The sequence below is a fragment of the Polistes dominula genome, unplaced genomic scaffold (genome assembly GCF_049000335.1).
Source record: "Polistes dominula isolate Pdom_NZ unplaced genomic scaffold, Pdom_raw_medaka contig_37, whole genome shotgun sequence".
NCBI lineage: Eukaryota > Metazoa > Arthropoda > Insecta > Hymenoptera > Vespidae > Polistes > Polistes dominula.
The window spans coordinates 3,239,480-3,527,837 of NW_028301169.1; the positions used below are offsets into that span (position 1 = coordinate 3,239,480).

Sequence of the window (288,358 nt, forward strand, 5' to 3'; positions counted from 1 at the left end):
AATATATATATATCTCATCGATTATCGAACCTATCAACTTACTCTCTTTTATTCTTTTTCTTTATTTCTGCTATTCTCTTTGCTTTTTGTAAAATATATATATAGACGGAATTATTACTAGGAGCGATCGTTTCTGAAATTCCCCCTTTACTTTCTTCGTACTATCCACACCCCATCATCATCCCTATACCTTCCTATTCCCCATTTTATACACTGTTCACGATATAGTATATAATACTTAGGTTTGCGCGAAGAGATCAAGCGGATATACCGAGAGCCGGATTTTATTCAGACGGCCTGCTACCTTCCAAGCATTCGCGGCGAGCATCCCGAGCAATTTATTTTCAATGGAAAGCTTCAACGATCTAAACTCCGGCTATAAAACAGAAGTGGAAAAGTGCCGATGGTTCCAGTCTGGAAATCGAATAGTGTTTTCTCTCTTTTATACTTGTTTTTTTTTTATCTTTATTGCATGTTTCGCAGTAGGTAAGTGTATATACACACATACATATGTATATATATATAAATTAAATTATATGAACAATTTAAGTATTAACCCTTTTCGGACGTATGTTTACTCTCAGCCACCACACAAGAAACCGTGCTAATCTTATATATATATATAAATTAATTCCGACCACTACGACACCCATGTCCAAATTCAATACGTCCGAATAAGGTTATTAATTATTTATTTTATTCTTATTATAGTTGGTCATATTTGACCTATGACTATATATGCATTTTATATTTTTTATTATTTTACCTTTATTGAGACCACTTTATAATTTATTACTAACATATTTTGAAAAATCCTATATAATATACATTTTTTTCTTTCAATTTAAATGATAATCCTTCAAAAGGAATTAAATATGACGTATGTATAATTATATAGAGATATTATATCCTCGAATTACTAAAAATTACAACAGATTAATTTATTCACGTAAAAAGTACTCTCGAGTTACTTTTTTTTCTTTTTTCATTTAGTTATCTCATATCTCGGTAAGATACTTCCACTTCAAAGAAGCTCGGATTTAATTTTTCAATATTTTCTTTTCCCCTTCTCAATAGGGATGAAGAAAGGATACCCCTATCTTTTTCTCTTTATTTTTTTGTTTGCTTTTTTTTTTTTTTAAACAAGATAGAATCGTTAAGTAAGTCGAGAAATCTAACTTTATAATCAAGTTTTCTAATTACTTCAGAGGGTGTGTATCTACGCAAGAGAAACAGATAGAGAAAGAGAACCAAAAAAAAACAAGTCTTGTGCTTAAATCCATTCTTTCTTTTATTTCTTTCTTTTATTTCTCTCTCTCTCTCTCTCTCTCTCTCTCACACATTTTTTCTTTTTTTTTTTTTTAATTATTTTCTTTGCTCGCTTTTTCGTTATTCCCTTTCTCTCTTTCTCTTTTCTTTTTCTTTCTCTTCGTATTTCTTTCCTTCTTCTTTTTTTTTCCTTTTTTTACCATTTCGTTCGCCTCCTTGACTAGCGAGGACTAATCTCAGGCAGCAATCTCGACGAATTAAGGCCGAAGTAGCGGTATGCGTAGCATTTCCTCCGAGGGGTTAGGAAACGGGAAAGAATTTTTTTCCAACCCCCAGACTCTTCCCCTCTTTTGCGATTTTTGTCCAAGGAAAAAGGTCAGTGTCGATTTCTAGAAGTATACCCACTACTAACCAACCCTTGTCTTGCCTGAGGTAACCTACCCTCCTATCTAGCAGAGTTCCTACGAAATGGTAAGAAAGAAATAGAAAAAAAAGGAAATAGAGAAAAAGAAATTAAATAAAATAAGAAAGAGAAAGAATACTACTATTGGTTAAAATTGTGGAGAAAAAATTGAGCTAAGCAAATCTTTTCTATTTCGACTTTTATTAATTCAAGTTTTTTAATTTTTTTTATTCATCCCTTTCTTTCGTTTTCTCTCCCCCTTCTATTTTTGAAGTGAAAACTTCATTAGAATGGGTGTGATTTGAAAAAATGAAACGCGGTGATGTAGTGGGGAAAGGAAACGAAAATACGTGTCTGTATGAATGCAACCCTCCAGACATACTTTGAAAATATTGCTTGCGAGCGCCATCTGCTGTCGGGACGGAATTTTTTCTGTCTGAAAGTAAGTAACCCCTCATACATACGTGTATAAACAGTTTTTATTGCAAAAAGATTCCGTCCCAGTAGATGACGCTCACAAGCAACATTTTCAAAGTGTGTCTGGAGGATTGCATACGAACAGGGGCGAATTTTTATAATAAAATTAATAATTAAATAATTAATTAAAAATTAAAAGTACAAATAATATTATAATACTATTACATAATAAATTATCCTCGAAACTTGTTTATTTGTAGGTTTCACTTCTAACTTGTGTGATATGCACAAGTTTTTTTTTCTTCATATTATCTTTAAAATTTTCACGTTTTGATAATAACATTTTCTTTCAATCGTAAAAGAATCGTCTCACTTTTCTTTTTCACGAATATTTTCCCTCTTTTTTCCTTTTTTTTTATCCTTCCAGTTATTCAAAGATTAAATTAAGGGCTGCATATACGTATTTTTTCTATCTATGTGAACATATGTATATTCAGGTTTGTAAAAAATCGAGAGAGTTGGTCATTTGAAAAATGTTTTTTTCCCCATCCGACTTCAGAGTTCTCCTTTTTCCTACCCCGTTAAAAAATACATATGCATACTATCTCTTCATCCCCCTATGGATATATATGTTCAGTATATCGGATGACATCCAATACACTTAAGTTACCCTTACCGGAGGGAAGAAGATCGCGCATCAACAATTTTTCCTAGATTAATCGTACCAAAACGATATATACATACATTTCGAGATATCGCTGACTCACGAGAATTCAGCAAGGTAGAAAAGCTTAAAAAAAAGAAAGAAAAAGAAAGAAAGTAATAAAGGAAAAAAAGATGAAAAAGAATATATATATATATATAAGAAGAAATAAAAAAAAAAAATCAAATCGTCATCGGAACAGAGTAGCAAAGTAATATGAAGGATCACGAGGTTCTTTTTACTTTGGTGTGTGTGTATACATATTTATATTTATTTATATATATATATATGTACGTATGTATGTAGCAAAAGAAAGTAAGTAGAAATAAAAGAAAGTAGGATAGGGGTAGGGGGTAGGTAGATAGATAGATATACGTTCGTAATTTCACTTCCTAGATGGTTGTTTCCTAACGAAGAGAAGCTCGATAAGGTCAGGAAGGAAGTGAATTCGTCTATTTCAACGTACCTCAGGGATGGAGCTTGAGAAGTAAGTACAGCATTTACTTCATCCCTTCTCTTGCCCTCCTATCCTTCAATCCTCCACCTCCTCCACCTACTCCTCCTCGTCCTCCTCTTTCTCCTTCCTTTTTCCTTATCCGCTTTCTCTCTTCCGTTCTGTTTTAACCAATCCTCTCTCTTTTTCTGTCTATTTCTTTATCTCATTTTCTCTTTCTCTTACTGTTCATTCATTTCCTTTTTCTTGTCCAACAAGACTTTTTCTTTACCTTTGGAAACTAGTCGATGTGCCCAAGTAATATCGTTGAATTAGAGCTGCGTCCTACTACTACTGAAAGACAAAAAAAAAAAAAGGAAGAGAAAAAAGGACGACGATGTAATAGAAAAAGAAAGAGGAAATGGAAGGTAAAAAACGTTATACTATTTTCGGAAGTTCCTTGAGTTTTTCATTTAACTCGCGGATTTCGTCAAAGTCCACGCGAATTCGTTCAATTTTGACGCGATCGACTAAAGTAAGTTAGTAATCGTTCGACAACTAGTACTCCGAGAGATCTTCGAGACTATAAAGCTTTTTTCTCTCTCGTCGTTTTCGATCAGTTTCCTTACGAAGAATTTGTTCGATTGGAAAATTTCTTTTCCTTTTCCTTTTCCTTTTTCTGGCTTATTTTCTTTTTTCTTTTCTCGTTCTCTATTTCTTATAAGAAAATTTTCGCATACGAGAATTTTTAAAATCTCGTGGAAAAAAGAAAAAGAAATGATTAAATCGATATCGAAAGAAAAATAGGAGAAAAATTTATGATTTCGTTAAATCAAATTCTACTTACGGTAGACTCGACAAAAAAAAAAAAGGAAAGAAAAGAGAAAACATTCTCGAGAAAATTATTTACGATATCAAGCTTCCTACTAATACTACTACTACTATCGTCAAGCTCCGCTGCGTTTGCTTGTTTGTTTGTTGGCAGTTTAAAGTGACGGTAGAATTTAATTAGAAATTCGAAAGCTCATCTTGACGTCGCTAAAAACTGAACGCGGCAACGATTTGGTGGCTGAAAAAACGAACTAAACGAATTAAAAAAAAACAAACAAAAATAATATGACGACAGTGGAAAAGACAGAGAGAGAGAGAGAGAGAGAGAGAGAGAGAAAGAAAGAGAGAGAAACAAAACAAAAAAGAGAAAAACTAAAAAATTGGAAAAATAGTAGTAGGTGCCGCGAAGGAAGCCGGAATAACGATGTCAGCTCGTACGAAACTAGTTGGAAACTAGTTCGACCGGATTGGCAATTGGTCGTTAGCTGTGCGGGAAAAGTCTCAAAGGACGGGTTTACCGAAAGGTATAGCTCTGCTTTCTCTATCTTTATCTATCCGTATCTATATATGTGGTATACAGGGTGGGTCATTTTTAATCGGTATACCTAAATGTAAAATATTTGGTCAATATTTTCAATCAATTCTTTGCAATATTTTATTCAATAACTAGTTAAATATATATATTGAGTTGTTCGAAAGTAATTTCGTTTTTCTTTTGTGAAAATGAAGACAATTTTTGCTTCAAGGTTTAACCTAGGCCTTTCAAATGGGCACACACACATAAACAGTAAAATTTGATAAATCTATCCTCTCATCCCTCGATCTCACGTGTTGTTATTTGCTGGTTTGCATCAACTAATGTCTTTATTGTGTCAGGAAAAAATGAAATTACTTTCCGAACAACCCAACATATATTATTTTACATAATACTTATGTATATACTTATGTATTTTAGGATAGAGAAAGAGAGAGCGTTACAGGACGTTCAGTGAAGTGTAAAATCGATGCAATTGAAAGAGTTCGTTGGAATGAAAGAAGAGAGAAAAGAGTGGAGGAAGGGAGGAAGGGAGGAAGGGAGGAAGTGGAAGGCAGGGGGTAGGGGGCTAGATAGGATCGATGAAAAAGGGGTATAATTACGAAATTCCTCTGAATTAACAGAGTGCGTTGTCGCGGAAGATTCGCGCGCGAGTGGACGTGCACATTGCCACGTTCCTATTTTTTTTCTTTTTACACATTTCATCTTTTTTTTTTATATATTATTAATTTTATTTTCTTTCACCTCGTATATAAAGAAATTCTCGAATGCGTTTTCTTCATCGCATCGCCCTTTCGTACAGTAAAACATGACAATAGAAAGGGAATACTGTGGGAGGATGGGATAGGTGAGGGTTGGAGAGAAGAAAAAGGGAAAGAGGAGAGTTGCTTCGAGCAATTCCAGAAAATCCAACGACTTCGAGAATCGTTCTATCGAATTACTTTGATCGTTATTTTATTTTATTGTTGTTCTGTTTCACGGAACAAATCTCCTCTCTTTCTCTCTCTCAGCTAACTATAATATCTTCCGTTTTTATTTCGAGAAAAAGATTTTCTTCCCTTCGATGTAGTGGTAGAAATATAATTAAGTTTTAAATCTATATACTTATCGTTGAAAATATCAAATGAATTATTTATCGATTATTATTACTATTATTCAATTATTTGAATAATAGAAAGAGTGGAAGTGAAAGTGATTTAGTTGAACAACAACCCATCTATTTGTAACTCAATTTTATCGAAACAGATGATACCTAAGGGTTTATAAAATCGATTTTCTATAATGCACCGTCCAATGCTTGAAAGTTAATTAAACGATAATTAAGGAGCATTTGGTAACGTTAGAAATACGTATTACGTACATATATATATACTGACATAACGAACACTTAACCATATCACAAAGACGATAGATAGTTTGCTTCTCTCTCTCTCTCTCTCTCTCTCTTATCGTTTTTCTTTCAATCTCTAACTTATCCTTTAAGAGGATGTTTACTCCTAGTAGACGAAGGAACCACGAATTAATGAAAAGGACGAGCTTCGTAAATCTTCCTTCCTTACGATCTGCTCTTCTATCTATCTCTCTCTCTCTCTCTCTCTTTCATCCTCAGCATAACCACAGCAATTTCCGCAGGCTGTTAGCGAGGTGGTAAGGTGGTAAGGGATGCACACGAGGAGGAATCTCTCTCTCTCTCTCTCTCTCTCTCACTATCTCTCCCACTTTTTCTTTCTCTCTATTCCTCTTTCATTCTCTCCTGTCGACGTTAATTAAGAGGCATTAAGAGACTCCAGGAGACGGCAGTCGTCGAGACCTTTAATATCTGTCGGTACCCACCTCTCTCTCTCTCTCTCTCTCACTCTCTTTTTCTCACTCTGTCTGCCAACCGATTTTCCTACCAAAAGTTGACCCAGATTCCAGCCGGTCTTGCTATTCATAACGCTGTGCCACGTTGCTTGGTCCTACCCAACAACCTTCTCATCGGTGTCGTTCCTGCTGTTGCTGTTGCAGTTGCTGTTGCTACTGCTGCTCATATACCATCCCTCTTTCAAGTGTTTACTACTGGTATAGTGGTTTCAAGTAGTGAGAGAGAGAGACAGTAAATGAGAGAAAAGAGAGAGAAAGAGAGAGACAGAGAGAGAGAGAGAGAGAAAGGACTGAACGACGGGGGCCACTTTTACAGAAATTGAAAAGCCGTCGAATGGAAAAAGAGGGTCGAGTGGTGTTCGTAAAAAAGTTTCCCTGAATATCTACGGCGACGACGCGTCGATGATACGTGAATATGTCTCCCTCACTCTCTTTCTTTCTTTCTCTCTCTCTCTATATATGTATATACATGCATGTATATGTATGCAATAGATCTAAAAGTCGATTGGATTCTAAAGGTACTGCGGTATAAAGAGAAAGAGAGACAGATACAGTGGGTGAGAGAGAGGGGAGAGGGGTGGAGTCATGAAAATAAACGATCCACCCTTTCACGTGAATTTTCTTATTATTTATAAGAAACTGCAAAAATGTATGCATATATATACATATACTAAACAATTTTTATACAAACGAAAAGAAAAATCTTTTTCATTTAACATTTTATTCGATTATATTGTTAGATAATGGATAAATATTATGAAAGAAAATATATTATTATTATTATAAAAATATAATGTACTCTTTTATTTGTTATTTCTTATCTTTTCTGTTTGAATAATACTTGTACTTGCTAATATACTATACATAATCGTATCGGAACATTCGATGATGCGGAACAAGACAGATAATTTCATGACAATAAGAAAAGTTGGTGGAAAAATGAGAGAATGAGAGAGAGTGAGAGGGAGATAGAAAAGCGACGAAAGATTAATCTGCTTGAAAACGGTGACGCGATTACGAGTAAATTGGATCTCGCTTTTCCTTTTCTCTTTCTTCTTTTCTTACCGGGTTGGTCTCTCAGAACTAGAGAACCCGCAAACTCGATTGAAGTGGCCATTAAAGCTCTCGAAGTAACGGCCCGGGCTCTATTGTTTCAAAGTTTTCTACTGTCTCTACAAGCGCTTACGTATTGTTCAAAGAACGAGCTTTATTAAAGATCGATTCTCGAACGAGATAGAAACTTTATTTCTTTACCTGGTGTAGGGGTGTATGAATTTGTGTAAATGAATTTTATCACATTTTCCTCTTTCTTTTATTCAAGTATTTCTTTCTTTTATATTTGTATTTTATTTATTTGGTATTTAACTGTGGAAACGTTTTTGAAGTTAAAATTTCTATAGAATGTGTGTGATTTGAAAAAATAAAACACGGTGATGTAGCGGGAAAACGAAACCGGGATGCAGTGGGGAAAGGAAACGGCCTTAATACTACGTAAGAAGAGAAAAAGAGATAAACATATCCTTATTTATAAATCATCATTATTTATAAATATATTTGATTTGCAAACATTTTTTAAAGTGTTTTATTATTTACTTTCTTTGTAATTATTATAAAAATGCGTGCCTATATAAATGCAACCTTCCAGACACTCTTTGAAAATGTTGCTTGCGAGCGTCATCTATCAGGATAGAATTTTTTTCTGCCCGAAAGATAGGCAACCATACATATATACGTATATAAACAGTTTTTACTGAAAAATATTCCAGTAGATGGCGCTCGCAAGCAACATTTTCAAAGTGTGTCTGGAGGGTTGCTTGCAAACAGGCGCGCATTTTTATAATAAAATTAATAATTAAATAAATAATTATAAATTAAAAGTACAAATAATATTATAATAATATTATATAATAAATTATCCTCGAAACTTGTTTATTTGAAGGTTTCACTTCTAACTTATGTGGTATGCACACATGTTTTTTTTTCTTTAAAGTTTTTTAGTTATAAACGATCAGTTTAAAAGAATCAATATTAACACACACACACTTATTGATTATCCAAATGCTAGAAACATAAAAAAAACTTAAGAATTTTCACTTCAGTCGCATTTTTCTTTTTATCCAATTGAGTTATTACATGTTTGACAGAAATTTGTGTAAAATAAAATGACAAGAGATAGAGACAGGAAACAAAAATTCGTTCTCGTCAAAAAAATTATTCGAAATGACCTTTTCACGTTGTCATATCGAGAAAAGAGCATATGTCAGCCAACCAGCCAGCCAATTCTGGTTACCATTGGAAAAAAGTGCTCGATGATACCGCGAGCTTTAGCGTGTAATGCAAGCGCATTGTTCCTGACAGCTAAAGCACCGTAGTAATTCCACGAAACACTCGTATTTATTGCACCACCGTATAAGCCGACTACTGTGAAAATTCGTAGGTATAAACGGTACCCTACGTAGGAGAGACCTACGGTGATACACATTACCTACTTCAACGAGAAGTATACTTACTAATATTTTTCCTTCTACCTTACTAATAGTACGGTAAATTGAATTAAACGACAGTAATATTATCTCCAATTCTATATTTCTTCTATGATTTGTCTCAAATATCTTTTATTTATATTTCCAGAATTTATTCTAATTTTTTTCTATCAAAAAGTTATATCAATTTTAAAATTCTTATAAAATGTTACCCATAATAATAGTAGTTATTCGTATATTTGCTAATTAACATAATAGTTTATTAAAGTAAGTAGCTGCAGAAATGTGTGGCCAAATTTTACAAGTTTTTTTTTTAGTTAATCTTATATTATTTAAATAAAAACATTTTTGATTAGTATTTTGCATAATAGTTTTTACATAATATGAACATAATAACGTCAATGTTAAATATTGATATTGCTTATATACTTATATTTTACTATTGTTATAAGTAACCATATATTTAAAATACTGAAATTGTTTGCATCAATCCGTATAATACTGATCATATAAATAAAATACCAATCAAAATGTTTAAAGATATTAATCGTATAAAACATTCAAACTAAAGAAACCACAGTATTCTAATGTTTTCCTTACAAGATAGACATGTTTAATTTAATCTATAAGAACGAATTAAAGAATTGTAATTCTCAATCATTAAAAAGATTCATTTCTTTTTTATAAATAAATAAATAATTAGACCTAACTAAAAAATTATTTTTATGTTAGGCTCAAAACTTTTCAATCCATTCTCATAATCGTGTTAATTTTTTGAATAAAAATGACAATCCAAAAATAATAAAATAACATGTGTGCATATCACACAAGTTAGAAGTGAAACCTTCAAATAAACAAGTTTTGAGGATAATTTATTATGTAATAGTATTATAATATTATTTGTACTTTTAATTTTTAATTAATTATTTAATTATTAATTTTATTATAAAAATTCGCCCCTGTTCGTATGCAATCCTCCAGACACACTTTGAAAATGTTGCTTGTGAGCGTCATCTACTGGGACGGAATCTTTTTGCAATAAAAACTGTTTATACACGTATGTATGAGGGGTTACTTACTTTCAGACAGAAAAAATTCCGTCCCGACAGCAGATGGCGCTCGCAAGCAATATTTTCAAAGTATGTCTGGAGGGTTGCATTCATACAGGCACGTATTTTCGTTTCCTTTCCCCACTACATCACCGCGTTTCATTTTTTTAAATCACACCCATTCTAAAGATGTTTTCGCTTCAATAAATACCACAAATACTAAATACCAATACTTGATTAATTTTAATGTATTCTCAAAAAATCAAATCCAATAATAATAGTAAGAGAGACATTATAATTACATATCGAAAAACATAGGAAAAGCAATATGAGTGTAGTAAAGATAAAAGGAAATGTTGTTTTAACACTATTTATGTATGTGTTACGAGTGTTTTGGTGAGTCCGTGGATAAACAAGCCGAATTCCTCTTTCTTTCGATCTGTAAACATCTCTACGAGAACTACCTAAAATCCTTTTTTCTTCTTTTCTCTTTTCTGTGCCATTGGGGTTCAGAAAACTCGCTTCACAGATCTTTCTCTATCTTCTTGTTCGTTCGACTTCCTTCCGATCACCTTTTTCTTCCTACTGTTTTTACCATCGAAAGACACTATAACTTGTACGGTTTCAAAGACTTGAAACAAAGAATAACAAATTGTGAAATGGTCAAAGTTGAAGATTTAATCTTTGGCAAGAAACGAAATGCGTGTGAATTCAAACATCTTATAATTCGAATAAGTTTACACAGTTAAATTTATACATTTACGCGTTTATGCGAAATAATAATTTATGTTATACGAGGGTGAGTTGAAAAGTTATGAGCTTAAATAAAAGAACAGCTTTATTAAAAAAAAAAATTATGTTTGACCGAGAAAAATTGTTTCTATGCTGGAGACAAAACTTTTCAACTCATTCGCTTTCTCATAAAATAAAATAAAAAATAAATGATATTATATAAATTTTATAATAATTTATATATTATATTTTTGAATATATATTTTTATAATATTTATTTTATTTTATATTTTATATATTCAAGTATTTTTATATTTTCAGAACGCGTAATAACAAAATTACAAATGCTTATTGTACTTTTTTTTATGCACTTTCGTGCTTTCTACTTTAATATAAAAAGAAAAGGAAGAAAAAAAAACATGGTAGGATTAGAGAAAAGAAGGAAAAGATACTATTATGGATCAAGACGATATTCTTTTAATAGCATCGGATTAGACGTGATTATAGCGTTATAAGTTTTAAGAGTTTAGTTGATGCTTCCATTAGATCCATTTAGAACGTATTAAAAATATTTCTTTTTAATATTAAAAAAAAAAAAAAAAAATAAAAGAAACTCTTTCAGAGGATTTTAAAATAGAAAATATTTTCTTCTTTTCTTTCTCACTTATTATTATATTTTTAAAAGCATTATATCAAAGTTACAAGATTCGTACAAAAAAGTTCGACACTTGGCCTCGATATTCGTCGTGTGGAAGTCAACCATTACCATTTTGTGTAATAAAGAAAGGTCCGCTAGAAAGGAGAGAGAGAAAAAAAAGGTAGAGAAAGAATAAAGAAACGACGAAAGAATAAAAAGAAAGAAAGAATGAGAAAGAGAATGAGTGAGCCAGAAATTCACCGTTGAAATCGATTAGGACACTCGACGATACGGTTTGGTAAGCTTCTGGCAAGTACTTGCGATTATCACGAGCCAGCTTTGAAAACGAACTGGAAACGAATAGGTGGAGTGAAGTGGAGAGGCAAAAGGGGTAAACTGGAAGTGATCAACGTGTCGGTATAGTATGTACGTGTATATGCATGTATATATGTATGTGTATATGAAAGAGAAAGAGAAAGAGAGAGAGAGAGAGAGACGTAGGACAACGTGAACGTTTTTGGAGAGTACAATAGGCAGTGACAATAGGATCACGGCTAAAGGAACTTCTCTTTCGAGTTTGCCGACCAATCACAGCCGAGTTTTCCCTCTTTTCAGTTTCACCTCCAACCCTCACGAGAAGAGGGTTCCTTTATTTTCCTGCTAACTGCCCTGTACTACGATGAAAAGGAAAACAATAAGACGATTGATTACGTGGGTATATGCATGTATTTATATACATACATACATGTGTGTTTGTTGTGTGTATACACAAATATAATCTAACGTGAACCCCGGATAAAACATTAAAAAAGTTCCTCTAAAATTTATGACTAAAATTATCGTTTATTTTTCAGGATATAAAAAGTAATATATATATATATATATATTACTAATATATATATGTATATATGTATGCGTTTACATAGTACGTCGTTAAAATAAATATTTTCTTTTTAAATCTTTACTCCATTTTTGTTTTTTCTTTTTTACGAGTTATTGGAATATTTAAAAAAAAAAAATATTTAAATTTAATTAAATTCAAAAAGAAAAGAATAAAAAAAAGTTTTCTCGTATGACGTATTTTGTTTTGAATGATCACATTTATTTTTTCAATTTATTTTCTTTCTACGTTTGTATACTTTTGTTTATATTTATCGTCAAAAATATCTATGACAAATATTAAATTAAATTTAAAAAACAAATTAATCTTTTTTTTTTACTTTTCGTATAAAGATATCTTTTCTTTTTCTTTTTCTTTTTGTAGTTACAGACACACGCGCTTTTTGAGCGTATCTACTAAAACAGCACCTCGAGTGATCTCGAAGCTTTGAACAATTTTGCACGAGTTTAGATTCTCTTCCGAGAACGTTCGTGAACTCAAACGCATTTCCTTCTCTTTCTCTCTCTCTCTTTTTCTCTTACATGCTCTCTAGCTCATGGTATTTTTCAATCTTCCACTATATTCTTATACATCGTACATTGTTGGTATGTGGCAACAAGTTCTCTCTTATCCATAAAAGAGAGTGAAAGAGAATAAAATAAAAAAGAGAACGAGATAGATAGATAGATAGAGAGAGATAGAAGGGTCTATCGGATACGTGAATTCCGTCAGCGCGATTTTTTCCTAGTATAGTAAAACAGCACATGCATATTTTTGTCGAATTTTTCAAAAATTTCCATATGTGACTCGCGGTTAGACAAAGGAAACGAACTTTTTTATTCAGTAAAACCGTTGACTTTGCTACCATGAATAAAACACAATAACGAAAAATACTCTTTATCTTTCTCTATTTTTCATTTTATATATACGTGGTTCAATTTTATAAACCTTACTTTATTACTTGTTATTTCATGTAAAAGAAAATAAATAAAAAAAAACATGTGTGCATATCACACAAGTTAGAAGTGAAACCTTCAAATAAACAAGTTTCGAAGATAATTTATTATATAATATTATTATAATATTTTTTGTACTTTCAATTTTTAATTAATTATTTAATTATTAATTTTATTATAAAAATGCGCTCCTGTTCGTATGCAATCCTCCAGACACACTTTGAAAATGTTGCTTGCGAGCGCCATCTACTGGAATATTTTTCAGTAAAAACTGTTTACATACGTATATATGTATGGTTGCCTATCTTTCGGCCAGAAAAAAATTCCATTCTGATAGATGGCGCTCGCAAGCAACATTTTCAAAGAGTGTCTGGAAGGTTGCATTCATATAGGCACGCATTTTTATAATAATTACAAAGAAAGTAAATAATAAAACACTTTAAAAAATGTTTGCAAATCAAATATATTTATAAATAATGATGATTTATAAATAATGATAAGTTTATCTCTTTTTCTCTTGTTACGTAGTGTTAAGGCCGTTTCTTTTCCTCACTACATCCTGGTTTCGTTTTCCCGCTATATCACCGCGTTTCATTTTTTCAAATCACACACCTATTCTAAAGAAGTTTTCATTTCATAAATAAAATTAAATAAATAATATATATTGTATAGTATAACATAGAGATACTAGTTGTAAATTTCCGTTCAATTTCATTCAATATCTCTATTAAAGCTTTGAAAAGTTTTTCTCATAAAACAAAACGAGTACTCATCTAGCCGAATTGATTGCTGCTACTCTGATATCACTATTTCCCTCCCTATTTCCATCGATAGGATATTCTCTACTCCTACCCAATTTTTTTTTTCACTAGGCAAATTTCGAATAGAGTTACTATAGAGAGTGGTTCGACTCTTACACCGAATAGACAGACGAGCACATCGGTTGAAACAAATTGAACTCGTTCGATGCTTTTCGAGTGCATACTTTTTTCACTCCCCATTCCCTTTACCCCTCTCTCTCTCTCTCTAACTCTCTTTCTGTCTCACACTATCTCTTTTACTATCTCTTTTACTATCTCTTTTCAGTTTTCAGAGTAGTATAGTGTTCTTTTCTCTTGCTCCTCTTTTCGAACAGGCCAGCCACTCTTTTCGTATTACAAACTAATCCACGCATCGCCGATGCCGAACCATAGTAACGTGGAAATCGAGCGGGCAAACGAACCGATTGAAAGGCTCCAAGCTCGAAATACCGAAATACTGTTTTATTCAACCGACGGTGAAGAACCCTGCGGGTTTGAATTAAAAAGAAACAAAAAAAAATATTAATACAAAATAAGAGAAAAGAAATGAACAAAAAATAGAAGAAGAAGATTAAAGAATGAACCAAAAAAATATACCACTAACAATAAAAATAAAAAATACTCCTACTTCCTGCCCCCCCCCCCACACACACACGTAACAAAGAATGACAAGGATGGGAATAGTGAGAGGTAGATGGAATGATTGAAATCAATCCGCTTATATGCGAAAACATTTCCTGTGCTACGCCACGTTGGCTTATAGACAAACAGACTACCCGTTATCCGACTTTGTTTCTTTATTTATATATGTATACATATATATATATATATATATATATATATATATATGTGTGTGTGTGTATTTTTATCAGTGCCTTTACGTTTATATTTTTTTTTGTCATTTAAATTGCAACTCTCTCACTCTGATACGCGTATACCAATAGTGATTGCAACGATATCGAGGTAACAAACAGGTATCGTTTAAGATAAAAGAATATCATCGTTACATTTTGTTAATAAATATTCGTGAAATATAATATTTCAATTCTCGTTACACGCGTTCATCCTCATAAATTGTTAGGAAAAATCAAATCAAATAAAATAACAATATCAAGCACGCGATATTATTCCTTCAAAAGGTTCCACGATTTTGTTTGTTGTTTCGTTGTGACACATTTTGACGAAATGAAAGTTAATGAAAATAAATAAAGGGTATTTTTCAGTGTAATAATAATAGTAGTAATAATAATAATAGGTATAATAATGATAATTATAATAATTTAGTGGTCGTATTGTCTCTAATCATGTTGTTTTCAAGTGTGTAACTACTAACGAAAACCTTATTTTCAGTCAAGTTTTTACTAATTCGCTTAATATATGTACATTCTACTTATACATATATAAATACACACATAATATATATATATATATATATATATATATATATATATATAAAGATACACAGTAGCGCGTCGAGGGATTCTTTGCAATTTTTAAATTAGCTTCGTTTCTCGTGGCGGAGTAAGCATGAGACAAATGGAAAGATGTAGTATTACATATATATACATATAAACATATACAAATAAAAATATACATATATATATATATATATTTTCGACGAAAGAGAAAACAAGTTTTTATTATCTTCCTGGACAATGTCCCTTGCGTGCGTCGTGTAAAATAGAATCACAAAAGAGGCTACAGTGGTGAAATAATGAGTGGTTGTACACCACTGGTATAAACAAAAATAGCTACATTCAAAATATTCGTGGATAATAAAACGCACTCAAGGAAACATTGAGAAATGTGCGAAACTCTGCTAGAACTGTGTTCACTCTCATACGTTTGTTTAAAAAAAAAAGATACAAAAAATCTCTATTACCATATACGATAGGAGAGAACGATAAAATCTTAAAAAACATTACATAAATGTATATGTACATATATATACTCTATACCATTAAAACATAAAATCCGTATTTGTAATTTTGTAATATTGTAATTTGTATTTTATTTAATAAGTATTTGTAATTTGTAAATTTATAATTAATTTTCAACATTTTAACATACAATTCATATATCAAACGTAATAATATCACTAAACGTTAAAATATGAATGAAAATGTAACATTTTCTATTTTTAATTAACTAGATAATAAAAGAATAATTATTTGTAATTAATTTTTAACATTTAAACATACAATTCATATAATATCAAAAGTAATAATATCACTAAGCTTTTGGTAACGTTCAATTTTCTTCCTTGACGAGGAAACGGACCCGTTTTGGATAGGAACAGGAAGGGCTGTTGACGGAATTCGGTCGTACGCTCTCGAGATGAAATCGTGCTAGTGAGAGAAAGAAGAGAGAGAGAGAGAGAGAGAGAGAGAGAGAGAGAGAGACAGATAGAAGTAGGTGATAAGGAGGACACACACACACACACATACCCACACGTACACGTACACGTACATACACGCAAAGCGTGAGAAAGAGAGAGAATGAGATGATGAAAGAGAGGAACGATTACACAGGTGGATGAAAGCTGGTGCTGACCTGCTCGCATCCCAATGCGATGCAATGCGATGCGATGCGGCCCGGTAGCTCCAGGTTAGTCACATATTTGCCGACGTACCAAGGACTAAAAGCTTTTCACTTGCCCGCCTCTATTTTCGACCCGTAAATCACGTTCCGTTACCGCTCTTATGCGAAACAACTACCCCTTTCCTTCACCCCCTTTACTGCCATCCATCCAACCAACCAACCTTCAGGTTTCCACCCTTTACTTCAACCCGACGTAACATCCGCTCAAATAAAAAAAAAAAACAAAAAAAGAAATTTACAAGAAGTGGAAAGAACATGGCGCCCACCATGGACATCGGTCGAGAAAATACATTACTTGTAAAAGCGTATAATATATATATATGTGTTTGTGTGTGTGATATGTTATGTGGTATAAGTATGAGGATGTATGCTTTACGACACGAAAAGGGAAGAATTTACCTACTAAGATTTACGTTCCTTAGTCTGTTTTTTTTATCCTTTTTTCGTTTTTTTCTTTCTTTTTTTTTCTTTCTTTCTATCGGTTTTTCGACTTTGCGTTTGTAAGATGTAAGGAAAGTAAAGTTACATTTTTCTAGGATCGATACCTTCGATAGAAATGTTAGCAGTGCATGGAACGTTTAGATAAAGGATAACTTATAGCATGAAAGTTTTTTTTTTATCACTATTGACTTTTATTTATCTATTCTCTCACTCTATCTCTTTTATTTTATCAAACAAGTTGTTAATATATTAATTTTAGTACCTAAATAAATTTTCGACCAAACAAAAAATAGATTTTTTCGAATTATTTTGATAAAAATAATAAACAATTATTGAATAATTATATTTGATATTTTTTATACAGTAAATGTATCCAAACTTTCGGTCGATAATGTATATTTTTTTAATATGTAAATTTGATATTTTTTTTTAATAAAGTAAAAGAATAACGACAATAAAGCTCAATTTTTATTATTGAAATTTATTTGCTCGTTTTAATATGGGAAAATATCTTATTATATTACTACAAAATGGAAGAACGTAGAATAAAAGAAAAGCAAGAAGAGAAACCAGTGTATGTGTGTTTGTGTTTAATGTGTAACTATTGGAAAAGAATATACTCTTCTAGCAAAAAGTAATGAGCAATGAGTAATGAGTAAAAAACGCTGAATTCATCTCAAAGCGTCCTACTGTAATTAATGTAAGTAACGAAGTTTCACTTTAAAAACTAAAAAAAAAAGAACATGTGTGCATATCACACAAGGGTTAAAAAGTGAAACCTTTAAATAAACAAGTTTCGAGGATAATTTATTATATAATATTATTATAATATTATTTGTACTTTTAATTTATAATTATTTATTTAATTATTAATTTTATTATAAAAATGCGCGCCTGTTCGTATGCAACCCTCCAGACACACTTTGAAAATGTTGCTCGCGAGCGTCATCTACTGGGACGGAATCTTTTTGCAGTCAAAACTGTTTATACATGTATGTAGTATGGGTTGCCTATCTTTCGGGCAGAAAAAAATTCCATCTTGATAGATGGCGCTTGCAAGCAACATTTTCAAAGAGTGTCTGGAAGGTTGCATTCATATAGGCACGCATTTTTATAATAATTACAAAGAAAGTAAATAATAAAACACTTTAAAAAATGCTTGCAAATCAAATATATTTATAAATAATGATGATTTATAAATAATGATAAGTTTATCTCTTTTTTTCTTTTTACGTAGTGTTAAGGCCGTTTCTTTCCCCCACTACATCCTGGTTTCGTTTTCCCATTATATTACCGCGTTTCATTTTTTCAAATCATACCCATTCTAAAGAAGTTATCACTTAAACAAAAATAAAACTTAAGAGAGAAAGCATAGAAGCAAAGATGCAATTTACGGAATGATTTTTATTTAAGAAAAATACATCTGTATTATTGCTATTTAAATTGGAGTTGTCTTTAGTGATAAAATGAAATTTTCAATGGATTCAATGTTCTTATACGTTGTAGATATCTCGTTGGTGAAAGATGATTGAAATCTATGAAATCTATATCGCGATTTGAAAAATCATAGCCAACGGTAAAGCAAGCCGAAGCAAATTACGCTTGAATTTACGGTCCGGGCAATTATTTCGTCGAAAGAGACGGCTCGCGTTATTAATCGCCCAATCTCTCATCTCCTCGCTCAAGCTCGAGTGTTCTCAACTGACCTGGTATAAAAGAGAGTAAAAAAAAAAAAAAAATAAGAATAAAAAAAAAGGGAAAGAGAGACGAGAAATTAACTTTTCATTTTCGATCGGTGAGATTTTTATGAAAATCTGGCCAACTATTTTACCCAAGCTAATTTTAAAATCCGCATGTATATATATACAACGTTGGACAAAAGTATTGGGCATAGATTAAATTTTTGTACAAAATCAACTGTAGAGTAACTTTGTACAAATATATTTAACTTTTTGCCTAAATAAATTTCCTGTGTGAAATTTAACAACTTGTAATAAGCAACCGAGATTAAATAAATGAGTAATATACAAAAAAAAAATATATATATATATACAATCTTTAATAGTTCAAAATACAGTTTAAAATGATATTTTAAATACTCAACACCAATTTAGTTTCCATGTAACACAAGATATTCCTATTTAAAATTTTTAATTGAAGGTATATATATTTATCAAAAGTATTAATTAATGAGTAATAATTCTCGACAATTTTACAAAGTACGTAATAAAAAAATGAAATCTGTGCTTAATACTTTCGTTCGGTACTGTACATAGATCGCGTTTACATTTCTTTGCCCATCTTTCATCGTCTTCGTATTACCTAAATGAAGGAAGACTGAACGAAAATTCGCGTTTTTTAAAAAGGAAAAGAGAAAAAAAAAGAAATAAACCAGGAAAAGAGAGGTTATTAACGAAATCAGTTTATTCGATCGTAATTCATTTTAAGGAAGATGAGAGAGATTAATCTTCAAGATTTATTTAATAGCCAAGGGATAATACGCGATTTGTTTAAGCATTGTTAAAATCTAACTTATAAATGATCAAATCCATTTTAAATACCTAAATAAATGAACGATAACTTTTGACGAACTTAACAAGAAAGCAACGATTAAGCGAAAATAGAAGAGAATAATAGATCGTCGATTAATTTAGAATTTATTTAGAAGGGATTTAAACGATGATGATAATAATAATAATAATGTTAGTAGGAAATGAGAGGATGAGTATATTACTATTCCGTCAGTTCTCCAATTATTTGCTATATCTAACTAGACAGTCTTGATTCATTTCCTCTGTATTCGTCCAATCTCTTGGTAGCTTTGGAAAGCTGTAGGACGCGTGTAGCTGGCCATACGCAAATACGCCAGGTGTTCTATTTTGTATCTATTCTGTACAGAGAATAGTATATATATATATATATATATAAGGATAGGAGAGTGGGAGAGGGGATGTGACATGTGAGGAGTAGGTTGGTGTACCATTGCAACATCGAGTAAACGTCCTTGCTTCCTCCTATGATGATAGTGATGTTGGTGGTAGTGATAATAGTAATAGTAGTAGTAATAGCAATACTAGTAGTAGTAGTAGTAGTAAAAGTAGTGGTAGTGTAGTACCGCAAAGCCGAGAAAGCGAGATTCCCGTCGTGCGAGTTCTTCGCGGCTGTTTACACGAGATAGGAAGGAATATCAGCAGACATTAAGTGGAGAGTGCGATGCGTAGCGAGGAGGTACACCTACCACGTGATATTAATTTTCGAGAGCACGTCTAATCTCGCATTATGTGCATACGATTAAACAGTAGTATACCCTCACCTCTCTTTCTCTTATACAATACGTACATGAATACGCATCCATTAACACACGCGCGTGATACACAGAAGAACCACCATAGTAATATTACAATTTTATCTTAAATTATACAAATATATTTTTATTACGTAATAAATAGATCAGACTTTATTATCGATACTCTGTTTATATTATAATTTCATGATATAAGATATTTATATTTGTTACTTTGTTATTATAATAGTTATATTAGTTTTAATTATTATTATCGTTATTATATTCTACTCGGATTTCTCAAAATATATATTTTGGAATACACGAGTAAGGTAAGTATTCGGTTGTGGTATGGTAAGTGGTAGTTTATGAGACTTATTGTTAGGTGTTTACCACTTTCCTGACTATTTCGCAGGTTTTACTCGTCATAATCTTTAGCATTTAAATAAATAGACCTTCCTCTGGTTTTGCTTTTTTTTTAAACTTTCATATTATTATTATTATTATTATTATCATCGTCATTATCGTAATTACGGTACACATCGTTGTTAAGACTGTTGAACTTAGACCATATTCACATCATCACAAAAGCTCCCTTATCTCCGCTTACGCTTTTTAATGCAAGTTCTCCAATTCCTGCAGACCATTTTCCAAAACCCTACTACCAACTTTCTAAATACAAATTCCCCACCCTTTCGTAAGTTTTCCTTTTGTAAAAAAATCTGTGTACTACACGGCACTCCAAAATCTACTCTCTTGACTTAAATAAACTTTAACTTGAATTACCATTTACTTACTTACAATAAAGCACTTTATTTCAACACAAGTTCCTAAATTTTTGTTCTATTCATTGAAACATCATTAATAGTTACATCCGAATTCTTGGTATACGTAACATTCTTCGTTTAAAAGATTCTTCCACTCTGTGGAAACGATAACGAGTAAAATGAATGGACAGAAATTAGAAGGAGTAAGTAAAAGAGTTTGGTGGGTCTTTGTCGTCATAGTTGTAATCGAAGTCGTCGTACTGGTTCGTCGTCGTCGTCGTCGTCGTAGTCGTCCTCTCGTTGTTGTTGTCTGAAGGGTTTCACGGAAACGAAAGGAACTTCTCGTAATTTAACGTGTTCGCGAATATCGACAGGCACTTCCACTCGAAGCTTTCGATGCTCTCGTAAAGTTTTCCACTCTCTCTCTCTCTCTCTCTTTCTCTTTCTCTTTCTCTCAGTGTTGGCTGCCGGCTCGCGTCGCGGTTGACACAAATCCGAGCGGACGACAAGGCGGAAAGCTTTTTCAAATGTGCGTCGAATCGAGGCCGGGGTTCGATGCCTCTGGCTTGCCATTAACGAGATCGCCTCGATTTCTCCTCGATCGCGATTCCTTTCCTCTTTCTCTTATATTCTTTTTTTTCTCTCTCTCTCTCTCTCTTTATTCTTTGAAAAAACGTCATACCCGTCCTACCTTGACGGATAATACAAGCATAAAGCTTTTCATTCGTACGAAAAACTTTTCTCATTTCTTTCTATCGTTCCTCTTTCTCTTTTTCTCTTTCCTCATATTTTTTTCTCCTTTTACATTTGTTTTTCATCGATAGAAATTTTAAACAAAAATTATACGAATATATTTATATGTATGTGTAAAGGTTGGTATAAAACAACTGAGAGTAATTTTAGAACTTATGATTATATTTTATTATTTTTTCTTTTTTTTATTAGTTATAATTAATGAATAAAAAACTATATTATTTATCTATATATTTTTTTACATCTTTTATACATATACAATATACGTATATAATTAAAATAGTTCGTGTTTTTGATATTTCTGAATTAGTATGTAACTAGAAGCTCGTATAATTTAATATGAATAACAAAATTTATATAATAAATTACTCATGTGTTTGTCAATAATTTTTTGGAAATATGATATGAAAAATACTTGCAATATATTCCAATAGAAGCTTAGTGGCACTATGGTGGTGTCTGAATCTAATGCGTTATTAACAAAAATAAGAAACTATAGATGAGTTTTTTATCGCTAAACTGAGATTAGGCAGTGAATAACACTGATTCTAATTCGCGTTTAATTTTAATTTGTTTTACGACCGAGAACACTCATTTTATAACTAATTCAAAGATCATTATATTGTTCATTGATTTTCTAAAATTCTATCACAAACTTATTCTAACAACAAACCTTTTTGATTTTTTCTCAATCAAAATTTTATTTATTAGGTGGTTCGGAAAGTCGTTTCGTTTTTTGCTGACGCAATAATGGCATTAGTTGATGCAAACCGATAAATAGTAAGACATGAGATCGATGAGAGGTTAAATTTATTAAATTCAACTATTTATGACCACTTGAAAGGTTTAGGTTTAACTTCGAAGCAAAAATTATCTTCATTTTTACAAAAGAAAAACGAAACGACTTTCCGAATCACCTAATATATGTATATATGCATTTCTGTAGGCACACGTATAAATACTAAACATGAAATATAATTATTTATAATTTTATTATAAATATAACTTCAAATATTTGTAAAGATGTATCAAAGATTTTGAATATGTTTGTTGATCAAATTTCTAATCATTTAACTTATTTGTTTAGGTCTTACTTAATGAATCTACATGCGGTTTGATTTTTATAATAATATTTGTGACAGGTATAGAATAATTCTAGATACTTTTGTTATAGTTATATATTACATATATATTATAATATATATTATATGCTATACTATTTACTATTTACTATTTATACTAGCATTTTCGTAAGTCTGCAGTTTCATTTTTTATATAAATGTTATTGCAAAGTGAAAAAGAAGAACTAAAAGTAATGGAAATAAATATAACATCGAGTTGTTCCGATGATTTATGAACGTGGATATGTCATATTGCATATATATGTGCTCGTGTGTGTGTGTGTGTGTGTGTGTGTGTGTGTAATATATGCGTATAATAAACTATAGAACAGTATTCGAAACGTCAACTCGTGAATTCTTCTTCAAATTCGTTTGAAAATGTCACGGATGACTTGAAGTTAGGTAGTAGATGATAGGTAAGTTGGATAGGTAGATTTGTATGTATTTTATGTATGTATATGTGAAAGTAGGAAAAAGTATATAGATAGATATAATATAAAAAGTTTCTTAAAAGCGAAGCTTTCTGAAAGGATTCAATGGGCAGAGAAATGATGCGTCGGTGTATAATAAAAGGAAACGTTGAATTCGTGTCTTCCCTTTGCAGCTTTTCTGATAAAGCTCGGGGCACACAGAGTTATGGTGCGTGTCCATATTTTCTCTCTCTCTTTTTTCTTCTTTATTTTTGAAATATGTATATATATATATATATATATATATATATATATATATATATATATATATATATATATGTATGTACGTATATATTTTCTTTGTAAACCGGATACCTTTTTTCTCCTAGATTCAACTAGATTCAACATAGAAACGCATATTTTTATGTTTCCTTTGGAACGTTCACGACAACGGGATGAAAATGAGGCGCCATTCCACACGAAACGTCACGAAAGATATTCTTGGTCGGTGCCACGAAAGATATCCTCTTGACAATTTTAAGCATAAAATGTATTTTTATGTAATTCAATTAAATTTGTTGGATACGAGAGAAAGTTGAACGATGAAACAAAAAAAAAATGAGAAAGAAAGATATATACTTACATATATATAAAAAGAAAGAGAAAGAAAGAAAGAGAGAGAGAGATAAAAAAAAGTAGAAGGTATTGCAAGATAAGTAAGTAAGTATGCTACTCGTCTTTTTCGTAAAACATTTGTACTAAAATCCATTCACTTAGCTTCATTTTAAGTACTTCTTCTTCCGGCTTAACCAAATTTCTAGGATTGGATTATTAGTGATCTCTGCATTTAAAAGGTTACAATTTCATTAGAATTACAAATGTTTTATCTCTGATGTGTAACAAGAATGTTATCTATTAGAATATAATATTATTAACGATTAATAAATTTTTATTTATATAATTTATAAAATTTCATTTCTATATATATTTATAATAAATATAAAATTTTTTATATTTTATAAAATTAAATTAAATATAAGAAATATTATATTTATTAAAAAAATTATAAAATATATATATTTGTAATAGATATAAACATATATATATATAAAGGGTGGGTCAAAAAAAATCAATTATTATTTTTTTACAAGTGCCACGGAAAAATGGGTTCCTAGACACCTTAAAAAAATTCTCACCAAATAAGAGCTCTTAATTTTAATAGGAAGATCCTCCGCATCGCAGTTTTTTATTTTTTTCTCAGTCCAATAGAATAAAATTCATAACTCATCATTAATTAATTGTAAAGAAAATTGTTATAAAAGAATTTTGTAGGAAATTCGATACTCTACAAAAAAGGTCTCTTATATCATTTCAGTAAACCTTACCATTTGAATGACATTAAAGATTTAAGTTTGATTATATTCAGACAAATTTCCTTTTCGTTTATGAATTTTATAACTCGACAATACATGACTATTAAAAAATGCGCAATGCAAATTTTTGTAGGAAATTAACTGCTCTATAAAAATGGTGACTTATGTTTTGGCGATTAAATTGGCGTTCAAAAGATATTCATCATCAAACTTTCATGTGTACTGATTTCTGTCTCTGAATATCTAGAAATTTTAATGTATATGTATTTTTAAAATGCCTCGAGACTCTATAAATAAGTTTAAAGAAACCATACTGTTAAAATGTGATTTCAAATAAAAATCAGACGAGAATACTTAAGTCATTAACAAAACTAATCAAACATAACATACATATATAATTTTATATAATAATTAAATGGAAGGTATTTTTTCTTATGAATAAATAACATTTATATAAGTTAATAGAAAATTTATTGTTTATTTACAATTTTAGGTACACCATTTATAAATTTAATAGTCTTATTAAATACACCATTTTCCTTTAACAATTCAAGTTCAATCTGCAATAATTTCAAATGATCTCGTTGTGCCTTGGTACGGTCTTGCCTGATTTGTACAGGACCAAGATATTTACATTTATTTTTTAAAATAGACATAACTTCATTTTTTGAAGCAAGAATGACACGTACAGGTCGAATTTTGTCAGAACACTCTCTACCTATTCTAGTAGGGCAAGAAATTATATGAACAGTTGGATCAATTTCATGAAGAATATTCTTAATCAAGAACTCCTCATAGAAATTCCGGATAAGCGATGAACATGAATAGTTTTCCTCCAGATTAAAGAGTATAATATTTGACGATCTTTTCTCTCTTTCCTCTATTTCATTAATGATTTCTTCCATATCAACAAATTTTGTCAAACGTTGCTTTAAATCATCTTGCACTCTGTTCTTGACAGTAGAAATACGATTCATGATAATATTATAGTCAATTTCAAGTTTTTCAACGTCACTCTTTAAGCTTTTGAAGAAATCGTCCTTGAAATCCTCCTCGTTGTTGCATTGTTCTCGGTTAACCTCAGAAATGTTCCTAGTAAGATGGTCATCGAGCTTGGTCGTATGCAAAAGATGATCTGATCTCAAAAAACAAGTTGGATCTGATGCAATATTACGGTTATTGCTAATAAATGGTTTAACAAACTCCATGTCACGTCCGCAATGCATTTCCATAATTTTATAAGATATAATGAAATTATGAACACGTTAAGATTCAAACTAGAGAGATTCGAAGAGTATAAAAACTCGTCCGACTTCAACGATGTTTATAACAAATCTAACATACTATAAATATATACTCCCGTATATATATATAGAAATACCTAAACTTTCCCATAATTAAAATCAAATTTGTCGATATATTGTGTAATAAGATATTAGTTGATAAGAAAAAATACTTTTCTGTGTTATTTATTGTTCAAATCTCTTAATGATGCGATAAGCTATTGACGTCAGGTCATCTAAATGTCATTTAAATTTGATTATTTTTTTCCTCTATGGAATTTGTATCTCTTTTTTGTATCCTTTTTTTTAAATTTAGATTGATACGTTCATTTAATATAGTTGCAAACTGTTCAATGAAGTCTAAATATCATTCACTTAAACTTATTTTAATAAAAGTTGAAAACGTTGAAACAAAAACTTAATTTATAGTAATGTCATTGGATGTACAATATTTTTGGTTGATCTTCGATTTTTTATTCATCATCAAACTTTCATGTGTACTGATTTCTGTCTCTGAATATCTTTTGAACGCTTAAATTAATCGCCAAAACATAAGACACTGCTTTTATAGAGCAGTTAATTTCCTACAAAAATTTTTATTGCGCATTTTATAATAGTCATTTATTGTCGAGTTATAAAATTCATAAACAAAAATGACATTTGTCCTAAATTAATCAAAATTAAATCTTCAATATCATTCAAATGGTGAGGTTTACGGAAAAAATATATAAGATACTTTTTTTGTAGAGCATTAAATTTCCTACAAAATTCTTCCATAACATTTTTCTGTACAATCAATTAATGATTAGGTATGAATTTATTTATTATATTGGATTGAGAAAAAAATAAAAAACTGCGATGCGGAGGATCTTCTTATTAAAATTAAGAGCTCATATTTGGTGAGAATTTTTTTTAAGGTGTCTAGCAACCCATTTTTTTTCGTGGCACTTGTAAAAAAATAATAATTGATTTTTTTTTACCCACCCTAATATATATATATGTTTATATCTATTACAAATATATATATTTTATAATTTTTTATTAAATATAAAATTTCTTATATTTAATTTAATTATATAAAATATAAAAAATTTTATATTTATAATAAATATATATATTTATCATCATACTTTTGACACGCAATTATCCAAGATCAATATTAGAAAGTTAGGTACATATAATTAAAATTACAAATATCTTATTAGGAATATTTAACAAAAATGTAATATATTGTATAATATGATTAGCATAAATTGCAACTTATTATAAATCGTAAATTTACAGTATTTTATTATATACAATATTATAAAGTTACATAATCAGAAATATACAAACATTATATTTGTATATTTAACACACAAAAATTTTCTATATATATATAAAAGTATTAGTCTTATAATAAATTTCAATTTACAATTAATCGTATATATCTATCGTGAGATGTTTTTGACGATTATGCAAACACAATTAAAAAGTTACGTCGAACGTGAAATCGTTCTTTCTCTCTCCTTTCTCATCCTACCTATTTCTCTCTCTTTTCCTTCTATATATATTCTAAATTTTGTTCACGTTGATATGCATATAAATTACGTTGGAATCGTTTAGCGAAGATCGAAGGGAACAAAAAAAGAGAAAAAGAATTAAAGAAAGAAAAGGAACATCGTAAAAATACAGTTTCCGTTTTTCATCTGACTCTTTTTTTATTTTCATCCTTTTCCATATCAAGGAGTTATCCTTGCATTAAATCCTCAATTCGATCTCAACTTATTCTTTCTTTCGCATTTCGTTAACACACAAGCCAATAATGTCATTTACTATCCTTTTCCTTTTTAGATGATTACCTTAACGCCTTTCATTTTCTTTCACCCTTTCATCCTTCTAACCACCGAGAACGGACCTTTGACCGTTACATCGTATTCGTCCTCGATAAAAAAATGAAAAGAAATAACAAAAAAATATGGAAAAATGGTGGTGAAGAAGAGAAGAAGAATAAAAATATCCTGCGAAAAGCACAAAGACAAAATGATCAAAGTAAGCACTGTGTGCAAGAGAATCTATAAATGTAGGATGGTAAACCAAGTAGGGGTACTTTGTACGCGGCGATCTAATTACTGTGCTTTCAGTCATTTCGACGTTAATGGCGGAGAAGTATAGTAGAACGCGTTTGCTTTTAAACATTGCCAGACGTTGACGAATCAAAAGGGAAAAGAGAACATAAAATACTTTTCAGTATTATTTCTATGTACGTACGGGGTGGGTCATTTCAATCTGACACGCGCGTTGATAAATTTTCATTTTCTTTTATTTTATGTTCATATGAAGAAAATTTCACGAGACATTTTAATATTTGTTTTTTACTTTTTTTAAACAAGTTACATGTAGTAGCGAAATGCATGATCTTTTTTATCTCTGTACAATTTTATGTAAAATGTTATTACCTCGGGCACGTGGAAAACGTATTTATTTTTTTAAGGGATAATATTTTTATTTAAATATTCCTATAAAAATATCATTTCACCGTTTCTGTCTGTTTATTACGACTTTTATTATATTTTGTATATAGATTAAATGTGTACATGCTTTCCTTGACGATCTTGTAATTATTATTAAGTATTCATTTATAAAATGATAATACTTTTGCATATAGAATTACGAGGTGGTTATTTTTATTTATGTAATAATACAAAATATATGATTCCATTTAAAACAATGATCTTGAGAAAAGAATTATCTTATCGTTACATGTATTTCATTTAAATAGTAAAACTTTGTTTTGCAAAATTTTCAATTAAATTACAAGTAAGGCAGATGTTAAAGTATTTGGCTTAGAATTTTTCACCCTATATGTACATATGTGTATACATATATACTTATATACCATATATACCTTTTTCTATCCTGTCGTCAGTGATGTTTTTCCTGGTGAAACATCGAAGAGGAGACGATGAAAGCCGTTTTTCCCCTTTTGTATTTCTCTCTTTCCCCTCTCTTCCTCTTCTTCTTCCTCTTCTTCTTCTTCTTCTTCTTCATTTTTTCTATATTTTTGTCATTGACAGGAAAAGAGATATGAAAGAGATCGAGGGTCTTACGTCTCGGAATAAACATTTTTTTTATGTTTTATGCGAGAAAATATTTTTTAATTGGGGAGTCAAAAAAGATATGTAAACATTTATCAAAATCCTTAAAATATCCTTTAAAATTCAACGCAGGTAATTTGTATTATACAAATAAAATTATTAACTAGAAAAATAATATTACGATTATTTAAAAAAAAAAAAAGAATAAATTACTGATCCACATATTAACTTTAGGTTTATAAAAAAAAAAAAGAAATAAATAGAAAGTTATTAAATAACATTAATTACACTATTTATCTACAAATAAATAAATCATTAAAATGATAAGAATACAATTAACCTGTTAAACAGGCGGGACGTATAATATAATAAAGGAAAAAATATATATTTCATAGTCTTTTTATTTATTTTAAGCATAAATAATAATAAATAAATAAATATATAAAAAATAATAAATAAATAATAAAAAAAGCTGAGGAATTAAAAAGGGAATTCTCCGGTTAACAGGTTAGATATATCCGAATAAAAATAAAAAGTATGATTTTATTTTTTATATGTAAAATAAAAATCTTCAAATTAAATTTACTTACTCAGTTATCACCGAGGATTGATAGCTTTTTGCATTACTCGGTGCAATTAAAACTCTATGAAAGAATTCTTTATAATATCAAACACACACACTATCTTCATATTCCTTTCCTATCTACTTTATTTTTATATGCTTGAAAGAATCTATAGATAGATAGATAATATGATGCAATTATTAGTCAGGAACTGACATGACAGTTTCGTAATCATCTAATCAACGAACGAAACGAACGAATTATCTGTCTATTTGTTTTTTTTTTTATTTTTTTTAAATTTTTTAAATATTTTTTTCTTCTTTTATTTTTATTATAATTTTTCTTTCTCTCTTTCTCTCTATATCTTTTGTACTTATTTCCATACGAATTACTTCCTCTCTCTCTCTCTTGAGGCTTGGAAATTTCGAAGGATATCGGAACGCGCTGATCACGTAAAAGCTGTCGCGTTCTCATGGAAAGCTTACGTATTCACGGATACGTTCTTGCAGCATCAGCTTATTTGACCGTCTCATACCATGCTATATGTATGTAGCAAGTTCGACGGTTCCTTTCAATGCCGTGGTGTTATTAACTTTTCGTATGTATGCACTTATATATGCACTATATATATATATATATATATATACATATACAATATCTAAAGTAATAACGATCGAGAATTACGGACATTCAGAAAGAACAGGGTGTTCAATGTGAGTTTGAACATTTTTTGAAACATTTCATTTCAATTATTTTCATATGTAAACCATTTTAATATATATATGAAACGTTTTATATTATGATTATTATACGTGGAATAACTTTTATAAATGTATGAAACAAAGATGACATTAATAATTACTAGATTTAATAAATATATGATTGATCGATTCAATTAATTTTGAATTCTACTCAAAGAACTCAATTGTCTATGTACATACATGTACATATATACATAAAAAGTATTTAATAGTTTAAATACTTTTAATATATATTAATAATAAAGTCGTAGGAAAAGTTAAAGAAACGTACACTTGTTACATTTAAAAACGGTGGATAAAAGTAAAGAGGAAGAAAACTTTCGGAATAACCAATCAGACTTAACATTTAACGGAAGCTAGACTATCGATAGACGTTTTAAACCGCGATCCAAACTAAATACTTATATATGTATAATATGTATGTACATATATACTGACTTATATATGTTGCTTCTCTCGGTCGAGTTTATTTAGTCCGAGAAAAGAATTTCGAGACAAAGTTTGTCGATTTCGAGTTCATGATAATGTTTCCAATTTGTTTTTTAAAATAAACCGAAATAAAAACATCCTAAATTTCTTTCATATTTTCGTATAAAAAATAAAAAAGAAAAATTATAAGAATTAAAAGTCAGAATAGGTTTGGTATACAGGTATATAAAAGTATTTGGTATAAACGAACATGAAGCTCTCCTATTTAAAAATGAAGAATCGCCTATTGTTTATTTGTTTTTTTTTTAATTTAAAAAAATCTTTAAATGTTTTTTTTCTCTTTCTATTTTTATTATAATTCTTCTCTCTCTCACTTTGTTATACCTGTAATGTCATCTCTATCTTACAAACGACGCGTGGTGTTTTATCGTCATAGCAACGCACTGACAAGAACGCTACTGTGAGTCACCTGTAGGTGGTGTGAGTGCGCGCGCTGCTTTCACCCTCTTCCCACTTACCAACCAACTCCCACCCACTGAAAAAGCTAACGCTCGTAACGTGCTCGACAGGTCGGTGTCAGTCAGTGCACGCGCGGACAACGAAGTGCATCATCTCTATACTTCTTAATCTTTGTCGATTTTTCCTTTCGAACTCTTCTTTCTATCTATTTATCTATTTATTTATTTTCTATTTATCTATATTTATTATTTATTTGCGTTCACATATAACGTTAGTGATCTACTGGTGTTCTTTAGACAACATTTTCTAATCGATGATCAAAAATTCATCATTGTCATCGTCATCGATTAATTGGACAACCAAGCAGAGAAATTTCATTCAAGGATAAAAAGAAGAATGGAACGATTACGTTACTGTTAAATATTCCACGAGGTATGACACATTTTTTGTTAATATTTTTAATGTTTACGTTTATCACATTTCTTTTTCGAATAGATTTGAAATGTAGATCGATAGTAACATCGTCATTTACTTTTCTCCGAGGAATATTTTTTTTATTGTCAGTTTATTTAACTGTTTTATTTGTATCCTGTGGATGTGGTTTCAAAGTAATACCACAGAAAAGTGATATTTTTCTACTTGCCTTAATCGTATACCGTTTCACGGTCATGTGCTATCGAATCGATCTTAAAATAATGTATAATATATTCAACTTGATAAGTATTATCTATGAAGATAAAGAAGTTACGTCAAAATATTCATTGCATTTAAAAAGTATTATTAGTTTGACATTTAGTATTTTTGTTCGAATGCATTTATCGATTTATATAACTCGTTACCACATAGATAAAGTTTTATCGAAGTTTTTGCATTTTTATAAGTTATCCTCGATCGTATAATGTAAATTATTGACATCATTATGGATTAACGTTACATTTTTCAAGGTTATTCAACAAGGTTAGGGAAGTAAGTTATAACATATTGCAAACTCGTTTTATTTCATTATTTATTTATCGATCGGTAATGTTTGTAATTATCGTTGATTAAAATAATAAATAATCGATCGATTAATATTATTTGAATTGAATAAAATTAAAGAAGTAATTTGATAGGAAATCCCTTCTACTATGAATAGAAAATTAATCGTTTTTACAAATTTCGATTAGAAACCATTAACGGCATTCACTTAACTGTTTTTCCTATCGAATAAACTAATCAATTGGTATCGAGTTGTTGTTAGCCAAACACATAACTATCGCGGTTCACGTAATTGCTGTTACTCAGGTCTCATTTTCTATCCAGTTTCCGGCTATTTCAACATTCGATGCGTAACCAATTATGCTGTTGGAATAGATCGATAGCTCGTATCTAGCACGTGTAGAGATAGAAAATAGAAAGATTGATAAAGAGAGAAAAAGAGAGATGAGTAGAATGGATAGGAGAGGAGAGAAGAGGAGCGGAGAGGAGAGGAGAGGAGAGGAAGTGTTGTGGTTTTACGCGTGGTAACACAACATCGCATCAAATTATTCGTCGTTTATCTTATGTAGCCAAGAAATACGTTGGAACGTGTTCGTGGAATTCAAGATGAGTATAGGGATAGGGTTGGGGGTTGGGGATGTAAGCAAAGAAGAAAAGAAAACATGGTAGTTTTTATAGTAACCAGGTGCAACTAGCTTTTTCACGATCGATATAAATATCGAAGGGAATATGATTATCGCAAAAACGTTAATATCATTTATAAAATAAACAAACACATATTTACATGAGATATGCATTATATGCAAAAGACAAAGAAAAAGAAGAAGAAGAAGAAGAAGAAGAAGAAGAAGAAGAAGCTAAGAAAGTGAAGGATAAAGAAGAGCCATGTTAGAAATGGCTGAAAAGGTTTATCGATAATTCATTCTCTAGTTTACACTCGAACACTCGAACTGATTCGTAGAATTGATTCCGACTTCCTCTATGATGAAGCAGTACTTCGAATTAGTTCCCCGGTGCTTTCGTATAATTTACGAGCGTTGAAATATCGTGCAACTCCATTTCGGCGAACGTAATCGTTTGCCGAAGGGGTCTTTGCTATTTTATTTGAAATCCGTAGGGATGAATATTTGCGAGAGATTTTCCTAAAACGTTTTTGCACTTCTCCTACTTCTCTCTTCTTCTTCCTTCTTCTCTTCCTACTTCTACTCTCTACTTTTACTCTTATGGTACCGGTACGGGGAGAAGGGAATACGTAATACGTTTCTTGCGAGTACTACTTCCGGCCGGAATCGAATTTTCTCTCCTCTACTTGCTACTTTATCAACGTATATGTATATTAAATTATGTCGCACTCTCTTGTATATAATTTCTAAACGGATTTCCCGAATAGATACATGCATGTGAAAGTTTTTTATTTTTTTTGTAAAAATTATTGACATTTTTACATCGAGAACATATTTAAATATATATTTTTATCAAATTTGGCATATGTACATATCCAACACTTTTTGTACAGGTTAAATACGTTAGTTAAAATATTATGTAAAAAAGAAATTGTACAGAGAAAGATAAGTTTTCTGTTATAAAATAGGGGATGCGTTCGATGTTATCTAAAAATCGTGTGAGATAAGATAAAGAATTGAATTTCATTCGAAAAATCAATTTTGTAAAAGTGAAAGAAGAATAAAAAAAAGAATAATGAAAAACTAACCTAACTTAATCCTAACCTTAGTTTTGAGATATTATTGAATTGTTCGGAAAATTTATGCTAATTTTCTTATTGAATTTTTATTTATAAATTTGTACAAATTTTGTGAATAATAATAAATTAAGTTTAATAATAAATAATTAATCGTTTAATAATAAAATCAGATTCACACATATATATGATTCAGTTATTATATGTATATAAAATCAAATTAGTAACATATAAATACATATATGACAAAAAGATAGAATTACAAACTTTTAATTAATATTATTAGAAATAACATTTAATCAATTATTCGTCGTAAAAAAAGAAATGAAAACATATTTTTTAAAATCTCTTATACACACCCAATAACACGAGTTATGCATTTCACCCTGATGAAAATATTTGGTCAAATGCATTATAACTATGCAAACAAGTACGAGGAAAATGATTTTGAAATCGTGTTAGAAGAAATAAACTAATTGATTTTTTTTAGACCGTGTAATGAAATGATCACACGAAATAAAAGTTGAGTGTACAATATAATATTTACGTAAAATTATATTTCATATTTTTTAACAAAATTTTTAAACATATTTGTCAAAGAAATATATATTTAGAATTGTTTTTTTAAACATTATTTTCTGCCAAGTCTCAAATATATACAAGTTGTGAAAATTTGTTTTTTTTTTTCAATTATTTTTTACTTTTGTACGTAATATTAGAACAAATTTTCCATTAAAAAATATATTTTTCTATTTCATGAAACAAAAGGAATTTTCTTAAATTATTTTCATTCAATTTTTTTCAAGTACGTATATATCTGTAATACGCGTATACATTTATTATGTACATGCATACACACATATATGATATCAGTTATTTTTTTTTTATTGTTCCTATAATGTAAAAGGAAACGGAAGCGAAGAAATATTTTTTTGCGAATAAATATTGACAGGTTGGAATAAATATTTTTTTCTCCTACATTTATCTATATATATGTATATTTTAGTCAGTTGATACTTACATAGTTATGTGTGCCGTTTGACGATAGAAGATTTACTTAAAAAGGCAAACGTTCAAAGGAGTCTAACGTAAGTTTACATAGCTAACTTATTTGCAAAACTAAATGCATATGTATAAACGATTTTCATATTTCAAATTGTCTGATGTCTTTAAAATAATCGTTAACTTATCTTTAATTTTTTTAAATCGATGAGAATTCCTCGATCTGTATTAAAGCGATTTCATCAAATTTATTTGGATTTTAAATAAAAATCCAGTTAGAATTGTAACATGAAACTTTAAACAAATGAATTAATCGTACGTGTAATATTTTAATGGTTTTATTTTTTAATTGGAATGAGAAACAAATGATTGATTTATATTGTCTGTCTGTGTGTGTGTGGTTTTTTAGAATAGAAATACAATTCTTTCTCGATGTTATATACACTAGAGTTAAAATATAGAGGATATTTCAAAATACGTTTATTTACTAAAAAAATAGAAAAAAATCAATATTGGCTTAAAAATTACAATATTTTGTTTTTCATTTGATGGTATGAATCTTCAGTTGAAATGTTGTTAAAAATAATATGAGCTCACTTTGTCTCGTCGTGTTTCATATATCTGGCGAGTCCAAAAATGTTTAATTTTTCATCTTGCTAAATGTAACTTTTGAGTTATACTGTATTCACGTATATACAGTATAAAATTTTCGATTGAAATGGATTCACATCAATAAACAGTGAATTTTCAAGATAATTGGTAACGAATATAATATAAAAAGAATTTCAAAGTTAATTACTTCTTGTAATATTTGTGTCTACGTATAAAAAGATCAAGGGTATCAAGAAGGAGGAAAGTTTGATAAGTGTAGTTAGCAAAGTATGTACGTCATTTTACGAAGCCAAGTATTATTTAGGTTCGTCGGATTAACAAGTAATTCTGAGTTTAGCTTTAGTTGTCTATACCGAAGCACGTCGTGTGTTTAAAACCTTTACACAACTGCCGTTATATATAAATGTATGTATTACATATATATATATGTACATATACGGGTGGGGTGAATTATTAAACTTCATCCAAGATTTCTCGCTTGTTTCAACGTGTAAATTCATTCCTTACGAATCATCCTGGGAATATTTAATAGGATATTACGATGGGGTAGTCTTTTGCACAGAAAATTTGCAATTTGTCCCGAAGGAATTTTCTTCATAAGGTTACACCCATTAGAAATCGAAGAATACGTCGAACAAAAAATGAAAATAATAAAATTATTCTTTGCTTGTTAAACGAATATTTTTATAGTTAATCATCAATTTTATATTTATATTCATATTCATGATATTAAGAGTAGTTGTTATTAATCGACTAAATAAGTAAATATAAAATTATTATTCAATTATTAATAATTCATAAAATTATTCCTACGTTATAGATTTATACGTACATATAATTATTTTTAAATTATTAATGTTCGGTATAAATTTGAAATATGTTTCACAAATCTTATATAAGTAAAATGTTAATAATATTTTTTTAATCATATATAATTTACCTTTTAATTACTTGATATGAGAAAAAATGAAAAAATTTAAAAAATGTGATATAAAATTTTAATGTTCATTTTAATTTTAATTTGAAAGATTGGAAAATGCAATATACCGAATTTATCAGATTTTAAAAATATTTTTATATAATAAGATCTGATATAATACACAATTAAAATAATAATTATAAATTATATAATAGTAACTATTATAAAATAATAATTATTAATAATATAATAATGATTATTATATATATATATATTATTACTATTTAATTATATTTATTAAATAATTATATTATTATATTATAATAAAAAATAAAATAAAATATATTTAATTATATACATATAATATAATAATAAATTAATATAATTATAATTATTGATAAATAATAATTATTAATTTTTATCTTTTTTTATATTTTTTATTTAATATCAAATAGATATTTCTGTGTGTTTATATAACATAGGTTTTATAAGAATATTTGATGATAAATTTTCTTATTCGTAGCAACCACGAGGAAGAATCATAGTAAAGAAGAAAAAGCACTTTTGGCTGTCTTATCTGACGACGGTTTAAAATAGCGAAATATTTTCGTAGAGCAGACATAAATCGTATGTTTCTAATGGGCTACACACGACGAACGTTGAAACGTATATTCGATCGGTGATCCAAGCTAGGGAACTGGTAGTTGGAAGGTATACCATTCGAACAGCAGATAGTATAGGAAAGCTTTAAGCTCGAACTGGCTGTGAGCCAATTTTGCGTCAATGGTAGTTCGTACACGTTTCCGTAGAAATAGAAAAACAAAAACTTACAAAAAAAAAGATACAATAAAAAAGAATAATAAAAAAAGGAAACGGAGCTCGTGAATAAACCCATTGGTGTGTAATCAGTACGTGAAAATGTCCCACGGCAGTTTAATACACCGATATCAGAACTATATCTCTTTTTCTCTCTTATTTTTTTTTTGTTGGGGTTTTTTATTTTTTTCCCCTTAGGAATTCAGTATTTCTCGTACGATTTGCCGAGCCAATTTTCGAGTAATTTATTTTTCTTTTTTTTTTTTTTTTTTTTTTATGGGTATTCGTATATCGTTATCACGTAATATGATTGATAGAATTAGATAAATGTCTATAATTACAAAATTTATTTATTTGATTAGTATTCACATTTGCAAATTTTTAATCAATATTTTGTACATCTTAAATAGATGTTTAATATTTATAATTGAATCAAAATTGCGTTAGGGTTGTTTCTGATTTATATATGAACATGGGGAATACATGTTTAATATTTCATTAAAAATGTATAATAATATTGATCAAATAAATATCAAACATTTATTAATAATTTTATTAATCATTTGTTCGTCCTTAGAAATTGAAAAGAAATATTTTAAATATTGATTAAAATTTTACATCATAAATTTTGTGAAAAATTTCTTTTTTTCTTTCTATTTTGTTGTTAAGAATTAAAAGATAAGATCATGACATTACGGGTCGTCCTTACTTGGCGTTAAAGTCCTGATTCTAGCTCTTCTTTCCCTACAATTAGCCGTCACTAGGTACCGATGGGGTTTCGCGAGAATCCCCTTAAGACAGGGAAGATTTCACCGCGCGTAACCACCAAGCAGCCGAGCTTAACTCTTGAAACATAATTAAAGTACCTTCAAGTTTTCCATTTTACCTTAATTCTAGCTTTTATCGAGACTCTCTTTTAAGGATGATTCGAAAGAGTAAGTATTTTTTAAATAACATCACGAATACTTTATTACTCTTGAAAAAATCAATGTGGCATAATAATTGTCTTTTATTATCAAATATTTGTTTTTATTATTTTATTTTTTTTTTCGTTAAACGTGCTTGCATCGAATTTTTCATATTTTTCTGTTCTTCTATTTCTTTTTTTTTAATCTTTTTAAAACGTTTTTCCTTTGGCGATGCAAATATTAATTCTATCGTTTAATTTTCAACATTCAACAATGATCGTACTATGTTGCAAAATGCAAAATGTATATCGTTTTCGGTTCGCCAAATTCTTCTCGAACGTTTTCAAAACGTTACAGATATCGTTTAACGTTGCATATGTATACACGCATATATACATATGTATACGTATATTTATCTGCATTTTATGATGTAAAAACATTTCTCGCCTTTTTATCGAAAAATCGCTTTCATTTTTTACACAAAATAACAATTCCTATGTCAAATTTTTTTAACTCGTTCGTCAAACTCTTAAGAGTCACAATTATTTACGATATCAATTATTTACAATATGTTTTCTTATATGTTATTATTATTATATGTTGAAAAAGAAAATTATTTAAACAATCGTCAAATATATGAATAAAAATTGTTGATTCTTCATTTATTTATTTTTTATGATGAAATACACTTTGATATAGGAGTGCTTTGGATTAAGAGTAAATTTTTGAAACGAATCATGTGCTCACGAACCGAGTTTTCAATGTTTTTTAAAATTTTGTACTTTATAAACTTTTATTCCAATATTTTTTTTTTTTAATTTTGCATAGTATTTTATAGTATATACATTTTTTACATATACATGCATTTTTTATTATAGTATAAACGTATGCCAAAAAATGTATAAAGGATATTTCAAAATATGTGGAAATAACTTTAAAGATAGTTTCAATGCTTTTGAATAAAAACAAAATGTTCCTAAAGAAAAAGACAAATTGAATAGAAATCAAATTCTATAGGGGAAAAAAATAATCGAATATAAATGACATTTAGATGACCTGACGTCATTAGCTTATCGCATCATTAAGAGATTTTAAGAATGAATAAAACAGAAAAGTATTTTTCCTTATCAACTAATATTTTATTACACAATATATCGACAAATTTGATTTTAATTATGGGAAAGTTCAGATATTTCCATATAAATACGGGAGTATATATCAATAGTATGTTAGATTTGTTATAAGCATCGTTGAAGTCGGACGAGTTTTTATACTCTTCGAATCTCTCTAGTTTGAATCTTAACGTGTTCATAATTTCATTATATCTTATAAAATTATGGAAATGCATTGCGGACGTGACATGGAGTTTGTTAAACCATTTATTAGCAATAACCGTAATATTGCATCAGATCCAACTTGTTTTTTGAGATCAGATCATCTTTTGCATACGACCACGTTCGATGACCATCTTACTAGGAACATTTCTGAGGTTAACCGAGAACAATGCAACTACGAGGAGGGTTTCAAGGACGATTTCTTCAAAAGCTTAAAGAGTGACGTTGAAAAACTTGAAATTGACTATAATATTATCATGAATCGTATTTCTACTGTCAAGAACATAGTGCAAGATGATTTAAAGCAACGTTTGACAAAATTTGTTGATATGGAAGAAATCATTAATGAAACAGTGGAAAGAGAGAAAATATCGTCAAATATTATACTCTTTAATCTGGAGGAAAACTATTCATGTTCATCGCTTATCCGGAATTTCTATGAGGAGTTCTTAATTAAGAATATTCTTCATGAAATTGATCCAACTGTTCATATAATTTCTTGCCCTACTAGAATAGGTAGAGAGTGTTCTGGCAAAATTCGACCTGTACGTGTCATTCTTGCTTCAAAAAATGAAGTTATGTCTATTTTAAAAAATAAATGTAAATATCTTGGTCCTGTACAATTTAGACAGGACCGTACCAAGGCACAACGAGATCATTTGAAATTATTGCAGATTGAACTTGAATTGTTAAAGGAAAATGGTGTATTTAATAAGACTATTAAATTTATAAATGGTGTACCTAAAATTGTAAATAAACAATAAATTTTCTATTAACTTATATAAATGTTATTTAGTACCTTTTATTCATAAGAAAAAATACCTTCCATTTAATTATTATATAAAATTATATATGTATGTTATGTTTGATTAGTTCTGTTAATGGCTTAAGTATTCTCGTTTGATTTTTATTTAAAATCACATTTTAACAGTATTGTTTCTTTTAACTTATTTATAAAGTCTCAAGACATTTTAATAATACAAATACATTAAAATTTCTAGATATTCAGAGACAGAAATCAGTACACATGAAAGTTTGATGATAAATATCTTTTGAACGCCTAATTTAATCGTCCAAATATATGACACCATTTTTATAGAGCAGTTAATTTCCTACAAAAATTTGTATTGCGCATTTTTTAATAGTCATTTATTATCGAGGCATAAAATTCATAAATAAAAATGAAATTTGTCTTTAAATAATCAAACTTAAATCTTCAATATCATTTAAGTGGTGAGGTTTACGGAAAAAATACAAGATACCTTTTTTGTAGAGTATTAAATTTTCTTACAAAATTCTTTTATATCATTTTTCTGTACAATCAATTAATAATGAGGTATGAATTTATATATTTTATTGGACTGAGAAAAAAATAAAAAACTGCGATGCGGAGGATCTTCCTATTAAAATTAAGAGCTCATATTTGGTGAGAATTTTGTTAATGTGTCTAGCAATCCTTTTTTCCGTGGCACTTGTAAAAAAAAAATAATTGATTTTTTTGACTCACCCTAATGTATATTTATGTGTAGATAGATATTTATATATATATAACGGTCGTAAATCACGTAGAAAGTGACTTACAAATAATAAAAATATGTTATTAATAATTAAAATTTATTACAAATATTTGTAGTATTCCTTACAAAAAAGTATAAATAATTTCTACTAAATAATTTTGTTTGTTTGTGTGTTGAGTAATATCTATTGAAACTACTTACAACTTACGTTAGTGAAAATTATCAATATAAAAACCTGACGATCACAATAAGGATTAAATTTAATATTTTGGTATTAGAATTATTTTTTTTTTCTTGAAAAATTTCTTATATCTTTTCATATCTCACTAAAAAACGATTTTTTTCTTTTTATAATACAAATTTTCAAACAATTTATTGATCCAGTCCAAAGCATATACAACCTTCAAGATTTATTACGTATAATACATGTAGGAAAAATATAAAGACCTTTGAGATTTATAATTTATCGATATTACGATTGAGAAAATATATATTCGAAGAAAATCTTAACATACTTTTTTCAAGATAAATGAGACAATTTTCTTCTATGATTTTTCAATATTATAAGAGTGATTTCTTATGAGTGAGATAACAAAAAAGAGTGTCTAGTTTCCCTTTTTTTCTTGAAATGTGAATGAAACGAGGGTAAAACGAGGGTGAAACGTTGAAAAAGAAAATAATAAAATGAAAGACAGAGGGAAAGAAAGAGAAAGGGATGGGAAAAGAAATGATGCTCTTCTTGCTAATCTTGTTTCACAGGTATGCGTTAGGTGAAAGTGCGATAAAAGAAACAAGTAGCGAAAGTGAAGTGTAACGAATTCGCTCGTTTTCGTAATAAACGAGATCATCCCTTGGTATAATAAAAAAAAAAGAAAAAAAAGGAAAAAGATTGAAAATCCTGTAACCCTGGTGTTTTGTTTTCTTCAACTTTTTTCTTTCTTTCATTATATTAAATTATTCAAAATATTCAAAGTATATTTTATAAAAATTGTCAAAAATAATCAAAAAAGAATACATATTGTATTTTAAATTGTTCGATATATAAGAGAATGAGTTGAAAAGTTTTGAGTCTATTCCTATTTTAAAAATTATAAAAATTTGCCGGAAAATGAAAATGTGAGTTTAAAAAAAAATTAATTTTAATTTTAATTTAATAATATTAAAAAATAAATACATAATTAAAAATAAATTTTAATAAACTAATTAAAAAAAATTATTTCTACTTATGTTAGACTCAAAATTATTCAACCTATTCCCATGGTTTATATCTCAACATCCATAAAACAAAAAAAAACAAAACAAAAACAAAAGGAATTAACAAGAAGAAGGTAAAAATTATTAAATAAAATTTGTTATAAAGAGAATGAAAAACAGGAAACAGAAAGAGAAAATTAAAAAGAGCAAGACAGACAGAGAAGAAATTTAAGAATTATTCGGTACTTCAACTACCAACAAAGATCTGCTCTTTTCACGGACAATAGGGGGTTGAGCTTGGTGGTAAAATGTAGAGAAAGAAAAAGAAAGAAAGAGTAAAAGAGAGAGAGAGAGTGAGAGAGAGGGAGGGTAGTACGCGCGAATAATAAATTTGAAAAGTAAGCCCAGAGCACAAGAAATTTATGGCTAGCGCGAGTCCAAGTTTACAATTACACGGAAGAATAGGGGCTGGAGGTTCTCGTCTTAATCCCCTTTTTATCTCTGACCCCAGCCTCTTCTTTTCTCTTTCCCTCTCTTTCTTTCTCTTTCGCCGACCGTCCCTTTTCTCGAGTATCTACAGCCTTAAAAGACGACGGAGAATTTCGAAAATCTCCGTGATCCCCCTAGGATAACGAGAGACAACAATCGTGGATACTGAAGTTAAAGGTTAGATTAAGAATTATCGAGGACCTAGATTAAACCCCAACAAGTCTAATTTATATTTAAATTTTGTATAACTGTAAATGTATATACGTAAAATGTGTAGAATTTTAATTTAATGTATGTGGATATATTAGGGGTTCCGAAAAGTAATACAAAATTTCTTCGATGGGTATACTCACATTTAGTTTATGTCAATGAAAAATTGAAGGTCTTTTTGATAAGGAAATTAAATAATTTCCTTTATATAAGATAAAAAGTGTTAGAAAATGATAAACAAATTTTTTCTTTATTAGCATTTAAAATTTAATTAATAAATAATGTTTTTCACCAGTAAAGAAAATTTTCGATTACTTTTCGGTCCCCCTAATATATAGTATATAATAAATTACATATATTATTATAATTAAATATAATATATATTAAATATAATATTAAAATAAAATAAATAATATATATGTAATTTTTAATTAATATATATTTATTATATATTTTCTTATATATATATATTTAAATAAATGTATAATAATATAAATAAACGTTATATTCAATAACGTGTTCGTTTATTCCGATATAAAATATTAAAAATGATTAACAAATAATACAATAAATTTAACGTTATTTATATAAACTTAAATTGTTACAAATTCCCACATTATACTTATTGACCAGTTCAATGTACATACATACATACATACATACATACATACATATATATATATATATATATATATATATATATCTTTCTGTTTCTCTATTTTATTTTTCTTTCTCTTTCTGATTCAAGTATCGACGTATCCTTGAAACTCCACCGAGAGTTCTCATAGATTTCCTTGGAATAAATGGAAAAACGTATTTTAGAATTTCCTCGAGTCTCGGGAATATATAGCGACGACAGAACGATGCATCCGGTTGCTTGGAACGTGTACGAAACGGTTTCTTTTTACTTCTTTTTCTAACAAACACACACATACACAGTAAGGGTTATCCCTACTATCCTGAAAACGTTTCAAAAGGTTTCCCTAACCGTGGACCACCAGTAGGAGGAAGAAAAGGAAGAGGAGGATCTTCGCGCGAACGAGAACGTAAATATCCTGAAAAAGAAAAAGTATATAAAAGAACAGAAGAGAAATTTGGGGGTGGGGGTTTACAGGGATCGGCGGGGGGTGGATTGGTTTAAAGAGAAGGAAGAGATAGTAGCCGGAGGCTTCCAAGGATGATCCAAGCTAACTTCAACCTAACTACCACACGATTTTACCGTGCCAATAAACATTTCTCAGCAAAGAAACGAAAAGGAAAACGGTATTTCCCTTCTTTCATTAGTAACCCTTCGTTTATTCCATCCTAACTACCAGATATCTTTATTTATCTATCCTAACTGTCTATATCTGTCTGTTGTGTCTGTTTGTCTATTTTATTTGTCTATCTTTTTCTGTGGTATACTTTAGACATTTTGTTTTTGTTTTTTACATTCTTAAAGTTTATTTAAGTGACAGTACTAATTAATTAGAAAGAAATTGATTTTTAATGAGATTCATTTTTCAATGTTGTAATTTTATATGATTTATTTATTTATTTTTTTTGTTATTTTTCTAAATTCTCAAAATTTTTTAAGATTGATAATAATTACGTTGGTAATTGAAATGAGATTTCTTGTTGGTAATTATTAAACATCGTTTTACAATTAATTTTTGATAAATCTATTTTTTATTTCTTCACTGTAATTAATAAGTTTCGTTTCTATTTTTTCTTTATATATCAAAATGTTGTTCAAATTTCTAATATCTATATAAAGTTTTTCTTATGTATTTTTTATAATGAAATTTTGTTTTGGATTACGAGTACATTTTTTTAACGAATTATGCTCGTAAACCGAGTTTCCAATGTATTTTAAAATTAGTATCTTGTAAAATCTATATTTTATCTTGTAATTCATTGCTTATTTACATAAATATGTACATTCGTAAATAAAGAGAAAGAAATACACATCCTATACGGATTCAAATAGTTGCCTTTATTTTTAAGTACATACATACATACATACATGCATGCATACATAAATGCATAGATATATCAAAGAACAAGCAGCTAGGAGGTATCAGAAAAAGCTCCCGGTGAAAGGATCGTAAAAGAGAAAGCATGTATAAGTGTACGGAAGTCACTCTTTTCTTATCGCTTCTGAAACTCTTTCTTTCATCTTCGAAAAAGGTTTACCTATACCATCTATGTAATACCGATATTCGTGTAACTTATACATATTATCTATATATATTACATATAGGTACATACACGCATGATAAAGAAGAAAAAATGTTAATAAATAAAAAGAATGAAAACAAATCGAAACAAGAACAAAAAAACATAAAACAATACAAAAAGGTAGAATATGATGTAAAAGAGGTTGGAAAACAAGGATTGAGTTCCTTTAGCTAGGACGAACCGCATAATTTGCAAGTAAATGAAGTAGTCTTAAACGTCTATCTTTGGTGAAACTCTCTCTCTCTCTCTCTCTCACTCTCTCTTTCGTTTTTTGCTTCAAAGTTAGAATGAAGTAGCAAAGAGCAAGTTTAAAAGAAGAGAGAAAGAAAGATAGAGTAATAGTATAGTGCACCAGTGTGGCATTAATTAATCGTCCGAACTTTTAACCGAATCGTCGTCTTTTCGTCCACACCCATACCCCCCTCCCTTTTTCTCTTTTCCACCCTTTCGACTCATCCATCTCTTCAACTCTCTGTTAACAGCAGGAGTAGCAGCAACAGCAGTATCCGACACTCTCTTTCTATCTATTTGTCATTCAACTGGGCGCCACCTCGCGAAAACATAAATTTTCCAAGCAGAAACAAAACGAAAGAGAAAGAGAAAGAGAAAGAGAAAGAGAAAGAGAAAAAGAAAGAGAGATAACTTTGGAAAGTTTTTGCTTTTTTCGATGTTACTAGCCGATAAAGATAAATTCTTCTTGTTTTTTTTTCTTATTAATCCTTTTGAGTGCTGAATGCTTTTACCTAAAATGTTTTTGTAGGAACAAAATAGTTTATTATTAACCAGATTCTAATAATAAATTATATTTAATAATTGAAGTTTTTTTTCTGAATATAATTTAATTGATTAATACAACTATTACATTATTTTACATTAATATTAACATTCACAGATGCGTCGAACGATAAGGTTAGTAATTTTTACCAAACGCATATATGCGTCCATAGCACTCAAAGGGTTAATATTTTTTTCTTTGTTTTCTTATTTTTTTTTCTTTAAAAGAATTTATTACTTTGTGAAATTAAACGTTTTAAGCGTGGAAATGTTTCTGCTAGTCTTACTATAATCACTTCTTTAAACTTTGAATTAGAAAGAGAGAGAGAGAGAGAGAGAGAGAGAAAATTGTTGAATTTCGAATTTATTGCAACAGAGATTTCAACATTTTCTGTTTGATATATTTTTATTTAATAATAAATTGTTCTACCTAATATTAATTTGTTTTCTTTCTTTTAATATAAGATAATTTAGATTTGTTTATTTATTAAACATTTTAATTATAATTTTAGATAGTTATTATAGTATATGTAGGTATTATATTATCTATTCAAGATCTTCTACATCTAAATTAAAACGTGAATTCAGGTAGGAAAAAAATAAAACTTGAAAAGTTTCTTCAACTTTGTTTTGCGAACTTGTTAACGAGGTAAGAAAGAAAGAGTAAGATAAGGTTTGGTTCATCCAATGTATTTTTGTGTTATAATATGTTTGTATGTTTGTGTGTTTTTTCTTATTTGATATCTTTTTATCTAATGTAAATTATTTTTATTTTTTATTTTTACTAATAAGATAACGTACTTTGATTTTATCAAACATTTTGATAATTCTTAGTTAAAGATACATATTGTCGATTAGACAAACATTTCTTAAGTTTAAATAGTAACTTTCACCAGTTAATTGTGATTGACGAGTATACTCGTCATGGAGAAGTGGTGCGATTTTGTGTATTGACAAGTATACTCGTCATGGCTCGATTCTGGCGACACAAAACGGTGCGCGCTCTCAAACGAGGACGTCGCAGTTAATTGGTTAATGAACGTAAGAAAAAAAAGGTTTGATGGGTTTCTTTGAGTTTAAATTAGAATTTGTAAACGATTTAAAAAGATAAATAGAAAGAGAAATGTTTTTTGTTTATCTACAATGCATGTTTTTGTTTTTTTTTCTTTTAATGGCCGCACATGTACGCAGTCAAACGACGTTGGGTGTCCAGTTATATTTTCCAAGAATTAATTTAACAAAAACTTTATTATCATTTATGAAAAAATTAACATACAACAAAAGACAACAATTTAACAACAAATTTAATTTTATATATAATTTAAAATATATATAAAGTTATAAATAAAATAACGGTCAATGTTCCGGCTATCACACACATGTTGTGTGAGTGGCCATTAAAATGCTAATATAAATTATTTATATAATTTTATTTTTCAATTTATCGAAAAAACAAACATTTCGATAATTGTAGTACAGACGTATAATCGATAGAAAAAAAAACATTCCTTGGGTTTAAATTAAAATGCGAATGAAGAAGAATCAAGGGAGGTTGGAAAGAAGAAAAGCTTGGTTGTTGGTTTTCTTCAACTTTGTTTTACCAACTTGTAAACGACTATAGAAAGAAAGAAAGAGAGAAGTTAACTTCACTCGCTTTCAAGTTTTTTCGCCAAGTGACCGCGAGCTATGGTTCGTTAAGTTTACTATACACAGTTTTTCAGTTTCGTCGAACCTAAAACGCGTGTCTTATTCGTCGACGTTGCAACAACGACGACGACGACGAGGAAGACGACGCGCGACCAGGATAATAAACGTGAGTTTTCCTTCGTGAACGAACGAAGTTTAAAATTGTGTAAGATGTTAGGAATGGTGGAAGGAAAAGTATAAGAAGAGAGAGAGAGAGAGAGAGAGAGAGAGAAGGAAAGAGAGAGAGAGAGTTTGGTTGGTTGATGTGGTGGAGGGTTGGACAGTGAGTAAAAAGATCGACTTGGATGTTTTTGTTTCGATTCTCTTTAACTCACGGAATCCAATTTGGTCGTAAAGCTTTGAAATTGTTGAAAGCGTCGATCAGTTAAAATTTATAAAAAAATAAAAAGAGAGAGAGAGAGAGGAAAACTTTGTAACGAGCTTACCTCGTATTTTACGATTTATTACATTTACTTGTGTTCCGTTTGTGATGAAAATAGGATAGAATAGAAGGAGAAAAAATATGATTGCATAGTTATCGATAATATATACTACAAGTATATATTAATATATATATATATATATATATATATATTGTTATAAAAAAAGAAGTATTATATATGTGTGTGTATGTAGGTGATGGAAAGCATTTTATTGATAGAAGAGAAACGCTCTAACATATCGAAATGTATTTACAAATTTCAATCGATTTAATGGTAACACGGTGCAAATATTCAACTAGTATCATCAAGTAATATTCATAAACTGTATATTTATTACCTTTCATTCGATCGGTTAGTAGACATGTCGAAATTTACAAATAATTGTATGTCAGAAGAGAGGTATATTATAAAGTATATTTAATAAATATTATTTAAATAATTATTATATTTGCGGAGAGTACTATAATACATATATACATATTTATATCTAGCCAAAATTCGATAAAATATTATTTCAAATTAATAAATAAATTATCTTTTCATTTCTTTATCTTATTCCTATATATATATATATTATTTCATATATATGAATAATATTAATATTATTGTATAAATTAATATTATATGAAATATTATATATATACATTTCAACTAACAAAATAATAATATTTCTATTTAACAATTCGTAAGAAATAAAACGAGCTATAGAAACGTAGCTTCATTTACTGTCGAGAAGAATAAAATTAGAGAAAGAGTAAGAAAAAAAAGGAACGAATGTTCGGTTAGGTGATGGTGGTTGGTGATGGTGGTGGTAGAAGGAGGGAGTGAACTTGGACGCTCATTCGAAATAAACGACTCTCGAGATAAGGGGCTAACGAGTTACACGTTGAACGTGCGAGAAGTAACGAGAGTGGCTTTGATGCAGGTAATATCTCTGCTTTACGAGAGGTAGAAAGAGAACTTGTGAAAAAGAGACAGAGAGATAGAGAGAGAGAGAGAGAGAGAGAGAGAGAGAGAAAGATGAAGTAAGGGAGGATGAGAAGGACGTTAGGGAGAAGAGAAAAAGAGAGGTAGAAGAAGAAACAGAAGAGAGTGGGGGGGAGAGAAGACTCATCTAGTCAACGTTATCGGATTCTCTCCAACGACAATGAGGCTCGCGATCATTCGAAACATAATTCACTTCCAATGATCGTCCTTCGAGGGTTAATGTCTCGCCTCCGCGGTCTCGTTAATTCTCTCTAGCTTGAGCTTTTACACGACAAAGAGAGAGAGAGAGAGAGAGAGAGAGAGAGAGAGAGAGTGAGTGAGAATGAGAGAGTGAGAGAGAAGCTTGGGCTAGCTGTTTGTTAGAGTAAGAAGGTAAATGAAAGAGGACAGTGAATAGGGTGAATAAGAGAGATGGAAATAGAAACTGTATGTATGTGTATATATGTATATATGTGTGAGAGAGAGAGAAGGTTCGTGAGAGGCTTGGGCTAGTTGCTTGTTGGAAGAGGGTAGATGAAGAAAGACACTGAATAGAACAAGTAAGAGAGATAGAGATAGTTATAGGATATGCGTGTGTACGAAAGTGTACATGTGTATGTTAGAGAGTGAAATAGATAAAATGTTAGAGCGAGAAAGAGAGGAGAGGAGAGAAGGTTCGCGAGAAGCTTGGGCTAGTTGTGTTTGTTGGTGGAAGAAGGTAGGAAAGGGAGGATAGTGAATAGGGTGAGGTAAAGGAGTGAGAGAGATACGGATAGGGAGTATGAATGTGTGTGAGAGAGAGAGATAGCATCAAAAGGAGGAAGAGTAAGAGGTGGAGAAGGAGGAGGTGGAAGTAGAGAAGGTGGTGGAGGATGAGGATGAGGATGTGGAGGATGAGGATGTGGAGGATGAGGAGGAGATGGAGGAGGAGGAGGAGATAGTCACTATCAATTTTCCTCTAATGGGAGTGCAGCAGCGTAACGAGGTCGTAGGAGAGGGCCCAGAGAGAGTGTCGCGAGCGATCACACTCGCGGTAACGAACTCACGACACATTGTGTCGCCGACATTAATGACGTAACGAGAGAATCGACGACGCCGTTGGCAATTCCATGTTCTAGGAAATCTCACGCGAATAATCGACAAACGACGACACTTTCGTGTCCCCTTACCATCTCCTCTCTCTCTCTCTCTCTCTTACTCTCTCTGGTATGCTTTCTCGTATGCTTTTTCTTACCTTCTCTCTTTCTCTTTTTATCTATACGTCTGGTTGACTTTTTGTTTGCTTGTTTGTTTATTTGTTTTTCTTTCTATCTCTTTGTCCTTCTCTATCAATCTGTCTGTCTGTCTGTCTGTCTGTCTGTATGTATGTATGTATTTCTTTCTTTCTTTCTTTTACTCTCGTTTTTCCATTCACCATTACACATCGAGTAGAACCATCTATCGAGACGTTTTCGTTTCCTCAATTTACAGAAGAAGAAGAAATAGAAAAAAGAAAATAAGAGATGGAAAATTCTACTCTTACCAAGTACGTACGATCTATCGATCGATTGAAAAACCCTCTGTGAATTTTTTATTTATTTAATTTGTTGTTGTTACTTTTGCTATTGATTCAGTTAGAGTTTATAATTTTGTCGATGATTTTCATATTGGTTCAATTTCTTATGATAAAATTTTTCATTGAATAATTAAATTATTAACTAAGCAATCTTTTGTTATATCGTAGAGATGGTAGAAACTACGATCACGCGATAGTACAATTTGCACGATTTTATAACGACTAAAGTTGCGTGGGAAATATCTCGCAAAAGTGGAAAGTTGTTATTCGATTAGTGCAAATTTGACAACCGGGGGAATGAATCGTGTTCGCGATACGTTATACAAAATCACGATGGTTCATGAATATTTACGTTAAACGTGTGCACACGGTCATTGTACAAATAATCTGTTTGCATTTACTACTCTCCTCCTTCCTTCTTCCTCGTTCTCCCTTCTACCACTCCCCCAATCCACCCATTCTTTTCACCCACACCTTTCTCTCTTTCTCTCTATGCCTCGAAGCATAACTCGTCAATTTGAATTTTATTAGCAAAAATGTATACACATATATATATATATATATATATATATATATATTAATTAACGTTTATAATCGAGAATGATCTTTCGATTAGGACGATGATGAAAAAAAAAGGAAAAGAGAGCATAATTTTGATCCATTTTGATTAACGCGACGAATAATCGTTAGTCGATCGTGATAATATATATTTCCTGTTCGTCTTCGAAACGGGTAATCGTTTCCTATCGATTATGCAAATTATTTCCAGGGTCTCGCACGCCTGGTTATCGTCGTTCTTCCTATTCGCGAAATATCGAGACGACTCAGTGAAGTATTATTTTAACTCGTGTTCATTGTTCAATAACTTTTCCGTTTAATCTCGGATACGTTCTATCACGATTTGATATTTTTCTTTCACGATTAATTTTAAGATTAAAAATATAATTGTAAAAATGAAAGAAAATCGTTTCATTTTTATAATACATTTCTTTAAATGATGTTACGTTTATACATCCGTTTAGTTTACTTTGGAACAATTTTTATAGAAATTTCAACACAATTTTTGACTTCGATTGGATTTGATTTTTTTACGACGAACTTGAAATTTTTTAAAAGAAACAAAATTATATCGAACACGAAATTATTATTCACGTTAGTTCCAATTTTTTTTTTCAAATATCATTCAACGAGATAAAAATTTGATTTGTCAAAAAATTGTATTCCCTAACACAATGATGTTGATAAAAATATTCATTGTATCACATTTTTTTAATTTTCATTTTATTTAATTTTTTGTTCTTTTTCTTTCGAATATTTTTTACAGAATCTAATACATCAAACATTCGAAAAATATCAATGTGAAATTGTAACACTTCATATGACCCAGGAAAAAGGTATTAATGCACAGAAAAACGCATCGGTTACTTCTAGCATTCCTTTCTCTCACTTTTTCTCGTTTTTCTTCCATTTTTCTATCCTTTTCCCAACGAAGTGTCTGCTAATGGCGATAAGCTGCTTCCATCAGCTGGGAAGCGAACGAACACTTTTGCTAACGGGTACTTGGCGATTTCAGCGTTTTCATCTTCTGCTATGGAAAAGGAATGAAAAATAATAAAAAAAAAACATGCGAAAATGTTCGCTAGAAGTGTAAAAGCATGTGTGTATGTATACTGTGATATATATATATATATATATATATATATATATATATATATATATATATATATGTGTAAAAGAGAGAGAAGATGAACTGAATTCAAGGAGTTTGTGAAAATCCACGAGAATGGATTTTTATTGGTTTTAATATTAGTTTTCTTACTTCTCGATTCAAAAATTTTCTTAAAAAGATTTTTTTTTCTTCTTTCTTCGTCTTTTTCTTGTTAGACAAATTTTTATGTATTTTTTTTTTCTTTACTTTTCTTTACTACCACTTTCTCTTTCTCTTTCTCTTTGTATTGTGGGATAAAAAATATTTCAAGTTAGCACTGCTCGTGCACCATTAACTTTTATTTTATTTTATTTTTTTCTCTCTCTTTCTCTTTCTCTTTCCTTCGTTGCCTTCTTCACGAAGAAAACTTTGACAAAGACAAACTGATTCCTTGCGTGATAACGAAAGAGAAAAAAAAAGGTAAAAGAAAAATAAATTATAGGAATACCAGGATAAAAGTACACTGATAATACTACAAAAAAGTAGAAGCAAAATTAGAAGAAGAAGAAGAAGACAAAGAAAAAGAAAAAGAAAATAAGGAAGAAAATCTTTGTTTAAATTGTGTCAAATTATTAATTAAAGGTCCGATAGGATTTCTCTTGATTATTAATGAAACTGTTGATTATTGTATCTCACGCTACTTGATTACGCGCATGACAATGTAAAATATAAAGGACAATGCTTCGTGTCATTAATATTACATTACTATTGGACCACTTATGATCGCTATCAAATATGCATTACCGCGAATACGAGTTAAATTCAGCATCCCTCGAATAGCTAACGGACCTTATCGGTATCGAATAGTCGTTATCTACGCAATGTGCATTTATTCAATATATTAAATATATATGTATATATATTGATATATGTATTGATTTAATTTGCTGGAGATTAATAAATAAGGCTATTAATATTCTATTAAATAAATATTCTCTCTATGAGAAGGAAATTAGATAATAGTAAAAGTCAATATAATTTTATAATTATTATATTTTTTTAAATTTTCACACACACACACACACACACACACATACATATTTTTTTTTATTATTATTTTTATAATTTTTACGTTACGAAAAGAAGAGTAAGAAAAGAAATTATATTTTTATCTATTAATTTTTTTTTATTTGTGTGAGGTAATAATACTATAATATAATAATAATTTACTAATACTAATAAAGTTACCTTATTTAAATTTAATTACTAATAATTTTAAATTAAACTTAAATACTAATAATAATAATATTGGGTTGGCAAGAAAGTAATTTCGGTTTTCTAGTGTTAAATATTACTTTCTTGCAACACACAATAATATTAAATATATATTAAAATACTTATATTATTTTATAATTTTATAAATATATATATATATATATATATATATATATATATATTTACTTACTACCGAAATTACTTTCTTGCCAGCCCAATAATTTATTCTATTAACAAATGTGATTAAGAAAAAATATTAAATGGTTTTTTTAGGTTGATATAATTTTAGAAAATAAATTGAAATAAACATTTATTCACATTTTTATTTTTTTTTTATTATTTTTAATATATATATATATAAAGAAAGTTAAAACAACGTCCAAAAGAAATAGCATATTTTACGTAATATGCACGGTTATAAAACTGAAAGAAACAGACAAATGTACGTTTTATTTAATTTATTTTTTGTTGTTGTTTTAAAAAGAGAGAATTGAAAAGAGAAAGAGGGAAAGAAAGAAAGGGAATAATATAAACGTTTATTCTATTAATAATTATACACTACGAAAAGAAAATTAACATTTTATTCAGGTCGATGTAATTTTTCTAAAAACAATTATTTCAAAATCAATTAACATATTTTATCATTATCAATGTTACGAGGGGAAGTTAGTAAAAAAGATGGTAAAATAATAGTACACACACACATACACTTCAGACGTAATGTAAAAAGGACATTTATAAAATTGGAAGAAATGAAAAATGTATTTTTTTTTTTGTTTTTTTTTTTGTTTCATGCGAGAAGGAAAGAGAGAGAGAGAGAGAGAGAGAGAGAGAGAGAGAGAGAAAGAGAAAAAGAATGGTGGTGGAAAGTAAAGAAAGATTATCTATGGTAAAATGAAATTAACGGCAGGACGCGACGAAATGAAACTGGCGATTAAAAAGTTGAACTCAGGGGTTGCAGGTGGAAGAAAAAGGAGACATGCTGTTACTACTGCTGTTGCTGATGATGGTAGTGGTGGTAACGTTGGTACATGGTGGTGATAGTAGTAGATGTAAGGGTAAGAGTAAGGGTAAGAGTAGGGGGTAGGTATAAGTGTAGGATGTGAGAATAGGGGTCAGTAGTAGTAGTAGAACGGTCATTCTTTAACGATGCAACGAAATTTACGAGAGACCGAAATGAGAACTGTGCTGCGAGATGTCGTGGTGTGCGATTAAAGGTAGCAGCACCACCAGCTCGACGATAAAAGGTGGAAAGTAAAGTTTCAAAGCAGCGTTATTCTTTCTCTAACAATTGGCTGCCAAGGGTGGAAAGAGTAGAAGGAAGGGGGACGGACAATTAATACTTTTTCTTGTTTGTTGAGATAGAGTTACGATGACGATATATATCTATATATATAGTAGTATTACTTGGATACATTAAATGATATCAGAGAACGTACAAATAATTATTGTTCTATACTTTTCTCTTTTTTTTCACGATATTATTAACGTCATTAATGTCTATCGCTGCTAAAAGTATAGAAAAAGTTGAGAATTATTATCTATAGTTCAATATTTTTTTATAGATGTTGAGACGCAATGAAATTAAATACTTATTGTTAGAGAGTAAAATTGAGACAGTAATTAATTAGAATATTTGATATATATTTACAATTTACTATTTGCAATTTTTTGTTCATGTAAAGTATTGGGTTGTCCGGGGAAAGTTTGTGCCAATTTTGACGAAAGATTGAAACGCAATGCATTTAAATTTGTTTTTTGGTATATGTTTATTAAATTACATATAAGTGTTTTATATATATATATATTATTGGTTTGGTAACTAAGTCATTGGTGATTTTAAAAGGCCACTTATCAAAAGAATTTGCAATCTTTTATTTGCCAACCCAATATAAGTATTATATTATATATATCTTCTTTTAATTCTTTATAATTGAATGAAAAATAAATTTTAAATCATTTTTTAACTCTTTATAATTGAATGAAAAATAAAATATATAATTTTTATTATAGTAATATAATTAATTTTATTATAATATAATATAATAAATTTTATTATAATATAATTTTATAATTTATAAAATATATATTATATAAGTATTTAATATTACTAAACTATATTTATTTTATTTAATTATTTAACTATTATAAGTATATAATATAAGTATTCTTCATCCTTATGGGTAACTTAAAAAATGTCGTCCTTGCAAAATTTCTCAGGTTTTTCAGCAAAAATAATTTTATACCATCTACCGAAAATCGGCATGAACTTTCCAGACAACCCAATAATTCTCTAATGTTTCAATCAATATGGCGAGTATAGTTAATGTATATTTTTTTCTTTTCTCTGTTGCGATAAAGTTACATTGACGATATAGTATTACGTTGATTCATTAAACGGTTCTAAAGAAAGATAAATAGTTTTATGAATTTTTCTTTTTTTATTGCGAACAAGATAAAACCTAGAAAAGTAAAGAATTATCATTTGTGTGCCATGAAATTATATTTAGCATTAAAAATCGATGTCAGACTGGTAATTAAAATGAATATAATGAATTAATAAATTTATTATATTATGTATTACATATATTTCAAAACGATTTCGACAAAGTGATGTTAATAACATTCTTTTTTGAAGATTTAATACAAATTACAACGTAAATCTATTTATTCAAATGGATTTTATGAACAATTTTTTATTTCTTATTTTTTTTTTCACATATACCGACTAGCTGACATTTCATAGTGATATCTGATTTTCTCTTGAATAATCTACATTGTGGGTAATCCTGTTCTTCTCTGCTTTGTAATACGAAAAAAACGAACGAACGAACGAACGAACGAACGAATGAACGAATTAACGAATGAAAACGAACGCAACATGTCCAGGAAAGATGTTTTTTCCACGTTGTTTCTTTTCCTTTTTTTTTATTTTTTTTTGATACCCAACGCGGCAACCTGGGCGATTATTTATAGCGAAAAGTGCACGCCACGGGTGAGCTAGAAATTGTGTGGAAAAGAGAAAGGTGTTGTTAGGAGAATGAAATAGGAACTGAGAAGAGCAAATGGAAAGCCACAAGACGGAAAGAACTCGTTTGATGAGTGGTAGTAAGGGGGTTTTAGTTTCTTCTTTAGTTATCCTAAAAGGGACAACAGAGTAGTAACATGGTTTTCTTTTTTTCTTTCTTTCTGTTATGTACACGTAAAAGCAAAAGGAAAAAAGAAAACATTTGTCTTTTTTATATATTTCTTTTCTTAACTCGTACGTATCATGTTAATGTTTCGATAGTTCACATAAATAAAAAGAAATTACAGGAAGATTTATTTATTCTAAAATAGGGCCAACCAAAAATAAATTTTATTTCGGATTGATTTTTTAATTATTTTGTCATTTGTATCACATTCAAAAATGTTTTTTTTCAACCATCAAGTTTCTTCATATTTTTTTCGTGATAAAAAACATTTTTTTAAGTCATCCAAACAATAAATATGACGAATAGATTATTAATTATTTATTCCGAAAAAAAAATAGAAAAAGAACCAACGAAGTAATATTTTATTTTACAAACACTTCTCTTCTTCGAAACGATTCATCGAAATAATCAATTTCTTTTATTTAATTCGTAACATGTTTAATTGTTTGTATTTCTTCAATCGTTATTAGTGATAGTTCATATATAAATTTCTCTTAATTGTGATAACAAGTATTTTGTATATTACCAAAACGATAAATATTCTTACATAGTATTTAAATATATATATATATATATATATATGATCAATCTCTAGTTAGAGAATTCGTGTTGGATGGGTGTAATCGAGCGTAGAACGAAATTACCTCTGGAAAAGCTCGAATCCGACTTCAGGTGGCTCAAATTGGAATTGGATCAACCAGTAGAAAGAGAAAAGAGGACAAAAAGTACGAGTAAGAGAAAGAGAGAGAGAGAGAGAGAGAGAGAGAGAGAGAGAGATAGCATATCGATTAATTATTTAAGTTAGTACGCCAATACTGCACTCTCTCTCTTTCTGTTTCTCTCCTCCCCCACTTCTCCTATTCTGTCCTTTCTCCTCTTCTTTCCTATACTCGTCTTGATTCCTAGCTAAAAACCTTTCTCTCTGTTCCGGTTGATCCTGGGCTCCTCTGATAATACGGGAGAGACATTTTCCGCGATTCGTTTAATTAGGTTAATTTAATTAAATTTCATTCCGGTCTAATTAGTTGCGCAACATCGTTCATCTTGTCGAGTGGTAGTTACAAGGTGAAAGGGCACTAGCAAGTTGAAGGGGTTTGCTTCGTTTATTATTGTCACGCACAAAGCCATTTGGTAAACTTTTAGTTACCACAGTGGAGAGGGTGGGGTAGAATCAAATTTGATATGAGAAGAAATATTTGAATATTCTTCGTGAATAGACTAGATAATTAGTTTTATTAATGTTTTAAATAATGAACACAGATTTAGCTTATAATATGTATAAAGGTGTTTATATTCGAATTACAAGAATGTTTGCATAAAAAGTGGGTGTCATATTTTTGTTTATAAGAATTTTATGCGTATAGTTTCTGTTATGATTTAGGAATACTTTTAGGATACATTTTGCAATGAATTTCCTTGAAGATTTTTATACATAATTTAATTATTGATGCAATAGAAAAAAATACACATTAATTAAAGTTAAGGATTCACCCATAGAAATCAATCAATCAACCTACAAAGGATGTTTTTTTTCTTTTCTTTATTATAGCGTGTGACAAGTTTTAAATAAGATTTTTGTTTTGTTAGATAAACAATTCTTGTTTTTTCTTTTTTTATCTTAAGTATTGATTGTATTTATAACGAGCTCATTAGGAGTAAAGAAAAAGAAATATAAGTCGACGACAATTTCGTTTCTTCTCAACGATATATCACAATGTTCGAAAAAGGAAGAAGGGTGAGGGTGGGGTGTAAGAGGGAGAGATCTCCGGAAAGATAAACTTAACGGCAAAATGAACACACGACCAATCCCGGTGTGTAGGTTTCCTAAGGGAACGGTCCACTTGTAGGTAGCTGTTAGATAAACTTGTCTAAAGCGAAATTACTGGCCCTTAAGATTTCTCGAGGTGACGGGAATTATCTTTCGAGCACGGATAAATATTTTCGATAAAAGCAAATATTTTATTCTTTATTTTTTTCTTTATCTTTTTTTCCCTTTTCTTTTTTAATTACGCATCTCTTAATCATCGTTCTTTCGTAAATTTTCAATATTGTTTATTTTCTTTCAACACGAAATGTATAATTTATTTCTATTTATATTTTCACAATGTGAATTTATATTTACCATAATATTAGAAAGAGAAATTAGAATTTTTTCAATGGTAAAAGAAAAAAAAAAGATTTTTTTTTCGTATTTACGTTACATGACGTTTTAAATGATTGCAAATTGTTAAATTTGTTGTTTTTCGCATTGTTATGATATAAATGGCATCTACCAATACTTTTATTTTGCTTTCAAATCTTTCAATTGGTTGATCAAAATGCGATGTATTTTTTAAAAATAGAAATTACCGAAACAATATTTCGAAATGTTAATTAACCATGGCGTACATTTAATTTTTTGCATTGGGTTATTATCTTTACGATAATAAAAAAGAAAACAAAATCTAACGAAAATGTTGATTTTTCATTTCTGCTGCGATACCATCAAAAAAGAAAATAATAAAAAAAAGAAATGTCTATTTTCTATAATGTAAGAAATAATTTTGAGATTTAATATAAGGTTTTGGTATCGATAAAAGCGATTAAAGGAATAAATCCTGGTGTGACTATTTTTAACAATTTAATAAATAATTTACAATAGTTTTTTTTTTAAATAGACGATGATCCGGTATAAATAATGAAGATATGATTACGCGTAGATTAAATATTGATAACCGTGTATGTGCATATCAATATTGGATTAAAAATATTAACTAAATGTTTCAAAATATTGACAGTTTGAACATTAATCGATGTAATACTTCCTCACGTATACATATAAAAATACTAGGTATTGTATTATAAATACCGATCGTTTATTTTAAAATATTGAAAAACAAAACAAAATAAAAAAAAAAATCTTCACAAATACCGTGCCAATAAAATAACAACTTTTACAATTATTTATCTCTCGTGATACGCTTAATGGTATATCTTGTTTTTAAAATGAAAACTTCTTTAGAATTGGGGTGATTTGAAAACAGTTGAAACGATGAAACGATGAAACAAAAAATGACGAAAAGATAGGTCACTAAAAAGAGAAAAAAAGACAAACGTATATACACCAATAGGATTGAACCTGCGAGAGAATGAGATAGAATATACTATAGTTTTTCCTATTCTCGGTCTCTTCTTTGTGCAATGCTTCATAGTCCTCACTCCTAGCTATTAAGCATTGTATATGTGTGTGTTTGTATGCTACTAAATACTACGAAACGTAAACTCATATTATTTCACAGAGAACCCAGAGCTTGTATTTTTAGGACATTTATGAAATATTCAAAATTTATATGGGTTCGTTAGGGTTACAGACCGAAATACGGTTTACAGTAATTAGCTAGTTAGGTACAGTCGTTTTCGAGAAAATTAGGGTTAAAGATTTAATTGTATTCCAATATATTATTTCTTTAAATTTAATATCAATTACAGTTGTAGCGTCACGTGTATCGGCCAAAATTCGTAACCGATAAATCGTTGGAAAAGTTTTGTGGTTGGTAAGAAAGTAATTTCGGTTTTTTAGTGTTAAATAAAACTCAATTGTTTATTTTTACGTTTATTTACGTTTATTTAAAATTACACGGAATTTGTTTCTATAGCAACCTAAAAGTGTCAACTACCAAACCTCAAAAGAAAAAAATTTTAACATTAACAAAAGAATAACGAAACAAACATAACTCTTTCTATTGGTGCAAGCCGAAATTACTTTCTTGCCAACCCAATAATTATTTCCCAAAAGTACGCATTATTTTACTAATCTGCGTTTCCAATTCTGACTGTTCTATTCGTTTCATTACATATTTGGTATCATTCAAAAGTGTTTTTTAATTATATACGCAGTATAAAGTAGTTAAAAGTGTTTAAAATAAGATCGTAGGCGGATTTCGTTTTGTATCCTCCCACAGCCTAGTGCCGACTATAGGTGGCATTAAAAGAACTCCTCCAGAGCCTACTGTAGATTAAAGACGGCATTCTAATTATTTTCTGCTGATGTAGAAAGGTTTGAGGATTCTATCAATACCAGCTAGTGCCACCCATGGATGGTATTTTGGGTATAACTACTTCCCAAAAGAATACATTATTTTACTATTTTTTACTATTTTGCGTTTTAAGTTACGACTTGTTCCATTACATATTTGGTATAAAAATGTTTTTCATTTCAAAATTCAAAATTGTTTTTCATTTTAAATCAAAATTTAAAAGTGTTTTTTAATCATATACGCAGTATAGAGTAGTTAGAGTAGTAGTAAGTGATTAAAATAGTACCGTAGGCAGATTTCATTTTGTATCTCCTACAGTCTAATGCCGACTATAGGTGACATCAAAAAAACTATTCCAGTACCTACTGCAGACCACAGTTGGCATTCTAATTATTCTCAGCAGATGTAGAAAGGTTTGAGGATTCTATCAATACCAGCTAGTGTTACCCACTAACGGTTCTTTTGGTATAATTACTTCCCAAATGTACTGAATAATTTACTAGTTTCTGTTTTAAATTTCCAATTGTTCTACTCTTACCATTACTTCCAATTAGTTATCTTATTCCTGATGCTTTACATTCGTCTCATTCTTTTTTAGCTTGTTTTTTTTTTATTTCTGTTTCTTTTTTCTTTTTGTTTTTTAACGGGGAGGTTTTGTTTATTAAACAAATTTAAGTAAAGTCGATCGATCGAAATTTTGGAATAAAATAAAATATTGATTCGTTAGAAAGAGAGACAGGGAGATCTCGATTGCGTTTTTTAAATAAAAAAAATTGAACTCTCTCTCTCTCTCTCTCTCTCGCTCTTGTGTTTCAGTGAGTTCTTCTCCCACATATATGTTTTAAATAGTCACGCGTATGTATGAAAGAATATATATAGAAAACGTGTTGAAAAAGCGATCAAAATGTAAACTTGGAAGAGCTTTGATAAAATGTGAAACGATGCATGGACGAGGTTGAGTTACTCCAAAACGAACATCCATTAATCCATAGAGAGAAAAAGAGAGTGGGAGAGTGTGTGTGTGAGAGAGAGAGAGAGAGAAAGATAAAGAACTTCAGATGTCGACTGTGGAAAACGGTCGAACGACATGGTTTGCTGATGAAAACTCGTGAATTAACGATCGCTCCGATAAAAGCGTCTTCTCTTCTTCACTCCTTTATCCACTGACATAAAAGAGAGCTAGACTTTTTTTTTTGCTTCAATTTTTTACTTTTTTTCTTTTATTTTCTTTTTTTTTTCCTTCTTTTCACCACCACCATCAGCACCACCATCACCCTTTTCCTTGCGAGACCAAACGTTCGTGTAAAAAAAAAAAAATAACACAAAAAAAATCTCTGCTTCGCGTCTGCCGTTTTTTTTTCTACTTTTTTTTTTATTTTCTATTTCACATTCTCTCTATCTCTCTCTTTCATTCTTCTTCCGTTTCTTTCTTTTTGTCTTCTCTTCTTTACTCTTCTCTCTCTTTTTCTATTTTTATATATATATCTTGACGCTTGGCTTTTCTACGTTTGAAATAAATCCCATACTTGAGGACTACGTATATTTGTTAGGATTACGGGGATATAAATATATATATATAGGCGACGTTGAATGTGAATATGAATATAATATCGTTGGATTTTCATTTAATTTGATAAAAATTTTGGTTAAAGTAACGAGACATATGATTTCTTAAAATTGAAATTTGATTTAGAACTTTTTCTTTTTGTCGGGTTTTTTTTTTTAATGAGAGATATATCAAATGAAATGAAGATTATTATAAGATAAAAGTAAACTTATTATTTTCGATAGGTAAACAATTATTTTGTTATGTTTATTCGAGTAATATGATTTTTTTTATTCGTAAGGAAATATTTTTGAATATACACCGATGAAAAAGTATTTAGAAAAAAGGTATCATATAAGGTTTCAAAATTGTTTTTTACGAAAAAATTTACGTAATTTTTATTTATTTGTTTAACTTTATTTTTTTTTTCTTTCTATTTTTTTAAAACATATTATTTTTCAAGGTAGTTTCTAAATAAAATACTTTTAATAATAAAATAAATAAATATCAAGGAAAGACTAAGATAAAAATCATATTCTACAGAAAATAAAGATATAAAATTTCAACTTTTTTGCTAGAAAATGTTCATTTATATATTTATTTATATATATATTTCCATTTTTTCCTTTCCTAAGGAAAGCAAGAAGAAAAAAAAGATTTCTATTGTTTTTGCTCAAATATAATATTTAACGAAAAATTAAACAAAAAATAGATTAAAATAATATGATAGTAGTAAAAATAAATAATTTGATAAATAACAATTAATACATTTATATACATTAGGGTGGGTCAAAAAAATCAATTATTTTTTTTTACATTTTGTAAATAATCGAATATAAATGACATTTAGATGACCTGACGTCATAAGCTTATCGCACCATTAAGAGATTTGAAGAATGAATAACACAGAAAAGCATTTTTCCTTATCAACTAATATCTTATTACACAATATATCGACAAATTTGATTTTAATTATGGGAAAGTTTAGGTATTTTCATATAAATAAGGGAGTATATATTAATACTATGTTAGATTTGTTATAAACATCGTTGAAGTCGGACGAGTTTTTATACTCTTCGAATCTCTCTAGTTTGAATCTTAACGTGTTCATAATTTCATTATATCTTATAAAATTATGGAAATGCATTGCGGACGTGACATGGAGTTTGTTAAACCACTTATTGGCAATAACCGTAATATTGCATCAGATCCAACTTGTTTTTTGAGATCAAATCATCTTTTGAATACGAACAAGCCCATTGATAATAAATTCAAAAATGCACCTACTGTCTCGAACTGGAAGGATGGCCATCTTACTAGGAACATTTCTGAGGTTAACCGAGAACAATGCAACTACGAGGAGGGTTTCAAGGACGATTTCTTCAAAAGCTTAAAGAGTGACGTTGAAAAACTTGAAAATGACATTAAAATTATCATGAATCGTATTTCTACTATCAAGAACAGAGTGCAAGATAATTTAAAGCAACGTTTGACAAAATTTGTTGATATGGAAGAAATCATTAATGAAATAGAGGAAAGAGAGAAAGATCGTCAAATATTATACTCTTTAATCTGGAGGAAAATTATTCATGTTCATCGCTTATCCGGAATTTCTATGAGGAGTTCTTAATTAAGAATATTCTTCATGAAATTGATCCAACTGTTCATATAATTTCTTGCCCTACTAGAATAGGTAGAGAGTGTTCTGGCAAAATTCGACCTGTACGTGTCATTCTTGCTTCAAAAAATGAAGTTATGTCTATTTTAAAAAATAAATGTAAATATCTTGGTCCTGTACAATTTAGACAGGATCGTACCAAGGCACAACGAGATCATTTGAAATTATTGCAGATTGAACTTGAATTGTTAAAGGAAAATGGTATATTTAATAAGACTATTAAATTTATAAATGGTGTACCTAAAATTGTAAATAAACAATAAATTTTCTATTAACTTATATAAATGTTATTTAGTACCTTTTATTCATAAGAAAAAATACCCTTCATTTAATTATTATATAAAATTATATATGTATGAATTTTATTCTATTGGACTGAGAAAAAAATAAAAAACTGCGATGCGGAGGATCTTCCTATTAAAATTGAGAGTTCATATTTGGTGAGAATTTTGTTAATGTGTCTAGCAACCCTTTTTTCTGTGGCACTTGTAAAAAAAAAAATAATTAATTTTTTTGACCCACCTTAATATATATATATATATATAAATCATATAATATATGGAAAATTTCGAAAATTCGATACTTTTAAATTACAATATACATTTCTTTTAATTAATCAACAATCATTTATGGTATTTTAAACACTCTGTTTAATACTTCGAATTGTTTTAACATTCCTGATCAATAATGATTTTTAATTGAAAATTTTCACTTAATAAAATATCAAATCGAAATTATTTAATATTCGCGTATAGTATATACAATATATATATTAATCTATAATATAAAAATAAATATAAGTATAGTTATTAATTATATATAGTTAATAATTATATATAACTAATACATAGTTTAACTAATATATAGGATATATAACTTGTATATAGTTATATAACTATATATAACTAATATGTAACCACAGCGCCTCATGAATTCTTAGGAAAATCCTCGTTGGCCACAATCGTTACGTAGTATTGAAAATATAGTTGTACGTCAGTCACCTGTGACTTACGCGGCCTAACGAAAAGTCGTAATTTGCGAAAATTCAAAGTCGATTTTTTCGAAAACAAAGTTTCAAACGAAAAATTGTTATTCTTTATTTTCAATTTATTTTTTCATGTAGAATCATGCCCTTTTCGCTTGTACCACCATTTACAGATCACCCTGTATATATGTGCCCATAATTAAGAAAGTGGTCTAAGTCATTTATCTCTTGTTTCGAGATATTTAAAGACTTAGGTATACTTGAACACTATATGAATTCTACACAATATTGAAATAACAAACATTATCTAACGATTCATTTTTGATAATATCGTGAAAATTACATTGAATTTATTTAGTTGACAATAATGTAGTGCGTAATACCTGATAAACTCATTTTTTATTAATTTTGACTTATACCACTTTCATAATTATGGGCATATGTATATATTATTTTTTAACAAATATATTTTTTATTATTATTACTTTAATGGGTATTAAATAATTAAAAAAAAATATAGCATCAAACAAATTGAACACGAATTTATTCAATGTATTATATTTATGTCCAATTTAATAATTCAATTTTTCAAATTGAAAATAAATTTATTCAATATACGATTTTTCGTATAATCCACCTAAAACATCGTTGTTCATATACTTATATAAAATAAAAAATAGCAAAATATGTTGCATATAAGGATTACGTCAATCGAATATTGTACTCCAGTTGAAACGAAGAATTTCGCTTCTCTTACTCCCACCCCTTTCGAAAAACATTGTCCATGTAACGAAAAATCGTGTTTCTCTTTCACTCCGTAAAAGAAAAGTAAAAAAGAAAAAGAATAGAAAAGACATCGGTCCTTTTTGGATACAAGAGTACTCGCTGGAGGTTTCCTTGTCTGTCTTCGTTCTTTCTATCTTACATTTTTGTTCTTTTTTTAGTATCTCTAGAGAGAAAGAGAAAGATCGAAAATACAGTAACTTACAACCACCACCACCACCCCTCCCCCCATGTTTTCTCAAAGAAGAAGAAGAAGAAGAAGAAGAAGAAAAAGAAGAAGAAGAAGAAGAAGAAGAAAAAGAAAAAGAAGAAGAAGAAGAAGAAGAAAAAGAAGAAGAAGAAGCTTTCGACTTTCACTCAGGAGAATATCTTATCGAGGGACACTTCCAACTAGGAAGAGGACCTTCCTTGCAATTACGAAGTCTCCAAACGACCTTACGTTACATACCCTAAGAGAGTAAACGAGAGAGAAAAGGGAGAAGGAGAAGGAGAGGGAGAGAATACGTGTACATGTGTGTATGTGTATATGTGTATATACGAGTGAGAGGTTATCGTCTTCCTCCTCGGTTTTCATCCACCCTTCCCCCTACCTAGTAAGGTGTTAACTTCAAAGGAAGGAAGGGCAGCGCTCCGATATCGAAGGACTTCCTCGAAGCCAGATTAGTTCCCCCCTCGACACAACCATATATATATTATATATTATAGGTACTTGTATATATAAGGTGATCCAAAATAAGAGGTAATAATTTTAGAACTTGTTATACTTCGTAAATTATATCTCAAATATTTTAATATGTATTAGAAAATATTTCAATGCTATTTTCTATCGTGGTTTTATTTATAATTATTTCGATTATAATAATAATAATAAAAAATAATATAAAAAATATATTAATAGTATAGATAATAATATAATATATTAATAAATATATTTATAATATAGATATATAGATAATAATAATAAAAAAATTTTGAAAAATATTAACAATCGATTAATGAATCTCATTCAATACAATTGAACACTTACACTATAACACTTCTAAAAATTTATAATTGAAATATTTTAACCTTCTTCCATTTTTTTTTTAATTTCGATACCATGGAACAACTTAGGAAAAAAGTTATAGAAAAAAAACTGTGAAAGAATTTAAAAAATGGGTCACATATTATCACATATTATCAGACCTATGTAATAAAATATAATTCTCAGTGTTTTATTATATTAATTAAAGAAAATAAATAAACAAATTAAATAATTAAAATGATTAATTTTAATAAAATTAATGAAATCATTAACAATTATTTTGAATCAACCTGTATCCCTCCTATACAACATATATATACATTTTCGTATCGATAAGATAGTAGCATCAACTATCTGATCACCTCAAATCCCACCTACCACTACCACCACCCACTTTTAGCTTCTCTATTTCGATCGCAAAGCAAGACTACTTGTAGTACTGTTAGATGAAAAAGAAGAAAAGAAAGAAAAGAGGCAGGGATAAGGGGAAAGGGTGTAAGGGATAAAAAGAAAAACGAGAAGAAGAGTGAAAGATTACGTGGTGGCGTTTGACACTCGAGTGAAGCGAAAAAGAACTTGGACTTCTCTCTCTTTGTCTCTCTCTTTCGTATCTGGGGACTTATTAAAGCTGTCGGAACGAGTCCGGAAACGAACCGATGAAACTTACGATGAATGAAGGCCAATGGGATGAGATAGAAGCATCGGAAAGGTGAAAGGAAACAGTATCCGGAATGAGGATTAATAAAAAGAAAAAAGTGCTAACCTTCTAGAAGATGCAATTTCGATTATAACAACTATTATGACATTAGTATTAATATTCTTTTAGTATCGTATCTACAAAACTAACGTGAGATGATATCAAATTGTTTCCATTATCTTTTTTTCTTCTTTTTCTTATTCTTATTGGTTAATTTCTATTTTTTTTAAATTTTGAACATTAAAAATTAAATGGTAAATTGGCCATGGGGTTATTATTAAAATACTTTGCTGTCTTTGTGTAATGTAATATTACATTTTTTTGTAATAAAATTTAAAAAATTGTATTTCTTTTTAATATATTTTATTTTTATTTTATATTTATATACATTTATATAATAAATTATATTAATTTATAATATAATATATTTATTATTAAATATTTAATATTTATTTATAATTAATATATAATATATATTAATAAATATTATATAAATATATGTGTATTAGGGTAAGTCAAAAAAATCAAGGTACTAAATAACATTTATATAAGTTAATAGAAAATTTATTGTTTATTTACAATTTTAGGTACACCATTTATAAATTTAATAGTCTTATTAAATATACCATTTTCTTTTAACAATTCAAGTTCAATCTGCAATAATTTCAAATGATCTCGTTGTGCCTTGGTACGGTCCTGTCTGATTTGTACAGGACCACGATATTTACATTTATTTTGTAAAATAGATATAACTTCATTTTTTGAAGCAAGAATGACAAGTACAGGTCGAATTTTGTCAGAACACTCTCTACCTATTCTAGTAGGGCAAGAAATTATATGAACAGTTGGATCAATTTCATGAAGAATATTCTTAATCAAAAACTCCTCATAAAAATTCCGGATAAGCGATGAACATGAATAGTTTTCCTCTAGATTAAAGAGTATAATATTTGACGATCTTTTCTCTCTTTCCTCTATTTCATTAATGACTTCTTCCATATCAACAAATTTTGTCAAACGTTGCTTTAAATCATCTTGCACTCTGTTATTGATAGTAGAAATACGATTCATGATAATATTAATGTCATTTTCAAGTTTTTCAACGTCACTCTTTAAGCTTTTGAAGAAATCGTCCTTGAAACCCTCCTCGTAGTTGCATTGTTCTCGGTTAACCTCAGAAATGTTCCTAGTAAGATGGTCATCGAACTTGGTCGTATGCAAAAGATGATCTGATCTCAAAAAACAAGTTGGATCTGATGCAATATTACGGTTATTGCAAATAAATGGTTTAACAAACTCCATGTCACGTCCGCAATGCATTTCCATAATTTTATAAGATATAATGAAATTATGAACACGTTAAGATTCAAACTAGAGAGATTCGAAGAGTATAAAAACTCGTCCGACTTCAACGATGCTTATAACAAATCTAACGTACTATTGATAAATACTCCTGTATTTATATGGAAATACCTAAACTTTCCCATAATTAAAATCAAATTTGTCGATATATTGTGTAATAAGATATTAGTTGATAAGAAAAAATACTTTTCTGTGTTATTTATTGTTCAAATCTCTTAATGATGCGATAAGCTATTGACGTCAGGTCATCTAAATGTCATTTAAATTTGATTATTTTTTTCCTCTATGGAATTTTTTTGTATCCTTTTTTTTAAATTTAGATTGATACGTTCATTTAAGATAGCTGCAAACTGTTCAATGAAGTCTAAATATCATTCACTTAAACTTATTTTAATAATAGTTGAAAACGTTAAAACAAAAACTTAATTTATAGTATTGTCATTGGATGTACAATATTTTTGGTTGATCTTCGATTTTTTATTCATCATCAAACTTTCATGAGTACTGATTTCTGTCTCTGAATATCTTTTGAACGCCTAATTTAATCGCCAAAACAGAAGACACTATTTTTATAGAGCAGTTAATTTCCTACAAAAATTTTTATTGCGCATTTTATAATAGTTATTTATTGTCGAGTTATAAAATTCATAAACAAAAATGAAATTTGTCTTTAAATAATCAAACTTAAATCTTTAATGTCATTCAAATGGTAAGGTTAACGAAATGATATAAGATACCTTTTTTGTAGAGCATCAAATTTCCTACAAAATTCTTCCATAACATTTTTCTGTACAATCAATTAATGATGAGGTATGAATTTATTTATTCTATTGGACTGAGAAAAAAATAAAAAACTGCGATGCGGAAGATCTTTCTATTAAAATTAAGAGCTCATATTTGGTGAGAATTTTTTGAAGGTCTCTAGCAACCCATTTTTCCGTGGCACTTGTAAAAAAGAAATAATTGATTTTTTGGACCCACCCAAATATATATATATATAACGTAAATAATATTCGTAATAAACAGTATTTATTTCTTCGGAAAGTAGAGTAAACAAAAATCAATAAAAGTATATTTTAATTGACTTTCATAAATGACGAGCCAGTCTAACGATGAATTTCAAAATGAACGTTACATCGAACTTATATTCTGTGCTTTTTAATTACAATATATATTTTTTTCAAATAATTAACAATCATTTAAGCTATCTCTTTAATTTATTTTAATAATGTGTTGTACTTTCTTTTAATTAAAATATATTTTTTTACGATTTTTATATTCGATGATAATTTAAAGTTGAAAAGTTTTATTTAATAAAATGTTAAATAAAAATTGTTTAATGTTTGAATTGTATTAATAGATATATGTCATTTTTTTAACAAATGTACTTTATATAATTTTTTTTTAAATGAACATTCTACCGACTCTGATATTAAAATATATTTATATAATTGTAAGAGAAAAGAATGAATAATTATCATACATGAAAAAGGAAACACATATTTATCCAATTATATCAACATTTACGATTTTAAAATACAGGTATTTCTTGTATATATTATTTTCGTATTTATTTCATTTATTTGTTATAAATAAAGCTTTCAAGTTAAACACATTAAATATGTAATTAAGTTACTTATACTATAATGTATTTATTTTTAAAATTTCTTTATCTCAAACATACTGTATCAATATAATTTTAAAGCATAACCCGTTGTACAATTTTAAGAAACATTCAACGCATATATATGAATCAATTGATTATTTTACGCAGGATAATACGAGTTTCATTGAATTATAGAAACGACGAACATTCTTTTTTAATTTTATTTTTGAAATACAATGAGAACACGTATGTTGAAAATGTGTTACATTTTTATGTTACGTTTTAATGCGTGGAATGTTTCATAATATATTCTCCCTGTTATCGATTAAAATACTTTTAGCGTGTTGCACATGCCATAATATTTGTTTTCAAAATCCACTCGGTTCTTCCATTGTAAAATACATACACATACATACACATACACACACATGTACACATATACATAGATATATAGGGATATAGAGAAAATATAAAATATTATAAAACACGAAGTTCATCGAAACATCGAATTCATCGAGGAAAGATTAATCACGTTGTGTGATATCAAATATTTTTCGTGTAAAACCTCTAATGATTAGATCTTTCTATATGTATATGTATATGTATATGTATATGTATATACATATATATACATATATCTTTTATCTTTTTTTTTAACCAACCACCAACGTGACCCGAATAAAATATTTCTGGGCAACCGCCAACTTGCCGATTTTCTTTGATATCTTTGAACGAATCACGAGAGAACCCTACTCGTATGGCACAAAACGAGATTCGGGAGAGGGGAGGTTAGGGGTAGGGAAGTCCATAAGATCGACAAAGGAAAAATCTCAAATCTCTCTCTCTCTTTCTTTTTCTCGTTCTCTTTTTCACCTCCTTCGAACTATTTCAACCGATCGTTTTTGTATCGAACGAAGAATACCACTACTACTTTTCAGAAACACCCTTTTCCCTCATCCTATCTTTATTTCTCTTCTTCTCATACTTCTATTTCTCTCTTCTTCTTCTTCTTCTTCTACTTCTATCAATATTGGTTAAACGAGTGGCACGGAGTCGTATCTCGATCCTCATTCGTGTTCCATTATCGTCGAAAAATGGTGAAAATCGTGCTAAAATGTTCGAGAGGGTCCTACGTTTTTTTTTCTCTCTCTCATGTTTTTGTTTTATTTTTTTTTTATTTTCTTTTTCACGTAAAAAGTTAGAAAGAAATTTTCTATCGTTTCTCCTAGCCCGTCCGTTTCTATTCGGTTATCTCGAGGATGCACGTTGCTGTCAAATAAAAAAAAAATAAATAGGATAAGGGACGTAAAAAAAAGAAAACAACGAACGTTTTTACATCCCAGTGATATTTTAATATCTCGATTACTTATCCGAACTATTTGGTATTTTATTTTAATCGGATTTCCTCTTGATAATATATATATATATATATATATATATATAACATGGTGGAGTGTGATAGTGACCAACACAAAAAGATACACAATTCACGTATATACATATATATATATCTTTATTTATTACCCAACGTTATCGAAAGATTCGCTAACGTGTATTCACTTATTTTCACGAAATCTGTCCAAGTGATCGATGTCGTTTAGATAACTCTTATAAATATTCATTTTTATTCGTTGAAAATGTTTCAATATTATATCCCTTGGATTGAAATGATTTTTGAATGTAATCACTCGTTTTGGATTATATTTAATAAAATTTGTGGTTTCACGAATCTCTTCAATGATTTTGTCATTTGTTTAGTATTTATTTCTTTTTTTTTTTATAGTAGCAAAACAGTTTATATAGGTTGTCCCAGATTTAAAAATTCAGCAGAATTTGAATTAATCAAATATTTGAATTCCAGCAAATAAAATAAACATAATTGGAATATTGCTAGAACAACGAGTTGTGGTTTGCAGTATTTATGCAGGAAGAATAATAATGTTATTCATTATTATTATTATTATTATTATTATTATTATCTATTATTAAATAATATTATTTATACTAACATTTATTATCGATACCAACTGTATGTTTATACTAATAAATGAAATAAATTTGTTATTACTCTTAAGTTTTATATTATTTCTTCTTTTTTTTTATTTTTGTTTTTTTTTTTATTTTTTATTTTAGTACACGAACAGTTATTCAGATTGTCCCAGATTTTTAAAATTCACCAATATTTGAATTCGTTAATATCAAACTTCGAAGATGTTTCCATGGGTACGATAATTTATTTGATATTGAAAATTTTCAGAGGATTAAAAAAACAAAAAAAGAAAAAAGATCATTAAACGCGATTTTGCATATTTCAAAATAAAATAAAATAACTTGTATATTTCGGATTGAAATCCAACAAATAAAATAAACTTAATTGGAATATTTAAGAACAACGAGAGAGAGAGAGAGAGAGAGAGAGAGAGAGAGAGAGAGAAAGGGTTGAAGTTTGCAAATCCTTATGAAAGAAGTAAATAATAATAATAATAAGTATCATATTTCTGTTTTTTAACTTGTTTTATTTTATAAATTTCATACACGAAAACACATATTAATATTTTTTTCTTTTAAATTCGTAAAACATATGTGCCCATAATTATAAAAATGGTCTAAGTCATATATCTCCTGTTTCGAGATATTTAAAGGATAACATTTAATTAATTATTTAATTAATTAACATTAATTAAATAAATTCTATATAATATTGAAATAAAAAAATACTATCTAACATATTCATTTTTGACACTATTGTGAAAATTATATTGAATTAATTTAGTTTAAAATAATGTGGTGTGAAATAACTGATAAGCTCTTTTTTTTTTGTAATTTTGACTTAGACCACTTTCATAATTATGGGCACATAAATAATATTATAATGAAATTTGAATCGTTCAAACTTGACATACCACTCTATAAACAAAACGATCTAATGTTCGTAATTAAATAGTATATGTTATAAAATGAAGTATCCATTTCAGGGATACAGATATATAGTATCCATTACTAAAAATTAATTTTATTTTTCAAAAGGTTTATACGAAACTTCGACTGGGGAATCGTAAATCTGAAAATATATCGCGAGAACTTCGTTAAAATTTTTATCCCTTGTTCGAGGTTCGTTTTACATCGTGGATCGTAATTTGTATAGAGAGAGGAAGTTAGTTTCTCTCTCTCTCTCTCTCTTTTTCTCCCTTTTATTTTTTTTTTGTATTTTTCATGGTAGTAGTAGATCGTTCCTCTTTCCCAAAGCTCGCACGTTATAAAGGTTATACCACTAGATACATACACATAAAAGAAAAGTGGATACTGTCAGTAGTGGCAGGACAGTAATCTCGAGTATGCATATACGTATACATATATATATATATATACATAGTTGTAACATTTGTGAGACAGTGACTCTATGCTAATCCCGGATGTCCCAAACATTCTCCTGAAGGAGCGTGTTTTCATTTTCCTACCGACTCTATAAAGGCATTCTCTAATACATATACGTATACAATATACATATATACATAATCCACAAATATCCATGTATGCATATGTAATATATACATATACACATTATTCTATATATGTGTCACAGGTAACATTATTCGCGTTTTTATTATCGTCTAGGTTCATATAACAAAAAAAAAAACTGTTAACTTTCGTACAAATGACGTTTATTCTACCTTTACGTTTCACTTTTTAACAACTTTAATACTTTTCTTCAATTTCTAAAAGTAGAAAGAGTGAAATACAAAGAAAGAGAGAGGGGTTGGTAGTAGTTGTGGTGGGAGACTCCCCAGTTGAAGTTTAATGAGCAAAGTTTATTCGAGAAAGAACACGCGTTCGCTAATGGAAAGATTTTCAAGTTTCTTTTCTTTTTCTTTTTTTTTATGTTTCTTTTTTTTTTTCAAAAGATAAATGTCACGCGTCGAGATCCGAAAAGCTAAGATGATGACTTTCTTTGACGAGAAGAAACTAGTTTCTCATACACATACGTATATACATCCACAAGCGAGATGTACGTGTAAGTTTTTACATTGATAGGTAAGTGTTTGTACAAGTTCAATATATATATATATATATATATATATATATATATATATATAGATGATGCACATGAAAGACCAAAAAAGATCGTACCTGGAGGTTAAGTTATGCATTTACGTACTCAAAGTAAGTACATAATGCAGTATGTAAATTCTCGAGAAGAAGAAGAAGGTCCTTTGCTTCTCTTTAATCGTACCAACCACTCCAGCCCGCTACCACCATCAACACTCTATCATCATAATCATCATTATCATTATCATCATCATTATCATCTTATAACAAACATCTTCCACGTTATTAACTCGGCCTAAGGTTTCCGACCTAATTTTTTTTTCTTCCTTTTTTTATTTTTTCCTTTTTTTTTATTTTTCCTTCTTTCTTTTATTTTTGCATCGTCGAACAAAAGAGTCGGCGGAGGCTATTAAAAATGACGTCCATTATATTTCTTTTTAAGATGATAGTATTATATATATGTAAAACTGTTACATTCAACGAGTAAAAGTAATACGCATATATATATATATATATATATATATATATATATATATATATATTATATATATTATATATATAAATATCTATCTATATATAAATATACATTAGGGTGGGTCAAAGAAATTAATTATTTTTTTTTTACAAGTGCTATGGAAAAATGGGTTGCTAGAAACCTCAACAAAATTCTCACCAAATATAAGCTCTTAATTTTAACACGTTGCCGCAAATAACGGCTATAGCCGTCCGATCTTCGTATTTCTAAGCACGATCGTCAAATTAAAAGTGTGCGGCAACGTGTTAATATGAAGATCCTCCGCATCGCAGTGTTTTATTTTTTTCTCAGTAAAATAGAATAAAATTCATACCTCATCATTAATTGATTGTACAGAAAAATGTTATAAAAGAATTTTGTAGAAAATTTAATGCCCTATAAAAAAGGTATCTAATATTTTTTCCGTAAACCTCACCATTTGAATGATATTAAAGATTTAAGTTTGATTATTTTAAGACAAATTTCATTTTAGTTTATGAATTTTATAACTCGACAATACATGACTATTAAAAAATGCGCAATATAAATTTTTGTAGGAAATTAACTGCTCTATAAAAATAGTGTCTTATGTTGTGGCGATTAACTTAAGCGTTCAAAAGATATTCAGAGACAGAAATCAGTACTCATGAAAGTTTCACGATGAATAAAAAATCAAAGATCAACCAAAAATATTGTACATCCACTGACATTACGATAAATTAAGTTTTTGTTTCAACTATTTCAACTTTTTTAAAAATAAGTTTAGGTGAATAATAATTAGACTTCATTGAACAGTTTAAAGTTATATTAAATGAACGTGTCAATCTAAATTAAAAAAAAGAATACAAAAAATAAAAACAAATTCTATAAAGGAAAAAAATAATCGAATATAAATGACATTAAGAAGACCTGACATCATTAGGTTATCGCAACATTAAAAGATTTGAACAATGAATAACACAGTAATGTATTTTTCCTTATAAACTAATATCGTACTACACAAGAAAATATATCGGAAAATTTGATTTTAATTATGGAAAAGTTTTGGTATTTTCATATAAATACGGGAGTATATACTAATAGTATGGTAGCTTTGTTATAAACATCGTTGAAGTCGGATGTGTTTTTATACTCTTCGAATCTCTCTAGTTTGAATCTTAACGTGTTCATAATTTCAGTATATCTTAGAAAATTATGGAAATGTATTGCGGACGTGACATTGAGTTTGTTAAACCACATAATTGCAATCATTAAACTGTCATGTGTACTGATTTCTGTCTCTGAATATTTAGAAATTTTAATTTAATTAAATTTTTTAAATACCTCGAGACTCTATAAATAAGTTAAAAGAAACCATACTGTTAAAATGTGATTTCAAATAAAAATCAGACGAGAATACTTAAGTCATTAACAGAACTAATAAAACATACCATATATATATAAATTTATTTAATAATTAAATGAAAGGTATTTTTTCTTATGAATAAAAGGTACTGTATAACATTTATATAAGTTAATAGAAAATTTATTGTTTATTTACAATTTTAGGTACACCATTTATAAATTTAATAGTCTTATTAAATATACCATATTCCTTTAACAATTCAAGTTCAATCTGCAATAATTTCAAATGATCTCGTTGTGCCTTGGTACGGTCCTGTCTGATTTGTACAGGACCAAGATATTTACATTTATTTTTTAAAATAGATATAACTTCATTTTTTGAAGCAAGAATGACACGTACAGGTCGAATTTTGTCAGAACACTCTCTACCTATTCTAGTAGGGCAAGAAATTATATGAACAGTTGGATCAATTTCATGAAGAATATTCTTAATCAGAAACTCCTCATAAAAATTCCGGATAAGCGATGAACATGAATAGTTTTCCTCTAGATTAAAGAGTATAATATTTGACGATCTTTTCTCTCTTTCCTCTATTTCATGAATGATTTCTTCCATATCAACAAATTTTGTCAAACGTTGCTTTAAATCATCTTGCACTCTATTCTTGACAGTAGAAATACGATTCATGATAATATTACAGTCAATTTCAAGTTTTTCAACGTCACTCTTTAAGCTTTTGAAGAAATCGTCCTTGAAACCCTCCTCGTAGTTGCATTGTTCTCGGTTAACCTCAGAAATGTTCCTAGTAAGATGGTCATCCTTCCAGTTCGAGACAGTAGATGCATTTTTGAATTTATTATCAATGGGCTTGTTCGTATGCAAAAGATGATCTGATCTCAAAAAATAAGTTGGATCTGATGCAATATTACGGTTATTGCTAATAAATGGTTTAACAAACTCCATGTCACGTCCGCAATGCATTTCCATAATTTTATAAGATATAATGAAATTATGAACACGTTAAGATTCAAACTAGAGAGATTCGAAGAGTATAAAAACACGTCCGACTTCAACGATGTATATAACAAAGCTACCATACTATTGAAATATACTCCCGTATTTATATGGAAATATCTGATCTTTCTCATAATTAAAATTAAATTTGTCGATATATTGTGTAATAAGATATTAGTTGATAAGGAAAAATACTTTTCTATGTTATTCACTGTTCAAATCTCTTAATGATGCGATAAGCTAATGACGTCAGGTCATCTAAATGTCATTTAAATTTGAATATTTTTTTCCCCTTTGGAATTTGTTTTATTTTTTTGTATTCTTTTTTTAAATTTAGATTGATACGTTCATTTAATATAATTTTAAACTGTTCAATGAAGTCTAATTATTATTCACTTAAACTTATTTTATTTAAAGTTAAAATAGTTGAAACAAAAACTTAATTTATCGTAATGTCATTGGATGTACAATATTTTTGGTTAATCTTTGATTTTTTATTCATCATCAAACTTTCGATTTCTTCAAAAGCTTAAAGAGTGACGTTGAAAAACTTGAAATTGACTATAATATTATCATGAATAGTATTTCTACTGTCAAGAACAGAGTGCAAGATGATTTAAAGCAACGTTTGACAAAATTTGTTGATACGGAAGAAATCATTAATGAAATAGAGGAAAGAGAGAAAAGATCGTCAAATATTATACTCTTTAATCTAGAGGAAATCTATTCATGTTCATCGCTCATCCGGAATTTTTATGAGGAGTATTTGATTAAGAATATTCTTCATGAAATTGATCCAACTGTTCATATAATTTCTTGCCCTACTAGAATAGGTAGAGAGTGTTCTGGCAAAATTCGACCTGTACGTGTCATTCTTGCTTCAAAAAATGAAGTTTTATCTATTTTAAAAAATAAATGTAAATATCGTGGTCCTGTTCAAATCAGACAGGACCGTACCAAGGCACAACGAGATCATTTGAAATTATTGCAGATTGAATTTGAATTGTTAAAGGAATATGGTATATTTAATAAGACTATTAAATTTATAAATGGTGTACCTAAAATTGTAAATAAACAATAAATTTTCTATTAACTTATATAAATGTTATACAGTACCTTTTATTCATAAGAAAAAATACCTTCTATTTAATTATTATATAAACTTATATATGTATGTTATGTTTGATTAGTTCTGTTAATGACTGAAGTATTCTCGTCTGATTTTTATTTGAAATCACATTTTAACAGTATTGTTTCTGTAAACTTATTTATAGAATCCCGATTCATTTTAAAAATACAAAGACATTAAAATCTTTCGATATTTAGAGACAGAAATCAGTACACATGAAAGTTTGATGATGAATATCTTTCGAACGCTTAATTTAATCGCTAAAACATAAGACTCCATTTTTATAGATATATATATTTATTTTGTACGTAAAAGATTTAAAAAATATTTTATTCGTTTGCAATAGTAAAAGTAATAAATAAGAAATTATTAATTATTTAATATAAATAATGTTTAATTATTAAATTTCTAATATTAATAAACTATTTAATAAGACATATTTAGTAAATTAATTAATATTATTAGAGGTATATATTATTATAGTAAATTATTATTATGTAACTCTTTGTATATACTATTTATATAATATTACTTATATTATAACTTATTTATTATTGTATATATATTTATGTATTTATTATAATTTATATTATATAGCTATATTATAACTTATATATTATTATTATAGAGTACATTAATTAATCTTATATAATTATAAATTATATAATACAAATTTAGTAAATTAATCTTAATTTGAATTAACGAACTGCTCAAGTATGGCGTGGAAAGATTGCTTCAGGAGTTAACGGTCCTAACACAAAAAATTTTTGAACAAGAAAAAAATTTCCGACGAGTGGCGGACAAGTACAACGATCCTTCTCTTCAAGAAAGGCGACAAGAAGGTGCTCGCGAATTATAGGGGAATAAATCTACTGGCTTCTACCCTGAAATTAGTGACCAAAGTCATAACGAACCTGACAAACGAGCGAATCACATTAGCTGATGAGCAACAAGGTTTTTGAGCTGGACGATCATGCATAGATGCAGCGTTTGTGATCAGACAAATAACTGAAAAGTCCATAGAATACAATAAACCAGTATTTTTCTGTTTTATAGATCTAGAAAAGGCGTTCGACCGAATACGGTTAGAAGATATAGTGCATCTTCTGTATGACAGACAAATACCGAGCAACATCATCAAAACTATCGAAGACATCTATCGGAATAATCGAATACAGGCAAATATAAACGACGAATTCACAGAACCCATAATGGTTGAAAGAGGTATTCGACAGAGTGACTCACTGAGCCCCCTACTTTTTAACATTATTATGGATGAAATCATAAAGAAGGTGCGCGAACAAAGAGGATATCAAATGGGGAACCGCGAGATAAAAATTTCGTGCTACGCCGATGATGCGGTCCTGGTAGCGGAAAATGAGGATGACCTGCAAAGGCTCCTATATACGTTCAACATAACTGCCAAGACACTCGGCATGTCTATATCAACATCCAAGACTAAGTGCATGACTACATCTAAAACACCCCTAAGATGTAAATTGGTTGTCGATGACTAAATAATAGAACAACTGATGGAATTCAACTACTAAGGCATAAAAATTTCAAGCTTCGGTGACATAGAATCAGAAATAAGAGGACATGCCATCAAGGCAGCCTCACTATTAAACGACACCATATTCCGTAACAAGCACCAAAGAATAGATGCAAAAGCGCGTATATACAAAACCGCTATAAGACCTATACTAACATATGCGGTAGAGACAAGACCCGAAACATCTAAAACACGCCAAATCATGGAAACAACTGAAATGAAGATAGTTCGCAGAATAGCTGAGAAATCACTATGGGACAGAGTAAGAAGCGAAGGCCTTAGGAAAGAATGCTAGATCGAGAACATCAACGACTGGGTATTAAGTAGAAAAGTTGAGTGGAATGACCACATCACTCGCATGACTGATGACCGAGTGGTCAAAATATCCCGAGATAACTCACCATCGGGGAGACGAAGCGTTGGAAGACCTCGAAAGCGCTGGAGCGACAGTCTGACTATATGAAGCGCGTCGCGATGAGGAGCAGGCATCGTGCCTACATGGAAGAGAGAAGAAGAAGAAGAAGAATCTTAATTTTTAATCTTATTAAGTAAATTAATCTTATGTTTAATTATATCGATTTATTTGTAAAAAAAGAGAGTAAAATGGAAACGTTTACAAGATTAAATAAAAAAAAATAATTAGCATAATATTTTAGATGAAATATATTTGAAGTTTAATATTTTTTGTTTTTATTTTATAATATAAAGATACCCAAGTGCAATCAAGTCGGGTTGGAACTAATCTCGCTCGAAAGAAAAACAGAATATTGAGAAATAGAGTCAGTTGATTTTACGAGGACGCAGTTCAATTCATTTTAAGTTTGAATCGATGAGAAACGATGGAAGTTTTGGTGGGGGTCGGCCAGAGCAGGCGGCTATTATTTCGGTTTAATTGCATAAACGATTTTGCCATTTTTATTGCGACCCGTTTAACGAAAGAATTTCTTTTTAATTTTCTTTTTTTTTCATCTTTAGTGTGTTCTCGAGTAGGTATGTCGTTAACGAGCTCGTTATCCTGTCGTTTTATCAGTAATATTGTTTTTTTCTTATTTTTTTTTGTTATCAAATCAACTATGGTTATATCGATAAGAGTGAATTCAATTTTTCATTGTTTCATTGTTTCAAAATAATTATTTCTTATTTTTGAGATAATAAAAGTGACCATAAAATAAAAAATATTTGAATTTATTCATTGGAAAATGCAATAATAATCCATAATATATATTTATGTTAGATATAAAATACTTCAATATTTTAATCCTTTGAATTTGATTTTTTGTTAGAATAATTGAGAACCTGTTTGTATTGAAAAGATGATTGGATTGTATCTTATATAGTAAAATTTATTTATTTTGTTTTATTTATTGTAAATAATTTTTTCTAACAGAGTTATATAATAAATAATAATGATTGATTAAGAAATAATATTTTTAAATATTTTGAATATTTCCTATGTAAGAATGAAAGAGGAGTTTTTTCGATAGACACTATTTTAATAATTACTAATAAACAATATATTTAAAAATGATCGTAAATATTACAAACTCTTGTTCCAATGGTTAAATAAAAAAATATATTCTAAACTACATTGATATATAAATTCATAGATATTTACGAACACTAATAAATAGTATAAAAATATTTTATGCAACATTTAATTAAATCACATCTAAAAAAAATAAAATAATTATACTGAAACAGCTATAGTATAAAAAACAAATAATTTTAAATCATATCATACGTTTTTTTTAAATTAAATAAACGATAGATACACTTGCATTCTTTTTATTATTTTCTTCACCAAAATAAGAACGATAAATTTGTTATTTTTTTGTTTGTTTCTTCATTTGTTTTTTTTTCTTTAAAACAGTAGTAAAAGTTAAATTTTATTTTAGCCGGTCGAAAAGCACACCCTTCAGAGAACGATAGAGAAACACCGATAGAACTCAAGGGTCTTCTACACTCTAGTGGTTTCATTTCCTTCACATTTGTCCACCCATTCGGTTCACTTTACTTCACCGCATCTTGGATTGTTGACCGACCCACCTTCGGGCTATTCTCATCGAGGAGAAAAAAATAAACGACTCACACGTACAAATAAACACACACACACACACATACTCACGAATTACGATACACTCACATAGAACAACGATTTTACGAAGAATCTATTTTATTGTAACGTCAAGTTTAAAAAACTTGCAATTACTTTGTTCACTTTTTTTCGTTTAATTTAAAAAATGAATTTAATAAGAAATCATCATCGTTATAATCATTATCATCATGGCCATTGTTTTTCTTTCTTAATATTTTTCTTTCTTCATAGTAAACCATAGATACCAACCGAAAAACGAGTATTCAACTTGATAGGATTAAAGGAAGTAAAAGTTAGACGGATAGGAAGATCCGATCTCACGGTTGGTCGATTTACCTTGTCGAATTTTCAACCTTAAACACCCTCCCCTCCCCCTCATTCTCCGGTCTGTTTGTCTTCGACGTCTGATCTATCAGGGCTATCATCCTTCTCGAAGGTCAACACTTCTCATCCGACAGTTTACTCTTACCAAAGGTATACTGCTACTACTTTCTCCCTTCTCTTTCTCTTCTAGACGCGTGTTCGCACGAATCCTTTATAATAGGGGGGAGAAATTCCCCCCCTCATCCGACAAATTCCTACTTGAAAGTTCCACGAGTATCAGTCTCGCAAACCCCCTCGAATAATCTAGCTCGAAAGAGATTATCGCCTTCAATTTATGCCAGACGAGTACTCGATATCGTTCAAACGATCTTATGGTTTACCAAACAGATCAGATTCTAATTCTGTTGATACCGTTCCAACTAATTAACGATTAAGATCTTTAAACATAACGTTAAAGTTATTTGACTTTTATTGAGCTATTCATTATCCTAAAGAAAATTATTTCTGATAAATGATACAATATAAAATAATTATTAGATTTGTAAATAAGTAATCGTGCAATTTTTATTCTAATAAAAATAATAATGTTATTTATTTGGATACAATATATAGTATATTGCAATAAAAATTATTATTATTATTATTATTAATTGACAATAGGAGTAGTACAAATTATTTCCTAATTTTATTTAAATCTCCAATTTGTTTCTTTGTTTCGATCAATAATTACTATACAAATAATATTATTAATTTCATATAAATTTATTTAATGTTATATTTTAATTTTATTATAGAAATATTATAAAAAATAATATTATAAAAATATTTAAAAAAAATAATATTATAAATAATATTGTAAAAATAATAATACATTCAATATAATATATTAAATATGTTTAATATATTAAATAAACACACACAACAACCTTTTGCATTTAATTAAATATAAAATATTCAAATGCATACATCGCAAAAACGAATAATATTATTGATAAAACGATAAAAAAAGAAATAGAAGAAAAAATAAATTCTCCTAGTCCTCCAATAACAATTCAGCATATAAATAAAATTCTATATCCAAAAGAAACGTAAATTTGATTTTGAAAATCGTAAGATTTGGCGTTAACAAATCTACTTTGAATATCGCTGAGCTAGAAAGATTCTTATTTTTTTTTCTTTTTTTTTTTAGACCTCGTTTATCTTCGTTTAACGAAAAAAAGCACCTCCCCTATGCGAAAGCTATCAGTACATCCATCCTTTCGGTGAAATTTATTTAGATGCTTTGCTCTGTGCCGAATCTTCATCCACGTCACTGGTACCACGAGATTTCTTCGTAGATTTTTATAGAAAAGGCTTCTCTCGATCTTTTCTTTCCTTCTTCTTCTTCTTCTTCTTCTTCTTCTTTCCTATCTTGAACACATAACGTACAACACACACACATATACACATATACATACTTATATACAGCAAGGAAGAACTTATATACACGAGCACAGGATGCTTTTTTATGGAGATTCGTTTTCTCAGAGAAAAGCTGGGCTTAGAGATTCGTTTTGGTAGTAGGAGGCTCGATCTATCGATGCCATTCGTTTTGGATCGACACGAGAGAGAGAGAGAGAGAGAGAGAGAGAGAGAGAGAGAGGGTTGCAAAGGAAGTTAGGGGGAGTTAGGGGGAAAGGTATAGGGTTGTAGCGGGGTTTGTGAGACTGTGGCAAAATCCGAAAAGGGTTTTTTTGGGAAATTTTTTAGAAATACTGGATCCTCCTAAATGGTTTCTCAGTTGAATTGTTATTTTAAAAATAATATAAATCTTAATATTTTCGCGATATTGGACACGTGAAGGAAGGGACAGGTAAAGGGAAAGGAAAGATACAACGATACTTATCTTTCGAAAAATCGATGAAAATTTGAAGAAAAATTCAGAACTCATTTTTTATTTTGGATTTATCATTTTAATTGTATTAGTAATTTGTTGTATTTTCCAAATTCTTTCTCGTTGTTATCCGAAGTTACATCCTGTTCGCCAATTAGTTCAGATAATCGAGCTACGAGAGAGTTTACTAAAACGTTGGAATTTGGCGCGGAAAGTATGTACTATAATGTAGCAGTGGACCAGCCTAAATCGTCGTAAGCTTTGTTACCTACAACATATATATATATATATATATATATATATATATGTACATTTAGGTAGGAATTTAAACGTATCTATCCTATCGAGACCACATATACATATACAATAGAACGTGAATGTAGGTGGTACTACGTAAACTAAATAGGAATCCTATGTATAAATGTGTTGGTGGGGGTATGTGGGATGAGGGTGGGGCAGGAACGGGGGTCTGTTTCGAACCCGATGGAAACGCATTGAACGCGCGTTCGAAAACGATCGTTATCCCCAACGGGGGGACTATGCCGATGGCGAACCAACCGAGCCAAGTTTCATTCTATCTGCTAACCGTTCATAGTGCTTGCTAGCAACTACTACCACCTCTATCACCACACCACCAACTTTAACACCATCACCACCACCAACTCCACCACTATTACAACCACCACTAGCCCCTACTACTACTACTGCTACTAGTAGTAGTAGTTACTATGTTACTCGTAGGATTTTGGATCGGTGGCGGGAAAATGCAAATTGTTCGATGGACACTTGCGTTAGTGAGGACAGGAGGTGGGGGAGGTAGGGGTCAGCTTTGTTCCGATTCGGTATAAGAGTGCGAGGAAGATGGGGAATAGAAATAGGAAGAGATAGAGATAGAGATAGAGGATAAAGGATAAAGCTTTAGTAGTTACGATCGTCGTCGATTTCAAGCTCCGCGAAAGCTCGACCACAGGCAAATATTCATGGACGAACGGCTGCTGCTGCTACTGCTACTGCTGTTGAACCGATAGAGACGGATTGCTGCTGAACATGCTCGCGTTCTCACTCACTCACTCACTCACTCATACCACTAACCCCCCCCCCTTTCTCGAGTTTACCAGCATAGCACAGTCGATGTGTAAATGGCTTAAGCCATTACATCGAACGGCTTGGCCACAGAGCACGTACGTTAATTCGCCTCCTCTCTATCGTGCTTATATGATCCATGAGAGTTTACATAACCCTAAGCTTAACTGATATATATATATATATATATATATAAAATGCTTGAATGCATGCTTGCATGAGTTATATTTATAAAAGTGTCTCTTTTAATATTACACTTTATACTTTGAATATTATTCCTTACTTTTGTATAGTTTACAAGATGTATTTATAATTGTTTTACTATCGTTTGATTTCAATTTATTATAAATATAGATAGAATGCGTGCATGAGTGATATTTATAAAAGCGTCTCTGTTAATATTACACTGTATAGTTTGAATCTTATTTCCTATTTTTGTGTTATTTAAAAGATGAATTTATAATTGTTTTACTATCGTTTAATTTCAATTCATTTTTAATTCTTTTTTTTTATAACCACTTGATGCCATCTTTATCGTTCAACTACTGATGCTGTTATTGCTGCTGCTGCTGCTGGTCTTTACAGTTGTGGATGAATATCTTTTGTATTCTTTCATGTATCTTCTCTTTTTTGACTTTTTCTTCTTCTATCTTTCTACCCTCTTTCTTGTTAAATTTACTGTTCTTTCGTTTGACTGTTCGAAAAGTAAATTGTCATCTTGCCAAATTATTTAAATGGTTTTCTCTCTTTCTCTATTTCTCTCCTTCTTTCTTTCTTTCTTTCTTTGTTATTTTTTTTTTGCTCTATTTATTCACTTCCCTTTGTCTTTATGTATGCTCTCCCTTTTGGTACATATCTCTGAGTATGTAAGCATGTGAGTGCAGAACACACGTTATCAAACTAAGTTTTTCCTTTTGGTGTTATAAAATCATTGTTTCAAATGATGTGTTGGGTTTGTTTTTACTTTTTACAAGGGAATTCCATTTCTGTTTCTCTTTCTCTTCACCCTTTTTTTTTCCTTTGAATTTTTTTTCTCTTTTATTAAATGTAAATAAGTTACATTGTTTGTTGTTTCTTTTAAAATATACATATATGGAATGTACGCGTGGGTGCTTACACGTTAATTGGGTCAAATTATGCAGAAAGTTACCGACCTTTAATTACAGTTTGTATTACTACGAATTTTACACATTATGAATCTAATATTAGTCGCTATAAAAAAAAATATTATTTAATAACTTTTGCAAAAGATCATAAAATATTACAAAATTGGTAGGATTACGTGCTTGTGTTTCAGTAATTAATTTTTATTTTCATTTTAAAGGTAATATATTAATCATTATAAAAAAAAAATAAATCGTTTCATAACTTTCACATAAGATCGTAAAAACTGTGCTTTATATTTTTTCAATTTTTAAAGTAACATTTAATCACTACTAAAACAAAATCCATAAAATTCTTCTATCGAATTAATTGCTGTTTTCACGTTTACTTGTTTTTTTATGATAAAACATTAATCACTGTAAAAAAGAAAAATATTATTTGATAATTTACACACATGAAAAATTATAAGTTGTAAAAATTATAATATCTAAATTTATCTTGAAGATTACTGTACTTACTGTATAACTTGATTAAATTATTAGAACGATAACGTTCGTTAGGTATCGTACAAAAGCGATATCCTGGAATACGATTTTCTAGGATTAATTCGATCGGTAACGTGAATGACCGTTTATATATGTTCGCGCATACGCACGCGCACAAGCGCATCTTCGCGAATCGCTTTTAGTCACTTTAGCTGGTGGGAGTTTACATTACCAACGATTTAGTCCGGCTTCCTATATTCACCTAACCGTTTCGTCGTTTCGCACACGATTACGAGCACTTGTAAGCAACATGAGAGAGAGAGAAAGAGAGAGAGAAACTGAGAGAAAATCTATAGTACATGATAGAGTTAAAGCTTCGTTCGAACGAGCTTTCGAAGCTCGTGAAAGAGCTTAGTTACCTCGTTTCTACATAAACACCCACTCACAAACACACACACATACTCCAACATCTTACCGATCATTAGTAATCGATCTTCTTTCTCTCTCTCTCTCTCTTTCTGAAACTTAAGTTCACTCCTATTAACTTTTCAATAGTTAATTAATCTTTGTTTTCCCATTCGTTACAACAATATTATAATAATAATGATTACTATTAATATTTGTATTGAACACTTGGAGACTGTGAAGATTATTCTTATTGTTATTTGAATGTGTTATGTCTATGTAATGTACCTGTGACAAGTTTTATTTCTTTTTTACTTATTTATTAGGAATACAAGTTTCAGTTTAATTATATAATTTAATATAGATCATTTGTTTTGATAAAAAAAAAGAGTATCATCAATTTATGGGAACGGTATTGTTGAATTTAATTAAATTATCTTTTCCTTTTTCGCGTTTTTATGATTTCTTTAAAGTTTTGAAGCTATTATTATAATAATACAATTTATTTGTCGTATTTTTTTCCGACGATTGAAGAATACTTTTTATTGTGATTTCTTATGATAGACATAGTCATAATAATTAGTAATAATATGTTACTGTTAATTATTTGTTTTTCATTAATTATTTTTATTATTAGTTTGATTGAAAAGTAATCGCAATATTTTCAATATTATATTTATGCAAATGTTGATGATTCGCAATGATATTGAATTTTGATATCCCTAATAACATTCGTACGATCTCTCATTTATTATAACGTGAATTATTTTTAATTAGATTGATGATTGGGATCGTTATCAATCATTTTGAAAGATCTGCCGGAAAAAATGAGTATTCCCATTATGAAATTTTTCGAATAATTTCTACATCCCATTGTATCATTCACAATATTTTTATCGACATATTCGAAATTCTTCGCGCTATTATATTTATTCATAAAATAATTACAGTAGAAATAAATCAAAATATAACGAAATTTTATTAATTATTACACGAACATATTTTCTGTTGTTTTTTTTTTTTTTTTTTTTTTTAAACATATTCTTTTGTTTCACAAACCACAGAGAAATTGCTTTGAAAAAATTTTTATTTCATTCAGTCTAATATTAATTAAATTATATAAAAACATTTACACAATCGAGAGATGTTAGTGTAATTTATTTATATAACAAAGAATATCGATACAAATTATAAAATTCAATGTAATAATAACAATGATATAAAGATATTACATGTTAATACGTAATCTATTCATTTTTATTCAATAGATTTAATACTACTTCATTATTCCTAGTTGAAATTCTCGAACATTTTCATGCGATTTCAGTGGCCTATAGGTGATCTCGAATTAGTGAGAATGGTTATGAATCGTACGAATAGAATCATGTTTTCTCTTTCTCTCTCTTTCACACACACATATCTACACAATTAATTACCTATAATCCGTAAGATGAACTAGAAAATCACCACATTGTGAATGGCGAGCCAATAGATCGTTTGAAGAGTGTACAACAAAGAAAGGATTATGATATCGATAAAAGGTTGCTTGATATTGAACCTGATCGAGAGAAAGAGAAAGAAAAAAAGAGAGATAGATAGATAGATAGATAGAGAGAGAGAGAGAGAGAGAGAGAGAGAGAGGAATGGTTGAATAGTAATGATGGTGGTAATGCTGATGTGGAGGGTGAAGTGGCAGGAAATTTAATCAAAATTAATCGTTAGGACGTGCGCAATGGTCTACCTATTTAAAAGCTGATAGTGCAATTTGTCTCTAATGACCCGTTATATCGATATTAGTGGCACGTATACATCTATTGTATGTTATTTCCTCTCTCTCTCTCTCTCTCTCTCTCTTTCTATCATTCACATTCTATTCTGATTCGTGAGTTCCAAACAATATAGGGAGGGTTTGATATTTTCATTAAAATACCCGAATGTGTTTTCTTTATTTATAATTTATGATGGACAAATTTTTTTTTACCAAATAACCCTATATATTATAATATTACCTATATCTATATATTATAATATTATATTATGTAATATATAACATATATTAATATATATGTTTGAATTATTTAACATTGTAAGTATTACAATAAATTTTATATTATTTTATATATTAACATATATATATATATATAAATATTATAATATGTTTTATTTATAATATTTATAGTTAGCTATGTTATATATATTATATATAATATATTTATATATAATATATAATATAAAATATATTTAATACATTTTATAAAAATATAAAATAATTATATATATATTTAAAAGAGAAATATTTTTTTTATATTATTTATTTAATAAATCATTAATTAAGAACATATAAATATTTTTATAATATTTATATTATTGTATTAATATTTTTATTAGTATTATTTACTTACTATTAATTTGACTGTATTACAACTATACACATATACTGTAATACATATTTACATGATATCTTGGATAAATATTGAAATAAAAATATTTTTCAAATTAATGTCTTGTTCGATATAATATGAACAAATGATATGCTTCAACATCGTATCTATATACATATAACATTATTTTATATTATTATTTACATAATATGACGATAAAAAGAAAACTTGGACATATCATATATGATATATGGTAGTATACAAACTATTTTGAAAAAAATAAGTGATATATGTGTCAAAATGTATATATATTTTCTTTATCTAATTCACATATACTTATAAATACATGTGTAGATATTTACACAGTAAGTACCTATATATATATATATAATCTACATATACATTCAGTGCCGTTAATGCTAACGAAAATGTATGCGCGAGTCGTATATTATGCTCGTTGTCGCTCGACACCGTTTCGCACTAGCCTCGTCTGCTTAAATGATGGAAAAGTGTGCTCGGCTAGAACGAATATCGTGCTTACCTTTATGGAATTACGAACGCACCACGGTGTAAATCGTCATTCCGAGATCGTTTTACTTCTCTTACCAAAAGTGTGCTTTTGAGTTAAATTTTTATTTTTTTTTTCAACTTTTTATTATTATCATCATCATCATCATCATTATTATTATTATTATTATTATTATTATTATTATTATTATTATTATTATTATTATTATTTATTGAGGTTTTGAAATATAATATTTTTCCTTTCGAATTATACTCGCTTGCAAAAATGAAAATGTTCGTACACGGTATTAACATAGCTTATGGTATAACACTAATATTCTCTTTTTATCTATAAAAGCTAACAATAAACTCTCTTTACTTTACTCATATATATGTATATATGTGTGTGGTTTTATAGAAGGTTAAAATTTAAAAATAAAATAATTAAAAATAACTTTTTATATGATAAATATTTTCTTTAATAAAATTACTCATTTTATACTTTATTTTATTTTCTTTTTATACACATATTATTTGTTTGTTAATTTATTACATATTTTTTATTCATAATATATAAAATATTATAGAAAAAAATGAGTCTATATATATTTTTTGACAAAAATACTTTATTTTTCTTACACTTAAATTTTTGTTCGTAAATTGATTTATTATTTAACATTTATATAATAGATAATTTACGTATAATTATATATACAAAAGAGTATAAGATATTAAAGAGAAATATATAAAAAAAAAAATAATTCTCTCTAAGGTAAGATATATAATATTCATCGACAAAAATGAAAATTTCATACACGTATCTATCTACATATATACATATACATATATGAATATATCTAACAAATTTACCAAGTACTTATAATTCATAACCTAGATAACGCGAATAGCATATGTTGCCATAAGGCGATTAGAATCCTAGTAATAATTCGTTCAGCAAACGTTTACATTTTCCTTCTATTGTGTACAATACACTCTCACCTATCCATGTCTGAACATTCAAAATGATTTTCGAGTATGTTATCAAGCATATATGTGATGAATAACTATGCATATGTTTATATTCTATATATCATCATCTATCTATCTATGAATATTATTATTATTATTATTATTATTATTATTATTATTATTATTATTATTATTATTATTATTATTATTCAATTCACGGACACTCAAAGTGTTCATTATTTGAAAAGAAAGTTGTTCTGTAACTTATTTACTTGAGACCCCCTTGTTGTAATACGTTCAAACGATATAAAAGATCTCCCGAAGCGTTTTCAGAGTTAAATTATCTTTTCCTGTCCCCCTCCCTCACCTCAAAAAGAAAAAAAACGGGCGGGGGAAGAAAAGGGGTTGTAAAGTTTTACAACGTGTGCACGGTTCGTTGCTTACACTTGCCAAAAAGATAAACTCAACGACCATAAACTTAGATCGTCTAGGATATGAAAGAAGAATGACAGAAAAAGAGGCAAACTAGCGTTCCAGAAAATTGTGTTTTCCTTAATCGTTCAAAAATTTCTATCTCCTCCTACTTTTCCACCTTCTTCTATTCGACTTTTTTTTGTCATAATATACTTCTTTTAAAATGACCTTATTCTTTATCGTGTCACAAATTTTGTTTAGTACTTTGATAATATTTTTGGGGTTGTTCCGAAAGTTCGTGCCAATTTTGACAGAAGATTGAAATGCAACGCATTTAAGTTTTTTTTTCTGGTATATATTTATTAAATTATATATAAGTGCCATTCCGTTATATAACCTTTCATCATCTTTAAGGGTAACTTCAAAATTTCGTCCTTCCGAAACTTCTCAGATTTTTTTTAGCAAAAGAACTTTATGCCACACATCGAAAATCGGCACGAACTTTCCGAACAACCTATAATAAATTTTTAAAATGGTTTAATTTTGTTTTTACCATTTGTCAATGTAATTGATTTGAATTTGTTAACATCTTTAATTTCTCCTTTTTTTTTCATGGAAAATATTTTCTTTCGATCGTAAAATTAATTAAAATAATTATACAATAAAATTTGTTATGTCAGGTTATTACAGGTGTTTACACGTTCTATAGATGCTTTAAATGATCGATTAATTTTTAATTTTACACACGTCCGTTTGTGTAATTAATTTCTGCGTCGTTTGGTCTGTCATAATAAAAAAATAATTGGTTATTTTTTCGTGTTTTTTTTCTTTTTTGTTTATTCTACTTTCAATTTCGAGTTTGACAAAAAGAAATACTCCCAATTTTTGTTTTCTTTTGTGCGTGTGTGTGTAATAGTCCGACCGATAGGTAAATGTTTTATAAAAATGAATTTTTTCTTATTTTTTTATGATTTTTTCCCTGTCCAGGACAACTACAAGGGATGAAATCGTGGATGTGTTGTCAACCTTTGGCTTGCGCTTGGCAGCACGACCTACAAATAGACGTAATTCCTAGGGGATTATAAATATTTCTCAAAAGAAAATAATTATTTATTATTTCCTTTAATTATATTTCATAAACACAATAAAGAACCGAATTTTGTAACCCTTTGAGTACTGAATTATTTGAAGATTTTTATGCATATACATTAGAGTAGGTCAAAAAAATCATTTAATTTTTTTTTACAAGTGCCACGGAAAAATAGGTTGCTAGAACCTTAAAAAAAATTCTCACCAAATATGAGTTCTTAATTTTAATAGAAAGACCCTCCGAATCGCAGTTTTTTATTTTTTCTCAGTCCAATAGAATAAAATTCCTACATATATAAATTTATTTAATATTTAAATGAAAGGTATTTTTTCTTATGAATAAAAGGTACTGTATAACATTTATATAAGTTAATAGAAAATTTATTGTTTATTTACAATTTCAGGTACACCATTTATAAATTTAATAGTCTTATTAAATACACCATTTTCCTTTAAGAATTCAAGTTCAATCTGCAATAATTTCAAATGATCTCGTTGTGCCTTGGTACGGTCCTGCCTGATTTGAACAGGACCACGATATTTACATTTATTTTTTAAAATAGATATAACTTCATTTTTAGAAGCAAGAATGACACGTACAGGTCGAATTTTGTCAGAACACTCTCTACCTATTCTAGTAGGGCAAGAAATTATATGAACAGTTGGATCAATTTCATGAAGAATATTCTTAATCAAGAACTCCTCATAGAAATTCCGGATAAGCGATGAACATGAATAGTTTTCCTCCAGATTAAAGAGTATAATATTTGACGATCTTTTCTCTCTTTCCTCTATTTCATTAATAATTTCTTCCATATCAACAAATTTTGTCAAACGTTGCTTTAAATCATCTTGCACTCTGTTCTTGATAGTAGAAATACGATTCATGATAATTTTAATGTCATTTTCAAGTTTTTCAACGTTACTCTTTAAGCTTTTGAAGAAATCGTCCTTAAGACCCTCCTCGTAGTTGCATTCTTCTCGGTTAACCTCAGAAATGTTCCTAGTAAGTTGGTCATCCTTCCAGTTCGAGACAGTAGATGCATTTTTGAATTCATTACCAATTAACTTGTTCGTATGCAAAAGATGATCTGATCTCAAAAAACAAGTTGGATCTGATGCAATATTACGTTTATTGCTAATAAATGGTTTAACAAACTCCATGTCACGTCCGCAATGCATTTCAATAATTTTATAAGATATAATCAAATTATGAACACGTTAAGATTCAAACTAGAGAGATTCGAAGAGTATAAAAACACGTCTGACTTCAAAGATGTATATAACAAGGCTACCATACTATTGAAATATACTCCCGTATTTATATGGAAATATCTGAACTTTCCCATAATTAAAATCAAATTTGTTGATATATTGTGTAATAAGATATTAGTTGATAAGGAAAAATACTTTTCTATGTTATTCATTGTTCAAATCTCTTAATGATGCGATAAGCTAATGACGTCAGGTCATCTAAATGTCATTTAAATTTGAATATTTTTTTCCCCTATGGAATTTGTTTTATTTTTTTGTATTCTTATTTTAAATTTAGATTGATACGTTCATTTAATATAATTTTAAACTGTTCAATGAAGTCTAATTATTATTCACTTAAACTTATTTTAATTAAAGTTAAAATAGTTGAAACAAAAACTTAATTTATCGTAATGTCATTGGATGTACAATATTTTTTGGTTAATCTTTGATTTTTTATTCATCATCAAACTTTCATGTGTACCGATTTCTGTCTCTGAATATCTTTTGAACGCTTAATTTAATCGCCAAAACAGAAGACACTATTTTTATAGAGCAATTAATTTCTTACAAAAATTTGTTTTGCGCATATTTTAATAGTCATTTATTTTTGAATTATAAAATTTATAAACAAAAATGAAATTAACAAAATAAATTAATAAAATGAATAAACAAAAATATTTGCATAGTAGTTTATAGTATATACATTTTTTACTCATACATGCATTTCTTATTATAGTATAAACATATGCCAAAAAATGTATAAAGGATCTTTCAAAATATGTGGAAATAACTTTAAAGATAGTTTCAATGCTTTTGAATGAAAACAAAATGTTCGTAAAGTAAAGAAAAATTGAATAGAAATCAAATTCTATAGGGGAAAAAAATAATCGAATATAAATGACATTTAGATGACCTGACGTCATTAGCTTATCGCATCATTAAGAGATTTGAACAATGAATAACATAGAAAAGTATTTTTCCTTATCAACTAATATATTATTACTAAATATATCGACAAATTTGATTTTAATTATGAGAAAGTTTAGGTATTTCTATATATATATACGGGAGTATATATTTATAGTATGTTAGATTTGTTATAAACATCGTTGAAGTCGGACGAGTTTTTATACTCTTCGAATCTCTCTAGTTTGAATCTTAACGTGTTCATAATTTGATTATATCTTATAAAATTATGGAAATGCATTGCGAACGTGACATGGAGTTTGTTAAACCATTTATTAACAATAACCGTAATATTGCATCAGATCCAACTTGTTCTTTGAGATCAGATCATCTTTTGCATACGAACAAGTTAATTGATAATAAATTAAAAAATGCATCTACTGTCTCGAACTGGAAGGATGACCATCTTACTAGGAACATTTCTGAGGTTAACCGAGAAGAATGCAACTACGAGGAGGGTTTCAAGGACGATTTCTTCAAAAGCTTAAAGAGTGACGTTGAAAAACTTGAAAATGACATTAAAATTATCATGAATCGTATTTCTACTATAAAGAACAGAGTGCAAGATGATTTAAAGCAACGTTTGACAAAATTTGTTGATATGGAAGAAATCATTAATGAAATAGAGGAAAGAGAGAAAAGATCGTCAAATATTATACTCTTTAATCTGGAGGAAAACTATTCATGTTCATCGCTTATCCGGAATTTCTATGAGGAGTTCTTGATTAAGAATATTCTTCATGAAATTGATCCAACTGTTCATATAATTTCTTGCCCTACTAGAATAGGTAGAGAGTGTTCTGACAAAATTCGACCTGTACGTGTCATTCTTGCTTCTAAAAATGAAGTTATATCTATTTTAAAAAATAAATGTAAATATCGTGGTCCTGTACAAATCAGGCAGGACCGTACCAAGGCACAACGAGATCATTTGAAATTATTGCAGATTGAACTTGAATTCTTAAAGGAAAATGGTGTATTTAATAAGACTATTAAATTTGTAAATGGTGTACCTAAAATTGTAAATAAACAATAAATTTTCTATTAACTTATATAAATGTTATACAGTATCTTTTATTCATAAGAAAAAATACCTTTCATTTAAATATTAAATAAATTTATATATGTAGGAATTTTATTCTGTTGGACTGTGAAAAAAATAAAAAACTGCGACTCGGAGGGTCTTCCTATTAAAATTAAGAGCTCATATTTGGTGAGAATTTTGTTAAGGTGTCTAGCAACCTTTTTTTCCGTGGCACTTGTAAAATAAAAATAAATGATTTTTTTGTCACACCCAATATACATATAGCGGATTTAGTTTGTTTCTATATGGATTAATATATAGAATTAAATATGAATATTAATCTTAAATAAAAATTATTCTTATAATTTCATTATTATTTAAATAAATTAAAATATATTTTCATTGTTAATATTTGCATTATTTATTATTATTTAAATTATAAAATATTATTGTAGTGTATTATTATAAAAGTATTTTATATATTTTATTTGGAATATATTTATATTGGTAATATAAATATATATTTTTGCAACAATATTTCAATTAAAAAATATAAAGAAATATATAAATGAAACAAAATAGAATTATTTATATATTTATATAAGATTCTTAAATTCAGATGACGAGTCTCACTGGTCAAATGTACTCAATGTGCGAGAAAAAAATCACAAAATACGTATTATTCGAACCAATTATCGGAACCATTATGCTTTTTAGATCCAATTATATGAAACATTATATTTCGAATTTTTTCATAAATGACAAGAAAAAGTAAAACATTTTTTAAGTTTAAGATCATTTACGCACGATTTTTCTCGAAACTAAATTTAAATGATAAAGAAAGATAGATAGATAGAGAGTGAGAGAAAGCGAGAGAGAGAGAGAGAGAGAGAAATTGGTCAAATTTGTTCAATGTTAATCGTATCTCACTCATTCTTTCTCTCTCTCTCTTTGGTATAATCTCGTCGTGTTGGAATATGAAGTGATTACAAAGATAAACGTTTATTCTCGATAACGCTCGCAATTTCGTTTTCATTTCAACATTTTGCTTTCGATAATTAACGAAACCGAAGGATTTGATTATCCTGGATATAATCTCGTTCGATTTGTTACGCGATATATATATATAATATATCGAGCACTGTATCATCTATATTACTATTTCCACGTATTGGAACTGACCAATAAGTAATATCGGAATTTTTAATATAGGATTGACCAAACAAAAAAATTCCCTAACTAATTCGTCTAATTCACTAGTATTATTTCTTTTTTACAGAAAATTATTTACGTCTAAATTTAGATTTTATAAAGATTTACAAAAGTTATTTGATTCTCAATCGTTATTTTGAAAATAGAACAAAAATTAGTCTTTAAAATTGCTTCATACAAAAATCGATCTTTAAAATTAACGAAGAAATTTTTTTAAACATCATCCTATGAAAAATATCGTTTGAAATAATAAATTATGGTAGTAATAATATGTTAATAATTTTGTATAATAATATTTTACGAAATCCTTTCTAATTTTCCAATTGGTCTCTGACTCACATTTTTGTTCTTGGTACCCAAAAAAAAAAAATTATTTTAGATAGGAAGATGGTAAGGAGAAGAAAAAGGGGGAAGGGATAAGGGTGTCTAGAAAAGGTTTCCCCGTAGACGACGAAGCCTGATTGGATTATTTGCTTACTACCCTACGGCGTAGAAGATCGGTATACGTGTGTGTTTATATACATATTATACATATATACTTTATATTTATATGTATCACACTGATATCTGGCTGTGTGTTTATATGCACGTGTATAGGTAAAAGTAAGAGTAACGAAGTAATTCCTTTTTCTCATAGAATTTCTACGATAACGGCCTCTTGGCCATCGGCTTAGATAGAAATATATGACGAAAGTATCTACGAAAATGACTTTAATCTTAGAGTTATTTTTTTTTCTTTTACTTTTTTTCTTATTTCTTTTTTTTACGTTGTTTTTCCGTTTCTTTATGATAGTCGTCTTTGGAGAAAATTTGAAAGCTTTTCAAAGCTTCTTAACTTTTATTATGTTAAATTGGTCTATTTCATAATTGGCTGCCATTCTGCAAAAATTTTATACGTTTGTTACTTAAAAAAAAAAAAATATACATATATACTTTGAAGAATATATACAAATTCATTGTTTATAAAAAAATTAGTTAATAAACAACAACTTCACAACATTTTATTTCAAATTGATCGGTGTACGAATACATTTTACACCCATTGTATACATTTGATAAGTTTGTTGATAATTTTGATTAATTTTATTGTTTAGTTGTGTATGATATTTTTCATTTTATGATATTTCATTGAGTTACATACAATCTAATTTTATTTTATTACTTTGTTTTGTTTTTCTAAATATCCTATAACACAAAAGAAAATAAAAAGAAACTATTGTCCATATAAAACTTGATAAAAAAATAGAACACAAAGAAGAAACTTTTGGAACTACCCAATATATTAGTCTTTATTACAATCCCTTTTTATGGGTTTTAGGGGTCCGTTTCCTTTATAAAAGTTTAATACATCCTTCCGTATCTTTGTATTAATATACAACTAACAATCGACTTAACATAAAAGAATAAAAAAAAACTAATATATTTACTATAATTATTATTATTAAAATAATTGTTATTTACATTGTATATAAAAGGATTATCAAATATTATATTAATAATATATATAATTATATTGTATATTTATATGAATATTATTCAAATAATTTATATGTAATATTATATATAATATTATTTATATAATTTATATATTATTTATTATATACTCTATATATATATGTGTGTAATTTATATTATTATTTCTATAATTTATATAAATTATATTATTTATGTAATATTATTTATATAATTTATATATATAAATATACTATAAATAGTACACTATTAATATTATTATCATTTGAATTGTATACAAAGAAATATATGAATAAATATTATATTAATAATATACATACTTATATTGGATATTTATATGAACATTCTTTAGATGATATATATTATTATGTATAGATATATTATAGTATGTAGTATTATAGTGTATAGTATATAGTTATGTATAGATAGATTATGTATACATATATGAATATATGTATTTATATATAAAGAGTAATTGTAAAAGCACAGCTTTTGGATTGGATAGTAACGAAGGCGTCATATTCGTGTCCTGTAAACGACACACTGTGCATCGAGCCGTGCAAACACCACACCAGACGTGAAAGTTCGAATTCGCGTAGAGCATTTTGAATTCGACGCCGCGTGAAATCTCGCTAATTTCCAGAAGAAGAAATTATTTTGTTCGTCTGTATAATCCGTCAGCCATGTAATCATTTCCCTACGCGTAATGAGGAAAGTAGTATTAGTAGTAGTAGTAACAGTAGTTTTACTCTTATGGTAAATTCATCTCATTTTAGGTAAAACGTTTTAACTCGAGTCTATGATACACTTTTTTCTATTTACTATCTTCTTTCTTTCTTGAATTATTTTGATTAATTTTTTACAACAAGAAAAAAAATATATATATATTAGGTTGGGTTAAAAAAAACAATTATTTTTTTTTACAAGTACCTCGGAAAAATATGTTGCTAGACACCTTAAAAAAATTCTCACCAAATATGAGCTCTTAATTTTAATAGGAAGATCCTCCGCATCGCAGTTTCTTATTTTTTTTTCAGTCTAATAGATTATAATTCATACTTAATTATTTATTGATTGTACAGAAAAATGTTATCGAAGAATTGTGTAGGAAATTTAATGCTCTACAAAAAAGGTATCTTATATCATTTCCGTAAACCTTACGATTTGAATGACATTAAAGATTTAAGTTTGATTATTTTAGGACAAATATCATCTTTGTGTATGAATTTTAAAACTCGACAATAAATGATTATTATAAAATGCGCAATACAAATTTTTGTAGGAAATTAACTGCTCTATAAAATTGGTGTCTTATGTTTTTGCGATTAAATTAGGCGTTCAAAAGATATTCATCATCAAAATTTCATGTGTACTGATCTCTGTCTCTGAATATCTTTTGAACGCTTAATTTAATGGCCAAAACATAAGAAACCATTTTTATATAGCAGTTAATTTCCTACAAAAATTTGTATTGCGCATTTTTTAATAGTCATTTATTGTCGAGTTATAAAATTCATAAAAAAAAATAAAATTAACAAAATAAGTTAATAAAATGAATAAACAAAAATATTTGCATAGTAGTTTATAGTATATACATTTTTTACTTATACATGCATTTCTTATTATAGTATAAACATATGCCAAAAAATGTATAAAGGATCTTTCAAAATATGTGGAAATAACTTTAAAGATAGTTTCAATGCTTTTGAATGAAAAATAAATGTTCGTAAAGTAAAGAAAAATTGAATAGAAATCAAATTCTATACGAGAAAAAAATAATCGAATGTAAAGGACATTTAGAAGACCAGAAGTCATTAGCTTATAGCATCATTTAGAGATTTGAAAAATGGATATTAAAAAAATTATTTTTCCTTATCAACTAATATATTATTACTAAATATATCAAAAAATTTGATTTTAATTATATAAAAGTTAAAATATGGTTAACAAATCCGACGAAAAAAAAATGTTACTTTTGTTACAAACATCGTTGAAGTCGGACGTGTTTTACAATACAATGAAATTTTTGGTTTTCTAATTCTAAAAGTAAATTTAAAAAAAGATTAAAAAAAACGAAATCAAATTCTATATAGGAAAAAGTAATCGATTATAAATGACATTTAGATGACCTGACGTCATTAGCTTATCGCATCATTAAGAGATTTGAACAATGAATAACATAGAAAAGTATTTTTCCTTATCAACTAATATCTTATTACACAATATATCGACAAATTTGATTTTAATTATGGGAAAGTTTAGGTATTTCTATATATATATATACGGGAGTATATATTTATAGTATGTTAGATTTGTTATAAACATCGTTGAAGTCGGACGAGTTTTTATACTCTTCGAATCTCTCTAGTCTGAATCTTAACGTGTTCATAATTTCATTATATCTTATAAAATTATGGAAATGCATTGCGAACGTGACATGGAGTTTGTTAAACCATTTATTAGCAATAACCGTAATATTGCATCAGATCCAACTTGTTCTTTGAGATCAGATCATCTTTTGCATACGAACAAGTTAATTGATAATAAATTCAAAAATGCATCTACTGTCTCGAACTGGAAGGATGACCATCTTACTAGGAACATTTCTGAGGTTAACCGAGAAGAATGCAACTACGAGGAGGGTTTCAAGGACGATTTCTTCAAAAGCTTAAAGAGTGACGTTGAAAAACTTGAAAATGACATTAAAATTATCATGAATCGTATTTCTACTATCAAGAACAGAGTGCAAGATGATTTAAAGCAACGTTTGACAAAATTTGTTGATATGGAAGAAATCATTAATGAAATAGAGGAAAGAGAGAAAAGATCGTCAAATATTATACTTTTTAATCTGGAGGAAAACTATTCATGTTCATCGCTTATCCGGAATTTCTATGAGGAGTTCTTGATTAAGAATATTCTTCATGAAATTGATCCAACTGTTCATATAATTTCTTGCCCTACTAGAATAGGTAGAGAGTGTTCTGACAAAATTCGACCTGTTCGTGTCATTCTTGCCTCAAAAAATGAAGTTATATCTATTTTAAAAAATAAATGTAAATATCGTGGTCCTGTACAAATCAGGCAGGACCGTACCAAGGCACAACGAGATCATTTGAAATTATTGCAGATTGAACTTGAATTCTTAAAGGAAAATGGTGTATTTAATAAGACTATTAAATTTATAAATGGTGTACCTGAAATTGTAAATAAACAATAAATTTTCTATAAACTTATATAAATGTTATTTAGTACCTTTTATTCATAAGAAAAAATACCTTCCATTTAATTATTATATAAAATTATATATGTATGTTATGTTTGATTAGTTCTGTTAATGACTTAAGTATTCTCGTCTGATTTTTATTTGAAATCACATTTTAACAGTATAGTTTCTTTTAACTTATTTATAAAGTCTCGACGCATTTTAAAAATGCAAATACATTAAAATTTCTAGATATTTAGAGACAGAAATCAGTACACATGAATGTTTGATGATGAATATCTTTTGAACGCTTAATTAAGTCGCCAAAACATAAGACACCAATTTTATATAGCAGTTTATTTCCTACAAAACTTTGTATTGTGCATTTTTTTATAGTCGTTTATTGTCGAGATTATAAAATTCATAAACAAAAATGAATTTTGTTTGAAAATAATCAAACTTAAATCTTTAATGTCATTCAAATGGTAAGGTTAATGAAATGATATAAGATTCCTTTTTTGTAGAGCATCAAATTTCCTACAAAATTCTTTTATAACATTTTTCTGTACAATAAATTAATGATGAGGTATGAATTTGAGGTGTGGAATTGAAATGAGGTATGGATTGAGAAAAAAATAAAAAACTTCTATGCGGAGGATCTTCCTATTAAAATTAAGAGCTCATATTTGGTGAGAATTTTTTTAAGGGGGGGCAAGCAACATATTTTTTCGAGGCACTTGTAAAAAAAAATAATTGTTTTTTTTAACCCACCCTAATATATATATATGAAAAATATATGTTAAACGTTTAGTTCTTTCTGTTTGTTTCAAATGCGAATGCGAACATAAATAATAAATAATAAATTTAATTTTTAATTTATTTATTATATATAATTTTATATATAATTATTATAGTATATATTATATATAATTTTTATTAGAATAATGAAACACAAGTTTAAAAAAAGGGGATACTAGAGAATATTAATTTACAATCAAATTATTTTTATCATCTAATTCCGAAAAAGAAAAACACAAAAGTTTTAAATTAAATATAAAAAAAATTTAAACCAGTAAAACATTATGTATAATAAAATATCTCAAAATATGTAGACATAATTATAGATTATAGGTTATGGTATAATCTTGTTTCTTAATATAGTTTCTTTCTTTTAGTCTTCCAATAATTTCAATAAAAAATAAAAGGATTGTATAACGTCACGTGTATAATACAAAAAGGGTTATAATTTATACACAAGGTTGTATCAGGGTACAGTTGTAATATGATTATATAAATTTTCATTTTTTTTATATTTTTTATTTTCGCTTACTGAAATCAGTATCCTGAATGTTACGTTCATACATTTTGAAACATCCTGTATATATGTATGATATCATATATCGTACATATATGTATATATAGATAAATGTATATAGTTCTAGGGGGAAAATCCCGAATCGCATTTACATTATTAAATTTCTTGGGATAACAGTAGTAGCAAGCACGTATCTGGGAAATGGTTTGTATCGAAGCACGTATCGTTGAGTGTGTGTTTCATTATTACGAGAGTATACGTCCCATAAGTAATCACTCGGACGTTCTTCCGTCATCATTCGAACTATCGAGGAACATACTGTCTCTACTTCAAATTTATTCCATCTCCCCCGTAAGAATTGAAATTTAATGTAAATTATTACGATAAAAATCCTTTTATCAAAAAAATTCATATAATATGTAATCTGTAATATTTATCTTTTATTTTTGTTTTTTATTTTATTTACGAATATTTAATATATCCGCTTTATAAAAACAAATTGAATTGTTACGTAAGCAATTGATATGTCTGCAATTTTTATTTATTATTTAAAACAATTTTTGGTAAATTACAATCTATAATAGTGTTATTTTACTTCGAACTATTTTATTATATATATGTATTATTTTTTTTATTTAATTAAAATTATTTAGAGTATCTAATAAAATAATAAATATTATTTAAATGAATATTATTAGTATAGCATAGGATATTTTCATATCTTTAAAACACATTTTATTGTTTTATATCCGAATAAAAAATATTAGTATTTTATTTTGCATATAAATATATAGAATAAACAATTTTTCATTATTTTATTTACGTGCAAATACGTAAATATTTGTTATTAAAAAACACACAAATCACATTTAACAATATTTTTCATTTATATTTTAATTAAATACTTTCGACCACGTTAAAAATTGTTATTATTAAAATATATCATTTTCACAATGCAAAACAGAATAACAATAATAAATAATCAAAGCAAAAAAGAATAGAAGATGAAACAAAAAAAGAAAATTCATCGACCATAGAACAAGTACGACGATTTTATAAAAACGTCTCGTTGTTAAATAACAAAAAAAAAAAATATATTAAAAAAAAAAGAAACCAAACCAAATAAAAAATGTACAAATGATGAAAAATGCAACACAGGAAAGATCTTTATTTGCTAGGAGTGTAACAATTAGGCAAACAAAATTAGTCCCGTCGTCGTTTTTTCTTTAAAACCAGCTTGTGCCTTTCTTTCTTCTTTTTCTTTCTAGTACCTTTCTCCCTTTCCTCTTTTCTTTCTCGTGAAAGTTAAATTAACGACTATCATAATGGAATGTAATAGAAGGTTTGTTTCACGTTCGCACTCACCACCACCCCCGTCCACGCCTCTTCCATAGTTTTCGTGTACATTTTTCATAATTTTCTGTGAAAAATTATTCTTTTAACGTCTCACCTTCTCTCTCTCTCTCTCTCTCTCTCTCTCTCTCTCTCCCTCTCTCTCTCTATCTTTTTCTATTTCTATTTCTCTTTCTATTTCTTTTCTTTCTGTTGGGGTATTTTTCCACGATATTTATTCTCTCGTACAAATTAATGAAGCATTAATGGTCGAACGAATAAAATAAAAGAAAAAGAGAGTAAAAAGGAGTAAGAAAGAGAGAGAGAGAGAGAGAGAGAGAAAATAAATATTGTACATCGTCGTTCTCGCGAGACGATAAATCAATTATGATAATTGCCTCGCTACAAATCGCTTATTACTTTAACGAATCGTTATCGTATAATGCCATTGTTATTATCCGACCTTTCGTAAAACGTCCATCGACGATGGAATAGTGTTGAAAATAGATGAAAGTTGAGATAATGAATAGCCCGTGGAAGAGAAAGAAGAGATTCCATTTTTTTTTCTTTTAAAATGGAACAAATTTTTCATTTCTCTATCTACAAGATGTTTCAAAATGTATTAACGTTATTTTACGATAATCGTATCAGAGTATTACTGTGAAATATGGAAAAATGTGGATAATCCTCTATGATATATAATTTTGAATCTGCTTATAAAAGCTTTTTTCTGTATGTGTTACTCGATTTTATATAATAATCGTTAAAAATAGATCGAATGAAATATTTTCGTTTGTTAAAAAAAATTATTAAGACGTCGTTTGAATTTTGTTGACAAGTTTTATTTAATACGATGACGTAATTGTGTTCGCTATACGTGTTTTTTAATGTGTTCTTTTTTTCTATAGGAAATTCAATTAATTTTTATAGGAAGAAAACAACAAGTTATTATTCGGAATCACGATCGTACCGATTTTATGAAATTGTTTTCTTATTTTAGCATATTTTAATGATTTTTTTCATTTCAAAGTTTATTACCAATATATTTTGATACACTCTGTATATTTATATATATATATATATATATAAATGCATATGCAGAGATGATATTTATGTATGTATGTATGATATATGTACGTATATATGTATGTACGTAGGTTTGTATGTGTGAATATGTGTAGAAGGAAATAAATGCACAGTTGGGAGCTTTTACTTGTTCAGAAAAAGTTGCGGTATATGAATCCTTTTAATTTTCCTCTGTTGAATATTGAATATCAAGAGAGAAAAAGAGAAAGAGAGAAAGAGAAAGAGAAGAATCATAGACGAGTGCGTTCACTATGAAAGCAATTATTATTATTATTCGTTCTTTAAAGCTTCCTCGAAACTACTTTTATCTCTTAACTGCATGTCGAAAACGAAACGTGAGATATTTCCGATAAGGATAATAAAAAAAAAATAAAATACCAAGTAAACGAACAAAACATTGTAACACGTTTCGAGTAAAATTGAAATACGATCGACTGATTTTGTTGCATTACGATATTTTAAAATAGAAAAAGAATAGTCAGATATTAATAATTAATCCTTATTATAAAAAAATTTATCGATAAATTTCAGTTTAATTTCAATTTGTTTTCGAAATTCGATATATTTAAATAAATTTATTGAAATAAAAGTAATATTTGCGTATATTACAACTTAAATATAAAAAAAAAACTCATTCAACGTTATTTCATATTTATATAAACAAAGAAATAATTTGTTCTAATTGCAAAATAAATAAAAAATTAAAAAATACGTGTGCGTGAATTAAAGTTACATGACGTAATATTGGGTTAAGTTATACATAAGTGACACGCAAAGGGAAGGGTGGGAGGAAAGGAGGTTAGTGTTGTTACTCGTTTAATCCAGTTTCACTGTTGTTGGTCATTTATTTCGTTTGCATAATTCAAAAACGTACTTCCTCAGGAACAATCCCTTGACAGTAATAGCGACAACGCAACAACCAACTACGACGAGAAAAGACGAGAACGATGGTGTTTGTTATGGCGATGATGGGGAAAGGGCAACGGTGGGGTTCTTTTCTTTACACCATCTGTGTGGATGGAAAAATTCTCAGAAACAAATCCCTTGGATTCAGAGAAACTCGAGTAATAGTAGTGGTAGTAGTAAGAAAAAGGGTAGAACTGAAGCCACAGGGTGGTGTTCGTAAAGAAATAAGAAATAAAGAAAAGTAAGAAAGTAAAAAGGAAATAAAAAAAGAGAGAAAGAAAAAGAGAATAGATGTAAAGTTGAATGCAATGTAGTTCGGCCTGCTTTCCTCGTTTGAATACTCAAGATTTGTTTCCCCTTAACGCCTTACTTTCAGCTCGTTTCACCTTCTCGAAATAAGAGATGGCCTGGAAGGCGCAATGGAAAATGTAAAATTTCATTCCACGGACTTGGCGTACTGTCCTGAGTTAAAAGAAAAAAAAAACAACAAGACAAATAAAGAAAAAAGTTGAGAAACTCGATCTTTTCTCCTTTGTTTCCTTTTTGTTAGCCATTAAGTACTCTACAGTTTTAAAAAGATTCGATAAAGGGTTTGTTCTTTTCTCCAACTTTAAAGAAAATTTATTTTCTTTTTTTTTACAATTTTATCCAACGATAGATCAATTTTTGTTTGACAATATGTGTTCATAATTATGTAAGTGATCTAAATCATATTTTTCTTGTTTCGAGATATTTAAAGGATTATATTTGAATACTAAATATGAATGATATATAATAAACACTATCTATACCGGTTCATTTTTGACAATATCGTGAAAATTACATTGAATTTATTTAGTTCAAAATAATGTGTAATGTGAAATAACTGATAAACTCATTTTTTTTTAATTTTGATTTATTGTTAGATCACTTTCATAATTATGGGCACATATATGTGTATGTATAAAAGGGAAAGATAATATTTATATTTTTTTTATTTTTTATTTAAAAGATTTACTGAGATAAAATAAATTTAATTAACATTTGTCGATCTTTTCTTTAACAAAATATATCTAATTTTATGTTTGTACTACTTAAAAATGTCTGACATAATATAGCATATCAATGTCATTTTTAAGTAGTACGAACGTAGAATTCATTATTGAATCAATAACACAGTAATAAAATAGTTTCTATATTTAAAATTTTTTATATTAATTATCAAGTTAATTTAATAAAATTTGTATTTAATACTTAGTATGTCACTAATCATTATAACATATTAATATACAAATATCTATTGTAATTTACTTCACAATTTATCACAATTATCACAAAAGAAAAAAAATGAAATACAAAAGATCATTATATTATTTTTAATAATTAGATTTTTTTTCAAACGTATACTAAAAATTGAACGAGACTTCTTTACTTTTTCTCTTTATACATGAAAAAAAAAAACACTTAAAGTTACTACTATCCAGATGGGTGTCATTTGAAATGAAGTTTTCGTGTTATAGTCTAACACACTTCAGCAAAGATCTTGTTTTTTACTTTTTGATCTTTCCTCCTCCAACCCTTTTTTTCCATAGTAAAAGAGCTGTAATTCCTAGTCGCAGAAAATGTCAGAAAATATCAGGGTAGGGGATGATTTGGATTGGTCTTGAGAAAGACCAACGAGAGATTTTAATTTGCCGCTTCGTTTCTCATCTTTCTTTTTTCGTCGAAGTTTTAAGTCGTCTATCGATTGATGATGCAACACACACACACACACACACACACACATATACAACCACCACGAGAAGAACTTTCCTCGATCATCTTCCAACTCTCTCTTTTTCTCTTATCCCTCATTCTTCTATTTCTATCGATAGTCCTAGAGTATTATACCAAGAAACGTGTTAGTACGATTGGAATGAAAAAGAATCGGGCAAACAATGAATGTCTTTTTTCTTCTTCTTCTTCTTCTTCTTCTTCTTCTTCTATTTCTCTCTCTCTTTCTCTTTTTACTTTTATCGAGAAAACTTTTTTCAAGAAAGAGAGAGTAGGGAATTCGTGATTGAAAATAATACGATTAGGAGAAACTCACGTCTCTTCGAACGATTACCACTCGGCACAGGGAAAAGAAATATTTCAAATCGAATCACTATACTTTCTCTCTCTCTCTCTCTCTCTCTCTCTTTCTCTCTTTCTCTCTTTCTTTCTCTAGGACATCGACTTTTTAAGAATAGCATGGTCATTTACGTTCTTCTAATTCCTTCTTCTTCTTCTTCTTCTTTATATTCTTGACCACGTGTATAAAACTCTATTTCCATTTTTATTTTTATTTTTATTATTATTTTATTTATTTTCTTATTTATTTTTTATTTTATTTTTTTATTTTATAAGGTTAGAGAATTGAGAAGGAACATACATAGGGAAAAGGGACGATAATGAAAACGGAAAGCAAGCTGTCTCGCGATGTTGCGAAATTCGACACAATTGTATCCTATAACTTTTGTAACTCTGTCTCTCTTTCTCTCTTTCTTTCTCTCTTTCTCTCTTTCTCTCTCTCTCTCTCTCTCTCTCTCTATCTATCTATCTCTATCTCTGTCTCTCTTGTTCACTGGTTCTTCAAGTTTCGAACAGCTAGAACACGATACATATAGTGGACGAACTCGTAGGAGTGGCTTTTATTAAGGGCCAAACTATTGCTTTATACTGACGATAACTTCTGAGTCTGATGTGTCCTTGATTTAAAGTGCTATTGTTATTTACGACAGAGAGAAGGGTTTGACAATAGTATTCTCGTTTATCTACTTTGAAGAAAACAGAAAAAAAAGAAATAGAAGAATAATAAAAGATCGATTGATTGATCAGTATTTTTTTTTATTATTTATTGTTAAGTTGTTCAATACGATGACAATTTTCTATTTAATGGATTAGATTAGATTTCTTCTTCTTTTTTTTTTGCTTTTTTTTTTTTAATTTATTGAAGATTAATATATGTATATTATTTTTTATTTTTTAAAAGAATAATATAAATGAAATTGTGTCCATTAAATTTACGAAAATCTATCGGGATTTAAATTATTATTAATTATATTGTATGTGCTATAAAAAAAAAGAAATATTTAACCGTGAGATTTATTTTAAGTTATTATTTGTTTTTTATTCATTGATCATTACTTATTATTGCGTCTAATGTACTAAGAAAATAATATAAATAAAATAATATAAAAAAAAAAATATAAATAAAATAATATAAATAAAATAAATAAATCTAATTTAATATATTGATAATGTATTTTTTAAATTATAAATATATACCGCGTAATGAAACTTTGTTATTAAATAAAAATAAATAATCGACGTATCGTTAAAAATAATTTGTAAAAAGTATTAGAATAATTAAAAAAAAATTAATATACTTAAAAAAAAAAATATTTTATTGTTGTTCGTAATAAATGCCGAACAATTATTAGTTAATTAAAATTATTTGTCATAATAATATTATGCAATTAAAAAATAAAAACGAAATTAATATTCGTACCTATCGTTTCGTGTTTTTAACACTAGATTTACGGATGTTTTGTTCATTATTTTTTAATGACGTAATAACATTGTTTGAATAAAGGATTGAGTAAAGGAATTGAACTAATATTTACGTATATTTCATTACGTAACTAAAAACCAATAAGTTTTCAAAAAATAGTATTTAAATTTTATAAATATATAAAATAATCAAATGTTCAATGAGTCAAATTGGCTCAATTCGTAAATCTAGTGTTAAAAAAGAAAAAAAAAGAGAAATGAAATTATAATTTATAATATTTTTTTTTTATTCATCATTCGATCGTGTTATACGATAGTAGGAATAGGCTGAAAATGAAAAGAAGAAAATAAAAAAAAGAAATAAAATCGAAGAAAGTAAGGGAATAGAAAGTAGGAAGAGAAAAAAAAAGGAAGAAGAAGAAAAAAAAGAAAAAGGCGTCAACTATTTCGAAGCACCACGCGAAAACTGTAAAACTTCCTCGATTTTTATGACGACGTAAAGGTAGATGCACGTACAGTACTCTCTCTTTCTCTCTCTCTCTCTTTCTTTTTCTCTACTCTTCTTTAACATTCCTCCCCTCCCTCCCCTGTGCCCTAAAAGTCAACCTTTTCTACCAATTTTTCTATGGACCAACGTTCACAGCCGCGAACTTTTATTAAAAGTCTACGACGAATAAAAAAAAAAAGATGATAGTTTATACAAATTTTAAATCCTTGTAATACTACGAATTTAAAAATTTATCGATAAATTTTACAAAAATCACCTCAGTCGTTTGCTATTTATAATATAAATACAACTCATTAAGAATGTTTTTTATGTTATTTTTGAAAAAATTTATTATATATGTCATTTATAAAAAAAAAATATTTCAATTATATGAAATTATTATATATAGGACACCCTATTATATATATATATATATATATATATATATATATATATATATATATATACATATTACACATTGTATTATAATAATATTAAATAATAATAAATATTATTGTTTATAATATTATCATAATATTTTTTGTATAATATATGTTAATGTGTAATGTATTGTATAACATTGTATTATAATAATAAATAAAAAAAAATAATAATAGTAATAATAATGAAACTACGGGGATTGATTATAATATAAATTACCTGGAATTGTCTTTCATTTTGGCATTCGTTTCGCGTAACAAAAAGGCAAGAAATAAAGAAGAAATATGTTGTTACAAAAAAAAAATATCAAATAAAGCCATTTTCTCTCATGGGACTAATTTAACAGCATTACTCTTAGAAATAAAGTATGAGAAAATAGCATATCGGTTATATCTACGAGGGACACATATTTTCACAATATTACACAAATAACTTGGAAGAAAAGTAGTATACTATTTTCTCTTGTAATAAAGGAGCAAGTGCAGTTACGCGCTTCCACGACTCGTTGTAATCCGATTTAAGTAGTTCGACTCGGTTTCGTAGCCAAGCCCAGTAGCCAGAGTATCGTACAGTCAACCAAACCAAACCATCCAACCAGCCAGCCAGCCAGCCAGCCAGTCAGCCAGCCAACCAACCAACCAGCCAGTCAGCTAGCAGCCAGCGAGAGTCAGCAACCACTTTGCTTTAGAAACTTTAAATCGCGCATAAATTCGCGGTCAGCCGGTCATCGATCGTCCTTCACCGCGAATTCTAATCGAGTTTCCTTTAATTTTCAAACCTTCCCATTCCTTACTCCCCCTCCTCCTACTATTATCCTCATCCCGATGAAGTTTAGATGAGAGTTGGTAGTCATACCCTTCAAGGATTCAAATACACACATACGTACACGTCATATACGTATTATTCATACAATATATTGACCAACATTTGTAATTTCGAGTGACTAACCTTTCCCTACCATTCCCCCTCCTTCATGAAAAGTTTAGAACAATTTATCTTCTGAGTTAAATTTAAATGATAGTTCATCTATCAGATATTTTAACGCAAGGAATGGATTATTCGAAGATGAATATATTAAATATAATCGTTTGTAATTTGTTGTTCGTAGAAATGACTTCATGACAGGTGAAACAACGTTTTCAAATCCTATGATTTGAAATCCAACCACGTTACTGTTGTTTCGTCAATGTTAAACGTGTCATGCGTGTATAAATGCGAGTAGTGTGGTAGTAGTGTTGGTGATAGTAGGGGAAAATAAAAAAAGTGCCAACTACGAGGACGTTGTTGTCAGGTAAATTTGCGGTCCATTATCGAGCAACGCTAGACCGCAATAACGTCGATTCTCTCTCGTTAGCGTGATTTGCGGTGAGCCAACGGGAAATTAGCAACAAGGTCGAAGCTCGAAAGCTTCGTGTATAGATTCATCGTTTATGCCAGTACGTCAAGATTTCTCTTCTTTGTAAGCGATTAGAGGAATATTAACCGCAGTGAATGATTTTAATATATGTCGGAAATGTTAAGACCAATTACAATATTCAGATAATTAACAAAATAATTGAAAACGGAATAAGAACATTTTTTTTATATATTATTTTATATGTAATATATTATAAATATTATTATTTACATTATTTTATTTACATTATTATTTATTATTATATTATATCATAACATTATATTTATTATTATGTAATATTATTATATAACATTTTATTAATTTATTATTTACATTATTATTTATTATATTTTTCTTTCCCATTGTTATATTATTAAATATAATAGAAATTAATTCGTTAAATTGATATTTAATTATTTACAATTTTCGTTTTCAATATAAATAATAATTGTCTATCATTTTATAACATTTAACTCATTACTCGACAATGACCTTTTTATGTGGCGCATTTTCAAAATTTTTTTTGAATATAACTGCAACTTCAGAATGAAATTATTGGTTAAAAACATGAAATCGTACCTCGCGCATTATGAAAATATTAAGAATTCTCACTATTTTATTTTAAATCCATATATTGTAAGTTAGTGTAATAAGCGTAATTATAAAATAATTTGTATATTTAAATAAAAAAAAAAAAAAACAATTGTTGCAAAAATAGCTCTATTTGATTAGTATGAATTTCATTAAACAGTTAATTTAATCTTTTTTTTTTGCATTTTCGTATTGTTGCAGGTAATGGGTTAAGTATCAAATACTTACGATTATAAATTGATCAAAATGGTTCTAACTATTAAAAAGATTACAAGAATTCGTGTATTTGTTGTAAAAAGAAAGTAAATGCCAAACTATTCTATTCTTAATAACAAAACAAACGTAGAAAATGAATGTATTAATTATTACGCGTATAGAAACTGCAACACTTGTGTGTTATGCTTCGTTATGAAACGTCATACGTAACAAAACTTTTATTTTAGTTCCCTGATGATAGGCAACCACATGTACACGCATGTATCGAAATGCAATTTACGTAGGAATCGACGTTATTGACAAAGCATAGAGTGTTGCCTATTCCCAGGTGCAATACTCTCGATGCTAATAAATAGATAAATAAATAAATAATAAAGAGCATAAACTCTTTGAATAAATAATTAAATAACTTATTACAAAAATGTTCTTAGAGTTAAGATGAATATATTACCTAATGAATTACTTTAACGTTTTGATATATTTCTTTTTTTTCCTTTTTGCTCCAACGAAGTGTTTCTCGATTTTTTAATGTGAATGAAAAAATAAATGGGTAAAAAAAAAATTTGCAATTTTATCGTTTATCTCGTACACGATTCTGAAGAAAGTAATAGTATATATACTTGCAACAATAAAGTTGAAAATGCGGACGAATGTTTAGCGCCTTCCAACATTTTCAACGATTTATCGAGCTTTAGTAGCAGGTTCGAAGGACGTATCAGGGGGTGTGGGAGGGGGACGAGGAGAGGGGGATGTTGAAAAACGTTGAAGAAGGAAAAAGAAGGTATACGTGGTGTACATATATATAGTAGTAAATACGCGATTTCGTTCGTTTTAAAGTTCGATTCTACCTCTTCCTGCGAAAGAGAGGATGCGAGCTCATAAAGTCTTACCTTCCGCTTGAATTCTCTCAAACGTCCCGAGAAAACTCGTGACGCGATCTTTCAGTTATTTTTACGGTACTTTGCCATTCGTATTTCAACCTCGTCCTAAAGATCTTTAACGTCCTACGAATCGGCCGTACTCAAGAGGGTACTTCCATCTTTTTTTTTTTTTTCCTTCTTTTTTATGTACGTATGTATGGATCATTTATTTTAATAGTGGTGTGTAAATCTATCTTGTTTCTTTTTTTTTTTTTTTTAAATAAGATCACATAATTCGTGTGATTAATTCAGCGTAAATTTTTTATTCATAACTTGTGTTAATATTTAATATCTTTAAAAAAAAGTGTCAGATGTTTCGTTTAAATTAAAATTGGCCAATTAAAAAAAATTGAATAGCGTTTGATTATAAAAGTGATGCAAGTCCAGTTTCTATAGAATCACGTGGTTAGAAATATTTAATTTTTATTTAAATAAATTTAAAGAAAATTTACTTAAATTCAGTTAATGGAATGAACATACGAGAAACTTTTTAAACGTGGTTTCAAATTACATTTTTATTTCTTAGTATCTTTAGTTAGATTTAACAATATATAAATATAATTAACATTCAAAATAAAAGTTACAACACTTATTTTATTTTTTGTTATTATTTAGAAACAAAATTGGATTAATATATAAAATATATTTTAAGTGATATTTAATTTTTCATAATAGAAATTATAAATGATTAATTTTTTATTGATATTTAATTTTTTTATATAATTAAAATTAAATGATATTAACTAATAACTAATTATGAAAATGTTGTAAGTGTTCATTTACAGCTCGTAAATATATATTATTTTAATTAAATTAGCTTAAAAGTAATTTATATAATCAAATTATATATTTATAAGTTAATAGAAACATTGCCAGATTTGATATCATTAATTTACTTTTTTGAATTGATTAATAAACTGACTTTTAATTTTCGGTAAACAATAAAAAATGGATTTGTAACACTTTTAAAATAAACAGTCCATATACATATATATATATCTTTTTTAAACGATCTCAGTCGTAAAGTTTACGTAAGATATTTCTTTTTCCTCCCACGATGTGTAATCGTTGTTATTTTTCTTTATATTTTTATACGATAAGAATTATTGAATGAAAAAGTATAGCGATAGAAAAACTTTTACTTTCAAGTATATTTCTACATAAAAAAGTGGCATTTTAAAATTGGTTTTAAAAAATTTCTGTTATACATTAACCCCTGGAATATTTTTTACAATTCAAACTAATATACGTGAGTGTTTATCCGATAATATATTGATAAGAGGATAAAAAATATCTGTTTGTTGTTTTTTTTTTGTTTTAAATACTGACCATCTATTTAAAATATTTACAGTATTTATGTTTAATATTTAAATATTGACAAATCACAACTATGCAATAATAATATTTTCTTATAAAATATTATATTTGATCGAATAATTAACAATTTTATATTAATTGTAGAAACATTTCATTTGTATTATAGTTTAAAAAAGAGAATCCTCCTAGAAAAAAGCACTTTGTATCTAATTTTAAATGACGATCAAATAATTCACAATTTTATATTATTTAATCGTAGAAACTATATCTAATAACTATCTATATCTAATAAATTAAATTATAATCATGAAAACCATCCGTTTGTATTATAGTTTAAAAAAAATAGAAAAAACCCTCCTAGAAAAAGCACTTCGTATCTAATTTTAAATGACCTACTATTTTCTCAGATACATTATCTTCCTATTTGAAGTTTAATCTAACAATGAGACGTATGATCAAGATAACGTCTTTCGAAAGCATATTTGCTAACATGCATCAAGAAACGTTCCAAGTTTATTCTAACGCACGCCAAAGTAAGATAGAAAGAAAGAGAGATAGAGAGAGTAAGATAAAGATAAAACAATTCTTTAAGATTTAACATCACTTTACCGATCAAGGTACTCTAAGGAGCTAAAATTCTCTCGTCTTATTTTATTCCACGTTATTTTCGATCGAACGAACGAACGAACGAACGTTCGGACGTGAGAGAAAATGAAAGGTCGAGTATAAAAGGTTAAAGGCTCGAATATACGACCTAGAAGGGGGGTTAGGGGGGAAAGAAGAAAAAAAAATAGAAGAAAGAAAAAGAGAAAGGAAGAGAAACGAAAAAAACAAAGAAAAAAAAAAGAAGTGGTAGAAGGAAAGAGTTAGGTAATCCGCGTTGGCACTATTTTCACGTCGGCAACGTTATTTGCGGGATATTTTAAAGTATCCTAGAGAAAATAAGGGGGATAGTTTGGATGAAGAAAAGCAACCGTGGGGTTCTAACTCGACGATATACGATGTCAAACCTCCCCCTCTCTCATCTACCCCCAAAAAGGGATTCCACCACTTTTCTCTGTAATTTTAACGGATGAGCTGATAAAGGGAGTCGCTATTTTCATTCTCTTTCTCTCTCTTTCTCTTTCTCTCTATATTTCTCTCTTTCTCTTTTACTAACACTCTACTCTTTTGTTATGTACGAATAAGCATAGTTCGACAAAGTTCAGAGATTTCAAAGCTCGTTCGCTCTTTCGCGCGTTCGTTCATTCGTTCGTTACCCCTTTTCCTAAGTTCCTTTTCAAACTCGTTTAAAGGAATAAAAAAAAAAAGAAAAAAATCTGATGTATATATTGTTAAAATATTAAATAAATTTAAATGCGTCATACATCGTAAGTTAGATATTTCTACGCTAATGGTTTTATTTCTAGTTAATTTTTAACCCTTTGAGTGCTATGAACGTAAATATGCGTTTAGTAAAAATTACTAACCTTATCGCTCGAAACATATACGTGTTTGTTAATATTCATGTAAAATAGTTTAATATTTATATTAATTAATTAAATTATATTCAGAAACAAAAATTTCAATTATTAAATATAATTTATTATCAGAATCTGGTTAATAATAAATTATTCTGTTCCTACAAAACATTTTAGTTAGATTTAGTTAAAACATTTAGTATTCAACACTCAAAGGGTTAAGTAACTATTTTGAAAATAGAATAAATACGTTGTTTCTCACATATTAACCAGTTAATTATGATTGACGAGTATACTCGTCATGCGTATAAAGTAGTGATCATTGGCTATTTAAATTGTAATTTTTGAGAAAAACAAAACATATTCTCACATTTCAAGATATTTAGAATAATTTAAGGTCATGTTGGAATGAAACAAACAAATAAAAAATATAAATTATTTAAGATGAACTCATGCGTCCCCGTATGCACCAGCTGAACAGCTTATCAGTTCGCGTAACGAATTTATTTATGTACGAAAGACAAAAGTCAGAAAGTTGATTTATAAAAGGGTTTCCTTCAAGTATGGTCAGTCATGAGAGAAATGCATGACGTAACATATATATATATATTATTATTCTTATTAAAACGAAATTATTAATCATCGGTTAAGTCAACGATTTCAACAATTATTCATCTCATATCATAGTATTCGTAATTTTAATTATTATTTTATAATAAATAAATTTTATAAATAATATTTAATTATAATTTTGTTTCTCTCGTCTTATTAAAAAAAACCCCCCCAAAAAAAGAAGAACAGTGACAGTAGGAAGTGGTAGTGTTGATGGTGGGGCATCTATGAAAAAAATAGAGTTCAAGTAAGAAGAGTTATATACAAAAAAGAAGATGAAGAAGAAAAAATGAGGAAAATAAAAGAAGAAAAAAAAAGAACTAAATAAATAAAACAAAACCTAGGGAAAAATTGCAGGAGGAGGAATACGCACGCAACCAGTTGGAGCAAAAATTTTGATTGTATATGGGCGTGTAGGCATGTGTATGCGTGCGAATTCGTACATACGTATTATACAGAGACATACACATACATACATACGTAGATACATATAAATATGTATATATATATAGCATACTATTACCAGAGCGAACTAACGATATTTCATTAGAAAGTACGAGCTGGCAAATGCTTTTATTAAAAACCGTGCGAATCCAACGTTGTAAAAAGCACCACCGGCGGGGTGGGTCTCCGTGGCCAGGGTGAGACCGCGTGGATTTATGCGAGAATAGAATCGAGAGAAAAATTTCTGATCGCGTGCTTTTTCATTCGAGTTTTGCGGTAGAGTCGCGACGCCGACGTCTACTACCGTCGTCTACGAATACGTTTACGAATACGATTACGAATACGTTTACGGTGGCTACGTTTACTTCTCTTTCTTCATCCTTTTTTCTCCTTTTCCTACCCCTATTCCTCCTCTTTCTCATCCTTTTAACCGATAGTTCGAATATTACGCGGTTTTCCAGTTACGTCCTGTTCTCTTTCTCTGATTTATCGACTTTATATTTCTTTTTTATATTTTTACTGGTTGTTTTCTACTACTCGATGATAATTTTCAACCAATAGAAAATGTCTAATAATTCATTTCTCTCATTTCTATCCTCGTTTATATAACTTTTTATTCATGGTCTTTTTTTTTTATCCTTCTTACGCGATCCCTTTTTTTTTTTAATTATCATGTTTGATAATTGAAAATTTATGTATATGCTAATTGTATTATCATATGCTCTAATAGAAATAGAAATATATTTTTTATTTTTAAATTAATAATACATTCACAAGAAAAGAAAATGTTAACTTTTATTTCGTAATAATAATATCATAAACTTAACAAAACGATTCATAGACTTGAATAATTTCTTTCATGTAGAAATTTGTGTATTAAAATACTTTACATTTGTTAACATTAATTTAACATTTCAAGTAATATTATTAAGAAAATTAACTTAATTTAATTTACATTTAATATAAGTACTCTTTATACGTGCATATATTAATTCAAAATTTCGCGGTAGGTACCCACACATATACACACTTACATATATTATACATTACGTAAATTTCTGATGTCAGAATATTTTAACTCTGCGGTATAAAAATTACTATAAAAACACGTATCTGAGTCAAAAAATCCAAAAAAAGATACCTTATAATAATAATAGTAATAATTTGTAAATCAAATTATACTAACATCGATAAAATCAATTCCTGTATATACATAAAAAAAAAAAAAATAAAACTAAAAAAATAAAAAGGAACTAGAAAAAAGACAGAGAAACAAATAGAAATTCGAACAAGTATCGAAAGAGAAAAAAAAACAGGTTTAAAAGTGAAACACAAGTAAGTAAATAAATACAAAGTTTAAAAGAGGAGGATGTTGCGAAACTATCGATCCCCCTTTGACTTCCGGACGACTAAGATTCAACGAATCGAAATGGGAATCACGCGCGAGCCACTCCCAAAGGGGTCAGACCTCGATAGATTACGAAATTTTCAAGGAAATCGTTACGGTCCCTTTTATTTCATATTCTCTGTCTCTTTCCTTCCTTCCGACCAACCATCCCCCCCCTTTCTCTCTCTCTCTCTCTCTTTCACTCTCTCTGGTTCTCTTGTTCTCATTTTTTTTTTTCCCTTTTTTTTCACCAACCGATCATTCACACGGATTTTTTCTTCATTTATTTTCGAATCCCGGCAGCAGCAGTGCTCCTATTACCCTCCCCCACCACCACCACCACTACCACTGCCACAACCCTTCGATAGGTCTCTCGTAATTTTCATGGAACTGCAATTTCTCTCCCCCCGGAAACGTTTAAATCTCCCGCTTTTACTACTCCCTCCCCTATCTCCCTGCCCCCCTTTTCTTTTTTTCTCTCCCGAATTTTTTTTCTTCTCTCTCTCTCTCTCTCTCGTTTTGTTTTCTTTTTGTTTTATTTTTTTTTACTGTACTTTTTTCTCTTTTTTTCAGCATACAACCAGAACCCTCTGCTTTCCCCTTCCCCTTCCAGTTTCCGCGTCCCATTGGTTGGACAAAGTTCTAGATATTTTAAACCGAGGGCAACGCGTGTACCTACCTACCTACCTACCTACCTACCTACCTACATATCTACATACTTACCTAGCTACCTACCTACGCAAACCACATTTATGTAGGCCGAGATTTGTGCATTTCGAGTAGAGATTCGCATGCAATGGACTCATGGTTCGTAATACATGCGATCGTTCAAAGCAACGAGCGTACGTGCCGTTTGAGAACCACCCTTAAACCTATATAGATATAACCTTATACGTAGGTATGTAGGTAGGTAGGTAGGTAGGTATACATTTCGTATACGCAATAGGTGCCAATTTATTATAACAAAGCTCGTCTAAACTCAATCTCGACTTAATTGTCAATTTCAATCTTATAAATCCTTAATCTGATAAATCTTCTAATGGAATTTTACACTTTAATGATTAAATTGTTATTTGTTGTTTCAATATTATTGCATTCTTATTAGTTGTGTGTGTTTTTTTGTACAATTTACTTTTTCTTTTTTTGATGTAGTACATCGAATTCTTACTGTTTCGGAAATATTCGACAAAAAAATAGTTTTTTTCCATATCATTTATTGTTAATAAGTTTTGGAAATGTTTATACAACAAAAATGAATGAGAATTAAGTTAATTATGGCATAATAAATTAATGGAATAAGGGTTGAAACAATTTTATGTGGTTTTTGTTTTTCGAAGGTTATAAAAATCAAATGCTATTTAATTCTCTTCAAAATAATTTCTTAATAAATCGAAAATGTTTTCTACAAAACTCATCAACGTTATAATATCTGACAGGATAATAAATTTTGTGAATTTTTATAGAAATTATATAACATTATAAATATATGTATATTGGTAAAAAGATTTGATTTATTTTTCGAATTAATTGAGAAATCATTTCCATGTATATGAAAATTTTCTGTTAAAATACACGTTTGATAATATACACGTAACTAAAATTGTCTATTCGTTTAATTGAAAACGTTGCAACGAGCAAAGTTGAAAATTACGAGCGAGATTTAAACGTCCTATGGGTTGTGTCTTTCAAGATTCCCATGAGTCTCGCGTGACTTGTATATCGTTTGAATAATATTCGAATGTAGAAAACTCGTTTGTATATTATGCGTTAGATGAACAGAATATTTGTTTCTCATGAGAATTTCAAAAGAGCGAAAGAGAGAGAGAGACACTCTCAAGTGTCATATCCATCATTTAGGATTTTGTCTACGACCCAAAATAAAAGAAAAAAAAGTAAGTTGATCTTGAAGCTAAATTGCAAGATGATACAATAATTTAATCTCTTTAATCTCTGCGAATAATTTTCTTTCTTGTACGCGAATATAATTTACCTTAACTTTTTCATTTTTGTCTCTCTGTTTATGTGTTGGCGTTACAATTTTTCACCTATTTAATTTAATTTCACTTAACGTTAGTTACAGCAATGTAAATTACGGTCATACGTTACTACGTTATCTTCTAATATCATTTTAATGTTACGCAAATTAAAAAAGAATAAATAAAAACGCAAAAAGACAAGTAGTTTTTATTACACGTACCAATCGATTGAACTTGAAAATTGTATCATTTAATATATGTATATATATATCGAATAATTTCAATCAAATTTATCCGTAATAAAATACGAATAATTAATATTATTAAAATATAATAATAATTATTGTAAATAAATACGATAAATAGAAATTGAACTTCAATTTAAAAGATTATTTGATAAAATAATAGAGATACTTTTTAAATTTAATAAATAATCAAATAGATAATTTAAAAAACATTAAAGCTAATTTTTAAAATAAATAAAGATAATTGTTTTTCTTAATCGTGATAAAATCGTAATGAAAAAAAAGAGAATAATAAAAAAAAATCACAAGAAATTTTGTCGGTTATTGGAAAGATTTTTCTTTTTTTTTTTTGGCTTTGCATTTTAATACCGTTCCGTTTTTTTTTCTTCTTTTTCTTTTCTTTTCTTTTTATTTGTTCCTGCGAAGAAAGAAAATAAAGTTTTGGAATAGTTTTGATAACACGAACGTTTGAGCTTCTTCCTTCCTTTCTCCTCCTCCTCCTCCTCCTCCACCTTTTCCTACCCCGTTCCTTTCTTCCTCTTTCATTCTTTCTTCTTCTATGTTCTCTCTGTGTTCCCCGTTTTCTTTCATTGATCCAACAGTACCAAACTGTTGGAACACGAGCACCTGCACCTGCAGCTGTCGCAAACACTTTGGAGGAAGATTCGATAAAGTTTTTGGGGCTAGAGTAAAAGAAGAAGAAGAAGAAGAAGAAGTAGAAGAAGCAGAAGAAGTAAAAGTAGAAGTAGAGAACACAGAGAAAAAAAGTAGAAAGAAAGAGAAAAAAAGAAAGAATAAAACGTATGTTATACTTTTCTTCTTCGATTGCAAACTATAAAAGCTAGCTAGGTCATAGCAAATAGAGTAGTAGTATCTCGTAAAAATCCAGAATCATGGTGAATAGTTTTCAACCTTCATTCGATGAATCCTTTCTGTCTAAAATCATTATTATTGTTATTACTTTTGTTTTTATTGTTGTTATTATTATTGTTATTATTATTACCTATTGCGATGAGTATCTCTCTGTCGTTTTATTCCTTTGGTATTTCTGTAAACGTATAAATAAGTTAGTACATATATTTTTTATTAAATTATTTGACTGTATATGTAATACTTACATAACATATTTAAAAATGTTATAGATTGAAATTTAGGGTTTTCAAAAATAAAATTCTTCGTAAAATCTTCGGTGCAAAACGCGATGAGGAAACGGGCAAATGGAGAGAACTCCATAACGTTGAAGTACATCGATTGTACAACAAACCGGACATTATCAACGTCGTAAAATCACGTCGATTAAGATGGGCTGGTCACGTGACTCGCATGGGGGAGGATCGAACGGCGTACAAAATATTGGTCGATATACCAAACGGGAAAAACCACTAGGTAGACCAAGACGTAGATGGGAGGATAATATTAGAAGAGACCTGAAAGAAATAGGATACGAAGACCGCGAATGGAAGGATCGCGCTCAGGGGCGGGAACAATGGCGAGATTTGGTATTTGCGGCAATGAACTTTCGAGTTCCTAATGCTAGTTAATAATAATAATGATAATAATAATAATAATAATAATAGATTGAATTATCGTAAAGAAGGACATTTAAAATAATTTTTATATTATATGCAAGTTGATTAAAAAGTCTTGAATTTGAAAAAAAAGAAATAAATTTAAATTAGATAAGAAACATTCATTTGTTTGTTTTAATGGAAAATTGGTATTTGACTGAAATAAAAATTATTTTGTAGATAGAGAACTTTTCAACCGATTAATTGAATTACCTATAAATGGATGACGGTGTTTTTTTATGGAATAATTTTCTATAAAAATATGTATGTATAGAATTTAATTTACAAATATTGAATTTATTGTTAAATTTAAAAATGTGTCAGTGATTTATTTGAATTTAAGGATACTAATTATTATTATTATTATTAATTTTGACATATTAGAAAAATATATAAATATATCAACAAAAAATAATATGAATTTTGCAATACAATTATTTTCTAAACAATAATACATAATTTATAGAAGTTGTTTGAAAATGTAATATGCGTGTCTTTTAATCCCTCATACACTTACACACATTCGTACTATACAGATATAGTTAGAATAGTACGCAATTCTCGATTTACATGATCCAAATTCGACTATGGGATCCTATGCAAAGCGTACGAAATGAATTTGATTAAGTCGAATGATCGAATGCAAATTGTCAGCTTCGTTCGTACTAGGATATCATCTTGTCTCCTAGTAGTAATCCTTTTTACTTTTCTTTTTTTTAAATTCTTTAAACGATAACGATGACAACGTCAATGACATGACGACGAATTTGACATGACGACGTTTAGACAAGTTAAGTGAATCTGTTGGTAACGATTTTACCGTAGCGTGAAATTTCAACGAGTTAAAACTAAATTGTAAAGAGAAAGAGAAAGAAAGAGAAATGGATAATACGATTTCCCAATAAATTTTTCTTCATCTCTTCATTTTTTCAAAAAAATATTATCATCAAAATATTATTATTCTATATATTATATATAATACATAATCGAAGTATATATTTATGAAATATATCTTACCGAACAGGTATAATTAAATAAATACTGGTATATATATATATATATATATATATATATATATATATATATATTTACTATTTCTTGTAACAAGAAATGTAATTAAAATAACCTTCTAAGGTTAATTCAACGAATTGTGATAAATGTACATGTAATGACGTTAGATATTGTAATAACTTTTTAATAAAAATTTTCATTAAAACGGTCCAGATTGTTACAGCTTATTCCAAAAAGTTTGAAATTTTCGAATTAAAGACGTGTGTATCTATATTTATAATTTTAGAGAAATTTTAATGTATTTGTATTTTTAAAATGTCTCGAAACTCTATCGTATAAATAAGTTAAAGAAACCATACTATTAAAATGTGATTTTAAATAAAAATCAGACGAGAATACTTAAGTCATTAACAGAACTAATCAAACATAACATACATATATAATTTTATATAATAATTAAATGGAAGGTATTTTTTTTTATGAATAAAAGGTACTAAATAACATTTATATAAGTTTATAGAAAATTTATAGTTTATTTACAATTTCAGGTACACCATTTATAAATTTAATAGTCTTATTAAATACACCATTTTCCTTTAAGAATTCAAGTTCAATCTGCAATAATTTCAAATGATCTCGTTGTGCCTTGGTACGGTCCTGCCTGATTTGTACAGGACCACGATATTTACATTTATTTTTTAAAATAGATATAACTTCATTTTTTGAAGCAAGAATGACACGTACAGGTCGAATTTTGTCAGAACACTCTCTACCTATTCTAGTAGGGCAAGAAATTATATGAACAGTTGGATCAATTTCATGAAGAATATTCTTAATCAAGAACTCCTCATAGAAATTCCGGATAAGCGATGAACATGAATAGTTTTCCTCCAGATTAAAGAGTATAATATTTGACGATCTTTTCTCTCTTTCCTCTATTTCATTAATGATTTCTTCCATATCAACAAATTTTGTCAAACGTTGCTTTAAATCATCTTCCACTCTATTCTTGACAGTAGAAATACGATTCATGATAATACTATAGTCAATTTCAAGTTTTTCAACGTCACTCTTTAAGCTTTTGAAGAAATCGTCCTTGAAACCCTCCTCGTAGTTGCATTGTTCTCGGTTAACCTCAGAAATGTTCCTAGTAAGATGGTCATCGAACTTGGTCGTATGCAAAAGATGATCTGATCTCAAAAAACAAGTTGGATCTGATGCAATATTACGGTTATTGCTAATAAATGGTTTAACAAACTCCATGTCACGTCCGCAATGCATTTCCATAATTTTATAAGATATAATCAAATTATGAACACGTTAAGATTCAAACTAGAGAGATTCGAAGAGTATAAAAACTCGTCCGACTTCACCGATGTTTATAACAAATCTAACATACTATAAATATATACTCCCGTATATATATATAGAAATACCTAAACTTTCCCATAATTAAAATCAAATTTGTCGATATATTGTGTAATAAGATATTAGTTGATAAGGAAAAATACTTTTCTGTGTTATTCATTGTTCAAATCTCTTAATGATGCGATAAGCTAATGACGTCAGGTCTTCTAAATGTCTTTTTTATTCGATTATTTTTTTCCCCTATGGAATTTGATTTCTTTTTTTGTATTCTTTTTTTAAATTTGGATTCATACGTTCATTTAATATAATTTTAAACTGTTCAATGAAGTCTAAATATTATTCACTTAAACTTATTTTAATAAAAGTTGAAAAAGTTTAAACAAAAACTTAATTTATCGTAATGTCATTGGATGTACAATATTTTTGGTTGATCCTCCAGGAGTATACACAAACAAATTCGATGGTTTTTCAACCCTGGAACACGCAACATATAATTAGCTGTGAGAAAAGCACGGAGAGTTGATTAATATTTTAATATCTTTAGCATTATTTGAGTAACTTCTTCAAACACTATTTAGATTTTAATGTAATATTTCAATTAGCACACGATTTTTTGTAATACAATAATAACGCGAAGAAAACAATAAGAGAAATATATCGAAAATATCGAAAAGTATAATATCAACAAAAAATATCGACTAACCTATAAACTTTTGGTATAACAATTTATAAATAAAAAATTAATTAAATAAACAATTTAAATTGGACCGAATTGTAAATCTTAACCATTCTCGAATCCACCTCAAGACACACAAAAAATTTCATTAAAATCGGTCCAGCCGTTTAGGAGGCTTTCAATTACAGAAACGTGCACAGAAGAAATATATATATATATATAATTTATTTTATTTTATTTTTTTGGTGAAATTACAATAATGTTCGATTATTGAAAAATTATTAAACGTTAAAATATTTTCTAAAATATGGTATTTCAAATTAAATCAGTTTTGTTCCTTACTGTATATAGATAGGTATATATGTAATAAAGATATATAAGTAGAATGGAAATATATAATAGAATTGGAAAAAAGTGGTTATTTTATGAGAAAAGAAAGGGGTATACGGTTTTTAATCTTCCGATATTCATTCGTTCGACGACAAATTACTGGCCACCGGAGTAATAGAACTTTGGAGAAACTGTAGTAATCGTAGCATTCATTCCCGATAATTACAACAGCTGCGCCAGCAAGAACTCAGCGTGTTACATTATGTTGCTTTAGTTTGCACGTTGTACGAGTTAATCGTTATTAGCCGTTCGAATAATTCCTGTTAATGCGATTTCGAATGCTCGTTAATGTTCTCGCCTCGTATATAGATATATATATATATACAATCTATGAATGATCATTATAGTACTTTGTACTGTCCTTGTTATTTTTCATTAATAAATATATACCATGCATATTACATACTATATAATACATATGCCAAACAATTCATCAATATGCCTACATATATTACATTAACATATTATTATTATTATTATTATTATTATTATTATTATTATTATTATTATTATTATTATTATTATTATTATTATTATTATTATTATTATTATTATTATGTTAATACTAACGTATTAGTTCTTACATATAATATTACATACTATTAACAATCGACATGCGTTAGATAATCATGAAAACTGAAATCGATATAGCATCATATCAATTAGCAAAGATAATGAAGCAAAATAGAAATATACTAAAAAAAATATTTATTTACAAAGGATTAATGTATCGGATATAATAACAAATACGTTCGTTATATATTAAAACATCTTCAAATTATAATCATAAATATAAATAATAATAGTAATAATATGAACGTACATTATTATATGTATACAGGGTGTCCCATATAATACTTTTCACGATTTTTCAAGTACTTGCAATAACCTGACAAAAAAAATACTTTAAACCAAAGTTGATCTAATTTTGATTGACTATATATTGCAATGAAAAAAGTTAAAGAAGAATTGTTTTTTGTAATGTTTTTTAAGACTACCTTTAGTTTTTTAAATGACACCCTATATTTTTGGCTTTACAGTATTATAACTCGTATTAATATGAATTCAATGAATTAATATACTATAAACTTAGGATATTGTAGACCATAGGATGACTTATGTATTGTAATAATAATTATATATATAATACTAAAAATAATAATTATTTTTATAATGATCATTGAACTAAGGGTAAAATAAAGAATGATAAAAATTATTTGAGAGTTAATGTAGGAAGTATAGGAAGAACAACTCGTTTCAATAACGTTTTAACGTTGTTCCTCTTTCCTCTCTCTCTCTCTCTCTCCCTCCCTCCAACCTTTCCTCCCTTTTTCCTCTCTTTTACCTCAACCCCCGTAGACCAAGTTGCTGCTCGAGGGGATGAAAAAACGAGCGAGCTTATTAACGAACTTGAGATTGCCGTTGAGCTCGTTGCGCTTCGCGATTGGAATTCGTAAATCGAGGTAACTTTCCGGTGAAAATAACCGTGATGAAAGGGTCGAGAGGCATGTTTCTATGGTACGGTACCTACCAATCCTCTCTCTCTCTCTTTCACCATCGTTTTATCGGCCGCGTATCGCTCGTACAACCCAACTTCGGAATTTACATTGTAAAATAACCTTGTGGTTGGAGACATACTGGTTCTATGTACAATGTGAGAATTGGCTTTGTTTTATATTATATTTAAAATGAAAAAAAAAGAGGAAATAATATTAACTATAATATTATATATCAATCAATAATATATATATTTATGTGGTTTTCCATAACGCGTGTTTTTCTATGTTATTGTAATCAAATTTTAATTAACGCGTCGTATGAGTTTTGTAAGTCAAGGTTCGTCGTTAATTGAATTTTTGTTAAAGAATTTTAATAAATACGCGTTTTACTTGTAGAGTTAACCTTTTTTATTAATATTATTATTACTATATGTATTATATTTTCTTTACCATTTAAAAACATAAATAATATTTAAAAAGTAATTTGAAAACTTTTTAAAAATATATATACAAATTTTAATTAACGCGTCCTACGAATACTATATGCCGTGGTGGTCGTTATTTCATCTTTTTTTAAAGTACTTTAATAAATACAGTTAATTTTTTTATATCTTCCTTACTATTTTAAAATAAATAATATCTAAAAAGTAATTTAAAATTTGTATGTCATTTAAATATATATTTATATTTATGAAATAAAAATTGACGTTCCCAAGGGATATAAGCTTTGATTAAGATCTTAAATTTTGATAAGTTCATTTATTTGTACACATTTATTTCCTTGCATAACCGGTGGAGATCCACATTATCGGATCAAAGCAAATAACAATTCCTAATTAGGATAATGTAAAGAAAAATATATATACATATATATAAAGAAAAAAGCAAGTTTATTATAGTTAATCTAGTTTAAACGTCGTGCTCAATGAATGTATATTTATATATATATATATTAGGGTGGATCAAAAAAATTAATTATTTTTTTTTTACAAGTGCCACGGCAAAATGGGTTGTTAGACACCTTAAAAAATTCTCACCAAATATGAGCTCTTAATTTTAATAGAAAGATCCTCCGAATCGCAGTTTTTTATTTTTTTCTCAGTCCAATAAAATAAATAAATTCATCCCTCATCATTAATTGATTGTACAGAAAAATGTTATGGAAGAATTTTGTAGGAAATTTAATGCTCTACAAAAAATTAGGCGTTCAAAAGATATTCAAAGACAGAAATCAGTACACATGAAAGTTTGATGATGAATAAAAAATCAAAGATGAACCAAAAACATTGTACATCCAATGACATTACGATAAATTAGGTTCTTGTTTCAACTTTTTCAAATTTATTAAAATAAGTTTAAGTGAATAATATTTAGACTTCAATGAACAGTTTAAAATTATATTAAATGAACGTATCAATCTAAATTTAAAAAAAAGATACAAAAACAGAAAACAAAATCTATATGGGAAAAAAATAATCGAATATAAATGACATTTAGATGACCTGACGTCATTAGCTTATCGCATCATTTAGAGATTTGAAAAATGAATAACAAAAAAAGTATTTTTCCTTATCAACTAATATCTTATTACACAATATATCGACAAATTTGATTTTAATTATGGGAAAGTTTAGGTATTTCTATATATATATACGGGAGTATATATTTATAGTATGTTAGATTTGTTATAAACATCGGTGAAGTCGGACGAGTTTTTATACTCTTCGAATCTCTCTAGTTTGAATCTTAACGTGTTCATAATTTGATTATATCTTATAAAATTATGGAATTGAATTGCGGACGTGACATGGAGTTTGTTAAACCATTTATTAGCAATAACCGTAATATTGCATCAGATCCAACTTGTTTTTTGAGATCAGATCATCTTTTGCATACGAACAAGCCCATTGATAATAAATTCAAAAATGCATCTACTGTCTCGAACTGGAAGGATGACCATCTTACTAGGAACATTGCTGAGGTTAACCGAGAACAATGCAACTACGAGGAGGGTTTCAAGGACGATTTCTTCAGAAGCTTAAAGAGTGACGTTGAAAAACTTGAAATTGACTATAATATTATCATGAATCGTATTTCTACTGCCAAGAATAGAGTGCAAGATGATTTAAAGCAACGTTTGACAAAATTTGTTGATATGGAAGAAATCATTAATGAAATAGAGGAAAGAGAGAAAAGATCGTCAAATATTATACTCTTTAATCTGGAGGAAAACTATTCATGTTCATCGCTTATCCGGAATTTCTATGAGGAGTTCTTGATTAAGAATATTCTTCATGAAATTGATCCAACTGTTCATATAATTTCTTGCCCTACTAGAATAGGTAGAGAGTGTTCTGACAAAATTCGACCTGTACGTGTCATTCTTGCTTCAAGAAATGAAGTTATATCTATTTTAAAAAATAAATGTAAATATCGTGGTCCTGTACAAATCAGGCAGGACCGTACCAAGGCACAACGAGATCATTTGAAATTATTGCAGATTGAACTTGAATTCTTAAAGGAAAATGGTGTATTTAATAAGACTATTAAATTTATAAATGGTGTACCTGAAATTGTAAATAAACTATAAATTTTCTATAAACTTATATAAATGTTATTTAGTACCTTTTATTCATAAAAAAAAATACCTTCCATTTAATTATTATATAAAATTATATATGTATGTTATGTTTGATTAGTTCTGTTAATGACTTAAGTATTCTCGTCTGATTTTTATTTAAAATCACATTTTAACAGTATAGTTTCTTTTAACTTATTTATAAAATCTCGAAGCATTTTAAAAATACAAATGCATTAAAATTTCTAGTTATTTAGAGACAGAAATCAGTACACATGAAAGTTTGATGATGAATATTTTTTGAATGCTTAATTTTATCGCCAAAACATAAGACACCATTTTTATATAGCAGTTAATTTCCTACAAAAATTTGTATTGCGCATTTTTTAATAGTCATTTATTGTCGAGTTATAAAATTCATAAACAAAAATGAAATTAAGAAAATTAGTTAATAAAATGAATAAACAAAAATATTTGCATAGTAGTTTATAGTATATACATTTTTTACTCATACATGCATTTCTTACTATAATATACACATATGCAAAAAAATGTATAAAGGATTTTTCAAAATATGTGGAAATAACTTTAAAGATAGTTTCAATGCTTTCGAATGAAAACAAAATGTTCGTAAAGTAAAGAAAAATTGAATAGAAATCAAATTCTATACGAGAAAAAAATAATCGAATGTAAATGACATTTAGAAGACCAGAAGTCATTAGCTTATCGCATCTTTTAGAGATTTGAAAAATGAATAAAAAAAAAATTATTTTTCTGTATCAACTTATATATTATTACACAATATATCAAAAAATTTGATTTTAATTATATAAAAGTTAAAATATGGTTAACAAACCCGACGAAAAAAAAATGGTACTTTTGTTACAAACATCGTTTAAGTCGGACGTGTTTTACAATATAGTGAAATTTTTGGTTTTCTAATTATAAAAGTAAATTTAAAGAAACAATAAAAAAAACGAAATCAAATTCTATAGGGGAAAAGTAATCGATTATAAATGACATTTAGATGACCTGACGTCATTAGCTTATCGCATCATTTAGAGATTTGAAAAATGAATAACAAAAAAAGTATTTTTCCTTATCAACTAATATCTTATTACACAATATATCGACAAATTTGATTTTAATTATGGGAAAGTTTAGGTATTTCTATATATATATACGGGAGTATATATTTATAGTATGTTAGATTTGTTATAAACATCGGTGAAGTCGGACGAGTTTTTATACTCTTCGAATCTCTCTAGTTTGAATCTTAACGTGTTCATAATTTGATTATATCTTATAAAATTATGGAAATGCATTGCGGACGTGACATGGAGTTTGTTAAACCATTTATTAGCAATAACCGTAATATTGCATCAGATCCAACTTGTTTTTTGAGATCAGATCATCTTTTGCATACGAACAAGCCCATTGATAATAAATTCAAAAATGCATCTACTGTCTCGAACTGGAAGGATGACCATCTTACTAGGAACATTGCTGAGGTTAACCGAGAAGAATGCAACTACGAGGAGGGTCTTAAGGACGATTTCTTCAAAAGCTTAAAGAGTAACATTGAAAAACTTGAAAATGACATTAAAATTATCATGAATCGTATTTCTACTATCAAGAACAGAGTGCAAGATGATTTAAAGCAACGTTTGACAAAATTTGTTGATATGGAAGAAATCATTAATGAAATAGAGGAAAGAGAGAAAAGATCGTCAAATATTATACTCTTTAATCTGGAGGAAAACTATTCATGTTCATCGCTTATCCGGAATTTCTATGAGGAGTTCTTGATTAAGAATATTCTTCATGAAATTGATCCAACTGTTCATATAATTTCTTGCCCTACTAGAATAGGTAGAGAGTGTTCTGACAAAATTCGACCTGTACGTGTCATTCTTGCTTCAAAAAATGAAGTTATATCTATTTTAAAAAATAAATGTAAATATCGTGGTCCTGTACAAATCAGGCAGGACCGTACCAAGGCACAACGAGATCATTTGAAATTATTGCAGATTGAACTTGAATTCTTAAAGGAAAATGGTGTATTTAATAAGACTATTAAATTTATAAATGGTGTACCTGAAATTGTAAATAAACTATAAATTTTCTATAAACTTATATAAATGTTATTTAGTACCTTTTATTCATAAAAAAAAATACCTTCCATTTAATTATTATATAAAATTATATATGTATGTTATGTTTGATTAGTTCTGTTAATGACTTAAGTATTCTCGTCTGATTTTTATTTAAAATCACATTTTAACAGTATAGTTTCTTTTAACTTATTTATAAAATCTCGAAGCATTTTAAAAATACAAATGCATTAAAATTTCTAGTTATTTAGAGACAGAAATCAGTACACATGAAAGTTTGATGATGAATATCTTTTGAACGCTTAATTTAATCGCCAAAACATAAGTCATCATTTTTATAGCGCAGTTAATTTCCTACAAAAATTTGTATTGCGCATTTTATAATAGTCATTTATCGTCGAGTTATAAAATTCATAAAGAAAAATGAAATTTTTTTGTCCTAAAATAATCAAACTTTAATCTTCAATATCATTCAAGTGGTGAGGTTTACGGAAAAAATATATAAGATACCTTTTTTGTAGAGCATTAAATTTCCTACAAAATTCTGCCATAACATTTTTTAGTACAATCAATTAATGATGAGGTATGAATTTATTTATTCTATTGGACTGAGAAAAAAAAAACTGCGATGCGGAGGATCTTCTTATTAAAATTAAGAGCTCATATTTGGTGAGAATTTTTTTAAGGTGTCTAACAACCCATTTTGCCGTGGCACTTGTAAAAAAAAAATAAATGATTTTTTTGACCCACCTTAATATATATTTATGTGTGTGTACATAAACAATACTAGCAGTTTACATTCTATCATAATCGAAAATTAATCGCAAAGTTCACCGCTAGTAATTCTATTCAGAGACGCATTTTAACGCATTGACTTTATCTGCGCCCAATAACGTGATACAATGGAAGCATTCAGTGCAATATACCCACCCTCTACTACCATCAATTCGATCTTTTGCAACAAGCTCTCTCGGACAAGTAAAGTAGATTTCACGGCCGTACGAGTTCACTGATATTGACTGAAAATTGTGAACAATGGAGACGCTCTGTATATGTCACGTTAAACTTACGATATATATCTATATTTATATATATTTATATTTATATATATTCTTTGTACGTGTATGTGTATGTGTTTGTGTCTGTATCTGAGAGGGTGGCAGGGAAAAAAACTTCACTTCCAATCTTCAATAGTCAAGCATACTTTTTCATTTTTTTTATCTTTCTATTTCTTTTTTCAATGTGGACACGAAACTTCATAGGAAAGAATTCCCAGAAAGATATCACGGTTAGATGGGATCAAACGGAATGAATGATTCCCCCTCCCCCCCTAATCCTCTTTTTTTCTTTCCTTCCTTCATTCCTGTATTCTTTTTCTACTTCTACTTTCGAACTCTTCTTTTTTCTTTCTTTTTTTTTTATCATTTCTTTTCTTTACCAAACGATACAGATATGGTAGGGTGGACGAACAGAAAGAGAATTCAATCCATAAATATAAACCATCGGAGCCAATTCCAGCTGTTCTTCTTGTCCCGTTCATCGGATGCCAATAGTAGTGTACCGGCCAGTGGGAAATCGTGTCTGTAATGTTTCCTTCTTCTACCTTTTCCATTTATACAATCCAAAACCTCTTTCCGTTTTTATTTCACTTAGAATAGCGTTATCGTCTTTTTTATCTTTTTTTTTCTTACTCTTGGATATCCATTGGTCTATTTTCTTTATCCTTCTTTCTTTTACCTTTGAAATGATCTGTTTTTTCTTTCAATTTTTTTGATCCATTAGAAGTACAAAAAATTTCATATCGACTAGATATTGGTGCCTGGAAATAGGCAATCCTTTATACGTCGGTAAATAATCTATCATTGAAGACCAAAAAAAAACAGTGTAGCTAACATTAAAAGATAGATAACATATGAACATTTATAACACATATATAATTTTATATGGGTTCAAAAAAACAAGTATACAAATAAAACTACAATAATGATATTAAATAAAAAAAAATTCATGGCTACAAAATGAAGAGAAAAATAAATTAATGACAACCGTATTATAATATATATTTATTTATAATCATAGTAATAATATTTATTGAAAATTATTAATAAAAAAAATACGAACTTAATGATATATTATATTTTAATCATTATTTTTCTCAAATGTTGTTATTAATGTTAATATCGTTGAACTACACTAAAAGAGACTTAATGCATTACACATTTATATTTACACGTAAAACAGGTATCTCAAAGAAAACTTACTTTTAGTAAATCTTGCATTAAATTGCATTGCATTTAAATTTCAAAAACTTAATATGTTTGTTTTTAGAAAATGTCAGTAACTTAACGTTTTCTCTAATAAGATAAATTATATTATATAACAAGTTTTTAAAGAAATGTAATTAATTCCACTTGACAATATTATTCTACTACTCTCTTCAAATTAGTTTAAATAATCGTGGAATGTGAAAATAGACATAGTTATTACTACTATTAGAGTAATAGTTGATGGCACACAGTAGTAGTCGTAGTAGTAGTAGTAGTAGTAGTAGTAGTAGTAGTAGTAGTAGTGGTAGTAAGGAACATTTGCCAGTAGTTGCGAATTCATGACTGCAAAGGAGGCAGGCAGTTGTGCATTATCACGAATGTCAAACAATACAGAATTTCTCGTTGCTAGATTCCTTTTGTTAGGAAACAAAAGTGTACGCAAGTACATAAGTACTTACTTACGTACGTTTCACAAGGAATATGGTGATGTTAAAATAGAGAGAGAAAATCGAGAATAGTGGAAAGGAAAGAGAAAAGAGGGATAAGAAACTGTGTTGGGTTGGATAGGTGGGAGTTCGGTGGAGGGATGGAGGGTGGTTTTGGGGGTGTGCTCACGCGAGAACGTAGTTCCCAAGTCTAGTTTCCTGAATGGCAGTTGAACTTCGACCGTCCCTAGCGATAGTAACGTTGATCGAATGAGATAGAGAAGGGTCCGTGTGATTCTCTGGTCTATCGTGATACAATGATCATCCACGAAAAGGTGGAACGGGGGTTGGGATGGGGGATGGAGGGTAGAGAGATGGATAGATAGAGCTACTCTAGAGAAACGATTATGAATGAAGGAGTAATTCGAAACTCGAGTTTCACGAAACTTTGTCTCCTTCTCACTCACTCGCTCATTCATTCAACCAACTCGCTCACTCACTCACTCACTCATACCTCTTTCTCTATTTCTCCTTTGTTGTCTAACGTTTGCGTTAACTAATATATCTTACTCCGTGGTCCTTTCCCTCCCCTCCACCTATAGTTTTGAATCGACTTGGTCGATAGTTTTGATATTTGGTAGTAGGTGGTAGTAATTACTGAGAAGTATTCAACCTCAATGCGTATAACGAAAAGAGACAAATAACTTCTACTTCTACTACTACTGTTACTATTGTTTCTACTATGTTCGTCTAGTAAGTGTATTGTATTTTTAAAAGGTGAAAAGAAGCTCGTAAAAACACGTAACTTCTCGAGAAAGAGAAAGACTAACAGTCGTTCAGTTCCAACAGTGTTTAATTAACAAGTTCAAGAAGAAACAGGTTACTAGGTACAATGTTTCTTTTTCTTTCTTTTTTTTATATATTTTTTCTTTTTTTTTTTTTTTTTAACTCACACCACGTCAAAAAGAAAATGAAAATCTTAAAGAAAGAAAGAATGAATAAGATGGATGAATAAAGAGAGATAGATAAACATCAACTAGTATTTTCACCCTCAACCGAAGCTACTTGCTAATTGAAGCTTAAGCCAACGATTAGCTGTACGAAGCGTGTAATTGTAAGCGGACATTGCAGCTAGCTAGGCAATCAGCCAACCAGACACCTACCTACCTAGCTACCCAACCAACACCCCCACTTCCACCCCCACCGTAACGTTAATTTAATTAAACGCTCCAAATCTCACGACTTCGTAGAATATTTCGATTGGATGCAGCAGTAAAACTTAGTATAGTTACTACTATTACTACTATATATCCTTTTTCTATATACTTACTTTTTTATTTGTACTTTAAAATTTAAAAAAAAAAAAAAGGAAAAAGAAAATTCTACTCTTTTTGAAACATCGTTTCAAATGGAACATCGTTAATCGAACGATTTACGATTTCGAATATTCAAATTTTGACCCCGAATTTAAAGGAAAAATTAATAGTGAAAAAAGAGAAAATATAATGGTCAGCCTTCGATGACTTATCGTACCCTACATGAGGTATTTGAAATCAAATATTAAACCCTTTTTATATTCGATGGTTTTCTTGTTTGTTTTTTCCTTTGTTTTTTTTTTTTTTTTTTTAATTCATAAAATAATTATTTTTCTGGTAAAATTCTTATTTGTTATTTTTCTTCAAATAATAAATGACGTTATTACAATTTTGTTTTTATTATTATTATTTTATAAAATGTGGAAATTATATTTTGTATTTTAAATGAAAATAATTCGTGGTAACGAAGTCCTGGTGGTAGTGTTTAAAGGTAAATTTTAAAAGCCACTTCGATGCCATCGAATGTAAAAGTTAATATTTAATAACATAACTGTCTAATTAAAAGCGTAAAATGAAGTTTCATACTGACATTTAATGATTTATATTGAATTTAACATTTAAATATATATATATATATATATATAATATTTATGATTTATTATTTTACAAAATATTCATCGTAAAATAATAAAAATAAATACAAGAGTATTTGAATATACTTGTCATTAAAAAATTTCATAAAAATGTTTCATGTAAGATTGAGATAATTATTTAACAATATTATTATTATTATTATTATTATTATTATTATTATTATTATTATTATTATTATTATTATTATTATTATTATTATTATTATTATTATTATTGTAATAATTAGTGAGAAATCGTTTGTATAATTAGATAGAATAATTATTATCTCGATTAATCGTGTAAAAGAGGAAAATGAATTCGTGTAATTATCTTATGCAAACATTTGTTACGAAACTATTCGAATGATGCTCGAACTATAATGAGTTTCATATGTACGAACAGGTTGTAATGAACAACACGAGGGAGAAGATATTTTGGGCTGTTGATATTGTTCCATACTACTATATCTGTAAATGCATCGTACGCGATAACGTAGAAAATTTCAACCTAAACGAATTATAATTGAAATTAATCTATCTATCTATCTGTCTAACTATCTATTTATCCACATATATCTTTTATTAGTTTCAAAAATACAATTCTTTACCAATTGATAAAAAATTTAATAGGTTGATCAATATGTACAAAGACGAAGTGATTTAATAATGAAACTTTTATTTGCACAATGAACACAAATGTTGTTAATCAAACTTTTTCTCTTTCTCTCTCCCTCCAATTCTCTTGTTGTCTCTTTCACTTTCTATCTTATAGTTTAAATAACATGTTTTTCGTTGACGAAACATATATATATATATTCTCATCACACAGTATCATCCCCTCCTTCCTCCCCCCTCCCTGTTAGCTGATGTCGTGCCAGTTAATTGAATGTTTAACACGAATATATCGAGTTTACATAATTTTAATTAACGACACACCCTCATAAAAGGGAATAATGTATTTCGCTTACGCTTTGCAACGGTTATGGTTAATTTCGACGTGTTTATACCGATTTTCTCACATCAAACGAATTCATTGAAAAATTTGAACTACTTTGTATACCATAATATTAACCTAATATATTATTAGATAATATTTATCTAATATTTATTCGGTTAAAAAACAATTTCCACACAAAAGGTTTGTTTTTCTTTTTTAATATTTCAAATCCAAAAAAATAAATAAATCTATAAAGATAACATTACAGATTATATTTTGTATATGATAAATTGTTTGATATCTTCATATTTATTTGAATAAAAAATACATTTGAAAATAATGATTTTCTATTATTTTATTTTATTATTATATAAAAGTATTTTCAATATTTTTCTCAATCCTAGAACCGTTTGAATTTGTTGAAAATTATTTTTTAATATTTAATATTTAAATAAAAAAATACTAGAGAGAGTATCTTTCGTATTGAAAATTTCAACATTTTTAAGACTATGTAACCAACAAGATTATAATTGGAAAAGATATATGTAAATGAAAAAAAAAAAACTACAATATATATAGATAGACGGATAGTTTATTAAATTTTTATTCTAATGATAATTGTAATTTGTTAAAAAAATTAATGTTACTTTTACAAAATATCATAATTGGTTTTAACGTAAATTTGTAAGCAATTACGTTTTCTCAATCGCGTTTGATTTTTTTCCATTCCTTCTCCCTCCTCCCCCTCTCATATTTAACGTAATGCAAAAAAAATTGTTTTAAGAAATTAATTTTTTTGTTTACAAAATATCATAAATGGTTTTTACGTATGTTTGTAAGCAATTATGTTTTCTCAATAGCGTTACATTTTTTTTCGTTTCTTCCCCCTCCCTCCTAGATTCTCTCTCCTATTTAACGTAGTGCAAAAAGAAGAAGATGATAGAGCAAAGGGAAGAAATAACACAAGCCGATTCGAAGCAACGACGGAAATTCTTCTGATAACGACTGCAATTTAGGCCGATAAAAGAAATCGACGAGCCCGTGCTTTATCTCCTCGCCTTTGGATTTTCCGTAATCAGTGTTTGTCAAGCTGTCACTGAGTAAAGCGGGTAAACTTTCTTCTCTCTCTCTCTTTCTCTCTCTCATTCCTCTTTTTATTCCTTTTTTTCTTCCGTTAAGCGAAGAAGAAATCGACCCTGTAATACCAATTTTTTTCCCCCTTCCTACGTTGTGAAAATTTATGTTAGAAGGAAATGGACGTCGCGAGTAGTGGGATAGGAAAAACAATTTCGCGAGAAAGCAACCTTCGTCGTAGGACGACGTTAATCGACCACGATTGGTTTTTTTTTCCAAATACTCCTTAGAGGAGTTTGGCTTTCTTAAAAAAAAAAGGAAAAAACGTGGCAGGTAAAATTGTTAAGTATCGATTACCGTGATTACTTACTAATCGTAATAATTTTATATGAACGTTGTTTCTTTTTTTCGTTAGTGATATATATATGCAAAATTAAAATAAAAGAAGTTTTATCATTCATTTTTTTATTGTCTTTTTAATTACTGGAGAAAGTGGCGGGAAATTTAAAAAATATCGATTACTGTAATAACTTTAACGGAAACATTATACTAATTTTATAAGAACATTTTAATGCCCATAATTATGAAAGTGGTCTAAGTCAAAATTAATAAAAAATGAGTTTATCAGTTATTACTCACTACATTATTATAAACGAAATAAATTCAATGTAATTTTTACGATATTATCAAAAATGAATCGTTAGATAATGTTTGTTATTTCAATATTGTGTAGAATTCATATAGTGTTCAAGTATAAATTTTTAAATATCTTGAAACAAGAGATATATGACTTACAATTAGACCACTTTCATAATTATGGGCACATTTTTCTGTTTAATGGTGTTATATATGCAGAATAAAAATATAAAGAAGTTTTATCTTTTTTTTCTTTTTTTTAGTTACAGGAAAAAGTAACGGAAAATTTGAAAAATATTAATTACCGTAAATACTTTAAAGGAACTTTCTATTCGCAATAACTTTATATGAAAATTGATATTTTTGTTAGTAATATATATGCAGAATGAAAATAAAAAGAAGTTTTATCATCTTTTTTTCTTTTTTTTAGTTACTGGAAAAAGTGGCGAGAAATTTGAAAAATATTGATTACTGTGATGACTATAACGGAAATGTTCTAATGGCAATAATTTTATATGAACGTTGATTCTATTTTTTTTTATTGGTATACATGCAGAATAAAAATAAAAGTATTTTTATCATTCATCTTCCTTCTTTTTTTATTTACTGGACAAAGTGGCAGGAAATTTTGTAATTATCACGATTGCCATGAAAACTTTGTCAAACGAAACAAATTGAAAATATTTTTCAATAAAATTTGTTTATACGTTTTTATTTTATTTACTAATATTTCATTCGAGATTAATGAAATCTTTTACAATCAACAGATATGACTAATTCGTCGCGAATGAAAGTTTAGTATTAAATATGTGTCATCGGTTTATAATCTATCGTTTTTATCAATACTTTTATCAGATGATGAAACACAAACAATGGCAACTTTGATTACGAATCGATGACGTTCCAAAGAAATTTTGTATCTCGTTAATTCTAAACTAGTTAGAGAATACTTTAAGAAAGTAAGAGTGGGAGAATTAACTGTTATCTAATGTCAGTTTTCTCTTGTTGTTCGTTGACGTTAAATGTCAGTGATGTGTGAACGGTGATCAACGAGTGTACTTCTTCTTTGTGATTTTTTGAATCATGGAACATGATATTGAGAAAAATACTGAACAAGGTATTATTATTATAATTCTATTTTATTATTTACATAATATATACTTGTTAAATTTATTGGAAAGAAATTTTATTCATTCCTCTCTCTTGTTTTATTTTTTAATTTTTATGTCATAATAATATAATATTACAAAATATACTTTCCATTATTATTTATCAATGTTTTTCAACGATTTAATATGAACTTTTATCTTTTCATAAAGAATTAGTGAAATGAGAATAAAATTAGTACATTTTTTTATTTCAAATACATTACAAAATTTATCTAAATTATATTATTACAATATAAAAATAAAATAATCCAAAGAATAAGATCAAAATTTGATTGTTTAATATTAATTAACGTAAAAAATTAAATTTACCTTAATTAATTATAATCAAATCAATAACTATTCCTTCAAATATTTCATATTTCTCATATCACGTACGAAAAAAAAAGAAATGAACACACAAATCTCTACTCATCATTCGCAAGTCATTTTCAAGAGGGTGGGAAACACAAAAGACGTCTGGGTATAATAATCCGAACGAACAATCGAGTCTCCTACGAATAATTATCAATGATCACGAAAGGATGAAATGCTGAAGTCAAATGTTAATGGGGTATATTAAACAAAAGATTATTGCGATTGTGTTAGTGGTGCGATGGTAGTGATCATCGTAAGAAGGTAATAAGGGGTGTTAGAAAGGGGGAAGAAAGGGAGAGGTGGTGTGGCTTTTCTGGTAATTAAGTCGAGTTATACGAGCGAGACACTCAAAGACAACGTGTTCGTTTCGTGGAACATGGAACACCTATGGGATCTTCGTCCAGTCGTCCGTGATTAATAATCACGGTGTTAGGTTGCGTTGCATGATTCAATGAGCATGCTCAGAAACCCACTCTCTCTCCTATTACTCACACGTGTCTCTGTATAGGTTTATATGAGCATCATATATATATATATGTATGTATGGTACATAAGTGTATTCAAACATAAAGTGTATTCGTGCATACATTGGCAATATTCTCATCGTTATAGAAGTATCATTGTTCATTGTTTCTCATTTCGCGTATTCGAATTCGTCATTCCCCCATTTTCTTTTCTTTTTTTACCCTTTACTTTTTTTCTACCCCTTTTCATATCTCATCCTCTTTATTCGTATATTTCTTTTTTTCTTATTGGTTACTTGTACTTTCCTTTTTGTTTTCTATCCATTCATCGTCATACGTTTTCGTATCACTTTTCATCCATAACGATATATCGATTCGTCTGGGTTATCAATAAAAATAAACGTAATGAGTTTCGTTTCCAATCGTTATGAAATCTCTACGAATGAGAGAAGATTGTTTTAAGGGTTGAAAGTTGAAGGTTTTTAGGGGTTTTATATTAAAATTAACACAACATTGATGTGAATGAAAGCAAACAATATACTTTTGATTTATTTATTTGTAATTAGTAAATGTACATTTTAATGGGCATATGGTCCTTACGCATAATTTGTAATTTTCAAATTGTTATTTGTAAGAAAAAATAAAATTTATAAAAGTATTATGTACATTACAATATGCACAGGGTCTGAAGAAATTAAACTCAGATTCGAATTTAGTCATTTGTATTCATATATTTATATATTACATAATATATTAAATATATATTTGAATAATCGTTTAAAAAAATATAGCAACAGAGTGAGATCAGTTTATCTATTAAAAGTAGAGTCTCGGTGAGTTTTAAATAGAAAATTTCTACTTACGCTTGGAATCGAGGAGAGAGAGAGATCAAAGCAAGTAAAAGTTTAATCTGAACGAGTATGATCCATCCATTAGCGTGCCAATCTAAAAAAAGGGATGAATGGGGGAGCTCTTTTCTTTCATCGATACCCACGCATAAAGTGAATAGAAAATTGTGTGTGTATATATATATCTCTGTTTGCATTTTACTCTCCTATATACATTTTATCTTTTTTTATTCTCTTTTCTTTTCATATTTACTCCCATACTTACAATTAATTGCGACCGGTAAAAAACTCGCGAAATTAAAATCCTACCTACGTTAAGTTTTTCTTATATTTGTATTTTTTTTTCTTCTTTTTTTTGTTCGTTTGTTTTTTTTCGTTGTCTTTTGTTTTTTTTTCTTTTTTCTTTTTCTTTTTTCTGTAATATTTCGCTATGCAGCTTATACTAGAGTTGCATTCATTATTTTTATTTTCAACGAGAGAGAGACATACTCTCGATTTATTATCAGAGATGTATACATAGATGTAAATAAATAAATATACGAAGTGTACTTGGCCGAGTGGTATACAACCATTCTGGTTGTAAAAATAAGTCCGAAAAAAAATAAAGAGTAATATTTTTTTCATTTGAAGCACGGTTATCGAAAATATTGTATTTAAAAATTGTCCAAAGTATGCGTACGTATATTGACATACATATATATATATATATTATAAAATGTTGATTTAATATAATTCTAAACTATTTAGTAAATTATAACAACACACAAAATAATATCACAATTAGGATGGAATACATAAAATAATAATACACACAAAAATATAAAAAATAAGATTAGTTTTCTCATATGTAATCTGAAAAAAACGTATGAAGTGAATATATCGAAATAATTGAATTGTAATACAGCGCCATCTATTGAAAACTTACCGTATCTAGGTACCTAGATAACCTCTAAATAATAAATCCTTAAATTACACAATATAAAATATAAAAATAATCGCGATAAAAACTATCCTATGTACTAAGTTGAAAAAAATCATACAAAATAAATAATATAAATATAAAAATATAAAAAAAATATAATAATAATGAATAGCACAAATAATAAAACATAATCCATTAAGATCGGTTCAGTAGTTTCAGAATTTATTGGAAACCAAAAATGTGACACTGAATTTTTATATATAAAGATATTCTATTTAACTATTATTTTTAAAAAGTTTATTTTTCGTTGACGCTTTTGTAAACATTGTTCATTGTAATGTTTACATTTCGTTGTTAGACCCGCGTGACTTATTTCACCTACGTACGATTAGTCTTTTGCTATCAGTCGAACTGTGAGGATGACATAGCACCTCAACAAACTGAAAATAATAAAACAAATAATTTCAAATCTTTGTTATCTGAATAAAAAGATTATACTAATTGTAAGTAAATAACAGTAATTAATTTAATTATAATTTATTCCATGATTATAATTAATTTAATATTTACAGAAGATTTATTTAATTTTATAACATGATTTCCTAGTTGTATCGTACCAAATTGTCATATTGTTTGTCATACGCGTATTATTCGAAAATTTCATATACAATTATGCGGTTTATTCGAAATCACGTTTATCAATATGCATAATCAAAAATTTCTATTATGAATAAATAATAAAACAATCATAATGCCTAATAACATTCTTACGTAGTTTGAAAATTTTGATTATAACGTTTATAATATACTTGAAATGACAAAGAAACGTTATTCTTTTTTTACAATTTATTTTTTTTTATTTTATTTTTTTTTCTATAAATGTAAATATAAATTCTCTAACACCTGTCTGAATAATGTAATCCTGTATAATATGTAGAATTTGTACGTATGATAAATTATTGAGAATTCTCTTGTAAATATCTAAATGCGTAATAAAACATTAGGGAGAATGTTTAAAACAAACGATATGAAAATGTAATACTGGTATATATCGTTATGTCGTTAGAAATGCAAAATCTCTGACCTACATGTATAAATAATGTAATTAGTATTCGAGAACGGAAAGTATAGGTATATACATCGAATAATACCGTTCGTAAAACTCGATCTCTATCCCAAGTTACATGTCTCTGTGTACATATATGTAATATATAATATATATATATATATATTGGAACGAGTGAGAATCGTTCTATCTACGAGTAAGAAAGTCTTTCGAAACGAAGAATCAACGAAGCGAAACCTTTCTTTAAGTTTCGCCTAGAGAATCGTAAGAAAGCTGTTCCGTTCGGTGGACTCTTCTTCATTCCCAAGCTTTTTCTTTCTTGGCAATATGCCAAAATTATTAATTTACCTTATTATTGAGCTTTGAACGTGTACCTCTTGTTAAAGGAATCTCTAATTTTTACGAACAAATCGATTTAACGTTTATAAAAATGACTGGACAGATTTCCGAATCATATTTTTCTTTATTTTCTATCATTTCCAATCCTATTGTTTATTTATTTATTTTTTTTTCATTTTTTTTTGCTTTAAAAATTAAATATAAAATTATCTTTATGTTATTTAAATAATGTATTATCGGTTCATCAAATATAATATGTTTTATTTTTTTTTTGTATTTCAACCCCATTACCATCATTGATAATAGAATTTTGAATATTTACGGCAATAAAATAGAAATTTCTTAATTTCAAATCAGAATATTATTCTTTTTTTTTCTTTTTGGTCCTTTTACAATATTATTTTTATTTAACGCAACATGCGCTAAGAGTCATTGAAAATCAACTTTACTGTTACGTTATATCCAACAAAGGACATGAATATTACATATTCGATGGATCACTTTACATATGCTATTATCGTACCGATTACTTTCCCGGGCTAAATTTGATTGGATAGTAGGTATATCGAGTGGCTATCGAATGACTATCGAATCGAAGTGACACAGGTAGAGGTTCCTGTATGTCGAAATCGAATGTTGGATACGCACTCAAATGGAGAAGTACCGTCAAATTTTCAACGATGTATTTCAGCCATGTACACGAGCCATTAAAAATTATTAACGAATACGGGGCCAATTGAAACTGAGTGGTATCTTTGTAAATTTGTTTAATACTAAATCCGTACTCCTTGATAGATTCAACGAAAACATAAAGAATGAGAGAATGAAGAGAATATATATCTCAAGAATTTGCAAATAATAATAATAATAATAATAATAATAATAATAATAATAATAATATATGTATACTGTAAATTAAATATTTTACTTTATAATTAATTTAGTTATGGATTTCTATTACTTTGACAATATGGAAATAAAAAAATGACCGAATTCAAATTTTATTCGAATAAATTTATTATTTTATTTTCTGTTTTTACAAAAAAAAAATATTTCTTTTAGATATTATCTTATGCGCACACATGTAATATTTTTTACATATATTTACATATACATATATAAAATATAAAATATAAAATATAAAATAATATACACACACATATATATTTTTAATATAAATATATATCTATATATTTGCAAATAATAATAATAATAATAAATACATATAATATACTGTAAATTAAATATTTTACTTTATAATTCATTTCGTTATTGATTTCTAATACTTCGACAATATTTTATTTAATATAAATTTATTTTATTATTTTTTTTTTCACAAAAAACATATTTTTCTTTAGATATTAATTTTATGCATATATATGTAATAATGTTTTGCATATATTTAAATACATATAAAATATAAAATAATAAATAAATAAATAATAAATATATGTGTTGAAAAAATCAACCTAATAAATAAAGGGGGGATGAAAACATGAGGAAGCAACTTCAAAGAAAGTTTTATTTTTTTTATTTTTTTTTTAATTACATAATTATGTCATCGGAAAAATAAGTAACTTATTTCATTTTCATATCAGCTTGTTCGCGATAAATCTTTCAGGTTAGAGTATCCCCCTCCTCCTCAGCCCCCCGTACCGCCGAAGGTTCGAACTAAAGGGTATTTTAGAAGGGCCGTAAAGAGGACGCAGAGATGCGGAATATAGACGGAACGGAAGCGGAACGGGAAGCAACGTTGGCGATCGTAAACTTTGAACGACGCCCCGTGACGTTTCCTTCGGCGTATCCTTTTAGGGATCTTTAATGGCTCTCGTAATTTTCGTGTCCACTGACATGAAGGAAAAAAAAGAAAAAAAGAGAAAAAGATTTTTCTCTACGTCTCTTTTTCATAATTTTTTTTTTTTTTTATCTTCTCTTCGATAAAACTCTCTAATCGAATGGATAAATTAATTTATTTTCACCTCTTTGTTTCTGTTTTATTTTTCTACTATAATATTTTAATGTGTTCGTAAATTTGCATTCTCAATTGACTTTGAATAATTTTCGTGAATAAACAATGAGTCATGAATATGATTCAGATATATATAGATATATGTTAGTGCGAAAAAGTGAAATTGGAAATTATCAAGATTCACATGATGAAATATCAACACATACCAATTACTTTGGTGAAAATATAATAATAATATTTGAGAATTATGAATATTTGGAATCATTCTTATTCATTAATATATGTTTATTTTTATTATAATTTTTATTAACACTTTAATGGCCGCACATGCGTGTACGCAGTCAAACGTCGTCAGGGGCCCGGTAATATTTTTCAAGAATTAATTTTAAAAAAACTTTATTGCCATTCACACGAAAAAATTAAAAAAAAAAAATAACAATTTAACAACAAATTTAATTTTATATATAATTTTAAATATATTATATAAAGTTATAAATATAAAATAACGGCCAATGTTCCTGCTATCACACACATGTTGTGTGAGCGGCCATTAAAGTGTTAATATTATTTTTGTTAATAAATATATATTAAATGTATTTTAACATATATATACAAGGATTTAAGATTCATTTTTAGATAGTTTATTGTGTCTGCAAAAATCAGAAAATTTCTCAAATTTCGTAACATATCTTGCAAATCTGTCATTCATTGTCAGTTGTTTGAAAAAAGTGAACATTAGTTTTATATAGCATAAGGTATTACATTACTGTTAAACATTACTCTAGTAAATTAGTAGTTGAAGTATTAGCTGCATCAACAATTATCAAAGAGAGAGATAGATCTGTGTAGTAATTTGATTGGTTGTTGAAAGTTCGTACTTGCGGTGGATTTTTTTGATTACTTATAGCTAATTGAACAATGCAGAACATTCAGAACAGTTTGCTGGATGACTACTTTTGCAGTAGTTAACCCAAATGACTTATCTATTCCGACGGTGGTTGTTTTTGCATGTTTTTGAATTGCGAATTCCTCGAAGACACTAGAAATGTATGAAGAAACAATTTTTGATATTTTTATTCTACTTTTCTGACAAATATTCTTTTATGTTCTTAAATTGGTAATTAATCGTAGAATTGTTTCAATCTTAAAGAATTCTTTAACAGTATATATATAAAAATTCAGTGTCACATTGTTGGTTTTCAATGAACTTTGAAACTACCGAACCGATCTTAATGAAATTTTATTTATTATTTATGTTATTTATTTTTTTTTTTATATATTTTTATATTTATATTATTTATATTATTTATTTTTTTTTTATATATTTTTATATTTATATTATTTATATTATTTATTTTGCATGATTTTTTTTCAACTTAGTACATAGGATAGTTTTTATCGCGATTGTTTTTATATTTTATATTGTGTAATTTAAGGATTTATTATTTAGAGGTTACCTCAGTCTTTAGGTACTGTAAGTTTTCGATAGATGGTGCTGTATTGCAATTCAATTATTTCGATATAAGACATAAATAACCTTACTTTTTATATTTTTTCGTGTATTATTATTTTATGTATTCCATCCTAATTGTGATATTATTTTGTGTGTTGTTATAATTTACTAAATAGTTTAGAATTATATTAAATCAACATTCTTTAACAAAGCCACAGAAATGCGTAGTATATATATAAAGTATTGTATATGTAAAAATAGTTTTAATCACTTTCCTACATAATTTAACCGAAGAATAATACTAATTTGTTCAGTGTAAAAGAAACCAAGTAACGATAAATGAAATATAAAATTTTTCCAATAGTTCATAAGGAGAAGAAAAAAAGAGAAAATTATTATCAAATTCTTTCTACCAGCTTGTAAAAAGAAAAAGAGATTATAAAATTGTCAAATTATGATACGCACATTACGCATGAGAAAATTCAGTACGTTATCGTGTTAATTAATGACTTATTGTTAGCCGCGGGAAATTGAACATAATTTTGGGAGTAATTAAACATTCGATACCACCCCTCCTCTCCGATTTATTTGCCGATCGTGAATTTGTTCATCGCATTAAATAGAAGATCATACACAATCATTGCGTTTCGATAAAAATCAGTCGTATTCTTTGACAAACGTGATCTATACCGACGAAATATATATTTACTCAAATAATATATATTTTCGTAATAAATATGATCGAAACGAGAGAGAGATGGGTTAATAATCAAATCGTGCCAATTAAAATATCGTACGAGTATAGAGTAGGACATCGACGTTGAAAGTGTAAATTTGTTTTCTCCCTCTACAAACCCTTCCCATCCCCTTAAACCCCCCGCCTCTACTACCCCATCCCCATCTCTTCCATTCTCCTTCTCTCTTTATCGTACTTTTTGTTTGTTTTTTTTTCGTTTTATTTTATTTTTTTACATATATGTGTATGCGTGTCTACATATATATTTTTGTTATTTATTTTATTTATTTATTATTTAGTAGACGAAATTCTCGTCGTTATTTAGATACACATATCGCAACGACATATCATCGAAACAAATTTGTAATATCGGCACGGTAGACAGTTATTGCCTTCGCGTTATTCAAATTCGAGAATAAATCGGACAGCTTACGGCCCTGTATATTTCGAGCACGTGTTCAGGAACATACGTGATCACGGGGAAACAATGTTTTTTAATTTACCAGTTGGAATATATATAGCTGGAGAGAAAGAGTTTCATTGGATGTTTTTTTCGTTTAAAGAAACAAACCACGTGATATTAATTGAATAAATTATGGTAATAATGTAAAATAAAAAAATTTTTCTCAGAAAATTATTTATTATTTCTTTCATATTATTTTAAATAATCTATACGTAAATTACAAGAATTATAATTGTAATTAATAATTAAATCATTCTTAATAAACAAAGTATTATACGTACATAAATTAAATCATTTATTATTTAATAATTAATTAAATTATTCTTATTAAACAAAGTATCATATTTATATAGATTATATATTTTATTAAATTATATATTCTATTATTTATAAATTACATCATTTAACATATCATTTATCGAGTAATAAAAATTATTCTTATTAAACAAAGAATATAGTACTTATATAAAGTATATTTTTGTATGTATATATGTATGATATTTAGTTTAATAAGAATGATTTAAATCGTGTCATATATATCATCGCGATAATGAACATTGCGAAATTAGTCCGTATCAATCTCAATCATGTATGATATTAAACATAGATATGGGAATAAAAGTTAATCGTAAATTTGATCGAGTCATACAAGTTCAGTGTGAAAATCGTGTTAATTTTCGCTATGATAAGCCGCATTTATTCGCGTTGCCAGGCGTACACGCATCGGTGGAGTAAAGCCTTTTAGAAATTACGTTGTACATTACACGCAATATAAGATAATGGCCTGTAATAGCATCCACGTTTAATGCGGTAATACGCTTCGGTCACGAGTACCAAATGCAAATGTTACTCGAATGTGAAACATGTACATTCAACAATATATATAATATATACATATACATATATTTATATATATATATGTATATATATATTTATGTATACATTACGTATTTCTAGGTAGCATGGAAATATAAATTGAAATATATCGTCCAATCGTTTTATGTACTAAGATAATATTTATTAAGATTCGAACAAAGATATTATATTTAAAAAAATATGTATTTCAAACAAATGTCAATATAATGAAACATATCGATGCATTATTTACCATTCTTATGATCACAAAAATATATAAATGTTTTATTACAATTGTCGATTTTCGTTTTTACAAATATTAAATATTATCGAAATAAAATAATAAAAAAAAAAAATTGGGAAGTTAATATGTAACTTCGTTCGGAGATCAATTATGATTAAATCCATTGTGTTTGATATTTTTTGATTTTTGTTTATAAATTTTAATGATACAAATGACATATATTGTTTATCTATTTAAAGAATTTACTTGGTACTTCGTTATTTTTATTTCTTTAATTTTTATTTACTTACCGATATATGAAAGTTTTAATACCAATCAAATATTTACGTTTTCATTTGCACGTAGCATACGTATTCTTGTTTTGTTGAAGAGCCGTACTCTTTAAAAAAAAAAGAGATTATATATACTTTCCTGATGAAATTATTAAACCAAACAATATAAAAAAAAAACCTATGTACAATACGTGTTAACAAAAAAAAACATTAATTTTCTCGATGTTTGATTTTTTGAACTCAATCGTATTTGCTTTTAATCGTTTCATATAACAAACCTAATTAAGTAAATAATGAATTTCGAATACCTGTCGATAGAAACATAACAAAAGTTAACATCGATAAAAAGTCATACATACATACATACATACAGACAAAAGTTATATGATTGAATATTAATAACGAAATTCAAATAGAACAAACTCATTCGGAAAAGTTGGACTTTTCCGAGTCGATGTAAAAAAAAAAATAAGAAAAAAGAGAGAGAGAGAACGGAAAGGAAAAAAAAGAAAGAAGAAGAAGAAAGAATCTTTGAAGGAAACTAAAGGAGGATTGGGAATGGGTAGGGGGTGGAAGTGAGGGTGCTTTTAAGCTATAGAGACGTAACCGTAGATTCGCTTGAATCTTATTTGCCTCGTCTTTGGACTTGGTCCCTTCCAACTCTGAGGATCCTCTTCTACGATGGACTTTTCCTTTCGTACGGTGAGAACGGACTTTTCTCGTTTCGATTCTGCGGAGTAGGTAAACCGAAAGTTACTCACGAATAAAAAGTATTCTCTCTCTCTCTCTCTCTCTCTCTCTCTCTCTCTCTCTCTCCCTCTTTCTCTATCTTCCTCTCTCGTGATTTTTTTGTCTCTTTCTATCTTTCTTTTTTTTCTCATATTTTTCTTTCTCTTTCTTTCTTCCCCTCTACTTTCTATTTCTCTCTCATTTTTCTTTCTCTCTCTCTCTCTCTCTCTGTCTCTTCTTTGCTTTTTCTTTTTTTTCTCTCTCAATTTTCTATCTTTCTCTTCCTCTTCTCTGTTTTCTCTTGGTCTCATTCTTTTTTTCACATTTCCTTTTTCTTTTTCTCTCTCATTTTCTCTTTCTTTTTTTTTTTTTTATTCGAAATTTTAAATGAAAGAGGAAAAGAAAATAGAAAGATTTCCGCATGGGTTGGAATTTAAGAGAAATTCTGAGATTCATTTGGGGTCCTGTCGAATAAGGGACAAAAAAGTAAAAGAAGAAAAAAAAAAAGAAGTAAAATCAGTTCTCAGAAATATTCTTAGGTAATTTACATGCTTTCTTTCTCTTCCTTATCTGATCGTTCTTGTTGATTCTAATCTTGCCATACTTAAGACTTTTTGACTAGTTTTAATCAAAAAATTGATCGAAATTTTACCTGTATTTTGAGAATAATATCATTTTTCTATCTTTTTTCTTTTTTTTTTTTTTTGTTATAGCTGTAGTAATCTCTATATATTTCTAAAAAGGTAAAAAATGGTATCCCTCCTGAATGTCATATATCATGTATATATATATATATACATATATAAATGTGTGTGTGATGGTACGTACAAGTTAGGACATTTAAATTGGAACTTTTAAATATCTCCGTTATTTATGGTTTTATGTGAGAAAAGTCTTTAAAAAAAGTTATACTCTACTTTTATATGATACACGTGTAATAGTAAAATAATTCTTTTATCAAGGTCACCTTCTTTTTTAAGGATTCAAAAAAATTTATAATTTCTTTTGTTAATTAAAATTAAAATTGTTTTATTACCATATAAACAAAAATTATTAATCTATTTATATAAATAAGAAAAAGTAACCCCTTTTGTAAAGATTAAATTTAATATTACTAAATTTAGTTTTAATAAATTTAAATATTGCTAAAGTATCGTGCATATGTTAATTAAAATTTATTATAATATTATGAATGTACTATAATTATTGAGCTTTATTTTTTATATTATAATATATATTTTATTATATATATTTTATTATATATATTGAGCTTTTTTATTAAGTAAGCAACCAAAAAAAAGAAAAACAGTTTAATGTAACTGTATATATCAAGGTCACTGATTATGTAAACTTTTTTATTTGCTACCTGTCGGTTGAATTGTTAGCATAGTTTTATTTCAAGATTTATAATTAACTATAATTTATTCTATAATTTATTATACTGATTGCACGAAATCTTTGTATCACATTAAATATCAAATATGTAAATGATGTTATTTTTAAAATAGCATATATTTATTTATTTCAAAATAAACAAAATATTTGGAAATAATTCATAAAATAATATATGTGTCTTTAAAAAAAAAAGATTTTTTTTCAATACCTATTTCAAATAATATATTGTATATAAAGAAAAAGAAGAAGGAAAAGAAATCAATTTCAATGACATTCTTAGTCCTTGGCCCTTCAGTCCTTCAGCCCTTCAGCATTCAATATTTTCTTAGCGAGTTTACACTATCCAACCACTTTGCTTGTTTACATACATTCGACTAGGGTTTTTGCCTCTAAGGGTATGACCACCCTTATTTCTAGCTTCCTTTCGAACCCCATCTGCATCCAATTTCGAAATAAAGGATTTTTCCTTTTAAATCTAGCTTCTTGAAATTCGCTTGATCGTTGAAACATATTTTTTAAATAAAAATTTAAAATAGAAACAACAAATTATCCAAAACACAAAATATATATTTTTTTTGGGTCATATAAATATGCCGATAATTATCAACAATGTTTTAAACAAATCATAATAATTTATTTTATTATTTATAAGAATAATATTAAACAAATCATAGGATCAATGTTATCTATAATTTTCCATTTATAATTAATTAATTTAACCCTTTGCACTTGAGACAATTTTGGCCAAATTAAGGAAACATTTTACATGTACCTTAAAGTCATTTATAAACTTACACACGTATACAAATAATCAAATTTCACCAATTTATTTATTTTTATATCAAAAACAACAAAATTGGAGAAATATTTTACTCTGTAATTAGTTTTTGTATGATATTTCGTAAAACAATACCCAATATGCATCCTAGGTGTTTATCAGGACACGTATTACAATATGTTACTTCCCGTCTACCTCCAGGCGTATTACGATCAGAGCAAACCTAACAGTCCCTTTTCGGCCCTTTAAGTATTATCTTTAAGTATATCTTAACAGAAATATCTTATCACACATCGTAAATAAGCAGATAAAGTAACAAAAGACCCTTAAATTATTCGGGCGCCGTATCAGCGCTGTTCGACTTGCCAATTAAATCTGCCGGGAGCTAATTTGGCGCCGCTCGAGTGCAAAGTTAATATCATAATTATTGATACATATGGGTAGTGTATTTTAACAGGGGCTAGGGGGTAGGGTGAATAGTACAAATTGGAATCAAGTATGCTTTTATATGTGAAACAAAAATAATAAAATTATAAATCAACATAAAATTAAGTCAAATGTTTTCCTTTGAGGTCTCGTACTTTGGCAATTGTTTTTGAAGATCATCGTAGTTTTTAAACGACATCGGTAACAACAGAATCACCTTTTCCGGGATCGTAACGTAAATGTAACGAGTTCCGTCGTCGTTCTCGTAACGTTGTAAACGAGCTGAAACGATTTAACGAGCACAAGATTTCTCTCTCTCTCTCCCTCTCTCCCTCTCTCTCTCTCTCTCTCTCCCTCTCTCTCTCTCTCTCTCTCTTTCTCTGTTTTTCTCTACTATTTTTTTTTCTCTTTTTTAATGTCGTATGATCGCAATTTAAAAGCAAAGCTAAGAGGTAGTCTTTGATCTTGCCAACTTAACATTTTACAGAACTTAACATTTTTAAAGGAAATAGCAAAAAATAATAAAAAACACACTTGTTTTTCTTTCTTTTTTTACTTCTTCTTTCTTTTCACCCTATTTAAAATTGATTTTTTCTCGTAAATACTTAATTGTTTTCTTCAAATAGTAAGAATAATTACAATTTAAGAAATACAATTGATAAGAAATAAAATTAATCGAAAATACACAAATAAGGATTATTTCATTTCAATGTTTTTGTTTTGTTTCTTTCTGTTTCTTTTTTTTTTTTGCTTTTTATTTTTTTTTTTTTCGATAGCAATTTAAAAGCAGAAACTACGGTTAGTCTTTGATCTTGTGCAACGTTACGTTATGTAAGTATGAATTGTTTTAAAAAATTATATAAAATGTAACTTTGTCTTTATTTTTTTCTCATTTTTTAAAAATTTATTATTTCATAAATATGTAATAACTCGTTATTCAACAATTAATTAATAATAATAATAATAATAATAATAATAATAATAATAATAATAATAATAAAGAAAGTAATTAAATTTTGTATATATTATACTTTTTCGGGATATTTCTCTGAATAATTAACGTATGTTGCGTAAAAAGTTAAAAAGTAAAAATATAAAAACAAAAAATAAAATAGGGGAAACAAACAAAAAAAAATCAATATAGAAGTAAAATAAAGATTGCGTATTTACCTGCGTGAAATATGTTTGAAAATGGGATTTTCTCAACGATATTAGATTTGAAACATGCCCGGAGGCGGGATTAACGCATCGACGAAACGCATTAAATCGAGTTGGGATATATCTACGGGCATGTTGATCCTTTCGATCCTAGAACGGATAATAAACTGTCGAAACATCGATTCATGTAAAAAAAAAAAAAACCCACTCATTCACACTCACGCATATACACATATTGCGTAGAAGCGAGAAAATATAACAACGAACGAAAATCGAATCTTTTTCTTTTTACAAAAATATACACGAGTAATAACTTTTGTGCTTGAACGAAACAAAAAGAATTGTAAAAACTATCGTTATTGAATAATATATAAATAATGTATAAACATATGAGAAAAAGAATGAGAAAGAAGAAAAATACAATGGACGAGATTATAATAATAATAATAATAATAATATTAATATTAATAATGACGGTAATAACGTATTAAGTATGGGATTTATATTTTTACGTACTTCGATCAATTTTTAACTTTGGAATAAATTAATACGCCCATTATTTCTATATAAAAATACGACAATATGAAATTATGACAAAACATAAATTATTTTTTGCACATTTCTCTTCTCACAACTTTTATATCATACATTATTCCTTTCTTTCTTTCTTTATCATTCTCTCTCTCTTATTTTATTATTTTTAATCGTAACATTATGCATTGAATGTACATTAATTAATCGAATTAATTATTAATGAATATGAAGTGAAACGAGAAGAACGTTGAGAAAACTTTAACGTCATCAATCTTTCATTACATTTATTTATCTACTATATTTTTTCTACTTTTTCTACTTTCTTTATTTTTTCTTCTTCTACCTTTTTATATTTGTCTTTTCATTTTTTTTTCTTTATTATCTATTTTTCTTTTTTTTTTCTTTTTTTATGACAAACCGTTGCAATACATCGCTCACGATTTTTCAACTTCGAGTAAAAGACATTAATCTCGGGTAGGTTTGATCATCGTTGTATTCGTGAAAGAAACGTTCTGCATCCTGACGATACCACCAACCCTTTCCTTCCATCGATACGCATTAGAGTGTCACAAAAAACAGTTGGCGGCATTCGGAAAAGACACCTGCCACCATTGTTTTTCCGGACGTTCGTTCGTTCACCACTTTCCGAGTGGACGAACAATTTTTTATCCTATTGTTTTTTTCTGTTTTTTTTTTGTTACCTTCCTCTGTCCTTTTTTCATTCCCCCCTTCCCACCTCACCTATCTCCCACCCTTTATTCCACCCACGTGATTTTTATTTCTTTTTCTTTCTACCTGATGATTTTGATTTCACAATCTCTCTCTCTCTCTCTCTCTCTCTCTCTCTCTCTCTCTCTCTCTCTCTCTCTCTCTCATTCTAGTAACTTTACTATATTTATCTCTATTTTTGGTGATATTTCTTCGTTTCACTCTATCGCGTTGGATTGTCCCTTTTTTCGACAATATTTTCTGCATCAACACTTCTTTTACACTTGTTTCGTTACTTTTTGTATATTTTTATATTTATATTTGTTTTTGTTTATTTTTTGTTCTTTTTTTTTTGGATATTTTTGTTTGCTTTTTCTTTTTCTTTTTCTTTTTCTTTTTCTTTTTTTGGGGCTATTTTGGTTTGCTTTTTCTTTTTGCTTTTTTTTCCTAACTTTTTTGAGGCTATTTTTTATACGTATATATATATAAAAATATATAAATTTTTTGTTTTGTTTCGTTCACCGAATGCTTTCGCGAAGATTTACGAGTATCGGCGTCGGCGCGTTTCTACACTTTATACCAAGATTAACGTCGACGTTTCGCGTAGCTAGTAAAAAATGTGTCCAAAGCTTTTCCAAAGCTTTATTTCTCTCACTCTTTCACAATCTCTCACTCTCTCTTTCTCTCTCTGTCTCTTTTTTCCGTATCTCATGAAAATGGATAGATACGTTTGAATCGTCTGCTTCAATCGGAACCGAACGTAATTTCATCATTTCACTTCTCGGTTTGATCGCACATATCTTACGCATCACCAATACATAAAATATATCCAATAATATATATATACAATAGATATGAAATGTAACAAAATGAAGAAAAATCAAATTAATTCACTCGAAAGAGCTTTTCTTTCAAATCCAAAGAAAGAAAGAAAGATATAAACCGTTCATAATGTTTTATAATTTAATCGCTTTTAAAACAACGATACAAGATTATTTTTCAATGATGATAAATCGTAGATAAAGTTTATTAACGATACGAAAATTTTATAGGAAAGAGAAAAAGGGGAATGAGGGGAAAGATTTAAATTGTAAGTATTATAAAATAAACGTTCGAATGAAAACGAATCGCGTTACATTTTTTCTATGATTTTGTACAGTGAAAGGAACACAAAAAAAAAATAAAAGAATAAAAAAGAAACGGAAGTGAAGAAAAAATAAATAAAGTAGAAAAACAAAAATATGGTAATATTTGCAACGATTTCAAACTCTTTGATCGACTCCATCCATTGACACGATATTCGATCGAGTGCAATTTCATTTCAAATAACGTGTATGCCGTTATTGACGGCATAGGTAGGTAGGTATATATATATACATTTTATACATATATATTATTGTACATATACAAGTATAGTATATCTATATGAGAGTGTGCGTGTGGGTGAAGGTGAAAAGGGGTTATACGATTGGTAAAAGATTCGACGTTTGCACTACGAACTCAATAGCTTTCAAAATAAAAAGAAAAAGAGAAAAAGAAAGGGTGAGAATTAAAAGTGATCTTTATTAGTGACGATTAGATTATATCAAAGGGGAATGGGGGAGAATCGAACGATACTAAACTATAATATACGAGGAAATGTTGTTTGATCATTTTCACTCTTCGATGGTACGTTTTATGTTTTAGTTAATAAAAGGAATATTTTTCAATATTTTTTGTTTAAATTTAAACTTATCGTAAAAAATTATTTTAAGTTATTTTAAATTATTTTTCTTCAATAAGATGTATTCAAGATGTATTACATAATGATATTTATTTAATTAATATTTGATACTTAATTATAGAATTAATAATAAAATTAATAGTAGTAAAAATAGTAATAGTAGTAATAATAATAAAATAATCATAGTAATTTGATATTTAATTATTAGTATTTATTTATTAGTAGTAATTATAGATATTTATTTATTAGTATTTGATTAAGAAATTAATCAGTATTTGTGAATATATACGATCATTTTAAATAATTATTAAAATAAATATATAATAATATTTAAGTTAAATAATTTGTTTTTATAATTAAACAAGGATTATGTTCAAATGAAATCAAAAATATATCTTCTTAGCATTAGAAATATTTGATTTCGTTGTAAAAAAATTAATCATCTATTTTTAAAATATTAATTGTTTTAATACTGATCAATTTATATTATTTATATTATAATATTTGATTATAAATATATGTTAAATATTTATCTCTAGATTATTTATTTAATCGAATGAATATATCAACTATATATATATAAGTGTTTATAATGAAGAAAGAACGATTCTACTTTTTAAAAAGGGTTCCCCTTCTCCTTTTTCCCTTTCTCTTTCGGGACAACTTTTTTTTAAACTTCCAGGAAGAAAATATTAAAATTGGACAAAATTTATGGATGCCATGGTTTCGAAGAAATACCAAGAAAATATCATAAAAGTTCCGACGTTTTCGACGGGGCATGCTTTGCCTCCTTTATCATTCCACGTTTCCCTTACAACGTTCGATACTTTTTAAAGAAAATTTGTCTATACACACACACACACACACACACACAAATACATACACGAATACACGCTTATACGTGAGTGATAAAAAAAGATAAAAAATAGATACGATAAAAAAAAAGAAATACGATCGAAACTTTATTTTTTCCCTTTTATTTATTTCATTTCTTTAAAGAATTCTCATTTATCCAAAGAAAATCATGAAAATATTTCCAACGATGACGTGAGCATAAATATAAACAAAAAGATAGGACATAGAACTTTTCTAAAAAAAAAAAAAAAAAAAACTTATTAACTTACAATGAATCATAAATAATTGATACAATCCCATTATTTTCTCTCGATTAATAATAATCTTACTTAAATCAAAGTTTGATATCTATTCGATATTGTTCTTCAATTTAGGACACGCCTATTGTTGTTGTTGTCGTTGTTGTTGTTGTATACTTATTGTCATGATTGTATAATCTCGATTATATTTCTCGAAAAGTTTTCCCATAAGGAATTCGAAAGATCGAACGATAATAATATAATGCATTGTTAATAATCCGTTTTCGAAGGATTTCCTGCATTGTTCGATTCGCACCCACAATTCATTCGATGATAATTCATATCAGATTACAATGGATCTATGAGGAGAATGTATATATATATATATATATATGTGTGTGTGTGTATGTGTGTGTTTACGTGTATGTACACGCACGTTTATGTACGTTTATGCGTATCTATATGAGAAAGAGAAGGATAGGAATTAAGAGAGAGTGTGAGACAGTGTGTATGTGATAAAATATGTGTGTGGGAGAGTAGAATTACGAGTGAGTTGTAATCCGTCGTGCAATAAAGCAAATATGTCTCCGTCCGATCTCGTTACGTCAACATCCTCGTGTATCTGCCATTTTCTCGTTACTCGGATACCTAGACTCGGCCATCCGACTAATTCGAGAGGAAAAAAAAAAGAAAAAAAAAAGAATGAGAATTCATTTTACCATCACATGTTTTTTTTTTTTTTTTATATTTTCTAAACTGAAACGAGTTTTCGGTCAGTCAGTCAGTTAAAAAGATTCTACAACGATGTTCGTTGTTTCTAAACATTTTTTTTTGTTCTCTTCATAATTAAACATTGCATTCTAATTAGTTTTTAATTAACTTGTACTACTTCATTTATGTATGAATGAAATTTTTGTGGGTTAAATTGTTGCAAATAATTTTGTTTCTTTTTTGTAATAAAAAATATTAAAATATCTTTTGTGTTTTTTTTTTGTTTTAATCTCATTAGGAAAAAGAAAATAAACTGTATAAAGGTGTATATAAAAAAAAAAATTCAAATCAAACTTATACTACGTGTTAACGAGATCGAATAGGTAAAAAAATTGGTGTATATACAATTTGATTTGTTTTATATTATTCATTATTGTGTTTTAAAATGATAACGTATTGCGAAATGATTTTTATTTTAATCGAAATTAATTCCACGTATCCAAAATTCAATTTATCGAATTAAATAAGATGATTACAATAATTAAAAATCTGTTTCAATCGAAGGAAAAAAGTTTATTATTTAGAAAAATTCCAATTAAAAGTTAATAAATAAATCAATGAGATAATATAGACAATTTTTTTTTTGAGAAGAAAATAAAGTTGTTGTTTTTAAAGTTTTGAAAAATGTTCGAGAAAGATAGAACACAACTTTGTCAAAGTAATACCATCATTCTTGAAGATAATTAATTAACTTGGTTGAATAGTTTACGATTTAGTCTGATACAAATTTAATGAATACAGAGAGAGAGAGAGAGAGAGAGAGATAGGTAATATAAATTTGTAATAATAACAAATTCTCTGTTACTGTAGACCATTGTTTTTACCGTAAGCGTGAAATTCTAGCTGCCGTCGGTCACAATTTTGATTTGCGGTTTTCGTTCGGGACATATACGTCTATAGATATATAGAATATAAATGTGTGTATGTGTGTGTATGAGTATGTATAATATACACGTACATACATACATATATGTATATACGTGAACGTGGATTTCTGCGTTAGCAGAAAACGGGATTTTGGAATATCATGGCAGCTTATGACGTAAAGTCGATATAACGTCGCTGAAAATTAATGAGCCGATCATATGTATCCCAGCATTCACCTGGTACGTACTATGTAAAGTAATTAATGACTATGTATTTATGAGCCTTTGAGTTAGGGCTTCGAACGAGACTTTTGGGTTTTATCAAAGAATTTTTCATCTCGATTGTTACCACCTCCACCCTTCCCCTTTTTTAATTTTCTTTTTTCGTTGATTTTCAACAACATTCGAATTGATTTTTTTTCGCTTTTTCTTTTTTTATTTCATTATCATTTCACAACAAAAAGTTAAATAGAACAAAAATATGTTCCATTGATTTAAAGGATTACAATAATTTTATAAAATTAGATTTAAATAATATATATTATAATAAGTTTGATTGTGGAAATAATACACACGTAAAAATATATGTGCCATTGATTGAAAATTTTATTTCAAATATTAATATTGAATAAAATCGAATTTTTTCTTATATTTTAAATAATAAATGTCTTGAATAATTAGACTCAACCATCGAAAATGAAAATAATAATTGTTAGCTTGGTAAAATTATTTGTTATAAAGCAAATAAACGCGATACTCATATTGTCGTAATAACATGTATATTTAAATATAGTTATATATAAAATTAAAAAAGAAAACGTTTCGCTAGTGTTTTAATAATAACACGAATTGTATCTTTCGAAACAGGATTTTAAATGGAAATTAATTAAACAGACAAAAATGACGAACACGCGAAATGTTAAATATTTTCTCGAAAACGTTATTAAATGATACTAAGCTTGGAAACAACGATGTAAAAGTCTCTCAAAGGAATGTAGAAAATGTCGTCGAGGGTGAAAACATCCGAAGCGAATATGTGCTCTTCTCCCAAGTAGGAAGGGAGGAAAGGTGGGTGGGAGAGGGTGGTAGCTGGCAGGGGCAGGGGGATAGTTGAAAAATATTCCAACTCGGGCAGCGGCAAATTTCAAAGTTACACGCGCGTGACGATGTCAACTGAAAGAATTTTATTTCGATTTCGAATCGTCTCACGAAGATATTTGTTTTAGGTCGTTAAAAAATAAGAAACCAAAAAAAAGAAATAAGGGAAGAAGGAAAAAAAAACGAAAAAAAAAAACTACAATGAGTTTGAAATTAAATCGAAAAAGTTAATATTTCTAATGATACGATTATTTTTATCAAATATTATTATATTTATATTATATTAATATAAATATTAGATATATAGATATTATATAGATAATATAAAATTATATTGATATTATATTTATCAATTTTTTTTTTAATTATTTTTATTATTATATTTATCAACGTTTTCGAATTGATCGTACGGTAAATACGTTAGATTGAAATTGAAATTGAAACAATTTTATTACTTAAAATGATCCACACAAGAGCCTCGTGAAAGAGCCTCGTAATAGAGCCTCGTTTACAAACAAGACACGCTTAACGCGAAACACCCAACATTAGACGCTTAACATGAAACGCATAACGCGAAACGTGAAACGCGTATACCAGTACTACTTAGTATACTATTATACTAAGTACTAGTAGTACTAGTATACAAAATATAGTAATACTAGTATACTAAGTACTAGTAGTACTAGTATACAAAATATAGTAATACTAGTATACTAAGTACTAGTAGTACTAGTATACAAAATATAGTAATACTAGTATACTAAGTACTAGTAGTACTAGTATACAAAATATAGTAATACTAGTATACTAAGTAGTACTCGTAGTACTGCTAGTATAAGTACTACTAACTTAGTATAGAATAAGTATAGTATAACGTATAGTATAAGTACTAGTATAATAGTACCAAGTAGTAATAGTACTTAATATACTTTGTATAGACATTATATTTCTAATATATAAACTATGGTTTCTTAGGAAAGGAAGCTTTTCTTTAACGAACGTATAATGTTTTATTATACCATCTATTAGGTACGATCACGTGTTTTATTTCTCATTTTAAATTCTCTCATTTTTCCCTAATCATAGCTTTTCGATTAGGCCAGAAGACTTTATTTTTTATATATCTGTTTAACAATATAAAAAATCCCTCAAACTAGAAAAAAAGTGTGAAATTAAGCAGAAAAACACGATAACTAAGTTTCCTGAGTTCAACGGAACGTGTTCGTGCATTTCGTGCACGCCAGAAGGCGTTATTAAATGTGCAGAATAATATCTCTAATGCGGATAATAACGCGTCACTGTTAGGATTAGTAAAAACGATCATCGTAAGTCATTAAATAGCTTTCGATCAATATATTTCTTTCTTAATCCTTTCTACTCATACTAGACAAGCATAATTTCAATAGATCACTTTTGTAACATTATTTTTTATTTTCTATTCGGATGATTCGCAATACGATATTGTGAATTGTGATTCAAGTGTCTTTAGACCGAACAGTGTCATGAAAATCTGCAGAAAGAAAATATTAGAGAAGTTTCAAAGAGTTCGACGGAACGCGTTCGTGCATTTCGTGCACGCAGAGAGGTGTTTAGTTACCATACATATTTTAGTTACCATAATCGCGCTCAGGGACGGGAACAATGGTGGGATTTGGTATTTGTGGCAATGAACTTTCGAGTTCCTTATGCCAGTTAATAATAATATTAATATTAATAATAATAATAATAATAATAATAATAATAATAATAATAATAATAATAATCAACTGATCTCATTTCTTCAAATTGAGAACTTGCTTACTGTGTAATATGTTATGTATTATATGTTAATAAAACGTACAATATATTTTCGAATGTGGTAGCAATATTATAATAATAATATTATGATAATAATATTATAACAAATAAACCCTACAATTATACTACACCTGATATTCTTCATTCTCTCGAAAGTTAGTTTTTTGAAGGTTTCACTTCTAACACGTGTGATCTGCACACATGTTGTTTTTTTATTCTTTTGCAATAAAATTAGACCGCTAATAACATTTTATAAATATATTTTAAGATAGAGCTGTCTTGCAATGCGGAAACAAGGACCTCATCGCATACGCAACGATATATTGTCGTCGGCACTTTTCGCAACTGATTTTTATGACGATATATCGTCGCGCGGCACTAAAAGGGTTAAGTTAAACTATCGTTCGTGTCAATCATTCATTCAATCACGTAGATGACTAATAATAATTTTAATTAAAAATAATAAAAATCTTTTTGAATAAAAACAAAATTTGTGAAATAGAGAGAAAATTAAATTGATGATTTATTCGAACACACACACACATACACACTGTTAAGCAATACGGGCTTATTCGTAGCTTTCTTCTGCCAATATGTACGCATGCTAGGTAAAACCCTACAGTGATAAACACACAGAAACATAGAAAGAGAGAGAGAGAGAGAGAGAGAGAGAGAGAGTAAAAGAGAATAGGAGAGTTCGTACAAGCTTGAACGAACGAATGAACGAACGAACGCACACGCAACCGAGTAAAAGCCACGAAAACGCGGTAACGGAAACGCGGTGGTGGTGTACTTTCCGACGTGGTTAAACGAACGTTTCGTTCGTTATATACGTGCGTTACACGCGTTGCCGCTTAGATATACATTTTCTGCATTTGGCTTTGCGAAAACTAACATATATCGCTAAAACATAATAATAATAATAATAATAATAATAAAAATAATAATAATAATAATAATAATAATAATAGTAATAATAATAATAGAGAAATCATTATTACAACTTACCTATTTTCTATGATGATCAAATTTCTCTATCATATTCATGAAAACAAAATTAATTGCTAAATTTGTGATTTTTATTCATTTTTAATATATGTAATTTGTAATTTATCGTTTATGAGAACGTACATTAATTGCCAAGGTATAATAATTATTATTAGAATTTACCTATTTTCTAAAATGATCAAATTTCTCTATCATATTCGTGAAAATAAAATAAATTGCTAAATTTGTGATTTTTATTCATTTTTAATATATGTAATTTGTAATTTATCGTTTATGAGAACGTACATTAATTGCCAAGGTATAATAATTATTATTAGAATTTACCTATTTTCTAAAATGATCAAATTTCTCTATCATATTCGTGAAAATAAAATAAATTGCTAAATTTGTGATTTTTATTCATTTATAATTTATGTAATTTGTAATTTAGGGTTTGTAAGAACGAACATTAATTGCCGAAATATAATAATTATTATTACAATTTACCTATCTTTTATAATGATCAAATTATATCATCATCTATTATCTCCATTAAAAAAAATTAAAAATTGCAAAATTTTTAATTAAGTATCTGTGAAAATGAACATAGATTATCGAAGTATAATAATAGAGAAATCATTATTACAATTTTAATAAAAAATTATAAAATTCGTAATTTTGTTAATTCATATTTTATGTAATTTGTAATTTATCAAACATCTATCCTGGAAACATAATAATAGAGAAATCATTATTACAATTCACCTATTTACTACTAGGACCAAATTCTCTATCATTTCCATTAAAAAAAAATAAAAAATTACATAATTTGTAATATAGGATTCGTGAGAACCAACATAGATTGCCGTAGCATAATAATAGAGAAATGATTACAATTCACCTATTTACTATAATGATCAAATTCCCCTATCATTTCCATAAAAAAAAAATAAAAGAATTACAGAATTTGCAATTTAACATTTATGATAATGAACATAGATATAATCAAAGTATAATAATAATCATAATTACAATTTACCTATACTCTACAAACATCACTTCTAAATATATTATAGTCTTCATTTCATACATCGTCGATAAAGTAGAAATCATTTTGTTTTTGTTTAAAAGTTCCTCGATGTAATAAATTGCGCTTTAACGAGCATACGTGTAATAATATTAAATAATTTACATGAAAGAACTTTTGAAAAATATCTTATCGGTAAGTGGCACTCAAAAAACCTACAAAGTGTTTCTTATCTCTTAAGTCCACTGTACTTACCAACATTTGCATAAATAATTACAAAGAACAAACTTATAAATATTATCGTGACTATACAATGAATAATAAAAAAAAGAACTAAAAATGCATAATAAAATGCTCAAGAACGGATACTTTTAACGGATCGATCCAACATGCATTTTTGTCTCACCTATATTTGTTCCTTTTACTTTTATTATTCTCACACTTGAAAAATAAAAAGTCATGTAACATACACATACATACTTAAGTAGTCACGTTGTAGAAAAGAGCCGAGAGTCTTTACCACACGTTAGGAAAAGAGAGTAAACGTCAGAGTCACGAAGTAAACGTACTAAATGTAATGCCATTGGCTGTTGCATAGCTTGCATTCATTTACATACGTGTGGTCTGTGTTAGGGAAGTTAGAGTACCGTTTTACCTACACACACATACATATATATATATATATATATATATATTGGTACGAAAACAGAGAGAATACACATTCTCTTTAAATAAAGAATATAGGCAATAGCAAAAGAGAAGAAATAGGAAGATAACAAAAGAAAAGGGAATTCAGATGTATGTACATGTGTATGTATATGTGAGATGAGTCTTTAAGGGAGGTCACTTCGCGTGACCTCTTTACGCGTCATCACCAGTACACCTCTTTGTTTTCTAGTGTTCTAGATCGTTTACCAAACTACCATAGAATTTCACTCGCTATTATCGAAACTGCTTTAGGATTTCTATTTCTCTCTCATATCACACATACACATACAAAGATATTCACTCCTCTCTCTCTCTCTCTCTCTCTCTCTCTCTCTCTCTCTCTCTCTCTGTTGTATAAACGATGACGATTTCGATGTTATGCGATTCGATATACGATATCCAGATCGAAACATTGGAAATTTTGGGAAATACGTCGAATTCCGATCATACCGAGCAAATCATCCCCCTCAGTTTCACCCCCCCGTAAACCCTTAACGTAGTCGTAGGTCGACCCCTCCCTTCCCCTCACTTGTACTTACTACTTGCCACCGTAGGCACCATCAGAGAGGAACACTACAGAGAAAATCGATAATCGGTAGTGTTTAGCGGCCGTTGAACCGAATACTCTATACTAACCTCTTGAGAAATTTCAATGTAATCGAGTTCAATATCTATCACCGACGCGTTCGGCTAATTTGCGTATATATTGAGGGGTTTAAGCGTAATAAAGTGGGAAAGGTGCAGGCACCACCAACGTCGTACTTTAAGATCGCCTTACTAGATCACGAGTGAAATTTAAAATTATAATTTTAACCTTCGTAGAGAGAAAACGTTAACGCGCTCGTTGCCGTTAGAGTTTCCTGTAACATTATCTGTCACTCTTAATATCGATTATTATTATTAGCAACGATGATTAATATTTTCTATTAAATAACTTTATAGTGCGGTATTATACTTTTTTTCTTCTTTTTTCTTTTTTATTTATTTATTTTTTTTATTTACCTCATTCGCCCTAAACCAAACCCCCCATCTCACTACCGTCAAATTTATCGAAGTTCGTTAATAATATTATTTTCTATCGAAAATCGGATGACATGTTTCTCTATGGTTATTGCATTACAGTTACTTTAATTATAACTGTGTAGTATAATATATTGAAACAACGTTGAGAACTGTGTGTACATATAAAATAACTATGGTATCGCTCATTTACTTGTGATAACGAACTGAAATTTAATAAAAAATCAAGAGACAATTATTAATTATTAATTACACGATTCTCTCACTCGCATAACATACATATATACATATATACGTAAATGTATACGTATATGAATGCATAAATGCATAAATGCATAAAATGAATACGTTTATATATTGGCAATATTTCGACAAAAATTGTATATTTTCCAAGGATATTTAATAAAATTTGTTCCTTTTACATAAATAAGCTTTAACGTAAATTCAATTAGTAAACGAACCGTCGCTATATATTTCATTTATTTTTTCTTTTTTTTTTTTATTTTTTTTTATGTTCTTCTTCTTTTTTTTGTACTATCTTTTCATTAATTTTTCAATTTTCCTCATTTGGAAGAAAATGTTATTACTATCGTGCCTTACAAACGACCAACGTCGAGTCTCTACTTCAAACGAGTTTATAATGGAAACGACTAACGTTTTTATTAAATATCTACGAAAGAGAAAGCTCTTTTCTATAATGGTAGAGTAGTATACTATAACTATCGGACCCAGTAAGAGAGGTTCCTTTCGACTAGAGAAGACTGTTGACCCGTTAACGTCAAACTCTGCTTTATAGAACCTGTAACTTTTCTATTTACCTACTCTCCACGGACGATAGACACCGTCTACTTTTATACTGCTTACAACGATATAAGAAATTCAATAAAAATCTTCAATGATTTTTCAATGATATCAAATTGAAAGAAAAATCTTTATTGGAAATTTTGTATATACAATTTTCTATTTTATATATATTATTTTCCAAAATATTTCATTGCAAAGAACAAAATATTAAAGAATAAATATTTCATTTCTTATAAAATTATATTACATATACAATTATTATTATATACAAATATTAATGGATACTTGTGAAAAAAATTATTTCGTTAATAAATATTAGTAATTTATTAACCGAATATTTTATATTAATATATAAATAATTACAATAATTATTATATATATTAATAGGTTTTTTGGAAAATAATTTCTTCGATAAAGTATATTTCTTTGCTTATAAAATTATCTTATATATACAATAATTATTATATATATTATTAGGGTTTTTGGAAAATAATTTCTGTAATAAAAAGTATTTCTTTTTTTATAAAATTGTATTATATATACAATAACTATTACATATTATATATTATTGATATCTTTGAAAAAAAAATAATTTCGTTAATAAATATTTCTTTTTTTCTAATAAAATTTATATTTTATATAAAATTATTGTTCAATATAACATAAATTATATCTACAAAGATTTCTATTAATCACGCTTATTAATATAATCTTTTACTTTTACTTTAAACCACAAAATTATTATAGATCATAACAAGATAATTTTTAGGTATGATTTAAAACTTTCGTATTAACAAAAAATTGTATGTTTCAGGTGACAAAATGGACGCGGAAGCAGCCCTACTCGAAAACTCGCCGACATTGTCAACGATATCATCGGATTTGACAGAAGCGACATATTCTGTACCGGGTTCGCCCTATTCAACAGAATCTCCGATCATCGTGACATCGTCATATAGAAAGACACATGCCGATGACGAAACGACAGTTAAACCGACACCAAGGTTTTCACAGGCAACTAGGAAGCCTAATTTTCGGATACGACCGCCCTACCTCATGATATGCATCAGTATCATAGAGGTATTGTAACTTAAACGTTTATTCTTCGACTATTCGACTTGACATTTATAACAACTTCTTTTTTTTTTTAATTTACAAAGAAAATAATACATCTAAAAAGATCCAAAACCTAAAAAAAACTTTTCAACCCTCTTCGTGGTAAGCTCAAAACTTCTCGAGCTCTCCTCGTGGACTAGGATTAAAGCTTTTTAACCTAACCGCGTGTATATTTTTTTCTATAATTTCTTTTTCATAAATTATATTATACAAAATTATACTTTTTCCATCTGAAAAGAAAACTGATATATAAAAGTGCGTATTAAACTTGATTCTTCGTTTCTTGGTAACGGTTGACTAATATTAGGTTTTACTACTTGCACAGTGTATCGTCCTTATGAATATTTACTGTTATGTAGAATTAAGAAAAGAAAAAAGAAAATATCGGTATCCTGTCAACTTTTTGCTATTCTTCTTGTTAGTTAACATAATTGTAATTATTCCAATTGAAAAAAAAAAATAATAATAATAATGAATAAAAATATTTTAAAATATCGGTATTCTGTAATAACTTTGCGTCGTGATTTCGTTCATTGATATTCAGATCGATATTATTATTATTACGATGACATTTTTTTAAATTAACATCTAAACTCTTTCTTTTCTCGTGTCAGCATAAAACAAATTATTCCAACGTGGTCGCACACTAGTCCCAAAAATAAAAACCAAAAAAAAAGATTCACGTTGCCGGTGAAGGGTTAAATTTACGATTTAAAATTTATACGATGTTATGAAAGAGATTTAAAAAAAAAAAAAAAAAAAATATACTCGGGAATACAAGAGAGATAAATTTTATGATACAAAAGGAAGAGATAATATCTTTGATAAGCAAAAATAAAATAAAGAGGAGAAGAAAAGGGGAAATACAGTAAGGGAGAGAAAGAGAGAGAGAGAGAGAGAGAAAAAGATTATAAAAGAAGCTTTGGACGTTTGAAAACCGCCCATTCACGAGAAACTATTGGAAAAGAAAGTTGCAAAGAGCTTAGACGGCGAATCCTCGTGGTTCAAAACGTGTATATATAGTAGTGGTGCCTAGGTAGAACGGATTCATGGCTTGAAGACTTTACATGGTTTGACTTTGGTCCTCATGCGAGAAAGACGTTTAACGAGAAAACGTCGCGCGTTAACTCGGATAAGAAGTTTACATCTTTTTCATCGTTAATGAAAGCCGTCGCGTTAAAGCGAATGAAGAACTTGTGCATTTCTTTCTCTCTTTCTCTTCTCTTCTCTTCTCTTCTTCGTAGTTAACGAAACTTGTCGCGTTAAATAAAGTAAGAAGTTCGTGTTTCTCAGTTAAAACCTTTTCTTCTCATTTTCTTCTTTTTCTTTTTATTCTTTTTGTTTTCTTTCTTTCTTTACCTTTCATTTTTTTTTTTTTAATTTTATTTTTTTTTGCACGAAATACAAAGACAAATTAAATTTAAATCGTTCAAACTCGAATCTTTCGTCTTGAACGAATTTAAAATTCTTCGTTAGTTTTATAATTTACCTTAACTTTTTTTCTTCTTCTTTTTTTTATTTGTTGTCTTTTTTTTTTTAATCTTTCCGTTAAATTAAATCATTTTATCGTAATATAATATATCGTATATTTTTCTCCAACAATTTTAGACATTCATTTTTATTAAGATTTTTCTTTCTTTTTGTTTTTTTTAATTAACATCAAATTATTTTATATTAATGTTCAACGTTACACTCGTTTATGTTAAAATATTATTTTACATTTCTAATTATAATATATCTATATATCTTCTATATTTGATTTTTATTTTATTACTAACTACGTCTTGTATATTAATTTAAAACATACAATTTTCTCTATCTTTTTTTCTTTTTCAAATCAACTGTTAAAACGTTTCTTATATGAAAAAAAAAGAAAAAAAAAAGAAAGGAAAATGAAATAAAAGCGAGGAAAGGGAATCGTAGCAATGTTATTAGCTAGGTCAACGCTTCTTGTGAATGAAAGAAAGAAAAAAATATAAAAAAATATATCAAGAAAGAAAGAGAAAGAACAAAAAGAAATTACACAAATATTCCTATACAAATAATACATGTACACAAAAAAGGTAGAGTCAAAGAACAAAAAGAAAAAAGGAGAAGAAAATCTTTTCTTATTATACGTCCCAGAAATATCTTTGATGTGGTACGTAAAAAAAAGAAACGAAACGAGAGAGAGAAAGAAAGAAAAAAGGTGGAAAGTCAGTGAGTGTGGGTTGGTAGAAAGGTGGAAAGGCGAAAGATTCAAATAAGTGCGATAAAAAATGTCAGAGGTGAGAGGAGTGGAGAGAAGGGAAGAGGAGAGTTGCTACTCTTGTGGTCTTTTGGCACGATAATAATATTCTGGAAGGAAAGAGGAGACTCGTCTTATACTTGGCTGCTTCTTCTGCATCTTTTCTCTCCCACACTATCCTCCCACGCTCTCTTACACACTCTATTTTACTCTTTCCCTCTTTTTCGAAGACTCTACGATATAAGCCTTGAATGCACGAGGGATGAAATGCAAGGAACTTAGAACAACGAAGTTAAATGCACTTTTAAGTCTCTGAGTAGAACCTATCTCTCTGTCTCTCTCTCATATACACTCTTTCTCTTTTTTTCATTCCCAACACTCTTTCTCTGATACTTTCACCGCATCCACTTGCAGCATCCACCTTTTATAACACAGAAAAGAAGTTTCACTCATGTAATAAAAATGCTACGACGTTATCAGACATATATATACATATATATATTTAAAAAAAAACCCTTATTTTTTTCACGATCGATCTTTAAAGATACCCATACACGTGTTCTACATTTCTCTTTATCCATATCTTTATCTTTTCTATATATCATCTATCTTAATTTGTCTATCGAATCATATGTCTGAATACAATCTCATAAATAACATCTCTTATTTGGTTTTTTTATATTTTTTTGTTAAGTTTATTTTTATTTCAATACGTCAGGATTTACCGAAGGATTCATATTAAAGAATATTTTATTTTATTTTTTTCATAAATCATAAACGAAACAATCCATATGCATTTTTTGTTTTCTCTTCACTCTTTCTCTCCTTGTATTTTTTTGTCTTTAAATTTTATCAGATATCAGTCATTCATACCTTGGAGTCACTTTTAGCTGAGCAACGATCAGTTTACTTATCGAAGGATACCCCACATACACACCCACGAATCTAAGAACCATCTCGTCGCAACCACTCGAGTTCGTGAAAACGTTCAGTGAGTGAAATGAAATGCGATAAGGATATTCCCTGTGGGAATTAAAGGCATCGATAACGAGTAATGCGAAAGTTTCTTTTTATATAAATACATCGAGTAATCTTATCATCATATTTTTTACTCTTATACAAAAAACATCTCAGCAATATTTTAAATATATTAAATTCTAACGTAATTTAATTTAATTTTTAAATTTAAAAAATTCATTTTTCATCGATCGAGTAATAAAATTACATCAACGAAATATATTTTGATAATCAAATTCATTATATTAAATTTTCTTATCAATGTTTGATTATTATCAAAATTAATTTATGAAATGAGGGACGGGTTTTTTTCTTAATTTCATTTTTTTTTGTCCACGTTTTATCTTTCTTATTTTTATTTTTTTCTTGAATAAAAATATTTCAACAAACAATTATTACCTTTCCATCCTAGTTTTTACATCGATTCGCATACATATGTAAAATACGAAACAACGATTTAAAGATTCGTAAAATGTTCATGGAATCGAGAGTCCATTTAATTTCGCGGTTGTGAGTTTACGCGTTACCTACTATTCTAGAAGTGACTTTTCGACTCCGTTGTCGTCGCCATTTCAAGCTCTTAGGATGATTATTATCGTTACAGCACAGCACGCTATACCTACATGCTGCTCGTTCTTTCCAACCCTTGATATTTTTACTCGCTCCTTTACCACCACCTTCCCATTTCATCTTGTTGCGCCTTTAGAAACGCATTTACCGTTTTATACGCCACTTACGTCTGTAATTTCGCGGTTAAAGCATTATTTCGCTAAATTCGCACTTGGGATATCATCCTGCTCTTATATGCTGGTGGTTATGATGCATCATGCACATCAACCCTTCTTTTTATCGTTTTAATGAATTTCCCTTTTTCTTCTTATTTCGAAATTTATTCCTTTTTTTCTTTTTCTTTTCTTTTTTCTTCTTAACATTGAGACAAAAAGAAAATCTTCTTCTTAAAAATTACGTCAACAAGTAAAAAGTTTAATTACTTAAGGTAAAAGCTTTTTTTATAATGCGTTAATTAAATAAAAATATTATATTTACTTCATTTTTTCTGTGATGGGAAAAGATTTGAAGTAGTACGATAAATTTCCGACAGAGAGCGACAGTAGAAGTCGATAAGTTGCGCTGTAGCTACTGCGCATGTCATGTGGTAGGGATGCGCGATCACGATCGATATGATCCACTGTAGATCAATATTTACGATTAGTATGCGTCAAACATTTGAGAAAAAAAGGTAATTTATTGTTCGTAATTATTAATAATAATAATTAATAATTTTTTTATACACGAACTACTAATTTTAATCTCTCATTTTTAATAATGTAGTTTATCATACGATATATTAATATTATAAAATTTATAATTTATTAATTTATTTTTTTTTACAACATAATCAAACACTATTATATATTATGAGTTGTTTTTGATATTTTTCTATGACCAGACACATAGACTTTAGAGATACATTTTGGTACATTTATCTATCATTAAAGTTTAAAACAAAATCAATTATACATGGGCGTATACATAGGTGTATTTATTTAATCGGAATTAGTTTGTCGTTCGTTAAAATGATAGAAAGAGAGATAGAAAATGAAGGGAAGTGGATGTTTGCTCGTTTTGCTTTGGCGAAAGAAAAATTCGGTCCTCTCTACTTATCGTTTTTCCTTTTCTATCTCTCTCTTCCTCTCTTTCGCTTTTACAGTTGCATAGCATCGACGATAACATAGAATTGTAAACTCGACGAACCGCAACGGTGGTCTATACCTTTCACCACTACCACCACCACCACCCCCTATTTCCTAATGCGACCGCTATACCCTTAACTAAATTGGATCTGTTAATTGAAGAGTGCAAAGCCCCATATAATTGAAACTCCAATGATAGCCTTCCAATTGTATCGAAATTCATCCTTTTTACTTGACTCTTCTTTCATTTCTCTTTCACTCTTTTTCAGGTTAAAAGTGATCACTGCAAAGATCGATACAGATCGTTCTTTCTTTCCTTTATACTTTCTTTTTCTTTTTCTCTTTTCATCTTTCTTCTTTCTTGTATTTTTCTTCATTTATCAAAAGCATCTCTCGATTTTAAACCAAGGTGTAAACTAAGAGTATACCTATGTATAGTTTTCTTTTCGAGTACCAATTAAGATTAATCGTTGGAAACGTTCAAATTATTTCCAACGCGTTTGGGGTAGTACTCCTTTGAATAATTTAACATCTAAGAATCGGATGCTTAAACTTATAAGTAACGGTTGAAAAATGGGAATCGATAAGACTTCATTCTTCGTTGGTTTATTTTTTCCATAATTGAACATTCTAAGATTATTTTATAACTCTGAAGATTTAACACGAAAGAAATTAACGAGGATTAATGTAACATTTCAAATAATCAATAATTAATCCAATTGTTTTCGTCTCTTCTATCGAATAATTATCTAGCGTATAAATTTAATATTACTATTGAAAAATATACTATTGAAAAATTTAGAGCTTATTCTTTTACAAAAATGTTTGGTCAATAAACAAAAATTAGTTTAACCAAAAAATAAATTGCTTCTATTAATATAACATTTCATATAAATTCTTATCTAGTTTATAACGTTGTAACTGAATTTTATAAATTATATATTATATATATTTTTTGTAATTTATAAACTCACGTATATCTATTTACAAAGATCGATAGTAAAAAAAAGGAATTATTTTAACTTTAGATTAACAAAACTTTTTAATCCCACTCAAATATAATTACCATATATTGTAAAAAAAAATACTAACGAAATAAATAATACTCTTAAAGTTATTAAATCATAAGATATAATATTAACAATAGATTATTATTTATTAGAGAGTAGAATATTTTTAAATATTATTAATCATTATATTTTTTCTAATATAATATCAATTCTCTATTAACCCTTAGAGTGCTATGGACGCATACATGCGTTTGGTAAAAATTACCAGAATGGTCTATCGACGCATATACGTGTTTGTTAATATTAATGTAACATAATGTAATGTATATATTAATTAATTAAATTATTAACAGTTAGAAACAAAAACTTTAATTATTAAATATAATTAATTATTAGAATCTAATTAATAATAAATTATTCCGTTTCTACAAAACATTTTAGTTAAAAGTATCTAACATTCAAAGGGTTAAAGATAATAAAATATAATAAGAAAAAGTAATAACATGACATAATAATATACGACATTATCAAAAGTTATATCAAATAAGTATATATAATATAAATCAAGTTGAAAAGGTATTATCGTTTTCATGGGTATGTTATTTTAAAATAACACGTATACGGTGTGTGTGTGTGTTCTGTCATGCCAGATAACCGTCCACTGTTTCGGAGACGAAGCGACGTTGCGGAGATGGTTGGTCTATGACCCTCGGCAAAGGGTTCAAGGGTGGAGGTTCGCTTCGTACATGCTTCTACACTCCAACGCGCTTCACCTTGTGCTCAATGTGCTCATCCAGCTGGTCCTGGCTACTCCACTCGAGGTAAGCTAATCGACTAAATTGCGAACCTCACACCTTCATCTCTCTCTCTCTCTCTCTCTCCATCTCATTCTATCTTACTCCCTTTGTGTATATATATATATATATATATATATATATATATATTTGTATGTATGTGTGTGTATATACACGCATATCACTTTCACTATTCACTCCATCGATCTGCCTGTTGGTCACGGAAACTCACAGCATTCTAGCCTTTGATCCAATGAAAGCTATAATTACTTCATTAAATTTTATACATTACAGTTTAACTATAAATTAATTATTAATTTTGTATATAACTAATATGTAATAGTTACGTAGTAAATTAATAATATAAATTGTAATACAAATATTATTTTGAAAATTATTTATAATTTAATGTTGCACGTTGTAATACATTTTTAAATTATATTATGAATATAATTAGATAGTATATACATATATATATATATATATATATTATATTCTCTCTTGAATCAAGATAATAATTTTCTAATGTGTTCGTAGTTAGAAAATTGTTCGAATAATTATACGATTTAATATATTACATTCCAGTTTATTAATAAATTAAATATTTTACGTTGAAAATAATTATCTTATTTGTTATTTATAAAAGAGTGTTGAAAATAATTAATTAAAATTAAACGAGATTTAAATATTACAAATAGACTTTATTTCTAATTTATTTTGATGGTTTCACATAAAAAAATTCGTAAATGAATTTAATTATGAAAATAATAATTCTCTAATTCATTTCTGAGCTGAGATGTAACGAAACGTTTTGTTAATTAATTAGTCGTATGCAACAGTTTACTAACGAATACATATTATTATTATTATTATTATTATTCAACATCTAATAAATAATAGTAGTAAATAATTCATTAGCTATTCCGTTTGTGTTTTATACAGGTTGAACAAGGAAGAATGGGAGTAGCAACAATTTATTTAGGTGGTGGTGTATGCGGAGCTTTAGGTGCTTCACTTTTGCAACCTAGTGTTTATCTAGTCGGAGCTTCGGCAGGAGTATACGCATTACTCACCAGTCATCTTGCTCATCTTTATTTGGTGAGCTAATTTATAAATATATATATATATATATATATATATATATCTGTATAAACGTTTCTTTAACTTTCATATTCAGATCATAATAGTATAAATACAAAATATTGTTTCATACATTTTTTATTCTTTCTAACAAAATTTTTTAATTTTATATTCAATATTTCCTATGAAGAATATATATTTATTTATTTATTTCATAACTCTGTAAATTGGAATTATATATTTATTTTTTTTATTTACGATTTTATTTATTCGTTTACAAGGATCCAAAATGGGTATAGTATTAATCATAAATTGCTATTTATTGTATTAGTATTGTGCAAGATTATTGATGAGTATCTATAATAATTTAATATTTCTATTAAAATATTAAACGCGCGCGAAATATTTTTATATGTAATTACCATTTATTGTACAAAGTCAATAATAGTAATATTATATTTAATATAATATAATATTATATTAAGTAATTAATATATAATTAATAATTATATTATATTATAATAATATTTAATATAATATAATATTACAATATTTATACAATATTTACTACAATATAATATACAATATTTATAATAAAATATCATCCTTAATAATCTGATTAATAATTGATTATTTATATTGAATAAAATATTGACCCATACTTATATAGTATTAATTTGATTAAAATACTAATGAAATAAATAGCACAGTGTTAATAATAAGATATTTACAATGACAGAGATCCTTAATACATTTTATGTTAGCCCTTAGATGTAATCGTTTTCAGTAACCCTACGGCTACGAAGACAAAGCGTATTTGTGACATGACACTGTGCGAAAACTCTGATATATAATCCAGTACGCTTGTCACAAAGGTGTTACTGTGACATAGCTATTGTGAAATAGATTTACATTTCGTACAATACAATACAATACAGTCAAAGTCAGTTTCTGTAGGTCTCGAGTTTAAACTAAAACCGGTAACTAAAAGTTCCTAGTTACAACTACGATTATAAAAAAAAAATAATTATAGAGAAAAAAAATTTTATTGGTGAATTAAACAACATTAAGTTTTAATGCTTTTCGTAAGATTATAAAAAAAAACTTACCTGTCTGTCGAAAAAAAAAAATTTGCAAATATTTCTATACTCTTTGTATGTTTTATTTATTTTAAATAAATTAAAGCTCTTGTGATTTTTATCATTTATTTAACTTATGTTAAATTTATAACTGGGGTTGAGAATAAAGTTGGAAGAAAAAAAAAGAAATAAATTAGGAAAAATGATGAATTAATTTTGATAAAATCATTTTGAACATGATAAGTGGAAAAATGTTAAATAAATATTATAAACAATTAATCAAATACGTGGTATTGTTTTCAGTGTCATGGTGAACTACGTTACGCAGGTTGGCGTTTAGGTGCTGTCTTATTACTGGCCAGTGCAGATTTTGCATCATTACCAATACCAGCATTAGTTGGTTGTGGAAGAGTTGGTTGGGCTGCACATGTTGCTGGTGCATTAGCCGGACCACTTCTTGGTCTTGCTGTCTTCCCTAAACAAAGCAAGAAGGATGCACGAGGACGAAGATTCGTCAGATTTGTCAGATTAATATCTGGCGTTAGCATATTGTTATTGATAGTAGGCGCCATTTTGGGAAACGTTTACATCATTGCATTACCCCAAGTAAGGAAACCCTCCTGACAGAGGATAGAAATGCTCGTCAAACTCTGTAGGAGGTCCTTTCTGATCGTCAAGATCCGTGAGGCTGCTGACAGTGTTTTCGAGTAAAATATATCAATGATCTAATAAGAAAACAAATAACAAAGAAATTAATCTCATATTTCGCGTGAGTTAATAAAAATAATTCACTTACCGAAAAAAAAAGAAGATAAATCACGCACGAGTTTGACTAACATCTGTAATTTTCATCTATAACAGATCTTTAAAAAAAAAAAAAAAAAAAAATGAAATAAAAGTAGCTCGTGTTGTTGTCAAACGAGCAAATTTTTAATACCAAAGAAAATGGCCGACGTAGAATTTCATTTCGATTGATCGAAAATTATTGTTTTCCTATTTATTTTATGAATTATTATTTGTTAAAAAAAAAAAAAAAAACAAGGGATTAGATCTATTAAATCGTTTAAAAAAAGGACTAGAAAAATTGTTACATCGTAAAAAGTTCGAACTCGTGACATTTTATTCTGTGTTCAAGTGTGTTCTGGCCCAATTTAAAACTATCGCTTTATAAGTGACAGGACAAGTTCGAAAGATCGAATAAACGTAGCGAAAATTGAACGTTGATAAAGAAATAGAAAAAAAAGAGTGAGAGAGAGAGAGATAATCAATTTAAAGGAATTCTCGCAAACGCGCGACGTTTCGATACACGCTTCTTCGTTTTTTACGTGTTCTACTGCCTCGTGAAAAATCGAAACGAAAATGCACGTTCGAACTCTATTACGCGTTCGACTAGTTTCGTTGCCATAGTTTATTCTATTGAATATAAAACCCACACAAAAAAAAATATATATATATATATGGATATAGAGAAAAAAAATGTATGAAAAACCAAAAAAATATTCAACACGCATCATATATATATATATATATGTATATATACGTGTAACTCGTCGAATTTGTAAAATTCACGAAAGTAAATGAATTTTTGCATTGACGTTGAACGTATTAATTACGTATTGTTATACGAGGAAAATTTAAATGAAGAAATAAAAATAAAAAAAATAAACGTTTGAAAAAAAAATCTTATATCGAATTGGAGATAAAAAAAAAAATAATCAATAATTAATAATCGTACATTAATTATTATCATCGTTAATATAATAAGAATTCGTGTTAATTATTTGCAAAACGTCTTAAATTTATGGATATAATTTATTAATAATATTCTTTATTCTTGTTTGTTTTATGAAGAATATGAATTTAAGATGTTTCAAATTAAACGAACAAAAACAAATAAGGATTCATGTTAATTATTTGCAAAATGTCTTAAATTTATAGATATAATTTATTTATTAATATTCTTCATTCTTGTTAATTTTGTGAAGAATATGAATTTAAGACGTTTTAAATTAAACGAACAAAAACAAGCTTTTAAGCTTATACGAGATTTAGATAGGAGCATTATTCTCTTACAATCTCCTTTTGAACGTTATCGATTAACATTAGAAAACTCGTAATAATATTATTATATCGAACAGTTAGAACATAGAAGAAAGGTAGGAAAGTGGTAGAGAAGAGAGAGTTATTCGTTCACGTTATATTAATTCCCGTTTTATAATAGGAATTCGTTTTGTAATTTATCAAAAGCATTTCTTAAGGTTTACATCGACGTTCTCAGCCCGTGTCTGAATATATTGAATATATATAGGTAAAAACGAATTTGATTTTCTCTTGACGTTATTAAAACGCGTTACTCTCTCGTCTAGAAATAAAATGAGAGTGAGAGTTAAAGTAAGAGAGAAATTTTACGTGCCGAGAAAAAGAATATCGATTGATCGTGAGAATATTATTTGAAATTTATTCGATTTTCGTATCTCATTCGTTCGAATGATGAAAAATAATCTTGTAAAAGAATGGAAAAGAAGGAAATTAAAACCACAAAAAGGAAACCAAATAAAAAAAACATAACAATACGATATTAACTAGTCCGAATAGAATTTTTCAACCGGTAGGAAAAGAATTTTGTTATTATTGGTTAACTCGTTGATTGTCAAATGAAAATTGTTCGTATAATATGAACTTGGGGTTTGAAAAGTTTTAAACATTTCGAAACGAAAAAAAAACTTTTCTTTTCCTCTTTTTTTTTTTTAAGTGAAAAAGTTAGTATGATGGAATAAAATTGTTTTTATATTTAGCTCGATACTTTTGAACTCCTCTATCCAAGTATTATATAATAATAATAATATTCAATCATTGGTTTGTTTTTAAATGTAGATGATAGAAAAAGATTTAATCAAATTTTGTATGGAATTTTTATTTGTACGACAGTCAACGTGTTAGTATAAGATAAAGGTATGTTATAATAAAAAATAAAAAAAAAATCCAAAAAAAAAAAAAATAAAATAAAAAAATATAAAAATAAAAATAAATAAGCTATGATGTCTCTCAACGAGACTCTCGATTGCATTATCTTCGATATATTCGCAAAACAAAATGACGTCACTAACGTAACATAACGATCGTAACGTAAAACGTCATGCACGTCACGTCACGTCACACGTCACACGTCACATGTCGAATCGCGATACGTCACACACGTTATAAAAGCTGCCAATATTATTATGATAAACTTACGAGTAATCATTTTCCCTCGTAACGTATATAGCGCCATATAGGGCCGAGTATATAAATATAAATATATATATATATATATATATATATGTATATATATAGTATATATACATTATGAATAAAAAAAAAATTAAAAAACGCAAAAAAAAAATAATTATTAATAATAATTTATATAATTAATAATAATAATAATAATTATATAATATAAGAGAATATTAAAAAAAAAAAAAAAAACAATTGTATGTGTTAAGAATCCTCGGCAAATTTACACGTTATGTACCTACCGTTTGTGTATGTACTTTGTACCTAGTCGTTTATCGATATTACACACGAGAGAGAGATATAAAGTGGCTGTGATTATGTTAGATTTATCCGTTTAAAAAAAAATATATAATAATAATAATATTAATAATTAAAAAAATAATAATAAAAGAAATACACAACAACGTATTGGAATAAGCTTGTACATAAAAAAGCATATATTAAATATATATAAACCCAAGATGAGATTATTATAATATACGAGAATGGGTTGAAAAGTTGTGAGCTTCGACAGTAAAAAATAAAATTTAAAAAAATATAAAATAAAAGTGAATTTGTCCGAGATATAAATAGTGTTTCTATGTTTGGCTCGATACTTTTCAATCCACCCATGTATAGTTGGCAAAATTTCATTCAAAAAATGGTTCACGTATATAAAAAAAAAACGATTACATATACATATATATATAAAAGAAGATCAATTTTATTCGATATTTATCAGATTATGCATATACATACAACAATATATTAGATAATTTTAAATACGAAACTTCCGATTAGTTCGATTACTTTCAATTCAAAATCGGAAATTTCATAATTAATTACATAATATTTATATCCAATATAATATATGTGAATGATCCATATTCAATGCTTGTTTTTTTTTCTTATTATGTATTACATTTTTATTAATATTTTATATTTATTTATTATTTTTCTTTCTTTTTTACGAAATGGATTTTTATTTGACATAATAAAAAAAACGTATACAACACAGGAATCGCGTGAACAGGTGAAACAAAAGTAAATTGATGAGAAAAGAAAAAAAAATGAAATATAATAGAATATTACTGTGTATAAATGATATTTATTACGCGTGTTACGTATATTTATGTGTATGTGTATATGTGCATACGTTCCGTATGGTTGTGTATGTACATATATATAGTACAAGCCTCTATGCGGCATTCAGAACGAAAGATTTACATCAATGGCCTTTTACACCATCGTGTAGAAATAAACGATGCACTTTTCTTTTACATACAACTGTTCGAAACGAACACGCAAACTTCGAGGGATACATTCTTCGTACAAGAAAATTTGAGGTATGTATTTACGTACATAATATCATTTTTCACTCTTCCTCTCACTCTCACTCTCTTTCTGTTTTTCTATCTCTCTGTTATTTTTTTTATTTTTTTTTTATTTTTATGTTCGTTCTGCTTAAAAAAGTGTACGAGAGAGTCAATAAGCAAGTAAGCGAATTGGTGTATCTTTTTGTAAAAGTGCAACGTATATGCATGTATGTATATACTTATTTATGAATGCATGTATGTATGTTTGTATGTATGTATGAAATGAAAATAATAAAAAATAAAAATAATAGCTAAATTACTCTCCAAAGAGTTGAACTATATAATATCGTTTAAATCACAATGAAAAAAATCTTTAATAACAAATACAAGATTAAATGTAATCACAAGCTTTTCTTTTTAAAGAAATTTACTTCTAATCGCGAGTGTATTATCTATTATAATGTCTGTGTGTAAATGTGTGGGGAATGGTAGAATATATTAAAAAAAAAAAAAAAAAACTTTCTATAAACCTTTCTCTCTCTCTCTCTCTCTCTTTTTTTTTAAATATAATGTTATGAGAAAAAAGAAAAAAAAAGAATATTTGATTCGTACTTATCCTTATAAAAAAAAAAAATAAATAAAATAAAATAAAAAATCGATCGTGCAAAATGAAAATTAATATTATAATATACCATTAGAGTTAATTAATTCGCAATTTATTTCTAAATGATACGTAAAGATTTGTAATATTATTTTACTTTTTCGTGTTACTTTTGAAGATGCATATAAAAGTATGTAAATACATGGGATAAACGTATAACATTACATTTATATACGGTTTTATTACGTATTCTCTTCCTTATTCGAATATTCGAATACTCGAAATAACGTTACAGTATCAGAGTGTTTATTTAACGTTTACTTGGTCGGGGTTATCTCACAAATACAAAGAATGGGAATTGCATTTAGGTATAAAACGTAACACGACTTTTCTCTTCTTTTTTTCTTTTTTTTTTTTTTTTAAAGGTTTTAAAGTGGATAAAATTTCTTTCTCCCTCACTTCTATTTCTTTATTTCTTTTTTTGTAAAGAGGAAATGTTATCCAACATCTATAGGTTACTATCACGTTCTTATCTATTGCATTTAAACGGTGAAGATTAATTGGTAAGATAAATCAAAATGGAATGGCACACATATATATGTGTGTACATATATATATATACGACTTAAACTGTAGGTATGTCTTCTCAGAAGATTTATACAGAGTGTCTCAAAATATGTGAACATAATTTAAAAAATGTATATAATAAAATAATACAAAATATAAGACATAACAGACATATTGTTTTCTTTTCTCTTGAAAAATTAATAATTACTCTAAAACATAATTTCACATTTCATGATACGAGTATCATAGATCGTACATTAGATCATTTTTGATAATACAATATTCACACTTTCAAATAAATCTCTTTTGACAAAATTATATTATTACAACAAATATCATTTACTAATTATAATTAAATAATAATTATTACAAATATTTTATTCTTAAACGATAAACACTGTAAGTATTTGTAAATACTTTTATTTAAAAAAGGAAATGTATAAAATGGAGAAATACTTTAATAAAAGCACATGTATTTTTTTCATTCTTATTTATGTACGTGTTATAGAGAAAATTTGAAAAACAGTAAGAACCTTTTGTGTGTACTTTTTTCTTATTTCTTAAAATAAATATCCTGTTTCTTTGAATTTACGTGCAGGAATCAAAATTGTTGAACGGTAGTGTATGTATTTATAAAAATAAAAAAACATATGTGTATATATGTGTATATATGTATGTAAAGAGAAACAAAGAAAGAAAAAGGGAAAGAGTGAAAGAGAGAGAGAGAGAAGGTGATGGGGTGGTAGGGAATGGGGTATGAGGATAAATGGGTTATAAAGGGTAATTCTCATTAAAAGATAGAGAAATGTGTTGAAGTGAACAAACGTCGTGCTAACTTTCGTCTTTATCCACTTATCCTTCAAGACACGAAAGGACTATTTCTTACAATTACATCCTGATCGATCCACCCAGTACGTGAATTCTCTTCCCTTCCCTTCCGAAGACTTCCATTTATAACCCGTTTACAACAACTGCTACTACTACTAACTCATGAAAAAATATTTTGTCGCGATAAATATTATAGAAAAGCCTATTTTTTGTTGTTTTTGGAAATTAAAACAAAAAAAGGAGTGAGAGTTTTTTTTTCTTTCTTATATATGTTTATTTGTACCCATAAATTATGAAAGTGGTCTAAAGTCAAAAATTAAAAATAAAAAAATGAGTTCATCAGTTAATGCACATACCACATTAATTTAAATTAAATTAATTCAATGTAATTTTTACATATTGTCAGAAATCATTTTTTATTTTATTTTTTATTTTATTATTTATTTTATTTTAATTGTTAGATTGTGTTTTTTATTTTAATATTATATAGAATTTATTTATAGTTCAAATGTAATTCTTATACGTATATTTGTGTCCATACATTTAAAAAAAAAAATTAGTTTATCAGTTATTTCACATTACACATTATTTTAAACTAAATTAATTCAATGTAATTTTCACAATATTGTCAAAAATGAATCGGTAAATAGTGTTTATTACATAGAATTAATATAATATTCAAATGTATTGTAATTCTTCAAATATCTCAAAACAAAAGATAATAAATGACTTATCATCACTTTCTAATTATGGGCAGATTTGCCATACCCAGTTATTTTGATTGTTCGTTATAAAAAATGAATACAAAACTAAAAAAAAAGGGTTTTGAAAGATGTTTGTTAAAGTTTGTTTAAAAAGTCAAAATAAGGATAAAAGAAGAAGAAACAGAAGAAGAAACAGAAGAAGAAAAAGAAGAAGAAGAAAAAAATTGTAGCTCCGAATTTTTTCTATTTTTTCTTTTTTTCCATCTTTTTTCTATCTTTCTTTCCTACTTGCTTGCTACCTTGCTTTCTATTTCTCTCTGTTGCTTGTTTCCTGAGATAGAGAATCGCTTTGACGTGACGGTAAACATGTTAAATCTAGGATGCGAATCTTGTAGCTTTAAGAAAAGAAAAAGAAAAAAAATAAGAAGAAGACAGAGAGAGAGAGAGAGAGAGAAATAGAGAAGAAAAAAAAAGATAAGAAGAATGTGAAAGTATATAACGAAAAATCATCTCCCATTCGACGAGCCGAACTACGAAACGTTCTGGCGTAAAGTTATTTTCGCGCATTTTTCATCTCGTAAAGAAAGCGAGAGAAAGAGTATCCTTCTTTGCGTGTGTGTATGTGTGTAAAAGAAAAAGAGAGAAAGAGAGAATATACAGTTAGAAAGATAGACAAATGGAAATGGTAAGATCCGTGGGATGTGAGAAGGCTACGAAAATGGAAGATCAAATTCAAGATTCGACCTCTCTCTCTCTCTCTCTCGCTCTCTCTCTCAACGAGACAAAAGAATAGTAAAAGAGAAACGAAAAATATATATATATATATATGTGTGTGTGTGTGTGTGTGTAGGTATATATGTATGTATATGTGTATAGGATTAAAAAGTCAAGGAGCATACTCGCATTTGAAATATCTTTCCCATTTGTCAAATTATTACTGTTAAACTTTGAAAAAAAAAAAAATTATTTTGTTCTTAACGTAGAAAAATAAAATTTTTCACAAAATTATTTGTTATTGTCTATTATATAATAAATATATATTAAAATAAAAATAAAAATTATTAATATTAATTAATTATATAAATTATTATATAATTAATATATATTATATATTATATATATAATATAATTAATATATATTATAAAAAATTAATTATATAATTATTAATATAATTAAATATATAAAAAATTTTATATATATTAAAAATTAATAATTAATATATAAGAAATATAATATTAAAATATATATTTAATATTATAAATTAAATTAATTTAATTTAACATAATTAATAAGAAATGTCTGACAAAGATTTTGGTTTTTTAAATTATAAACTTGTTTTTGTTTTTACGTAGTAAAGTAAAAGTTTGGATTGCGGTTTTTTTTATTATTATTGCATAATTTGTTAATTATATTTTTTGTAAAGAAAAACTTTTTTTTCTTTATTATCAAATAACATTTATGTATGAAAATTTTGTTAAAAAGAAGATATTTCAAATTTCTAGCTTAACTTGACACTATCTCTTGTACGGTATAATAGAAGATCAAATTCAAGATTGGACTTTCTTGAGGAGACAGGATGACACCAAAAGTCTGACTACATGTATATACATATACATACATATATATAGGATTAGAGAACCAAGGAACTCTCTTCTATCCGAGATATTATTCCAATTTGTCAAATTTTTATTTTCTCTAAATAAAAAAGAAAAGACAAAACCCAAAAAATAGAAATATTAAATTTATAACAATAAAAAGATCATTCAATTACGCAAATGATTTAAAAATAAAGACAAAGAAGAGAAAAGGAAAAAACAAAATAAGATACAAAATTTGTCGATAAAAAGAAAACGGTTAAAGTTGTTTCAAGTTTTAAAGTATCGGTTTTGTTGTGTGTGTGTGTGTTTCATTCATCGATCATGATCAACATCGAAGTTGTTTGCATTGGACTCCAATTTCCGTGCACCTACATTCACGGCAAGGACTTGAGAGCTCGGTAATGATCCTACCGACACGGTACATCCGCCCGTAGATATTACATCCTGCTAACTTAAGAAGACTACTCACGGATACGGGTATTTCGTTGTCAAGGATCTTCGAGGATACCTCGTCCTCGTTGTTTCCGTATTTCGTCGTTGTCGTTGTCCTTGTCGTCGTCGTCGTAATATCAACGAACTTTGTCGAGTTTAAGGCCGTTGACGAGTTCATCTTAATAAAGGAGAAATTCACGTCCTGATTGCGAATTTCCTGATCCTTCTTCAATGAAAGTTCTTCTTCGGTTTCGTATGAAGATATATTCTTTGTTGTTGAGATCATTGTAGTAGTATTAATAGATATTATTATTATTATTATTATTATTATTATTATTATTATTATTATTATTATTATTATTATTATTATTATTATAAGTAATAGTAGTATTATTGTTATTATTATTATTATTATTATTATTAGTAGTAGTAGTAGTGTTAGTAGTAGTAGTATTATTATTATTATTAATATTAATAGAAATAGTTGTAGTAATTGTCGATGGTATTGTACTAATGCTTTCGTTAGCATATTCTTTGTAATAAGAAGTATCATCCGATGATGAGAATAAAAAGTCAAGGACACTACCGAAGGAGAATATATTATCCTTTTCAGGCAGGGCTGTTTTCATAGTGGTAGACGTGGGTGGTCGAATAGTCGAGTCAGCAACACTGACATTGCCATTCTTGATTATACTTGATTCAATATCTTTCGTCGAATTTGTCCACGTACTTGAATTCTTATAATATATATCGGTGATATTTGATAATGTATTATTATTATTATTAATATTATTATTATTAATATTATTATTATTAATATTATTATTATTATTATATAATATAGTAACTGTATCCGGTGCTTTAATTAATTGATCCAATTTGTAATTATTCGAATTATCAGGATCATGTTTCGTTTGATAAATCAACGATGTCGGATATTTATTAAGTGGTGTGTCGTTAACGTTTTCACCATTTTTCGGTGGTTTTAAAGACACGTCGATTTCTTGACCATAATCGTATGGTGGATGAATCAAATGTAATTTATCCATGAAATCGAAATTGGAAGTATGTTTTAAAATATGTTGAGATGATCCTTGATTTTGTAATATAGGAGGTGTCGTCATTGGCGTGGTTGGCCTAGACGTTGTGATACCGTGTTCAACCAGATAAGGGATCATGTCTTCCATGAGAGAAGGCAAATCCGGAGCTGGTTCCGTTTTGATGACGTCGCGAAAGGGATCAGGAGATACGATTGGTTGTCGTTGTGAAGGTGCGGTTGAATCGACTCGATCTAAAACCACTGTCGGTGATTCCTCGGCATTCACTGTTCACACAAATTAGCATATTTGTTTTTTTTTTCTATTTTAAAAAATACATTTATTTTTATAAAACTCGTCACCCTAGAAAAATTGTACTTTAAGTAATTACATCGATTTAAATATCAAAAGGAAAATTTTTTAAATTGGATATTCGAATATTTGAAACATTTTGTATCATATATTAGTACAGTTACTACTTTAAAAGTATAATTATTACTTTGTAATATTTTATTTTAAAAATAATTGAGAGAATATCGGAATTATATTAACGATATTAAAATAATTTCATTTGATCGTTTTTTTTTTTAATGAAATAAATCAAATTCAATATTGGAAATATCCATAAAATAAGTAATATTAAAAATCATTAATTACACAAATTTATCTTATTTCAGGTAACGTTCTCTTTTTGCCATTTCCCAAGTAAAAAATGTTTGTTCGTTTAATAGTTGTAATAAAATGAATAGAAAAAAAAAAAGAAATTACTTACCACACGTGATTTTTCCACAGCATCCCTCCGGTGTGTTAAGCCTCTGGCAACCAATCTTAAGCGGTGGACACTTTTCGCCAGAGCACACGACGTTCCCGTAATAGCACATGCAAATTATGCAAATACTGGTACTAGGTAGAATCTCTCCGTGACGATATTCTCGGCTTTCGAAGAGACAATTACTGGCCAGGTCTAGAGTCACAAGCAGACACGTATGATAACCCTTATCGTACTAACTTTTTGTAATTGCACTTAATCATAAAGCTTGGTGCAATCACAAGGATATCGCGTATAATATTCCACATATAATTTATAAAATTACAATATTACCACCGTTTTTACGATGAGGTCCGGTAATCTGTGCCGGTACCACAGTCACGCCTGTACCAATTTCCAAATTTAAATCTGTCGAATGATAGGAACTATCAAAGTAAGGTGGTTCCCTTGGTACGAACCCACCTGAAAATAAATTTTTAATTCATAAAGTAGTAATTCTTAGAAATTTTCTTCTCTTCTTTTTCTTTTATTAAATAAAATATAATGAAAGGAAAATAAAAGTTGTCCAAGTTAGAATAGGATGGTGATTTTGATGATGATAATGAAAATACAAAAAAAAAAAGAGAACATTTCCCAACAAAAAAGGTTCTCGAGGTTCTAAAGGATCGATAAATAAAGTAGTTACGGATTGAAAAAACATTCTTATAAATAGTCGTTGTCGTATTGCAACTTTCTTCGTTAGCTAGCTCTCATCTTCGTGTCATTTCATTTTTCTTTTTTTAATAAGTTTGAGAAAACGATTTTAATATTGACACAACTATGTGTGTGTATAGTAACTTTCATTTTATTTTTCTTTATAATCTAATAGAATTTCCTTAACTTTAGTTAGTCATACCAATAATATCATTCGTTCGAATATAATTATTTATAGATAGAAAAAGAAAAAAAAAAAAAAGAGCTTTTTTTCAGCCCCTGTAGATAGATTACGCGCGTATGCAACAAGCGTATATTGCCTATCATCAGGCACTCAAAAAATTATCAAAAAAAGTATATAAAGTATTTCCTATTTTCAGGCGCATATAATAATTATAATACTAATATACTTAACTTTAATCACGCTTACATTAAATTGAATTAATTTAATAAATGGATATATTAATTTATATTGAGAATATTACACGATGTCACACGATAATATGTGTTATGTGTTAAAAATGTTGATACTTTTTTGATAGGAGAAATATCGTAATACTGTAAATTTTAAATACATCTCTGAAAAGCAATTTACTTTAATTATGTCATATAACTGGGTGACGTGCGTACCTTCAGTCTCGATAGGAGGACTGAACCCGTTCTCCTGAGTGGCAATATCGTAAAAGCCAGACGTGTCGGTTGGCCGCAATTCAGGTGGCACGACTACCGAACCGGAAGGATATCCTGTGACGGCCGATGAAACGTCTTTGTCTTTCACCAAGGCATCAGCAGCTACGAATGGAATTATCCTGGAAAAAGAAAATAAAAAAATAATCATTCATTTTTCTTCTAACAAGATCTCCTACCATTTTATTTTCTTTGACATTCTGTCAAATTGTTTTTGTCCCCAAAGAATGCAACTTATTTAAATCTCCATAATCTAATTTTTTCTTTTCTATTGAATTTAGAATAGAAAAAAAAAAGGAAAAACAGATAGAAGTATTTTTATCGTAATATAAAATTTGTTCAAATATTATTTAAACGAAAAAATGTAATTGATCTTTCGAATTATTATTAAAAAATAATAATTATATTACGATAACGATAATTATATTTTGTAATATAATCCATCGAATGTAAAAAAAAAACGTACTAAAATATTTAAGTTAACATAGTAAATAGGTAAATGAAGTGGATCGATTTAACAAGCTCGTCAAACCCACAGAATGCGTCGAATAACATTCTACAGGGTGGTCCTATAATTTACCAGATAAATCAAAATTTATTAAATTATTTGAAATACGATACTTTTTAGACTACAAATTTTCTTTTTTTTTAGATTTAAAACAAAGCTGTTTAAATTTCGTGAAAGAATAAATAATAGATTTCAAAAAAAAAATAAGATATAAAATTGAAGACAACCTTAAAGGAAAGGATTGAAGAAAAGAAGATTGTTATTAATGGATGTTAAAAACACGTGGTTCACACCTGACATTGGGCAATGACGGAGGTAAAGTCGGTGCACTGTAGTCGTACTCGCTATAGTCTTCACCCTTCTCACGATGAGTGATGTTCAGAATAGCCTCGACATCCGGCGGGATGGATCTAATTGGATTTATCGTGACACCCTGTATATGGCCTACCGAGACATTCGTCTTCACTGTCACGTTCACCGCTAGGATGTCATCCGGCATGAGTATAGTCGACGATGAACCGCTGACGGGTCCTTTATCGATATTTCCTGTCGTCTGAAATGGAAACGTTTGCACGTTCAACCAAAATGGCGTCTTTAGAAAATTCTAACCATTCATTTAATAATTATAATTTACACTCTCTGTCTCTGTCTCTGTCTCTGTCTCTGTCTCTGTCTCTGTCTCTGTCTCTGTCTCTGTCTCTGTCTCTGTCTCTGTCTCTGTCTCTGTCTCTGTCTCTGTCTCTGTCACTCTCTCTCTCTCTCTCTCTCTCATACAGTGTACACATGTGAAACATAATTTCATATTGTCAATAATAATAAGTCAACATTTTTGTGACTTGTATTTATATATAACGTTAAGTATTAATATCTTTATATATATAAATTCAGTGCCATATTGTTGGTTTTCAATGAACTTTGAAACTACTGAACCTATCTTAATGAAATTTGTTTTATTTTGTGTAATTTTTTTCAACTTAGCATATAGGATAGCTTTTATTGCAATTATTTTTATTTTTTATTGCAAATTGAAGGATTTGTTATTTAAAGGTTATCTCGTTCTTTAGGTACTGCATGTTTTCGATAGATGGTGCTGTATTGCAATTCAATTTTTTCATGTTTTTTTCAGATTTACATATGACATAACTAACCTTGCTTTTTATATTTTTTCGTATATTAATATTTTATGTATTTCATTCTAATTATGGTATTATTTTGTGTATTGTTATAATTTATTAAATAGTTTAGAATTATATTAAATCAACATTTTGTAACAAAGCCACAACAACACGCGTAGTCGGAGCATCCTAGTAAAATAAAAAAAATAAAAAAAGAAAAACATTTAATAAAAAAAACTCATTAGAAGATCGTCTTACGTACGTTTTCATCATTTTCCAAAATGACCGTAGTAATATCTAATTTAGTTGAAATTTCGTCGTTAATCTCTGTGGTAGTTTCCTTCTCGTCTTTCTGATCGGCTTTATCTTCTTCCATTATGGTAGAATTTAAATCGTAATTTTTCGAGACGTTAAAAAAGGTGTCAGGTGTTGGTACCGTCATAGATTCGAACATCGATGTCGTCATTTCTTCGGTGGAGGATGGTAAATCGTTGGCTATAACGAACGAGGTTTCCGTAATAGCATTGGTAGAATAGGTCCTGGAAAACTCGGTGGTTCCATTAAGGTCTCTATTGAACAAAATCGAATCCGGTATCGTGCGTACCGTATTCGTGGTTATCTGAAAAAAGAAAGATTCCCATTTAACGTGTTCAATGAATTCATTCAATTTAATCAATTAACGAATTCACATTTAATTTTATTACAAATTTCTTTAAGTATATTATTTTTTTTTAATAATTCTCATTTCACATTTCGTTCTCGTACGCTCAACAACATTCCTATAAAATCCAATTAATTCATTCGTTTCGTAATTTCTATCGCAAAATTTTTATTTATAAGAATTGATTGAACATTATCGAAACTATGTCAAAAATTTCATCAGATTTTAATTGATTTTAATTTTTTTTTCGAATTGATCATTAATAATAATAAGATTATTAACAAAATTGCTCGATATACTACGCGTATAAATGAATATTATTATTATTATTTTCTAGGATTAGTTGGAAAGAAAAATTAAGCCCAGCTGGACTGATTGAACCAGGATTCTAATCCGGATTTTCGGTTTTCCGGACGATTACTTTATCCTTTTGAGCTATCCAGGATTATCGGTCAATTTTCTCACGAATAACCTATTTTATTTGACACGAAAGAGATATCCTCCCATTCCACAATATTAACTATAGAAAAAATATATTCTAAATCTATCTATATGTATTAGATTTCAAAGAAATCAATCACGTTCAACGTGTTAAAGCATTGAGAACGAATAACGAGATATTTCATCTTTCATATTTTATTAAAAAGCTATATATATATATATATATATATAAAATCTAACAAATAAATATAAATTAATTTAACAATATTAGAATGAAGCAAAAGTTCATGCGTTTTAATTAATATTTCATTTGCAAAAAAAAAAAGATTGCACTATCTGAAGTAACACAATAAACGTACGAACTTTTGGTTCACCCTAATATCTGAAGAATAAAAGCTCTTGAAATTTATTAAGAAAGAAAAGAAAAGAAAAGAAGAAGGATTTTTATAGACATGAATTAGATGTTGCATTAGGTCGATAATACCTCATCGTTCAAAGTGGTTGATAGACTGGCTTCGAAGATTGATCTCGTGTAAGGCATCGTCTCGATCAGGATCTCGTTGTCCATTATTTCGGTTGGGAAGGTCGAAGGCCAGGATGTCGAGTCTTCGGTAACAGAGGATTCACCATCGACGGTGATCGTCCTACCATCAATCCGTTCCTCCACTATTCGATGACCTCGTCCTTCGACGGGTGGAATCGTTGTCGTACGGTCGATCGCAGGCTGGACAATCGATCGTTCGTTGGCTTATTGTCTTATGTCACGGACAAAGGCTGGATTTTCGAGTATTTTCTGCACGATATTTTTCGTTAATTACACGACCAGACTCGAAGAAAACTCCAAACATAGACAGATAGTTAGATAAATAATTAAATAAATAAATAATTATAATAATAAATAAATGAATATAAACTCATTTATATGTGGGACAAATTTTATAAAAATTATTTAATGTGTTATGTCTCGAAAATGGACGTGTTTTATATTTAATAAAATAACAAACACGATATTTGATATACAACTTTTGTGCGCGTGTGTGTGCGTGTTTGTGTGTTTGTTGAAGCATTTAATTATAATTGGGGGATCATTATTTAACAAATGATTCTTTCATTAAAACAGCATGCAATTAATTTATTTTTTCTTTGAAATATTTTCATAAAAATTTGTCTTTCGTTTAGATGCTCCATTTAAATGTTACATAATTTCATTTTTAACATTTTTCTTGTTAATAGATTTTTTTTTAGTATTGAATAGCATAATCAATATTATAGTTCAAATAATTATTAATATTTAATCTTAAAATATGGAATTATGATTTTTTCTTTTTTTTTAATTTTAATAATCCCATAATGTAGGAGTCATTTTATGGGTTTGTAATTTTTTCCAAGATCAAAGTCGTTATTATGTATTTAATTAATTTTTTGTCTCGTAATTTTCTTCCATAACTTGACCCATTTGATCAATTTTTATCAACACACACACACACACACACACGATCACGCAAACACTGACACATAAAGTGGAACGAAAAAAAAAAAGATAATAATACAAAAATAATGATAATGATAAAAAAAGTATAAAAATTATATAAAAGAAGGCAAATGATGGAACGTACGAAAAAATTGGTCTCCTTGCGAAACTTGGCATAGTCCTTGCTGATGAAGGCATACGAAGCGTAGTTCTGGGTGGCCTTAACCTCGATGCTACCGCCTTGAACGTTTAATCTGTCAGTTTCTTATGGCATTCGGAGTAGAACACCTAAGTGGTAATCAGGGTTGTGAAAGAACCCAAGATTCTTTTCAAAACGCCCGGCCTAGATTGTGTTTCTCTTATTTTCTTAATATCTCTCTGTCTCTTTTTACGTAACATAAAAAAAAGCTCCTGTCGTTTCTCAGTCTATTTGAGATCGTGGGAACAACCTTGGGATGTTCTTCTTTCAAAACGTAAAACAAAATCTTTACTCTTACATACGGAACCTATTTTTTTCTTCTTTTTTGTTTTGTAAATCGTGATACACATAAATTCTAGATTACTCTCCCTTTATTTGTGGTTTTATGGAGAATAAAACTTTTTTTAAATAAATTTATAATACCACAGTGTTAGCAATAAATTGGATGATACCACAACTGATGAATTTGATTTTTTTTAAGCAATTACTTTTCTAACAATATCGAGCTAATTGATATTTGTTCTTTTTTTATTATATTAATTGATATAATTATTAATTCTGTAGAAATAACGAAACAATATTTACTTGTTTATTTAAAAAAATTATTATTTAAGAAATTAGGAAATTCTTTAATTTTAATATCTCTCTTTAACTATTAATAAATTATTAACTTATATAGATTATAATATTTTACTAAGAATACTTAACTGCATCGATTACTACATGAAAAAGAAAATATAATTTAAATAGTAATTTTGAGAAAAAAAATTCCTTTTATCTCTTATAATAGTACATCCTTGTCCTAATAACTTTATCCATTAAATCATCAAAAACACTAAAACATTTTATCGTTTCAATTTAAATATTTCTTCGTATATACCAAAGCACATAGGTCAGTAGTAAAAAAAAATAAAATAAAAATGTTAATCGATCGATCTAAATTCTTTATTTATTATTATACGATAATACTACTTGCTTTTTAATGAATAGAAATAAAATGAAATCAATGAACATAAAGTGGTATAATTGAGTATAACTAGAATGAAAAAACACAATCCTAGCAGAGTGTATGGGGTGGGAAGATATCGTAACAACCCTAACATAAACGTGCATAAAAAACTTACTACAGTTGTAGGTAGACGGACAACATTGTCCATCACGGACAATTGGACTGCAACCTTGAAGTGGTGGTGCACAGGCTAATGGTACACATCTGACGGCACCCATGGCACAAAAACAATTATCGCATGGTGTTTTCCAATCGATGTCACGAACCATTTCACCTTCCTCGTAATTACGATCACCAACTTGACATTCTGAAGCATGTTTCATTCGTTTTATATACGTTGTATATCTCTCAAATTACACTTATCTTTATATAGTAGAGCCTGTTTTTGTGCGAAGAATAGGGATCGAATAAAAAAAATCGTATAAAAAAATATTCCGAAATTTTATAAATACTTACATATAATAAACAACTTTGTACGATACATTAAATAAAACTTCAAGACCCGGAGGTCTTCCCGGTGGTCTTGTTTTCCTATCTTTCCTATTTTTGCCACTTTCGGCAAAATTATTACAATTCAATTATTTCAATTTACATACGACATAATCTTACTTTTTCTATTTTTTCGTAGTATTATTTTGCGTGTTGTTATAATTTACGGTACATACGTATTAACGCCACCGCAGCAAAATTCCGCTAATGCGCCAACCTACACCTTTAATTTTTGTGACAAATCATAGAATAAAAAACTTTATTTAAAATCAAAAAACTTTCAAAATTCAAAGCATTTTATTTATAAAAAGTAGTCAATCGGATTTCGGTGGAAAATAGGCCGATATAGAATTTAACATAGATTCAAAACAGTCTCTATTTTCTTTAACCTGATGCTGTCACCATAATCCTGACGGAACCCTGACGAAACCCTGACGAAACCCTGACGAACCCTGACGCAACCCTGACGCAACCTTGACGATTGCAACAACAAGGTTGTTGTCTGCAAACAACAAGATTGCTCTTTATTGGCGCATTAACGGAATTTTTGCTGCGGTGGCGTTAATACGTAAGTACCTAATTTACTAAATAGTTTAGAATTATATAAATCAACATTCTATAACAAAGCCACAGCAACGCGTAGCCGAAGCATCCTAGGTATTTCTATAAATAATTGAATCGATGAAACATAAAATTTTAAATCACAATCCCTCTCCCCAAAAAAAAGAGAAGATTCAAAAAAATGTATCATTAAATTCTGGAATCCTCAAACTAATCTAATCGTCAAACGCGATCATTCATTAGGAGGAACATTTAAATGTATATTTGCACACAAACTGACCCGTTTGATACCTCTAACTAACATCAGAACGGACATACGTATATATCCCACCCTATTTGATGTTTGGTGAGTTTGGATTAACGAGGGTCTCCCTTTTGAATCGTTATTTACCAATTTCACGGTTGTTCGTCATGGAGAAGCCAAAGGGATAGGAACACAGGAGGAGACACGTGAAAACGTTTGAGAGATCTGGCCAGGGAAATTTCTAACGAATTTTCACTGTCTTGTTTAATCTCGTTAAAGTATTATTATATTCACCTTGGACAATGTGAAATGTCCTGTGGTAAAGACAGAGAGAAAAATAGTTTCTAAATGTATAATACGTAAACGACCGTTTAAACTTGATGACGATGAAAAAGGTTGGGTCGAGGATATGTGAATAAAATGAGATACTTGGTATAAAGGGTTGGTACTTGCTGGAGTACTGGGTATAAAGGGTTTAGTTGGTAGTTGATGGTTAAATGGAGTATCTCAAATCGTACTACGTAACGTCGATTTCTAACCCTTTTCTTCTTCTATCTATCGTCACTTCGATTTTCCTTCTCTTAACTCACATACACACACAAATATACACACGCACACACTCTCTTTTTCTCACTTGTTCTCCTCGTACTCGTTCAATTATTCATTAACTTCGACGTAGATCTTCCATTTCCGAAGGAATCGGTGAACGCGAGTGCGAACTTCGAAATACTCTTTACGTTTCCTATTTGCCTTGGAAAAGGTCGATGATCCTAACCTTTTTATTTTCCTTTATTTCTTTTCTATTCTTTTCTTTTAGGCGTCTAACGTTAAGAAGATCACCGGAAAGATTTTCCGAATCTAGCTAGATAGTTCTATTGAAAATTTAACGATTCTTTTCCAGTTCGCAAAATTCGATCAAATTTCTATATACGTATACATGGAAAATAAAAAAAAACCCTAACCCTTTCTACTCGTATATCTAATATTTTCTTTAAAAAATTAAATTTAGAAAGAATATCATTAATTGACCCGTCAAAATAAACAATAATTATCTTTGATTTAATTTATAAACCCTTTAAATCGTAATAATAAGAATAATAATTTTGTGTATATGAGAAATTTTACGAGAGCCGATCGATGACGAGAACATTTTATTTTCAATCATTCATACGATACGATTCGCGTGTTATAAATTAAAAAATAAAAATGTTTTATTTTTTTAATTTTTTATTTACAACTCACCATTGCCTGACAGGGGTGTTGACGTTGATACTCGTGAATCTTTGAAAAAAAAATATTTTGTATATATTTTTTCTTCTTTCTATCACCCTCTCTCTCTTATACTGATCTTTTTAATAATATATAATAATTAATTAAAATATAATATATATACAAAAAGAATAGAAAGTATGAAATTAATTGTAAAAACTCACGTGTGCAATTGTAAGCTATAGGACAACAGGAATGAGGAGTGTATAATGGAATGCATCCCGGTAATGGCAATAAACATTTCGGTCTGATGCATCTTCTTGCACCGGAAATGCAATAACAATATTCGCATCTACGTGATCCCTTCATAGCAGAACCTGGTCCGTATCGTACACCTTCGTAAAGGCAACCTATTTGTATTAAATAAATTCATTACTTTCTCTTCTTCTTAATTTCTTTTTTGTCTTTTTCTTTTCATGTTTATCTAAATAATATTATTAATTATAAGAACCTTCATCCTTCGATGTTTCTTCCGTTTCAGTATTGGCTCTACGCAACGTGTTTTTCGTATCACCTGCGACATATAGATAATCGATTTATAATAATTAAATACATTCTTTTTTGTTACAAAAATATCTTTAAACATTTAAACATTTTCATATAGTTTGTAACGGTTGTTAGTAACAAAACTGGATTTTAATGTAAAAAAAAAACGATGTATTTTTTCTTTATTATTCTCTTTTGATTTTATGAGTAATAATAAGAAAGAAATAATTAATTTATAGAATAGAGTTATAATTAATTTATTAAATTAATTTATCGTATTAATGTGGTTCTTTTTTATCCTAGATATGATAAAAAAAATATACAAAAAATGTATAAAATATTAAATAACCATTGAAACGTGTAGTTTTTCTATTTTGTTAAATTTAAATTAAATATTATATAATATTATATATATAAATATATATTATAAAATAAAATTAATATATTAAATATAATAAAATTAATCTTTAATATAAAATATAAACTATAATATAAAAGAAAAGAAGAAAGATGATATATTACTGGTATAATGATCGTTGAATATAATGAAACGTTGTACTTTTTTTTTAATTTCGTAAATTTTTGGATCTTATGTATGATAAAAAAAAAAAGAAAAAAAAATGAAGATATAGCAGAATTAGGTCATCGTACTAACGTGGTCCACCGCATAAAAGTTCGGCACAGCAAACATTTTCTTCGGGTTGTCGAATATGACAACCGGGTGGCGGAGAATTAGGTAATCTTGGACAAACACGTAATCGACATCTGAGTGCACCCTCGATGCATCGACATTGCAAACAGGGTTCGGAAGTATTCACCATTGTACCCTCCTCATATCGACGACCATCGTATCTGCACCCTGCGAACAATGTTTTTTTCAATTCGAAACATTTTACCATTATGGACTATAACATTCTTATCATTTTCTTTCTCTCTTTTTTATTTTTATTTTTATTCATTCATTTATTTAAAAATATAAAAAGTATTTATTGAATTGAAAATTTGGATTGAAAATTTTGTCGGAAAATAATCGAAAAAATATTTTTGATTCTCCTGCAAAATATGTATGAATTAATTCATAAACTTTTTTATATTTACGTAAAAAATAAAAAATAGAGAGTAAAAATGAAATATGTTTAATATCACGTTTGATTGATTATTTATTTGTAAAATATAACAACAACAAAAACAACAAGTAACAAACCTCGTGAATATATTTATTTCTTGCCATTCTCAATCTCTTTTTTTATCTTTCTAAACAATGAAGATGAACGTAACGGGACGATAAGAAAAACTGTATATTTAGCAATCGGCCAAAATTGAATTGACGATGAATCCAATACCTTTTGACAATAAAATAGAACGAAGGATTTAGCTTGTACCTATCTTTCTATTTCATTCTTGATACTATCTACTAACTACACATATATATAGATATGTACATAGAGATAGTAGTACTATTATCTATTTTGTTCTTTCGAAAAATTTCGCGAAGCAAAATCGACCAATCCGCTTGTGAATCCTACCAATTTTACTTTTCCTTTATTTATTTATTTGTTTTTTTTTTTTTATTTTTTATTTTTTTTTTTTTTTTAGTTTTCTTTTACATTATCTATTTACATACCACCATACAGAAAGAGAGAGAGAGAGAGAAAAAGAGAGACACACGTTGAACATGCAGGACGACACATCGTGCTCTGGTGGTGCCGGTGCTGCTGGGACACTCCGATAAATCGGATTCCCCTCTGATAAATCAGCGAGAACGCAACGATAAATTCGCGACCGGGTCGGACGTATCGCGAGGAAATATCGCGTGATCGTTACCAATTAATAACCGAACTCGACTTTAACTTCTTTCTAGGAAAGAAATCTCCACATTTATTTTTTCTTTTTTTTTTTTTATTCCGTATATCTTTTTAACTTTTGTCTCATTCTTTTTTGTCTTCTTCTTCTTCTTCTTAATTTTTTTTCTTTGTTTTACTTTTTTTTTCTTGACATTTCAATCAGAGAATCGATACTTACGATCCATTGCGTATTAACGTGAGGATCGACAACATGATAAATTTATCTACTTAAAAAATAGCATATATATGCTATTATATTTTTCTATTTCAACATCGAAAGACGATACTTTTTCGATGTACGTTTATAAAATCTATTTTAATCCAATTCACCGAATATAATTCGATCGTTGTTATACGATAACGTTCGAAGGGTGTAAAATTTTTCATCGTATATTGAAAATAACTTTTATACAAAAAAAATAAAATAAATTGTTCTAACAATTTTTCAAAACATATTTTCTCATCGATCATTAGTAAAAATCATAAATGTTTATTATTATAACATCGAACAAAAATTTATATAAAGTATCCGATGAAATTCCCATGACAGTAAAAAAAGAAACAACTTTTATGATAACATTTTCAATATTTTAAAAAGCATATCTCTTTCTTTTACGTTTTTTATACTAATAAATTTTTTTATTATTATATATTATTATTATAATTTTGTATTTGTTATAAATATATCGAAAAAAAAATCAGAAAATAAAATAAACGCATTTTAATTAGAATGAAATAGACAATAAATATTTTCTTTCTATTTTTAATCAATGATAAAACGAAAATTGAACACGTTGAATTCGTAGCCCGTTCTTCCCCCCTTTTATTCGTCGGTAACTTAAAATAAACGTTTGGCACTGATAAATCGTTTTACGTCGAATCGACGATGACGCGTCCTTAATCAACCGTAGGATAAAGTAAAGGAGAGAAAGAGAGAACGTTCTAAGGATAACGGTACAACTTTCAGAGAAGGGAGGAGGATACCACGAACGTAGGATGAAACCTTCTGGCCCGAAAAGGGCTGACCTTCGAAAGGGATCGCGAATCGCCAAAAGCAGCTGCTGGCTCAGCTTTACAAGAATCGTTTTCTACTCCCTCATCTTTCTCAAAGAATAACACGTATATTACTTATGTTAGGTTACTTCCTATATGTATATATATAAGAGAAATCATTAAAAATTATTTTAGTAAGACGGAAAGATCAAAGACATAACTATGTTTAAATTTTTATGATTTAAATTATTTTTCTATATGAATTATATTAATTATTAATATAATATATTTATATATGTATTTATACATTTATATATTTATTATATTTATAATATATTTTTAAAAATTGGATACTATTTATTACTATAACTTATTAAACAAATTATCAATATTTATAGTAACATATTAATAAATCTGTATTTAATAATAAAATAAAAAATATATTTTGTATATGTATATTAATATTTGTTAACTCTCGACGTAAATCTCTACATAACAAACAACTTTTAAAAAAATTACCCCCACAAACAATTATTTAAAAAAAAATCTTTTTCGATATTTTAAAATATATAAACAAGAATAAATAAGAAATAAATAATAAATATATCTAAATGGATATATATTCATCTATCGATCTATCGTACAAAATGTTTATCTATATTCCATTGAAAATCCATGAATTGTAAGAACAGATTTTCCCTCCCAAGCAATTTTCTAATCAATTTAACTATTTATTAACAAACGTGTGTGTTATATTATAGACCGATCGGTAACATAAAACATTGATCGTTCGATGCGATATCTCTGCGGTTAACGAACCTCTCCCACGTTGAATAATCGCTCTTCGAGCAGAAATCACGGCTATTACCATAGTCGTGTCACTACGTAATGCCTAGGCCATTTATCCCGAAATATTTTATGGCGTCAACGTTCTCGAGATAAGCACGCGCGTAACCGTAATTAAACAATCGTTTGAAATCTTGTCTTTTTGTATTTCGATAAATAATAACAATATCGAACAATATTATCATCTTATTTCAATACACATCTCCGTTTTTTTCTCTTTCTATTTTAAAAATCTTATATATATATTTTTATACAGTTAAAATAATACTTTATAAATTGGTAATAGTTTTATTTTAGTAATTTTCTTAACACTAAATTTACGAACTGACATGAGTCAATTTGACTCATTAAAAATTTGATTATTATACATATTTATAAAATTTAAATATCTTTTTGTCTAAACATATATTGGTTTTTAGTTACGTAATAAAATATACGTAGATATTAATTCCTCCCTTTTTACTTAACCCTTCGTTCAAACAATGCTTGTAAGTTTTTAAATACTGGTGAACAAAACATCCATAAATCTAGTGTTAACAATATTATAATGAATTGTAAGTACATGAATTTTAAATGCTATAATTGAAATTATAATTATTTTAAAAATATCAATTATGTATATTTAATCATTTTATTTATTTGTAATTTCTTAAAACGGAAATAATATAACCCTAGTAGCACAAAATATTGGAAAATATTGGATACATGTGTATTTAATATTAACAGGAAATTTAATGTCTTTTTAAAATTAAATATACATGTATTTAATATTTTTCAATATTTTGTGCTACTAAGAAATTTTGTGAAAAGAAAATTAGATAATGTTTAAATTATTATTAAAATTATTTCAAATTTGGTAATATATTGAAAGAAAAACTTTTTATAATCACTTATAATTCTTATTTAAAAATATCATTCAATGAACTTTTTGTAGTAATGATATTTTTGTTTTTATCTCCGTAATATCTTTAAACGGAAATATATATTATAATTTGATGTAATAAAAGTGAGTGAGGTCGACGCCACTGTTAAAAAGGAGGCCTTACGTGGAGGCTGCAGGTTCCATACGAAAGGCAGTCACTTTCGAAGGTGTATATACTATATAGTATAAGGAGGCAAGCAGCGATGAATGGACCGGAACAGGTTCTGAATCTTATGCAATGATAAATGAGTGACCCGCGGCGTCGACTTCACCTGCACACCTGGCCAATGACTTGGAGGAGTCCGTGAAACGGCATAGCGGACACAGAATCGAGATAATCAATCTGTACATGTACATGTATGTAACTATCTATGTATGTATGTATGTATATATATCTGTCTGTATGTCTAGATGTGTGTGTATGTATGTAAATGTTCGTGAACAGAGGGAGAGAGAGAGAAAGAAAGAGAAAGATAGAAATCCTTTTCTCCTGAATGAAACATGGAACGAGGAAATGCACGCCCACCTGCGCGTAACGTTAATTACTGATTCGATAATCGATAATCCCGAGAAAACTAGCTCCGAATATATATATATTATATATATATATACCTATCTACGAGGAAAATATATTTTCCTCAATGCTTTGATCATGATCTTCTAACGAAGATTGAGTAGCTGCCAAATAAAGTGGTACGACTTTAAATTTATCCTCTATGAACGCAATTTACTGTGTTCTTTTTCTTTTTATACGAATTTTCGATTTAAACAAAAGAAAAAAAAACTATAAAATTGTCTTATTGCGCTATATTAGGGTTATCGTTAAATATTTTTTAATATTTCATCGAAATGAAAATTTGTATTACATTTTTATTCACGTAAAATTTTCTGTTCTCTCATTTTTTGTTTTATTCTTTTTATTTTTAAAGATTGGTTCGTAGATTTTATTATCTTCGATTTTAAGTTTAATCTTGACTTTCATCATTTTATTATTACACGCGATAATTTTATAAACAGTATTTAAACATATACAGTAAAGAGCACAACTGAACCAATAATCACTAGTTTTGTATAAATCATTATTTATTACTAAGAATGTAAAAGAATATTAAAAAATGAACATTATAGTAAGTTTTATTACAGTTATAGAAGTAACATCAGAAATTTTTTCAACAATTAATGTCTCCTCGTTTAGCACTGCCAAAAAAATGGATTGATGTAAGTATGTATAATATATTACGTAAATTAGTTAAATTTTAATTTAAAAATTATCTATATCTCTTTAAGTGTTCATTTATTTTTATCTTTTGAAATAACATGTTTTTTTTTCTTTTTTATATTACATAACGACGGATATTTAAATTGAAACGTCGATATAAGATGTTTATCAATCGTTTTAAATCGTTTCTTCGGAAAATAGAAAAAAAAAGAGACAGAGAAGATGTGATGGAAAAAAAAAAATATTAAAATAGGGGAATAGTAAGTACATGAAAATACATCAAGGTAATTTACAGTCACAATAAAGAACGAAAAATAAAAATAAAAAGACCAAATTTCAAAAACGTCCTAACCGAACGGAACTTTTATACGACTACTCTCTCTCTCTCTCTCTCTCTCTCTCTCTCTCTCTCTCTCTTTCCTTTTTTTTATTTCTTTATTTTTTTCTTCGTCTCTTCTTTTCCCTTCTACCCACTTCTATCCCTTCTCTTTCGTTTTCTTTCTTTTTATTTTTTATATTTTTTTTAACCTATTCCGTATTTTTATATTTTATTTCACCTGGTCCCACATAACAGGTTTCAAGTTTCACGGAAACACGTACGTTCGTTGTTCCGTAACGTTATGACGAGTTAGAGAAAGAAAAGAAAAAGGAAAGAAAAATTTTCTGTATGTTAGAAATAGAGAAAAATATGAAAAAATAGTATAGAAATGAATAATATAAGAAATAATAGAAAAAAAAAGTAGGAAATAGAGTAAATCGATAAAAAGTGAAGGAAAAAAATTACACGTGTATAAGAAGAAAAAAATAATAAAAATACTTCTATTTACTTGGTAAGTATTTTTAAACCCTATGAACAGTTTCTTTTGTTAAACGAAATTGTCAATTCTAAGAAATATAAATATAATATATCGTTCAATATTTATTATAATAATAGAATCGATTCATGATTAAATAAAATGATACAAGATATAAATTTAATACTGATATTTTTTTTATATCAATTTATCCATGTCACAATACCATATTTGATAATATCAAATATTCATTTTAGTATTTTTATAATGAATAATATATATATATGTATATGTATAAATTTTAAATAGCGATGAAAAAAGAAAATGAGAATAGAAATGGAGAGAATAAAAAATTTTTAAATAAAATAGTGAGAGAGAGACAGAGAAAAAAAAACGAATGGAATAAAAATAATAGAAAAAAAAATAATTAAAAAAAATAAAAAGAGAGAAAAAGAAATAGAGAGAAAGAAAGAGAAAGAGAGAGAGAGAGAGAGAGAGAGAGAGAAAGAAGGAGTGGACGTTAATTTTAGCCATTCCTGTGTAACGGAGCGTCTAATAGTAGCTTTCATTCGGCTCTTTCCTCTTTCTTTTCCTTCGTCTGGCCTTCGACCTCTCTCTCTTTCTCTTTCTCTCTTTTTCTTTCTTTCTCTTTTTCTTTCTTTCTCTTTTTCTTTCTCTTCTCGGCCAGACGTTAAGTCGTAAGCTGAATTATTCATGCAACGAATAATTAGGCGTTTTATGCGCTCTGTGCATAGCCGAATGCATGAACCACGCCGTGTGTCCGTGTTCTCTTACATATACACATAAATACATACACAACAGACATACATACAAATATACAAACATACATATATATAAATATACATAGGTATATACATATATATATTCGTAAGTTGTAAGGCTACGAATCGCATTCACGACTTAATTCACATTGTCCCTTCTTAATGGGCGATCGTGTGCATAGAAAGAGAGAAAGAGAAAGAGAAAGAGAGAGAGAATTCGCACGTCTTTTGTGTATCCTCTCAAGATTAAAACAAGAATTCGATTTTAAACGTTCTTTATTATTCGAGATTTTTTATATTATTCATTTTCTTTTAATTTTACTACATTTTTTTCCTGTATTAATTAGATATGAATATATATATATAAATATTTTTTTTTTTTTTTAACGATGATTTAACCATATTGATCCTTAGAATCGTTTTTCTTATCAATTTATTTCTCCATTATAATTCTTTTTAACAAATAATTTTTTTTATTACGATTATACTATAACTTATTATTATTAACATTTTCATATTTTATTTTTCAATTAGATTTAAAAAAATAGATTTAAAAAAGAAAAAGGAAAAATTTGCAAAGAAGTTTATTCGAATTATTTCTTTTTTATATATTGATATTTTTCTTTAATTTGTTTTATCAAAATAATGTGTGTTTTTTTGTTTATTTTCTTTTTCATTTTACCAAGAAAAAAATTTAAAAAAAAATCGTACACCAAATATCGTTTTAAGTCAAACAAAAAAAATATTTCTCATTGTCTCTTTTGATTGTATTAGAAAGAGTAAATAACAAGAAATTTCTAAGGAAACGAAATTTTTATAAGATAAAATATATTGCATAGATTAGAAAGAAATTGGTAATAGTCTTTCCGTTTGAAATGTATCGTATCGTGAGAACACTTGGAAAAGGCGCGAGAGAATTCACCCTCATGAATTAGTTGAATCGAAGATGCTCGTAATTTGATGCTACTAAACGACACTCGCGAGACCCCAAGTTACTTTCGAGATTTTCGAGTAACGAACGATCTAAAACTATAGAGAACGAAATTGTTTTAACAGTGGAAAAGGTTTACGCGATTTTCTTCTAACCTCCCGTAACCGTCTCTCACCCCTATCCTCAATTCCCACCCTTACTCGTGCCGTACCGCGCCACCATTTTTTTCCCCTTCTTTCTTTCTATTTGTTTACTCCGTTCTTATTTTAATCCCGTATTAACATGGGAATTACGTGAATAGACGTGACCGAGCCAGAGGTGAAAAAGTTTGCCGAGAATTAAACGTAACTCGGTAGAGAAACGTTCGAAGAATTTCTGATGGGACGATGATAGTTGGCTTTACATAAAAAAAAAAACAAGAGCACATAAGAGAGAATAACAAAAACATAAAAAATATTTTTCTTCGAGCCGATCTAAATCTCGAACATTTTACGAATATAAATTTTTGTTATGATTCTTATGTTATTTTATTACTGCAATTTACATATTATTATCAAATATTATATTTGTTTAAATATTGGAAGTATATATATTGACAAAATATAATATTATTTTTTGAAAAATTACAAAAAGTCATCTGAACATATATTATATCAAAACAAAAGATTATAAAAAAGGTAATACGAATCATTTTACTTTTTGTCAAGAAACATTGTTTAAATTTCATCAAGTTATATATTCTTTTTTATACAAAATAATAAAAATAAATTATATTATATAATACCAATGATCATTCTTTTAATTTGTTATAATGTATTAGATGTAACTAATAAAAATACAAAACATTGAAAAAGTAATAAAATGAATTTCTCATCAAGGTTAATAGAGAATAAGAAGAAAATATATTAATAGGAAGTTTCTTGGTCAAGAAGCAAACAAGATTATTAAGTAACAACGTTTGGACTTCCTTTGTTGAGAGAAATTGGGTGAAGCAACGAATGGCAAGGAGTAAGAGGATCGGCGAACTTGTGTAACGTCCGCAACTGAGAAACTAGAATCACTTACAACCGTTACTGTCTACCGTAAATCGTATGCACGCTAGAAGGTGAACCCGGCGTGTAACATGCAAATGACTTTGTTCTTCGGAAGTTAACCGAGTGTTAATTCGGTATTCACGATGCGTTGCTCGGAGACACCTCAGTATGAAAAAGATACATTCTACAGGACGACATTAGGTCAACTTTATACTTACCAATTGTATCCCTTTTACATCCCCTACTATCATTCAATCATTTTTTTTCTTACACATTTTTATTCAAAGTTATTACAAATACGATGATAATCCTCCCTTATTTTTTTGTTCTTTTTACGAAAAATTATTTTCTCTACGTTACAATTAAATCCCTTTTGGGGCCATTATTTTCTTCATTCATTTATGCAAATAAATCTCAAGGATTAATTTAAATTCGTACGCATTGAGAACAATTTTTTAAATGAAACCTTATCTAGGATTGATATAAAAAAGTTCCATTTAACCCATCAACTTAACATCATACCCCATATCATAAGTCACTTTATACGTTTCGTTGTTAATCCGCTAAAAAAAGCTTGAATATTATTTTAAAATAAAATAAAACGAATCATATATATGACCGCAAAAAATTTCAGAATTATTCGATAGCCAGGAATAAAAAAAATGTAACGTTTCAATAAATAGAATAAATAAATAAAAAGTTATCGAAAATTCACGGTTTGTTATCTTTTTCAATTTTAATTTTGACAAAGTCATTTTACTGAGCGTATATCTAGCAACCTACCTTAGGATGCTATTTTCGAAACTAGAACTATTAATTTCCTTCCGTCAAGATACGACAAACGACTTCTTCAAGGTACCTATGTGTTGTCGCACTTAGTAAGCTAATTAACGCGGCTGAGTCTTCTCTAGCATAGGAGGAAGAGAATTCTCGTTACGTTTCCTTCTCTTAATAGATTTACTCTTCTGATCCTAATGCACCTGCTACTGTACGCTCCTACTGTTACTTAGACCGCATACGTTCGTGGGATAGAATATTTCTTGCTGTGTATGTACGTGTAGAATGTTAGGTATTACATTCTCTGATAATTTATAATCTCGTGATTATCCCTTTTTATTCTAACGTATTAGCCATAATAAATAAAATTTATCAGAAGAATTAATTAACGAAGATAAATGTAATTTATTCGAAAACAAAGAGAGTAAAAACGTATTCTCTATTTTACAAAATTTCATTCTATATTTAAATCATAATAGTAAATTAAATGATAAATGTATTTTAATTAAAATAAAATAAAAAAGTAAAAAAGAATAAACACAAATTATTAGTAGATTTTGAATTAAATTCTTTATTTCGATGTAAAAAAATAATTCTTTCGATTTAGCAAGTCTAACATAGCTAAAGGCTTATCGATTTTTCTAGTCGATTCGTGAGTGAAATAAAAAAAACCCAACATACCTAAAGAAAGTAGCTGGAAGGTAAGTAAAAAGAAAAGGGAATGAAGAAATGGTAAAAAGGATATATGTTTGATTTTTGAGTACAAAAGAGATCTAGTTGGGTGAACATTTCGAAGAAGTCAAAATGCTGGGATCTTGAACAATCCTTGCGACGCGAATATAGGTAGGTTACCTATAATACATATATCACGAGAGGCAGATGTTGCTGCATAACTTCAATAAAACGAGACAGTTCCATATCGCGTGGAGTGGCTCGAATGTAGAGATAGTTGAGAGTTGGCACGAAATTGCACGAGGAGGAGAATCGTGGAAGTGGAAAGATCAAGAATATACCTATACGTTTATCTATATATGTGTATATACATACATGTATGCGTTATGTATTTATACATTCATATACGTATATGTTTGTATGAATATACGTAAATGGATTGTTATGTGTATATATATATACATGTGTGTATATGGATTTGTGAATGTATACCAATGTATTTTTATGTGTACGCGTATCTGGATGTATTCATATGTGTATGTGCATGTATCTGTATTCGTACCAGTAATACATACGTGTGTATATGTATGTGTGATTGAATGTGTGAGAAAAAGAAAGAGAGAAAGATACGTATCTTATCCAAGATGGATGATATATAGAACCAGTCGGCTTGGACGTACCATGTAAGATTCATTCGCCACGGTAAGGTAAGGCAAAGCAAGCCGGCACAGGTAAGAGAAAGAGAATCACTTAGAAACGATCCACGAAGGGATCAACGATGAGCGAGATCAAGATCAAGATCGAATCGAACTCAACTGTGAGAGAAAGAGAGAAAGATTGAGAGAGTCCAGAGATCGCAAGACACGAGACTGACATACCGAGAGGAAGTAATGGATGTAAGGGTGCAAAAAGTTGAAACAAGAGAATCCAGGAAGATATCAGAGTTCTAGCTTTAATGTTTTTCTTTTTTCGGTTTTTTTTTGTCCCTTTCGCTCCTCCCCCTCCACCCTATTAATTTCATATGATGTAATAGGTTAAATAGTATAGTACACGAGAGATGATTGACTATGATCTATTATTCATTACTTCTATTTAGTTGGTCAGTGTTTTGTTATATAAATGATAATATATATGTATGAATATTTTATTCATTATTTTAAATTGTTCGGTAAGGTTATATTCAAGATCCTTTAAGGGTTGAATTTGAGGGTTGAATCCTTAAGGCCAAATTGATATGGCAAATACTAATATTTTATTATAAATATTAATCACACACATTTATTTTAAATAGTAATATTTTCATATGAATGTTTTTTTAAAATACTGACCTAATTAAATACATAAAACTCTTTATTCGTTTCAAACAACACACACGTAATAATAATATAAGATTTGTTCTTTATTATTTTTTTTATTACGATGAAATAAAAAAAGTGCGCTTCTCCTACAATCAATAATTTTAAATATTCTTCATTGTTATTTAATAATCAAAAGATCGTTAATCGAGTAAATTATTATGTACTTATTAATTTAATTTAAGAGGGACTCTTCTTATAATGATAAACAATGATATCAATTATTTCAAAAAAAAATTCTGTAATCTCCATAATAATAAATGAATAAGAAAAAAAATTGTTTATCGAAACTTTCCGTAAAATATACCACAAAAAAATAATAATAATAATAATAATAATAATAATAATAATAATAATAATAATAATAATAATAATAATAATAATAATGTCACACAGTAAACCGCGCTCGTTGAGTCAGATTCTTTTTTGCTTTGTTTAAGTTTTCTTTACGTTTATCCGCATCAGGAATCGTGTTTCATATTTTTCCTCCCATTAAATGTGCTTGTCCTTAACGTTAAGTACAAACATACATGCATTACAACATGCATACGTAGGTATGTATATGTACATAGCACGTAAGCCAACCTATTTTACGAAGTACTAACGAAGTGCAAACACAAAGGAGACCTTTTTTCTATTAAAAATCATACGCACTATGGCTCACGACGATACGCAAATAACGCATTAACGGTACTTCCCCCTCCCACCCCCCATATACGAATTTCTTGAATTTCAAATAACACAAATCACCAAGATGTTTATTTTTGTTCTTCCTTTTTTTTCTTTTAGACGTATCTTTTTTTTGGTTATTTTTTCTTTTTTTTTTTTTTTTTTTTTTGATGAATATTAATTTAATACACACTAATACAAGTATCGTAGAAAAAAAAAATCATTGGACATATCAATTAAATAGAATTCGATCGATTGATCAAAATAACCATGACGACTGATGTCCTTGTAATTAATCCTTACGAAATGTATGTATAAGGATTTAACGAATGATTGAACGAAATTAATTGCCATTAGAATGAAATGAATATTATCGTTTATTTAAATTAGATTAAAGTGAAAGAAAAATATATGTATATGTATATATAACCGATAAGAGATTATAAAATGTAATTAATGAGAAAATTTGTAAACTAATCGCAATTATTACTAACCTGGCTTGACTTGTCGAAAGTTGGATTGCTTGGTAGAAGATATGTTTGATGGTAATAGAAGTAAGGTAATCAGGACCAAAGTGATCCCGTTGATCACTTTCAATGTCATCCTATCCAATCGGTAGTAGTTAAGTCCGACGTTGAAGTTTCTTCGGTGCTACCTTAACCCAGTCTGGGGATACCACGAGAAGATCTCTCGAGAAGATCTTTCTCGCGACTTCCCTTCCTCGCGACGGTGAATCAAGCTTGATCCTGGAACCCCCGGTGCCGGGTAATCTCCTTCTTCTTCCTCTTCTTCTTCCTCTTCTTCTTCTTCTTCTACTTCTTCTGCTTCTTCTTCTGGTGATGAGAGTAAAGAAAAGAAAGAAGAGGAAGAAGAAGAAGAGGAAGGAAGAATAAGGATAAGAAAGAGACTAATATAAGAAGAAGAAGAAGAAGAAGAAGAAAAGGAACGACCTCGGGTTAAGGTCACTCTTTGGTCCCACGCGTGACCACCCACTTCGTGTTGACTGGACGAGAAGGACTTGCCGTCTTACTTGCACGAAAACCACCGACAAGTTTGAAGATTTTCTCTCTCTCTTTCTTTCTCTCTTAAAAAAAGTGAACGAAAAATAAAGAAAAAAAAGAACAAACGAAATAAAGAGTAAGGAAGAAATAAAAAAAGAAATTTAAAAAAAGTAAGAAACAGAAAGATAGATAGAGAGGGAGAGTAATCGAATAAGAGTAAGAGAAAGAGAGAGAGGGGGAATGAGTCGGACACAGTGGAAAGTCACGATCTTCTCTGATGTGAGTAGCGAGCCGCTCACTCACTCGTGAGAGAGAGAGAGAGAGAGAGAAATAGAAATGAATAAGAAAGAGAAGGATGGAGGATAAGAGAAGAGAGAGAGAGGAATGAACGAACGAGGATGAACTGACAGACGTGCGGGCGTACGCACGAGTCAATGAAGTGAGTGGTACTCACCCGTAGGAGGTTCCAGCCCTCACCTTACCCAACTCGGTTCTCCTCCTCTTTTTCTTTTTCTCTCTCCTATCCCTTTTTACCTTACTCTTCATTCCCCCTTTTATCTTCTCATCCATCTCTCTCTCTTTCTTTCTTTAAGAATAAAAGAACCCTTTGCCCTTCCTGCTTCTCATCGTGTTCTCTTTCCTTAACCTCAACTTCTCCCTCCCCTTCGCCCCCCCCTCCCGAACCATACTCTTCCTACTCTTCTTTTTTTTTTTCTTCTTGGCCCTTATTTTCTTACTTTCTTTTCCCTTAACGATCATTTATTGATACGTTAGCAGCAGCAAGCACGCCGATACTCTTAACGGCAGTTCTCTCCTCTCCCGATCAACTTCCAAAGATCTTTCAAAGATCTTTTCCAAAGAAGTACCGACCTTCCTAGAGATCACTCAAGAATCTACTTGAAACCTTCCAATCGATTCCCTCTAGCTTCAATTCGATCTCACTCTGTCTGTATATGTGTGTGTGTCTCTCTCTCTTTTTATTTTATTGTATTTTCTTTACTTTTAGTTTTTCAATAAAAGAGAAAGAGTTTTTCTTGCTTGCATTCTTTCTTTCTTTATTTATTTATTTTTTTGGAAGTTTTAATTGTTTATTTATTTGACCTCATTTTAACAAAATTAACTGAATAAATAATAAACTAATTATATATCTTTTTTCCTTTTATTCGTGCATATACCTATATATATGTAATTGATATTTATTAGATCAATATTATTTATTTTTTATTAATATTTTAAATGGATAAACAGTATTTATAAAAATAAAGCATGTAAATGTAATAGCATATATAATAATAACATAAGTTATCAATGAACTAATGCAATCCCCGTTAATTTTATGAGCCATTATGAAGTAATTGATACTAATTTTGATTTAATAATAATGATAAAATCACTTATTATTTATAATTAATAAAATATTTATATTGTAATAATTTATTTTTCAAATATTCATCATTAGTAAAGCAAGCAATCATGTAAAAATACAAATCAAATAAATATAAATTTATATAGGTATATATGTTATATACGTTTCATTAAGTTTTGACCAAACTCCTATTATATATATATATATATATAATATGGTTGTATATATAATAATCTCTATTCGTGGTAATTCAAAATATTTTAATAGAACAAAAAATTCAACGATCCAATCTCAGATTTAATCACGACGTATAAAATGCACGTGCATAATTAGTGTATAACCAAAACGACGAGTCGAGGCTTATATTCAAACAGGATGTTTAATATTTTATAATCTCATACCAATGAAATTTTGATCGTTAAAACCTGATATAAATATTTATATATACTAATAATATATGTTAATATGAAAATATTTGACGTTGCAAAGTAAATTGCTCAACGTTGACTATACGATCATTTTGCTATGGAAAAATCATGTAATTGACTTTTTCTTTATAGCTATCTTATAGTATACAACCTACGATAAAGAAAATAATGATAAATAGAAGAAAAAGAAAAGGTAAAGGAAGAAATCTTTATTTTTTATTTTTTTCTTCTTTTTCTTGTTAAACTTTTCTTTTCACCATGACCATCGTACATTCAACGACACGGATTACATTACTTTTCTTGCCTTAGTTTCCCTTTAAAAGCCGTTTCGAACGGGTTGAAAACACACACGTGCAAGTAGGAATATTATGTCAGAAATCGACACGTACTCTAAAGAGTAAGTAACCTACCCTTAGCTAAACTACATGCATCAGATAGGAAAAAAGAAAGAAAACAAAAAAATAAAAAAGAAAAGAACAAAAAGTAGAAGAAGAAGAACATGCAGAAGAAATATGACTTAGTCGGTGATGCAAGATGATCAATAGAAAAAGAGATAAAGAAAAGAGAGAGAGAGAGAGAAACGAAAAGCGTGCCGTGGACAAGTCTATCCATCTTGCTTGGCTGACAAATCTGGGGAAGTGGAGTCTTCGGTACACAGATCCTCTCTTGGGGTTCGTTAGCAAGAAATTCTACGGACTCACCTGTGACTCTCTTTATCGTAGGAATGTCTACGAACTAACCTTGAGTACGATCAAATAATAAAACTTACTTGGATCTTAGAATTACCAATTTTTTTACTATAGATAAAAAGAGAGAGAGGAAATGAAAGGAAGGAAGGAAAGAAAGGGTAGAAGGAAAGAGAAAGATAAAAACAAAGATAATTTAACAAAACAAAAAGATAAGTATCCGTGAGCATCGAATCGAAGTTACTCGCGAGACAGTGACTAATGATGGTCATTATCTGAGAAACACATCCAGTTTCCTCTCCTTCTTTATCCTATATCTTTCTCTTTCTATCTCATTATCGTCGTTCTGGGAAAACGTTAACGCTTAAAGAATAATACACAGACCGAATAGAGTGTGGTACTAGGGTAGTAAGACGAAAGATAGTTTAAATCGAAGTTTGAACTTTCTCACAAACTTTCATATGGATATTTTGTGTATTAGATATTCATGTGGATATATATAGATAAAAAGATATTGGTAATTTTACAATCTATCTACTTACGATCAAACTTTTCCATTTACTCTCTTTTCGATTCGTTTTAAATCTTCTTCTTTGTTCCAAATGAAAATAAAAAGAAAAATAGAAAATATTTAATCCTTAAAAATATTCGTTTTAAATCATAACAATTTCTATAGTAATTTCGTCTAATGTTTTAATATTTCTAAGTAAATATATTGGTATTTATTAATTTGCTAGAAATGTAAAGTATTTTGATTGCTATGAAAAGAATTCAACGAATGCAATTAATTATAAGTTTTGAAATGAAAAATGAAGGAAAAAAAGGTGTTTCATACATTATCAAGATTATAGATTACCGTACATCACGCTTTACCATTCATCGAACCATATAAACAAGTTATATTTATGTAGAATTTTAGTAAAATCAATTCAAAAGGTTTTATTTGTTGGTATTATATCTTACTCTCTTTTGATGTTTACCCTTTTAACACTGTTAAATAATCCCACTGAAAATTGGTATTTAACGATTGGAAAATTTATGAAAACCATGAAAATTTCTAACTACAAATATTTAACGAATAGGTATTCGAAATGAATTTTCAAACAGTTACCAAGAGTAATTCTTCAAAGGCAATGCGTCTAGAGATTTTCGAATCGAATTGAAAAAACAAAAGGAGAACACAAAAATATATGAAATAAAACAAACAAACAAACAAACAAATAAGCAAACAAAAAGTAAAGGAGTACTTTTCGACGTCGAACGAATCGACATTGGGATTTACTGTTTCGATTTTCATTATTTCTACGGAATAGTACATACGAACCCTCGAGTTATTGACGTGTTACAAAGCAAATGCATGAGAAAGTGTTTTTCGCGTGCAATGTAACGTGAAATATAATATAATATATATAAATGTATTCTTTTATATTGTATAATCAATAAAAAATTCTAGATATCGATATGAAATATTGCTTTGTGAGTTATGTACAGAAATAAAATTTGTTTCATTTATTACGATCTGAACACACTGATAATAAATAAACAAATATACACAAACATACACACACATATATATACAATATTAATTATATTATAATAATTATGTTAATTGTATTCCTTTTTTCTAATATCGTAATTTATCCCCAATCAGAATGATTAAATTCTCGTTTATTAAATGGCATCGTTTTTAATTAAAAATGCTTCATCATTTATGTATACATACATCGTACGATCAAAGAGCGATTTAATCAACGAAAAAAATAATAAAACATTAGAAAAAGGTAGAGCAAACGAGTTGTTCGTAGCACAATGTTGCTACGTCCATTCATAGCTGCGTCTACGTAGAAGGCTAATTGTGATGTCGATAAGGGAGAGTGAAGACATCGTTACATTGTACATCACCCATTTATGGGAGAAATCAGTATCTGGATCTTCGATTCGCATGAAGATAGAGCCGTTTCGAACGAAAGTCGACCTCCCGTGAGTATCTAGTATTTTCTAATGAGATTTCATCGTATGTTTCTTGATCGATCGATCCATCTCTTCGTTTTCTCTTTTTTTTCCTATTTCATTATATACATAATAGATATATACAGCAAATACAGTTGTACTATGAGTAAAGTAGTAAAAACATTTGTTAAATGAAAGTTATTCATTATAGGTTTCCATTTAGAACAAAGTTAATTTGATCTTGAAATAATGAAAAAAAAATTGTTAACCGAATCATAATTAAAAAGAAAAGTCTTTATATGTTGAAACATTTCTCTTCGTTTAAAAATACTTTTATCAGAGATATTTATATTTAAATTTTAAAAAGCTCACATCTTGTATATACCATGAACGTGTATATATCTGAAAAATATATTACATAAAATAGTAACTAGATAAAAGAGTACAATATTAAATAGTTAAAATAAAGTAATAAAATGTAATCTCGAGATAGATCATATTATTCTTGCTTGAAAATTCAACACATGATATTAGATCGTTTATATAATAAGTACTTAAAATAAATATGTGAAAGATATATTAAAATTAGTCATAAAATAAAATTACAATATTATAATATTAAACAGATAGACGAATAAAAATCATATAATTTCTGATACAAAATTCAACAGGAGATTAGATCATTAATATAATAAGTATCTATGTAATATATAAGAAGTAGAAGTAGAAGTAGTAAAGGATGATTATCGAAGGAAAGAGTGTTCGTTTAAGTTAATTTAACTTAAGTGATGTTATATACATATATATACGAGAAAGAAAAAGAGATCCCATAGCTCATTGGTTACTTGAAGTAAACTGAAGTTAGCTCATGAAACATGGATCAAGAGTCGCCCCAGGAAGAAGCAAAGAAATCGGCCGCCCGTGGAGCCGTCGATGATGATCACCGATATGACTATAAAATGTTACTATCCATGAACTCCTTGTAACCCGGTGTGCTACAAGAAACGTTTCCTGGCGCTGTTGGATTCACGGAAATTAGTACCACCGAGCACGATGCGTGCTCAGCAACTTACTGCATATATATCTTTCTCTCTCTCTCCCTCTCTCTCTTTCTTTTATTCTTCCTTTCTTTCTTTATTTATTCCTTTCTTTTTCTTTAATCTTTCTTTACTTCTTTCTTTATTTCTATCTCTTTCTCTTAGAAACGATCGCGTTCTCTTTCAGCAATGTTGCAGATCGTCTTCATCCATAACGCGCCCAGTTTTTCTAACACCATGAAGTGTATATCCATCCAATTGTGTATGGATCCATGAAGTGTATTACATCCAATATTTTTATCCTTCCATTTGGATTTTCCAAATTTTCCAACATTTTATAAAACTAATAATAACAATAGATTTTTTTTCTTTTCTACAAACCCTCGTATCGATTAAAAATAATTAAACAATACAAAAGTCACTTTACTCGAATCAATCAACTTTATTTTTGTTAGATATTTTTGAAGTAATAGCATAGTGAAGGCATACTTTTTTTAACAAAACACATTGATAAATAAATATATGGTGTTTTTTTCTTTTTCTTTTCTCTGTAAAGGAAGTTTTGAGACAACTTATATTATACTATTTTACAATTAATTGGAGAATAATTTGAATGATTTGATATTGTTCTTTGAAATCATATGGATTAAGTTGTATTGATTGAATAAAGTATATATGAAATTTAAAAATGAGTTTTGAAGTTAATTATACGGCGCCAATGTATATAAAAGAGTAAGTGTACGTAAGTAAGTAGATATATACACATACGAGACGAGAAAAAGAGAGAGAAAAGTCAATGAATAATGGACAAGTTGAACACTGTAGAAGATAAAATTGCACGCGGTCTGCAACCAGCCAAGAGAATTCGTAGAAGACGATCGGCCGTATTTAAGTAACATATGTCTCCTACGACATATACAGGTGTGCCAAGGTAATATAGTCTTGAAATTACCGCGAAATTCACCGGTAAAAGGACCGACGAATTCGTCGAATCGAAAAATTAAGAAGGTTAGCGTGACTTACGTTCGGCACGCGTGCCCAATAAGATACAACTCACTCGTAATATTATTTCCTGTTACTTTTTTCCAATTCAAGCAACCCCATCAATCCTTTTACTTTGACAAACGACAAATCCTGCCATTCTGCTTGCAGTTTCATACCAATTTCTTCTTAACCCTTTATAATGCCTTGTAACTTTTGAGTCACTTGCATATATACTGGGTGAGATAAAAGTAGCTTTCTCCTTATAGTTTTTGCATAAAAATCACAATATTTGGATGAGTTATAACCGTTGATAGAGCAATCACTCCAAAACTTAGATACCAATCCACAGTTGTGTTCCGCCATATGTAAAATTAATAATTTACTTTATACCTGTAATTTCAAATATTTGTTAAGTAATTTTAAGTAAGTTTAAGTAATTTAAAAAATTATTCTTAGTGTTTGTTCGTATTATTATATTATTATACATACCGATATTTATTATTTAATTATATATATTTATATGTGTAAATTAATTTGATATATTTCTACTTGAAAACTTTGCTGCAAACTTATCTCGTTTGTGAGGGAAATTTCAAAACTATTCGCACCCTTCAAAAACTTCTCGGTGGCGCCCTCTCCCTGATACAAAACCAATCTATTTCGTGATCTACTTTATTTTTTCTGTCAATATTAAAATATTATACAACTCGTAAGTGTACAAAGATGTTATCAATTGTGTTCTAATATCTCAAGTCATTGTTATGTAAACGTTTTATTAAACTAACCTAAATTAATTTTAGAAATTTTCTTTCGTAAATTTGAATTTTTCAAAGTAATGTATCGACGTGAAATTTTCTTACTCTTATCATCAGTGAATAAAATTTAATTTATGTATAAAATAAATAAAAAGTATAATTCTGTCCTTTTTTTGTTGGTTAATATTCACTGATAAATTGTTCACTTTTATAAAAAAAAAAAACCAAATCGATATGATCGTTAATGCAAATAGGTATATATGTAGACAACTTCATGTAATGTGTAATTAGAATTAAAGAAGAGTGCGCTACAAGTCCGGTTTTTGGAGAAATATGGCGGATGTCGAGGTGAGTCTGTCACGTGGAATTGAAAAGATATAATATTCTTAATACATTACTTAAATTTTATTAACGTTTATCTTACAGCTGACTAAAGCCTTAAAAGATTTACCTAATCGAATTCAAACCGCTAGTAAAAAAGAGCGGCGAGAGATTTTACAAAATGTCGTCGATGTGTTGTCAAACCCTGGTAAGATAACGTTTCATTTTATCTAAAATTAATTTGATAACATTTATATTAGAAATATAATAAAAATTTATCAAGATTTATAATGTTTTAAGGTCATGCATGTATACTTTTTCTATATATTATTAAAACTAATATGTCTAATCAAAGAATTTGCTACCAGTTGAATCTACATCATTTTATGTGCTTGTACTTTATATAAATACTATTTACTAATAATATTCACTATATGTCAATGACGATGATTTAGAATGATTTTATAATAAATCACAAATTTGTTTTATCATTTCAAATAAAGTACGTAATAACAACTTATCCATTTTGTATTATATCCATTTTATTTGTTTCAGGCATTAATGACAAAATTGTTTGTGGAATTTGCAAAGTTCTCTCCCTTACTTTGCATCGATACAAAGATACAGCTTCCCAATCTTACGTGAAAAATGTCATTACAAAGTTATTGGCAGAGCAACCAGAAGCCACCGTGAAGCATATGACAAGTGTCATTGCAGAACAAGCTACTTGGCATAAGAATGTGGTTTCTACGTAAGATTAACGTTGCATCATATATCATTTTTTGTTCTATACTCTTGTATTAGAAAATAATTGTATATATGCTAACATTATTTATATTAGGTCTACCAGAAAGTTCTGTCTATTTTGACAGACACCAATTCAATTGTTCATCTCTAACTTTCCAGTAGACCTAATATATTCGTTTCTCTTTTAGCTTAAATACCGCTTTAACTGCATACCTTGCATTGAAATGGTCAACGCTTGTAATACTACATGGAATCAATAAGAATTTTGAAAATTGCACTGAACTAGCAAAACTTATCGAAGCGCAAGCCAACTTAAGTGCTGCTTCATTAGCATCTATGGATAAAAAGATGTCGTATAAAACATACGCATTACTTGCACATGAATGGTCATCTGTCAAAGATATCGAAATTAAATATGTAGAAACATTAGTCAAACTTGAGATTGGAAATGGTGTAATTGTACTTGCAAGCTTGCTAACTAAATATTTAGTGAATACAAAAAAAAGTGAACTTATAGAACAGTTGAAGGTAATAATTGTTTATACAATCCTAATGTTTGTGATAATAATAATTTTTATATTTATTTAACAGTATAATCTATTTGTTCGTTTCAGAAAAATGTTATAGATACATTTATAAAAGTGACTATCAGTTCAAAGAAAAAACCAGATCTATATGTGGTCGATACAGCAGTACCTCTTCTACGTAGAATGTCGCATGAAGAATTTAAAGTTCAATTGTTGCCAGCTTTACAAAAAGCTATGTTAAGAAATCCTGAAATAATAATTGAATCAGTTGGACATATATTAAGTGGATTGAGTCTTGATTTAAGTCAATACAGTCAAGATATTTGCAAAGGATTATTTGCTAATCTACATTCTAAAGAAGATCTTGTTAGAGAAGAAGCAGTAGGAGCATGCCGTAGACTTGCTAGACAATGTTCAGATACAACTGCTTTGGAGAGTTTACTTGCTTCTTTATTTGCTGTATTTCATGGATCTGAAGGAAAACTAACCGTGGTGACTCATAAAATATCTGTCTTACAAGGAGCAGGTAATTTGAGTTATAATGCAGCTTCAGGAAGTAGTGTACAACGATTGGCAGAAACTGCATGCGAACATTTCATTAAAGTTCTTGAAACAGAGGTTCATGAAAAAACATTGATTCATGCATTAGATATGATGGCATTGTGGTCTAACAAATTTACAAACAGTGTTCCCCAAAGCGTAATAGATGCATTTAAAAAAGGAATAGCAGCTAAAACTTCTACCGCTGCTGTACGTACTGCTTATATCAAACTTTTCTTCTCTGCTCCGGTAGACTCTTATTCAGGCACGATCGCACCTATTCTAACTCAAGCTATAACAAGAGCTATACAACAAAGTTCACAACCTATGCCTGTCACTGAAGGATTAGTGGCATCATACTTATTACTTAAATTTGTATTAGCTGATCTAGTAGAAAATGATAAACAAACAATATTATGGAATGCAATAGACGAACAAATATTCTTTTCAGAAAAATTTTTAACTACATGTGGTGATGATACTTTATACCATCTTATGCTATTATGTGAACGTCTTATTACTGAATTTGTTGATAGGCTCAATGAAAAAGCTTTAAATGGAATTCACAGAGCTATTGTAGCATGTTCAACAGCACCAAAGTTCTGCTATCAGAAAACGTTGTTTTCCATTGATTAAAAAAATTTTAACCGGTTTAAGTACATATGCACCAGTTGAAGCACTTTTAATAGAATTTAATAAATATCTTAAAAACGTCAAGATCAAAATTGAAAATGATAAAGATAATAAGGAAGATACGTGTGGCGAAATTACTGGTAGAAGTTTGGCAGATGGATTACTTGCTATATGTTCTGGATCATTTCTTTTTGAATTACCTGCTATGCAATTGACTCGAGATGCATTAATCCCAGCTCATCATCCAGCGATATTAAGAGCAGTTCCAAATTTATGGTTGAAAATAGCTAAAAATTTTAACCTAGTACCCAAGGATTTTCTTAGAACTTATAGTAACGAAATCAAAAAGTTACTCATACAAAATTATAATCCTGTACCAAGTTATGAGAATGCGCTTGCTAAAGTACTACAATTATCTCCCGATACTATTTTACCTACTTTAATTTTAAATGTGACGAATAAACTAAACGATCAAGAAATTTTAAAAGTCACCAAAGATGAATATTTCACTTATCTTACACCCGAAGGAGAACTTTATGATAAAAGTGTATTGCCAACTAATGATGAAAATGATATATTAAATGCTATGAATATGAAACGAGAAAGTAAAGTATATTCATTCAAAGAACAACAAGAGGAATTACAACTTAGACGTGAATTGTATGAAAAACACAAGAGAGAAGGAAAGATAAAGGAACCAAAGTTAACAGCAAAACAAGAAGAAATTCTAAAAGCACAAATTGCTAAGGAAAATGGTATTAGAAAGAGACTAACTGAATTAAAATCAAAGATAGATCATGCGGTATCTTTGATACTTTGTGCTATACGGGGAAATGGTCAGGAACTATCTTTGTATCTGAAGGATATATTATCTCCTATTTTAAAAAATTTAGGATCCCCATTAGCTGCACCTGCTATATCCGAGCTTTATATTGAGTTACAAAAAATAGTTCAAATAGGTACAGATACGACATTAGGAAATTTGATAGCACATGTTACATTACGACAATTACAACCACAATGTGATTTAGATCCAGCATGGGAAGATGAAAATTTAGACGTAGTTGTTAAAAGAACGTTGAATTTGATTCATACAATTACAATTAAGCAAAAACGTTTGTTTACTGCTCCCGCATTCTGTTATATCTTTCCTTTTTTGAAGAAAACTTTATTGATGTATGAAGATGATGTTATGATAATGCAAGGATTACAAATAATTCAAGAACATGCGAAGCAAAGAGGAAATACTTCAGATTTGAAAGATATGAGACATCCTAGGTTATTACCCAGAAAACAAATATTCGACTTACTTATAGAACTTATGAGTAGTACTACTGGAAGAGTACAATCACATGCGGTAACAACATTGCTAGATGTTGCTCAATCTGGTAGTGGACAACCTGGTACAGCTTTAGCAACAAGCGACGATATAGATTCGTTAATCGGTGCTCTACAAAATGCATTACCAGCAGTAAGAGATGCAGCTTTGAGAGGACTAAAAGTAATAAGACAAGCATTTCCATCTGAGAAAGAGGATCCTGCACAACTACTTCGTCTAACAAGAAGAATATGGATCGCTAGATTCGATGTTTGTGATGAGAACAAAACCCTTGCTAACGAATTGTGGAGTGCTGCTAATTTACTAGCTCAAGCTGATGTTCTTTGCGACGATTTGATTCAAGATATCGCGCATCCAGTGGAACCAGTACAGCAAGCTGCAGCATGTGCTTTGGCCCAAAGTTTGACCAATGTACCGTATTTGACTCCATCGATATTGGACAGATTATTAGAATTGTATCAAGAAAAATTAGCTATGATTCCACCTAAACTTAACGATTTTGGTCGTGTTGTGGAACAACCAATTGATACTTGGGCACCACGTCGTGGTGTAGCACTTGCTCTAACTCAAATAGCACCACTTTTAACGTCAGAAACTATTCAACGTCTTGTACAATTCTTTGTTTCAACAGGTTTGGGAGATAGAAACCCATCTGTTCGTACAGAAATGTTGAATGCTGCTGTAGCAGCTGTTGATCTTCATGGAAAGAAAAATATAACTTCTCTTCTACCTGTCTTTGAAGATTTCATGGACAAAGCACCTAAAATTGGAAGTTTCGATTCTATAAAACAATCTGTAGTCATTCTGATGGGTTCATTAGCGAGACATTTGGATAAAGATGATCCACGTATCAAACCAATCGTGATGCGCCTTATTGCAGCTCTTTCAACACCATCCCAACAAGTACAGGAAGCAGTTGGTAATTGTTTACCACATCTTGTACCTTCTATCAAAGAAGATGCTCCAAAGATTGTTGATAACCTTATGGATCAGTTATTGAAATCAGACAAATATGGAGAACGTAAAGGTGCTGCTTATGGATTGGCTGGTATCATCAAGGGTATGGGAATCTTGGCATTGAAACAGTTAGATATTATGACTACACTGACCAACGCAATTCAAGATAAAAAAAACTATAGGCATAGAGAAGGAGCGCTGTTTGCTTTTGAAATGTTATGTACAATGTTGGGTAGATTATTTGAACCTTATATCGTCCACGTGTTACCACATTTATTATTATGTTTTGGAGACTCCAGTCAATACGTAAGAACAGCCACAGATGATACAGCTAGAGTAGTTATGAGCAAACTCTCTGCTCATGGTGTTAAATTAGTATTACCCAGCTTATTGGCAGCATTGGAGGAAGATTCTTGGAGAACAAAAACTGGTAAGTATTATAATATTATATAATAATATATACACATATATTATTCATATAAAAAAACATTAGAATAATAAGAAAAATCTTGTCAACAGGGTCTGTCGAATTATTAGGTGCAATGGCATACTGTGCACCAAAACAATTAAGTAGCTGTTTACCGAGTATCGTACCTAAGCTCATAGAAGTACTCAGCGACTCTCATACAAAAGTTCAAGAAGCTGGTGCAGAAGCACTCAAAGTCATTGGCAGTGTTATTCGTAATCCCGAAATTCAAGCTATCGTGCCAGTTTTATTGAAGGCTTTACAAGATCCATCTCATAAAACAGCAACTTGTTTACAAACACTTTTGGATACACAATTCGTTCATTTCATCGATGCTCCGTCTCTCGCTTTGATTATGCCTGTCGTACAACGTGCTTTTCTAGATCGTTCAACAGAAACTAGAAAAATGGCTGCTCAGATCATTGGTAATATGTATTCGCTAACTGATCAAAAAGATTTGACTCCTTACTTGCCTACTATCATTCCTGGTCTAAAAACGAGCTTATTGGATCCCGTACCTGAGGTACGCAGTGTATCAGCTCGAGCTTTGGGTGCAATGGTTCGTGGAATGGGAGAATCTAGCTTCGAAGATTTACTACCATGGTTAATGCAAACATTAACATCAGAAACAAGTAGCGTGGATAGATCTGGAGCTGCTCAAGGACTTTCCGAAGTAGTCCGTGGTTTAGGTGTAGAAAAATTACACAAACTTATGCCTGAAATTATTTCAACTGCTGAAAGAACGGACATAGCACCGCACGTAAAGGATGGTTACATAATGATGTTTATTTACATGCCCAGTGCATTTACCACCGAATTCACACCTTATATTGGGCAAATAATAAATCCAATATTAAAAGCACTTGCCGACGAAAACGAGTACGTGCGAGAAACTGCACTTAGAGCTGGTCAACGAATCGTTACTTTGTATGCAGACTCAGCAATAATGTTGCTTTTACCAGAATTAGAAAAGGGTCTTTTTGATGATAATTGGCGTATCAGATATTCGTCCGTTCAGTTGCTCGGCGATCTTTTGTATAGAATTTCGGGTGTATCTGGAAAAATGTCAACTGAGACAGCAAGCGAAGATGATAATTTTGGAACAGAACAGTCACACTTTGCAATAATCAATGCTTTAGGTGCGGAAAGACGTAATCGTGTGTTGGCTGGTCTTTACATGGGTAGATCCGATGTAGCTTTGATGGTACGCCAAGCTGCTCTTCACGTTTGGAAGGTAGTTGTCACGAATACACCTAGAACATTGAGAGAAATTCTACCAACTTTGTTCACTCTTTTACTGGGATGTTTGGCAAGTACGAGTTACGATAAGAGACAAGTTGCTGCTAGAACGTTGGGCGATCTTGTAAGAAAATTGGGAGAAAGAGTACTTCCCGAAATTATACCGATTTTGGAGAAAGGTCTTTTGAGTGAACAGGCTGATCAAAGGCAAGGTGTTTGTATTGGTCTTTCCGAGATTATGGCAAGTACAAACAAAGATATGGTACTGACATTTGTTATCAGTCTAGTACCCACTGTTAGGTACGTATATCTTATACCATAATTTACATTCACGCATGAACAGTAAATTGAAACTAAAATAAACTTATAATTCTAGAAAAGCATTATGCGATCCATTACCTGAAGTTCGTCAAGCCGCAGCTAAAACGTTCGATGGATTACATTCGACAGTTGGTGTTCGAGCTTTAGACGATATACTTCCTGCTATGTTAACCCAATTAAATTCACCGGATCAAGCCGAAGCCGAGAACACTTTGGATGGTTTGCGCCAAGTAATGGCGATTAAATCGCGCGTCGTATTACCTTATTTAGTACCTCAGCTAACAACTCCGCCAGTTAATACGAAAGCTCTCTCGATCTTAGCAAGTGTTGCTGGAGAAGCATTAACGAGATTTTTACATAAAATTTTACCAGCTCTACTGACCGCACTTTCCAGTGCACAAGGAACTCCAAACGAAGTTCAGGAATTAGAGTACTGTCAAGCCGTTATTCTTTCTGTTACGGATGAAGTTGGCGTTAGAACAGTCATGGATCAATTAATGGAGGCTACCCGATCAAATGATGCATCAAGACGACGAAGTGCAGCAACATTATTGTGTGCATTTTGTCGCGACACCAGAGCAGATTACAGTCAATATGTACCTCAACTTTTGCGTGGACTTATTCATCTTTTTACCGATGAGGATAAAGATGTATTACAAATGAGTTGGGAAGCCCTAACTGCAGTCACCAAGGTAAGTAGTTCTCATAGTTTATACATACAATTAAATTTTATGATTAAGAAGAAATTTTTAATAATATTTACAAATAAAATCTTTTTTTCTTTAGACATTAGCATCGGATCAACAAATTGCTCACGTACAAGACATTAGACAAGCTGTTCGTTTTGCAGTATCGGATTTAAAAGGACAAGAATTGTTACCTGGATTTTGTTTACCTAAAGGTATCACGCCAATACTTCCTATATTCAGAGAAGCAATTCTGAATGGTTTACCCGAAGCAAAAGAACAAGCTGCTCAAGGATTAGGAGAAGTCATTAAACTAACCAGCGCTTCCGCACTTCAACCAAGTGTTGTACATATCACTGGCCCATTGATTAGAATTCTTGGTGATCGTTTTAATTGGAGCGTCAAAGCTGCAGTACTAGAGACACTTGCTATTTTACTTGGCAAGGTTTGTACACTTTTTATTAATATCTTCATTTAAACAACAAATATGTAAATACAACATAATTAAGAAATTAATAATTGTTTTTTTAGGTTGGCGTCATGTTGAAACAATTTTTACCTCAACTACAAACAACATTTTTGAGAGCATTAAATGATAGTAATCGTCAAGTGAGATTAAAAGCAGCATATGCTTTGAGTAATTTGATCGTTATACATACCAGAGTAGATCCCTTGTTCACTGAACTTCATACTGGTATTAAAACTGGCGATGATCCAGCTATAAGGTCAGTCAATTTTTTGCCAAATTCTAACACCATAAAAGTTAGCTTACAACTACAAGAAATTTACTCTATCATTAATTTTCAGAGAAACGATGTTACAAGCTTTACGTGGCGTGCTTACACCTGCTGGTGATAAAATGACTGAACCTATGAAAAAACAAGTTTTCCTTACATTAAACAGCATGCTTGGTCATCCAGAAGATATTACAAGAAACGCAGTAGCCGGTTGTTTTGGTGCTCTTTTACGATGGTTGAGTCCTGAACAACTTGCTATCGCATTTAATGATAATCTTTTATGTAAGTTTATGATTTTTATATTTTTTATTATTAATTATTCATTAACTGTTCCTGAAAATTCTTAACAGTTTAGATTTAGACGATAATCTAGATTACAAGTAATATCATTAATAAAATATGAAATTTTGCGTATCTTCAGACATGCAATTTAAAATGTTCATATAATTAATAATAACGATAATAAAAATGAAAAAAGAAACAAAATTTATGCTACTATCCTTAGGTAACGACGTTAATGCTGATTGGACACTGAGACACGGACGTTCAGCTGCACTTTTTGTCGCACTGAAAGAATCACCAGCCACCGTATTCAACGATAAAGAAAAGGACCGCGTTTGTACAGTAATTTTATCGTATCTAGCTGCGGACCGAGTGCAAATAGTCATGAACGGTGTCAGAGCTTGCGGTTATTTATTCCAATACCTAATGCAGGAAAATATGTCGGTACCTCAACAAGTTCTTTCACCATTCGTGAGGGTAATTATCATAAATATAATTACAACGATACAATTGCAATGAATATTAATCTAATTCTATTATATTTTAGTCAATGAACAACAACAGTAACGATGTAAAACAATTACTCGCTAGAGTTTGCATTCATTTAGCACGAAATATACCACCGGCAAAAATGTCACCGGAATTATTGAAAGCTTTACTACCAATGTTAGTGAATGGAACTAAAGAAAAGAATGGTTATGTAAAAGCTAACAGCGAACTTGCTCTAATTGCTGTACTTCGATTGAGACAAGGAGAAGAAGAACACCAGGTTTGTCTTATCTTTATGTCTTATCTAATGTTATTGAAAATGACAACAATTATATATTTTTTTTTATTTATTAAATGTACTTGTTCTTTTTTTCCTCTTATTATTTTTTGTGAAATGAAAAGATATTGCAGTACTTTTAAATATTTTTCAGAGATGCATGGCTTTCTTGGATGCTGGTGCAAAAGAATCATTGTCGGACGTCGTCAGCAAGGTGCTTCGTAAGGTTTTATCTCAGCCAGAAGGCAAAATAGAAGAGTTAGATGATACGTTACTCACGTGAGAGACATTTTACTTCCCGGGGCTTAATATTTGTTACGTACGTTCCAATAACCGTACTCTCGAGCATCAACGTCAACAACAACAATACCACCAACAGCAGCAGCACTATTATTGCTCGTCGTATGTTAGTATTATAAAAATTGTAGTTCATTTAATATCATATATCGATAAACGATTAAATGGTACTCTGTATGCCGATCGTTCGATGATGATGATAATAATGATGATAATGAAGATGACATTGACAATGATAATGTTGATGGCATTAAAGTTACTTAAGTTAAAATCTCTCAAGTTTAAAGAGATCTTTCCAGATCATTCTAAATGGACTGAACGAAAAGAAACTGTATTAAGGAAGCAATCTGGCCATATTCTCTTTTATTGTAAAAGGAACTTCATGAGAATTAGGTTATGTTGTAAAGATTTATCAGAACACAATAAAAGTATGTATGCGACATGCTGATATCTTTAAAAACAAAAAAAAACAGCTTTCCTTCGTATGATTTGACAAATTAAAGGCGTTTCGTCTTTTAATTATGTTCAATATTAAAAATAATCATCCGTCGTCTTATATATATAAATATATTATATTATATTATATTATATAATGACGAGGAAATAGCAAGATTGTTGTTTGTATAACAAACAAAGTACAACTGTGTCTCTGCCTGCTTCGGAAAAGAAGAAAAAGAAGAAACGAAGAAATAGAGAATGAGAAAGAAAGAAGTAATACAGAAGTAAGAGAACGTGTGATCTATTGTTCTTCTATCAAAGAAGAAAATGAAAAGAAAAATGAATAATCGGTGTATAGTTTGCATTTATCATATAATAATATTAATAATAATAGTAATAATAACAATTCATCCTAGATATGGATATTACGTCGGCTTTAGCCATAATAACGTAACAAAGCGGTGCTTTCTGGTTTGTCATTCTAAACTTTCGCTTTCTTGATATCGTCTTACTGAAAAGTAACAATCAAAGCACTTTCGTATCTTCTATTAAAAGAATCTTATTATTCTCATACATGTTCTCTGTTTGGTTTATTCGTAAAAAAATATTTTTTAAAATATCATATATGTGTGTGTATATGTATACATATATATGTTGAGGATTGGTTGTTATTTAATTTTTTGAAAGATTTTGATGAGTACATACTGCAATTCAGCTCGGATTAAATATTAGAAAATAATCTTTTAAAGATGACCTAGAACGTTTTCTATTTATTTTCTTTTTTTTTATTTCGTTCTAAATTGTGGGATGTACTCATCAGATATAAAATAACAACCATTCTTATACATATGTATGCACATAATTCATCGGACAATCATATATACTGCGATCTTTGTACTTTTATATTATATCAGTTCGACTTCGCAAGAAAAATTTCATGAAAATCGGAGATACATCACATATTTGATGTATTTCCTATATAAATCCAACTATACTTTAGTCCATATCATTTTCATGCTAAAATAACAGCTTTGTTAGCTTTCAACTTACTTTGAAGAAAAAATATCAAAAAAAACATAAATAAAAAATGCGATTGAGTAACCGAAATAATTACATGACAAACCAGAAGAAACGCTATAATTATTGTTTAAATTATTATTAATATTTTTTCTTTGTGTAATTTTAGAAAAGAACGAAAAAATATTAACGTGTTGGGGGAGGGAAGAGCGACCTAGTCGCATTTCTTATCGTTCCTAATTAATGCACATACAAAATTCTATTCCCAAGCCCCGGGATTATTCTCTTCCATCGAGCCATGTATCATAAACACACACATAAGTGCGTGCGAAAGAGAGAGAGAAAAGGATTTATATATATATATATATATGTGACGAATATGTTTTTTTGCACGTTATTCTTTTGAGGCAATTGATATTCTTTCGTTTTTATTTAAAAGAAAATCTTTATTTTTTTGTATTTCCTATTCTAATTCTTTTTATTTGTTGCCATTTTTAAGACTGACGACCTCACTTCTGTCGTTTTATACTTATTCGGAATCTACATTTTTTACTGCCATACAACTAATATAAAAAAAGGAATCTTTTTACATAAATAATTTTTACAAAACTCGGAAGCCTTAAAAACGTGGAACACTGAAAATGCTGTATATTTATTTATCATTAAATTTTTCATTTTTGTTTAAAACATTTAAACAAAATTTAAATATTACTTGTAAGTATACTAAATTTGAAAATTTAAACATTTCTAATTTTATTAATTATTGATTTATAATATATTAATAATAATAAATTTGTTCTACCGACCTAATACATCTTTATTTTTCTTTTTTAAACAAGGATAGCTTATATAAATATAAGCAATTAATAATGAAATACTGTTCATCCTAATAATTTTTCATATATGAAAAAACACGATCGAGAAGTTTAAAAATTCTTTTTTTTTTTTATATTATTTTTTATCGTGTATTTTCTATTATATTTTATGGACTAAAACGGGTTCTACGTTTTACAGGAAATTGGAAAATTTATTACATTCTTAAGGAGAAAGAAAAAACATTTAGGTTTGTTAGAGTTATGTATGCACGAATGTATGTGGTTATAGATAAAATGGAAAATAGAAAAACATGTGCAAGAAATAAAAAAGAAAAAGGTTGCCTATTATTCAACGACCATTTTCATTTAGAAACATGATTTATAAATATTTCCTTTCATTTTTTATAGTTTACTGTTATTCTTTTTTAAAGGATTATACGCTTAAATGATTCTACACATATTCATAATGATAGTGATCTACTTTAACAATACCAACAAAGTATTCTATAAAATCCCAAATGCAATATTAAGAAGGTATTGTATATGAAACTTTCAAATTGCTAGCCCTAATCTTAATTGTAGCTTCCCTCATATGAAAATTACTTTAAAAGACTAGATATCAAAACAATTTTATTTCAATTAACAATTTTATAATATAAATTTATTCATTTCTATTTATGTCAATATATATGAATATTTTGTTTAATAAATTTGTTAAATAAATGTTCAATATTTATAATGGAAGAAGATGTTCGTCAAGTTTATCTGTTCATAAGGGTACGTATTGACATTTTATTATATATAAATGTTTTATAATTCTCATTTAGTAAATAACAGCCAATTTTACTATAAATTAATCAAAAATCTATCAAATGTTAGAAAGTGTAATCTTCTTAAAAATTGACAATTCATGAATATGAATTTATAGTAAATAAATATAGATATTTATTATTCACGAAAATCAACAAAGAAATAGCTTATTATTTGAAAATCCTCAAACGAAAGGAAATCTGAAAAGGGTAAAGAAACTATAAAGATTAGCTATAGAAGATGAAGTAAAAAAGAAATTCTGATACAATCTATACTTTGCAAAAGGTTCCTTTCACAGTAGTACCGGAAGTACCTTTTTATTACTTCTGCGTGATCGCTAAGAAAATAAATGTTGTCGTATTTGTCTCTGTTGTTTAGATTTAACGCTCACGAAATTCACATCCGGATATACACACATACATTCTAACTTTTATTATTTAATAATTTTATTTGGCTGCTATTTGTGTTAAACCAGTATCCTGAAATAATCTTGTCCCTGTTGTTACATTACTGAACAATATTTGTTTAACAAAATACTAAAAATGTAAATCATTTTATTTCATTAATATTAATATTTAGTTAATTAATTATCTAATTGAATTTTATATAATTTTCAGAAAATTCTAAAGAGTGTTTCAAATAGACGAGAAATATAGGTTATCTGCAACGAAAATCCCTTTTCTTCAGAACAAAATGTGGGTGTTCCATTGTAGACAGGCACCTACCATAACAAGAAACTAAGAAAACGAAGATAAGAGATGATAGGTAATGACATGAGTCACATGTAAGGATTTAACAGAATGTTATATATACAACATTGGTTATCTCACAGGATTCTAAAATTTAGTAAGAAAAAAAACATAGCATTTACTCTGTCCGAACATCCTGGAAAAACAATACTCTTCCGCGATAACTTTATACATCATCTAGTCATAACTCATTCGTTTGTTTATTTAACAAATTGTCAATCCAAGACACGGTAAGAATTTGACCGGGAAATAACATGTGCTAACAATATGCACCTTATCTTCTTTATTTCTTTAACATGCCGTTTTTCCACATACGCCTAATATTTCTTCGTTTTTTTTGTTTTTTTTTGATAACATTTTTTATCAGAGGAAGTGGTCTTTTACGTGGAATTACTTATTATTACTTTCTTTTTATTTTGATTTATATAAAACCTTATAAAATATACTATAACAAGAACATATAAACAATTAGATCCAACTCACTTTTTGCAAATAATTTAATATTTTTTATATAGAATTTATTTTTGTAGAGTCATCGAGAAAAGAACCAAAAGAATAAAACTTCCATTCTAGAAAATGTAAATAATGTGGGGGTCACAAAGTGGCCACTTTGAGGTTTTGTTAAACTACAGTCGTGTTCTCGTCATTTAACACCACAAGAGGAACCGTAGGAAGAAGCTACCTATATTTTATGTAAATACGTAGGTGTATATATGTTTTTTAGTTATGTTTATCCTTTAACATAGTTGTTATGCAGAATTCCAACATTAGGGTTGACGTTTTAAGGGAGACTCTAAACTTCGTAGAAAGCAATATGCTTTCGATCTTTCTTTCGAGCCACTCTTCCGTAGACTCGAAGATTTATAAACAATTCGAAATACTTGAGAAAGTTCTTAAAGTAACTTTTAATCGTCCAATAGTAAAATCATTTTCTCAAAAATATATTCAATGAATAAAGTAGGTATACGTATATATATATAAGTTAATTTTATTCTTTAAAAACAATTCAAAGATTAAGATTTATCGTGTTAGTATTTTTCAATAATTTTAACTAACATTTAAAATCCAAATTGTCAAATCAATTGACTCAAAACTGTCAAAAGTTTAATTGATATACGTGTATATACTTTGTTTAATGTTCGTTTCATCATTTTTACAAAGACTATGAATAATCGTTTAAACGGATTCTTTATAGAATGCGAAAAAGAAGAGGTATCACATCGAGCGATAATTTTTAACTCACCGCCTACGATTTTAATGATCCCAAGAATTGGCGACTCCCTCATTATACGTCGCATAACTGTCGCGTGCGATGGACAGGAAGTAAGCCGTAAAACACATTTGTCGGCTTCTTTTCACCCATCCTTTCTCTCTTCTTCTCTTTTTACACCTAACGTTATTTTTATTTATTTTTTTTTTCAATAAGAAGGACCACCCTGATCACAAACCTTTTACCGATTACTTATCGGATATATCAAACGAATCGTCTGTTCACGTATATTACGTGTTTATATTATTCTTATTATTAAATAAACAATATGAATGGGAAAATATGAAAATACAAATAATTAAAAACTTGATCTTTTTGAACCAAGGTGATAATATTTTATTTTATTATTAGATTAAGCCAAGATTATTTGAACACTAACAATAAGATTTAGTTCTTAATGAGGTTCAAGTAGGAATAATCGACATGCTTGTTAAGTTCTTCAGATGAAAAGGAAAGAAAAAATAATTACGATTAATTGGATGTCTCTTTTTGAGAGAATATTTAAAAAAAAAACAGAAATCATTAAAAAATATATACATGTATACAAATTACTTATATACAATATGTTGATTTAAATGTTCGACTTGCAATGTTAAATAAAGTTTCAAGAATAGGGGTGAAATTTTGCAATTAAGCAATTTTAAGAACAAACATTTTTCGTTGAGCCCGTTAAAATAGCGAGAACGTTCGCGTGCGTACAATATATGCCAAAAGAAAAGAAAACGTCACCATAAATTACAAAATCCATCGAGACAGTTGTTAATAGTTTGTTCTCAGCTCTGAGACGAAGAATAAAGATAAAATCAGTATTGTCCATTGGCGAGACAAGTTGAACCACTCTGTTTTGATACTTATCTACACACTTTTCTCTTTTATCTTTTTCTTTCTTTTTTTTCTTCTTCTTCGCCACCCCTTTTAGCGACTTTGAAAAAACGTTTAAAATGTCGACCCACAAAACGCAATATCCCAGGCTTCCAAAATTGTGGATTAACTGTAATCGATACTGTTTAAAAAAATATTGCAGATATTATCTTTGATGATCGATCCTACGAGAAACTTAGAAATATATTTGCCTGTCTTCTATATTTTTTTTCTACATACCTACAAAAATATTTATTTTTCATTTTCAATGATAGTGATTGAGATATCATTAAGTAGTATTACTTTATATCGTGATATTAACGGGAATATGATTAAAATGTATTATGTATAATCTAATATCTATTACTATTAGATTATCATAGATTAGAAATATAAGACATTTTACTTTTGCACAATATTTTATTTAATAATTGATTTTCATTTGTTCAATTAAGGTGCTCGCATCTTTAATGATACTTAATAGCATATATTATATTATAAAGAGATACCACTTAATAGTGGTAAGAATAATGGTATGTTAAGAAACTATGTTTATTTTATTAATGGTACTTTAACGTTTATTCATTGATGTATATCGATAATTTATAGATAAGTTTAATACTGTTTAACCAGTTGCGGTGGAAAAACGAGATGCTTTTGTTACTGGAACGCCAGCGACATGTTACACACGTTGTCAGGCGATTGTTGTAAAAAGAATTTATGATTTTGAAAAATATCACACTTTGCAAAATTATTAATAAATAAATTAAGCATTCATATATATGTAATTTTATCATCAATGTAATTTTATCTTTATATTCTCTTCTGGAAGAGAGGTGGTCTCGTGGTCCTCGGGGTGGGCAAATCCCAGTATCCACGCACAGCGCGTTCTCAGGTTGTGGATAGAGGAAGAGCCTCTTTGTCTTGTATAGGGACGGAGATTAGCTGCAAATAAATTGAATAAGCAGTCGCGGACAGCCGACATGTAATTGGCCCTCCTATTCGGGAGTTGGGCGTAGGTCTGATTACCCCACACCGTAAAACGACTTTATCATGAAACAACGAAAATCGCCATGGATTCTATGGAAGGATCGCACTCAAGGACGGGGACAATGGCGGGATTTGGTATTTGCGGCAATGAACTTTCGAGTTCCTAATGCTAACTAATAATAATAAGATATAATATTAGGTCTACCGGAAAGTTCTGTTCTTTCTGACAAACATCGATTCAAGTTTTCATCTTTAGGAATAAAACATTTTTAAAAAATGCAATATACAAATTGTCATCACACCGTTTTATTTTAATAAATCAAATAACAAGATATAATATATATAATTTAAAAAAAACTTTTTCACATATCAATTTGATTTTAATGTTAACATCGATATTACAGGTGAGTGCGGTCACACGTGTTAGTAAATATATGCAAGGTCATTTAGACCTAACTTTTTAAGCGTAATTGATATTAATACCTGATCCTACCTACCCTATTTACTTGTTGCTTCTTGGATGTAACCGAGTAGGGGAAGAACCAATAAGTGAGTTTATGGGCGTGTCGTGTTGTCGGGTACGATAATCTCAACCAATCAGAATGTAAGATGACGCATTTACTTAACCAAGGGTTTGCATCTTGTCAGTATACTTCCGAGTTCGGTGGAGTAACGGTTATAGCCCTCAAGCAGCGCCTCAGCGTGTTTCGTCATAACGTCATAATACGTCAAATAGTTAAACTATTTTAAAATTTCTTCGGAAAAATTTTTATAATTTCGTTATAATACATATATATATATACATAAGTGATCATGTTTATGCAACCGATGTACCCAAATTCATTGCAATATAATTTAGACCAAAACTATCTACTTCAATATCAACAGCAAGAATCATTGCAATTAATGTTAAATAGACAACAATTTGAACTTAATCATCATAGAACAGGTATGTTTTCTATTTATTTAACTTTTTTCTTTTTTTATCATTTTTTTTAGATTTTTCCCTTAAGTTTATTTAATATTTTTCCAAAATACAATACACAGAGGTGCTCTCGTGCTACATATATCACGTTGACTGCTATGTCTTCCATATACGTTTGGTCCCTGGGTACCAGTGATCCCATGGGCACTATAATTATCGTACGCGTCACATAATTTGAAGCCTTGTACGATCCAAAATTCAGCCTGTTTTTTTTTTTTACTCATCAAATTTTGCAAACCGTAAAGGGGTTCAACTTGCGATTTTGATTCGATATCTCGAGAAGCTTGAAGAAGACAATTTTTTCAGATTTTGAAAATCTAATCCGAAAAATTCAACAAATTCAAAATTTTTCCTGTGCGTACGATAATTTTCCGGTGTGTACGTTAATTTTACGCCCCTGTGTAGATCAGACGAACTAAAGTCTCTGGGATCACTGCTAGGGACCGAATCAAGTTGCGGTCAATGTGCTATACGAACTTTTGACGTCCCAAAACTTGTGTGTATACACACACTGGATAGGGGTTCTAAAGAACCAGTTTCCTTCGGTCAAATTCATTTTTATTAAAAAAAAAAAAAACAACAAATTTTCTTCGTATGTATATAAAATATACATATTATTTTTTTCCTTTTACAATTACTGTCACTTTTTTCACACCTGTTTTTTGACTCGACTTATTTATGTCTCTGACAAATTCCAGGTGTGTTGATCTTTTAGTAGTCCATAGGGACACAATAATTCAAAGTAAAATAGAATACAATAGAATAGGAACGTGTTTATTATGACGGAACATAAAAAGATCGAACCAAAAACTAAAAAAATACAAACAATAGTTTTTGTTTGTTGGTATTTCTATAAAAGGAATGTTTTATCTCTCTTATCAAAATAATATCAGATACGTCCAGTTACTAAACTGTTCGTCGGGTTTGTATATTGCTTTAAAATATATTCCAACATGGAATTCCTAATGTCAATTAATAATAATAATTATATATATACACTATACTAGTATATAGACGATATACGTCTATTGCGATAATGCCTAGTTATTAGGCGAATACAGTTGAATTTAGACAATAGAAGTAGAAGTTACACGAAAAGTAACAAAAAGTAGGAAAAAATAAGCGTTCCATAAAAATAGGTGAACAGGACTCTTTCAGAGATGTACAATAGATACATACCATAGATCAGTGGTTCTCAAATTTGATGACCTTTTTTTTAATCTTTTTCTAATACACACTTGCACCAATTTTCGCCCACTTTGATGATGAATGTAGCAATAGAAAACTCATCGACGAAAAACTTCAAATTTTACTCAACGACAAAAAAAACACTATGGACAGAAGATTAAACGAAGCAAAAGACGATCGAAAACTTGTTTTTCCGTTGCTAGTATTAATACATCTAATAATTATTAACACGTTGAATTTGACCATGTTATATTTGTTTTTCTACATATATATATATCTTACTCAAATATTATTGCTGTTAAATAAATATTTATTTCTTAATGCCGCAATGAAATATACGTAAATATTAAATTCCTCCCCCTCTACTCACTTCTTCATTTAAACAATGTTTGTGTTTGTAAAAAATAATAAACAAAACATTCGCTTAAATCTAGTGTCAAAATATAATACTACATCATATATACAATTATACTGACATATAAAAATATATTTTATCCTTAAAATATACTATCCTAATACTTTATCCTATAAAATAATATTATATCCTTAATATGACATGCACAAATAAAAATAGACTGGTAAAACCGTATAAGAATAACTAAATATAATATATAATAGTCGTCAGGGAAAGTAGTCTGACGAAAAGGCGAGAAATGAGATCCTTACGAGATTTTCGTTCGGCAAGATGAAAGGTACCAACCATCATTCAAGCGAACAATCGTTATCTGCCAGCTAGACAGACAGTTTGATCATGAAAGAAAAAGAAAGAAAGAGTAGGAAAGATTGTGTTAGAGTTCACCGAATGTTGGCAATTATCCTACTCTGAAGAGCACAATGCCCCACGACCGCAGAATTGTGGAAACAAGTGCGGTACGTTGTGTGGTTCATTCATGCGAGGAATCACGCGCTTCGATGGAGTCTTACTGAAAAATGAAAACGACCACCATCACCCTCTTACTTACTACTAACACCATATTTGTGTTACCTCATTCAACCATATTTAAATATTCGTTCGAAAAATCGTACTTATTTAGAAAAAAAAACAAAACTCTCCTTTCCTTTTTGATTTAAACAACATTCTATGATTCATACAGAAATTCATACATTCTAATAATTTATACAATATAATTTTAAACAATATTTGATTTAAACAATAAATGCTTTTCTTATTCATTTTTTTTTTTAATTTAATTTAATTTAATATTCACTGTTGTATATCTTTTAGAATTAGGTATATTTAAATAATAGTTATATGTGTGTATGCTTGCGTATAAATAGTAAAAAAAGAAAATGTTCCCATGATAAAAGTTCATATAATTCAAGATAATCCGAACGTTTAGTTTATAATTAATAATAAATATCTCAAATTTAAAATTAAATATCTCAATATTTGTTTTAATTTACAGGTAATTACCTAACATCACAGGATGTTAATTATAGATCACATAATATAAATTATAGACTTCCAACAGTAACAACTGCACCTGACATTGAAAGCAAAGCTGTAGCCTCTTTTTTTAAAACGGCAATCGAATTACACAATGCAGCTCTTTGGGAATTATTTAACAAAGAGACAACGGAGATGATTATTACCAAAACTGGCAGGTAAGAAAACTCAAAAATATTTATTAATTATTATACAATTTTCTTTCAAAATCATCGAATCAAAAGATTCTCACAACAATAATTTAATTAGCGAGTAATGAGAATTACAAACGCGAATAATGAAAATAAATGAAATATATTGCAAAGAAAAAAAAGAAAAAACAAAAAGAATCATAAGACAAAAAGAAAAGAATTAATAATCGTTATAAATAAAATTAGGTTAAAGTGAAATTAGTCGATTTTTTCGATGATTCAAAAAAAAAAAAAAAAAGAAAAAGGTGGACGACAGTAAGCAGGACAACGGTTCTTAGGAAGAAAAGAAGCTTTGTCTCCAAAATTCTTTAGGAATGGTTTATCCGCCGTGTCGAAGTGGTCGTCGGTTCGGCGCCAAAGAACCACTCCCCTTCTGTCGGCTCCAAACTTCTTTTCCCTCCGTAACACCACCACCACCACCACCACCACCACCCTCGACAGGTTGCGAAGTAGGTAGAGTAGTATTCGTAAAATGCCAAATTATTTAGTTTAGAAAACAGGAAAAGTACTTTTGTTCTCCTCGAAAGCGTATACTTAAAACTAATGTGTTTTTCCTTTATCTCCCCCTATCCCCCTCCTACTACCCCCTATCGAATCTTGTTTCATATTTTTTTTTATTTTCTTCTCTCTTCGTCGGTCAAAAAAAAAAAGGGAAAAGGACAAATTATTTATAAGTTTTTAAACTGTATAGGTTGTGGGAGTCGTTAAATCATTTCTCGAATAAATATGTATAATATACGTATGATATTATACACAAGTAACGCATAGACAAAGAAGATACTGAAGGAATTCTTAAAATTAAGATACGATAACAACCGTAGGCGTGTTCTAACGTTCTAACCCCTTTCTATATCGTTTTTATCACGTTGATCGACACTTCTTTCTTTTTTTTCTTTTTTTTTTCTAAGAATGGTCCAACAAACGGAAATATTATGAAACTATACTTCCGGTGACGTGACAATCTACGCCCTGTAGAATTTTCTCTTTTACCCATTACTCATATTTCTCATTCTGAAGTTGCAATTATTAAAAAAAAATATATATATATATATAATATATATAATATATTATATTAAAAAATATATATAATAATTATTATATTTTATATAAAAAAATATATATAATAATTAATATATATTAATAATAATTAATTTAACAAAATAATCATAAAAAGAATGAAATGTTTATATTATAACAATTGTTGTTTATTTTATAACAATTTATTATACAGAATATCGAGAAAAAGTTTGACATGAGATCAAATTATAGTCCCACCTTTTTTCTTTTTCAAATGCTCACTACATCCTGTATAAATACAAAAGAAAAAAAACCGAAGACGACAAAATCCTAAAAAAATAGCGATAACATCGAGAAAATATGTTTAAAAAAAAATTCTTTTGTTAAAGCTTATTTGGGACTTTTTCAAATGTCAAACTAAAAGAAAAGTGTCTCCAGACTTTTCTAATCCGTTCATCCGTAATTTCCGGTCTTTTCTAAGAAATGATTTTGTTCGTTGCATCGATCTGTACCATGTGTAAAACACGTGCGCATATAAATATATATGTATGGTTAAACTAATATTACTTGCAAACTCGCAATATACACAGTTATTATTAATCCTTTGACATGAGGGTGTTCTTTTTCCGAAAACGTTTTACATCTGATCATCTACTTCTGCTTTCTTTAATCATCGTTAAAGAAAAAAACACGAAAGGGTTTCCTTGTCATTTACTTTGATAAACAATTTTCTCTTTTAATATTTTTCTTTCAATTTATCAATATTTTGTTATAAATTATTATTATTATTATTAATTGGCATTAGGAACTCGAAAGTTTATTACCGCGAATATCAAATCCTACCAGTGTTCCCGCGATTATGTTATAAATATAATTAGTAAATAAATTTTAAATAACAATATTTATAATAGAAAAAAAATTGCATCGGGGTTTCGTTTAAATTGATTAAAAAAAAAGACAACAAATACATATCGATATTTAATCATAAATACTGATACAATTTAAATATCAAATTTCAAATAAATCTTACACAGGGATCAATATTTTAACATTATTTTTTTTTAATTTGACTATAATTAAAATGTATTATTTGAAATTTTTTTTTCTTTATTTTTTCTTATAACAGCTGGAAGATTAAAAAAAAAAACATTAAAAGAGTTTCTATATTAATTTAGAGAACACACTGTTATATGTTTATCAGTAGAGAAATTAGGCACGTGCTCCTGATGCATCAGGTACTTATGGATTTTTAATCGAGATATATCACACACTGCTACTTTCTTTGATACCTAATCTCAAGCACAGAGCAGCATAACATCTCTTTCTCGAGTAACGCCAGACACGAGAGAAAGTTTGTCACACGAGACGATAGATTATCATACGTCGCGACAGTGCAATTCTATTTCCCACTTAAAACGTCTACCACCTTTTGGCGTCTCTCAAAATAAACTTTTTCTTTTTTCTTTTTTGTTATTCAGTCCCTTTATATATATTCACCTTCAGATAAGATAAAGAACACAGAACATGTTAAACCATTTATTTTTACTAACTGTTCCATCATTTTATTATATCAATCTTTTTATTTATTTGATCGGTATATTATTTAAATATAAATAATTATTTGAGAATATTTTTAACAAATAAAAATAACATCTCTCTCCTATTTTTAAATATAAAATACGCATATATTATTATAATACATATTATACTTGTGTTTATTTAAAAAAAAAACTATTTTAATAATTAATAATTTTCTCCGTTTTATAGTCGAGATTTTTGGCTAACAAAATAATACAATCGTAAGAAACATCTTTTTCTTTAATAGCCTTGGAAAAAAAATGATTCAAAAATTATTTCTTCGTGTGACCCATAAAAATAACAGGTTGGTGGTGTCCTTTTTTATAAGCCGAGAAATATGGAAATAATAAAGGGATGGAAAAGATGTAGTTGCTTAGAAAAAGGGAACACAATTAGATACGCAAACAAAACCCTACAGACGACCCACCACCGTGAATTGATTTTTCGTTAACTTATCTGATTACCAAGAATTTTGACATGTTTATGCATTCGATAAAATTGAATATATATTTAAAAAAAAAGAAAAAAAGAATCGAAAGATATAAGATGCACCTTTTAAAAAAAGCAAACAAACTTTTCCCATTACACCGTTCTTCCTTTTCTTTTTCAAGGATGGCGCCAAACTTATCAAGAAAAAATGTTAATGATTCCGAATTCTTTTCTTTTCTTATTCCCTTTTTGTTCAAGTAAAATATCACTTATCAAAAAAAAAAAAGTTTCGTTTTACTATCTTTTTCCGATTTTTTGTGTTTTCTTTCTTTACAACAACATATCTCTTTTAACACATAAGATCAATTTATCGAATGATTTTTACGATCGTCATAATGAACAAAAAAATATTCCTTTCCTTTCCTTTCTTTCTTTCTATTTTCTTTTTTTTTTTTTATTTCTTTTTCTCTAATTGAATTTCACAAGATCGATTATCTCTTTTCGACCCTTGACAAAAGTTAGCTACCGTATCTTGAAGAAAAAAGATTTTAGCGAAATAATCTTTAAACGTGAGACATGACAAAGCAGATGCGACGCAAAGATAGACTTGTCTCGTCTAAACGTCTCCTCAAAACTGACTTTTTCAGAAAATGATGTATATTTCCAACCCTAAAAGCATCTTTCAATCTTCGACCCTCTTCATCTTCCTTAATCCATGATTCTTCTATTGATGGGAGAAAAAAAATTATTTTTTTTATGTAAATTAGGCAAACCGAACAATGTTTCTTTACAAACTAAAAAAAAACAAATTTAACTTAAATAATTTAATTTAATAAAAGTATATATATAAATTTTTTTTATGTACCTTTCATATATATTTATATAATATAATATAAAAATTAAATAATATATTATTAAATAATATTTATATTTTTTTATAATATTTATATAACATAGCTATCTTATTTGTTTTATTTTTCACGCAGACGAATGTTTCCGCCCGTAGAAATTATTTTGAGCGGAATGGATAGACAAGCGAAGTATTGTATATTATTGGAGTTATCACTGGCCTCAAATAATAGACAAAAATATAATAAAAATTCCGAAGGTATTGATGAAACAGATTATAATAGTTTCCAACAACCTGTCACGAAAGGCTGGGTGTCATCTAGTGCTATAGAAAACGACGAACCAAACCAAGACCGAAGGATTGTACTACATCCTGATAGTCCAGCATGTGGAAGCCATTGGATGCAACAACATCCAATTAGCTTCGGTAAAGTTAAAATCACCAACGATAACTCTAACGGACAACAAAACGTAAGTCTTTTATCAATAACATACGACCATTTTTTCTTCCTAATTTTAATGAACTCTTTTTAAATAAGGAATTTTTAAACAAAAAAATAAAATAACCCAAGTTGCAAGGAAGTTTTTTAATTTTTTTTTTTAACTGCACGAAATTGTTTTATTTTTTTTTTTATTTATTAATAAAAGAAAAACAATAATAATTCAATTAAGTTCAAATGATTGGATCGTGTGCACGTTTAACTATCAAAAAGTTGTATTTAACTTAAACGATTTTCCTTAGTTCCAACCTATCGTTTAATTTTAAGAGTGAAGGTCAAAAGAAAGAATTTATATAGAAAGTAAAGAAAAATATATGTAAGAATGAAATACGTGACGAATCTATGGATGAATAAAAAAAAAATAAACTGAAAATAAAGTACAATATAGAGGAATTTTTATTCAAAAAAAAACAGAGAAATGAAAAGGAAAGGATAAAATGGGAGGATAGTAAGAGGAGATCGAAAGATTTCATTTTATCTTACCAGGTCCGTGTTTAGACAGCTTTCTTTATTCCGTCTACCTAATCTTTCGATAGAAGTACCTGCTCTGGTTTCAAATTTCTTATTCTTTCTTTCTGACTGTTTTCTTATACGCCTATGCCGGAGGTCGCCACACACTACCATTAATTAAACGCATCCTTGCTGATTCTACAATATTATACACACTTTCGACAAACACTAAAAAATAATTATTATTTTATACTAATACTAATGATATTTTACGAATAATATAATAAAAGAAAAAAGAAATTTAAAACGGAACAAATAATTCTACACTCCACTGTTTTTTTTTTGTGATATTCTTTTTTGGTTCCTTTTTCTTTTCAATTTTTTTTTAAGACTTCATCGTCCCTATGGAAACAATTTTCTTAAAAATCTCTTTTTTCAAGAAAACGTTATTCATCGTTTTAACACGTATAAACTTTCCGAAAGATCATTTGAGCGAGAAAGACAACGGCTTAACACATTCCCAATATAATGGTGAGTGAATGGTCAGTTCTAAACACCAGGGGGCCCTTTAAATCAGCTTTGAGAAAAGTGTTGCCAGTATATATACCTTAGGATTACAATTTTAGTTAGGGAAGAAGATTAGGTGCGGATACATTTAAAAGGGAAGAAGACGCAGAGAAAAGGAAAGAGAGAAAAAAAAGAATAAAAACGATACAGTAAAGTACGTACCGCGTTATTCGTGAAAAACGAAGATTAACACGGTCCACGACATTCTGTAATCGATATACCATCTTTTCCCATTTTTCAATACAGTAAAACTTGTTTACGCCTTTGATCAAGCATCTGCCGTCAGTATTAAAGGCGCCTTCCTCCCCCTTCCACACTCGTACCCCCACTTTTCACAGTTTTTTTTTCAAGAAAATTTGCAATGAGGCGAAAACGCTTTCTTCGAAATATTAGACACCTTTTTTTCAATAAATCACTATTATTTAATTATTATTCAACAATTATATTTAATGTACTTTAATGGTGGAGTTTTTTTTTTTTTAGAAGTAATTTATTAAATTAAATATATAAGATAATATATTTCAATCGAATAGTAATAATATAAACGTTGAAATATAATATAATATTATATAGTTAACAAAATATGTGTATACCTTAATTGCTTTTAAAATAATGAACTATGATTAAAAAAAAATCAGTTATCTTATCGCTACATCTATTTTTTCAATTAATGTCTATCTTTGTTCTACAAACTTTTTCCACAAAAGCAAAAAATAATAAAGATATTTGTTATTTTCTTCAACTATTATTATATTTATTTATTTTACTTTTCTTAAAAGTAGAATATTTTTCTTTGCTATGTATTTTTTTTTAATTTTTATAAATGTAACTATAGATCTCTTTCGACTATTAGGATAATAATATTTTCATCATTTTATTGGTATATCTTGAGATACTTTGTTTTTTGTATTTATTTTGTGATTGAAATTGTTCTTGATCATTGATTTTTTTTTTTGGTCTGTTTTAAACAAATACAAATCTTGTTCGACTATTAAAGATAATAATCCCCCCATCCCTGTGTAAGAAAGGACACGTGATTCTAAGAAAGGTTGCAACGACAGAGCTCTCTCCGGGTTTTGAGAATTACGTCTGCTTAAAACGTAGTCGTCGGCTTTCTTATACCGAGGCGCCAACTTATCTCTGACACTGTTAGAGGCGGCTTCTTTTATTCGATTCCCCAAACTAATTACGAATTTAATAAAATTCTCTCGGTCTCTCTGTTCGTTCTCTCTTATTTAAACTCGTAAGAAAGAAAATAAATATAAAGAAAAAAAAATTAACAAAGTAAAAACAAAGTTAACACGTTAAATGATATTCCACATACACTTTTCAATATTTTCAAATCTTTCGTTAAAATATTATTAGTAATTTTATTATACTGATATATATTGCCAAATCGATTTCATTATTATCGATTAATTATTAATTTTTATTTTCATTTAGATCCTTTTATGACTATTTAATGCACAGCATTATATAAAAAGGGTGTCCTAAAATTAACGCAACATTTGAATATTATATGTAAATTACTTTAAATAACATTAAAAAAAATTTTTCATTTCTTATTTCTACATTTCATAAGGTATATCCCGAATATTTATGTAACATTGATATTTTAATTTATTCTGTATTTTTGATTTTTCAGCAAATAGTCCTGAAATCCATGCATAAATATGTAGTCCGGATTTGGATCGCCATGTGCGGTGACCGCTACTTAGATCCTAACCTATATTTCAAATCTCCTTTAGCAATCTGCACACTCAAAGAAACAGAATTTATCGCAGTCACTGCTTATCAGGTAATTTGAATCAGATATTATATTTCAATCCTATTTGTTTAATATAATAATGTTCTCAACAACAAAAAGTAACGATTAAACGCCAATTTATCGTTATCATTTTTTTTTCAGAATAAGAATATAATACACTTAAAAATCGAAAATAATCCATTCGCAAAAGGTTTTCGCAAAGATGGCCAATCTCGATGCAAAAGAAAATGGCTGAGGGAAATCGAAGAAGAAAGAAATACAGAAAAAAAGAAATGTCTTTCGGAAAAAGAAAATGATTATTCATCAGAGGAAGAAATAGATGTTATTAGCTTAACATCACATGAACAATCGCGAATATCTACGAATGATTCATTCAGTATAGATAGTTGTAATTCAAGAAATGACAATGAAATTCCCTCTAATTCCTTATCAAATGTTCCATGTACTAGTACAAACAATGACGAAAATGCTCAACCACAATTTCATCGACCTTGGATAGATAGGCACGAAGTTGATAAATCTGAGGTATTGGTACCGAGTAACAATGAACCGTCAATAAATTATAGCGAATTAAGAATTAATCAGTACTTGTACGGATATATACAGAATTATCTTGTTTGTCCGTTATTTAACTGACTCTTGAGATCAAATTAAGGGAAGGGTAAGGGTTTCAGTGTAAAAAAAAAACCCTTTTTTTGCGATTTTTTTTCTCAAATATGGATTGAGCAATTTTATTCAAACCTTCTATACATTATTGAGCATAGTTTTGACAATGTTCTGTAAATTTTGCATGCAGAAATATTAAAGCATTAGCCCGTAATAAAGTTTCCCCCAGAGCGTCTAGAAAAAAAAACTATTTGCGGTGTTCACTGTAACTCGGCCAGAAATTATCTGAAAATGAAAAATCATAAAAATTTAGTCAAATTATAATCAAATCCTTCCCCCTATGTTTTCTGATTTTTTTTTTTTAATTTACAAATTTTTGGCGGCCATCTAAAATGTGAACCGTTATTTTCCACGAAAATTTCCGCTATTTTGTGGGTGGGAAACACCCTTAATGTAAAAAAAAAAATTTTACTAAACGTAGGGGGGAGATATTTTATATGTAGAAAATGTGTACAAAGTTTTAAATGAATCGGTCGAGTAGTTTTTAAATGGCAGTGAACACGGACTTTGAAAAAAGTAGTTTTGAGAAAAACGCGTTTAAAGTTTATGAAGCAAAAAAGTGAAGAAAAAAATTGTTTTTTCCAACTTACACAAAATCATCGATTCCAGCTCCATACAACACACTTCCTGCAGCATTGTCGATGTCTTCAGCCTCTTTTCAACGTCTTCTGGTACACTTGCACTGGTATTTAGCTTGATTTTCTTCGATGAAGCACTTTTTGTGGTAACCTCATCTTTAATTATTTTATTCGGATTAAACCTTTTTCTTGATCTACACAAATAAATCCTTCCACTTTGTCGGTCTTCTCTCGAAACTTTGCTTACTTTCGGCATTTTTGTACAGAAAATTTTTTGAGAAAATTCTAAAATGACAAGCGCACGGTCGAACGTACAACGACAAACTGACGCTCGTTTCTTGCTTTAAAATATTGTAGTGTATAGTATACATACAAATATAAAATATATCTTTATGGCTTTAGTTACCTGCCTTTACTAAATAAAATATTTCTAAAACTAGATAATGGGTTAGGAAAATAGCAATGAATAAAGTGTTCGACAGCTACACTGCTATTCCGAACGCCCGTAGCTGTTAGAGTTAGAGCGTGAAAGGCCCCGAGACTAATTTGACAATAACTTCAAGAATATTGCTTAGATCGGATTCAAATTTTAAAGACATATTTTTGAAATGTTAAACAATAAGATAAGACCAAAAAAAAATCGATTTTTCGAAAGTGAAAACCCTTACCCTGCCCTTAATCTTATTGTATATAGATTATATTGTATAAAACTTATTTTTCATTTAGGCAAAAGATTGTTTAATCTTAATGGATATATTTTTATATTCAAAATTGCTCGAATGTGATCAATTTATATACAAAATTGTATAAAGTACCATTTAAAATATAATGGAAATGACAATTATTACAATATTTTAAAGAAAATTGTAATCCAAATCAATTACAAAATGCAATTTGAATATATTATAGATCTGGATAATAGCGCAAACCAAAGTTTTTATATGTCTATATATGTATATGTACATATTGTAACATTATTATTTTTTTCTCACACCTGGATCGAAAGTTCGTTTTTTGCTCCCTGTTTTCAGGAAGCAAAGTGCCACATTCCCGCCAGCTTGAATCTGTTTCAGGGAGCAAAGTGCCACATTCCCTCCCACTTGAATGTAATAACAAATTAGTGCGCATGCTGCAATTTTTAGCGCATGCGTACTAGTTTCTTAACCTTAAAAATCTTTTAATAAATTACTGCTCCTGCTTATATATATTATATATTATGATATATAATTAATGATTTTAATGATAACATGTGTTGTCTCATAAATTTTATATTTTATTTATTTTTACAAGTTCTAAAGATATTTGTTTAGTTAAATATTACAAACATAAATAGGTTACTACGTATAAATTTAATTATTTTCTTGATTATGAGAGTTGTATTTGTTATTATTTACTATAATCTGTTTAAACTCACAATACTTGAAAGTGACAAAAGGTGTATTGAAGGTCAAAGAATCAATCACTTCGTTCTCGATTTGAATTTCATTTAAATGCTTTTTTTTTGGACTCACACAGACTTACACACACAACCTCTTCGATTTTCAATACTCCCCACAATAATAATAATTTATAAACTCCCTATTTAATTAATTAAATTTTATTTAAAAAAATATTTTTTTAAACTGAAACAATAATTTATATTTTTAATAGAATCTAATTTTATATTTTATTTTATTTTTATATTTAAATTTTTTTAAAGTGGGGGTCTCCGCCCCCAGCCCCGCCGGGGGCTCCGCCCCCTAAACCCCCGCCGGGGGCTGTGCCCCCGGACCCCTTGCTTGTTGTTAAATTTGCATAATCTTCGCAAAATGTATTAATTAACAACAAATAAAATAATATATTACATACCTAGGACAGTATAGTAAGAAAGCGGCAACTTCGTTTCTTACAGGTGCAGCGGGAGAAAAGTAGGCACTTTTCGCCCAAGAAGAAAATTAGTATATTATTATTTAATTACAAGCGAACTTTCGATACCAGTGTGAGAAAAAAATATATACTCACCACGGGAGAAAAGTATGACATCCCATGTCTATATGCTGTATGCTCCCTAGTTGAGTAATATACTATTTTTTGATGATATGCATGAATGAAAAATAAAATTAATTATTTGAAATATTAGTGAAATGTGATGGATTTTGATACATATATTAGGTTGTCAAGTATGAAATGGGGCAAAATCGAATTCAATTATGTGCATTTTTTGCCCCATTTCATACTTGACAACCTAATACATATACAGAATTATTTATAATTGTATATATAGAATTATTTTTATCTATATTTATATTATATAATATTTCTGGTTATTCTTTTTAATATAAAAAAAAGCAAAACAAAAATATGCAAATTGTTTCAACATATCGTTTAACAATCGTTACACACCCCTGTTGAGTTTCGACGTTTTTTAAGACACTTCACAATCAGTGAAGATTAACAATTAAACATCGTCAGCCCATAAAAATGACTCATTAATATTAACAGTAATCTTTCTATCTTTTTGTTTAGAAAAATTCTATTACACATATTTGTCATACTCCAATTTTTCTTTTTTATTATTTCATGCACGGAGTTCACATTTTTTTTTTTAACAAAAAAACAAATACGTATGACGTGGTCGAAATATCGAGTAACTATTAACGTTTTATTTTAGATATATTTATAAACGGTTTAGTAGAACATCTAACGGTATTGAGACAGAAGGTTACTCTGTCAACCAGAAGATTTTCCCTGTACATCGTTTGAATACTCAATCGAGCACCGGAATCGCAAAACGCGCTCTACGTACCATATGCGTTACGGCTTCTTCACGAAGTCCCGTTGACATTGATTCATCGTTAACACGACAATGCATATTAAATTAAGCTTAATACTATAATACTTTCAAATCTTTTCTATACAGAATGTTTCCCAAATCTTTATTACAATTTAACAATATTCGATTAATAATTAACAAAATAATAATAAAATTATGAATAACATATATCATTCGTTTTGATTTTATTCTCAAATTGAATATGAATGTTATTTGAAAACGATATGTAAATATTTAAGAAACAAACTGTATAGTAAATCTATCACAAATATGTGTACGTATACGACAATAATATTTTATAGATAATTTACAATTTTTTCTACAGATTTACAGATTGATTGTAAAAAGTGTATATTTATAATGTGTGCGTATGTATGTATCTATTTCATATGTATAGTTCGATTCAATAAAATGATGTGTATGTTCAATTTGAACGATCAGGATCCTTTTGCGATTTAATAGAGACATTATTTTTCTTCTTAAACGAAATATCAGCGTTGTTCGGCGGTAAACAACATCTATCATCACCATGACCATTTTGATATTTTGGACAATAAGGTTGTAATGAACTATTGAAACAAAACGATCCTCTAACATCGTTAGGTGTATGTTGTCCCATAGGAACATAGACGCCAGCTCTTTGTGCAATTTTGGGACCAAAAGGACATCTACGCGAGCATGATTCTGCTATTGTATCTCGACCATCATTATCAATACTCTGTGCCATAAAACAAACAGCCCAAACATGACTACAAAGTTGATCGTTTTCTTTATCCTTACAAAAGGGTTGAATTTTGCCACCGTTCACGCAAAAATCAGCGTGACCCAAACGATTAGATTCACCATAATAACCGGCATTTGTGTGAATAACTTCAACAAAATCGGCATCACCGCTGTCCAATTTATTTACTAGGCCTGGACGAATCAATGGTTTGGCTGGATCCAAACCAATAATTCGATTCATTCGAAAGAGAAGATAATTAGCCATGATACCACATACATGAGCTCCTAAAGAATGTCCTACGCAAGTTGTCCGTTGAATAGGTAAACCAAGATTTCTTAGAATTGTCAGTGTCCTCGACAAGCAACGAGCTACTGGATGGAGATTAGATACTGCTGCTGGATAGCAGGGAGCTGCAGATAATGCTCCCCAATCTACTAAGAAAATATTATAACTACCGTTCCTCAAATAGGCATCTCGTAACACCGAGATTGGTAATGTGTTATCACCACCTGAAAATTACGATAGTGTCATTTTGTTCTCTTGCAAAAAAACAAATGAAGATAATGAAAAATACACATGATAAATAACAATGTGCATAATCATCAATAAGAAAAATCCATACTTGTCACGATATTTTCATTAAATTATTTTTAAATAAGATCATAATGGTTTTAATTTTCTACGACATATGTATATACATAAATATATTTTTGTTTTAATTGATAACAATAAACAAACAAAGAATAATACCATTTTAATAATGCATGACATGTAAATTACTATCGAAGTACGATTAAAATGATTCTAATATTATGTATATACATAAATTTACAAATAAACAAAATTTACAACCACCTGCATATCCATGAATAAGAATAATATTCTCCCTGGTAGGTTCGTAATCGTGTCTAAGCCAATCGGATTCCCTTGAATCGAGTTCTCTTTTAGGATTTCCTGGGGTATACAAATAAACACGAACTTCTGGATCAGGGCAAGAATTTGGATCATGTCCACGTCTCCAAGTACAATTTTCTTTTACAAAATTATTCGCTTCACCGTTCTGTATAGCTTCTTCTATTGGTCCGTGTGGTTTTTTAGCTTCTAACGATATAATTCCAATAAAAATAAATCCTGTTATTGCGATAGATCGCAATGTAAACGAATTCGTTAATAGATTCATTTCTTTATCGTCCCGTGACCGACCCCTTCTTCATGAAAACAATTTGAAGACTGATCGAATGAACTGACTTCTTCTTTCTTGAACTTCTTCCTTGGCACAAGCTTTATACTATCGGATACCGTTTTGTCTACTCTGTTACCTCTCTGCCTTCTCTACCTCTTTTCTCTCTTACCTCTTCCACTCGTGTTCTCCTTTAATAAAATTGTGAAAGAGAAAGATAAATAAAGTAGTTTGACAAAGATACAAATGAACTTCCACCAGAAAGGAAACAACCGCACCTTTAAACTATTTAAATATACATATAAGTATATAATAAAATAATGTATATAAATATGATACATAAAATATGTATGTGTAATATTTACGTAAATCTATATTGTAAATTTGTATTTAAAAGATTGTTAATTCACGAGATAAAAATCTTAACCCTGTTTCCCTTTTCTTTTTTTTTCGTATTTGTACTTTACGTAATGAATATTATCGTAAAATAAATATTATGTAAATCGTATGCAATGTCACTATTAATATCTGATTTTATTTTATTTTTTTTTTTATAGCATTATTTAATGTCGCATCAACCAACGGGAATTATTAACGACACTGATTTTATTTGTATTAATTAAAAACTAAAAAAACGTATTTCTCTCGCTTTTTTCGTATTTATTAATGGAAATAAATGATTATAATATCGTTGTGTAAAAATTGCATTTAATAATAAAATGAATGTATGATGGTATTTTACTTTTGTATACTTTTAAGAGCGGAATTATCACTAAATATGTGATAATAATGAAAAATAAACAAATGAAAATAAAAAGCGACTGCATGTCAAATCACGTAAACTTGTAATTTCTCTTTCTCTCTTTCTTTCTTTCGTATAAATTGAAGATTTCTCCGGTATAATCTTGACGTTGAAATTTGATGAGTGAAACTGACATGTTTAAAGCAACGTGTATCGCTTACCGTACGCTCGTTTCACTTTGTATAAAAATTATCACCTTGATCGTTTATCAAATGGAATAATGAATATATTCTTATTGACTTTAAATTACTATGTTAAACAAACGAGGATTTTATTTACAAGGTTGATTGGATAAGAAATGTAAAATAAAGGTCATTTATATATATAAAAATAGTATTATAAAAGTGAAATACATCTTAAGGAGAAAAATAATATTTCAAGAAACTGTGAACACTTTCGAAACAATATTAGAACATAAACGATTATATAATGAGGAAAAAAATGAAAAGAAATTATTTTCTATTATTGGAAATATTCGAGGTCAAAATTTCAATTTATGTAATCAGTTCTCTTTTACTGTTTAAAGTGAAAGTTTTAAATTCCATGGTCATCTCGGAAATGTACAAGTATGTTGACTATATATGGTATTAGTGAAAGTTTTTACAGTTAAATAAAAATTTATTGTATAGATATTTTATCAGGATTTATAATAAAATTAGAGTAAGTTATTAAACTATTTAACAATCGTATAATTTGATGATAGCACATAAAAACTCTACAATAGTACTATCAAATTTGAAACGATATGTTCATGTAAATTAAATCCAATTTCGAGTATAATTTTAAGATATTCGTCTCTCACAAATAGTTTATTGAAAATTATCAAAGTACAATTAGACCAAGTTATGAAGAAAAACCTCCCTCTATTCCATAAAATTATTCCAAAAAAGATGAATTCAAAGTAAAATCTCATAATTTGGTAAAAAGAAAAGAAAATTACTAAATCTTATGACTTAAGAAAACTTCAAATAATAATAATTATTAAATAATCCATTAAGAAAAAACAACATATAAATAAACGATTAAAATTGTTAAGTGATAAAGCTCTTTTTTTCTTTTTTAAATTAAAATCTTGAAATTAAATGTATTCAATATCAGATCAATGGGGGTTGTTGATAGTTTTTTTTACATAACTGACCCAACCTTTCAAGGAAAGCTTGTAGTAAGTATACACGTCGTACGACGAATATTACGGCAAACGTGTGATGCGTCACTTCCGGTTGGCGATAAAAAAAGGAACAAAGTGGGCCGCCAGTACGAACACTGCTCCCTTCTTCTTCTTCTATTTCTTTTTCTGTTTCTTCTTCTTGTAATCTTTTACGCCGCTCGTCACCGCCAACGAGCTCCCTAATTGTCCACGCGTCGTCTGATTTATAACACTAGCCGACCACTTTTCTTATTCATACTTTCAATTATTAAGATATTCCCTTCGGTAGGTTCGTAAAGATTTTGCTAAAAATTCGATTATTTTTATTTTATTTTATTTTATTTTTTTTTTTTAAACTTATTTATATTACTTATTTGATCAGTATTTTGTAAAATACACATGAATATTTTGTTCACTATAAATAATCAATATAAAAATAATCACATATATAAACAATCATAAAATATATTTTATAAATTTTATAATTTATTATAAATATATAATAAATCATAATATATCATTTAATATATATATATATATAATATATTAATTGTATAATAAATAAAATAATAGAGTTTTTGTATTAATCTATGTAGTACTGATCCAATAAATAATTATCCGTATTTAAACGATACACCTGTATCTATAATATATAAAATTTGGTTTCGTCTGAAAAAAGAATCAAATCGAAATTTATAAAAAAATATTAATTATAAAAAAAAAAAAAAATTGTTACGAGTTTATCGAACGATTTTCGATTAGTAAATTTGACGCGGAAATTGTTCTTTTTAAATATATCGTTTTATTAGGAAGTGCAATGATATCGAGTATAAAAATAATCACGCCTACGATGTTTAAAATTGTTTAATAAGGACGAGGCGTGACGAGACGAGACTTTCATTGAGTTTAATGAAAAGCGGCACGAAAAGTCTCTTGTAAATGTATATACATGGGCGTAATAAATACTATATATATGTTTATACGCATGTATAAAATAAGTTGGTTTAATAGAAAAGAAAGGTGTGTTAACACACAAAAAAAAGAAAAGGTGCGACGCCATTACTAATAGATTAGAAACAGATCGATGGTAGCAGGTAACAAAAAAAAGATGTAAAAAAAAAAGAAAAGAAAAAGAAGAGGCTAAAAAAGGACAACGTTTAAGTAGGCGGAGATGATGGTGTATTTCTAAGATATTTCTAAAATGATTCTTTTTCTGTTGGCCTTTTTAGTCAACTTTTCAAGAGTGACCGACCAGCTGGCGCCAGTAAACATGGCGCCAAACATCGTGTCGTTAAAAAATCTTCGACGAAATTCAAGTGCTATGCAAATTGAGTTCTTAAGTAGGGATCTACTTCATAACCTTTGACGCCGTCTAGAACTAAGAAAATGTTTCTTTTTCTTTTTCTTTCTTTGTCTTTTTTTTTCTTTACCACTTAATGATATAGTACACTGGTTCGAGTGTTGATAAATATATTTCGAAGATAGATATAACGTTTGTAAGTAAACAACAATGACTAGGTAACGATAAGCAGACGAAATAATTAGATCGAATAACACGAGAGTTTATTTTCGCAAATTTATCGTGCTTTATTCGTGTTCCTTGATTGTAATATTTTTAACATTTACCAAAAAAAAAGAAAATTAAGAAAAAATATAAATCAATGGTTAATTCACACATATGCATCGTATGAAATTCTCAAATCAACAATTAAAAAATATATTCTATAAGGAAATAATATGTATTAATAAAAAATTAAAATAAAACATTATATATAATACAAAACAGTCTATTAATAAGACTCTTATTTAACCTTTTTTTTCTAAATTATTAGACATAGTCCATCTCATGTATGCGAATATAATCTTACATCAGTGAGAGCTTAAATTAATAAAATGCAAGATATGCTTAAATTTACACGTACGCACGAGGAACTATGTATGTACATTTGTAAACAAAATTATTGGACAAGAATATATATATATATATCAACAATGAATATTCTTAATTTGGTGATTTTTGTGATTTTGAATTTACATTAGTTATTTGCTCTTTATCTACATCTGAGGTTTTTGTATTTTGGTTTGGGTTTTGACCTGCTCTTGCACACGCTTTCTTATGCATCGGCCAATGTAATCTTTGACATTCTCTATCACAATATTGTACAGCTTTACATTTACTGCACTTCTTACTTGCTTTTTCTTCTCCACAAGTGATACATATCAATGCATTATCATTAAACCCTCTTTGTCCATTAATTGCAGCAGATACAACTGATACCGCATAAGGTGGATCAGATCCCGCAAGAGTAGCCACCATTTGACGAAATATAGTACTATCTCTAAATGGAAATTCTCTTACGGATTCTCTTAGAAAAGCTTCTTGATATTCGGATACTCCCTCGCTTTTATTACATTTCAATAACTTTCTAATGAATATCTCAACTACATCCGACTTTTTTTCTTCTCCCTCTTCAGTTATCTTGTCTTTATCATTCTTCTCCGCTTTCATAGCTTCTTGTCGCTTTTGACATTTTATTATCTCCGCTACTACGCAACTAAGATAATGATATTTAAAAGCCATAACCTCATTTGTTTCTGCTCCTCTAGTCATCTCTCTGTGACGCAAAGCCTCCAACACTTTTTGAATCTATGAAAAAAAGACAATTGTTTCTATAGAAAAAAATTCATGGCTACCCAAATATATATTTCGTACACACAATGTGCATTTCTAATCAATCTTACCTTATGCGCATTTTCTAAAAGACCAGGCGATCTCTGAAAATTCATAGCTACGCGAACTGGATGAACATTAACTTGCATTATAAATTTATGAAAAGAATCCGCTAAATGTGGTGGAAGCATAGGTTCTGTTTGAAGACCTTGTACTTGTATAAAATAATCTATGTCTGCCTTTGGAATAAAATTGTTGATTGTAGCAACGCAATTGTGATTGCCAACGAATGCTGCCATTTGCGCTGGTGTACGTCCAACACTATTTGTAGCTGTCAAATGGGCACCATGCGACATTAGAAGATGACACAAATCTGCATTTCCACTTAGAGCAGCAAAATGTAACGCCGTATAAGCATGCTCATGTTGGCCCGCATTAACATCAGCACCCTGTATTAAAATACATTTTTGAATGATAATGCATTGAATTGCAGAGTAAATAATAGAAAGGATGTTTTACTCAATGATCATATACAATTGATATAAGTATCATTACAAACATATCATATCTATAATATAATCATATATATATATATATGAATTATACTTTGAAAAATCTTTTTTAATTTTGTTGGTTAGGAATCTTAAGTTTATTTTAAATGAAAGATAGCAACAGTTTATTCCCGAACTTTCGATTATTGAAATAAGTTCAGTTCTTGTTTGAAATTGTTTGGCTAATAAACATACATACATATATACACACTGATATAAGTATTATTACAAACATATCAACAAATATATATATATATATATGTATATGTATGTTTATTAGCCAAACAATTTCAAACAAGAACTGAACTTATCTCAATAATCGAAAGTTCGGGAATAAACTGTTGCTATCTTTCGTTTAAAATAAACTTAAGATTCCTAACCAACAAAATTAAAAAAGATTTTTCAAAGTATAATTCATATTCGAAATAATATATATAAACAAGCAAATTTGAATTAACATAACCAATAACGTAATAATAAATGAACTGAAGAAGTAAATAAGGCGGGATACATTCTAACCTACCTGATCGAGAAGCATCTGTACAATTTCCTTATTTCCTTTATAACAAGCATGCTGCAGCGGACTCATACCATTTTCATCGACAAATTCAACCTTAATTTTATTCGTCGCCAAAAGCGTTTTAATTTCTGACACTTCATTTTTATTAATTTTATCAAAAATTTCTTTTTGCAAATCAGTTAGACCTTCCTTGGAGGGCGCCATCTTGACTGGAATCGATAGTCACTACTCGAATAATCGAAGTCGTCGATTGGATCGATATTAATACTTACTAAAATGTCTCGATAAATGTTTTTAATATATATTTCGATAATTCGTATATTAAAACAACAAAAAATATAAAAAAAAAAATACAGAAAATTCAAATCAAAATTTTTTACAAAATAAAAGAAAAAATATAATAATAATAATAATAATAATAATAAACCTGGTATTATGTGAAATATTTAAAAACAAATATTCAATCGTAAGAAAAATTAGAAGACCAAAGTATGTAAAAAAAAATAATTCATAGACAATATTCTTTTTTAAAAAATAAACAAAGTTTTTTTCTTCTAAAATAATTAATAGAAATATATTCTTCATTATCAAATAAACAAATTTTATTTTAATAAAATGAGCTTTACATTTGTTATATCATCATTATACGTTGGCTTTTATTTAAACGAAGATTCAAGTACGAACCAGCAGTTATTACATGGCTTTGTGTGACAGTCTTATTTTTTGTATTTTTATTTATTTATTTTTTTCTCTTCTTTTTCGTCTATATATTATATATGTGGATTTTTAAAAACGTAAATGAAGAACAAATACTTTCGTATAGGTCACAAACAACGGCGCAAAATGCCTGCCCAATATGGCTCTTGGATAGGCATACGTATTTATTTTATTACCTGGGAAAAATATGACAAACGTTTTTAATTGTAATATATGATATAAGAGAGAGCGAGATACGTTTTTTCTTTTCGCAATGAGTATTTTCATATTTTAACTAACGATAAGACATTCCTCGATTAGAAGATTCGTCTATTATTTGATTATTCAATAATATTAACAAGGCCCGAGCTGCTACCGATGGCTGAGGCTGCAACTCAGATGCGATGTACAAAATATATATTATTATTATTATTATTATTATGTTTATTTATGTGTATATATATATATATTAATTCCCCTAACAACAACTATAAACTATATCATACATAAATATATATATGCACATAGACTATTATCTATGGATCTTACAACGGTAAGTCCGAAAACACTTAGCATCTATTCCGAATAGTATACCGCTAGTCCTTCATATTTATTTATTTTTTCTTAATTTAATCTTTCTTCGTGCATATATGAAATTTTTAATAAAACAAATTCCCCTCCCCCGACGAATTTGTATAAGATATACTTAAATATATTTAACAAACAAATTTCTTAAATAAAAAAAGTATTTTGAATTATTTTAATAAAATATACAATTATTTCAAAATAAAAATAGATTAAAGATAATTATTTCCTACACATCATAGTGAATTAGGCTAAATAGAATTAGGCTTCTTATATCATTGCACGTATTATAACATTACTTTAATTAATATTAACGAGGACTGAGCGGAACGTTTTAATGAACCGTACCCGTGCGAATTCCATCCGACGTTTTTTCAAGTTGTGCGTCGGTGGTATATTTTATTATATCTAATATAATTATTATAATCGAGAGAAAGAGAGAGAGAGAGAGTGAGAGAGAGAGAGAGAAAGAAGGTATCCTTTTACGCGTATAGTCTACACAGCATATACGTCCAGATCTAATACGATCTATAGACGAGATGATCTAACGTAAACGAAAGAAGATATAACAACAAAAATATTCATCTCGTTAGACGAGATATCGATATTATCTACTAGTACAATTTTTATTTAAATGAGTATAATCAATTTTAATTCGATTTAAAGTAAAACGCGCGATCAATATATGTATATATATAATGCGATTAGGAACTTTTTCGTAGCCAGAAATCGCGAGATATTTTTTGTGCAATCATTTTTCTTACACATATCTACGAATTTATGTATGTATGTATATATGTATGTTGTGTATTATGTTGTATATGAATAATCGAATAATTTCAAGCTATGCACAAACGTCAACGTTGTACAATAAAATTTGCCAAATTTGTCGAACGATAATTTAAAATTTACTTTTAATAATTAATCTAACATTATAATATATATATATACGTTGCAACATGCGCGGCATCATAATAATATTTACAATCGACGCTTGTAATTTGAGATCGTTCGTATATATAACTTAATTCGTATATATTATATATTTACTTGAATTTTTATTTTCAATCTCAAGTAAGAAGATATCATTGTATCGTGAAGCCTAAGTGAGTGCGTTCAAAATCGCTCGTCCATTTTGTTTGTTTGTTTGTTTGTTTGCTTGTTTGCTTGTTTAAAAGAAGAAAAAAAAGAACATTAATTTATTATCTTCTTTTTCTTCTTTTGTTTCTGTTTAATTGTAAGTCATATTAGATCAATTTTAAAGTAAATCATGTTCAAAGATAATCGTCCTTTTTTTAGCAAAGATATTCTCTAAAACGAGAACCATTCAAAACCACGATTGTACTGTCCTAGACCGGTTCTGGTGGAGGATCGACATCAACACCTTCTCTTGATTGAATCATCACTTCAGTTTGCTCTTTTGTTAATTCTTTGTTATCCTTGCTCGCGTTAGTATAATCTTGATCGGCAACAAAACTTCGACGAACAGCACCGTTTGCTACCGATGATAAATCAGCGTTCCTTTGTTGAGTGTCTCTCCATGGTGTCGTTAAAATTTTCATTCTCTGCAATCATTTACTTAATTTTATATTATATATAATATCATTTTTTTATATTGAATTTTTTTAAATTAAATAGTCAGTACATATATATGTGAATGTTATATATAAGTATAAATAATTTATTTATATTTATAATAGGGTTAAGGTTACGTATTTATTTTTTATTATAAATACTAAATAAAAATATAGAAAACTATTGACCTAATAAATAGTATTAATTTATAGAATGTACTCAAACTTACATCCAGGATCATTCAATGTTTCATGTTCGTATTAACGAATAATTTAATGACCTATATGAATAATTAATACAATTTGTGAAAGTGTAATAATTGAATTACCTGAACAAACGTGCCTGGAGTGACGATTATCTTATAAATTGCGACACCAGGTATCATGATTATCGAGGAACTAGCAATTAACCAACCCATTACATTTGCCCATAATGGATATACGTAATCCTCATAGGTTAATGGCTCATAACCCATTAAACCGTAAACGATGATGAACTGTTAGGAAAATAAAAATATCAAGCCTAATATTATCTCAAAAATAAATAACTTTTTGATTTGTTTTACAAACGAAATAAATCGATAGATCATTATTTGTGGGGGAGAAGAGAAAATCTTACCATGATAAAAATCGGTGCTACAAATTTCCAACAGACTCGCCAATAAAGACCTGGTGAAAATCCGATCATGTCTTTGATGTCAGCACAAAAACGATCAGCACCATATATCCAACTGATCGCAATTGCTTCCGCAAGAACTGCGAATAACATAGAATAACCTGCCGCGTATCGATCGAGTAGATGGAAAAAATAAAAGCCACCCTATGAAGAAAATCATTTTTTTAGAATGTATTAATTATTTTTTTCTCTCTTAATATTTCGTTAATAATTAATAAAAATGTAATTAGTATTTTTGAACCTGTGAGCAAGATGCTAGTCCAACGACGAAATAGAGAGTGAAGAGACATGCAACAAATATCTCACGATGGTTGCCTATAACAGGGAACTCATCACTAAGGGCTGTTATTATTGCTTCTGATCCACCAAACTACGAGAGATAAAATATATCAATCTGAATATGAAAAAATATATATATATATATAAAAAAAAAACAAACAATTATATGATCACAGATAATTTAAGTATATTTACCGAACTGTCTAAACCTAAAGTAAGTAACATCATGAAAAATATCAATGCCCAAAACATTGAACCTGGCATCGTTGCAATAGCTGCTGGATAAACTATAAATACCAATCCAGGTCCTTCGGTAGCTACATCTTGAATAGATTTACCACTAGCACGTGCCATGTATCCTAATACCGAAAAAATTACGAATCCTGCTATGAAGGAAGTTGCACTGTTGATCACACTCGTTAGTAAGGCGTCCCTATTATAAAAATAATTTATATCTTTCTGTTAATCATTTAAAACAAATCAATTATATATCATATTTTTTAAAAATATTATAAAATATTTCTATAAGAGGAAGATATTTGCTATTTTTTATTTTTTTATTAACATTATATCTTACTTGTAAACATTGTTGTGATATTTGTTATAACTTGCGTATGCTAACAATACGCCAAATCCTGGTCCCAATGAGAAGAACACTTGAGTAGCTGCGTCAACCCAGACCTAGAAAAGAACAAAAAAAATATGTTAAATGATTTACCATCCTAATTCAAATTATTATTTAAGAATGGAAAGAAAAATTTGGAATTTTGTAGATCAATCAAAATAACGAGTTGAAAAAACTCGACAATCTAATTTATGTCATCCATCAATTTATACACTCACTATAGGGGAAAAAAAGAGAAAAAATCATAGAAAGAAGTATGACCAGTGAAAAGAATAATTCATTCTGAGCGTAATCCTAGTACCGTATAAAATTATGGGTAAGAGAAAGAAAAAGAAAAAAGGAAAGAAAAATGTGACCATTTCGTTGAAGAGTCAAAAGGGTCGACCCTGTCCTATCGTACGACCAAAGTATAATGGTCATTATGACAGGTACACAGAGTTTCCATTTTCATCACAACGACGGTTAAAATTTCCTTTCTTTATTTATCTTTTTCTACGTTTTTTTCACAGCAAGGTATTTCCAGTCATTTTCAACTAGTATTTCTTTTTTTTTCCTTTTAACTCTATTATAAAATCACATATTAATAATATATAAAATAAAATACAATATAATCAAATATTAAATTAATAAATTATTTAATTGCTATTTTAAACAAATTATTTAATGAATATTTTGCAATAATTTAATGATATTTAAAATAATCAGTTATTGTTATAAATTTAAGATTTCATTGCAGAGATTAAAAATGTAAAAAAATATTGACCCACAATAATAAATAACAGTTATAAATAAATATAATATATTATTTATATAGCCGCTTTTAAATTAACATACATATGTACGTAATGTATGCAAAAGATGTTCACATATTTCGTTACCATGTCACCATTATCTACGACCATTATCTATCTGTTTCTTCTTGTCTCTGCGATCGGTTAGCTTTCACAGTTATTATTTTAGTTTACTACAGATAGGTGTTACTAAAGGTGTTAAACGCGTTTCTATTTTCTAAACGTTAAGCACAAAATTTATCTAAAGATCTAATTTACTGTAATAATTAAAATTATTCGAATATCAACGTAATGATTTATAGATAAATAAATAAATAAAATATACCTCAGCTTTAGTTATCGCAGAAAAATTTGGATTTAGATAATAACGAATGCCTTCGCCACTACCAGGTAATGTAACACCACGAATTAATAAAATCAGTAATACTGCATACGGGAAAAGAGCTGTGAACCAGACCACCTGTAAGAATATATCGAATATTTGAACTATAGAAAATTTTTAAAATATTCACGAAACATTAATAAATAAACAAAAATCTTACCTTGCCCGACGTAGAAATACCTTTCCAAAGAGAGAAATAACATATTAGATAAACAACCAATAAACATAATGCAATGTCCCATTTAATAGTCCCAAGATCATGTATTCCAGCACTCTGATGCAGCTCCAAAATTGCGCGACTTTAAAAAAAGACAATAATATAACGTGTCATTTAAAATTCAATTATAATATAAAATTCTAAATGATTTTAAATAAGCAAATTTATTAAAAATGCTAATAATGCTTGATAAAAATAGCAAATTTATTTATAATTATATTATTAACAATTACTAAATTACGTATATATATCAAATCACATTGAAATGATTAAACTTTGATAATGAATTAAAAAAACAAATTATAAATAATTTGAAATAATGTTTGAGAAAAATATGATACTAACTTGAAGTATTCTTGAGCAGCACTGGTGTGTTTAGACTTATTTTTCATCGAGGTAAGTGCAAGAACATCGAAAGGATCATTGACCGAAAATATTCCAGTGATGTTGTAAGCCGAATCAAAATTGATGTCGTTGGATGGTTGCTCATTAAAAGCATAAGAGACGTTTACATCGAACTCACGACAGAGTGGTGTGTTCCATGGATTATTACACGTTGTCCAAGGTAACATTCCAGAAAATGAGGCGAAGAAATAACGAAGTGCCCATGCAATTATTACGTTGTAATAAAAGTCAACGTAGAAAGCGATTAGGACAACGGCATAACCGATTCCTGAATCAAATTAACCGGGTGTTTTAATTAAATGTTAAAGTGCCTTTTGATCTCATTCGCTCTGCTAATTTTAACATTCTCTCTCTCTCTCTCTCTCACTCTCACTCTCTCCTAATTCCATTAAATCTTATAATAAGTTTTATTTATCATCGCAATTTATTCCAATCTAAAAATAAGTCATTAATATTAAATCTATTTTATGACAATAATTTTTATTTCATAAAATATATTTAACACTACATGAATATTCTTTTAACCGAAAAAATCTCGATCGAAAGAAGATAAATTTTGATAGAAGAGAAAATAATGAAAAAAATCGACAGTAAATTTGGTCTTTCAATTTATCATCGTATATATCTATTAAGTACGACAATTATTTCGATATCTTTTAATTAAAAATCTATTATTTATTTATAAAATAATCACACACATCTGTTACTATTCGAAATAGTTTTCATAATTATCGATGATTTATTTTTCAAAAAAACTCTCAAATTCCCTTGACAAAAATAAAATATCATATTTGATGAAATAAATTTAATTTATTTTGATATTGATTATAGTTCTATGGTAAAACTATATCTAGTTATAAACTAGCAATATAATTATAACGAATCAAATACAATTAATATCTTAATAAATCAAAGTACCGAATTAATTGCTACTATTAATATTAATTAAATTTATAAAGAAAGAATAAAACAAAAAATATATAAACGATCATCTTTATTACTCGATATCCTTTGGAAAGTAACCCCTAATCTCCGCACTGAGTACATGTATAGTACAATATGTATATATATGATAGTATATTGAGAATATTCGACGGACTGACTGGATAAAATCGTGACGTGGAAATGAAGTTGAAAATCGGCGGAAATGGAGGCTCTTTGCGAACCTCGATGTTCCTCCTCCTTGAAAGAGAATGTGACCGAGATGAAGAGAGAAAGAGAGAGAGAGAAGGCTAGGCTTTCCATGGATTTATACGTAAAGTGCCGTGGTAAATGGCTGAATTGAATATAGCACCGTTGCTATATATATATATATACACACACACACATAGTAGTATAGCTACATGCCCACGTACAATCCTATACATGAATGGTGTGTGGGTGTGTGTGAAATACATAACTTCGGAGGTTGAAAGCCGGTCCAGCGACTCTTAGAACCAGATGATTGTTCTCAGTCAGCCAATGGCAAGAAAAGAAAGAAAGAAAGAAGGAAGGGAAAGAAAGGAAGGAAGGAAAGGCAAGTGCAAAAACAGGAAAATCGAGTAGCACTGCGATCTCACTTGGAATACCAATGTCTCTTTTCTACTCTTAGAACGCTTAGGTACTATTACCTACCCCACCATACTACTGGATTTAAGGAAAAGGGACCGAGTAACAAGGGCAAAGAGGATTTGGAAAACTTAAAGAGTACTTTCATACTCTCAGTCTTTCACTCTCGATCTCCTTTCGATCGACATTTATATACATATATATATATCCATACGAATCTGACGAGATTTATTTATTCTAATTTTATCTTTCATTTCGTTTGATAAATCATATGTATTTTTTAATTAATATTTTATAATATTTAGTATGGCAAATTATTGTTTGCGTAGTTTCTACATTTTTTTATCATTAATCTTTCCAAAACGACAAGAATTTTATTGGTTATTTTTTATATTGGTAAAGAATATACAGGATATCTTATAACTGGGGTGATACAAATCTTTAAATTTATTTTCTTCTAAAACGAAATCTTATATGAAAATATTTGATTATACATTTTTAACTTATGTTAGTTTTTCATGTAGTTTTTTTTCTTACTTGTATCACCAATTACATAACATCTTGTATATTATAATATAAGATAATCCGAAAATTCGTGTCGTTTTAATCAATAAAGATAAATAATAAACAATTTTAAAAACAGTTTAAATATTCTTACTTAATTATCAATTATATTATAGTTTATTTTTTTTTTGAAATTACCTTTGAGAAGTGGTACCAAACGACCCCAACACGTTATGGCCCCCTTTCTGTTGAACTGACCCAAAGCAAGTTCCATGTAAAACAGTGGTATACCACCAACGATCAACATGATGCAATAAGGGACCAGAAATGCACCTGAAATATTAAAAAGATTTTATTAATTAATTGGATAAAATGTGTATTCTTCTGTTTCTTTTTTTTTTTTTTTAATTTTTTTCTCAAGATTCTTGATCTTATGTCCAGATTCGATTATCTTTTTTTCCTTTCGAAAAAGCGAATAATTAGAAGGGAAAAAGAAAAAAACTTGAGTCGAGTACTTTCCCCTCGTTCGATAAGAAGAACCAAACGTAATTGTATGATCAAAGGGAGAAGAAAAAAAAAGGTTTTAAGAAAGAAAGAATAAAACAAGGGCAGAGTGAATTAAAAAAGTGTTCTTGTTTTTGATAGCAATTTAACTCTCTAAAATCCAATTTTTTGATAGTAATTCGAAAAGAACAAATGTTTCCAACGAAAGTTGTTTCTTTTTTACATAGAATAATTTACTATTGTATAATATAAAAAATAATATAAATTTCTATCGATAAAATACGCTTGGTTTAAAATCGTTTCACTAAATAAATAAAAAAGAATTGTTAATTTACAATAAAATGATAAAACAAATAAAATAAATTAAGAACTTCGTAATATACACAAATTAACGAATAATTTTATAATGATAAAATAACAGATAAAATTTAAAAAAAAATCAAGATATCATAGTATACGTAAGTATAAATTAAATGTATGTGTGACTTCTGACAATTACACGATGTTTTAAAGTGTTAATGTGCATTGTTCAATAATACGTAGACAAGATAATATTGAAAATGAAACAAAAGAATAAATTCATAAAAAATACTTATATAAGTATTTTCTTTTTTTTTTCTTTTTCGTTCTGCACATCATCGATAATACACAATCGACTTGATCCTCTGAAACGGAGTTTTTAATGTCACCTTGCCACATTTCGGAAAGTTCGCTTACTCAATTACGCGCCTAAAAGCACTCGACCATCGTCGAGTTAAATTTCACAAAATGTAGTTATGCTATGATATGGCCACGATGATAGTGTAGAGAGTTATTATACATATATGTATACATATACATGTATACATGGAGAGTATATACATTCATATATATACGGGAGATTTTACGTAGTCTCTTTTCTACTTTTACTTTGTCTTTAGATCGGTCTCTCTATCTTTTTATAAGAAATATTCTGTCGTCATAGTATAATTAAAAAAAAAAGAAGTTATAATAATAATACTAATTAAAAATAACAAGAAATAAATTAGATCATATTTTACAATATATTAAACATTTTTCCAAATACTCGTAGACTTAAAGATGATTCATATATTACATATATTTATGCACATATATATATAAAATATGATATTATTTCAGGAAGATGAAAAATGAAAAAACGAAAAGAGTATCACGTTTATCCTCTCAAATCGTTTCGAGTATCTTCCTAGTAACCATGGAAACGTAATCGCATTAAAGAAGAATATTGTCTTCCGACGAGCTTAATTAATTTCTTTTTTCTTCTTTTACCTATTTCAAAATGAATCTTTTTCTTTTATCCATTCACCGATAATACTAATGATAGCACTATAATAATTTATTAGCTTTGGTAATCTCTCTATAATTATTTGATTAATTAACGTTCGTTATAGTTTTTATTAGTACTTTTTTTTCGTAAGATATTGTAATACATGACATAGATACACGTTATATGCAAATTGATTTGTCGTATGACAAAAATAATGAAAATATATTAATTCACATGCGGCTCAAAAAGGCGGGAAATGAGGGTAAAGAAGAAAAGGAGGAGGTTGAAGGAAATGTAAAAGGATTGTAGCCCTTCGGGGAAGCAAATGGAGATTATTCTGTTCTATTCTAAATTAATTCACATGCAAATAAGAAAATTTCAAATACGTTTGATTTATTTTTATCGTTTTGCATATAACATATGTTAGGTTGTCACAATAAGTACATACGATTAATGACTTTTATTTACTGTTAAACAAAAATCTCATTAATTTATTGGACAATATAATAAATATACATAATATATGTAAATGTTCAATCAAAGCACCAAAAAGTTATTATTTGCTCTCATTTGATTGACATTTTCAATTATATCAACACGTATTCTCCAGTAATTCATAATTCAGAAATTGTTATAACAAAAAAGAATGATTATTAATAAAATATATAAATAATAAATATGTGTACATGATTGACAATGTATTAGAACCTCTTAGAACCTCGTTAACATCTAAATCTTTCATCTTTCATATCTTTTATCCTAACGTAAGAGAAATGACATAGACAAACATCCGGTTTGATATAAAACTTCCGGTCAATTTTCTTCTTCCTTTGACAAGATTCACCTAGGGAGTTGGTAAATTAAACGCTAGTTTTGAAGCTTTAAACGAGTACCATGGAGCTAGTTTAAAATGGTTCAACCATTCAATCCAACCTTTATTTCATACATCCTCTCTTGCCCTTTAGACTTTTCTTAAGGTCTCTATTATCTCGAATTATATGTGCTATCGTTTAAAAAAGACTCCTAGGATCCGTCTCGTTTGCTTCGAATTCAATTTAAGATCACACGTCAAGATTTATTATTTATTTTTATCTCTCTTCTTTTTTTCTCTCTTGCTTATCTTCACCTTGTCGGCATCAATAAAAAGAACGATTTTAATCGAATACTTTTTTTTTCCTTACGAATCACCGGATATTATTCGTCGCAATTTTTCGCTTCGATGAATAATTCGAGAAGTAAAAAAAAATAATAATAGTAATAATAATAATAAAACAAAATAGGAGAAAAAAAATCAAAGAAATCAAACGATCAAACTGAGATATCAGACGCATTATACATAAAATCTACATAAATTATTTATCTTACCATATAATTGAATAATATTAGTTATAATAAGCGAACGGTTTAATTATAAAATAATCTTTGATTTTTTTTCCTTGTATACACCTACTAACGCTTCTGCACATGACCGCATCCGAGTAGTACATATACGAATGAAAAAAATACGACTTTGTCAATGGTAATAATATTATTTCGTAATAAACATAAGAGAAAAATAAATACTTAGAATAAAGATAAAAACCGCAAAAAAAAAGATTTCTATGAAAACTGATCGGCGGTTTCGAATGAATCGAATAAATATAAGATTCTCTTCCTTCTACGATATACATAACACGAATTCAAAATGGCGATGCAAGCGAATAACACAACGAACGTGAACTTAGGTTAGAAACGAACTCACGATTGGAACAAATGGAAGGAGAATAAAACGTAACACAACCAAGCGTGCACGTTGGGATAGGTACACGTCCATGATCAAAGGCCTCGCTCGAATGGGAAATTATAATTAATTAAGCTAATTGGAAATTAGCGACCGATCTTGCCCATCCTAATGGCGCGTAGCTTGCACGCCCTACTCTCCTCTTTTAATTGCGTTAGTAGTCGCTTTTGAGGAGCCTCTGTATCGCTGACAGTCTGCCCTAATCGTATTCCTACAGGCTTCTCGATAGAGCTGAGACTAATGGTTTCGTCGTCTTCATTGCCTTCGGCCTTGCAAGTCTTTTCTCTCTCACTCTCTTTGTCACTTTTATACACACATACACTCACGATTACAATTTCTCCATTCTTTTCCTTTCTACCATCAATCTTTTCTAGATCAAGCTAGTTAACTTCCAAAATAAAGACATTCTATAGGATTAATTTTCGATATAGTTAGTTTTCATTTTCAATACATTTATTTACCTTTTATTAATTTTTCTTTATATATATATAATATTTATATAATATTTCCTTTTGGAATAAATGTATTCTTTTTTTTCTTTATCAATATAATCTTTAATTTCTTAGAATTTATATTTTCATGCGTTGTCATAGAAATAATTTTCAAAAATATGTGTAAAGTTATATTTAAAATTTATGACAGGAGAGAAGTGTTTTACGTTGAAAATAAATTTCTTTCTTTTTTTTTTTTTGTAGATATTATCATCTTTGATATTTTATTGCTAATAGAATTTATTGCTAAGTTATATAAAAGATAATAAATTAAAAAAGAATATTTATATGAAATATTTACTTATTTTTTTATTATTATTACAGAAATGTGTACTATCTAGAAAATTAAAAAAACACACATCGTTTTATTGATTCTATAAAAGAATTTTTATTATTCCTAGGAATCTTTCGCCATCGGTGGTAAAAAGAATAATTAAATGTGTTGATATTTTATGATATAATTGTATTAAATTACACGTTATTTATTGCCTTTGTCGTAAATAATAAAAAAGGTGAGAATAAGAAGAAAAAAAGAAAAACTAGTGTTTAAAGATTTTTTTACATTCTTGAAATATGTGTTGCCAAACATAAATTATGTCTTTCAATTAATACGAGATGCATTCTTGATGTATTATTTTGTTTTTCTGTTTTTTTTTTTTTTTAACGATCTTATCATAAATAGAAATCATTACGAGTTTCGATCAATTAAATGTGTTTAAACAGGAAAATTTTGAGAAAATAAATAAAAGAGAGAGAAAGAGAACTTTCCTCTATATTTTGCATAGGTGTTTTGACGAAAGAATGAATATACAATGATCAAAATAAATTGACTCACTATAAAGCCTGTTATGGAAATTCGATGAAACATACGTATTTATATATAAGTGACAACATAACTTGCAACGATATTAAAATTTATTTATCGTGTATATCGACTGTAATCTTCTTTTGTACTGAAAATTTGAAATTTCTGAATGTTTTATGCGACATTATGGAATATTTATTAAGAAAATTCTAGTAAATTTCTCAAAGTAAAAGTATAATTTGAATCAACTTTTAATATATACATATTTATACATAAAAGATTGTATTTTTATTTCGAAATTGTTAAATCGCATTTTAAATATCATGAACTTTGATATGGTACTCTTATTTCGAAGTTAAATTGTTTGATACTTTAACTTTGATTTCATCAAATTGTTTTTCTCTACTATGATCAAATTTTGTAAATATTATATTACGTATAATTTTTTATTATAAATTTAATACGTTTCTATTTATATGTGATTAATGTTCTGTAAAATAAACGATCAATCTGTAATAAGATTTTGTTCGATATAAATAAAAATTTACCAATAAAAAAAGAAAACCAATTTTAATTACGAAAGAAAAGTATTGTAACAAAAGATAATAATTGTAATAATAAATATAAATAAATATAACGAAAAATATAACGTTAAATGAAAATGTTACATTTAAATTTGAAAGAAAATTAATCCTGAAATTGTCGCTGGTATAAATGACAATTAAAAGACAGAGATTACTCGTTCGGTCTTTCAATTACGAAGAAATTTCATCCCTTAGAAAGACGGGACTGCATTGAGAAAGCTTCTCTAAGAGAGAAAGAGAGAGAAATGAGGGGTCTAAATCCGAAGGTCATTTTCCACGAGGTAAATGGCAATTAGTCTACCGGTTAACGCGGTATTACTTAGCTACTGGGTTGCATTACCAAACGCACAGTCATTTCTCGTACGCTCGTCAACTATTAAATAAGTTTGTGTAACGATATTATTAACGGGTGTTAAATAAATTAAATATTACTATGTATTACTAAAATAATTGTTATATTGTAAAGGGAACGATAAACGCGATATATTTTTAAAAAGATAATAAATTATTGTCTATAAATCAGAAATACACATAATGTACGCACCATAATTTCATATTAAAACAAAAATTTCCCCAAAATTAATAACGTTGATAAAAAATTAATTTTGTGTGACATATTATTACCTCTATTTTTGTAACAGATTCATTTCTATATCTAACATACGCTATTGTAAATAGAAATATTACAATTTTATATTAAATGAAATTTTGAAAAAATATAAATATAAATATCGTGTGATTACTTTCCGCCATATTGGTAACAGATTTATTTCTAGACCTAACAAATATTAATTGTTAGTTTGAATTCTGTGATTTTATACAAAAATAACATTAAATATCGTTAATGGAAAGGAGGAAAGGGGAGTTAATTTGGTATTACTCACCACCACCATTTTTGTAACAGAGATATGGAAATCTCCAAACGTTCGCAAGATCAACAGCGAAACCGATGACTGATAGAAGAAAATCAACTTTTCCAGACCAGGTCTCCCTACGTTCGACGTTATCGTCGATCTTCGAGTCCTTTATCACCCTCGACGACATGGCGCTAAGAATTCACCTAAAATCAAAGATAATTAATCACATTAATTATCAAAAAAGATAAAAAACATGTGCACATATAAATCATTTTTTAAAAGTTCATTTATTTCTATATCGACATTTTTAAGATTTGAATTACTAGAAAAGTGGATTTGTAATTTGAATTACTCAATAATATCAAATGTTAAATTCATACTATTGAAAAAAAAAACAGATCATTCATACAATAACATTTAACAGTTAACACTCTATTAACCCCTATTATCACGAATAAATAAATAAAACATTATAGTATACACAACTGATAATGAAAATAGAAAAATTGAACTTTTAAATAAATTCACTTATACCCAATATATATATATATATATATATATATATATATATATATATATTAATATTATTTGTATTATCAAATAAATCATAAAATGAATGTTTGTCAATTTTTTTGTTTTAACTTTACAATCAAGCATTATAATTACCAACACACATATATACATATATATATATAATATAAAAGGAAAAAAAAAGGAAAAAAAACCTAGATAAAAAGGAACAAAAATTATCGTTTATTAATATCGTCAAAAATAGAAAGGGTGAGAAGGGGGGTTGTTGCGATGAGTCGGATGCGAGGCTCGCGTGTAATTTGGTGACGACATGTTATCGATAGCACTTGAAGCGACAACGCTTGAACCCCGAACGAGCTTATTGTGTGTGGCTCCCTGTGGAATGATGACGGGTGTACCGGTCAAACGGGGACGATATTTCAAAGGCGATCGTCGCTACGACCTCAAGCTATATATATCACTCACTCACTCATATTCGCACATACTTATACATAACATACACAAATTCTGTCTATCTATCTGTCTGTCTGTCTGTCTGTTTCTGTCTCTGTTCTATGTCTCTATCCCTATCCCTATCCCTATCTCTCTCTTTCTCTCACAATTCTCGACGACACTCGACTAGGGGTTTTCTGTCACGTGCAATGATCCACGCTTGTCCACCGTACCCGAGCCGATTAATTGATATTCACACAGTTATATATCTATCGATTATACCGATCAGTCTTTGCTAAAAGTGGGTGCGAAATGTCCCCCCCTATAGAAAGAGAACAAGAGAATCATCATTGTCAATTTTATAACACGTCCATACATTTTTATATCCTGATTTTTTTTTTTTCTTAAAAAGTCTCGTACGAAAGTTTTACTTTTGCGGTTTAGAGAATTCTCTTCTTTTTCTTTTTTTATTTTGAATGGAACATGTGTTTTTTTTTTTTCATTTAAAAAGAAAACAAAATAAAAGCTTCCGTAATATTTTGTAATTAAACAAAAATTATATAATTTTCAAATCAAAAATTAAATTTTCAAAATTTTTATTGAAAAGAAAGAATTCTAAAACTTCTGTGTATTATTAAAATAGTTTTTTTTTCCTTTTATATCAGGTTAAATGTTTAGATAAAATGTTTGAAAATATTCGAAACAAAAATATAATAATATATAATAATTCGAATGAATAAAAAAAGATACAAATATTTAAATAAATTTTCTTCTAGTGTTTATCTGTTATGCAAAATTCGTCTAATCTTTGAAAAAAAGAAGTCTAGTTTTTTTACACGCACACACACCTTCTGTCTCTCTCTTTTTATTTCTTTTTCTCTCTACGAGTAAAAACGTACAGAGAGTTTGTTCTCGTTTCACCTACGATCTCGAGAAATTTTAAACGTTTTAACAAGAAGACAGCACTCAAGAACGCAACTCTGACGCGAATAAAAGTAGAAACGTTGACGGTTTGCTTGATGAAGGAAGGATTCAAGTTCGAGGAAACATGCTCGCGCTAGATTACTTGCCGTCACGTTAGAGGGGGAATCACTTCAAGGTAATGGATCCGTCATTGCGATATTATAATTAAGTGCTTTGCGAATTTGATATCACAATTAATGATAATTATTTTCAAAATTTTAATTATATTATTTTGGATGTTCAAAATTATTTTCCCATTTTTTTTTTGTTTATAACATTTATTCCATAAGTAATATTTTATGCATTTTATATATTGATTTTACATATTATAATATATATTTTTATTCAACCTTAACTGTTAAAGAAAAGTAAATGAAAACTTGGTTTACGTTAACTTACAAATAATAAATCTACTTTGATCACTCATTTCATACTATTTCAATTTTAATATATAATACATATATATATATATATATATATATTATTTTTTTTTTTATTATAAATAATATATTTATTTTTATTATAAATTTAATATAATATTGTATATTATTTATTAGTTAAAAAAAATAAGTACACTTTTATCTATTTCATTAAACAATTAATAGAGACGATAATAAAGAAGATTCTTAAAAAATGTTAAAAAACTTTTCAATATTGTATACATCATATCTCTTTATAAGCAGCCCCTCTTTCCACCTCCTCTTCCCCGATGTCACTCGAATTTACTCCTACGCTAACGTCCACCATATATGCCCTAGATACGTCGAACGCGTTATTTCAAATTTGTTCAAGTTACTCTCTCTCTCTCTCTCTCTCTCTCTCTCTCTCTCTTTCTCTCTGTTTCTCTCATCGAGCATAAAGCATCGACATACATAAATACTCAAAATCCTGATATGAACCTCTCGTGTTATAGACAGATCACTTGGAATCGATTCTCGCTTTGTCAAGCATCGTGCTCACCTACGATCTATTCTATATATTTTTTTTTCTATCATGATTTCTCGTATAGAAAAATTAAAGTCTCCGAGAATAAAGAGAAAGACAATGATATCTTGTTATTTTTTTATTCCTCTTCTCTCTTTCTCTCTCTCTCTTTTTTTATTAAATATATAAAATAAGAAACATTAACAATAACTTCTTCTATCAAACTTGATCTAATATATTATATACATATAACTATAATAAACATTTTCATATAAAAATATTTAATCATATTTTCGAACGAATTAAAAATAAAATAAACGATTTATAAATGAACGTTGAAAATGATTTTTTGATTTCTTTTATAATTCGAATGATTTCTAATTTAAAAGAAAAAACATCTCGTCTAATATTTTCCCATATATAAAATAATTGTTCTTTTTTGTCTTTCTTTTATTTTGTAAACGATTCGATATAACGCATTGAAAATATAAAATTAGGAAATTTAACAGATAAATCTAAATATAAATATTTACGTACCTCGAGACAAAATTCACTATTTCTTTTGAAGAACTATTTTTCCTCTCTTTCTCTCTTTTTTTCAGGGTCGATTAGCGAAGAAGAACGAGAAAATCGACGAATTGTAAGGAAGAGGAGAGGCCTGGATGATCGGTGCGTGGCCCTTCGGTGTTCCAAATGACTCCCACAATGGAGAATCGCCAAAGAGTCAAAAGTAACTCGAAACTTGTATCGGTTAGACCCATAACACCCGATTTTTTCGCACTTATTTTATTTATCTACCCGTTATCTGCCCTCCTCTCTCTCTCTCTCTCTTTCTCTCCCTCTTTCTCTTATTTTTTCCCTTTACACTCTACCTATTTTCAATTCTCTTTCTCTTTCTTTTTTTCTCAGTCTCCCTCTCTCTCTCTCTCTCTCTCTCTCTCTCTCTCTCTCTCTCTTCTCTCTTCACCTTTACTCCTATACTCTATATCAATTTTGTATTACTAAACAATTAAGATAACGAAAACTCATGAGACAGAAAAAATATATAGAAAAAAAGAATAAAAATAAAAAATAAAGATACAAATTAATATTAAATTTAGACGATCATTATTCTCGTGAGAGATATGTACAATTTGAATATAAATAAAAATATAATATATATATATAAATTAAAAGATTATACTGTTTATAAAAAATATACAATTTTATATAAAAATTAAAAGAAATCTCGTCTTGCAAATAAAAGGAGAAAGAAGAAGAAGAAAAGAGATTGAAAACTGGAGAAATAAAAAAATATCGTCATCGATGGTGTAAAACCACCGATCTTTGGATTCTCTTCTATCCTTGGTAAACTCGATAATGACGATAAAGAAAAAGAAAGAAAGAAAGGGCGAGAAATAAGAGAGAGGAGAGGAGAGAGAGAGAGAGAGAAAGAGTGTGTAAGAAAGAAAAAAAGAAAGAAAGAGAGAGAGAAAAAAGAGAAATGAGTGAGTGAGCGAATGAATAAATGTGTGTATGTGGAACCTCCTCTTCGCGTAACTTCGAAAGATCGAGTGAGGGAATTTTAGCGGGAAGTACCGGTATATACCTTCGCCATGGTTCATCTTTCATCGCGCAAGCTTTAAAACGCGCGCGCGCGCAAGCTCCGAAACACGCGAGCGCGCGCGCAAACGCTGACGATGAATCGTAAACGATGATGAAAGCTTGGAAAACTTCGGTGTATCTATATATTTACTTACAGGAGGTTGGATTTTCATCTTCCATGTCTCTCACAAGGTATCTTTTTTGCTGATCGATTTGTATAATTTTGTCTGATTTAAAAAAAAAAATGGCGGACATCGTTTTGTTGTTGTTGCTTTTTTAAATTCATTAATAATTGTCCCGTTCATAAGTTGTAATAATAAGTGATATGGAAATATGTGTAATTATTACTAAATTGAATTTAATTTGATTGAAAATAGTAATTATTATTTATTTGCAAAATTTGATTTACTTATTTAATTTTTTTATTTCGGAATATTTGTTATTTAAGATATTTGATTTTATTTCTTTCATAATTTGAGTTGAAGACAAGTAACATTGAATATAAATACATAATAATAAATAGATAATAAATCATAAATACTATCGTTGAGTTAAACATTTTTCTATTTGCGTTTATTTTTTTCTCGAAAATCTTCTAGCAAAAACAATTTCTACCGGTTGGAGATATTCGCTGTAAATTAACCAGACAGTTTATCAAAACGCAATTGGATTGTCGGAAGAGTCAGATTTATTAACACTCTCTGAAGTTCATTTCCAACTATAACGTAAACTACCGACACATTTTTTATGTTTTTTCTAAGAATAGATGAAAAAATTCGTTTATATTACGTAACAAGTGTAACAACAAGTGTCTCGTGTCAATGTTAAAATTACTTTTTATGATTTATCTTGCTATAGTAAATTCAAGAAAAAAATAATTCCTTGAAATTATAAATTTTTATCGTTCACATGCAAAATGAAAAAAAAAAATAAATATCTTCTTAAAATAAATTACTAGTTAAAGTTGACACCGTTGGTCGATATTATAACCACAACTTTATCGATCTTACTCGAACACCTTTCCTAACTCTAGATCAAAGCGTGCGATTATTGTACAAAGTGGAAGAACGTTAACAATAAAAGACAAATTTAAATCTATCATTAATGGGTACTCGCGCGTTCTAGATAAGAAGCTCCTCCTTTGCGTTAGGTTAATGGTAGTAAATTGGATAGAGAATTTAAAGCTAAATTATTCGGGCAGCGAGAGAAAGGAGTGAGTTAAGGGCGATGGGAGGGGGGTAGAGGGTAAGAGGTTTAAGTAAAGAATCACACAGTACTTTATTAAGTACATAAGATTATTTTTATATTAACTACACATTCGATGTAACGTAATTTGAACGAATTGTCGTTGATATTGTTAATATCGATTAAATCATATAATTTATAATAATGTTAATGTTTTATTTTTTACTAAATTCTATTGTTTAATTTCATTGCTTTAAAAAATATCGTTGACATGTAATACATAAACAAATTCGAAAATTTGTTTTGATTCCAACAGATTGCACAAATTGAGTTACGTTTTATTTCCTCATATTTTAAATATTTTCAAGAAGAATCTTTTTGCATTTTTTTGGTACGTCCTTCTCTTCAAGAGTAATAAATAATCGTGTAGAACGAGATAAAAAATGACGTAATTCAAAAAATATTGTCTAGTTTGTTCCACAAATGCGTGAGTCTTATATCTGTAAGAAGAATAATTATAATTAAGAAAAAAAGATCATTAGGAAAAAAATAATATTAAAGGAAATTAGGATAAATTGATGTCGTATAATTATTTGGACAATGCTTATATATATATATATATGTAGTTAGATAAATATTTGTGAGCTAGATAAATATTTTTATATCATACTTCATAAGTACGAAGATGAATTGAAAAGTTTTGAGGCTCAACAAAAAATAAACTATTTATTTATATTTTTTTTTTTAATAAAATTGAGTTTGACGAAAATAAATTTCCTTCAACTCACCCATGTATCATAATCTTTCTTTTCTAATTTTTTTAATAAAAATTAATGAATTAATATAACTAAGTAATTAAAATCCTATTTTTTAATATTAATTTTACTTACAGAAATATTATCCATTCAGTAGAATTAAAAGTAAATTATTTTTATTTTGTTTTATTTTAGTTTTTATTAGTGATTAATTTTATTATCAGTGGGTTGATAATGCAAGTTTATTGAACCAAAAAATTTAGAAAACAAAAATCAATAATTAACAATAGATGTTAATTTCACAACGGATGGAGCACAACTGAAAGGTAAGTAATAAGTACGTAACCCCTTAAGCTATGCAACAATTAGTACGTATAGATATGTCTGGTGTCTATCGTAGGCGTTGTTTCCCCACTACTGCATTACCATCCAATCAGCGTAAGGAATCGAACAGCTGATAAAGGAGAGTCATCGTATTCAAAGAAAACAAGTCATTTAAGGCAAATTTTACATGAAGTATGGTTATTTCGGTGCTCATATGATAAATAAATACATATAGTACATTAATGGTATTACAGTTCATTCACGTTTTTTTTCATTCTGAGCAAAATAATAACAAATGCATAAACGTCCGTTTTTAATTAAAAACTATTTTTAACTATTACAAACCATTTGTTTTTTTATTTACTTAATATGTATTTTATTATAAATCATATTTCATTTCAATGATTTAAAAATATTACTGTTTTAAACTTCAGACTGGAGAGATAAATATCACTCACAAAAGATTAACAAAATAATTTTACATTTTATAAAAATATTTATAATCCGTGTTAATATATATATATTTTTGTTTTATATATTATATACATTAATTAGTATATTTGTGAGACGCTAAAAAATATGAAATAAAAAGTTATAGAAACATTATGTGAATGATATGAATGTATAAATAATTTATTTTTTATAAAAAATGTCTATCAGTATGGATAGTTATATTAAAAAAAATTAGTTCATTTTTAAAAATGAAATACTATATATGTAAAAAGAATCATAATCATACTTAGGAAACCAACAAGCAAAAAGCTCCTTGAGTTTCCCTACTATACCATCCTAAATCCAATAGCACATACCACCACGAGATGGCGCCAGCATGACGAATGAAAGCGCCACGTGTATCTCTCTTCAACAAGTATGAAATATAAAATAATAAATGATGATGATATTTAGAGAATCCAATTTAATTGTTCCATTCTGTATATATATGCTATCTGAAAAGATTAAATGTACATTACAAGAACTTTGATCGTTAGTTTTAAAAATCATCTCGTTTCGAATATACAATAATAAATTTATCAATAAACAAATAACGATGCTCAAAATATCACGCGCTTTGACTAACAGCGTATTCTATGTGAGTAGCTGAAAACTAACAACGAAAGAAAAAAAAATACGATGTGATATACAATAATATATTACTACAGATATCTTATCCTGTTTCTTGAAACCATGAATTCTAGATTACAAATATTTACAAATTAAAAAAGAAGGATAAGACAAGGTCTTATTGATATATAATCAAATAATACGTTATAATAGAGATATTGTAAGAGAGGATAACTAATTGTAAGTAAAAGATCATAGAAATTGACTTCACGATAAATTCGTTAAACTTAATATTATATTTTGTATTTTATAACACTGGCAATAAATGAATATTACTACAAATTCGACGAGAAATGATCCCGTAGTATAGAAAAGATTAGTAGCCCTGAAAAGGGCCGTCAAAGATATAAAAAATATAAGAAATTCAAAAATTAAATGATTTTAATTGTTGAGTCCACGGATACGTAGAGATAATTGCATATCCTTAGGCATGATGGTTACACGTTTAGCGTGAATAGCACAAAGATTGGCATCTTCGAACAATCTAACAAGAAAAGCTTCGCAAGATTCTTGAATAGCGAAAAGAGCGCTTTTTTGAAAACGAACATCTGCATGGCAGTCTTGTGCGATTTCACGTACCAGTCGTTGGAAAGGTAATTTTCGAATAAGCAATTCAGTTGTTTTCTGATAACGACGAATTTCTCGAAGTGCAACTGTACCAGGTCTGTAACGATGAGGTTTCTTCACGTCAGAAACAACTCTAGTAGTAGCAACCTTACGCACTGCTCTCATATTTAATTCTTTCCGAGGAGCTTTTCCACCGATAATCTTTTTAGTAGCATTTTGCTTTGTTCGCGCCATTTTGAATGAAAACTAATAATTAGAAATACGATCAAATATCGTCGTCAGATCATAACTGTGTGACGGCCCTGAACAGTCGTTTATATGCAAAAATATTCTCACTCCTGATTGGTATGTGTGAAATAGTGGGAGAGGTAAAGACATTAGTTCTAGAAGAAAACAACAGATGACATAAAGAGATAATTATGATAAAATTAATATAAAAATACGATCTAATGTTATATTTTTTTTAAATATACTGTAATATTTATGTATAGAAAATGTTATACACACAGCGAGTCACAGAAGCATTCGTACCCAGTCGCGTTATAAATTTTCAATAATTAATATTTATTAATTATATAAAGCTTCCAAATTCTTATACACAGAAATTTATTTTAGGATTATTAAACTTTTAGATATCTATTTTATTACAGAAAAACATTTTATTTTGATAGATAAATATAATATTAATGAAATAAAAAGATTAATTCATTATTAATCTTCAATTAAATTATGATATTTGTTGATTTAACGTTAGATACAAAGTTATGCAATCCTAAATCAACCTACCAGGAAAATACGAAGGAACTATTTCTTTAATTTAATATATTTGTTTTTTCTTTGATTAATATGAACATTGTACTCAAGAATAAATAATTATATTAAATAAATATGCAATAATATTACGAGATCTGTAGAAAAATTTATGAAAATAATTTTAAAATATATTTTTTATAAAAATAAATCCTTATCTGGGAGAATACCGTTATTCCAACGTTGCTGCAAGTATTCATAGTAATATTGTAATACTTGAGGACCAATCGTTCTTTATTTTCACTTTTGAAAGGGTTTATAGAATAATGTGTATATATATACTTCGCATAACTTCCATGTCCAGCATAATCGTTATTGGCGATTCATACATAATTCATTTTGCTCACTCAAAGGATACATATCGCACCGTGTGCAGAAATATTCAAGTAGTATTAGTGCTCGTATGCGGATTACTATTTGTGAACAATCAGGATTACTTAGTTACTTTAGTAATGTATAAGATCAGAACCAACAATGAAGAGAGGGTCCCGACTTTCTCAGCCAAGGTTAACAGTGGATGTAGATTGGAAAGAGGTTTTTTTAATGACGTTATGTACGTTTGTAGCGTCATTATTTAAAGTTTTTTATTTGTACTGTATTAAAGCAATGCTGTTTAGCACATTAATGATGTCGAACATTTTTTCGGTTCCTAAGATATGATACCTGTTTTCAATAGGTACATTGAAGATAAGTTCCAGGTTAATATTGCTTAGATTTTCCAAAGTCGACAGGCTTCTGGTTCTTGTTCTGGGGTAATCGGCAAGGTGGTCAGATCTGTTATTTTCTTAAATTGTATACGATTTGATAATCTTGTAAAAGTCCTGCCTGTTGATTTTCAACTAGAAAGTTCCTAGATCTTTCAGAATAACATTTAATTCCGCGCTTATTATATTTTTTTATTCGAAGATCAATACATGACATTAACATTTGCAAAATGATTTCAAACATATGGCCACTGCGAATGTTTTTTAACAAAACATGTTTATGACCTTTTGGAACTTCAATTTCGAGCACTGCTAGCCATATGTCACGAATAATATGAACAATGCTGACTTCCAAAGCATCAATTGTTGTTAGTTTATTAGCATAAACGAGTAACTTCACGTAGCCCCATAGGAAATAATCGACAGGTGTCAACTCGCATGATTTTGGAGGCCAATTGACAAATTCATTTCCAAAAATCAACTTATCGTCAAATCTTCAGATATTCGCAAGAAAATATACTTACAGAATAGAAAATCATCCTAACAAACTAGTCAAGTATTTTATACAAACCGTGAGTACCAGAGGATTGAAAAGAACGAAACAATCTGACTCGTGGAAATGATAAACAAGAAAATTTATGAAAACACAACTAGGTGTTAATAACATCTACAGGCATCAAAAAATCAAATTTGTTAGTTAGAAAAAAAAATTACTAAAATAAAAAAAAATTAAGTAATTATAATTTTATTAATAGTTAATAAAAAAAATAAAAATAAAAATAATAATAACAAATTGTAATTATAGTAATAATTGTAAAAATTGTAATATAGTTATATATAATTTATGCGTGCGTGGATGTGTACGTGTATATAAATTGTATATGTGTGTGATATGCGTTGTTGCGAAGCGCGTGGGTTGGACATTTGATAATGGCCAAGATTTCTTTGTTAATATTTCTCATACTGCATACTGGAATTTTTTATTTTAAACAAATGTAATGTTTCTCAAGAGAGATAACGTATATACACAGTAACAAAACTGACTACGTATAATGTAAACAATAAAATGATTTTACCATCTTATCATAATTTAACAATAAAAAATAGAAAATATGAAATATTGAAATCTTGAATATAAAAAAAATACAAAAAACACGATTAAATTTCTTCTTTGAATGCTATGAAGAAAACACGATTGTCCCTGAATTGGTAGAAATCCGTGACGAGTTTAAGCTACTATTAATATGCATTTAGTAAAATATCAGGGTGAGTCTAAAATGACCTCAGCACAGGTCCCTAAATTACAATACTCTGAGAGTTAATGGCTCAACCCGTTTGCACGATTCAAAATTAGTCTATATCTTTTTCTTTTTTTTCTGTAATCAGGTTATTTTATGGTTTTCTATAGTGGGACATACGTCTAACCTCCCTTCCCTTCAATTTTTTATTTGTTTATAAGCGTTCTTTCTTACTTGAAAAATTAAATATTAACAATTCAAGATTAACCCTGTCATATTTACTGAAACAACAAATTTGCCCTATACATAAATTAATTGCTAACTAATTTACTTGTTTTTTATTCGATTGGTTCCTTATTATCCCTTTCTTAAAATTCAGAATCAATAATTTTGTTGTAAACCAATTTTCACAGCAGCATAAAATATGTATATTAATTAATTATATAAAATTTATAACTTGAGACTGTATATATTAATTGACAACATTTGGTTAATATGTTAATTCAAATGAACATCATAATATATGGTCAAATTAAAATTGACAAGTTCCTATGAACATGTCAATGCAAATAAAATATAATAAGGTTAATTGAAATGTGTTTCGAGTTTAAAATAGAAATATTTCCTTCTTTTCAATTAAACTCTTTTATATTTTGAAAAATAAAAGATATTTTTGCCAAGACTAATGACTTTTCGATCCACTCTCGTTTTACTGCACTACTGCAGAAAATAATAATATAACCTATAATAATTATTATATATAAAAAAAAAAAATAAAACGAAATTGACCAAATAAATAAATAATTTGGGGTTAGGTGAACGAGTTGTTGCTACAAAGCAGAAAAAAACATGTATTATGTTTAATTGTTATACATGAATTATATAATTAAAATATATATTTGACTGTTTATTGAAATATACCAGAATAATTTTCTTTATAAATCTTCAATTCTTGCATATATGGCATGTAGATGTGTATTCCTAACAAATAGTAATAATGTACACTCTAATTCTCCTATAACACAATTAATTCGTTCTACATTGTATCAAAATCGTGTTAAATAAAAAAAAACAAATTAAAAAATAAAGTAAAAAAAATTAATGCAATAGAATGAAAGCCTTCGTGTTAGATAAGAACAATACTAATTTGTTAACTCGTCGTATTTAGAAAATTGTGCTATAGGAATACCGTATTATGGAAGAACATTCTATTAATTTACATCGAGATCGTATTAAAACAAGATTCAATATAATTAAATAAAATTAAAAAATTATTAAATTAATCAATCGATCTGACATATACTTTAATTTCTTTTTTTTATTGTTTTTTCTTTTAAAAATGAAAATCCCTTCTCCACTCAGTCGTTTCTTTTCTTCTTATTTCGTAGGAAGTACGCCTGGAAAATCTTCATTTGTACAACTTAATTAACCAATTAATCGTCAAATTTTTTTACAAACATATCTTACACAATAATATAAAATAAAAAATATTAATCACATTGATAATATACGTTAGTGCAAAAATGTGTTAACCGGTGTTGACGACTACGTGTACGACGAAAAGTAAATCGTATGGTATTGACACGCCGCATTTGTTTGATATTTTCAACAATAATAAGACACATTTGAGAATAACTAATGATCGTTATTGAAAGATTAATCCATGATGATGTTATTAAGATGAAAAAATATATAATTTTAATAAAGAATAATGTAAATTTTAACAATATTATCGACTAAACTATCATCAGAAAAGTGTATGCTTCGGAATATATTATTAATAATGAACAAAATCTGATAAATAAATGAATCAAAAATATATATTCTGAAAGCCCATAAACTAAACTTTCGATTGATATATAAAACATATGTCGGGAATGTTTAGTATTATTTAAAATAAGCTTGAAATAACGATGTCGGAATTGTCTGCGTATCTTTCTAATCGAGACGTTCGTGCGCCATATCGAGAGAGTCTCTCTTCATGGTCCGCGCTACGATACAAAATGACGGTCATTCCTTGCGCGCCAGAGTAACATACCTAACTTAAAGGAAACACTTCGATAGATATATCGTACTTTGACGAAAATAGTTGAAGGAGATTTAACGAGTTATAAAATAATATAACACAGAAAGTAAAAAATATCTTACTATATCTAAAATGGAGGACTTGGTTAATACTTCTGGAACAGCCGTTGAGAATTCGACTGAAGCTACTGCGACCAAGACAACACCTAAAAAAGTCGCCAAGCCTAAAGCTAAAACCCAAAGGCCAAAGTCTACTCATCCATCAACATCTGAAATGGTGACTGCCGCCATTAAAGAATTGAAGGATCGTAAGGGTTCGTCATTGCAAGCTATCAAGAAATTTGTTGT

At 28.5% G+C, this 288,358-nt stretch overlaps 9 protein-coding genes and 2 long non-coding RNA genes across 13 annotated transcripts in view; 4 read left to right on the top strand and 7 right to left on the bottom strand.

The window, feature by feature from the left end:
- Window positions 1-31,418: 31,418 nt before the first annotated feature.
- rho-6 (serine protease rhomboid 6) lies at window positions 31,419-182,577 on the top strand. The gene is made up of 5 exons (XM_015327613.2): window positions 31,419-31,744; window positions 169,642-169,907; window positions 176,542-176,712; window positions 177,628-177,783; window positions 179,148-182,577. The coding sequence occupies exons 2-5, from the start codon at window positions 169,650-169,652 to the stop codon at window positions 179,466-179,468; spliced, it is 906 nt and encodes a 301-aa protein (XP_015183099.1). The 5' UTR covers window positions 31,419-31,744; window positions 169,642-169,649; the 3' UTR covers window positions 179,469-182,577.
- Window positions 182,578-187,484: 4,907 nt separating this feature from the next.
- Window positions 187,485-200,681, bottom strand: LOC107069867 (uncharacterized). Its single transcript, XM_089179254.1, has 14 exons — window positions 200,438-200,681; window positions 199,748-199,810; window positions 199,461-199,646; window positions 199,270-199,308; window positions 196,849-197,040; window positions 195,671-195,765; window positions 194,539-194,778; window positions 193,215-193,571; window positions 192,131-192,390; window positions 191,273-191,451; window positions 190,283-190,411; window positions 189,953-190,144; window positions 188,485-189,467; window positions 187,485-188,411 (listed from the first exon to the last, which is right to left on the bottom strand). Exons 1-14 carry the CDS (start codon window positions 200,679-200,681, stop codon window positions 188,037-188,039), a joined length of 3,534 nt encoding a protein of 1,177 aa, XP_089035380.1. The 3' UTR covers window positions 187,485-188,036.
- Window positions 200,682-218,655: 17,974 nt separating this feature from the next.
- Window positions 218,656-220,992, bottom strand: LOC107069886 (uncharacterized). The gene is made up of 3 exons (XR_001476179.2): window positions 220,858-220,992; window positions 220,562-220,753; window positions 218,656-220,462 (listed from the first exon to the last, which is right to left on the bottom strand). It is a non-coding gene; the product is annotated as an uncharacterized LOC107069886 (long non-coding RNA).
- A 44-nt stretch (window positions 220,993-221,036) lies between these two features.
- On the top strand, window positions 221,037-233,303 carry l(3)80Fj (lethal (3) 80Fj). The gene is given in 14 exon segments (XM_015327568.2): window positions 221,037-221,175; window positions 221,254-221,356; window positions 221,704-221,899; window positions 222,084-222,423; window positions 222,510-223,562; window positions 223,564-226,321; window positions 226,411-227,896; window positions 227,973-228,609; window positions 228,704-229,048; window positions 229,135-229,328; window positions 229,411-229,622; window positions 229,846-230,099; window positions 230,170-230,391; window positions 230,543-233,303. Coding segments are annotated over 14 exon segments (7,944 nt in total). The 5' UTR covers window positions 221,037-221,160; the 3' UTR covers window positions 230,672-233,303.
- Window positions 233,304-238,448: 5,145 nt separating this feature from the next.
- On the top strand, window positions 238,449-249,240 carry LOC149030437 (optomotor-blind protein). The gene is made up of 5 exons (XM_089179255.1): window positions 238,449-238,584; window positions 241,215-241,413; window positions 245,457-245,794; window positions 248,489-248,634; window positions 248,746-249,240. Exons 1-5 carry the CDS (start codon window positions 238,449-238,451, stop codon window positions 249,238-249,240), a joined length of 1,314 nt encoding a protein of 437 aa, XP_089035381.1.
- Window positions 249,241-249,393: 153 nt separating this feature from the next.
- Window positions 249,394-250,405, bottom strand: LOC149030438 (uncharacterized). Its single transcript, XR_016178814.1, has 2 exons — window positions 249,861-250,405; window positions 249,394-249,495 (listed from the first exon to the last, which is right to left on the bottom strand). It is a non-coding gene; the product is annotated as an uncharacterized LOC149030438 (long non-coding RNA).
- Window positions 250,406-252,204: 1,799 nt separating this feature from the next.
- On the bottom strand, window positions 252,205-257,934 carry LOC107066968 (phospholipase A1). Its single transcript, XM_015322041.2, has 2 exons — window positions 254,240-257,934; window positions 252,205-253,893 (listed from the first exon to the last, which is right to left on the bottom strand). Exons 1-2 carry the CDS (start codon window positions 254,562-254,564, stop codon window positions 253,085-253,087), a joined length of 1,134 nt encoding a protein of 377 aa, XP_015177527.2. The 5' UTR covers window positions 254,565-257,934; the 3' UTR covers window positions 252,205-253,084.
- A 141-nt stretch (window positions 257,935-258,075) lies between these two features.
- On the bottom strand, window positions 258,076-260,476 carry LOC107067032 (ankyrin repeat and MYND domain-containing protein 2). The gene is made up of 3 exons (XM_015322191.2): window positions 260,259-260,476; window positions 259,256-259,633; window positions 258,076-259,160 (listed from the first exon to the last, which is right to left on the bottom strand). The coding sequence occupies exons 1-3, from the start codon at window positions 260,457-260,459 to the stop codon at window positions 258,516-258,518; spliced, it is 1,224 nt and encodes a 407-aa protein (XP_015177677.1). The 5' UTR covers window positions 260,460-260,476; the 3' UTR covers window positions 258,076-258,515.
- A 352-nt stretch (window positions 260,477-260,828) lies between these two features.
- On the bottom strand, window positions 260,829-279,239 carry DAT (Sodium-dependent dopamine transporter). Of its 3 annotated transcripts, none has more exons than XM_015322187.2 (12): window positions 278,234-279,239; window positions 274,874-275,049; window positions 268,736-268,870; window positions 266,426-266,753; window positions 266,024-266,162; window positions 265,807-265,941; window positions 264,643-264,746; window positions 264,261-264,498; window positions 264,028-264,156; window positions 263,730-263,930; window positions 263,440-263,607; window positions 260,829-263,101 (listed from the first exon to the last, which is right to left on the bottom strand). In XM_015322187.2, exons 2-12 carry the CDS (start codon window positions 275,031-275,033, stop codon window positions 262,886-262,888), a joined length of 1,953 nt encoding a protein of 650 aa, XP_015177673.2. In that variant the 5' UTR covers window positions 275,034-275,049; window positions 278,234-279,239; the 3' UTR covers window positions 260,829-262,885. The 3 variants fall into 3 exon arrangements, with proteins under 3 accessions (XP_015177673.2, XP_015177672.2, XP_015177674.2); XM_015322186.2 differs by lacking the exon at window positions 278,234-279,239 and adding an exon at window positions 276,658-276,808; XM_015322188.2 differs by lacking the exon at window positions 278,234-279,239 and adding an exon at window positions 276,709-276,805.
- Window positions 279,240-282,982: 3,743 nt separating this feature from the next.
- LOC107067036 (histone H3-like) lies at window positions 282,983-283,713 on the bottom strand. The gene has a single exon (XM_015322198.2). The coding sequence runs from the start codon at window positions 283,465-283,467 to the stop codon at window positions 283,048-283,050; it is 420 nt and encodes a 139-aa protein (XP_015177684.1). The 5' UTR covers window positions 283,468-283,713; the 3' UTR covers window positions 282,983-283,047.
- Window positions 283,714-287,998: 4,285 nt separating this feature from the next.
- LOC107066965 (uncharacterized) overlaps window positions 287,999-288,358 on the top strand; it is a 1,203-nt gene continuing 843 nt past the window's right edge. The window contains exon 1 of the mRNA XM_015322037.2: window positions 287,999-288,358. This exon is cut by the window's right edge and continues 843 nt beyond it. Coding sequence (XP_015177523.1) covers window positions 288,144-288,358 — 215 coding nt within the window. The 5' untranslated portion in view covers window positions 287,999-288,143.

Bases quoted from the DNA above. Each gene is read 5' to 3' on its own strand.
- rho-6 (XM_015327613.2), top strand. From the start codon at position 169,650: ATGGACGCGGAAGCAGCCCTACTCGAAAACTCGCCGACATTGTCAACG. The intron at 169,908-176,541 runs GTATTGTAACTT...CTGTCATGCCAG, and splicing joins TATGCATCAGTATCATAGAG to ATAACCGTCCACTGTTTCGG. The intron at 177,784-179,147 runs GTGAGCTAATTT...TATTGTTTTCAG, and splicing joins ATCTTGCTCATCTTTATTTG to TGTCATGGTGAACTACGTTA.
- LOC107066968 (XM_015322041.2), bottom strand. From the start codon at position 254,564: ATGAATCTATTAACGAATTCGTTTACATTGCGATCTATCGCAATAACA. The intron at 253,894-254,239 runs GTGGTTGTAAAT...CGTAATTTTCAG, and splicing joins TCTTATTCATGGATATGCAG to GTGGTGATAACACATTACCA.
- LOC107067032 (XM_015322191.2), bottom strand. From the start codon at position 260,459: ATGGCGCCCTCCAAGGAAGGTCTAACTGATTTGCAAAAAGAAATTTTT. The intron at 259,634-260,258 runs GTAGGTTAGAAT...ATTTTAATACAG, and splicing joins TACAGATGCTTCTCGATCAG to GGTGCTGATGTTAATGCGGG. The intron at 259,161-259,255 runs GTAAGATTGATT...TTTTTTTCATAG, and splicing joins TTTTAGAAAATGCGCATAAG to ATTCAAAAAGTGTTGGAGGC.
- DAT (XM_015322187.2), bottom strand. From the start codon at position 275,033: ATGTCGTCGAGGGTGATAAAGGACTCGAAGATCGACGATAACGTCGAA. The intron at 266,754-268,735 runs GTAATTTCAAAA...AATTTGATTCAG, and splicing joins TTTGGTACCACTTCTCAAAG to GAATCGGTTATGCCGTTGTC. The intron at 266,163-266,425 runs GTTAGTATCATA...CTTTTTTTAAAG, and splicing joins GCTGCTCAAGAATACTTCAA to TCGCGCAATTTTGGAGCTGC.
- LOC149030437 (XM_089179255.1), top strand. From the start codon at position 238,449: ATGTTTATGCAACCGATGTACCCAAATTCATTGCAATATAATTTAGAC. The intron at 238,585-241,214 runs GTATGTTTTCTA...TTTAATTTACAG, and splicing joins ACTTAATCATCATAGAACAG to GTAATTACCTAACATCACAG. The intron at 248,635-248,745 runs GTAATTTGAATC...TTTTTTTTTCAG, and splicing joins TCGCAGTCACTGCTTATCAG to AATAAGAATATAATACACTT.
- LOC107067036 (XM_015322198.2), bottom strand. From the start codon at position 283,467: ATGGCGCGAACAAAGCAAAATGCTACTAAAAAGATTATCGGTGGAAAA.
- LOC107069867 (XM_089179254.1), bottom strand. From the start codon at position 200,681: ATGGTAAAATGTTTCGAATTGAAAAAAACATTGTTCGCAGGGTGCAGA. The intron at 197,041-199,269 runs GTGAGTTGTAAA...AACATGCTTCAG, and splicing joins AACACCCCTGTCAGGCAATG to AATGTCAAGTTGGTGATCGT. The intron at 193,572-194,538 runs GTATTATCGACC...TTCTTTTTTCAG, and splicing joins CAACCACTTTGAACGATGAG to ATAACCACGAATACGGTACG.